General features: G+C 40.6%; 3 protein-coding genes and 1 long non-coding RNA gene across 4 annotated transcripts in view; 3 read left to right on the top strand and 1 right to left on the bottom strand.

Annotated features, from left to right (window-relative positions):
• Positions 1-13614, top strand: part of LOC136885423 (mitochondrial nicotinamide adenine dinucleotide transporter SLC25A51) — a 20283-nt gene extending 6669 nt beyond the window's left edge. The window contains exon 3 of the mRNA XM_067157951.2: positions 12898-13614. Within this exon, the coding sequence (XP_067014052.2) occupies positions 12898-13614 (717 nt within the window). The remainder of the gene's footprint in view (positions 1-12897) is intronic.
• Positions 13615-13681: 67 nt separating this feature from the next.
• Positions 13682-65768, top strand: LOC136885425 (stromal cell-derived factor 2). The gene is made up of 6 exons (XM_067157952.2): positions 13682-13836; positions 14039-14234; positions 14324-14451; positions 19491-19587; positions 31873-32080; positions 62454-65768. The coding sequence occupies exons 1-5, from the start codon at positions 13701-13703 to the stop codon at positions 32051-32053; spliced, it is 738 nt and encodes a 245-aa protein (XP_067014053.2). The 5' UTR covers positions 13682-13700; the 3' UTR covers positions 32054-32080; positions 62454-65768.
• LOC137503028 (uncharacterized) lies at positions 48353-51716 on the top strand. The gene is made up of 2 exons (XR_011019000.1): positions 48353-48830; positions 49045-51716. It is a non-coding gene; the product is annotated as an uncharacterized lncRNA (long non-coding RNA).
• A 4676-nt stretch (positions 65769-70444) lies between the features above and the next one.
• On the bottom strand, positions 70445-202719 carry LOC136885684 (cryptochrome-1). Its single transcript, XM_067158389.2, has 10 exons — positions 202394-202719; positions 114267-114375; positions 106759-106901; positions 104384-104568; positions 98292-98521; positions 94599-94766; positions 91592-91732; positions 88135-88286; positions 83017-83219; positions 70445-75807 (listed from the first exon to the last, which is right to left on the bottom strand). The coding sequence occupies exons 1-10, from the start codon at positions 202570-202572 to the stop codon at positions 75374-75376; spliced, it is 1944 nt and encodes a 647-aa protein (XP_067014490.1). The 5' UTR covers positions 202573-202719; the 3' UTR covers positions 70445-75373.
• Between the last annotated feature and the right edge of the window lie 85639 nt (positions 202720-288358).

Below are 288358 nucleotides of genomic sequence, written 5' to 3'. Positions count from 1 at the left end.
GGATTTCTAATTTCTCCTTTTTTTAACCCTTGTCAAGCAGATTATGTTTTTGCTTCTGAGCGTAATACATTTTTGTAATTTTATTTTTATTGCTAACACACACGAATACTCCAAATATATAAGTACTTAAGCATGAATAAGTCATTCAGACCTAATTTCATCAGAATAGATTGCAGGTATCCATTTATTCTGAAATAAATAAATAAATACTTAACTGCCTGTTTTGTGCAAAAGTGGGAGCAGTTGTGATTAATGTCACAAAACATTATATTATTTATATTACATCCAGAAAACGTCTTTGCCTAGTATAATTATTGAAATTGAGAAATTCATTAATTGACATGCACAGTACAGTATATATTTTATAGTTTATTATTTTCTTGTCGTATTGATAAAGTTCACAATTGTAAAATGGGAATAATTTCACCTAAACAATACTGTTTAGTAAAAGTACAATTTATTTATGCTTAAAAATAGAGTATGCTATTTGCAATACCGGTTTATATCTGTATCGATCATCCTCAGCTGCATTATTATTATTATTATTATTATTATTATTATTATTATTGTATGGCATTTAAAAGCATAATGTGTAAAAATATACAATGAACATATAAATTGAAATATAGAAGTAATTAAACTAGAATGTCCATCTTCGACAACCAGTCCACTGCACTTGGTGTCAATGCATGCAGAGCCCATAAACCGTCCTTAAATGCTGACAGTGGACAGCTCTCAACAACATGAAGCAATGTCTGCTTCTCAGAACCACACTCACATGCAGCACTTTCACAATATCATGAGATAGAACGTGTATAAATCATTGGACATTACTTAGTTTAGGAATGTGATTATAAAGCATGATGAACAATATTAAAGACGAGTTAAAATCAATAAGATTTGAATTATGTCCATAGGGCCCTTATAGCACCCATTACACCTGTTTAGTTCTGTAGGACAAACTGGTCGAAGTTTTATCACCTGCTATTCAGAGCATTACTGTCAAGTATAGCAGGTTTTCTAGCTTTGGACAACATATTGAAGATTCTGGACATAAATTTTCCAACATTGAAAGAGACATGGCTATCATAAAAATAACCCCCAAAAGCACTTTACTCAATATTACTGAGGATTTCTATATGTGGACCAATACTTTAATCCAACTCACAACATAAATGAACTAACAAATAAAACAAATGTCCTTTATGACACAATCACTCCATTACTTAAAGCCATTACCTAAGGAATAAACAACAGCAAAAACAGTCAATAAGATTCGCCTCCGCCCACCCGAATCACCACCCCTATCCCCTCCCTCACTCTCCCCCTTCACTACTCACAGTGCTAACCCTCGCCGAACGAGGAACAGTACACAATGTGCTACAAACAGGACAACAGCATCTAGCCTTCTCAACTGAGTGAGTAAACAAACACACACAGCTCCTACTTCATATTACACAAAACAGACGTTCTCTCATACGAAATCTTTTCTCTTTTCCATTTAGACTCTACAACTACTATCCGATAGATGATTCCACCTATTTCAAATGTACAATAAACAAGAAAATTTTTTCTAAAAGAACACGAAATCAATCTCCACAAGCATATTTGAAGATTAGTCAACGCCAGCTTAACTCATGTTGACTTTAAGGCAGCCCTACCAACACAAAAAGCAGCATACCTCAGCACCATATTTGATGAGCCTACACCTCACCGGAATAAGTATCACACAAGATACGAAGTGTTCAACTAGCAACACACCAGAACTTTTTAGTTCATCTTAACTACAAAGAAGAACAGAACTACAAGGTTCCCTTACGTAAAGGAAGAAGTAAACATGGTGGGACCGGCTGCGAGTCTCCCTTCAACATCTTAAAACTTTTAAAAATCAACCTCAACTTCGGTTATTATTTAGGAGTTTCCCCCGATAATTGTATTTTGAAATTTTATATTTTAAGTCTATCTTCAAGATATTAAAAGTACATACTTCTCCAGCTTTGAAAAAAAGAAGAAGAAGATCCCTTGCATCAGATTTTATCTCAAACTTGAACATTGACTTGTTGAGGTTTTAACCCAACATGAAGGAACATTTTATTATTATCATCATCATAAGTGTTTTTATTTCTTTATGCCAATTTTTGTATTTTTTAGCTGAAGATGTTCCATATTAGGAATGAAAGATGTACGTTTTAATATTGTAATTAGATCTTAAGTTGGATTATGTTATATATATATATATACATAGACTAGCAATAAATAACAAATAAGTATTGGAAGGTGGGATTCTTCATTCAACCTAACCTTGGTTGAGAAAGCTGGATTAAAAACACCATTTGTCGGGCTGAGTGGCTCAGAGGGTTAAGGCGCTGGCCTTCTAACCCCAGCTTGGCAGGTTCGATCCTGGCTCAGTCCGGTGGTATTTGAAGGTGTTCAAATACGACAGCCTCGTGTCGGTAGATTTACTGGCACGTAAAAGAACTCCTGCGGGACTAAATTCCGGCACCTCGTCGTCTCCGAAGACCGTAAAAGTAGTTAGTGGGACGTAAGGCTAGGGCCACACTTCCACGATATACAACACTATTTTGGGCGGGACCAGCCACACACAGTACAATTTCCCCGCTGCGGGTCACGAGACAAGGCGTGTCTTCAAGGTCGCCCGCTCAAGAATGGGCTGAGGTCCATTTTGTTTGTGTGTTTTCCCTTTCAGTGCCTGGCCACACTTACAGAATGAAGACGCTGTGGTATCGTGTTCTTGTTTGAATATTGCGCGTGCTCCATCTGCATTCGTTTTGTACTTTCTCTTTGCAAAATGGAATTAGACAGTGAATTTTGGAGGTATAAAAGAACCCGTGCCTTTACAATACAAAGAACCAAGACTTAAAAAACAGAGATATGAAGAGAGATGCATGGTTATCAGTAACAGGTGCTGTGTTGAGGGAGACATTGTGTTTATTTTGCTGATAGCATTTTTCAACAAACGGACATTTCAAATGAGTTCACGGACATCCTGTATTACTTTAAATTTCACTCGGTTGTCTTTTAGTTTATTGTATAGGAACACAAATGTCCACTTGATGACCTGTCACTTATTATAGGATGGATCCAATATTTTCTTTGACGACGACGATGATGACAAACAACCAACGCAGCACATAACGCAACAGTGGTGTTACTATTTAATGGAATTCCATATGTAGAGCAATGGTGATGTTTACTACTTTTCAATATACAACACACTAATAAAATCACTCTGTGAAGACGTGCAGGTGTGGCCACGCACCCTGTCATCCAGCTGCGTAAAAAACGCGCAGAAATCTAGCATGACAAAATGTAAGTGTGGCCACCCACCTCGCATTTTGTCCAGCTGCGTGAAAAACACAGTAATGTAGCTTGAAATCACGCAAGCGTAAGTAGGATCAATGCTGTTTGGTTAGAGGAAGATAGAAAGGTGCCATAAACATCCCAAACTGGCAGGAGCTGGACGATGGAAATGATGTGAAGTATTTTGTGATACTGTAAGTACATTAAGTATTGAAAAGGAACAAGCAGGTGTCAGATCTAGTCATATAGAGATAGGAACATGAAAATAACTCATTATACTAGGAACATGATGACAGATCAATGTGAGAAGAGGGAGAAAAGGAAAGAAGGGACAAGAACAAACAAGAGGGCAGCCATCAACACTCATCGAGGGGCCATCTTGACCAATCTTCAGTTTCTATGCGAGATGTGTAGGTTAGAAAGAAGGCTCGATAAATACAGAAAAATGGAAGAGAAAGGAACGATACAGATGGTAAAAGGAACACAGGGCAGACAAAAAAAGGAGAAAAGGAACCCAAGAGGTCAAGTTATTTATTTTATTTAGTATATGATGTTTACATGATGACCTTAAGAATTACAAAATAACAATAACTTAAATACTAGTAGACTATAAGTATAACTGATGAACCAAAGTAATAGAAAGTAACTAATTATGAAGAAAAATGAGGAAATTGTTACAACAGATGCTGCACCTAGAAGAAGGAAAAAAAAATCATAACACTTACTAGATTTAAGAAAAAGTAGATCCGGTACCCAAGCGTCTTGGACAGAAGAAAGGAGGAGATTGCAGAGTGAAAGGATGAAGGCATACTGGATGAGGATTAAAGCCCAGAAACAGATGAAGCTCAATTCAAATTAACATGGACCATAATCGGCCAAAACGAAAGAAGATGAACTATATTATGGCTAATATATACACAGCAACAGAAGATATGAATAACTTCCCATTACTGTCAACATTTACATCACTTCGGACTGTACTATAGAAGGAGAACTAGATTCTGTATCCATTGCACTGCTTCAGGCGTTGCTGAATGGAGGTCTTCCATGCTTCCAGGGAAAACACGAAGTAGACAGTCTAGCACAATGTGTTTTATTATTTGCTCAACTTCACTACAGTCACAGAAAGGGGAAGTTGACCATCCCCAACTGTATAGTTCTTCCCACTCCACGGTTTAAACTACACCAGGTACGGTGGGACAGATTGAATCTTGCAGGTTTTAAGGAGGGATTATTAATTTTTGTGATGGCACGAGGTCAATATAAGCAATGAAAATGAACAAACAAATCAATTTATATAGGAACACATCGTACGATAAACAGGATGACAGGTCAGCACTGGAAGAGGGAGCAATAGAGCAATACAACCCCACTTTCTCGAAGCTGGGAAGAGTGCGGCCAGTATTCGGGAGATAGTGGCCTCGAACCTCACTGCCGGCAGCCCTGAAGATGCTTTTCCGTGGTTTCCCATTTTCACACCAGGCAAATGCTGGCATTGTATCTTAATTAAGGCCATGGCCGCTTCCTTCCCACTCCTAGCCCTTTCCTGTCCCATCGTCGCCGTAAGACCTATCTGTGTCAGTGCGAGGTGAAGCAACTTGTAAAAAAAAAAAAAGCTGGGAAGCAGAAACAAACTTGTCGGGGACTGAAAAGAAATGGATGTTGATGTTGGGATTGATGAGGACAGAGACTACCTATTTAAAGATGGCAGTGTATGAAAATGTGGAGATTGTTGTCCTTACGTGTTTTCGTCTTTGTCTTCTTTTGTAGTGCCCCCTCTTCCGAAGCTGACCTGTCACGTTTATCCAAATATGTGTTGCTTTCCATGTCCCTATCCCTCTATAAAGCCTAGAAAAGCAGCTGGGATTGATAAGATTTCTGGGGATATACTAAAGTTAAAGGGTTGGGATACAGTGCCATATCTGAAATATTTTTTTGATTACTGTTGCATGAAGAAGCTATACCAAATGAATGGAGAGTTGCAATTGTAGCCCCCAGTGTAAAAAGGAAAGGGTAATAGACATAAGGCAGATAATTATAGGCCAGTCAGCTTGGAAAATCTCCTATAAATTTGAAAAGACTGTTTAGGAAAATATGACTTGTGCCTTAACATCACTAAAACTGAGTATGTCCAGTGTGGCTTGCAGACTGCTGTTCCTACTCACATTGACAGGCAAGACTTAGTTAAAGCCAACCACGTTGGGTCACTCATCACCTCAGACGGAACGACATTACCAGACACCCAAGTACGAGTAAATGCTACATGGCTGAAGTGGCATCAGGTCACTGGTTTGCTATGTGACAAGAAAATTCCCACCCGCCTGAAAGGAAAAATCTACAAATCCATACTCCGACCTATTTCACTCTATGTGTCGGAATGCTGGCCTGCAACTAAGAAGCACGAGCAGGTTCTCCATGGTGTGGAGATGAAGATGTTACGTTGGTCACTCTGTATTAAAAGATTGGACCATGTCAGAAATGAAGATGTCCAAAGGCAATTGTGAGTGACACCTGTAACAGAGTAGATGCGAGAAGCATGACTTAGATGGTACGGTCATGTCGTCCGAAGCCCTGCAGACTCAGTGATACTCACAGCTCTCCAATTTGATACTGAAGGTTCTCGATCATGAGGTCGTCCCAAGAAGAGATGGTTCAACTACATCAAGGAACCCCCCTGTGGGTGGGGGCGGTAGAATAACACCCACGGTATCCCCTGCCTGTCGTAAGAGGCGACTAAAAGGGGCCCCAGGGGCCTCTAAACTATGCAGCGTGGGTTGGCGACCACGGGGCCCTCAGCTGAGTCCTGGCATTGCTTCCACTTACTTGTGCCAGGCTCCTCACTTTTATCTATCCTATCCGACCTCCCTTGGTCAACTCTTGTTCTTTTCCGACCCCGGCGCTATTAGGTTTGCGAGGGCTAGGGAGTCTTTCATTTTCACGCCCTTCGTGGCCCTTGTCTTCCTTTGGCCGATAACTTCATTTTTCGAAGTGTCGGACCCCTTCTTTTTTTCTCTCTGATTAGTGTTATATAGAGGATGGTTGCCTAGTTGTACTTCCTCTTAAAACAATAATCACCACCACCACCACCTACATCAAGGAAGCCATGCGTCTTGTAGGCATCACTGAAGCTGATGCCCATTACTGCAGGAAGTGAAGGAAGGCATGTTTAAAAGTGGACCCTGTACCTTTGCGGGACTAAACGCTAGGAAAGAAGAAGAAGCAGCGGCTTGCGTGTGTTGAATGTAAGCTTTGGGAAAGCATTCTTTTTTATTATGTTATGACACTTTTGCGGAATTACTAATTGACAGTTCAGATTTAGGAAAAGTTATTCCTGTGAGGTTCAACTTGTAGGATTTCAGCAAGATATATTTTAGATTCAGAAGGTCAAATTAACTACATTGCAATTAACCTATCCAAGGCCTCTGACAGTGCACATCATGGAAGATTATTGACAAAAATGAGGGCTATTTGAATAGACAAAGAAATGACTGAATGAGTGGCTAAATTTCTCTAAAACAGTACTTGGAGAATTAGGGTAGATGAAGCATTATCTGAGCCTGTAGTGATTAAGAGGAAGGTCCCGCAAGGCATTCTTATTGTACCTTTATGTTTTCTTATATCCGTAGCCCAGAGCCAAACAAACGTAAGCATCAAACAATTAACAGGAGAGCAGATGAATAACATTTTGCTGACATTTGGACTGCAATATTTGGACTTTTATAAAACTTTTGATTGACATGCTTTATGATGTCATTGTTTTTTATTATTATAACTCTTTTTTAATGTCAAAATATTGAGAAAAGGGACTTTCAATTGTTTGTCTCTCAGGGAATTTTGTTTTATGTTCTATTTTGCTTCGAGTCATATGAACGTATCTCCATGGAATGATATCGAAACACACAGCTTTTTATTAAATTAATAAACTTGTGAAACATTTAAAAATAACTAAATAAGTAAATGTAATTAACAATAATAGCAAGACAAAATTATAAAAAGCGTACAATTATACAGATATACATCTGGACGGTTTATTGTTCCAGGTAAATACGAAATAGAAACATTCCCATAGCTAAGGGAAGCACTGAAAAGTTATCAGACTCACTGTTATTCACACAATATTATTGATATCAAGATAATCCTACTTATCGTCTGTCTATATTGTAGAGAATCAGGATAATCTGGCTCATTATCCCCATGAGGAAGCTGCCTGAGGTATGGTCTGTACTCTGCTACCTATGGCATCATCATCATCATGAGATCTTTATACTTAGGAATAGTTATCAAATTACAATATTAAATTGTATCACACTTTGATGTACAGTAGCACCTACTGCTTAAAATTTGTCAGTTAAAAGAATAGGCAAAACTGTTTCTTTCAATCTGTTATATAGTATATTTGTAAAACAAATCTATTTCATAAAGGAGAAGTTCAAGGGGTTGTAGTAAGGATGGACAGGAGGGGGCATATAAGTCTCTGGTAAGACCCCCAGTACAGTATGATTCCAGTGTATGGGACCCTCACCAGGATTACTTGATTCAATAACTGGAAAAAATCCGAGGAAAAGCAACTCGATTTGTACTGAGTGATTTCCAACAAAGGAGTAGCATTACAAAAATGTTGCAAGTTTGGGCTGGGAAGACTTGGGGGAAAGGAGACGAGCTGCTTGACTAAGTGGTATGTTGAATCAATAACAGTAAATTTCCACCTTTTTGATACTTATATTTGCTTTAAGCAAATCATACTCTAATTGGGATCTTACAAGAGACTTATATACCCTTATAACCATGTGCAGAGATCTGTACCCTTTATTTACAATACCGTTTATGTGATTACCCCAGTGAAGATCTTTCCTTGTATTAACACCTAGGTACTTACAGTGATCTCCATAAGGAACTTTCACCCCATCCATGCAGTAATTAAAACTGAGAGGACTTTCCTTATAGTGATACTAACAACCTGAGGTGGAGTTACTACTTTCTGACTTTAGGAAACTTTGCTATTAAAATTCTTTGGATTTACTACTCATGGCATCTAATAGATCACTGTTAGATGTAAGAGAATCAATAACAAACAAGAAAACAAACAAAAAAAGTTGGAGTTACGCTTCTGTGCCTCTGGACTACAGATATATATATGATTTGGGTAAAGAAATGGAATTACAGATAAGGCTATTTGCGGATATTATACTGTATGGAGTAATAAATAATTTACAAAATTGTAGCTGCCTCTGTGGATCAGTGGAAGAATGTCGACCTCCCGATCCCAAGATAGGAGGTTCAAACCCGGCAGAGGTTGTTTGATTTTTGAAGGGCGGAAAAAGTCCATGTCACACAATGTGCGCATTTAGAAGATCTCTGGTGACACATTTGGTGTTTACCTGACAAAATTAATTAAAACACATGGTTATGAGGGTTATTTTGGGGTTGTAGTAAGGATGTAAAGGAGAGGGCACATAAGAGTCTGGTAAGACCCCCACCGGAGCATGGTTGCAGTGTATGAGACCCTCACCAGGATTACTTGATTCAAGAACTAGGAAAAAAAAGCCAGTCCCGTGGTGTAGGGGTAGCATGTCTGCCTCTTACCCGGAGGCCCCGGGTTTGATTCCTGGCCAGGTCAGGGATTTTTACCTGGACCTGAGGGCTGGTTCAAGGTCTACTCAGCCTACATGATTAGTATTGAGGAGCTATCTGACGGTGAGATAGCGGGCCCGGTCTAGAAAGCCAAGAATAACGTCCGAGAGGAATCGTCGTGCTGACCACACGACACCTCATAATCTGCAGGCCTTCGGGCTGAGCAGCGGTCGCTTGGTAGGCCAAGGTCCTTCAAGGGCTGTAGTGCCATGGGGTTTGGTTTGGTTTGGTAAGAACTAGAAAAAAAATCCAAAGAAAAGCGGCTTGATTTTTTCTGGTTGGGTGATTTTCGACAAAAGAGTAGCGTTACAAAAATATTACAAAGATTGGGGTGGGAAGACTTAGGAGAACAGCAGAAAATACCCACAACAACTTAAAAAAAGGCAAAAAAAAGTCATTAAACTATAAAATAATCTACAGAAGCTAAAATAGGCAGGAAAAAAGGCAAAATATTAACTAGTCTTACCGTTCCCAAACGTATGGAAACATGTTCGTTTCTGTGTGACACTTCGATACATCCACTCAAATAAAAAGGCCACTTTGTTTAACTGCCAGGCTCTAATTATTATTATTATTATTAATTACAGGATTGTAAGCTACTGCAAAAAGATCTTAACAAAGTTGTGAGATGGACAGCAGGCAAGTATGATGGTTAAGGGGATGAAAATCAGGTTGCAAGTTTCACAAAGAGAAATCCTATGAGTTTTAATTACCATTGATGTGATGACTTTAACTCACAGGAATCACAGCAAGCACTTAGGTTGTTAATATAAGGAATGGAGCAATCACATAAAATGGATGCTTTAAAAATCCTGGGTACAAAAGAATACCAATGAGTAAGTTCTCAATTTGTTAAATAAGAAAAATGAGCTAACATTCATCAAGGAACGAAAGCTCAGGTGCATCATGAGAAGTGAAAGATACAAACTTCTTCACCGAGAGGAAAATTGAAGGAAAACGATCTGTGGGGAGACGGAAAAATTCCTCACTTTAGGACCTGCACCGTTGGTATGGACGAACTTCCATCGAAATATTTAGAGCCTCTGTTTCAAGAGTTATCATAATCAATTGGATCTCCAACCTTCGTAGGGTGAGGGTGTCCTAAGAAGGAGAACATAGGGACAGGATGTCCTAAGAAGAAGAAGAAAATAGAGATTACAGATCTCTTCATATGTGTATTGAGGGTATTTAGGGGTTGTAGTAAGGACGTAAAGGAGAGGGCGTATAAGTCACTGGTACGACCCCAATTAGAGTATTGTTCTAGTGCAGGGCCTATTAGGGTGCATGCGCCTGGTTCATGCACTGTGCACAGCGCAAAAGACGACTTTGCTTGGTTGACCAGAGTGCAGACCCCCACTTCTCGATTTAGAGCAATAGCGCTGTCTCTCTCTTTCCCCACGCCTGCCTCGCTCGCTCCCCCTGTCTCCCTCTTCCTCACTTGCTCCGTAGTGCTCCAAATCCGAGCCGAGCTTAGCCGAGGAGCCCAGAGACGAAGTGTTGGTCCGAGCCGAGTGGGACCAATGCACGGTGCACAGGAACTCTGCGCCGCAGTTTGCACGCATGAGATTTTGGGTATTTGAGAGGCCCTGTTCTAGGATTACTTGGTACAAGAACTGGAAAAGATCCAAAGAAAGGCAGCTCGATTTGTTCTGGGCGATTTCTGACAAAAGAGTAACGTTACAAAAATGTTGCAAACTTTGGGCCAGGAAGACTTGGAAGTAAGACTAAGCGGTATGTTTCGAGCTGGAAATTCTAAGTTCCCATGGAGGGAATTAGATATTTTTCCACCAATAGAGCATATCAAAAATCTGATAAAAAATTAGATTTATGGCTTTTCAGGCAAGGCGCTGGTTGATAGAGCAAACGCCTGAAAAGCCATCTAAGCCATACATCTAATCATACATCTAATTTTTGATCTGTATTTTCGAGCTGCCAGTGATGAAATGGCTTTGAATGATTTTTGTAGATGAATAAGCTGGAGTGGGGATTTTAAGAGTTGGAAAGATCATAAAATGAAGATAAAGTTGGAGTTCAGAAGGACAAATGGGGCAAATATTTGTTTATAGGAAGGGGAATTAGGGGTTGGGATAATTTATTATTTCTAACTTTTTAAAAGTCATTTAACGACAGACTAGGTAAAGGATTATTGGGGAATTTGCCTCCTGTCCAACAACCCTAAATGCAGTTCAGTGGTGATTGATTGATATTCTGACTAGAGAAAAACAATTTTAGACTTGGTTAAATTTAGAAATATTTTTTTGCCTTTCACTTTATTGATTGTTGATTTCTTTTGGAATTTATATGACTGTAATACACAGTTCAAATAAATTAGGGGAACATGTTTTTGAACGTATGCCATGCTCTACAAAACAATACCTTACACCCAGGTATACTACCAACTAAACCTTTATTGTTTACCGTGGAATTATACAAAGGAACATCAATGGATTCACATTCATTTTAAGAACACAAACGTAATTGTTGAAATAGGGCAAAAACAAAGTGATAACAGTCCTCCAGGGTGGATGTTTATCACAGTTGATGAGCTTCAGTATGGTGTATGTCCTCCATGAGCATTTATCATAGCTTGGCACGTATGTGGCATGCTCCGTATAAGTCAGTGGAGGTCACGTTGCGGTATCACGTCCCATTCTTAAATGAGAGCCTGTTTGCGGTCTTGGAGAGTCTGGGGAACAGGACGCCCACAAACCCTTCTGTCAAGCCTATCCCACACATGCTCGATGGGATTAAGGTCGGGACTCGCTGCTGGCCCATTCCATCTCTTGAATGTCCAGTTCTCACAAGACAGCTCTGGTGATATGCGCTACATGAGCCCTGGCATTGTCTTGCATGAGTACGAATTCAGGGCCAACATCATATGCAGCAACCAACACATGCTGTAGCAGTATCTCCTCGATGTACCCAGCACCGCTAAGATTACCACAGATGATGACAAGATCCGTACAGCCATCAATACTGATGCCACCCCACATCATCACAGAACCTTGTCCGAATCGGTTGCCTTCCTGGACAACATTTGGCATGAACTGCTAACCACGGTGTCTCCATACACGTTGACATCCATCACGCTGTGTCAAGGGAAATTTGGACTCGCCTGTGAACAACACAGGTCTCCATTGGCGAAGTTGCCAGTTGACGTGGGTACGGGCAAACAGAAGGCGGGCTGCACGATGTTGCTGTGTTAAACGGGGCACTCGAACAGGACTTCTGGGTCGTGAGGACACTTTTTTTAACCTGTTCCTTACTGCCTGGTCAGACTCCTTGACTCCAGTGACCCTCCTGAGGTCTTGTTGCAGTTCTCTGGCAGTTGCTAAATGACGCCGCAATGCACAGATCGTCAGATATCGGTCATCCTGTAGGGTTGTCATGCATCCACGACCTTGTCCAACACTCCTTGTGAACTGGCCTGTCTCATTGTAGCGATTCCACAAGCGTTGAGAGACATTGAGATTCACGGCAACATGACGAAAAGTCCGTCCTTCCTGGTTCAAAGTGATGGCTCTTGCGACTTGAACCTTGTTAAGATGTCTCGTGGGATGTGCTGATTTACGTACAACGTGCTCAAATGACCGCAGTAGTCTGTGTACCTCACAATACACGGGCGCACTGCTATTCACTTTGTTTTGAGGGATCACCTGACAGTTTAATGCATGGCTACAGATGGAGTATAGCTTCGATTTGACATACCCTGAGTAGCTAAGGTCTCAAGGTATGCTCTACGACCATTGGAACCACATCTACCAAATTAATGTTCACATACCAGACATTATAAAACATGTTCCGCTAATTTTTTTGAACTGTGTATATCTGCCAGTACATTTTATTGTGTGGTATTTTTCATGATCACACAGGTTTCTTGATGAAAAATTGGATGAATTGTCTATGTTAAGGAATATACTTTATAGTATTTCTCTTTTATTTCAGATGCTGCATGGAGTTGGAGTTACTAGTGCATTCCAGCAACTCTCTAATGAAGGACTATTTTACCTTTATCGGGGTATTCTTCCCCCGCTTTGTCAGAAAACTGGATCATTGTCAATCATGTTTGGAGTTTATGAACAATGTAAGACACCATTGGTGGAGCAAGGTATGGCTCCGGTATTGGCAAAGACTATAGCAGGTTTGGTTTCAGGGTCTGCTGAAGCGATTCTGATGCCATTTGAACGAATACAGACACTCTTACAAGATGCTAACTACCATAATCATTTCAGGAACAGTAGTCATATAGTCAAGGTTATTGGACTGAACTATGGAATTAAAGAGTATTATCGAGGATTGACTCCTATTCTTCTTAGAAATGGACCTTCAAACGTGATGTTCTTTCTCATGAAAGATGAAGTTAAATTGAAAATGCCTGAGAATGAGTCATGGTATGGGGAAGCATCCCACAATTTTTTGAGCGGGGCATTTATAGGTTCTTTTATTAGTACCGTTTTTTATCCATTGAATGTTATAAAAGTGCACATGCAAAGTAAACTTGGTGGACCTTTTGAAGGTTTGTGGACAGTTGTGTATCAAATTTGTTCGGAACGTGGACTACGGAATATGTATCGCGGAGTGCATTTAAATTATACTAGAGCTTTTATAAGTTGGGGTGTTATCAACGTATCCTATGAATATTTGAGAAAACTATTAGCTTAATATTGCTCTATGTGTACACATTTTTCTTCCTTTAAACATGTGCAGGCCACGTGCGTGAAAGTTAAGAAGGCCTAAATATTGTGCCAATGATCAAGAAGGCGGAGCACCAATTAGAACCAGTTACGTGTTTCAAAATGGTGCCCGACGGGTGGATGTGTTTACTACGGTGCTTTCAATTAGTATTTGCAATTAATACGCTATCTTCTGTAAATGTAGCTGAAGGTAAAACGTGTTGTTTTTATTTATCTCTTGAATTGTTAATTTATCATTAATATTATCTTCATGAAATGTTTATTTATCGTAATGGTATATTATAACCTATATATTATAGTCTACAAATACTGGACCGGTTTGTGAAGAAAATCGCTGATCATTAAAGTTTTTCCGCGTTGTTTAATGTGTTCGTTTTTCCCCCTTTTTATAGGTCGACCTAACCAGTATGTTACGTGTGGATCAGTTATTAAATTATTTAATACAGACTACAAAGTTCGTCTTCATTCTCATGATGTCAAGTATGGAACGGGCAGCGGTCAACAATCCGTAACTGGTACAGAAGTTCAGGAAGATGTGAATTCTCACTGGGTAATTCGGGCAGAGACGGGCAAGCACTGTTTGAGAGGGTAAGTTAAATCAGATGCAGTATTTGAGATTTTCAAAGAATATTATTTATGCTAAGTTATTTTAATCTTCATTTATTGTACTATTTCAGAGAGGCAATCAAATGTGGCGATACCATCAGATTAACACATCTTCAAACCAACAAGAACTTGCATTCACATCACTTTTCATCTCCATTGTCAGGAAATCAAGAAATTTCAGCTTATGGGGACGATAATGGTATGTAACAATGTAATTTGGCATTTGAATGTGAATATTATATCTCTGAATCTGTCTTGATTTGTTGATGCTTTTCGTAATATTGGATTCCATGAATTGTCGTGTATTAATTAGGTAGAGATTAATGCACCTATTGCAGTGCACTTCGCTAACTCTGCAAAAGCAACACACTCCAATATCATTTCATTTAATCTGTCGGTCATTCATTCCGTTCTTGACCCGGTCGAATGACTGGAAACAGGCTGAGGATTTTCATAGTAACTAGTGATCATGTGACATCGTCATCTTGGTTACGTCGCGCATTCCTATCTACGAAATGTCACTGTAAAATTTGTCACAAATGGAACATAATAATAGCTTTTACTTAAATGAAGTGAAAAATCTGCAGTAAATTAAGAAATACCGTCATTATTAGAGAAATATGAATACATACTTAAGGCCTGTAGACAGGGCTCCTTTATGTCGTATTCCCCTGCTGGTGCCGTCTTTTGTTAATTTCTTGAGGTCCAGGGCTAGCACCGAGGAATGGGAGTGCTATATCTGTGGATTCTCATTATCTTTATCCATATGACTAGAGCGGCCAGTTCAGTCAGCAAAATGGAGGTCAACAGCATTCATGATGTTATTTCGTTCTTCAATGAGACAAATGACCATGTTATAGTGATGTGGCTGGAACTCTACGGAAAAACAACTAAGGACGCATTCAACAGCTTGGTGCTGCACATTACAGAGAAATATCGTAAGTACCACAAAAATGATTTTTGTTGAAAGAAAAATAGCATGATCCCTGGACCAATAAAGGGTATGATGCGCATTGGTATCACCCAGATATCACAATAAAATTTGTCACAAATGGAACATAATAATTGCTTTTACACATATCAAGAGAAAAATCTCTGGCAAATTAAGAAATATTTCATTTTTGGAGTATATTATGTATGCGTACTTTACCACTTTACAAGTACATTTGGTGTTACGCTCACAATGACACACGTATGTCTTTTGTCTTACACATTCAACAATTTCGTGTGTGATATCTGTGGTCACTGAAGTTCTTTGCTTTCGTTTCATTGCTTCACTTGTCAATGACATCATTTCATGAATTGTATCGGCAATGTTTAATGGGCGACAAAATGGTATAGCCAATGTACAGAAGAAAAATTCAGTGGACTAGTGATTTATTGGTCCAGGGATCGAGCTTCTTTCGTTTGAACAGAAATAAAAATATTTATTGGTCCAGGGATCATGCTATTTTTCTGTTGACCTCCATTTTGCTGTTTGAACTGGCCGCTCTAGTCATCTGGACAAAGATAATGAGAATCTACAGACATAGCCCTCCCATTCCACGGTGCTAGCCCTGGACCTGAAGAAAGTAACAAAAGACGGCACCAGCAGCAGAATACGACATAAACCAGTCCTGTCTATATTTCTCAAATAACGACGGTATTTCTTAATTTGCCAGAGATTTTTCACTTGATATGTGTAAAAGCAATTGGTATGTTCCATTTGTGACAAATTTTATAGTGATATTTGGGTGATACCTATGCGCATCATACCCCCAATAAATATTTTATATTTTTGTTCGAACGAAAATAGCACGATCCCTGGACCAATAAATCACTAGTCCACAGAATTCTTATGTAATTGGCCATAGCTTTTTGTAGCCTATTAAGTCTTGCATCATCATCATCATCATCATCATCATCTTCCTTCCAAGTATTGGGCCATGTGACCCGTTACGGTCTTGCATTTTACTTTTTGCAAGACTTGAAAGCAATCAAATGTCCTTCCGACGGGTTGCTAGCCTGAAGGAAGTAAGACCATTGGTGGGGCTGCCACCTCTCAGCTAATGGACGCTGAAATCACAGCATTTCCTCCATAATGGATGTAACGGTTATACCGCCGTGACTCTGTCAACAGGGCTGGGAACAGGTTTTTTCATCTCGGGTAGGTGAGGTTGGCGTTTGGGCAGGAGAGGTTATGTCATAATCATCATCATCATCATCCTTCCAAGTACTGGGCCATGTGGCCTGTTACGGTCTTGCATTTTCTTTCCATCGCTTCATTGGACGTCCTATAGATCTCTGCCCTCTTGGTTGATAGCGTAGGATCTCCTTTGGTAGTCTTCTAGATTCCATCCTTTGAACATGACGTTTCCAGTTTTCTTGGTAATCATAGATGTAATTGATTACTGATTTCACATTCAGTCCCTTAAGCACATCTTCATTTCTTATACGATCCCATTTCGTATAGCCTGCTGTTCTGCGCATGAATGTCATTTCACCTGCTGTAATTCTGGAAATGTCTTGAGTTCTTATTGTCCATGCCTCACTGCCGTAGCAAAGCGTTGGTCTGGCTAAAGTGTTATAAAGACGTAAGCGAGTGTGTTTTTGGACAAGAGATGGCTTCATGATATGATTTATGATTCCTGTTGTTCTGGTAAATTTGGTTATTTTTGCAGGGATATCAATTTCCCCTTGGTAAGATAAATTGTATCCCAGATAATTGAATTCGTTGACTCTTTCCAAAATTTTATTATCTAAACAGATTTTACTTGGGATAGGGTCCTTCCCCTTAAAGGCCATTATTTTGCTCTTTTGTGGTGAAATGATCATGTCGAATTTTGAAGAGACTTTCTGGAGATTAAATACTGACCACTGAAGATCATCTTCTGATGATGCTACCAATGCAACATCATCAGCAAAGAGTATGGCATCTAGATGTGTGAGATATCTGCTGACTGCATATCACGATACAATTCAGAAAATGATGTAATTGACAACTGAAGCAATGAAACGAAAGCAAAGAACTTCAGTGAACACAGCCATCACACACGAAATTGTGGAAAGTGTAAGACAAACAAAAGACATACGTGTGTTACTGTGAGCGTAGCACCAAAAGTACTTGTAAAGTAGGTATGCATAATATTCTCCAAAAATGAAATATTTCTTAATTTACCGCAGATTTTAGACTTCAACTGTGTAAAGGCAATTATTATGTACCATTTGTGATAAATTTCACAGTGACATTTTGTAGATAGGAATGTGCAACATAACCCATCATCTTTTTAATCAGTCACAGGTTAATAATTTATTTGTTGTGGAGTGTGTGCCAGAGATTGAGAAGTAAAAGTATTGGGAACAAAATTTGTGTGTGTACGTGTACGCATGCGCGCCGGGAACATGACCTGCAGACCATTGGTGAAATTAGATGCCTATAGGCCGCTTCTTTGTGCCTCCAAACCCTCTTTGCTTGTCATGCAAATTTAATTCAACTTTTGTTTACTTTTGAACATAAAATGCTTTCAGGGCCTATAATGGTAGACATGATAATAAGCTTTGCTTTTGCCATATCAAGAAAACAAGATGAATTTCTGTACATTTCACAGACAACTTTGCTCTGCGTCTTCAGAAGAGCATCTTATCTGTTCATGGGGAAAACTTCTTGGAGAAGTCTATAGAATGCTCTGTTGTGCAGTGCTTGTGCTTTGTAAGTTAATTTAGGAACATTGATTGCTTTGTTTGAAAGTATTGTAACTTCTGAGTTGTGCCATGTGGGATATATTGCTTATCTTTTGTAAACCTGCAGTTGAGTCTTTTGGTAATTCTGACTGCAAGAATTTGATTTTTATCGAGAGAAAGTTCTACCTTTACAATACCGGCGAGAAAGTGCTCAAATGTGCTCCATAGTTATTATCGGCACACTTTATCTTGGTGCATTTACACCCTAGTGTTGAATCGGTTGACCTCAGCAATCTTCGAGATTCGTACTGGCAACCTTTGAAACACAAACTATGAATCTCTTAAGCATCGTTGTGCGACATCTGGCGTACACTTTACGTACTAGTACTGTTGTTGTTTACACAGCAAAGCCAATTCATGCTAGGAACAAGATTCGCATTGAGAAATGTTATATAATGTGTATGTGACATAGTTGTTGGCTTAAGATAATAACGGTTTAGAAACTTCATATCGATCTATCATATTCTCGATTCAATTCAGATTTCATTTTCATTCAGTTGGCAGCACTATCGGAACCGGGACAGCTCCCTCCTTACTCCTCACCCCCGTACACAAATGCACCAAGATAAAGTGTGCCGATAATATATTATTCTTTTTTTCACACACAAGCATCTATTTCCCCCAAACATGTTTTTCTTTTTCTGGATTACCATTATTATAGGCTGCAAGCCCAGCAATTCAACTTTCAACAGCATAATATGAGAAAAGTTCTCCCTGTATAAAAAAGTCTAATTGGCTATTACACAAGATCTTTAAGTCTATAAAAATTGGTTTATTCATCCACAGAACATACTTTACTACAAACAACAGTAGGAACAAACCCAAGACTGTATGTCAGTCACTTTTTCACAATTTTACTAGTAACTCATCGATTGTAGAACACTTTTATCATAGTTCACTCAACGACAAGCTTCCAAGTTAATTATTTTTATTACGTGTTACCAAATGTGGTTCAGTAAAACACAAAGGAAAAGAAACATTTAAATAGATTATCGTAGATTGTAATGTTATTGAGGACATATTTTATTATTTTTAGATATGTTTGTATTTTAACTTTTGTACACTGTGAGGCTAAAGATCTCCCCAAGAGGGATGAAATATTTTATATTAAAGAATAAGTATTGTAAAGGTGGAACTTTTTCATGAAAAGAATCAAAAGCTGTTCAGAGTTGACAATACAGGCAAAAAATTACTTACAATATTTGTAATGCAAGAATTTAGCAGAAGTAAACTGAAGAAATTGAAAATATAAACAAGGGGTTAAGTTCAGACAGTTTCTACAGTTGAGTGTATCCATCCTACAAAAACCACTCCACATGACCAACTCAGCCACACCTGTCCACAATGTTGTAACAAACTCTATCTTTGCCTGCTTTCTGTCTTCGCCAATGGAAATTCTCACTTCAGTAATTACGTCATTCATCTGAAGTTTTCATCATTTTGAACGATTGATCGTCTGGCATATTGCTCTAAAGATTATATTTTAGTTTTAACAAATGATGATTTTTCTTCCTGTAGGGGAAGGTGATTCTGGGGACCACTGGATGGTGGTCTGTGACGGAGAGTTCTGGGAACGTGATGAGTCCATCATGCTGAAGCACATTGATACTCAAGCGTAAGTAAAAACAAAGCCTACATTGGAAAGTGAAATCAAGAGAGTCAATGTGGCAGAAATTCAGAAGTTTTATAACTTGATAATGGATTTGAAATAGTAAAAATCTATGTGGAATACCTTGTAGAGAGATGTGTTCACTGCGACAGCCAGAGACCCACATTTACTTTTATAAATTAATGTAATTTAGCACGCACCATTCTTCACTTCTGAAGCACACAGTAGCATTTCCATTGGCTGCAACACAATTGGATATGATGTCATTCCCAGCAATCGAGTCAGATGCATTCCGTTAGCAACCCTGCGCACAATAAAAACACAATTCGTGGTTTTGTCAGTAGCTGGACCTAACCAGTCCAGACCAGTGGCTTTGTTACTAGCCCAGATGATGATTAATTCAGCTTTACATCACACTCCTACTGCTATTGCCCTACGTAATACTAGAGGCCTAACAGCCACTTCACAGCCCTCACGCTTAAGATCAACACTGCACCAAGCATCATTGATTCTGTATTGGACAAACTTCCTACTAAGATGGTGAGATACAGTGTGATTCAGCCGCCCCTTCCAGTGTAGTTTAATGCGACCCACACTATTCATTCCATCCTGAAAACATCTGCCCTGGCGGTATGCTCAGACAACACAACCGGATATCTTGGTATTTACATTTCAACAATAATAAAGGTGTTTTAATTTGTTCCACCTATTCAGTACTTATATTTTCACTTATAGTGGTTACATGAATAGATTCTTAGTTACATGGGGCATGTTTTGCCCTCAATTAAGGGCATCTTCAGCCTAAACACAAACATCAAAAATACAACTAAATTAAAAGTGGAAGTTAAAAGTTTAGTCAGTTATTAAAATTCGGAACATAAAAATGTGAAAAGTGATACAATATAAAAAGATGCTAATGGAAAACTGTCTTATGATTAAACTATAATCTTGTCGGAGACTAAAACTTCTTCTATTAAAATTCTAATTAAAACAGTTCGTATAAAATATTAGTGGAAAACCAAAGTGGTAATAATATAAAGCCAACAAAATGGTTTCAGAATAGAAATGATTAACAAATTAATCAATAAAATTAAGAACAAGTTATCTACGAATCTGATACCAGAAAAGACCAAAAAAACTGATTATGCTACATTCACTTTTAATAATCCAGCTATACACCAGATTACTAACGTATTCAAGAAACATAATTTTAATATAGCTTTTAGAACTACTAATACTAACCAGTCCATATTCCTTAATTATAAAAAAGTTAATTATGATAAAAATCGTTATTTGCGATCGGGAGTATACAGACTTAAATGTACTCCGTGTAATTTTTCATATGTTGGACAGACTGGGAGAAGTTTTATGACAAGATACATGGAACATGTTAACGCGGAAAAACATAGGAAATACTCAGCGATGAGTTTGCATATGAGGGAGACTGGTCACAGATTTGAATCCATAGAGAAAGACTTAGCGATAATTAGAAACATACAAAAAGGGAGAATGCTGAACGAATTAGAAAGTTTATACATCTATTTAGATCAGACGTACAATAAGCAACAGAATCTTAATGAAACCACGGACAATAAAAGTATGTTACATGAATTAATGCCGAAATTATTAAAGTCAGTTAGTTCGAATAAATTTAGGATACCTAATATATTTAATTCTTCAAACTCTAATACTCCTCCCATACCTACAGATATTAGGCCTACTTCCAGCAATGCAGTTGACTCCGCCCCTTTGTCAGCCTCGTCACAATTGACTCCACCCATCCTCTCCTCCCTTCTGCACTCCCCTATTCCTTCTCCTCTGAGTTCACTGCCGCCTCTGCAGCACAGTTACAACACCAGACTCAGAGCCAACAGACGGGCAGCAACCAACACAACAGTAGATAACAAATAACAACTTCCATTTACATGTAAGTCCTCATCTGTTTCAATTTTATGTAAACCGATTTCTCTCCTTACGTTCAATTTCTTATTTCTTCTTTTCCTTCTCTTACAGAAAACGTTATTTCTGCATCTACTGACATTTTCTGGCAAGGTTTCAGCCATTTTATTACCTACTGGTGCTAACGGCCACTTACAATTTTTCAACAGATGCTCCTGCCTCACTTGCCGACGAATTTCATCAGCGGCCTTGGAAAGATTGTATTCATGACAATCAAGTTTATGCTTGTGTTCACGCCCTCATGTCGTTGGCTTTATATTATTACCACTTTGGTTTTTCACTAATATTTTATATGAACTGTTTTAATTAGAATTTTAATAGAAGTTTTAGTCTCCGACAAGATTATAGTTTAATCATAAGACAGTTTTCCATTAGCATCTTTATATATAGTATCACTTTTCACATTTTTATGTTCCGAATTTTAATAACTGACTAAACTTTTAACTTCCACTTTTAATTTAGTTGTATTTTTGATGTTTGTGTTTAGGCTGAAGATGCCCTTAATTGAGGGCGAAACATGTCCCATGTAACTAAGAATCTATTTATGTAACCACTATAAGTGAAAATATAAGTATTGAATAGGTGGAACAAATTAAAACACCTTTATTATTGTTGAACTGAAAAAATTTTCAATACAGACCTAAAATGAGGTTTATAACATGCAATATCTTGGTATTTACCGCCTCACCATGATATGACGCCGTAATGTTATACTCGTATTAAACATTGGAAGACGTGCGTATGCCTTCTAGATCTTATGAACTTGACATGCTGGTGAAACACTAAATTGATATTGTGACCGCAATAAAACTAATACTTGCTATAAGCTGCCTAGTGTGCTGTACGGAACCGCAGTGTAGTTGGTAAAGGCGTGGCGGAGCGGGTAATACGTACCGCACGCAATGTAAGCTCAAAGCTGCTTTCATGCAAATTGGGGGCCGATTATTTAGCAGGCCGGACACATAAGATCGGAAATAATAGGAACCCAACTGCCCTGACAGTGTTTTATACCAGTAAATGCTCGATGTGATGAGTGTTCTGGTTTATGCACATTTGGGCTTGGTGTCCAATATATTGTCTTGCGCACTGGAGCATTCCAGGTGTATCTGCTCAGCAGGCGTCCACGATGATTTGCTGGAGCTGGTCGGGGTTTTCCGGTGCTTGACTGTAAATGGCGTTCTTCAAATGTCCCCACAAGAGGAAGTCTAATGGCGTTAAATCCGGTGATCTGGCGAGCCAAGAAACAAGACCTCCTTGTCCGACCCATTTCCCTGGCAGTTCCTCAAAAACTGATTCTGCACGATTACAATGAATGGGTACCGTCCACGTAATCAGTGCTTTATTATGTCTTATTACTATGCAGTACCAGTTTCGACCTTCACAGAGGTCATCCTCAACTGGTCATGTGATCCAAAGTTAACATATAATTTAAAAACATTACTAAATCTAATGAAGAAAATCACATGATGTGAGTGATAATATTAAAACATACAATATTATGTGTCCTCTGGTTTAAAAAACAAGCATTGATATTTTATGACATGCATCACCATCATCATCATCATCATCATCATCATCTGCAGTTTCCAGCTGTTGGCTGGGTCTGCTTGGACATAAGCCTTTCCATCTCCTCTTGTCTTCTCCGTAGTCACTCTTACCCAGTCCTCTCCTCTTCTCAGTACACTCTCTTCCACTCCTTTTATCCACCTGTCTCTTGGTCTTCCTCTTGGCCGTTTACCTGTTATCTCCATTCCATGCATCCTCCTCAGTATTCTTTCCTCTGTCATTCTCTTCATGTGTCCATACCATCTAAGTCTAGATGCCTCTATCCTATTCTGAAGTGGCTCTTCTTTTACTATATCTCGAACCTTCTCATCTTATCCCATCTTGTGACGCCTATCCTGCTTCTCAGAAATTTAATTTCACTTGCCTGTATTCTATTCACGGCTTTCTGACTCATTACCCAAGTCTCAGCTGCATACGTCAGAATAGGTGTATAGTACATCTTGTATATCACCCTTTTGCTTCTCTGAGGGACATCCTTGCTCCAAACCAGGCTTCTGACACTTTTCAGGAATGCTCCTGCTTGTCTTCCACGCTCAAGTTATTTCCTTATCATTTCTTCCACTTTCCTCTATGATACTTCCTAAGTACTTGAAACTCTCTACCTTCCTAAGGTTCCCCTCCAAGCATTATCCCTCGCGTAGGTCTCTCCTTCATTCTAGTTGTGATCACTATCTCGCTCTTTTGGGCATTACATTTCATTCCATATCGTTCCACCTCCTCTACCCAAGCATCTAACTGTTCCTGGATATCCTCTTCATTGACATGCATATGTTACTTATTCTGGTGTCCTGTTCGTGAGTAACAGATAATTTGTTAAAATACAATTTTTATACCTAATATGTTTATAGCATTCTTGTGGTACACTTTGGTGTTTAATTCATGTTGGTAAATCATTGCATACGTTCATGGATATGTTCGTACCAAGCATTCTAAATGTTCAATGATGTGAATTGTTTATCTTGTACATTCATACAGTTGAGAATGTTGGATGATTTACATCAAAATATTGTAGTGTGTCATTAGTTTCCTTGGTGCTAATCTCGTTATAAGGTATTGAATAGCTCCCTCCTTGTAGTTGTGTTGTTGGACATGCTAGTAATCTGCGAGAACAGAGAAGAAAATGAAGTATAAGAGTTTTATCAATAGAATGTCTATTAAACCTGTGGAATAAGTGCTTACTTACATAGTACTGTTGACTGGTCGATGTGTACAGTTAGGGAGCACGTCGTGCACTGCTCCGTGTACATCTAGGGATGGTACTTGCGGGTACGGAGAGGGGAAGTGGAGGGGCATGAAGGGTATTGATTGGGGAAGGTAAGGTAGAGGTGACGGAGAGGGGGAGTGGAGGGGCAATAGGGGTAATGATTGGGGAAGGTGAGGTAGAGCTGGGCGTATCTTCAGGAGGTTCCTTGATATGTATCGGATTCTGTTTCTTAACTATTTCTATGTAGGTGTTTTTTAAAATCGGGATAACTGTATTAAAGAGACTCTATCTGTAATTTCATTTTTAAGTTAAAATTGGGGTTTGCATATTGATCTATACTAATGTAAAATTCCTCCGTTATATTGAGTAGGGGGCCCTTGGGGATCATACTTAGAATCTGCATGTCGTTTTCAATATTTGTAAAACTCTAGTGTAATATCTGTCTGTGAAAACCTTGTAACTTTCCACTGATCCCCCTTCTGCAACAGCCAACCTGTCTATCAAATTGCAGACAGTCATTGTAGTGAACGGTTTATCAGCATCATCTAGGTTATTTACAACTGAAGAAACTTTTCTGTAATAAGGAATCAAAGAATGGGTGTACTCAGTAGCGCTATCAGCCAGAACAAAAATTCTTATTCCCCACTTGTTCGGTTTCTTGGGGTTGTAGGTCTCGAAACTTAATTTTCCCTTTGAAACCAATAGTAGTCTCATCTATTGATATATTTTTGCCAGGTACGGAAAATTTGTGGAACAGCGATTGTAGGTATTTCAGAAGGTATCTGATGTTCTGTGTCCTAGTAACAGTATAGTCACTTTCAATACTCATGGATTAGGACCCACATGCAACATCCAGAAAATCTGTATAAATGTATCTAGCATGAAAAAATCGCACGTGTTACCCATTGCTGGGAGAAGTCTTGTAAGTTAGGTAAACTGACAAGTCCCATGTTGAGAATAACGCCAATAAACACTACAATTTCAGTAAATGTCACCTTGTCCATTTCTTCCATGTAGACCGAGGCTTCATTGTAGGCGTCAATTTACGATTTATCCCCTCCGCATATTTATTAGTTTCATTGGCTATACCCTCAATAATTTTTTTGTTAAAAAAAAAAAAATATTCTAGTGGTCTTGCATCAACCCTGTTTGTTTGGAGAAAGGATATTCAATTGGCCCGCCATCGTCATTCGAAACATTCTGCCATAGCATAGCACTTGCATCGATGTTTGTATCTGTATCACTTTCATCATCTGAGGATTGTTCAATGCTTGATTCACCAGCACTAAACTCAGAAATGTCTGATAAATCACTGTCACTAATACTGTATCCTCAATGTTGCTATCAGAAATATGCGTGCTTTTATCCTTCCGTAACTGACACGATCTACTAGTTGATGCCATGACAGCTGGACTGGCGCGCAGCGAGAGTTGGGCTCCATACACTCCATGGAATATCTAGCTGTACTGGGAGAAAGATTACTCGTAAATGTTCCGAATTTTGATGAGAGAGTTCAGGACACATGCAGCTATCTTTCTGCATAGGCATTTGTCGAAATGACTCTACATTCAAATTTTCAAGTGGTCAGTTATCCCGTGTAATAGCTCGACATCCGATTTTTGAAGTAGAGAGCTAGTGTCGAGCAGGCCTCGACATTTGAGTGGAAAGGGTTAATGACCGGGTGAGTTGGGCATGCAGTTAGGGGCGCGCAGCTGTGAGCTTGCATCCGGGAGATAGTGGGTTCGAACCTCACTGTCTACAACTCTGAAGATGGTTTTCTGTGGTTTCCCATTTTCACACCAGGCAAATGCTAGGGCTGTACCTTAATGAAGGCCATGTCCGCTTCCTTCCCACTCCCAGGCCTTTCCTCTCCCATCATTGCCATAAGACATATCTGTGTCGGTGTAATGTAAAGCAAATTGTAAAAAAGTGCTTAATGAATCCCATAGGAGGTTACTCTGGAATGTGGGTCAGGATATTCTTATCTGGTAGCGTCTTAGCCACTCTCGATGTTCAATTTAGCAATTTTTTTTTAATTTTATTTTTTATGCTAGGGGCTTTACGTCGCACCGACACAGATAGGTCTTATGGCGACGATGGGATAGGAAAGGCCTAGGAGTTGGAAGGAAGCGGCCGTGGCCTTAATTAAGGTACAGCCCCAGCATTTGCCTGGTGTGAAAATGGGAAACCACGGAAAACCATCTTCAGGGCTGCCGATAGTGGGATTCGAACCTACTATCTCCTGGATGCAAGCTCACAGCCGCGCGCCTCTACGCGCACAGCCAACTCGCCCGGTAATTTAGCATTTATCATTTATTTCAATTTCATACTTTTTATTTTATCAAAATCATTAACTTACATTTCCTCTGTAACACACAATAATAATACAGTTGAAGTCCGTTATAACGAGAATTCATAACAGCGAAAACTTTAGTCGCTATAGCGGATTGTTGTTGTACCCGATTTTTGTATGAAATTCGGGGGAAAAACCCATACGCATTAAAATTGGTATGAAACGGCTATCAGTTTGTTCAAAACTTGTGTTTCCGAGGATGATATCCACACTATGGATTACTTGTTTGTTATTTTTCGTGTAAGTGTGTATTTAATTTCATTCTGAAAAAAATTATAGTACCGTATTTCTCCGAATCCAAGACAAACCCCACTTTTTCCTTCAAAAAATTTTAATCAGGCTTAAAAAATGCTTTGTAAAATCATATAAATGCCTTTGTTGTACAGTACGCTTTTTTAGATGCCGAACATTGGCTTTCGTTATGCCGTTTCTTTGCGGCTGTAAAATTATTCTTTATTTCTGCGGGTTTAATGGCCACTAATTTAAAACTGGCATATAATACCAAAGAGAACCCGTTGAAAAATTTCCGGCAATACCTATTCCATGCGTCTCTACAATACGACTATCCATCAGGAATATATTCTTGCTGTCTATAAAACTGTTACTTTTACTCAACATCAGATATAACCGGCTACCGTTACACGCACGTCTCGCCTGCCGGGTTCGGCCAACTTCAGCGGCTGGCGATGTATAGGCCTAATCGCGGACGTTGAAGGTCAACGAACGAGTTTATTGCACCACGGTATGACCATTCTGCCTTTGCGTTTTTCGTGCACATACCTCACAATTCCATCTTCGACTTCTTTAAAGCGTCCTTGTTGCGGACCACTGAATGCGTTTTTATACAGTACGCATTTTTTAGCTATTTTTGTCTTCACGCCAACGTCAAATATTGGCTTTAGTTAGTCCTATACCGTATTTCCTTGCGGCAGCACAATTTCCGAGTGTTTAATAACCATTAACTTAAAATTGGCATCATAATATCGACGAGAACCCGTTGATAATTTGCCGGCAATACCTGTTGCACGTAGGTGAAGACTCCAATACAAAACAATGGTTCACCAGCTGTCGCCAGCCGGGGTTGCGGAATTTGCCTCGGCGACCGGTAGCGGGAGTGAGCTACTGCAAGGTCGGTCGCCGGGCTTCTTTCTGTAGCTCGGCTATTGAGTCGCCCAGTGTGAAGAGCTCCATTTTAAAACAATGTTTTACAAGCGCGGGCGGCTGGTCGCCGATTCCAGTGGCCTAGTGTGAAGCGGCCCTTAGAGTCACTGTAGTGTGTTGTAGTAATGGGTTGCGACTGGAATCATGAGTCGATTCTATAAGCCTGGGGAATTGGGTATCCGATTCCAGAATCGATTCCGAAAAACAAGTAGCACCATCTATGATGCAGATACGTAAACACGTGCAGCACCAGTGTGTTCCGTAATGCGAGTTTGTTTTGTTTTATAACCAGGTCATTCTACAAGCCATGCCTGCTCTCATTATAGTGTACTGGAGTTAAGTGCTTTAATGCCACTGTAATTTGATCAGAATACATGATTCTCTGTTTGAAACGAATCAAATTATATGGATTGTCTATAAACCAAAACTTGTACGGAATCTGAATCAAATTTTAATTTTTAATGTGTATACTATTCTGGACATGAAAACCAAAAGAAAAATGGAGTTGCCCTCATAGTTAGCAACAGGGTGCGTAAAACTATAATGGGGTGCAATTTTAAAACTGATAGAATGATGTCTGTACGTTTTCAAGGCCAACCTTTTAACATCACAGTCATACAAATTTACGCACCAACCACTGAAGCTGAAGAGGAAGATATTGACCAGTTTTATGAAGACTTACGAGAATTGCTACAGTTAACACCAAAGAAGGATGTCGTTTTCATTATTGGCGACTGGAATGCCAAAGTAGGAAATCAAACTGTAGATGGAGTAACGGGAAAATTTGGCTTTGGCACAACAAATGAAGCTGGACAGAGACTCCTAGAATTCTGTCAAGACAACTCACTGGTCATTACCAACACACTGTTTCAATTGCCCAAACGACGCCTATACACCTGGACCTCGCCAGATGGTAAATGTCGGAATCAGATCGACTACATACTCTGTAGTCAAAGGTGGAGGAGTGCTGTACAGTCATGCAAAACAAGGCCTGGGGCTGATTGTGGATCAGATCACGAGCTCTTAATTTCCAAATTCCGGCTCAAATTAAAGAGGATTGACAGAGCTAAACCATCAAGCAGATATGACCTAAATAGCATACCTCTTGAATATACAGTAGAGGTTAGAAACAGATTTAATGGATTAGATTTAAGAGATAGAGTCCCAGAAGAGCTATGGTCAGAAGTACGTTGTGTTGTTAAGGAGACAGCGGGAAAGCATATTCCCAAGAAAAAGAAAAAGAAGAAGGCCACATGGTTATCGGGTGAAGCACTACAAATAGCAGAAGAAAGAAGGAATGCAAAAATCAAAGGGGAAAGATCGAAAATGTCTAAATTAAATGCAGAGTTTCAGAAACTAGCTAGAAGAGATAAGAATGCCTTTTTGAATGAACAGTGCAAGGAAGTTGAGGAAAATAACAGACTGGGTAAGACAAGAGATCTTTACATAAGAATTGGAGACATCAGAGGGAAATTCCAGGCTAAGATTGGAATGATAAAAGATAAAAATGGAAAAGATCTTACTGAAGCAGAGGAGATTAAAGAAAGGTGGAGGGAATATGTAGGCAATTTGTATAGGAAAGATGGGAATACTCCTGATGATGAAGTTACTCTGTTGTCAGAGCCAGAACCAGATATCTTAGAAAGTGAGGTCAAGTGGGCCCTAGAGAGTATTGCAAACAATAAGGCAAGTGGTTATGATGGAATCCCTGCAGAACTGTTCAAAATCCTAGGAGAGGATGCTGTGAAAGTGCTACATTCAATATGTCAGCAAATATGGAAAACCCAGCAGTGGCCAAAAGATTGGAAAAACTCAGTGTTCATCCCAATTCCAAAGAAGGGCAGCGCTAAAGAATGTTCAAACTACCGAACAATCGCACTTATATCGCATGCTAGTAAGGTTATGCTCAAGATCCTGCAAAATAGGCTTCGGCAGTATGTAGATCGAGAACTACCTGAAGAACAAGCCGGTTTCCGCAAAGGCAGAGGAACCAGAGATCAAATTGCTAATATTCGCTGGATTATGGAAAAAGCAAGAGAATTCCAGAAAGACCTATACTTATGCTTTATTGACTATGCTCAAGCCTTTGACTGTGTCGACCACAATAAATTGTGGCAAGTACTCAAGACTATGGGAGTACCAGATCATCTTATTTGCCTTATGAGAAATCTCTACTCTGATCAGGAAGCTACGGTGAGAACCCTATATGGAACAACTGAATGGGTCAAGATTGAGAAAGGTGTATGTCAAGGCTGCATATTGTCACCTTACTTATTCAACTTATATGCAGAGTATGTGATGAGGAATGCCAAATTAGATGAAACAGAAACTGGAGCTAAAATTGGTGGGATACATATAAATAACCTTAGATATGCTGATGACACCACCCTGTTGGCAGAAAGTGAAGAACAACTTAAGTATCTACTAATGAAGGTGAAAGAAGAAAGTGCAAAAGCTGGACTAAGGTTGAATGTCAAGAAAACAAAGATCATGGCAACTAAACCTATCACCTCCTGGCATATAAATGGTGAAACAATGGAGGTTGTTCCTAGTTTCATCTACTTGGGCTCCAAAATAACTGCTGATGGCGATTGCAGCCATGAAATTAAGAGACGCTTGCTCCTTGGGAGGAAGGCAATGGCCAACCTTGATAACGTTTTCAAGAGTAGAGACGTAACTTTAAGAACGAAGATTCGTATAGTGAAGGCTATGGTCTTCCCAGTAGCAATGTACGGAAGCGAAACCTGGACAGTAAGAAAGGCTGAGCGCCGAAGAATAGATGCATTTGAACTATGGTGTTGGAGAAAACTCCTTAGAGTTCCGTGGACTGCGAAGAGATCTAATAAGTCCATATTACAGGAAATCAACCCAGGCTGTTCACTGGAAGGTCAAATACTCAGGCAAAAACTAAAGTACTTCGGTCATATCATGAGAAAACATGATTCACTGGAAAAGACCTTAATGCTGGGGAAGACTGATGGTAACAGGAGAAGAGGGCGACAACGGATGAGGTGGATTGATGACATCAAGGAAGCCACGGCTCTCAATTTAGAAAGACTTCGGAAAATTGTATACGACAGGAAGAAATGGCGCACTTTGGTCTATGGGGTCACGGAGAGTCGAAAGCGACTAAACGACTAACAACAACAATGTCCTTGTTATATTTTTAATTTATCTTGTGTAAAATCAGCTGAAGATGTCCACATTAATGGACAAAACATGTCCTGACTTGAAGAATAAAACCAAAAAAATCAGTATTGTAAATGAAGAGTTTTTGATTGAGAATCCCACAAGATTAGCAAGGAGAGAGGATAAATTCCGACTTTCATATATTAAAGGGTATAAACAGAATTTAAACAAAGATTTCTACATTTCTAAACAATTTTTATCAATTTTAAAAAAAGGTGGGATTTGGTAGAATGTGATGATGTTCTTTTAAGAACGGAACATGCCATTCTTTGTTTGATAGTGTGTTTTTTAGTGTTTTATAATGAGTGTTATGTTTGGTGTTCAACAGACTGAAAATCTTTTAAGTTGCATTAAGTGAGTCAGCAATGAAAAGTGTGGCTTCCTTGTCCATTAATGTGGACACCATCAGCTGATTTTACACAAGATAAATTAAAAATATAACAAGGACATTAGTAACACATTAAAAATTAAAATTTGATTCAGATTCCGTACAAGTTTTGGTTTATAGACAATCCATATAACTCAACTTTTATGCTTGCTTTGAAAGAACTGTTTTACCGGAATTGTTTAAATAAGTTAATTCTTTGTTTTGCATAACAAGAACAAAGTTCCCTGTGAAAATTTCAGCAGTGTAAAGGCAAAGGAATATCTTTGAGAAATGCTTAGTGACAAAATGTGTTAAAAAGATCGATGGCCAAAAAAATGTTTTCCCATCTTATTTAAGGCAGCTAACCACATGTGGAAGAGAAACTGAAAATATGAAGGTGGAATAATATCAGTTTTGGTTATGCTTAGGTGCAACCAAGGTATTTAGAGTGGCTACTGCCTTCTGACTTGATATTTCTTGTTCTGTTTCTAGATATTTGTCCACAACGGGGCGAACATATGGGCGACCCATCAATGGACAGGCGGAAGTGGTTGGTGTTGCGTCACAGTCGTCTGGGCACGTATTCTGGCAGGCGATGGAGGGGCTGTTCATTCACCCGAGCGACTTCAATCCACGACAACAACACAGTCATCTCGATCACACAGAACTTTAGCGTGCATTGTCTTTCTTAAATGGCATTGTAAGTTGTTCAATACAGTCTAAACTAGAGTGCTCAGTGTGAACACTACTGGACTATTGCCTGGCATAGGAGGCAAATCTGTTGTTTTGGGATTACCAATAGTGGGATACTATCCATCATGGTCTGTGTTCGGATCTGTTGGACCTTTGGTGCAATATCTGTTGCCTGTTCATTATCTAGATAGTCATAAGAACTCTACAGGGTCACATGTTGCCATCATCCCCTGTAGCAGATTATTTATTGGTGATTTAGTGACTTGACGATCTCTGAAAGATAGATTTCTATCTTGACCAATAGAGTTCTCACAAATTTTGTGTAAAGCACAAATGTATCCAAATACATTATTTCTAACTGGAATCACGTTTGGAAGGTTAATGTTCACAGACACATTCCATTGCTGCGATTTCAGGGCAGGAACCAGGAATCTTTCAGAACAGATGTTCGGTCCAATCTGTTGACTACTACTTATTAAAATATTAGTCATATTCAGAGTATAAATTGTAGTTATGTAAGGCAAAAATGTGTATATATTTGCATATATAATATATTTGGGATAATGTATCTTTGAATTGTAGCTAGTTGGAGCTGAAACACAGCATCATGTCAGCCTTTTCATCTGGAGTACATGGTTAAATGTTGTACGAGGTAGATTTTCATGAGGAACACTGTTGAACGCAAGTTTCTTTCGAGTAAAAACGCAAATAACTCATCAGACTGAAGCAAGGAGGGAAAGCAACAATTTTTTCAGATTTTGCTTCATTTCACAATCTGGTAGTATGGTAGATACTTGATTGCCTGTCATTGGTTGCGGGCTGAGACCATGATGGATATGAGTCACTGCACTAAGTTTTTTAACTGTCTTACACTATAACTCAACTTGCTTTGAAAGACAGATCTCCACCAAGCTTGTTCATATCAACAGCTTTTGTGATTATTATTGATCCTGCAAGAGGAATCTCTTGGCTGATGGCTTCAACGAACCACTGATGTAGAACAGTGTCCAACTGATCATTTAGCCAGTTTTATAATGTTTTATATTTCACATGATGGTGTACAGTTTTGAAACGTTGCTTTCCGTGTCCACATCATGCCTGACATCGTTGATGCCTTCATCTGATAGTAAAAATTGACACAAAACTTAGCACGTTCACCTTTCTTTACACACATAATAATTTTCTGGGATAATCTCAACATTTCTCATTTATGTTTCTCAGCCATTTTATCAGTTTAGGGCAAACTTGGGATAGCACAGAAACACAGAAAAAGAAAAGAATATCTTTAAGCAGTATTGTGATGCAAAACAGAGGTTATACTGCAATCAATCACACTCGCTGCTCTAGTCATAAACAGTGTCTGAAGATAGGGCTGTGCTACACTTCTCTCATTGTTGGGTATGAAAAGGGAGGGAAGGGAGCGACATGATTTTAACAATATAATATTTAAAACGGTGTCATATTACTGAGGTAGACTCATAGTGGGAGCAACTTCTGATACAGGTGTGTCGAGGGGGTTTTGAGCGACTGTTAATACATTCACTCTTGGCCGTTTCCTAGCAACCTTTTAAAAAAAAATACAGGTGGCAAAGCAGCCCCACAACCAAAGGTACTCCTTCCACTCCATCAACATCCGCATGTACTAACCACCATTTATTTTTTGTGTAGGCCCTCCCCGTCACATTACCACAGGCTTCAGGAGAGTACCTCTGGCTCAACCTCAAAGACATTACCAACCTATGGTCATGCAAGTATACTTGCGTCTTGCAATACGTACCCATGGCCAGCAGGCAGTAATGATCAGTCTTTGAATGTTAAAAGCTTAGCATAGTAATCGCAAAAAATTTGTGTATATATTCAATTATAGATGGCCAAGATCTCAATAAAGTAGAACAGTTTAAATACCTTGGTTCTTTGGTCAGCGCTGAGTGTGACACTATTTTAGACGCCTGTGCACGAGTAAATGCAGCCTGGACAAAGTGGCGGCCAACAACTGGTGTTCTCTGCGATTGTTGGATACTGATCCACCTGATGTCCAAGGTTTACAGGACTATTGTTCATCCAGTCGCTCTGTATGGCTCTGAATGCTGGCCAGCAGCAGTCAAGCACGGGCAAGCACTTCATGTCGTGGAGATGCGCATGCTTCGCTGGTCACTTGGACTGACCCGGCTAGATCATGTCACCAAACTAGAAATCCAGAAAATAATGGGAGTTGCCCCAAAGGTAGACGAGATGCGCGAGACCCAGCTTTGATGGTATTGCCACGTAATGCGTAGAGAAGGTTCATCTATTGTACAGATGGCACTTCACATCTCACCATCTGGAAATATGCCACATGGTCAGCCTAAGCAATGCTGGCTTGATTGCCTTCAAGAAGACATGCTCTATGTTGATTTTGTTCCAAACTATGCACTTAATAGATCCAAGTGGAGATTGGTTTGCAAAACAGCAGACCCTGCTCCATTATGGGACAAACGCTAAGAAGATGATGATTCAATTATGGCAAACTACATCACATACGAGGGTTAAGGTATTAACTCCAAATAAGACACTAAACGCATATTGAAATTTGAAGCTTGATGTTTTTCACACCAAACCCCTTAAGGCACTAGGAAATTGTTATCCGCCTTAAGTGAGATACGGGAGTGAACGTGTTAACTCGTTTTCCAACGATTATATGCCAAGTCACTCAAAAAAAAAAAAGGTCAGTGCATGGGATTCCTCGCAGGTACACTGTTCTAAAACAAGTTGGAGAGGGGGCGAATAAGAGAGAGAACATGCAAAATAGGACAAACACAATGGCAGGTTGGTGTGGAAAGAGGGAGCAACAAAAATAGGAGACTAGGACAAAATTGGAAATACTCATATGTGCGGTTAGGGGCACGCAGCTGTGAGCTTGCATCCGGGAGATAGTGGGTTTGATCCCCACTGTCGGCAGCCCTGCAGATGGTTTTCCGTGGTTTCCCATTATCACACCAGGCAAATGCTGGGGCTGTACCTTAATGAAGGCCATGGTCGCTTCCTTCCCATTCCTAGGCCATAAGACCTATCTGTGTCGGTGCGACGTAAAGCAGATAGCAGTCCCCGATGAGCTCGTTTCTGCTTCCCAGCTTCATCAAGAGGGCGGGCATCAACACTCATTGAGAGCCATCGTGTCATATCTTCAGTCTTGATGTGGGATAAGTATAGGATGAGAAGAAAGCTGGATGAGTACAGGAAATGGGAAGAAAATGAGATGAATACAGGTGTTAAAAGAATAGGAATACAGGACAAACACAAAAGGATCCCAGTTGGATAATACAGGGAGTATAATTTGAAGACTTTTTAGCGGAATACCAAGGAAAAGAAGCGCAGCAAAGCGGAGGCAGTGAGTGCAGTTCCCGCAGTGGTGAGCAGACGTAATTGTCTCTAAGGAGCGGCATGTGATTACGCCTATAGAAACTAAATGAAAATGAACTCGCTAGATACAGGGTATCTCAGGAGGAATGGCCAGTATTCAGGGATATGACAGAAACAATCATTGGTACCAAAAAAACTTCATATGGACATATGTCCTATTCGGAATGGTTTCAGAGATAGAATACATTTAATGTACATTTGTTTTTAGGCAAGTAGTGCATACGTATTGCCCCCATCATGCCGGGCTCAGCTCGCCGGGTCGAGGGTCTCAGAGGTGGACCGTTCGCTATCGGCTGTGCAGAAATTTTTAAAGGCAGGGATAGATGAAGGACTAGCGACAAATGAAAGGAGACTAAAATAGGTTTACACATTTATTAAAACTGACACTCTTTTAAATAAAACAATTAAATTCACAAAATCTGGGTTTGATTCTTGAAAATATCTTCTCCTCGTGCTATCATTTATGAGGGATCTCGCTCAAATTAAGGTTCAACGACTGTTCGTTTCTGTAATAACAAATATAGGAATCATTAATTTACTGAAAAATTGATTGGAAAACAAATTAATATCTGATATCATTCTCCTATAATGATAATCAAATTGTTTAAATTAAAATATCCCATCTGGATTTCGCTTATTTTTACAAGAAAATGATTATTTTCTCTTCCTTATTTAAATTATTGAAAATTATTTAATTCATCAATTTATGGTTAGCAAGTCTTCCTTAGACTTTCCCTTTAACAATTACTTCATTTGTATAATTATTAATTGAATAAACTTCTTGTAATAAATTTTTACTTGAACGTATATCAACCTAAATTTTACTCAATTTTATGCAGAAAGTGATTGTACAATAACTAATAATTAAATCTCGTGACATCAGTCCACGGACGTTGCCTTCTCTTATTCACTTTAACTTAGTGAATTAGGCCCTAGTCTACCTTAAATTACAATAAAATCTTCTAAAGATTCAAAATTGATCCAATTACGGACACGCGAAATAATACAAATCGGACAAAAATTTGACGCACATAGTGGAGAATATCGTCACAAAATCATACAAGAAATATTCAAAAACACAGAATAGGATCAAATCACACATCACTCATTCACACATGGGTACACGGCATTATTATAATACTATTTACACGAACACTAACCCATTATTATTAAATTCAGGATTTACTGCAAATTAGGGAAATCATTCTCTAGATGACACTATCATGCACATCCCAGGTATCAATTTAGAATGTGATGGAATTAAGGTTATCACTTAAACGTAGAAATTAACTATACAACGATGTTCAAGGAATATTTTAAACAGAAATCATCCCAATTAAGCAAGTAGAATAACTACAACACAGGTCAAAATATTAGAATACGCGCTTACGGTACATGAGTTGCGGCATTTATTTTTATTCACCTATAATGTCGTGGCTCTCGATTACTCTGCACTGAAGTTCGAAGAAATCATGTCCAGTGACACATCTCTTCCCAAAATTGACTCTAATGGATGCATAAATTATTACTCAAAATATAATGCCCATCTGCAAGTCATACTCAAATTTATAGCGCAGAAAACATACATCTAATTCGTCATTACTCCGTCCGGAGAATTGCCATGTCCCAGGCTTACTTTACATAAAGTGAGCACACGATAATACTTTCCAAGAATAACTAACATTAAACCCATGACCTTATTAAATCATTTTAGCCCGTAATTAGGTTTAATTATTTTTACTCATTATTATTATTATTATATTCCTGACCGTGCATAATCTCACTCGCAAAGCTGTCGTATGAAGTTATTCGGATGACTCTAAACAAACTCGAACCCACAAACATGTCGTACAATCGTAGAATGAAATTCTACACTAAGAAAAACACTAGAACACTGTCCTAATTTGTCTCAATTAATTTTCAAATTATTTCAAAACCAATCAAAATTAACGCGGGGTTCATTTAATTTTTTTATCTCTCCTGCCTTCCAAATTCTTAGGACAGTTGAGGTCTCTCTCGATGACATACACTCATTTCTAACTAATAGAACAAATACACACTCATTCCAGAGCACTAACTACCTCTCACCAAAGAAAGAAGAATGAAAAGTCTAACTACTGCAAAACTAACAGAAATCTAAATGGATAAGGTAAGGCTACGTTTACAAACATTTTACAAAGATAGAAAGAAATTGAATTCTTAAAGAATACTCATGTGGCTGGTGTGAACTGGATTCTGGCTGATGACCTAGCACGTGGTCACATCACCTTCCATCGAACGAAGTCTCGCCCATGTCCGACGCCTTACATGTTTAGTGACTCATAGAGGAGCTGAAGATACACAGGAACTTGTAGTATTCTTCGCGGAACTGGATAACCATCTTGCAGTGAACTCGAACCAAGGACCTTCCTTCTTCCAAGTTCTCGTAGAAAGCTGAAACTAACAAAAGTCTTAGCAATAGCCCAGGATACACACACGATGCTTTATAATTTGGATGTAGACACTTATCTTAGGATAACCCTAAATAAAATCGTAGCTAAATTTTCCGAGTGTCTGAATTGCTGTTTATACAGTCCTCAATGCTTTCTCTAATGTAAAGTCTTCCAGTGAAGCAAACGACGTCCAGTCTCTTCCGTAGCTGCAGTCAGAGTAATGCTCAAATTTAGCGTCCCGAAGTACAAAAGCCTCTATAAATTTTTCTCTGGAATTACCATTAATTTCCTATCCTAAGACGTAGGTGTGTCCCTTAATTACATCTAATTGGTGGATTTGTTGCATTCCTGTGAAGATTGTCATTTTTATTGGCTGCTCCAGTTTCACGTCACTTGACTTTCCATTTATTGATCGATTGAGATCAGGCTGCTCGCCGGGTCACGTGGTACGCACACATGTGTTTGAAGGCCACATAACAGGAATTTCACCCTGCTTCCTCGTTCTCTTGGTAGGTCGGGAAAAACCGGTTCGCAAAGTGGCTGGCTCGCACTAGCACGGAAGTACAGAATCTCACCCTCTTGGCGATTAAATAATGTTCCAACACGCTGATGAAATAAATAATTTTCCTTTTACTAAATTATTACCACTTTTGAAGGGGACAGTATGTGTCTTACCCACCTAACCTCTTTGATGTTTTATTAGTTGCTTTCAACCTCTTTGCTCGGGATGTCTTTCTGTCATTAAACTAGCCCGTTGAACGCGCAGTTGTCCATGGTGTGTTGTGAGGGAAGTACTGTGAAGGATTGAGGGTGTATCAGAGAGAAGCATCGGTTGACTGTATTTGTACACACGCTGGCTAAAATGCCACACATCTGCACGAATGTAGAATTTGCAGATACAGTGTGTGTTTACGGCTTCTGCGATGTTAGTGCTCCTGCTGCTGTCTAGGAATACCGTCGGCGCTTTCCAACATGACAAATTCCTGATCGTAGTGTTTACCAGAGTTTTCAGCATATTGGATGAAACAAGTATTCTTTCAAGTTCCCATTTTTCTTCTGAATGTGTAGTTCAACAATCTTTGCAGGAAAGTCAACACATTGTTGAAACGGTGCAGTGTAGTCCTACTACCAGCACATGGCGACTTTCTGTACGTATCAATGTCCCACGAACACGTGTATGACGAGCATTACATACGGAAAACTTGTACCTATTTCAAAACGTCAAAGAGGTTGGATGGGTAAGAGCAAAACGTGCGTGCCACTAGCCCACATTAAATGTCGGAAACCATTCGGAAGAGAGCATGTGTCCACATTAAAGTTTTTGCTTCAAATGATCGTTCTTGTCATATGCCTGAATATTGACCATTCCTCCTGGGACATCTTGTATACAGACTCGGGACAAATCAATAAATTAAAAAAATGAACTAGTAAATGAAACTGCACTCGCCAATATTTACAGCAGATGTTGAAAGTGATCTTGAGCTGCGATGCAAGCTTCACATTTTGTAATGAGATTTGTTCTGTGAATTGACATATCCACTCAAATTAAACCATGTTTTGGTGCTCATCTTGCAGACCTTGTTATTATCCTAACATAATTTCTCAGTGTACTTTGCATCTAACATGGGTCACATCATCAACATTAATTTAAAATATCCAAGCTCTTTAGACTTAGTTAGTCTTGAAATAGCTAGCGTTTCACAGCCTTATCCCCACTTGAAGCAGAAGTGAATGTCGATATTGCAGTTCGTAATCTTCCTCTTCTTCGTAGTGATTTCCTGCTGGCGCAGGGTCTGCTCTTTCAATTTTGGCTCGCCATTTTGCATGATCTTGGGCATTGTGTGGTCTTAAGCTGAGATTCTTGCCAGCGCAGCTTTGGACATCCATATAGACGTTGCCCATTAATTTCAGAGGATTGGGTGAAATTGGCAACTGTTCCAGGTGTTGCACGCAAGACGTGACTACCATTCGAGACGGTTTTTCCCCATGCCTTCTCAGTGATGGGTGTGATGCCCATTTGCTGACAAATGGCATCGTTTTGGACATGATGCTGGAGTGTGATGCCCATCGACCAATGGAGTATACACATTTCCATGTTGTTTAATTGGCACTCCGTATCTTTCAGCTGGTTGTCATTCAACACTGTATAAAGCAACAGAATGTACTACCATGTGGTATATTTTGGACTTCAGATGTAGTGGCATCCTTCAGTCTCAGAGTTCCCTCCATTTCATCAATGCTGATTTTATCCTACTTCGCACTTCGTCGCATATCTCACCATCAGTCTGTAGGCAAGATCTTAGATACCTGAAGCTTCTGGTCTTCGATAAGGTCTCTCCATCAGCCGTTGCTTGGGATGATTTCCAGGTATTCAGTTGTCTTTTTGTTTAGTCTAAATGGTATTGTGAGAGACTACTGTTCCAGTGTTCGTCGTCTTCTTCCTAGGTTGGGCTGAATGGCTCAGCCGGTTGAGGCGCTGGCCCCTTCTGACCCCAACTTGGCAGGTTGGATCCTGGCTCAGTCCGGTGTTATTTGAACGTGCTCAGATATGTCAGCCTCATGCTGGTAGATTTACTGGCACGTATAAGAACTCCCGCAGGACTAAATTCCGGCACCTCATCGTCTCCAAAACCGTAAAAGTAGTTAGTGAGATGTAAAAAGCAATAACATTAATTAATTAATTAATTAATCAATCTTCACTCTGCAATCCGCTTCTGGTGGTATCAGCAAGTGCGACATCATCTGCATATAAGAGAGTCCAGGGGACACTCCTATGCAGGTCTCTATGATTGCGTTCAGATATGTTCCTTGTAATATTGAGCCATAAATAGAGAGATGGGAACATGAACTCAGGGAACATAAAAAGCAGCACATAATAGGACGAACACAATCACAGGTCAGTGTAGTAAGAGGAGATATGGACATTTTCCACATCTTTAAACACTGCTGTCTTCGAATAGATAGACTCTCTCCTCATCAACCCCACTTTTACATCCACCTCTTCTAGGCCCCCAATGAGCCCCAATATTCTTCTTAGGACATTTTAAATTTTTACAGACCGCCCGGCTAACGTAACCTAGATACAGTATGTGCTAGTTACATAATATTAATACATATATTCGAGTCATTGGATGCTCCAAATTAAAATGTAAATACTGTAAACGTGCTTATTTAAACGATATATCTTAATTATTGTCAGCATAATTGCATCAGTTACATTGGAGTTTAAATGTTTAGGGTGACTACCATGTAGTGTCGTGTGCGAGCGGTGTCTGGATAGCATGGAACCACATGCGAGCACTCAATTCCACATGTCACAAACCCATATCAACAGAGTGGAAAGCCCCTGTGTTACATGATTATGAAAGAGAAGTAGAATAGTAGAAGTTCCAAATGCTCTGTTGTGCCTTGTTAGTGATAACACTAAAATACTGTAGTTCAATTGTATAGTTATGTTTACCTGCCTGATATCATTGTTAATGCCCTGAGGGGAATAAACTGAAATGTTATCATATTAATTTTTTACGTAGTATACCCTGCCCGGCTACTCATTCCTGCCACCTAGCTGGCGAAAATTTCTGGGGAGAACGCTGGAGTTTGTTTTGGTTTTCCAGCTTCTTCGGGAGGGAGGCCTTCAACATTCATTGAGGGTCCGTCTCGACGGAACCTCTTCTTCTTGTGGGAAATGTAGGATAAAAAGAAAGCCGTATAAAGACAGAAAAAAAGAAAGAAACATCAAATAAAGACAAATACAGGGGTAGAAAGTTACGAACACTGAAACACAAAAGGAGAAGGGGATAAAATATTTAGACATCTCAACAATCACAGTACTTACTCTTCACATAGCTACAGAGTGATGAATAATTGTTTCAGAAATGCACGGTAAATTGCCAGTTACTCAGGAAGAATACCACTGTACAGTGCCATTTACCAACAACTGCTAAGATTTCATTTTCGGGCAAAATTTTCAAAGTTTTTTTTTAACAGGCCTTGTATGTTGTTGAAATAACTAGGTGGTTTATTAGAACTTTCATTACCGAGTGAGTTGGCCATGCGGTTAGGAGTGTGCAGCTGTGAGCTTGCATCCGGGAGATAGTGGGTTCAAACCCCACTGTCGGCAGCCCTGAAGATGGTTTTCCATGGTTTCCCATTTTCACACCAGGCAAATGCTGGGGTTGTACCTTAATTAAGGCCACAGCCGCTTCCTTTCCACTCTAGCTCTTTCCTAGCCCATCGTCGCCATAAGACCTATCTGTTTCGGTGTGACATTAAGCAACTTGCAAATAAAAAAACTTTCATTTTATCATATCGCTGCCCGTCGCATCAAAGTGTACATTTCTCAAAATGTAAGTTGTATTCCAGCATGGCTAAGGCAATATGGTGCTGCTGTTAAGCTATTTTTGTAAGGCATTTTGATATTTTCTTGTACTGTTCCTTAATAGGAAATAAGAAGATGGTTTGTCTCCAGTACTTGTTCCTTGTTTGCTTGAGCTATAGGGAAAGCTATGTTCTTTGCCAAGGGCAATTTGAAGTTATAAGCGAGGAAGTGTAAACTCTTGTCATCAGAACAAAATAGAACTCGGTTCTTATTCTGTATTAAATACACAGAGGAAAAAGTGTATTAACAATTAGACTAGCATTCAAAAGAATAAGTTTTAAGATTAAGATATATATATTTATTTGTAAGTGTGGCTTGAACCTTGTCACACTTACACGAGAAGTGTTTGAAATTAGTTTTTTTATTTCCTCCTAAATTTGTTCAACAAACTACCTAAGCAATGTTTTGTATTGTTGTGCATGTATGCATACTGTATATATGCAAGTAATCTGTGCACCAAAAATTTAGGAGAGACTATTCCAAAAGAAAAATTTGTGCAATATATTTTCCATTCACTGCGATCTTGGACTTAAGTCCGCTTACAAGTAACAGTATTGCAGTTTGCTGTGTCCTGAAAATTGTTTTCCGTGATTTCCCCATTCTCACACCACGCAAATGCTGAGGCTGTACCTTAATTAAGGCCATGGCCGCTTCCTTCCCACTCCTAGCCCTTTCCTATCCCATCGTTGCCTTAAGACCTGTCTGTGTTAGTGCAGCGTAAACGTTTGCTGTGCTTTTCTTCTTTACTCCTTGAACAAAGCTCCCAATGTGGATCAGTGCCGGAATGTCGGCCTCCAGATCCCAAGATCGAAGATTGTGGGTTCTAACCCAGTGGATGTAGTCGGACTTTTGTAGGGTAGAGGAAAGTCCATTCAGCACACCGTGCCGTTGTATGTCGACATGTGGAAGATCTGTGGTATCGTATTTGGTGGCTTTTACCTGAAAAAAAATGAATTAAAACTCAGCCACAAATAGAGCAAATAAAATACAGGATTTGTTAACAGAGTGTATTTTTTTGTCTGATAATTGCATTATGTTATGAACCAGTCCAAAAATAATTGTGCAGCCGAAGATTTAAAACAACACATCATAATCTTAAGACACTGTTTTGGCAGCAATTGAGATTCTGCATTACCAGTTGCCTTGCTATACCTCTCGGCTGGCACATTTAGTCTGTCACATAATCACACAGCCTATTTATTGAATTTGATATTTCCTTTATAGTCCATTGATGTAGGTTCTGATTCCGATTGGGAACTTGAAATATTTGTCCTAAATGAGTAAATTTATCATTCCAATATCATCTTCTCCATTTCCCATTTCCAGCTTCCTGGGTCGGGTTGTGAATCAAGGACCTCCCATGGCTGCCTGTCTCTCCACCACACTTCTCCTTTTTTAAGTACATCTTCTGGTTTTCCTCCCCACTTCTCTATGCACTCCTACACTGAATCTGTCCACCTCTTTCGGGGTCTTCCTCGTGGTCTCTTTCCTGTTAATTTATCTGAAAAAGCTTTTTTTTTTTTTTTTTTTTTTCCATTCTCATCATATGCCTATACCACTTTAGCTTTGTTGTTTCTATCCTGTCTTGAAGTTTCAAGATTCCTGTCCTTTTCCTTCTCTCTTTTCTAATTCTATCCTTTCTGGTCTTGCCCTCGATACCTCTTAGGAATTTCATCTCCGCTGCCTGTATTCTACTCTCCTCTCGTTTTGGTGTAGTCCACAATCCAGCTGCATAGGTTAGTATGGGTTCATAATAGGTTTTCTTCGATACATTTTGGTTCCACAAAATACCCCTTCCAGAATTTTACAATTCAGTTTTATCTTTCCCCTTCCTTCCTTCCTTCCTTCCTTCCTTCCTTCCTTCCTTCCTTCCTTCCTTCCTTCCTTCCTTCTCCTTGTCATCACTATTGTTTTACTTATCTCTGTTTTTACCATGGTCCCAAAATTTTTCTATGTCTTGATTCCATACATCTACTTGTTTTTGCACTTCCGTTTCACCCTCACCCCATATCACTATATCATCTGCAAACAACATGACTTTTGTTGCCTGTCTTCCCAATCTCTGCTCAATATTCTTATGAATTTCATCGATAACTATGATATCAGTATAAATAAATATGCAAAATATAAGTATGCAAAATGATTTATAATAATGTACAAAATATTTTTAAGTGTTGTACTTAGTTGGACATTTTCATTATATGTTGTTAATTTTAGTCTATAAAAATTACTGAAGATGACCCATAATGGTGTCGGAGCTGACGCCAATGTATAAGTAATTATGACATCGTATTAAATTATATTGAATAGGTGGAACTTCATTTGGATTTCTTGTTAATGTGAATGTTTGTCAATACGGATCATGAGGTTTATATCGTACGATATTGGAATTTATAGCCAGTTGCAAATACAACTTTTGCTATTTTTGTATTTTATTCCCTCTTAAGTGTAACAGTTTTCAGAAATTACAAGGGCGGTAACAATCTTTTCTGAATAATACAGGTACCTGCATTTTTCAGTGCCAACATTCACTAAAATATGTATGCACAGAGTATTTGCATGTGTACGGTAGATCCATCTTGTGGTCTACAATAGTCATTGGTTCTCTGTTATGTTTTATTTTCCTGTTCTGTCTTATTTTTTCTTTCCATATTTTTCACTAATCTGTTAAGTTTTTATTGAAATGGAGAACGGTCGTAAATCATTGGCATTGTGGAAAACTTATAGTCCAAGTGCACAAGTGTTCATGTTCAACAATACTTTATGTAACTTACGTGACATTTTGCTCTAAGTATTGTACATATGTGTATTTCTCTTCCCTTCTGTTTCTTGTTTGAAGCAGCAGCTCAAGAGCTGCTTGTTGGGCATCCCATACCAAAGATGTGGGTGATTTTTTTTTTTAACCTTTCTCAGTATTGTAATTCCAGAACTAACCATCATTTCACAAGTTAACCATGACTTTACCATGCTGTAAGGGTGAAACAAAGTCTGAACAACTATGTATATTCTATTGCTAATACTTTGCTTTTCAGCAACACAAGATGAGTGTTTTTGTATGAAGTGGAACTGGTTGTCTTAACCGAAAGATATGAGAAATGAGGATGAGTTGCATTCTTCTGGACCTAGGCATTTTGTTGTTATTAGCCTACGGTCCAGGAGTTGATGAGAGTTAGCTGCAAGGAAATGAGCTTAGTCCACTCTGAATATGAATGTTGTTAGTTATAAATTTTAAATATTTGCTGAAGGAGTATCTGTTGTTTTGTTGTTGTTTAGTTTTAGCCTGATAGGCACCTAATTTTGTGAGACAGTTAATACAGTCCAAGTGTCAAAAACATCAATATTTAGTTATGAAGCAGTTAGTTTCAAATTTATGGTCCAGGTGCACCAATTTTGATTTTTCTGGTTTGAAACTGGACTGTCAAGCTTAGGAAAGTCAAAGTAGTAGTTTTGTATTGTTGTTTTTCTTATTAATTAACTTTTATTTTTTATTTTTTTAATGCCATTGCATTTGAAAAGGGTTGATATTTTTCCACACGTTGACTCAAGATATTTTTGAAAGTTCTCAACCATTTTAAAAATGGATGCTACAAATTATGATCAATATATGTGAATGGGCAAAGTTTGAAGCCAATCAGGTTCAAACTGGTTTATGTGATGCATTTTAAACTGTAGAAAATTACTTTTGAGAAAGAGCGAAATTGAAAGGTTGCAGGAGTTTCCCCACGTCATGTTGGATGGTAAAATTATATTATGTGACATTTGTAGTAAAGAGGTGAGTGATATTTGTTTTATATTTCCCCCTAAAGAGTTATTATAAATTTAGCAAAATAAAAAGTGATATTCTGATTGATAAATGTTGATTAAAATATGTAAAATTGAAGCTGCATAAAATATATTTGTATAACATATTTTTTTTACATTTACCGGCCCTGGACTGTGGGAGTAGCTTGCCTACCTCTTACCGGAGGCTGCAGGTTCGATTCCTTGTCAGGTCAGGGATTTTTACTTGGATCTGAGGGCTTGGTTCGAGATCCTCTCAGCCTACATGATTACAATTGAGGAGTTCTCGACGGTGAGATTGTGTCCCAGTCTAGAAAGCAAAGAATAACTGCCGAGAGGATTTGTCGTGCTAACCACACGACACTTCGTAATCTGCAGCGGTCACTTGGTAGGCCCTGGCCCATCGGGGCTGTTGCGCCGTGGGGTTTGATTCAGTTTTTTACATTTGAGAGCCTATTTTAGGCACCTAAAATAATTGTTGGCACCTAGAAATCAGAGGTCTAGTCTTGAATCTTGGCAAGAAGCTGTAAAAAGTGGTTCTGTAATGAGAGTGGTGTTTTTTTTTTTTAAGAACAGTTAATGTCCCTTAATTTCTTTTTTTCAGGTATAATTAGTTGTTCAATGTTTTCTTTTTCAGTTATTTTCTAAATATTATTAAACCATAAATTAGTTTTGACATATTGAAGAACCTACGTTAGTCATAAATTAACTGTGTTGAAACTGAAAACACCGAGCTCGATAGCTGCAGTCTCTTAAGTGCGTCCAGTATTCGGGAGATAGTGGGTTCGAATCCACTGTCGGCAGCCCTGAAGATGGTTTTCCGTGGTTTCCCATTTTCACACCAGGCAAATGCTGGGGCTGTACCTAATTAAGGCCGCGGACGCTTCCTTCCCATTCCTAGTCCTTTCCTGTCCCATTGTCGCCATAAAAACTATCTGTGTCAGTGCCACGTAAAGCAAATAGAAAAAAAAAACCAATAAGAAATGGATCTCCTTTCTTCTGTTAACTGCGAGAGCATTACTTGTGCAGAGGAGATAGAGATAGGTGTTGATATTTTTCTCAGAATCCTTTCATCTTCTCGACAGTGAAGTGTGAATTCAACTAAATACTTTTTCTTGTTTTTATGGGGAAAATTCAGGTTTTTTTTCATTGGGTGCACAGTCTGCTGCGGCCAGTAGGAGTTAATTCACAATTATTTTGTATTGTAGAATGATTAATTTAAAAACACTCTTCTAATCAAGTTTTGGACAGTACAGTATTTAATTTCTTTTGTGTCATATTTCCTAGTACCTATTAAGATTGTCTCTTGGTGGAAAAAAAGGGGCTGTGAAATTTCCCTTTGGGAAAATCAATTTATCATAATAAATGAAACTCAAATAGATAACAGTTAATTTATTTGCATCTAACAAATAGTTTTCGAGAGACTCCTGTATGGAATTGGGACTCAACAAGTTTAGGATTCAGTGTGTTAAAGGAGGAATACTTACTCAGGGCCAGTGAGACTACTAAAAATGAAATAATGGTTCTGTAGAGTATGACGAGATGAAGCCTCTTTGATAAGAGCCTTCCATATGTCTCGGTTATGCCATCCATCTGTACTTCATATTGCCCCCATCATGCCGGGCTCAGCTCGCCAGAGAGCGAGGGTCTCAGAGGTGGACCGTTCGCTATCGGCTGTGCAGAAATTTTTAAAGGCAGGGATAGATGAAGGACTAGCGACAAATGAAAGGAGACTAAAATAGATTTATACATTTATTAAAACTGACACTCTTTCAAATAAAACAATTAAATTCACAAAATCTGGGTTTGATTCTTGGAAATATCTTCTCCTCGTGCTATCATTTATGAGGGATCTTGATCAAATTAAAGTTCAACGACTGTTCGTGTCTGTAATAATAAATATAGGAATCATTAATTTGCTGTAAAATGGATTGAAAATCAAAATAATATCTGATATCATTCTCCTATAATGGTAATCAAATTGTTTAAATTAAAATATTCCATCCGGATTTCGCTTTTTTTTTTTTTTTTCCCTAGGGGCTTTACGTCGCACCGACACAGATAGGTCTTATGGCGACGATGGGATAGGAAAGGCCTAGGAGTTGGAAGGAAGCGGCCGTGGCCTTAATTAAGGTACAGCCCCAGCATTTGCCTGGTGTGAAAATGGTAAACCACGGAAAACCATCTTCAGGGCTGCCGATAGTAGGATTCGAACCTACTATCTCCCGGATGCAAGCTCACAGCCGCGCGCCTCTACGCGCATGGCCAACTCGCCCGGTGATTTCGCTTTTATTTCACAAGAAAATGATAATTTTCTCTTTCTTATTTAAATTATTGAAAATTATTTAATTCAGAAAATTATGGTTAATAAGTCTTCCTTAGACTTTCCCTTCAACAATTACTTCATTTTTATAATTATTAAGTGACTAAACTTCTTGTAATAAATTTTTACTTGAACTCATATCAACCTAAATTTTACTCGATTTTATGCATAAAGTGACTGTACAATAACTAATAATTCAATCTCGTGACATCAGTCCACGGACGTTGCCTTCTCTTATTCACTTTAACTCAGTGAATTAGGCCCTAATCTACCTTAAATTACAATAAAATCTTCTAAAGATTCAAAATTCATCCAATCACGGACACGCGAAATAATATAAATCGGTCAAAAATTTGACGCGCACAGTGGAGAATATCATCACAAAATCATTGATGGTTATGAATTTCATGTTTTTGGTCCGTATTGAACTGAGAATAATATATAAGTAATAATAATAACAACGTAAACGTTTCCACCTTTTCAATACTACAATATATTCACAAAATTACAAATTACACGGTACTAGTTTCGACCCATCTAGGGGTCATCATCAGCCGTATTGGAGCAAAGATCATTTGTGGCGAAATCCTAAAATAACATTTTCTTAGGATTTCGCCACAAATGATCTTTGCTCCAATACGGCTGATGATGACCCCTAGATGGGTCGAAACTAGTACCGTGTAATTTGTAATTTTGTGAATATATTGTAGTATTGAAAAGGTGGAAACGTTTACGTTGTTATTATTATTACTTATATATCACAAAATCATTCAAGAAATATTCATAAAACACAGAATATAATCAAATCACACATCACACATTCACGCATACGTACACGACAATTTTATAATATTATTTACACGAACACTAACCCACTATTATTAAATTTAGGATTTATTGCAAATTAGGGAAATCATTCTCTAGATGACAATATCACGTATATCCCCGGTATCGATTTAGAATGTGATAGAATTGAGGTTATCACTTATACGTAGAAATTAACTATACAACGATGTTCAAGGAAATACTTTAAACAGAAATCATCCAAAATAAGCAAGTAAAATAACTACGACACAGGTCAAAATATTAGAATACGCACTTACGGTACATGGGTTGCGGCATTTATTTTTATTCACCTATAATGTCGTGGCTCTCAGTTAATCTGCACTGAAGCTCGAAGAAATCATGTCCAGTGACACATCTCTTCCAAAATGACTCTAATGGATGCATAAATTATTACTCAAAATATAATGCCCATCTGCAAGTCATACTCAAATTAATAGCGCAGAAAATATACATATAATTCGTCATTACTCCGTCCGGAGGATTGCCATGTTCCAGGCTTACTTTACATAAAGTGAGCACACGATAATTCTTTCCAAGAATAAACTATCATTGAACCCATGACCTTCTTCAATAATTTTAGCCCGTAATTAGGTTTAATTATTTTTACTCATTATTATTATATTTTTGACCGTGCATCATCTCCCTCGCAAAGCTATCGTACGAAGTTATTCGGATGACTCTGAACAAACTCAAACCCACAAACATGTCGCAAAATTGTAGAATGAAATTTTACACTTAGAAAAACACTAGAACACTGTCCTAATTTGTCTTAATTAATTTTCAAATTATTTCAAAATCATTCAAAATTAACGCGGGGTTCATTTATTTTTATCTCTCCTGCCTTCTAAATTCTTAGGACAGGCTCTCTCGATGACATACATTCATCTCTAACTAATAGAACAAATACACATTCATTCCAGAGCACAAACTACCTCCCACCAAAGAAAGAAGAATGAAAAGTCAAACTACTGCAAAACTAATAGAAATCTAAATGAATAAGGTAAGGCTACGTTTTACAAACATTTTACAGAAATAGAAAGAAATGAATTCTTAAAGAATACGCATGTGGCTGGTGATAACTGGATTCTGGCTGATGACCTAGTACGTGGTCACATCACCTTCCATCGAACAAAGTCTTGCCCATGTCCGACGCCTTACATGATTAGTGACTCATGGAGGAGCTGAAGGTACACAGGAAACTGTAGTATTCATCGCGGAACTGGATAGCCATCTTGAAGTGAGCTCGAACCAACGACCTTCCTTCTTCCGAGTTCTCGTAGAAAGCTGAAACTAACAAAAGTCTTAGCAATAGTCCAGGATACACACGCGATGCTTCATAATTTGGATGTGGACACTTATCTTATGACAACCCTAAATAAATCGTAGCTAATTTTTCCAAGTGTCTGAATTGCAGTTTATACAGTCCTCGATGCCTTCTCTAATGTAAAGTCTCCCAATGAAGCAAACGACGTCCAGTCTCTACCATAGCTGCAATTAGAGTGACGCTCAAATCAAGTGTTCAGAAGTAAGAACCCTCTATAAAATTTCCTCTGGAATTACCATTAATTCCCTGTCTTAAGACGTAGGTGTGCCTCTTAATTACATCTAATTGGTGGATCTGTTGCATTCCTGTGAAGGTTGTCATTTTTATTGGCTGCTCTAGTTTCACGTCACTTGACTTTGCATTTATTGATCGATTGAGATCACGCTGCTCGCCGGGTCACGTGGTACGCACACATGTGTTTGAAGGCCACCTAACAGGAATTTCACCCTGCTTCCTCGTTCTCTTGGTAGGTCGGGAAAACCGGTTCGCAAGTGGCTGGCTCGCACTAGCACGGAAATACAAAATCTCACCCTCCTGGCGATTAAATAATGTTCCAACTCGCTGATGAAATAAATCATTCTTCTTTACTAAATTATTACCACTTTTGAAGGGGACAATATTACAGCCAGCACGGTTACTAGGTAACATCGCGTCATACATTTTATATCGCTAATTTTGTGACTCAAATGTTCAGATGACCCCTGGCCATAAGACATATTTGTGTCAATATGAAGGAAGTGTTGCCATGATGTGGATCTGGATATGATCGTTGCCTGCTTGACTGTGAGAAATTAAGACAAAGGGCTTTATTTTTAAAGGGCCAGTTGTGCAGATACCAATGAATACTGTACATAAAAGTGATGCAATTGCTGCTCCTGTTTGGTTAAAATCCTGAGTGCTGGCATTTCAGGAAGGTCAAGTTTCCCAACCAAACTGGAGCACCTTTGACGAAGAAGATAACCAGTTCTTTCATCAAATATACTCCTTGTATTTTTTTTTTTACCTTGTTCAATGTCCATCCAGTTGAAATTACTGCTTCTGTTTGTCTAAATTAGATAACCTAAAATCAAATGAAATCATCTTGAGGAAACTCTTGTTGTTGTATGTGATAATGTGAATATAAGACTTTCTGTCAGTTGAATAAAGAATGTTGTACTGTCATTCAGTTTATTTTAGTTGTCCTCCTCCCATATCCCTTCTTGATTTTAATTTCAGGTTAACTCTACTTTGACACCTCTTTGTTAGACGTAGGGATTGAAAACAAAAGAGTGTGTGTCTTAAGAAGCCCGAGAACTTCGCAGTGTCTTGAAGGGGAGATGCTTCTCGTGAGCATGCTCCTTAAAACCTGATTGATGCCACCAAGGAAGCGTATGAATTGCCTAGATACTGGTCATATTACTTTTAAATTTTATTTGTGTAGGGTAGGTCCATGTGATGTGTTATTTTGTTTTTAGAAATGATTATGTACTTGTACCAAATTTTGGATGTATTTTAATATCTTTGACGTTATACCAGTATGTTATGTTTCTGACTTGATCAAATTAATCACTCGTGTGTGTATCTCAAGAGGAGCAAGGATGCCTACAAGTCACCCTGTAACATTTCCGTCAGCCAGATAGGAGATAGTTTGGTCCTCCATTTACAGTAAACAGCATAGCGTACATGCAAGCGGGAAGAAAGTTGTTTAGCAGGTCTGATTTACCCCAGCTGATAACAGAATCTGTAGTTTTATTTGAGCGTTGTTTTACAAAAAACCAGTAGTAATATTGTGGCTCAGTGATTTTGTACGTTTAAAAAAAAATCTGTTATTGCCGGGCTAAGTAGCTCAGACGGTTGAAGTGCTGGCCTTTGGACCATTTATAGGAAGGGGAGTTAGAGATTGGAATAACTTACCAAGGGAGGCGTTCAATAAATTTCCAATTTCTTTGAAATCATTTAGGAAAAGGCTAGGAAAGCAACAGATAGGGAATCTGTCACCTGGGCCACTGCCCTAAATGCAGATCAATATTGATTGATTGGTAGGTGCGATCCTGGCTCAGTCTGGTGGTATTTGAAGGTGCTCAAATATGTAAGCCTCGTGTCGGTAGATTTACCGGCATGTAAAAAGAACTCCTGCTGGACAAAATTCTGGCAACTTAGCGTCATCGAAAACCGAAAAAGTAGTTAGTGGGACGTAAAGCCAATAACATTATTATTATTTTATACGTTGTGTGTTATGTAGTATATTGCCAATTACATATTACGAATGTTTTCTGTAATACAGATTGATTGATTGATTGGTAGGTTTGATCCTGGCTCAGTCCGGTGGTATTTGAGGTGCTCAAATATGTAAGCCTCGTGTCGGTAGATTTACCGGCATGTAAAAAGAACTCCTGCTGGACAAAATTCTGGCAACTCGGCGTCATCGAAAACTGAAAAAGTAGTTAGTGGGACGTAAAGCCAATAACATTATTATTTTATATGTTGTGTGTTATGTAGTATATTGCCAATTACATATTACGAATGTTTTCTGTAATACAGGGTTATTCAGCTAAGTTGTCCACGTCAAATATCTTCTGATCCATTAAAGACATTCTGTTTTCAAATTCTGAAATTGTATTAACAGGCTCATACAAAAAGTCTCCATCACATGCGTAATTACTGAGAAACCGTTGTAAATTTGTTTTTTAAAAAATTACTATACTTCTTTCACCCAACAAAACCGTTAAGAATTAAGCAGCAAATACAGTGATGTGCTTATTTCACAGGTCCTTTGAGTACTTTTATAGGTATTAAAGGGTTTCATATGTGCAGGTATTAGACAGAAAGCTTGTTGCTTGATTCTTAGTTGTTCCATTGTATAGATACATTTAGGAAAACAAAGTAACAGTAATTACGTACGCGATGGAGATTATTTGAACAGTGTTTCATGAGCTCCTTATACAATTAAAGAATTTTGAAACAGAATGTCTATACTTTCAACAGATCAGAAGATATTTGCAGTGGATAACTCGGCTGAATAACCCTGTGTATTGGTTCCTAAGAACTTTTGGGTTGTGTATTTTTCTAAAGTGTTGCAGATTGGGATTATATTTACATCATATGTATTTGATGTTATAGGAACAACTGTGTATAAAGATGGGAAAAGGCGAACATCTTGGTGGAATGATGAAGTGAGAGCAGCTTGTAAACGTAAAAAGAAGACTTATCAGAAATGGCTGCAAACAAGGGCTGAGGCAGACAGGGAGTTGTATGTAGATGAAAGAAACAGAGCGAAACAAGTAGTTGTTGAATCCAAAAAGAAGTCATGGGAAGATTTTGGTAACAACCTGGAAAGGCTGGGTCAAGCAGCAGGGAAACCTTTCTGGACAGTAATAAAGAATCTTAGGAAGGGAGGGAAAAAGGAAATGAACAGTGTTTTGAGTAATTCAGGTGAACTCATAATAGATCCCAGGGAATCACTGGAGAAGTGGAGGGAATATTTTGAACATCTTCTCAATGTAAAAGGAAATCATCCTGGGCTTATTGTGAACAGCCAAGCTCATGGGGAGGAGGAAAATGATGTTGGTGAAATTATGCTTGAGGAAGTGGAAAGGATGGTAAATAAACTCCATTGTCAAGGCAGCAGGAATAGATGAAATTAGACCTGAAATGGTGAAGTATAGTGGGAAGCCAGGGATGAAATGGCTTCATAGAGTAGTAAAATTAGCGTGGAGTGTTAGTAAGGTACCTTCAGATTGGGCGAAAGCTGTAATTGCCCCTATCTATAAGCAAGGGAACAAGAAGGATTGCAACAACTATCGAGGTATCTCACTGATTAGTATACCAGGCAAAGTATTCACTGGCATCTTGGAAGGGAGGGTGCGATCAGTCGTTGAAAGGAAGTTGGATGAAAACCAGTGTGGTTTCAGACCACAGAGAGGCTGTCAGGATCAGATTTTCAGTATGCGCCAGGTAATTGAAAAATGCTACGAGAGGAATAGGCAGTTGTGTTTATGTTTCGTAGATCTAGAGAAAGCATATGACAGGGTACCGAGGGAAAAGATGTTCGCCATACTGGGGGACTATGGAATTAAAGGCAGATTATTAAAAGCAATCAAAGACATTTATGTTGACAATTGGGCTTCAGTGAGAATTGATGGTAGAATGCGTTCTTGGTTCAGGGTACTTACAGGGGTTAGACAAGGCTGTAATCTTTCACCTTTGCTGTTTGTGGTTTACATGGATCATCTGCTGAAAGGTATAAAATGGCAGGGAGGGATTCAATTAGGTGGAAATGTAGTAAGCAGTCTGGCCTATGCTGACGACTTGGTCTTAATGGCAGATTGTGCCGAAAGCCTACAGTCTAATATCGCGGAACTTGAAAATAGGTGCAATGAGTATGGTATGAAAATTAGCCTCTCGAAGATTAAATTGATGTCAGTAGGTAAGAAATTCAACAGAACTGAATGTCAGATTGGTGATGCAAAGCTAGAACAGGTCGATAATTTCAAGTATTTAGGTTGTGTGTTCTCCCAGGATGGTAATATAGTAAGTGAGATTAAATCAAGGTGTCGTCAAGCTAATGCAGTGAGCTCGCAGCTGCGATCAACAGTATCCTGTAAGAAGGAAGTCAGCTCCCAGACGAAACTATCTTTACATCGGTCTGTTTTCAGACCAACTTTGCTTTACGGGAGCGAAAGCTGGGTGGACTCAGGATATCTTATTCATAAGTTAGAAGTAACCGACATGAAAGTAGCAAGAATGATTGCTGGTACAAACAGGTGGGAACAATGGCAGGATGGTACTCGGAATGAGGAGATAAAGGCTAATTTAGGAATGAACTCGATGGATGAAGCTGTATGCATAAACCGGCTTCGGTGGTGGGGTCGTGTGAGGCGAATGGAGGAGGATAGGTTACCTAGGAGAATAATGGACTCTGCTATGGAGGGTAAGAGAAGTAGAGGTAGACCTAGACGATGATGGCTAGACTCGGTTTCTAACGATTTAAAGATAAGAGGTGTAGAACTAAATGAGGCCACAACACTAGTTGCAAATCGAGGATTGTGGCGACGTTTAGTAAATTCACAGAGGCTTGCAGACTGAACGCTGAAAGGCATAAGAGTCTATAATGGTAATGTATGTATGTATGTATGTTAGGCTCTTTTTAATGTGAAATAGTATTTTCCTATCTAAATAACACATTTGACAAATTTTTTTGTGAACATACTTCAGCTGTGAGCATGCATTCGGAAGATAGCGAGTAAAGATAGTTTTCTGTGGTTTCCATTTTTGCAGTAGGCAAATGCTGGGGCTGTACCTTAATTAAGGCCACAGCTGCTGCCTTCCCACTCCTGGCTCTTTCCTATACCATTGTCGCCATAAGACCTATATGTGTTGATGCAACGTGAAAGCAATTTGTAAAAAAATCTTTGATAATCTTGCCAAGGTCATAATCAGCTTATTCAGGTTATCACCAGTTTTTATTCAGTTTATTCATAATATTCACATATAATAATAGTTTCTTCTGAAAATATTCCTTTGGAAATTCTCCCTCCTATGAATAATATCTGCAGCCCATAGCCAAAGAAGTGTAACACAAATTTTCACTTTTTTTATTAGTGATTCTGTTACATCTAACTGTGGTCTGTTAGATGCAGTGAGTAGTAAATCCAAAGAACATAAATACCAAAGTTTCCTAAAGTAAAAATGTAGTAACTGCACTTCTTCATAGAGCCAAATGGTAATAGATGTCACTTGTGGTCTTAAGATCTGAGTACAGAAAGCCTTTAACTTCAAATTGGTGTGAGTTTTTCTTCCTTTGGCTCTCAGTATGGAAGTGTGTGGTGCAATTAAGTCAGTTGTTAGATAGCCTTGTGCCCCGAACACAGTATTGTTCAAACAGTGAATTACTGCTCTGCACAAAAGCAATTCATTTTAAAAACTCAGTCAATATCTGAAATAGTACAAGCTACAGAGGTGTAACATGCAATATTTCAATCATCTTGCCAAGATCTATCAAGTTGTATTTTTATGCACGGGTTAGCTTCTATCCATTATGTACAGTACTTAATGAGATAAGAGTGCTGGGAGTTGATTTGTTTGTTCAGACAGCAGTGCCTGTTGAAGCATCTGTGCATCAGTTTTAAGCATTTTGCATGTTATGGTAATCTACACAAACAATAATAATTATAATGGTGGTGGTGGTGCTGGGTGGCCTCCAGAGATGCCTTGGTGTGGGCCTTTTGAGTTGACACCCACAGGTGAACTGCACATCTGTATGGATGGGGACTTACCTAGGATGAAATTAATGTTGAAGACTCCAAAAACTCAAGAGTCACTGAGCCAAAGGAAATAAACAATGAAGATTTAAATCAGTAGGAGTCTTGTCTTTTTTTAACATTCTGATCAACAGCTTGTTGTGGTTTTCTATATTTGTGCAGTCGCCCCTTTTGAATAGCAGGATTACTTCTGCAGTCTTCAAGGCATTTGTTCAGACAGCAGAGCTTCTTCAAGCATCTCTCCATCAGTTTTCAGCATGTCGCTTGTTATGTTGTCCACTGTTGGTGAAGCTGCTCTGAATTTTGACCCTTTCATTGCAAGCATTTCCTGTGAACACATAATCTGGATTGTTTCTTGTGGTTCTTCACAATTGTTGAGGCTATAGGCTGGCTATAAAGTCCTTGGTATTATTATGATTAATAATCGTATGGTACACATACATTTTATAGAAAAGAAAACAAACGAAGTTGATCATAAGATCAAAATGTAGTCTATTGATGCAGAAGTCACACAGATAAAATTAATGTCTCCTCCGTATGGTCTTACGGGACAATCTTAATGATGTGGTTCACTGTTTGTCTGTCAGCCCCACTGTCTTAATTCAGAGAAGATAACCTGTTCCATTTAAACAGAGAGTCCGCACAAACTCCAGAATTGGTCCTGATCCAGTTTAGTTTTGACCATATCCCGTGAGGTACGTCGAAACCCTGAAACTTTAGAGATGACTGATAGCATGTCTTGAAATTTGTGAGGAGCAAAAGTCTTCCATTCTTGGGACCACTGTTGCACCATATAAAAATTCTCACCGATTAGTTTCGCAGCTGTGTGACAAGAAAGTCCTTGGTAGAAATCTTCAATAAGTTCTGATCTTTCTCCACCATTACCTGTGAAATATCCAATGTGTGACCCGTTGAGCAGAAAGGGACCCAAAGTCGGTAATGAAAATTTTACAGCAGAGCTGAACAAAAGTGTCTGGAGTATAAAAATTGCATTTCTGTTTTGATTTCTTGTGCTACCTATGGGTTATTTAGGTCTTGCTGATGTAAAGAAGGGTGAAAACAATGGCAAACTACCTCACTCCTTATCTTGCCTAGTATGCCTCATTTTGGTGCTCCCATTGGTTTTTGCTGTTTCTATATAACCGCATAACCATTGGTGGTGCTATTTGAGGATCCAACCAGCCTCTGGGCTGATGACCTAACAGGCAGATGTAAAGAAGAATGCATCGTAGACTGGTATTTACTGCTGCAGTCTGTTGGTCCACACTATTCTTTAGCCTGGATATATTGCCTTGGCAATTCTCTAAGTGATCTCTGTAGTGGTTATAGTGGACTTTAGGTAGATGAATTGTCATAAGACACACACCAAGGTAGTTTAAATAAACATACAAATATATGAAAACAAGGATATCGCAAGTATGAGTTGGTGGTTGTGGTAAACAGCAATAAAAGAAGTATCTTTAATTGTTTATTGACAACATATATAAATTATTTCAAAATATAAAGAAATTCATATATTTTTATTATGTACAGATTTGTGGTGTCTATGTACATTAAAATAAGTAACTGCACATACTTCTACTGTCACTTCTGAAATAATGCGTTCATTTCACTTCACTGAAGTCCTTCAGGTACAGTTTAATAGTCCTTAACGATTGTCTTTGGAAGCAATTCACATCCATGTGACCACACACTTCCAAGATCCACAAATATTCCATGAAACAGTGATAAGGATTTAACAAAATGTCTAGTTACAGCCAAAAGTTCAGCAAGACAAGTTGCAAGGAAACCTTGCTGTAGGAAGGAGGCAGCTCGAATGCATAAATTGTCCTCTATTTCCTAACTGCTGCATAGTTACATTGCACAGCCTTGCTGTCATGAATTGCCTGCAGAAGTGGACAAATGATTGAATTTTAGGAAGCTATACTTCAAGCTTTACTTTTATTCAGATCTGTGCATATTGTTAGAATAATTTACCAATTTTATGATTTTAGACAAAAATATACACAAATGTATGAGGAAATGTGTATTTTATATAATTACTGTATGTTCAAGATTCATGTTCATCCCTTTGTGGAATTTTGGGGAAGATTATTTCCTTGTCTGTAAAGATTTGTAACTTACTGAATCGTCTTAACATTTTGCCGATTGTTGAAGATGATTTCCATTTCTTTCAGAAGCCCAAAAGATTTTCTCCCGAGATGAAATACTAGAAAACTAACTGTATGTACGTTAGTGTTACTGCTTTTTTATAAAAAGTTATATTTCAGTGAATTTGTTCAAGTGACCATTGAGATGCTTTTCTGTGAAAGTGAAGTCACGATTAAGAAAACAGATCTCTCTTCTTCTAAAAAGACATTGACTGAACGAAGGTGGGAATCATAAAGGCAAGACCAAAGAAAAGGGGAATTACAACCAGAATCGGCTGCATAGAAAATATTGCACATATGGCTTCATGATGATTAAATAGAGAAAATGTACAGAGATCTTATGACAAGCATGTTAAAAGAGGATTTGAATGTAAGGAACTTACAATGAATCTGTTTTAAAACGGTACGACTATTAAATAAGGTTACCTGTTCCCCTAGAAAAAATCCGAACACTACCAGTGTGTCTCAAGTTTTGTCATAGATGAAGTAAGGGAGAGAGGATAAATTATTTTTTTGTACACACATTACAATGGTTGTCAGACTCAGCTGAATGGTCAGCGTACTGGCCTTCGGTTCAGAGGGTCCCAGGTTCAATTCCCAGCCGGGACGGGGATTTTAACCTTAATTGGTTAATTCCAATGGCTCGGGGGCTGGGGGTGTGTGGCGTATTCAACATTAGAAATTATCTTCATCTTCACAGACATGCAGGTCGCCTAATAGGCTGTCTACTAGAAAAACCTGCACCAGGCCTCTCCGGAGGCCATACGCCATTATTATTATTATTATTATTATTATTATTATTATTATTATTATTACAATGGTTGTCTGAAAAGAAGTGTGGATACGCAGTAAAGGATACGAGGGGCGAGTACGGCTGTTCCACATGCATGTACCTCAAGGCCTGACAAACATTTGTTCAGTCTGCAGTGACTTGGAAATCGAAGTGCCGTTGTGAAGTTTGAAAGTGATAAGTACTTTACTTACACATTTACTATAAGTACTGTATAATGAACCACTAGCTGACAGTCATCTGCACTGGAGCCTTATCTGCTTAGAATGTCTGATATTCAACTGGAAGGGACTCGTGGACAAGCTTGAAATCCAGGAGAGAAAAATATTGAGGAAGATATTAGCACCAGTCAAGAAAAGGAACAGATACAAAAGGCGACGCAACCAAGAGCTGTACAAATTGAAAAATATTGCAGACATGGCCAGGAAAAGACACTAGCATTTTATGGACATGTCTTAAAGATGTATCATGCCAGCTTGACCAATTAGTTTCTTAATGGAAGTAAACAAAGATCTGCAGGAACTGGGAGGAACAGAAAGAAACTTAAAAGACTGGCCATCTCTCAGGAAGATACTAAAACTAAAGAGGTTCCTGGACAAAACACCAAGAAGGAAGACGGGTACACTCTGAACAAAGGAGAGGAAGGAAGAACACAGCCAGAGGATGTGCAATTACTGGCGCAACAGTTGAATATCGTGGTCCTTAGTCAGCCTATGCAAAATAATGAATCATTTAATAATGAACATGCGTCTGTTTCAGATGTTTATCACGACTAATTTTTGTAGATTAGAGTGTAGTATCTATTACTCATTCCACGACTTCTTGTCAGACGCAGATAGTAACAATTGTTAATAACAAAATAAAAAGTCTTATTAACAAATGCATTCACACAAAATGCACGATCTTAAAAATTGCCCTCATAATTCAAAACTAACAGAAAAGTCTAGGAATTTTTTCAGGCATTTGTTGGCTGCAATAATTCTTATTATCAATTGTTTTCTGAAGTCAGTAAACCTCATCCTTTTATGGCAAAACCTCAACTGATCTAAAGAGGAATAAAGAGAAGTTGTAACTTAATGCACTACAAGGGGAAATTATAGGCATGATTATATTTGTTTCCCCACTCGAAAGGCTAGTGCACGAGCCATCTGGTGACAATTGAGAGTAACACAATAGACCAAATGTAACGTATCCTGAAGTTCAGGCAGTCACCATTAGAGAAGCCTTCCTCGTAAAGAGAAGAGATTTTCTTCTGAATCCATGGAGCAAAGTTCTGTGCAAAACTTAAAAGAATTTCACCTTGTTTCCTTGAAACTGCAAAAGCTATATTGTTAAGTCTATAATTATCGGTTATGAAAGCATCGATATAAATGGGAAATTAGTTAATGCTTCATCTTTAAGTTTTACAGTTATACAGACACCTACTATGGGATGAGAAGGTCCCACAAAGAACAAAAATGACCCTGTACAAGTCATGTTTCATTCCCATCCTTACATATTCTCTGGAAACCTGCACACTAACATCAAAGGAATGTAGTAGGATTCAAGCCTGTGAAATGAAATTTCTTAGAACTGCCCTCCAAAAGACCTGACTTGATCATGTGAAAAATGATGAGATCCGATCTAACCTAGATCTAAATGAATCGATGGAGGAAAGACTTAGGTCATCTAGACTTAAATGGTTTGGGCATGTTAAACGAATGAATAGTACAAGGTTACCATGTGCTTATTTGGAAAAGAGAATAACAGGTAGAAGACCAGCTGGAAGACCAAGAAGAAGATGGATGGACCAACTGAGGGAAGACGTGGAGAGAAGAGGATGGAATTGGGAATATGTCTTGGACAACAAAATGTTTTTGAATAGGCAACTTTGGAAGACGCTCGTTTTCAAACACCCTACCTGGCTCGCTGGAAGGGCAAACCGATGATGATGATGATGATGATGATGACGACGACGACTATGCAGTTACTCATTTTTGATAATGATTATGTTTCGGGGCATGACATCAAACTTGGGCGGTACAACCAGGTGGCTGAGATTACCCCCAAGACTCAAAAACACGTCTGAACCTCAAAGGCAAAGTCTGTAACATATGCCTCCTACCTATTGCAACCTATGTGCTTGAAACTGCTACCATCATAGAGAAAGTGTTGGGAAGCGTTGGTCGACCAGAGACAAGATGTCACAATGACGTCCAATGCCATGGAATAGATAGGAAGAAGTCTATGCTCAGCATAGATATTTACAGGCTCAAGAATAAATGTCCTATTAGCGGACTTTGTTGTTAAAATTTAAAATAGATTATTCTGGACAGTATAGAGTCTGAAATTAAGATTTATTCTGACAGACACATTGATACTCCGAATGGTCCAGAAAAAATCTGGATGGGTAGCATCCCTACTAGTAAATCTTTATCCTAATAATTTACACATGTCTGTATTATCATCACATACTAGTATAGAATAAAACTTGTTGGTGCATATTTGTACTTGACAACATACCATCATGTCCTGCCCAAGCATTGCACATGTTTTAATGGTCTTGATGTTTTCATGTTATTTTTTAAATATCCCTTTCTCATAATTTTCCTTTAATCAGTTTTATTATTTATTTTGCATGTACTAATTTATGGCTAGGAATGTTTAATTGGTTGATTTTACATAATAACCAATTTCTGTTTACAAAACAATGTTCTTTTCTTTGTGCTTTCATATCCAGAATGAAGATCGCAAACGGCTCATCGTCATGGCCAATGGACTCTTATTCAAGTACCCACTCTCTGGCAAATCTTGCATTGTTTAACTGCATATTCAAATGAAATAGCCACTTGCTTTCTGACCGCATTCCCTTATGGAATAAGTCATCTGAGTATTCAATACAATAAGTGTCCAACTAATCTGAACTCTGGTAATTTGATAATTTGGTTGATCCCAACAAAAATTTAGATATATCCAACTAGTAATTAATTTAGAAAGTGCATTTAAAAACAATTATTTGAATTTTAAAAATTTATATATGAAGACAATAGCAGTAAAATAATAGTACACTTTGTAATACGATACTATTTTGAGGTAGAAATCCAAGGAATAAATGCTATAAAATGTAGAAAAATTAATTGAGTTTCAAGTGTTTAGTTACACATAAAATAAAAGATAATGTACCACAAATATCGGCCACTAGCTTTTTTCCTTTTTGGTGAAATGGTGTGAACTTGCTGGATATGAGAATGTTATTCCTGCAACTTGTAAACCCAGCCTTAGCCGGCGCCTGTTCTCATACACACTTACTACAAATGTATTTGCATGGCAGTAGTTGTATTTTCAGCTCAATTAGCCGGCGCCTGTTCTCATACACACTTACTACAAATGTATTTACATGGCAGTAGTTGTATTTTCAGCTCAATACTGCATTTAAGGAGCAATTTTGGATAGTCAGAATATTGCCAATCCAAGTAGGCCTCAGTTCTAATTAGTCTGGATTAGCAGAACACCACTGTAGTGTGTCTACGAGAAACAAGTTTAACTGTGTGACACAATGTAATTTTATTGTTCCTTGATAATTTTCTCCAGAACTCAGTTCCTTCAATTGCTAAATTAAGTTTTGCTATGATCTTCATTTCCGGTTTCCATTTCTCTCCTGTGTTGGGTTATAATCGAGAACCTCCATCGTTGCCTGTCTCTCCACTGCTGCCATTATTTTTCTGTCTTGTCTACACTCTGCTCCACCATATCCATCCACCTCTTTCAAATTCTAGTGGTCTCTCTCATGTTGTTTGCTCTGTGAGTACTCTCTTTTGAACTAGGTCTTCTCCAATTCGAATCATGTGTCTATACCGTTTCAGCATGTTTGTTTTTATCCTGTCATGTAATTTTGAAATTCCAATTACTGTATACTTCTAATTTCTTCATTCCCTGATTCTGTCTTTTTTTGCCTTCCCTGCAATATCCCTACGAAAATTCAACTTGGGTGCACTAATTTTACTCTCACTCTTCTGCTTATGTATGTGCTACATATGTCAATCTTCTTTCTTCTTTTCCTACCTCTTTTTCCCACACCTGTGGGGTCGCGAGTGCGAACTGTGTTGAACATGGAGCTTTGGCCCTGTTTTACAGCCGGATGCCCTTCCTGACGCCAACCATATATGGAGGGATGTAATCACTACTGCATGTTTCTGTGGTGGTTGGTAGTGTGGTATGTTGTCTGAATATGAGGAGGAGAGTGTTGGGATGGACACATATACCCAGTCCCTGAGCCAGAAGAATTAATCAGAAGCGATTAAAATCCCTGACCTGGCCGGGAATCGAACCCGGGACCCTCTGAACCGAAGGCCAGTACGCTGACCATTCTGTGCTGCATATGTCAATATCCTTACAAAATACTTTGAATTTTGCTACCTGTTGTTAATTTCATTTTACTAACAACTTCCGTCAATTTATCAATTAGCTGAATGAATTTTTATTTAAATTATTTAGAAAAAATATTTAATTTAATAGATATTAGTATTTTCTATTCTGTTGTTTGAGTCATCAGTCCATAGACTGGTTAGATGCAGCCTTCCATGCCACCCTATCCTGTGCTAACCTTTTCATTTCTATACAACTGCTGCATCCTACATCTGCTTGTCATACTCGTATCTTGGTCTACCCCTACCACTCTTAACCACCTACACTTCCCTCAAAAACCAACTGAAAAAGTTCTGAGTGTCTTAAGATGTGTCCTACTATTCTACCTCTTCTTCTCAGTCATTTCCTAATACTGTACTGATTACCTGCATCACCTGACTTTGTATGACTGCACTCCATTTCCACCTTCCACTGAATGTGACAATAGAATATTCTAGTTTGCCATTGACCGAGCTAGATAGCTGCAGTCGCTTAAGTACGGCCAGTATCCAGTATTCGGGAGATAGTAGGTTCGAACCCCACTGTCGGCAGCCCTGAAAATGGTTTTCCGTGGTTTCCCATTTTCACACCAGGCAAATGCTGGGGCTGTACCTTAATTAAGGCCACGGCCGCTTCCTTCCCACTCCTAGCCCTTTCCTGTCCCATCGTCGCCGTAAGATCTATCTGTGTCGGTGCGACGTAAAACAACTAACAGTTTGCCATTGCTTAACAGACCATGATAAAATGAACAAGTGTATTTGTGTACAAACATCTTTTAGAGAACAATTTTGAAAGGATAAACGGAAAATACTTGGAACGTATTTCTACACAGCTAAATAAAAGGAAATTTACTTTTGCAAAGTATTTATTTCTGATTCAATAGATGTGTGTGTTTATGATTCTTCCTGAAATGCTACACAGACATGGCCTACTGTCTACCTAACCTTTTGTGGGAAAATCAGACAAGAAAAAGATAAATACTTTGGATAATTCAAAATTATTTCATTTTAAGTACTGCAAATCCTTTTGCTAACAGATTTGTTCAAAAATCTTAATTTCTTATTACAATCAACTTAGTTCTAGAATTGGAAAAAAATTGGCAGTAGGCTGTCACTATTGTAATGGCCGCAAGGTTTTGAAGCTTAAGTAGACTTATTTATTAAATTGTTTTCACTGTTTCAATTTCTCATAGCAACGCCTATTACGCTCTTTTCATCATTTCTTTTATTCCTTCACTTTCCTCGTTTCAACGCGTACTTTTGTAAGTTTTTGCTGAATCCTAATCAAATTTTTCTTTTTCATTATTAAATTCGTGATTCTATGCAACTGACCACAATGTATTCATAACTACAGCTAACGTCCAACTGAGCACGCGAGTCAGCACGGTGCCATCTTATAAGAGAATATGCGTGTCACGACACATATTTAGTACAAATTTTGCCTTACTTTGAAGCACTATTTCATGAAAACAATTTTTATTTTTATTTTTCATCGGGTAGCCTCCTCTTCTGTCTGTCAATTGAGATATTAAACATAACCGTAAGTTAAATACTCTTGGTGATATACAAGTACTACCCAAACACTAAAAGAGTCTTCAAATTGTTCTTTCCATGTACTTGTTGAGGAACATTAAGTCTGTGCACAGGGCATCGGTCCCACTTGGCTCAGACCAACACTTCGTTTCTGGGCTACTCGGCTAAGCTCAGCTCGGATTTGGAGTGCTACACACCAAGTGAGGAAGAGGGAGACTGGCGGAGCGAGCAAGACAGGCGTGGGGAAAGAGAGACAGCGCTATTGCTCCAAATCGAGGAGTGGGGTCTGCAATCTGGTCAACCAAGCAAAGTCACCTTTTGCACCGTGTACAGTGCAATGCATTGGTGCATGCACCCTGAGAGGCCCTGGAAAAGATCTAATTCACCTGGCAGCAGTGGAGAGACAGGCAACGATAGAGAAAGGAGTACCGTAACGTCTGGTGGTTGAAAGAAGGCTACAGCCTCAGGACTAGATGTTCTGAAACCAAAGGACTTGGGAGTGCCTAATTGAAAGGTGCAGATACAGTTGGAAAAGAAGTAGAAGAAAAATAAATTGACTGCTTATAAGCAATCTTTTCCAGGTTGCCTTTGGCTCCATTCAGTTCCTCCACATCCAAGGAATAAAGTACGAGATTCATCTCATCTCATTACATGACTATGCCTGCGGTACTGATTCTTGCTGATAGGGATGACCTTAAACGTACCTCACAGGTGCTCATTTCGTAGCCTATCTAGCAGACCACCACAGCATTCGCACCTCCATTATGTCAGAAGCGGACTTCTTTTTCTTGGTCCAACATTCAGAGCGATCATCCTTCAGTTTGACCAGCATCTGCCTGTCGCACATGAATCCACTTACTGCACACCGTTTCATCCAACAGACGTTAATGTGATGATTAATGTCAGCATGTGACTTGGCATCAGCAGCGACGACAGATTCCTAGATACTTGAATTTCTCAGTCATTGTTAGTGGTTTTCCATCAAAGCTTGCCACTTATTATTTATAAAAATGCAGTTCTGTTATTTTGAATTACCCAGGATTTAGAACAGGAAGGGAATTGTAACCGTTTTCATAAAATCAACCAAAGTGCAGTATTTTCTTTTCTTTATTCTGTGAAATGTAACATTTCTAGGCATCCATAAATAAGCTTTCACAGAATTGGGACATTTTACTGAGGGATGACTAGAAGTTTCACTCAAAATGTTTATTCCAAGCACTGCAAAGAAAATATTACTATCTACTCTTGACAAAAGGAAAAAAAAGAAAAAGAAACAACCCTCATTTAAGCAGACTCCTTTTAATGAAGTTAATGAACAGAGCTGGTTCAAGTAAATGCTGCACACATGTATTTTGAAACTGCAGTTGAGCATAATGTTTATATTGCAATTTGCAATCTCGCCAAGAGGGTTGAACTCTACCATGACAACAGTCAAATGATACTCTACACAGTAAACGTACGTGAAGGAAGTTTAGTTCAGAAAACAAAAGAAATTAGTCGCCAGCGACCAGGAATTTCTTATATCAAAATACTCTGGCAACACCTCTTGAAAGTTTGTTGGTAGAGTTCACTTTCACTCTGTATAATGGCTGAAACATTTTTGGAATGAGAATTTATCTTTACCCTGGATTAGTTCATTTTCTTCAAAAAACCTCGCCAATTCTGGATCTCTCGGGAGCATATCACTGATAATGATCAGAGCAGACTTTAAAACGTGTCCAAGTAGCCTACAAATTATTGAAATATTTGTGCACCACAAAATTCTAACACACACTCTTTCTCTCCAACTTAATTTGACACTTGTTTATTCCTTTCCTATAGGACCTACTTATGTAAAATTCTAATGAGGTGTAGTACATGCAAACATATTTCCACAAACTACTATTTGACAAAATATTCTTGGAAAAACTGAACTTTCTATTTAAAGTACTTAACAGCAGACAAGTGTAGTTGTGGACTAGCAGCCATGTTAAGGTGGTGTTGTCACTCTCTGACCAAGCACATGTATTCAAATCAATGATTTTGTAAACATTCACAATTAATAGGAGCCTACTTCGAAAGAAAGATTCATGGAAGAAGACCGCGAAGCAGAACTGGAAATAGTTGGGTGACCTGGACAGGTGGTGCTCAAAACAGTAGCAAGATAGCAGTTAATGGAGAAGGCTTGCATTCTCATACCCAGCCTGTTGGAGTCGAGAAATCAGAATATTATGAATAACAAATGCTGGGGCAAAATTTAGAGCTGTCTCAGATAGATAACCTTATTGAATTGCCCAAAATATTACATAAATAATTAGGTTAACCACAATTTTGCATGCTTGAAATAACAAAGTCAAAGTAAACAAAGGAATTGAGCAAATTTCTAAAAGGCGAAAGGAAAAAAAACAATGGAGTGTTGCATGGAAAATGTTAACTACATTTCAAAAAATTAAGAAACTCTAAGTCATCCGCTCAGCAGAATCACTAAAACTACTTTGACAAAGTCATGATAGAAGAATATGAAAATAGACTTCACATAGTAAAAAAAATAACTAAATAATTTTCTAACAAACATAATTCATATTATTCTCTCTCTTACTAACTAGATATTTTTAAGACAATCATAAACATCTGGTATATTGTAACAGGTGATAAGAACAATTAACAACTTGGGCAATTCAGTGAATGTCCACTGGAAGTCAAATTTCTCTTGTGAGATATTAAAAGGAGACAACTGACACATGATTTACTTATATAAATGGAAATTTCAAGTACCCAGGCTGTGTAATTTACATAAACAAATCTATTTATTTCTATAGTTTCATCCTAAGGTTCACAACTGGCAAGACATGGATGGTAACCACAAGGCCTTGAACTGATTACCTTTGCTCTCTTTCTTTTCTGTGAAAATAACCAGTGACTGTCGTGGAGAAGCTCTCAAAACAGAATATGATTTTCCTTATTGAAAATGAAAATCCACAGCCTTGTTTCAGTCATTCAACCGAGTTAGGAATGAAATGAATGAAGACCCCATCTAGCAGAGAGGATAGGAACCGTGCCGGCTACCGAAGCCTGTCGCCCTCCTCTGGCGCAATGATAATGACTGACAGATGAAATTAAATGATATTGAAGAGTGTTGCTGGAAAGAAAGATGACGGGGAGAACAGGAGTACCTGGAAAAAAACCTGTTCCATCTCTGCTTTGTCCAGAACAAATCTCGCATTGAGTGACCGGGATTTAAACCATTGAACCCAGCAGTGAAAGGCCGGTACACAGCCTCCTGAGCCACAGAGGCATGATTTTCCTTATTAATACTAGCAATTAATGAGTTCTGGAACTATTAGAACAGGATTATGGCTTTTCATAAAAACTACAAATAGCACTGAGGCAAGCTGCCAATCTATAACTGTGAAAATATTCATCACTAGATGAATTTTATTCTTCTCCTTCCTAAAACGTTTCTGCTTATGCAGGCCGTTCATGAAATTTATTATGCTATCAAACTGACTTGTCTAATAACATTTACTTTCATAAGTGTGTATGTTAAGTAGTCAGGTAGAAAACTCTATGTACAAATTTGTCCACTGCCCAAAAATATCATAAAAACATTCCCCTTTATCTAGAAAGGCTGTTGGTACCATTACCAGATAACAGAGTCACAACTGTTGTGAAATATCTGTGTTTAACCTGTAATTATTAAATATAAAATTACAAAAACAGACCACAAACAATTTAATTTGGTTCTTAAGAAGACTGAAATATTACTGTTTGTAACTATATTAAATTCATTTCCTACAGAATACAAAAATCACAAAATCATGTTTGCAGTTTTTGGAAATACAATCGGTAATTTGAAAATAGAGAGTTTTTAGTGCTCATAACCCATGAGCCAGAAATTAACATACCAGTTGGTCCAATAAGTTGTTTTGAATCAATTAACATTGAACTTCCAATAGTTTTCGTTTGTTATGCAGTAGATTGCAAGTTTACTGTTGCCTGATGAACATACTCAGAAGATTTCTGACTTCTTTTAAAAGCAACTATTCAATTGAGAATAATTATACATTTGCCTCTCCAAGAATTATTTGTAAGGAAACACGTGAATGGCCAAGTTTCTTCATCCATGAACAAGCAACGAATGCTATGTTGACATAATGTTCACTTAGGTGACTACTTATTGCCTGTGAAAGGCAGTCTTACATGTTTCATGAACATGAAACCATGAATCATCAACTGTAAACTCTGGGAGAAACAAAGAGAAATAGCAAGGAATGTCTGCAACTTTCATTACGACATTACCTGGGCACAAATAAATCCCTACTACACTCCAGATTTAAAGTTCGGGAAAGCTTGTTCATAGAGAGGAGCATTTTTCAAATTATGACTACTGCAGGAGGTGTTATAAAAACTAGTGTGTCATGACAAGCATCTTAATAAATAATGAAAATTTCTTTCCAATGAACATAAAATTCCTCAATGTTGACATCTACATTACATAATATCTATAGCGTTAATTTCCCTCCAAAATAAGCAACCTGAACTTCCTTTCTGGAAACGCATTAGAACTAAACACCATCACTTTGACTTGAACAATAATAATGGCATGTGACCTTCGGAGAAGCCTGCTGCAGGTCTTTCAAGTGTGACACCCTATGGGCAGACCTGAGCCTCTGTGAGGAAGGAGTACTACCAAAGAAGAATTCCAGTGAATAAGATGGCACAGACACTTAGTCACTGGGCCAAAGGAATTAACCAAAGTTAAAATCCTTAACCTGTCCGGGAATTGAACCGGGGACTCCTTGGACCAAAGGCCATGAAGCCAGACAAATCAAACCTGTAACAAGACATCTAAACTGAATTTAAATTTTCAAAATCCACAATACTTTTTTTTTTTTTTTTTTACAGAGAAGAACAAGCATTTAACAATAACAACCTCAAAACATCAGTATAAAGGAGATAATGAAGATGACTGGAAGTCTGTTCCATTACTCATCCCAGGAAGAAAGCACAGGTCTAAATATTAAATTCTGAAACACACATTACACATTGTCTTCGTTAACGAGAGACACAACAAGCGACCCAGATCTATGTCACCTACCAAGTTCAGAGTTGCAATTTTTCCTTATTCACTTGCGTGATCATGCAGTTATTAACTAGATATCTACAAGGTAGTCCCAAAAATAAAGTCTCCTATTTTTTTAAAATAAATACAGAACTCTGTGCGTATGGCTGTTGGTTACAATATTGTGAAGAGTGTTTCCTGTGCTCGCATATAAACATGCACACGCTGCCCTGAGGCACTCAGTCTTGGCTTGGCAGCCGTCGAGAATGGAGCTCACATTGGATGTTACCGCCAAGTGCGCAGTGTGCGCAATTATTTGGTTTTTTAACTCAAAAGGTACTGAACCGATTGAAATCCATCGCCAATTCACGGAAGTGTATGGCGAGTCGTGCATAGATGTCAAAAATGTTTGTAAGTGGTGTAGAGAGTTTGCAGCCGGTGGGACTGAAATTTACGATGAACAAAGGAGCGGGAGACCATCAATTTCCGTTGAGACAGTCGTGAAGGTTGAGCAAATCATCCGTGAAGATCGGCAGATCACCCTGGATGATCTCTGCACTTTCGTTCCCGAGGTTTCCCGAAGCGCCGCTCAGAGAATTTTAACGGAAAAGTTGAAATACCAGAAGGTGTGCATAAAATGGGTGCCACACATACTGACTGAAGACCACATGTGGCAACGAGTTGATTCTTCCCACGCATTTCTTCAACGCTTTGCAGCCGAACAGGACAACTTTTTGGACCCAATTGTCACAGGTGACGAAACCTGGGCGTTCCACTTTACACCTGAGGCCAAGCAACAATCACGCCAGTGGGGGCATTCAAGCAAACACAGTCTGCCGGTAAAGTCGTGACAGCTGTGTTTTGGGATTGAAAAGGGGTATTGTTGGTAGACTTCATGCCCACTGGGACCACAATTAACGCTGACAGGTATTGTGAGATCCTGAAAGAACTGAGACGGGCAATTCAGAACCAGAGAATGTTGAGCAAGGGCATAAACATTCTCCATGACAACGCTCACCCGCACGTCGCCCAGCAAACCGTTACTCTCCTGCAACAGTTTCAGTGGAACATCATCACCCAGCCAGCCTATAGTCCCCACTTGGCGCCCAGTGACTATCGCCTGTTCCCTAAGTTGAAAGAACATTTGGCTGGAAAGCGATTCATCACCGACGATGAGGTGACAGATGAGGTTCACAACTTCCTGAACAGCATGGCAGCGAGCTGGTATGACATGGGCATACAAAATCTGTACAGCATCTACAAAAATGCTTCAACCGAAATGGTGATTATATAGAAAAATAGGTAAATGTTCAAGCTGTAAAATGATGTAAACCATTGTAGAAATAAACAGGTCTATGTACTTATAAAAAAAAAAAAATAGGAGACCTTATTTTTGGGATTACCTTCGTACATAAACACCATGGACTAAAAGCAGTGGTTGTTGCGAACACACTAGAAGCTCCTTAATGAACCTGAAATTTTGCAATGCTCACTCAACCAGTAGACAACACCCAAATGTCATCAGTATGCTGCTGTATCATTCTAACGAATGGATTTTATATGCATGGTGTGGATAAACAGGTTTCACTACTCCTCCAACATTGTCACTTGCTATTACCAAAGGCCTGCTGGTCACTGACATAGATACTGCACTTATAATATCCAATCTGGGCTAACAGAAAATTACAAGGCTGTGCGAAGTCCAAGAAAGTACGAAGGAAAGGAAGAAAAATCATAAACTGTTAGGAAGTGAATCTGGCCTTAAAGCTCCCAACAAAACAGAAAACTGGCAAAGTAGTTCCAGTGGTTCCATAATCAACCCTGATAAACTGAAGAATGTTTGCCTTGAACAGGACTACCAATATATATTTTGATGAAAATGGTTTGAAATTACAAGAATGACATCCTGGAAATAATTGTTATGATAATCATATGGCTTCAGCAACCATATTGCAAAAGTTTTGACTTTATGCCATTTACGCTGCTTACAAGTCAATTTCAACATTTTTTTAAAAACTCTACCAGATGGCTGGGTGAAATTGCTGCGTTTAATTAATGTTGTCACATAAAAGACCAAATGTGTCACCAGAGATCTTACATGTCGGTATAGGACGACATGGAGTCACTCCTGCCCAGATTAAACCCGGTATCGTGGGAACTGTAGGTTGACAATCTTCCACTCAGCTATACTATTTTGTAACATTTTCTAATGTATTTCCTTGTGGTGTTAGTCTTCGGCAGTTTGAAAGTTTTGTGTTCAGTAAGTGATATATTTTAATGGATTTGTTGTGCAATTAACACCACATAATTTAATGTGGCATTATCCATTTTCTGTGTAAGGAATGAAAAAAAGAAAATGATGTCACTAGCACAATTTGAAGAGATGTCAACTATTACGATTCAATCGTAATAATTATGAATTACCCATCATAATTACACCTTTACGAATGACCCAGAAATTACGATTTTTTGTTGATTATTTAAATGTGAGTATCTGAAATGTTCGAACTGATACATAAGGAATGCCATTACAACTTGAATTCTCGGAATATTTCTTTTAAAATTTCTCAGTAATCATTTATACCATTGCCCTTTCCTGTCCCTCGTGAATATCATGACTTTTCATGCGCCAAACGCAGTGCGTGCTTTGCTTCCAGTACCGGAAAATTAGCCACCTATGAAGTGATACGTCTTGCAGAGTTGTCTTTGTTGTCACATGATTAGTTTTCCAAACTCTGTTACATTGTGAATACTGTGTGAAAGACTGTTTAAGAAGTATTTAGGGCTTACATAAAGGCAGTTTCTCGAGATGAAACTACTCTGAAAATGTTTTATTCTGATGTCAGACTGTTCTATACAAAAACACATGAGTACATTGTCAACAAATGGCTAATTAGGGATAAGTTTCTCGAGCATGCTGAAGTTGCTGATGTTTTCCATAGGAAATCCAAGAGGTTTTTATCAATAGAATTTATGATTAACTGGTTTCCTAAAATTATGCCATCAGAAGAAATTGATTCTTCGGAAACAGTTTAGTTGTTCCCAATTGAATGGATTCCCATTTGACAAGGATAAAAGTGCCAACAGACTTTGATTCGAAATTATCGAAGATAACCGATGCTTCAGGAATAAGGAAGTACCCTTCACCGAGTAAGCTAATGATGACTATTCTTCTAGTATTTCATAGCAATGCTCCAGTGGAAAGAGTTCTTAGTTTGGTGAGGAAGAACAAGACTGAATTTTATGCTAATATGAATGCAAAACTGTTAAGTGCTCTGTTAGTGCAGAGATGCACATGATATCAAAAGAAAAAGCATATCACCAGTGTACTTTTACTAAACAAGAACTACAAGCTGCAAAGGGGGCAACTGCATTACTTGGGGGGGGGGGGAACAAATCCTTCAACCACCACTCAGATATGTACTGCAGATCATCTGTTACTCTAGCAGGTAAGAATCATACACTGTTTATATGCCAATCGTTGGTGTTACATCTGGTTGAATTGTATTTTGTTCGTTGATTTTTCAATGATGTGTAAGTTAGAGAGAACTCTAAAAAAGATCTACAGCGCGACCCCCCACCCCACCCAGTGCCCTATCAGCTGCATTATTAATTGCCTTTCTTGAAAGTTGGCATCTCTGAATTTGCCACACGGAGTGAGGAGCCAGAAATGATCCTTTTTAAACAAGAAATATGCAAGAATCTGAATATCAGGACTATTGCAGGAATTTAATAGGCTTTTCTATACAGTTATTGTTTATATGAGAACAACTAGACAATCATCCCCACAAGTTGTATTTGACAGTGTGGATGTATTGCAGAATGATGAAGATACCATAAGAAGGCGAGACAGCACCAGAAAAAAATAGAGCTATTGTTACTTAAGAATGGAGACGCCATATCTGGGTTTATTTCCTGATATATCGTTATTATTTCATTGTGGCTACACAGCTTTAAGGAGACCACACACAGAATATCCAACAGAATTGCTCAAAATGGACCAGCACCACTATCTTGTACTGTAAATTGTACACTTTTATACATATACCTTGTAAATGCAAAATGACAACTGTAAAAGAGCAAAATCTAATTAATGTGATTATTATTAAATTTAATTTATAATTTGTATTAGCACAATTTTGTTTTCCATTTTCACTCTCCTGTAAAAGCAGGTTTTTGTTATATACGAGGTCTCCATTCTTAAGCAACACTATTTAGAAATATCAGCATTTTCGAGGACTCTCTGCGCAACACACTACTTTATATTCAGCGCATTGCCATGTGGTGAAAACAGTGGTGCCCAACAAGATAAAACCAGTGTGAAGAATGATTTCAATAATTGACTTGACTGGAACAATGAGAAGTTAATGACTTAACAGATTGTCTTTCTAGGATAAGTGATACTTTGAGATCATAATATTTATAGTCCAATGACTGCAATGTTATTAATCAATAAATCAATCAAACATAACAAAAGCTGTGGCATGACTAGCAAAAAGCAGTTTTGTCAGAACAGATCATTTCAGTTGCAACACTTGCAGCCATTCCTCTTTGTACTGATCCCAGTTCGGTCACTATCCTACGGGAAGTCCTAAAACAAAAGGAGAGTTTAGCTTCATCGTCCTACTAACTCGTCCAAACCCTGTATATTGTCTTGAACACTGAAGAAACCATTGGAATGTTTTACACATTGCCACCCTGCTGTTGTGGCGGGCTGGTTAGGACAATGGCGTTCTCCTTGCCGTCCGCCAGGTGTTGCCGTGTGTCGACATCTCGCTCATAGTACACGTTACTTCCTTGCTGCTGGTGGCCGAGGCTCGTCATTGCAACATTCTCTTTGCCCTCGAGGTCCTGATGTTGATCATCATTATTTCCGTTGCACTCAAAGTACAAGTACCTATTTTGCTGCTGCTGTTGACTATAGTTAATGAACACAACAGTCTCCTTGCCATCGTGCTCCTGTTGCTGCTCACTGGTACTGTTGCACTCGTAAGAGAAGTTCATCTCGAGCTGCTGCTGGCACCGACTGTCCTCGTGATTGGCTACTGGAGTGTGGATCAAGTTGCGTTGTTTAGGTATATCAGACGATTGGCTAGAAGGGACTGTCGCCAGCAAACCTGCAACAGGTAAAGATCTAGGTCAGAAAACGAACGGTAAGAAATAGAAGTTCTGATACAACTGTTGCCTCTAAATATAAAGCATTCCAGAATGTCAGATAATAAAACTATTGTCTCTAGCTTAAAATTTAGTAATTACCATGAACAAACCTGAAAATCACATCATAATATAAAATACACCAAGGCTAGGCAAAATGCTATTAAAGGATTAATGCACACACCATTTTGACAGATTTTAACACATTTTAACACCTGGCTGCGACAACCTCAGTTACGACTTAACCATGGTAAGCTATCCATTCTACCACGGTTAAGTTGAATTTCTGTTGCATCAAGCCTGGTTTTGAAATTTGCGACATTTAACTGTGGCTAAAAGTTAACCAGTCGTGAACGAGTGATTAAGCAGCTAATCAAGGCTTTAAGGCCTACAAATGCTACATAATCTCTTGAGTAAGTTGAATATTAAGTGCATCAAAAGTGTTGTGATCTGATTTATAAGTTTACTAGTCGTAAGTGAGCGATATAAACTCGCACTGTATGCATCCAAATTGCCAAAATGTTATCGTTAAAATGGATTAGGTACCACGTATTGTACATTTACAACTTGAGGATGATAATAATAATATCGTATGGCCTCAGCTACCGTGTGCAGACATTTCAATTTGACACCATGTGGCTGTCTGCTCGTCAATTTCGATGTTCCGTTTTACTCTAGACCTACTAGATGGCAGACCGAGTAAACTGAAACTCTCTTGGGCGTCTATGGCTGAGATTTAAAGAATTTTGTCGCGTAAACACCAAATGTGTCACCAGAAACCTTTTACATGCCGACATCGTATGACATGGAGTGTCGAATGGACTTTTTTCACCCTTCAAAAATCCAACTACCTCTGCCGGGTTTGAACCCGCTATCTTGGGATCCGGAGGCCGACACTCTACCACTGATCCACAGAGGCAGCTACTTGAGGATGATAAACAGAGAGAAATAGACTGCAGCATCCTTGTTACAATTAATAGGTAACTAACATCAGTTCCCAATTCATAAAAATAATCATGATTCGCCAAGAAGTAATCTAAGTCGGTTAGCATTTCAATTTCAAATGCACTAAAGTTTGGTGTTCTCATTTGCCCTCCCTTTTCTGTATCGCCTGATACTGATAACCTTACCTAAACTAACCTAACAAAACAAAATTAATTTATCTTAGAAATAAAGGGTTGTAGTAGAAGATATGATAAAAATGACTACAATGATGCTGAGAAAGAGAGAAATGATTATACATTTTTTATTTATAAAAGTGCAAAATAATATTCATCCTAGAAATAAAAAGACAGCTGACTATTCAAGACAATATGTAAACAACTGGGAACTGGATAAATTGGAACATGACTGTCAAAAATACTACTGCCTTCTGGATAAGTTGGACAAATGACTGTCAAACTCATCATTGCCTTCTGGATACTACCTGGAATTACTCCAAGGTGAATAATAGCGAGTAAAACAAGTGTCAAGGAACTGTGGCTTTGAAACCAAGGATTAGCAATGGTCAACAGGTTAATGACAATACCACGGTTTTGTAACGCCTGATATTTACCGAGAATGATGCACCCGGGCATAAGTCTTCATGTGGAAAGTGCACATTTGCCCTGTGTTCCTAGAATCTGTCTCTTCCCCTTTTTTCTGGGTTTATACTGCTTTCGTTTTATCCTACATTTCCCACATCAAGACTGGAGATCTGTTCAATTCAATGAGTGGGTACAGACATTGAGATGGTCAAACAGAGGAAATATCCATGCGATTGCCTGATGGTTGGCTTGGCCACTGGAGCTTTCCAACCGATATACAGGTAGTCTTTAAAGAAATGAGCGAGCAAGGCCAAGATGGTGACATGACATACACGGAGAACATTGTATCCAGAGAAATAATGTTACAGCACGACATCACCCTAGGTTGCTTTGTTGACTTCATTGAAGAACTTTTTTTTTTTTTTGCTATTGGCTTTACGTCGCACCGACACAGATAGGTCTTATGGTGACGATGGGGCAGGAAAGGGCGAGGACTGGGAAGGAAGTGGCCGTGGCCTTAATTAAGGTACAACCTCAGCATTTGCCTGGTGTGAAAATGGGAAACCACAGAAAACCATCTTCAGGGCTGCCGACAGTGGGGTTCGAACCCACTATCTCCCGAATACTGGATACTGGCCGCACTTAAGTGACTGCAGCTATCGAGTCTTAATAAAATGGTTTCTCGCTTCACTGAAATATATTAACACGTTCAGTACCTGCTTCTGAGCGGGACACTTGAATGCCTGGACCAGCCATTTTCATGCCCGGCCCTCTTGAAGCGCATCACTTAATACAATTTACAATTACTCCTAAACTATAAATGTTAGGAAAATGATGCTTTGTGCTTACATCTAGCAAATATTTAGGGTGTGATATCTGGTGTGACAGGTTTCAAAATACGTCTAATTTTATACAGCCTATCTGTATTTTCGGCATAATGATTACTGTCACTGAAGCGAAGAAATGAAAGTATGAAGGAAGCGTATTCGGAACATCGTTTTAGAAAATATTGGAGTATGAAAAACAGGGTATTCGGTCCAGTACATTTTTATATCAGGATTTTGGACTAATCGGTTTCCACGATTGCATGATCAAATTCCTTGTGAAAGGCCGCGGTGCCGCACTTATCACTTGATGATATAGATGTTGATTCCCATAGGGAACATGAAATATTTGTCCTGAATGAGTAAATTTATAATACCAATATAATGGTCCGTTATTGGACATTATAAATTTTCCAGCAAACTCATTCTTGGTTGCCTGCGTTTCGCCCTCATGTGCTAAGTTGGGCTCATCAGTTGGTACTTAGCACACCTACCAAGACGCAAGGCTAGTGCATACCGTGGAGGCCACTGCATAGGCTACTTGAAGCCACCAGCAGTGCCAATGCACTATGGGAGACTATGTCTCACTTCCAAAAATTGATGCCTGCCCGGCCATCAGATGATATAGATGTTGATTCCCATAGGGAATCCGGGCAAGCATCAATTTTTGGAAGTGAGACATAGTCTTCCATAGTGCATTGGCACTGCTGGTGGCTTCAAGTAGCCTATGCAGTGGCCTCCACGGTATGCACTAGCCTTGCGTCTTGGTAGGTGTGCTAAGTACAAACTGATGAGCCCAACTTAGCACATGAGGGCGAAACGCAGGCAACCAAGAATGAGTTTGCTGGAAAATTTATAATGTCCAATAACGGACCATTATATTGGTATTATAAATTTACTCATTCAGGACAAATATTTCATGTTCCCTATGGGAATCAACATCTATATCATCTGATGGCCGGGCAGGCATCAATTTTTGCAAGTGAGACATAGTCTCCCATAGTGCATTGGCACTGCTGGTGGCTTCAAGTAGCCTATGCAGTGGCCTCCACGGTATGCACTAGCCTTGCGTCTTGGTAGGTGTGCTAAGTACCAACTGATGAGCCCAACTTAGCACATGAGGGCGAAACACAGGCAACCAAGAATGAGTTTGCTGGAAAATTTATAATGTCCAATAACGGACCATTATATTGGTACTACTTATCACTTGACTCGTGTATAGATTGGTCTGCTCACACTCATACTGATAAAATTCGTCATTGATGAAAATACTCACGTAACTCAAAATATCCTGCTTATTTTCTATTTGAAAGTTTATAGCTGAATTCTCTGTAAATGGTGGACAATAACTAGGATGATATGTATCAGGCACTTCACTTTCCTCTATAGGCCTATCGGATTCGGGAATCGGCATTTCCTCATCACTATCTGAGTCTGTTTCAGGAATAAGTTCATTACCAGAATAATCATTGTGAACAATATCTAATAATTAATCTTCCATAAGAAACTTTGTTTTATAAGCCATTATACTACACTCAGTAAGAACGATACGCACTGCATTGGAATCTCAAGTACTGACTTGACGCGCGCGGAAGTGCTGAGATATTCCCGCTAAAACAGCTAAGATAAACATGAGCCCACTCAACGCGAGGGTTATCTCAAAAACGTCAACCAAGTTCCTGCTACAACAAGTAACACTGACTAAGGTGTAAGACTGCATAGATGACGAATATAAACAGCATTGCTTCGCGCGGAACATTAAACGTCTTACGCCGTCCACGGCCCGCAGCACACGAGCAAGCTTAAACGTCTTACGCCGTCCACGGTCCGCAATGGGTTAAAACATTTTCAATAAGTTGAAGCTACAGCCCCAATAAGTCTCTGGTAGGCAACCATCAAGATACTTACAAGAAACCCATAAAAATCTGTCACAGTCCTCAATAAATGAACAAAAAAGTACCAGCCTCTGCAGGATTTGCATTATAAAAGGGGTTGACTACCAGTACAAGAGTGAGAAAATAGATGATGCAACACATTGTGGTGGAGTTCCCGCTGAGAGTATACACTGGCGAGATATTACACGAATAATACCTGCACCATCATTTTAGGAAGGGAAATTAAAACTAAATAATTTTTTTTGTACTTTTATAGCTCTGTTAAATATGTCAGAGTACTGTGCTAACCTTCACGCAAATCGTTACCACACCCCAACGTTCTGCAGCCAAATTTTTGAAAAGAAATTCACAGGGATTATTCGTGTATATACAGTATATTAAATAAAGGCTACTCAAGGGCACCTAACCTTCGGCATGCAGACTCAAATAGCAAGATGCCGCATGTTCTCTGAACTACTATGCAACACTTATACAAGGTGTGTCCCCCCCCCCTGCCAAAAAAATTATTATATATACACACCGACAATGCTCAGTATGTTTTACGGCAAGGCAAACTGATCAGTTTTTAAGAAGGAATCCATATCCAGAAAGGCACGGCTTGGATGCTGTAATGCATCGAAGTGTGAGATAGGTGTGTGTTCCACGTCATCAATAAACCCAACATTAGTAGCACATCGGGCTCATTACAAATGGGGTTCGAACTGTTTACCTCTTATGTAATTGCAGAGTCTACACCGGCGGTGCTCAGCTTCACTCACATGACCCAATATATGTGGTTGTCATTGAAGAATTTTAATCAATCTGTGGACTCAAGCAACAACAAGGTCCTCCACTTACGTTACAGGAGTGCCATGCACCATATTCTTCATGCTACCCCACAAAAAGTAGTTGAGAGGTGTTATATCTGGTGACTGTGCTGGCCATGGAACTGGTCCACCTCTACCAATCCATCAATTTGGAAATGAGACGTTGAGGTGATGCCGCACATTTACATCAAAGTGTGCTGGAGTTCCATTGTGTTGCAGCCACATTACCTGCCGAACATTTAGTGGCATGTTATCCAGTCATTATCATTGAACAGTTCCAGTTTCCTGAGTACTGTTAATAAGCCTCTTCCACTTCTTCATGTCCATATACAACTTGTCATGGAGAACAATCATCATCCACTGTCCATCCTCTGGTAACTAGATCAACCTTGATCATGTCCATCCATCAGGTTTTAGGTCTTCCTGCAGGTCTTTTCCCCTCCACCTGTCTTTCCAAATTTATTCTGGCTGTTCTTGTAGGCTCCATCTACATCACATGCCCGTACCACTGTATTCTGGAGCACTTAATAGGGTACGCAAAACATCTCTAATAAACATGAGGTAAATCTGTCCTGTCAGTCTGTTCGGCAGTAGATATGGCCCAATGATACGGTCACCAATTATCCCAGCCCAGATGTTAATACCGAACCTGTGTTGGAGATTTTTAATCAGCTGAACACATGGATTTTTATTCGCCCAAACAAGCACGTTGTGCAAGTTTAATATGCCGTCTCTAGTAAAAATGCATTCGTCCGTGAATAGCACAAAGCTCGGGAATTGTGGCTGGAGTATGCAATGTTGTAAATACTACTGCGCAAACCGTACTCGTCCTGGCTAGTCCTCGTCCCTTAATGCTTGGACTTTCTGCAGATGGTATGGATGGAGCTGCTGTTCATGGACAACACGGCACTTTTACCTGTGTGCAGCGCTTGTATCTCTTTCCAAGTACTGGTGGATGGGTAATTTTCGAACATTGTCAGCACATCCTCCTTAAACTGTAGCGTTTGAGCCGAGCGTGGACGACCCGCACCTAACAGAGGATGAACAGTAGAAAGGGATAGTACGTATTCGCAAGTAACAAGCACAAAATGCTTTGGACAGAAAGTACCTACATGGAACTGTCCGGCTTCTCTTAGTCGTCTCTTGATGACTGCGAACGTGGAATGATGTGGGGTACCTCTGTTTCGAAAATGTTCCACATAAAATCTTGCAAAATTTCTACCATTGCAATCCGCTTTGCCATATGCAAGCACTATGTCAGTCACTTCCATAGCTGTGAACTGGTACGTGTCGCACTGCTGTTAACGTTACTGCACTGGCAGACTACAGTACACAAGTAACACAGTAGGATGCACACCAAGGACTGTGTGGAGGCATGTAGCGCATGCGCAGGAATGTTATTAGCCTGAGGTAGTCCATCTGCAGTACACAGATGCCTAAAGGGTTGCATACCTTCCGTATTAAGACACTAAATCGGAACAAATTATGACAACCGCTCTCAGATTTCGACACTCTCAAGCGCTCAAACCGTGCATTTATGGACAAGGGCTCCTTCTTGAAAACCGATCAGTCTGCCATCCCGCACACCATATTAAACCAATGTTTTTTTTGGGAACAGCCTGTATTTGGGCACTGATCTCAGCATTAAAAGTAATAATTCATAATAATAATTTTGACATATATTTTTCCTTCAACAGGATGTTGGCATTTTGTCCTAAAGGAGTTATTTGATCTGCTGAAGCCCAAGACGTGGAGTTGCTGCATTTAAACACCTTCAGAGCAGACCGTCTGGAAACAGAAGGTCATTGACCGATTGAACCGCTGATGTCAGTCATTACAAACGAGAATGGAAGTTTTTGATACGAGTACTCAACTCCTCAGGCACAAGGGGAAATATTCAGGTGTTATAACGACAACAGATGTCTTGGGTTAGAAACCTGACAGACTATTACAAAATATCTTCACCACAATAGTTTTGAAGAGTCGTGAAGGCAGTGATCACCGTGATGATAGTCAACATCCAGCACAGGCAAGCCAACGGAAGAACCAGCGACTGTATCAACAAGGATATTTTCAACAGGGCTATAAATTTAGCAAGATACAGTATGACCTATCACAAACCTGGTCCGCGGTACTTGCTGAGCTGTTGGTAGACCTGCTTCATGCGCTCCATGTTGATCCGACTTGCTACAGCGTGGTTCACCATCGGTACAGAATACTCCTTGCCTATGATGCACTTAGCTGCCCTCTGAACAGCCTCCGGAGCATTCCAAGGTTCGTGGATGTAGCGCGAGGGGAAATTCTTGAGGACTGGAAGATACTTCCTGTACAAACATCAATCGTTTTAGTATGACTATTCATACGACACAACTTATGAGAGGAAAATAATATTCTCAATAAAATCACGAAGTGCATTAAAATAATGAAAACAAATTCTGGTTATCATAGGGGGGGGGAAGTAAACATGTACAGTTCAGCAATGGGAGTAACAGATCAAAATGTCCAAAAAATGTGATCCGTACAGGTTTTGATACTTCTGCTGGATGCATTCACTATTCACTGAAGGTGGTTGCAGGATACTTTTGCTGCAGCGAACTAATTGATATCACATTGATTTTAATTCCTACTAGCTGATATACTCGTGCTTCACTATGGAATTCTACATTGTATACAGAATTGTAGGTTAGGAAGCGTACATGTTGTGAGCAAGACTGTATTAAATTGCTTAGCTCTTTACGTTACCCTGGAAACGCGACGGAGAAATCATCAAACGTCTTTCCTCGTATGAAGACTGCGTTAGAGAATTTTCATTGTAATGGTAGGCCCGTTTGCCTACCATCATTCACAATCAGGTTGGGGAATTGCATTATAATGGCAGACACTCACTCTCCACCTGCCGTTTTACATCCTCAGAAAGATTGCCTTAGTGGTTTTCCCAACTGAAATGAACATAGGTCATTACGGTACAAGGACGTCATTGGGAATGGTGCGAGTAAAAGGAATGATTTCACATGAAATACACTGACTGACAGAGCAAATGCAACACCAAGAAGGAGTGGTTCGAAAGGGATGAAAGTTGGGGAAAAAATAGAGATGGCACGGACGAATAATTGATGTTTATTTCAAACCGATATGCAGGTTACACAATGCGCATGGCATCGACTCAGTAGGATGTAGGACCACCGCGAGCGGCGATGCACGCAGAAACACGTCGAGGTACAGAGTCAATAAGAGTGCGGATGGTGTCCTGAGGGATGGTTCTCCGTTCTCTGTCAACCATTTGCCACAGTTGGTCGTCCGTACGAGGCTGGGGCAGAGTTTGCAAACGGCGTCCAATGAGATCCCACACGTGTTCGATTGGTGAGAGATCCGGAGAGTACGCTGGCCACGGAAGCATCTGTACACCTCGTAGAGCCTGTTGGGAGATGCGAGCAGTGTGTGGGCGGGCATTATCCTGCTGAAACACAGCATTGGGCAGCCCCTGAAGGTACGGGAGTGCCACCGGCCGCAGCACATGCTGCACGTAGCGGTGGGCATTTAACGTGCCTTGAATACGCACTAGAGGTGATGTGGAATCATACGCAATAGCGCCCCAAACCATGATGCCGTGTTGTCTAGCGGTAGGGCGCTCCACAGTTACTGCTGGATTTGACCTTTCTCCACGCCGACGCCACACTTGTCTGCGGTGACTATCACTGACAGAACAGAAGCGTGACTCATCGGAGAACACGACGTTCCGCCATTCCCTCATCCAAGTCGCTCTAGCCCGGCACCATGCCAGGCGTGCACGTCTATGCTGTGGAGTCAATGGTAGTCTTCTGAGCGGACGCCGGGAGTGCAGGCCTCCTTCAACCAATCGACGGGAAATTGTTCTGGTCGATATTGGAACAGCCAGGGTGTCTTGCACATGCTGAAGAATGGCGGTTGACGTGGCGTGCGGGGCTGCCACCGCTTGGCGGCGGATGCGCCGATCCTCGCGTGCTGACGTCACTCGGGCTGCGCCTGGACCCCTCGCACGTGCCACATGTCCCTGCGCCAACCATCTTCGCCACAGGCGCTGCACCGTGGACACATCCCTATGGGTATCGGCTGCGATTTGACGAAGCGACCAACCTGCCCTTCTCAGCCCGATCACCATACCCCTCGTAAAGTCGTCTGTCTGCTGGAAATGCCTCCGTTGATGGCGGCCTGGCATTCTTAGCTATACACGTGTCCTGTGGCACACGACAACACGTTCTACAATGACTGTCGGCTGAGAAATCACGGTACGAAGTGGGCCATTCGCCAACGCCGTGTCCCATTTATCGTTCGCTACGTGCGCAGCACAGCGGCGCATTTCACATCATGAGCATACCTCAGTGACGTCAGTCTACCCTGCAATTGGCATAAAGTTCTGACCACTCCTTCTTGGTGTTGCATTTGCTCTGTCAGTCAGTGTATTCCATCAAATGAAAATCCATACATTTTCCCACTTTTAACAAACAGTACTACGGTGCCGATCTAACAGTCCAAAGTTCCAGAGCTGGAATGACCAGGCCGCAGACAGCCGTGATCACTTTTAGTCTTTTTCGGAGGAGGGGGGGTGTGTGTGTGTCGAATAGTGGAGAGTCCCAGGGCAAAAACTATGCCCTTTTACTAATGTGTTTGCTAGGAGTACCCGATGAGTCGGGAAATCTCAATTCACTACACTGGCAGCGGAAAAATATATCTGACTTGGAGGCAATTTTTTCCTCCAAGCCAGAGGAGAAAACCCCTCTTCACTGCTAATTTTGAATAAAATGAATGTAGAATTTAATAAAAGTGAAGAGGAAGAATCTCCTTTTAAGGAACTGCTCTTTTTAGGGTTGAATTTTGAATTATTTAGTGAACTGTGGTGCTATAATTTGGAATACGCCTAAACTGTAATTCTAGACCAGGTCGTCATACTACTACTACTACTACTACTACTACTACTACTACTACTACTACTACTACTACTAGAGCCTCTGCCTTAAGAGCACACACGACTCATTCAAAACAGCGCGTCAGAGTAGGGATCGAATAGCTGGAATACTATGATGAACCAGTGAGTTACGTACGAGCAGTACGGTATCAGAAAATATATGAACCAGAGGAATGACATGCTAAAATAGAAAGTTTTCTAACTCAACAGTAATCCCATCTATCTGAGTTGAGCGGCAGCATAAGAGACAAAGAACATCACCACAAACAATGGCCAATGTAATGTTATTGTTGATCAAAGTTATGCGCTTTCAATATTGTAGGCCTTCACATTTAGTTTTCTTCTGACTCTGAAATACCACTCTTATCATAGTTGGTATGTTAAAATTGAATAAAACATAAATGGTCAGAAATTGTATTCTCTATAACTTTTGTTATGAAGTACTTTTCGATAGGACCAATAACATAGGTATTTAAAAATTAAATTTTATGCGCCTTCCCCTAAACTACAATTTCATACAGGGTGAATAAAGTTGTTTATGACTTAGAATGTAGTTTCTTATTCCCCGAATCTATATACTGACTTTCATTAAATTCTGTTAACCCATATTCTCGTGGCTTGGCGTTTTTATGGACTTGGCAACAAAAATACAAATTCATGAATACCGTATCTGTGTTATCAAAGTAATGCTTTAGAGGACACCCATACAGGACACTTCCTCTAAAGCATTACTTTGTCAATTTTATATATTTTTCACCTAACAGTGTTATGTGGCTGAAGATGTTGATAATATACGAAACATGTACCACTTTTGACCATTAAAAATTGCCTTAAGCAATCATTGTATCGACTAGGTGGAAAATAAATAAATACTTAATTGTGAATCTAAATACAGTATTCTCGATATTGTTTTATCGGCAATGGGTGGTGGTGACAGGACTTCATATTTCCGCAAATTCCCCAAAATTTTTACGATCTGTTCTGATTCCCAGTAAACTACAATGTATCGGGCAAGCAGGTTTGAAAATATATATTTCTGACAATTTTACAGAACTTTCTTTAAGTTAATTTTTTCTAATGGCTTTTATAGTTTTTAAGGAAATTAATTTCCAGTCTATGTCTGTATTTCTTGTTTACGTGCGCGAGTTTTAAGAACACTGTTGAGAAACCAAGGTAGTCTGACTAAGACAGTGCGGGAGTTAAATGTCATATCTAGAATGTCCTGGAGGGATGGAACATCAAGAAAAGCGAAATACAGAGACTGGAAGCCCCTGAGAAGTAATTACGGAAAAGGGTGCTTTAAATGGATTGAGAAGGGGGTGTAGCACAAACAGGGGAAGAGAAGTGAGTGGAAGAAAGAAGACCTGGATAGGATAAGAAGACAGTATGTTGAAGGAACTGTTGAGGGGGAGGAGAAGGGGAAAAAATTAATGGATGGCCTGAAAGAAGGAAGTTACAAAAACAATGAAAAGAAAAGCACCAGAAAACATAGCACACTGGACCTGCATGATCATGACGAAGTAATATAAAAATTAAAATTATAATTCTTAAAAAGTTATTAAACGACTCCTGGCATCTAGAGATAAAAAGTTATAAAGATTTCATATTTTTGGTTTATTTCAATAGAGTAAGCCTTCCTGAATCCAAGCATGTATGCATATGTTCCAGCAACAAAAATATACCGGCATATTAAAAGGCTACAGTACTTTCATATGACAACACAGCTGCCACACCCCTCAGCTGTTCAGAAGTGACATTTAACCATCTGGTACACTTTTCTCCAGAACTAGAGCATAAGAGCAATCAAACTTGGTAAAGCTACAAGGAAAACTTGCAAAAATCCCTCCCTAAAATGCGGCTCTAACCAATCTGAAACTTTTAAGGGGACTTTTTTTTTTTTTTTTTAGCCCATTTCATTAGGCATTAACTTTCCTGCATATAATATTATTATTATTATTATTATTATTATTATTATTATTATTATTATTATTACTAATGTTCTTCAGCAATTTCTTCTGTGAAAATTGTACCTAAATGTGATTTATTGCTATTGGCGTCCCTGTTGATGAACAAAAGGAGGTTTTACATCCAGCTGCCCTTAAACGTATTCTAATCAATTCTTGATATTATCTGATTCTGCTGGTTACCAGTACACCATAGGGCTGATGACCTTAGATGTTAGGCCCTTTTGAACAACAAGCAAACAAGCAACCTGTACACCATTATTTTAACCATGAAAATATTTCCCATAAAATAAACCCAGAGTGGGAACTACTGTATACCATATTGTAGCTAACCTGATATAGTCGCCGTTTGGGTCTGCCTTGCGCCCGAACCGCACAGGGCAGTAGCAGTGGAAGAACTGTTGGAAAAAAGAGGAACACGAGAGCCACATCCACATACCGGCATTAACGGACCAGTCTGCGTCCAGCAGCAACTCGTCAAACACCTGCAACAAGTCACCCATACAGAACATTTTTAGTTAGTTTATTATTTCAAGAACAGTTAAACCTTGATATCTTGAATCACCCTGGGAGCAAATTTTCTTTCCAGTTATCAAAATTTCGAGATACAGAGAATTCCACTTTTCAGCATGTATAGCACATATTCGAATCATATGTATCTACGGGTTGATGTTGTATACAATGTTATTCAACCCTCTGAACAAAATCCCAATAGAAGAGATGCAGAATATGATACAGAAAAACAATAACATTTGCTTTTAATGACAAATAAGCCAACAGAACTAACTCCTTTAAACTATATTGACTACACCCAATCATATGACAACTATACACAAATCTATCAGGCTGCAAACTTCACCAAAAAGCAAAAGTGTCACTTTTACGACACCTACTTGCTACCCATTCTGAACTATGGCCTGGAAGCTGCAACAATGACGAGCAGGGACTACGATCTATTACAAGCAATGAAAATGAAGCTCCGTAGGTCAAGCATGCAGAGTATCAAAAGGGAAATAATCTGAAACCAATCTGCCACCCACTAGGTCTAAAACAGTAAGTGCTTGATATTCTAGAAGAATCATGAGGTTTGGCAATGTTATGAGAATGTCTGAGATTTACTTTGAAGGCATGAGGCAGGTCTAGAGATGGCTGGATGAATCAAACAGAAAAAGACCTGGTCAACGGAGCCCAAAACTGGAGAAGATACTGGAAGAGAAGTGAGGGCAAGATAGAAGTTTGTTCATTCCACACCCAGCTTACTGGAGTGAAAAATCAAGGACGATGATGACATACTTACAAACATTGATTTAGCAAAACCATGGGTACTATAAATTCAGTAATGAAAATAACTTCAGTCCAGAGAAACAGGACTACACATCTACAGAACACTAGGCAGACCAGTTCTCTGGCATGACAGTGAAGTGTGGGCAGTCTGGAAGAGACAAAGCCAGAATCACCACAGCAGAGACAAGATTTACAAGACTTACAGCAGGATACACATCATGAGATCATAAAAGAAACAAGGAACTGAAGGTAGATCCAGTGTTAAAATGCCTAGGTAGAATTGGAAGGACCAAGTCAACAGAATAGGAAGGGAAAGAATTCCATAGTAGATCTCACACCAGCCCAGAGAAAGTCCTTCTATTGGACGGCCAGCTAGGAGATGGACAAGGACTGCAACAGGCCACTTGGGCGACGATAATGATGCATATTCCTATCCTTTACGATCGTATATGTTTTTCGGAAACATTAAGCAATTCTGTATTCACAGAAAGTCACAAGTCTCTTAATGAGAGGCTGGTGTAGAGAGGAATTATTTATATTATTTATATAGGAGTGAAGAGGTATCCCAAGTTTTCACAATTTCCATACACAGAAAGGGGAACATGTTTGATCACTGCTACCAAAAAGGAGAGTAAATAAAGTAGAACCTCGATTACACATTCCTGGAAACTACGTTTTCCCGTATTATCCGTTCAAATTACGTGGTCCCGCGAGCATCCTAATTAAATCACGTTGTAAATATCACGCATTATCCGTTCCTCGAAGAAACAATTTCCCATACCAACCTTTCAGAAATTTCAGTCTCATCAACGCTAAATCCTCAATCACGCATTTTTCAAGAAACTGTATCTCATGAAAGGTGTTAACGTCGTCATTGTGGTAATTTGAGGAAGCGGAAAAGCGATCGGCGGGTGAATTTGCATAAGGGACCATCTTAGCGTCGCATTCGGGTGGTATTGTTTAGAGAATCAAAGTCATAAAGCAGAGAGTGTCCACAACAATTGGAAGGAGACAGAGCGCATTTCAACAGCTCTACTTGAAGACTGAACGGGTTTCGTCAAATGTTCGTACTTGCAAAGCGTCTACATTATGTCCAGGGTTAGATTTTTTTTTTTTTTCTCGAGTGTATCGCCGAACAGGTTTTCGGCACTTCCCTCAGAGCACTGTACAGTCACTGAGCTTTCAGGCAAGAATCTAAACTGCTCATGCTTAAGTACCACAAATTTAGTATTTTAATATTATCGTATATGATTATGTAATCGAGACCAGAACAGATGTTGCACCTTACATACATAAAGCCATGGGAGGTTTTGGGATTGCCTATTACAGTTTTGGTCCTAATGTAAGACTAGGAATTTCACATTATTGTATTAAAACGTTAAAACCGCAGTCGTTTTATTTGTGCACGTTACATGTAAAAACCTTTGCATCATTTCGCACTCGTACCGACTTGGACAGCGAGCGCGTTTCTCAGCTGAGCTCAGGGTCGCGAATAACCGTAAATTCGGAAGTTTTGATGATATTTTTTCTCTTTCCAATTTAATCGTGATTAGTGACGGACATAATTGAATATAATGCATTCAAAAACTTGAGAATCGATACTTACATTCGAAACAATATTCTCGAGTTCAACATAACCTTTAAAAGTCGATGTAGGCCATAGGACTAATTTGCGCGGTACAAGATTTCCACAGACTGACTATGAACAGTATACTGGTGTCCAAATTACAATGGAAGATTTAAAGAAAAAGGGATTTTGCCATCATGTTGGGTGCTTTTGTAACCAATGTGCTTTATTTTATTAGATTAGAGAATTAAAAAATACTTGTGGTTGATTGTTTGGCTTGTTATTAGGTTTTTCGAACAGTTTGACCAATCAAATTTGCTGAACTGAAAGAAGTTTTCATCGGAAACCGACGATGTTTCTACGGTAAAACTGAATGTAAAATTTCGAGACTTTTTAAAGTCGTGTACTGGTAATTAATTTTTGAAGCCGGCCCCGCGGTCGAACTTGCCTGCATCTCACCTGGAGGGCCCGGGTTCGATTTCCGGCCAGGTCAGGCATTTTTACCTGGATATGAGGGCTGGTTCCAGGTTCACTCATTCTACGATTACCTTTAATTGAGGCGTTATTTAATGGTGAGATGGCGACCCCAGTCTAGAGAGCCTGGAATAATGGGCGAAAGGATTCGTCACACTGACCACTGCAGGCATTCGGACCGAGAAGCGGTCGCTTGGTAGGAGGAAGGCCCATTGGGGCTGTAGTTTGGTTTGGTTTAGGGGTATTTGTAAGATTTTAAATATACCTGTACATATTTTTTTTTTTGTGATGTTTAGCCAAATTGTTCATGGTTCATTCATTCCCTGATTTTCCGTTTTCCCGTGTTGTACTTTTTTTTCGGTGGTCCCTCCAAAAATGGAGAATCGAGGTTCCACTGTATATAAGTCTGCTCAGGTGAAGGATCTTTAACTTAACTTTTAGAAGTATTTATGGTCAGTGACTGACCTTCATGCCTTCCTCCCACGAGATCCAGAGGTCTCCCCTCGTCAAGAAACAAGCCACAGCATGCCTTGCAAGATGATGGATCCAACCTTCTTGTCTCAGTTGTGTCATGATTGCATCGATCCAAGGGAAGCCTGTTTGGCCCTGGAACATGAATTTTCTCATCAGCAAGGCTACACATTCTAACTTAAGAAAAAAAAAAAAAAAAAAAAAAAAAAAAAAAAAAAAAAAAAAAAAAAAAAACAGAAATATGAAAAAGAATACATAATAGGATAAAAACAATGATAGGTTGGAATTGGAAAAGGGAGCAACAAGTTCCCACTGTGGGTGGGGATGGTAGAATACATTCATGGTATCACCTCCCTGTTGAGAGATGCAACTAAACTCTCTTAACTGGGAATGTGGGCTGGCGATCATGGGACCTCCAGCTGAGTCTGGCAACTATGCCATTCAGAAGCTCTTCTTCTCCGCTAAAGCAACCATTATGGGTTCACTGTAAACTGGTACGGATGTCCTTACAAGGTGTTAGCACCTGGATGAAGGTGACAGGCTGAGCCTGGCTTCCCATATATATTGGACCCACTTTGGCAAGTAAAAGTTGAAACATTGCAACTCAATGTAGCGTGGCCTGCTATTTTCTCTGTTGCCATTAACTTTGATTATTGTTACTGTTTGCAAGTTGACAAAGCAGTCTATGTATGGTTTCTTCAAGAATACAGTCAGAAGACACCCATTAACAGAGATATTCTTAAAAGGGGTAACTACCGGGTGAGTTGGCCATGCGGTTAGGGGCGCGCAGCTGTGAGCTTGCATCCGGGAATTAGTGGGTTCAAACCCCATTGTTGGCAGCCGTGAAGGTGGTTTTCCATGGTTTCCCATTTTCACACAGGCAAATGCTGGAGCTGTACCTTAATTAAAGCACAGCCGCTTCCTTCAAACTCCTTTGCCTTTCCTATCCCATCATCGCCATAAGACCTATCTGTGTCGGCGTAATGTAAAGCCAATGGTTTAAAAAAAAATGCAGTATGTTTTTCTACACACAAAGTATGAGTAAAGATAACTTTCATGCTAGTGATGAATGGCTGACCAAGTTGAATGAAACAGTTTACTTTTTTAATATGTATGCTATGTTTTCTTTAAAACCAGAAGTTAAAGCCTATTAAATCTTAATGATCCAACACCCCTCTAGTCCTGAAGGGGTCAGATTATAGAGATTGTACTGAATTTATATGATAAAACTGCAGTAAATTTTAGACTTAACAAGGAAGACTCAATTAAGGAAATAAAGCACAGAAACACATCTACCACTGCAAAATATTTAGAAAATGGAGGAGATAAAAAGTAACAAATACAGTGATACCTTGTTAGTGCATTCCTCATTAACACTTTTACCCGCTTTGCACGCCGTAAATTCGATCACATTTTTTCCAAACCTGAAAATGTTACTGTATTTGTCATCCCCTCTGAAAGAAAAGTAATTTACAACTTGGGTAAGAGCCATCAGCACAGTTGCGTGATTACGGGAAAAGGCCTTCCTGAATTTTAAAGAATAAGTTACACTTTCGGGGAACAAGCCGTTAGCCTCAGGAATGTTCATTTTGCTTGCCGGTTAGCAGCGAGATTGCTGAATAGCAGAGTGAGCTATTGTGCTTGTTTTTCACATTCCATTCAGAAAGTAGAAATGTATTTTGTGCTGAGTGGTACAGTGTAGCTAATATTTGTTGTGCGAAACAGTAGCCTATATCTGGATTAGGAACATAATCATGTGAAATTTACTAGCGTGATGCATATTTGTCTTGTGATAGCCAGTTATGGATAAGGAAAATGTTGTATAATTCCTTAATAATGAAGACAAAATTAAAATCTGTCAGAAAGTGGACTGACATAAGCACATAGATGTCGCGAATGTTGAAAACTTGCACCTTCGAGTTGACTCGAACACTCAAGTTGGTCGAAGGTTTTTTATTCAAAATGGTGACCAAAGACATTTCTCTCACTTGCACAGGGTAGAGTGTAACCTCCAATTCATCGTCGAAGAGTGTGACCAAAAAATAATGTTTAATAACCCACTGCTCCAAAATAAAAGGTTTCTACCTAAATTTGTTTTAGAAAGAGTGTGATCTGCAATGTTGTGCATGTTTTCATATTTGTTATCTTGTGTTTTTCACACCTTTAAATACGTTCATCTTTAGAAATGGCAGATAGGCTTATAATTTTCACTGTACCCGGGGATACGTGACGTAAAATGCCCTCATGTCAGAAAAAACTTATCTAGTGTTTCCATATCCCTGTTGGAAAGTTTTTTTTTTCATATATTCATTAGTACGTTTTCTTCCTTAACACGTTCTTTCTCCTTGTCCCCTGCAGAAAGGTCTTAACGAGGTTTCACTGTATATGAAACTGAAAGAACATGTATCTCTGCGAAAAATAAACACAGTAATATATACAAAACAAACATACATTTTTAAAAATCTTGTTTGCAGGAGTTCATTCAATACAGTGGAAGCTAACACAGAGTCATCAACTTTATGTATTTATATTTATTACAGCCAATGATGGTACCATACAAACGAAAGAAAGAAAATATTAAAATAATGATCAAATAGAAAGCAAGAAATATCTATTAGGTAACAGAATCACTCATTGAGTCATTACATAAATTGATAACTTCCTTTTTCTACACTGTAATGTGTGATTTCTATCACAAAATAGTTCACACCATTCACAAATAAAACTTTAACTGCCTTTAAATACAATCGACTTGAGTTGGATTTGGACCTGCTTTTGTCTCAATGCATTAACCGGGAAGACCCAGTTCACATCGATTGATGATTCAGAATGTGAACTTCTCAATGCTTGAAGAACTATGGAATTACGGAAGGAAGTAAACGGCGTCATAAGGCAAAAATATTGTATTGAAAGAACTCCTGGCAATAAAATTAAGATTTTTAAAAACTGTTGTCTACATTTTAGACAAAAACAGAGTTAAATATTACAGAGAGTGGCTTACTGTAGCCCATTTTGCCAGCGCCTGGGGGTTGCGATCCCAAGGAATCTGCACACAGATGGGGTTGCCATTCATCTTATCAAAGTTTGGGTTGTTAGTTGCTGCACAGTAGAAGAACTCTCGCCAGAGGAGCTGTCCATGAAGAGATAACGGTGGGCGGGCCTTCTTTATCTGTAACAAATAAAGAGACTTAACAATCCACACTGACTTGCTACACAATCTGCGAAGCCCTAAAGAATAGTAACAACTCACATTAATAAAACAGCTCACGTAGCATATGAAAAATAAATTTACACACTGCATTGTCATTTTGCTCTACAAGCTACACAGGTGGACAGAAGATGCTAAGCTTTCAGTATACCGTAATTCAATGTTATTGGCTTTACATCCCACTAACTACTTTGATGGTTTTCGGAGACGCCGAGGTGCCAGAATTTAGCCCATAGGAGTTCTTTTATGTGCTAGTAAATTTACCAACATGAGGCTGACATATTTGAGCACCTTCAAATACCACCGGATTGAACCAGGATCAAAACTGCCAAGTTGGGGTCACAAGGCCAGCGCCTCAACCGTCTAAGCCACTCAGCCCGGTACCAAGCTTTCTAACACCGTAAAATGTACAAGACAAACCCAAATCACACCTGGCCCAAGACATTATCATCATCATCATCATCATCATCATCATCATCATCATCATTACTGAAATCATTTTGGATGAACAAATTATTAACTTATGAAAGTTATATGATATTATCAATAAAACTGTTCAAAGTTGACAATATGGGCTACATATGACCTAAATATAATTATGAAACTAAATCAAAATGACTTGCAGCTTAGGTTGCTGGGGCTGCTTGTGCATTCTTGAGAGCTTACCTTTTTTTTTTTTTTTTGGTAGTAGTTTAACATCGCACTAACACACTGAAGGTTTTTGGAGACTCAAGGATTGGAAAGGTCTAGGATCGGAAAGTTAGCAATCATGGACTTAGTTAAAGTACAGGCCCTGCATTTGCGTGGTATAAAAATGGGAACCATGGAAAATCATCATTCAGGGCTGGCAACATTGAGATTCAAATCCACTACCTCCCGAATGCTTACTTCCTTGCCCATCTCTCATATCGTTCTTCAATTCTGTTGTTTAGTTTATGATGATTAGATGATTACTGTTTGAAGGAGCCTGACATCTAGATCATCAGCCCTGTTTAGTTTTTTCTCATCTCTTTCATCGTAATCCCTTTCTAAACTCTACTTGTGGGTTTTATGAATTTTCACATTTAATTCTGTGTAAATAGCTAATGATGTTCTTTAGTGCACTGTGATGTATTTTGATAAGGAATACCAAAATTTTCTGACAACACAACCAGGGTGTAACTATTGTCAAAGAAAGGAATGTTAAGTCATTTCAGTACTTCTATTTTTTAAAAACCATTCATTTTGGTGATATGCACATTAAGAAAGATACAAAGTATTTCATAAGTTTTGAAATATGGTTGTGGAGAAGAACAGAAAAAGAGTAATGTTGATGTGCTAAGAAGAGACACCAGATAAAAATGATAAGGAAGAGGAACATATCCTGGTTGAGTCACATATTACTACACAGAAATTGTGTTCAATAGAGGGTGATGGAGGGAAAGTAGTTGGACAAAGAGGAAGAAGAAGAAGGTTTGGAATGTTAACAGATGTCAAGCAAGGGAGAAGCCATGACAACCGAAACAAGATATTCAGCACAGAGAATCAAGGAGGATATCCAGTTGACACCTGTCTCAAAACTGATTCACAGAAGCAGAAGAAGAATTATGGCAAAATAGATAACCAAAGCTCTCCTTTATAGGATTATTACTTAAACATGATATTCTCTCCTAAAGGAAAATCTTGAAAAATGCCTAAAATTAAAAAAATACTTCATTGTTATTTAATAACAGTTTCTAAATCGTTGCAGCCAACATGTTTCACCTAAATTCAAAGAGGAGTGCCTCAATGCATGCTTGGTAGATTGTATAAACATGAGCGTGGCAGAAGAGGAACAACAGTGGTTAGCAATGGAAATGAAATGTAAAATCGTGAAAGGAACGACCCAAAGTGGTACACGTGCAGGCTCTGCATACATCATGCAACAACCACTGGTATCACAACAATGTTTCTGAAACTCTGTCTAGCTGAAATCAATGAACTTCACCAGCAGAAGTTCATTAATGTTTCAATTGCATTCATTTCACTTTTATCTACAATAGTTCAGAGAAATTTTTTTTTGCAAGTTGGGGATCGACACAGATAGGTCTTATGGCGACGATGGGACAGGAAAGGGTTAGGAATGGGAAGGAAGCAGCAGTGGCCTTAATTAGGGTACAGCCCCAGCATTTGCCTGGTGTGAAAATGGGAAATCATGGAAAACCATCTTCAGGACTGCCGACAATGGGATTCGAACCCACTATCTCCCGAATACTGGATACTGGCCGCACTTAAGTGACTGCAGCTATCAAGCTCAGTCAGAGAAAATTTACAGCTGTGTGATATGTAATAAACTTCCTCTGCTTATTTAATTTGTAATGGTCTTAAACAGTTTCTTCAACGACCTCTCATGTAGCTGTATTTGTAGCGATCTATAAAGATATAAAAAAATGAAAAAAGACTTAAATTAATGAGACACTCTTGAGGCATCTTAGAAACTTAAAACTCGCTACCAGAGTAGATGATAACCTCAGGATCCCTACAAAAATCGGAAATTTCCAAAATTTCCCAAGGGGACCAGGCTGAGGGGTTTCAAATTTGGGGCTCAGGATAAGAACGCAGGTGTAAGCATTTAATTCACCCAGTGGGATACATGTTTCCAAAGATATGACCTATAGATTTTATGGCCTGAAAAGTTTCCTCAAAGTCCTAATTCTCCCTGCCCCCAAATCAAGATGGTGGACACAATCTGCCAGACGAGCTAGAAAACTGAAATTTGGCAACATTATAGCTTTCAGCCTGTAACTAAAGGAAAAATTCCAAGGTGTCCAAATGTTTAACCTTTTATCCCCCACACCCCTTACCCGAAAAATATTGAAATATGCAGGCAATTTTAATGATGGTGCCGACCTTTGTTTCAAGGTGTTTGATGGCAAAACGGTAAGTTGTATCACAAAACAATTAGCACATTTGCACCCAGGATGAAGATATCTACAACTCTGGTCCTATGACTTTTAGTCTTATCTCAATCCCTTGTATGTTAGATACAGCTGCATTTTCCGATTTCAGGTAAATTTAGTAACATTTCACATGTATTATTTTATCTGGTGACCCATGTATATGACACATAGAATCATCAAATTTGGCCTGCACACCGTCATATCCAGTGTCCATACATGGGCCAAATTTTACGATTCTAGCTGCGACGTAAGTACGGAAAAACTAAAGGAATATGTGAAATCTGTACTAAAATTTCAGATACGATAAAATGTCAAAGAACTAAAATTGTACATTGTTTCATCTTTGATAGGTCTGCCAAGTTTCAAGACTGTAGCTATGTGTTCAAAATAATGTACGATGTTCAGAAAGAGCTACAGAATCAAGTTTTGAGAGACATTAATTTACGCTCCCTTACAAAGAAGAATGGTCAGGGGTTTGGGGACAGAACCCTCAACGAGCAAAAGCGAGTTACATTTAGAAAATTACAACCTAAAAGATACAGATCCATCTCTAGTCTTAATGACTTACCTTTTTGTACAGATCTGTCAGCTGGTAGTAGAAGAGCCTTGTGGACAGGCAACCAAAACGCAGGTACGGGCTGAGTCCAGTCTGACTAGCTAGCAGGCTCTGGGGGGTCATTTTGGGCCTGCCAAACGATGCCACCCACGCCTTCCGCTCCAGGTGTCTTTCTAGCCGAGCGAGAGCCTCGCTCTCTCCTCCCTGCCACACTGGTGGGAGCAGACCGTCTGTATCAAAACCTGTCAAAAAGATAGGACTTTTCAGCTCACGATACAACAAGGACTGTCGACTCAGTACTATACTAAAACACTGGCTTATGTTTTAATGAATCTTATGTTTTAATGAATCATAGTGTACAGTATATACAGATGAACTCTGTCAATTCGCATAAGTAAATAATTCAAACTTTTCTCGTGGTCACTTGACATTCCTACATAACACAATGTTTAAAATTAGAGTTTAATTTGAATATTATTTTGTTTAATTCAAAGTGAAAATACCATATAAGAAGTTCCATATTTTCAAAAAATGATGTTTGAGGATTATGGAATACTGCCTCGGTTTGATGTGAAAATAAGAAATTACAGAAAGCCATTTTCAGGGCTGCCAATAGGTTCAAATTCACCATCTCCCAAATGCAAGCTAACAGCTACACAACCCAAACCACATAGCCAACTCGCATACAGATCTACAGGAGACCGATAGTAAATACAGTACAACAGTTATGTTCATGTAATACTCTATGAGGAATAAAATGGAAGCCAAATGGTGGAGAGAGAATTGACAAGAAAAAAACGAGGAGTTGAACATTAACAACAAAAAGCTGTTGCCGACCAACATGTGGAAAATTTCCGGATGACTTACACATGAATCTTTTGAGCTTTGACGATTTTTCCAAGTATTCATCTGTGTAAAATTATTACAATAAAGTTAGTTGCTAAGACACATAGCGTACTGTGTATTTGTCTTTTTGCATAATTTATGCACCCTTATTATTCAAGACTAAATTTTTTGAAAATTCATGAATAAATATGGTAATTTAAATTTATATCTAGAAAACACTGAATAAGTAGCTAAACACAGATTTGCTGCAGTGAGAATGACCTGTTTGTTATCTGTTGGCAAAATATTGCATACATGCATGTTGATGAGATGAAGAAAAGATGGATGGATGTGATGAGGGAAGATCTGATGGAAAAGAACCTAAATTTTTAAGTAGGTCAGGGCAGAGAACAAAGGAAGAGACTCTTTAGAAACAGTGCATAATGCGAGATAAGTTGTGGAAAAAAAATGAAGACTGCAGGTGTACTACACATTGTGTGGCACTGTGAACGATATCAACAGCACAACTTTAAGTAGGAAAAGTTCCTCATGAGTCAAAGAAAATGGTGTTATATCTTTAATCAAATCCCACATTTTTAAGGTTAACTTTACTTTATGCTAGACTGCTCCTTTAAAGGTAGTGTTGCCAGATGTACGGTTTTGCCCGGGACAATATTTTTTTTCTCTTTTTGTTCCGCGTATAGTGTACCCTTTAAACCGTATGCCCAATGTTCTGTTTTTTTCTAATATCGCAGTTTAGACAATAATATAGTATAGAATGATGCGCGGTTATGATCAAAATATTCTGTATTCTGACCAATGATCAGCCATCACAGTTGAGAACAGCACCTCTGGCTGTGTGCTAGTGGTACTAGTCGGCATATAGAGCAAGAGTCTCCTCCATTTTATTCTTGGGTTGCATTGTGAGCAAACGCAGGACGTGTGCGGTAAACAAGAAACTCGTTTCGCATAGTGTGTTAATTTAAACGACAGCTGCATTAACCACATGGAATATTTTGAGTGATAACCATAATGGATAAATTTATAAATAAGCGAGAACAGGAAGAGATCGATGAAGTTGAAGAGAAAGATACAAAGAAAAGGAGGAGTTTGCAACAGTATCGTTCCATCTGGGAAAAAGATTTTTCCAGAATTACAGCACGTCGTGGGTAATAAATACAAAACATGATGCAGACTGTGCACTGGAATAGCCAGAGAAGGCTTTTCAATTAGTCATGGCGGAATAACAGATGTTCGGCAACATTTCAACAGTGCTTCGCATAAGGAGAGGCAGAATTCAGCACGGCATGCTACTGTATTGAAAAGCTACTTTCAGGAAAATTCTTCCGAGTCTGAAAAGGTAAGTCAACATTTTCATTGTAAGAAATGGACCATTTTTAAATGAGTAGACTCTAATGTAGGCCAATTTTGTTTCCAGAAAAGTGCATCGGAACTTACGATTGTTTACCATTGTATAAAACACCACCTAAGTAACGTCAGCACAGACTGCAATGTCAAACTTCCGTCAGAACTGCTTCCGGATTCTTCCCTAGCAAATAAAATATATTTTTGGAAGACAAAGTGTAAGGCTCTAGTGAAAGTTATATTAGGTCCATATAGTGTGGAATGTGCAACAAAAGAATTTAAAGAACATGTCTTTTTTGGTGTGGGTTTTGATGTTTCAAATAAATGAAACCAAAACAGTTTCCCAATAGCTGGGAGGTAATTTGATGAAAAATAAGGTATTTGTAACAGCCTTCTATGAAGATATGGATGAAAGTGCTATACAAATGTCTCAAAAAATTTATAACAGAATTTTCAAACACGGTTTAATGTAGTCCCAAATTTCAAGCTATACTGCTGACAACACAAATTTTAATTTTGGGAAAAAATTCTGTAGATGTACACCTAAAGGCAGAAAATCCAACCTTGGTTAAATATAATTGTTGTGCACATGTTGTTCACAATTCATGTAAGTCTGGGATGAATTCTATGTCAATTGATATTAAAATATCTATATATTAAAAAAAATTATGAAAACTAAAGTCAGTCCTTCATATTTTTTTTTAACTGAAAGGTATTCATGTACAGATTTGTCATCAGGAACAATAAATCACTCAACTTCCGCCTTCCTCAAATTATTTGATTTTTCAATTTTTTTGTCTCTTTGAAGCAATCAAATCTTTAGTTTTAATTGAGGTACGCAGTTCGTTTTGGCATAAGAACACTCAGTGGATCAAGCTCTTTCATTTCAGCTCTTAACTATTCAAACTGATTGATTCTGAGGAAAGTTATGAGTGCACATTCAATTTGAAGTCTCATTTCTTCAACATTTTTCTCATTGAAGCAATCATATCTTTCGTTCTAATTGAGATATGCGGTTCGCATTGGTCTAAAAACACTCAGTGGATCATGCGCTTTGTTTGGAGGTGATAACTTCTTAAATTGGTAGATTCTGAGAAAAGTTATGAGTACATTTGTCTCCATGACGAAGATATCTGAAGGACTTTTTAACAGTTCGGCGCGTAGTGTTGTTCCAAGGAACATTCAATTCAATTTCTATGTGTGATGTATTTTCAAGTGTTTTGTTGACATAATATTACATTCTATTACCACAGTAGATCATGTGCTTTATTTCATTACTTCAAAACTTTGCAAATACATCCGTGAATATAGTAACGAACAACACCATACTTTGTACATTACGGGCGTAGCCAGTGGGAAACTGCTAGTTGATAATTAAACTACTCGCTTACTTTTCAAATTCAGCAAAAAGAGTTTCACACTTAAAAGAATTCTTTCAGTTTCTTGATACTGAATACATTAATTAGTTAAGACGAGTGCCAACAAGATGGCTTTCTATAAAGCCTGCTATTGAAAGACTGCTGAGAAACGTCTCAGCTATAGTATCTTATTTTTCAAATGTTGATGACTATCCATTATTCATTAAGAAATACTTGTTAGGTTCCTCAGAATTGAATTCTACATATCTACATTTTTCGTTACATTTAGCGGATGTTTTCCATAAGGCAGTCTTGAAAAGAGTGATCTGACAGTCTGTGAAGTATATACTTTTATGAAAAATTTGAAAATGCAACTGGAACAGAGAATGGGGTAATCATTTTTGGGTTACAAAGTGACTTGCACATTAAATAAATTGGATGTTTTGTTTACTGGGGAAGTTAAGGTCTATGAAAATTATTTTATACATGTCTATGAGGTTTGTGTTAATTATCTATGTAGATGGTTCGATTTTTGTGATGATTCTAATGTTTGTTACTGATGAATTGTATAACTCTAGAAAACTTACCTCAGGTTCAGCAAGATTTTAAAGTTAGTGGAGACACTAGGTTTACAGGAAAAGCTGAATATTGATGGATTGAGTTCAAAAGTTGTATAAATAGTCAATTTGTTTTCTGGTGAGGGTGGTGCTGGTGAAAAGCTAAAACTTACTCTCCTAAGTAAAACAATACCAGATAGGTGGGTATATGTCACCGGTTTAATTTGGCCCAGAAAAGCTGAAGAACGTTAAGATTGTACTTAAGTTTGTCTTAAGCATATTTCCAACGAATGCATATACTGAAAACAGAGAGATGACAGGAACAGATGCTCAGTAGATTTTATAAAAAACAAACTTCTTGTGTACTTCAACTATGAAGAGAATTATAAGAAATTTCCCAAGATAATTTTGTGGAATAAGAAACTGCTACACCTTTCTGGATATCAAGAAAGCATTTGATGCAGTGAATAGAGAGAAGGTGTGGGAAGCACCGAAGAAAATTGGAATACAGGATGACATGATACACCGGATCAAGAATTTGTATGAAGATACCCGAAGTAAAGTCAAAACACCTGTAGGAATGACTGAAACCTTTGATATAAAATCTGGGTTAAGACAGGGTGGTGTTCTGTCTCCTCTTCTTTTCATCACTGTGATGAACGAGATTCAGAGAAAAGTTCACCAAACCATTGGAGATAAGAAAATGAAAGTTATATTGTTCGCGGATGATATATGCTTGTGGGGAGACTCTAAAGAAGATCTTCAAGGACAAATAAACTCCTGGGCAGAATCTGCTAAAGAATATCGACTCATCTTCAGCCAAGAGAAAAGTGAGGTAATGGTCATGAAGAGATACGGGCAACCAGTGGGACACATTATTACCAGCTACAGATGAACCATCAATTCAAATATCTTGGAAGTGTTATCTCTGATACTGGTTCTATAGATAAGGAAATTTCCCACAGAATTCAGGCTGGTAGCAACTTTTACAAAATAGTTAAAGACATAATATGGAACAAGAAAATACCAACAAAATGTAAGAGAGTCATAAATGAAACTTATTACATACCAATCCTGACCTATGGTTGCGAAACATGGACCATGAGAAACAAAGATGTTAGTAGAATCCAGGCAGCAGAAATGAAATTTGTCCGTAGCATGATAGGCAAAACACGGAGGGACAGAGTCCGTAATGAGGAAATCCGCAAGCAGGCTCAAGTTGTAAGACTGCAGGACAAAATAACAGTGCAGCGACTGAGATGGTATGGACATATGCGACACATGGGTGATAACAGATTACCAAAACAAATGTACGCTCTAAAACTTGAAGACAAAAGACCAAGAGGGTGACCAAGACTCAGGTACAAGGACATGGTGAAGATTGACATTCAACAGAGAGGACATACTTTGGAAAGCATTGAAAAAGGAGAGAAGTTCAGGGCCGCAACTGGTGGAGAAGCCTCGTTTGCCGACCCATCGCTTAAGATGGAACGACGTGGGATATGAATGGGAAAAATAAAATAAAAAAGAAACTGCTACAAATTGCATCTTCAAATGAAAAAGTACTTGTGAAATGTTCGCGTCAATGTAAAGAGTAACGCATTATTAGTTTGTAATAAATTATGTAGTACCTACATATTTCACGCTGACGTTATATTATTACCGGTATTTATTTGTTAGTATAGCCCTGGTCTCTTCAAATAATCATGGCTATGGTGCCTTAATTTAGCACTGAATGGTAAGGAAATGGAAGTGTTCCTTATTCGCTATCTGGAATCGAGCGAGTGTTCCTTATTTGGCATCTGGAAATCTTGGCAACCCTATTTAAAGATCATACTGCTTACACATCCCAGATCATTAAAAGGTGCATAAATCATATCAACTGCATTCTGAAGACACTGGAAGTGGGCCATGCTAACACAACTTACCGAGACCCTCGCAACCGACTAGACTGAGGGAAGAACGCATAACTACAGGACACTTGTCTGAATGTATGTACCTAGCTCCTCGAGGGTGGGCACTCCGTACCGGTCGTCGTGATCCTCACTCAGGGGAGTGTACATGCCCATGATGTAGCTTGGGGTGATGGTCGGTTCTGCAGGGGGCGGAGAGTCCATGCTCGCCACCACCGTCTGGAACTGGTGGTACGTCAGCGGAGGCTTGCCACCATTTTTCTCGATGATGCTACAGATAGAGGAGAAAAAACAAACACACTTTAAAATAGCTCATAATATTTGATATAGTCCCTATAAATGATTGAAAATTACACCTGTTATGTACACTTTTCAGATATATTCTTATCTTCAGAGAAATTCAAACAGTTCTGAAAATATGTTACTTTGTTAAGATGGAAGCCATTCTCTCCATTTTACAGTTGTAGGCCTATTTCATATTCGACAGACTGAAGAAACCCAAATATTATATTAAAAATACAGTAATCACAAATTCCTGTCGTAGTAAAAAATACAAGAAACATAAAAATAGGAAATTATAGTCTACACAACTTGTGCTATTCAGTTTCTCAATACAGCTAATTTTAATGGGGGAAAAATTATTGAATTTCCTGTCTGGCCACCTGCATGCAATATAGCAATGGTACTGTACACAAATCAAATAATATATAGCCTAGTGCATGCCCAGACTTATTCCTTAACTTTAATACAGAGTTTTGAGTCAGACAAAAATGGCACTAAATCTATTTTCGATTTTTGTGTAACTAATATGACACAAAAATGAAGTCTGCAGCAACAACCTGAAATGCACAGGCAAAACTAAAATTTTATAACATAAATTAACATTAGAGTTCATGGCTGTAAAAGGAGGAAAGTTTTATTATCATGACTATAGCCACAGGACTGCAATTAAAGGATCTTGCATGTATTGGCTGAGGTACGAACTGTTACCAACTTTGGCGTTAAGCCTAGTTTACTGTACTAAATAACACCTAAAGCATACCTTATTTCTAAAATGTTCTATTTTGAAACATTTGAGTCTCTTGTAGCAGAAAAACCCACACACAGGGTTTCCCAATTGTAATGTATTTGTTAATGATAATAATAATAATAATAATAATAATAATAATAATAATAATAATAATAATAATAATAATAATAATAATAATAATAATAATAATAATAATAATAACAACATACTTTATTACAGACTGTTATGCCTTTCAGCGTTCAGTCTGCAAGCTTCTTTGAATTTACTGACTGCCGCCACAATCCTCTAATTGTAACTAGTTCTGTGGCATCATTTAGTTCTATACCTCTTATCTTGAAATCATTACAAACTGAGTCTAACCTTCATCACCATGGTCTCCCTCTACTTCTCTTACCCTCCATAACTGAGACCATTATTCTGCTAGCTAACCTATCTTCCTCCATTTGATTCACATGACCCCACCACCAAAGCCAGTTTACACATACAGCTCCATTTATCGAGTTTATCCCTAAATTATTCTTCATCTTCTCATTATGAATACCCTCCTTCCATTGTTGCCATCTGTTTGTACCAGTAATCATTCTCGCTACTTTCATGTCTGTTACTTCTAACTTATGAATAAGATATCCTGAGTCCACCCAGCTTTCGCTCCCGTAAAGCGAAGTTGGTCTGAAAACAGACCAATGTAAAGATAGTTTTGTCCGTGAGCTGACTTCTTTCTTACAGAACACTGTTAATCGCAACTGCAAACTCACTGCATTAGCTTTACTGCACCTTGATTCAATCTCACTTACTATATTACCATCCTGGAAGAACACACATTCTAAATACTTGAAATTATCTACCTGGTCCAGCTTTGTATCACCAATCTGACATCCAATTATCTTGGATTTCTTACCTACTGACATCAATTGAGTCTAGGAAAGGCTAATTTTCATACCATACTCATTGCACCTATTTCCAAGTTCCAAGATATTAGACTGCAGGCTTTCAGCAAAATCTGCCGTTAAGACCAAGTCGTCAGCGTAGGCCAGACTGTTTACTACATCTCCACCTAACTGAATCCCTCCCTGCCATTTTATACCTTTCAGCAGATGGTCCATGTAAACTATGAACAACAAAGGTGAAAGATTACAGCCTTGTCTAACTCTGCTATCAGTTCTCACTACAGTCCAACTGTCAATATAAATGCCTTTGACTGATTTTAATAATCTACTCTTAATCCCATAGTCCCCAAGTACGCCAAACAACTTTTAGCTTGGTACTTGGTCATACACCTTCTCTAGATCTACAAAACAAATATAACTGTCACTCTCATAGAATTTTTCAATAGCAAAATTGAGAGAAATATTGCTGAACAATAACTTATACAATTTTCATAAAAATTCTGCTCCAAATACCTGAAAATTCAACAGTATAGTGATTCCTTACTTCTCCAACTTGTAGAGCGTATGCGAGACCCGGGAGTAAACCGAGATTCCAAGCTCCTTGCACATGGCCATGATGTTCTGGTCTCGTACCCGTCCAAATGGCTCCGGGTCCTCTTCGAAGGTCAGGTTTGTAGTTCCCCATTCCTGGAACATGACACATAACCCTTCCCTGTAACACCATCAAATAGCCACAGTTTATAAGCATGTAACACTCCGCCACATAACTATCACTAAGTAATACTGATCATCATGATGTACAAGTCTTCGATTACTGGTGTTAAAATAGTTCATCTTTCTGGTGCTGCTGGAGTCACCAAGGTTCATTTTGGTTTTGACTTGCAGTCGACACCACATGAATTTTGAGACAAAATCTTGACTTAGGATTGACTGGTATTCATGTGGAGAGTTGGCGTGGAGTGTCCTAAGTAGAAGAATAAGCTTGAGTGGAGCTTTTGAAAGTAGGAAAGATCATAATATGAAGATAAAGATATTAATTTATAGGACTAGAAGTAAGGGATTAAAATAATTAAGGGAAATGTTTGATAAATTTTCTAGTTTGTTGAAAATATTTAAGAAAAAGCAAGGTAAAGAAGAAAATTGGAAAAATGCTGAAGTGATACTGTTCTTCAAGGAAGGTGATAAGGAAAATTTAGAGAACTATCGTCCTGTGAGTTTGTTATCACACCTTTACAAGCTCCTGACTACAATTTTAACCAACTGCCTCACAAGAGAACTGGATTTTTATCAACCTGCCGAGCAAGCAGAATTTCGTAAAGGTTTCTCATCTCTTGAACACATCCAGACTATTTGTTTTCTTCTTGAAAACACCATTGAGTACAACATCAAGATTCATCTGGCCTTCATTTATTATAAAAAAATATTTTGACTCATGGAGATTTGGGCAATCATGAAGGCACTTCAAAATGCCATGATAAACTCAAGGTATATAAAGCTCCTGGAAAACATTTATGATCAAGCAACAATGGTAGTCAGAGTGGACGAAGACCTGATCACCAATAAAATCCCAGTTGGCAAAAGAGTTCACCAAGGTGACAAAATATCTCCAAAGCTGTTTATCCCTGCCTTGGAAGATGTATTCAAAACCCTTCATTGGGATAATAAAGGAATAAAATTCAACGGGTTATATTTGAACCACTTGCGTTTTGCCGATGGCATTGTGCTCGTAAGTGAAAATCTAGAAGAGCTAGCAAACATGATCCAAGAATTGAAAATTGCCTCTGCTAAGATTGGTTTGGAAATGACCACTGGTAAAACAAAAATACTAAGCCCAGACAGTCAACCAGTTAAAATGGGAAACCAACATATAGAATCTGTCGATGAGTAAATCTATCTTGGACACAAGATAAAACTTGGAAAAGACGACCAACATGCAGGATTCCTTGCAGAATAGGTATGAGTTGGATAGCATTCCGAAAACTAAGATTCATCCTGACCAACAAGGATGTTCCAATTAACTTGAAGACCAAGGTTTATAATACGTGCGTGCTGCCAGTTGCTACTTTTGGTCTGGAAATGATAACTCTGACAATGGAAAGTGCTCGCAAGCTTCAGCGAACACAACCAGCCAAGGAGCGACAGATGCTAGGGATCAGCGTTAGGGATAAGATCCATTCAGAGGACATCAGGAGAAGGGCAAATGTAACAGACATCCTGGAGAGAGTAGCAAGACTAAAATGGTAATGGGTAGGTAGGACACGTAGTTCGACAAGACTACAACAGGTGGACCTCTAGGATTGTTCGTTGGAGACCATGGGAACACAAGAGAGGCATTGGAAGACCCCAGAAGAGATGGCTCGATGACATAAAGCTGTTGGTTGGAACACGCTGCTTCCAAATGGCTCAAGACCGAAGACAATGGAAGCATATGGAAGAGGTCTACATCCAGCAGTGGATTGAAATAGGCTAGAAAAGAGGAAAGAAGGTAAACAATTGATAGGGAATCTACCACCTGGGCAAAAGCCCTAAATGCATCTCAGTGATGATTGATTGATTGATTGATTGATTGATTGATTGATTGATTGATTGATTGATTGATTGATTGATTGATTGATTGACTGAACCTCAGTTTTCCAGATGGGAAACCAGCAGCTAAGTGAGTGAGCGAATCACACCACCAGTATCATTTGCCTATTGTAATAGGCAACTAAAAGGGCACCAAGGTGCTCTTAACTTGGAAGCGTTGGTTGGCGACCAAAGGGCCCTTGGCTTAGTCCTGGCATTACTTACACTTACTTGTGCCAGGCTTCTCACTTTCGTCTATCCTACCCAACCACTCTTTGTCAACTCTGTGTCGAGGCTTAGGGAGTCTCATTTTCACGTTCTTCATCATCATCCTTTTGGGGATCATTGCAAGTACCTAGGTGTTAATATAAGGAAAGATCTTCATTGGGGTAATCACATAAATGGGATTGTAAATAAAGGGTACACACCTCTGCACATGGTTATGAGGGTGTTTAGGGGTTGTAGTAACGATGTAAAGGAGAGGGCATATAAATCTCTGGTAAGACCCCAACTAGAGTATGGTTCCAGTATATGAGACCCTCACCAGAATTACCTGATTCAAGAATTGGAAAAAATACCCCCCCAAAAAAGCAGCTCAAATTGTTCTAAGTAATTTCCAACAAAAGAGTAGCGTTACAAAAATGTTGCAAAGTTTGGGCTGGAAAGAATTGGGAAGACGAGCTGCCCGACTAAGTGGTATGTATTAAATAACACTAGAATGTTTATACTGGGAGAACAATATAAATATTCTAGTGTTATTTAATACAAATAGTTTCAATACAAACCCAAAAATGAATTTTATCACATGTAATAAGTGGTATGTTCTGAGCTGTCAGCGGAGAGATGGCGAGGAATGACATTAGTAGACGAATAAGTTTGAGTGGTGTCTTTAAAAGTAGGAAAGATCACAATATGAAGATAAAGTTGGAATTCAAGAGGACAAATTGGGGCAAATATTCATTTTTAGGAAGGGGACTTAGGGATTGGAATAACTTACCAAGGGAGATGTTCAATAAATTTCCGATTTCTTTGAAATCCTTTAAGAAAAGGCTAGGAAAACAACAGATAGGGAATCAGCCACCTGGGCGACTGCGCTAAATGCAGATCAGTATTGACTGATTGGGTATTCCTGAACTCATATACTGTATTTCAAGTATTAATACAGGATGCTTGCCCAGTTGTACTTCCTCTTAAAACACTAATTTCCACATGGTTAAATTCTTTTGCAAGTTAAGACTTGTACATCATAAAATTAGATATTGCATATCTCAAGAAAGAAAGAAAGAAAGAAGACGATTAAATGTGGCTCTCCTGTAATTCCATTGAGAAATGTTGGTTGGAACCGATTTTTTTTGTAAGGAAGACCCTTCGGCAGGGTGGGCGGCATCTGCTGTGTATGGAAAACTGCATGCTATTGTAGTGGAATTGTGTGAGAGTTGCAGGGATCTTGAGGACAATACAAACACCCAGTCGACGAGCAAGGGGAATTAATCTTTTAAGGTTAAAATCTCCGACCTGACCAGGAATCTAACTCTGAACCCTCTGAAACATTCAGCCCTGGTTAGCGACATGTGTCACCTAGGTGGTTGGAGGAATACAGATACTGGTGCACCCTTGGCCTCTGTCGGTCTTATTTGTGTACTAGCTGATGTACCCGTACTTCATGACAGAATTCTCAGAAGAACTGTTTTTGTGGTTTTCCTAACTGAAGTCAACTTAGACCATTACTAAAACATCAGTAGGAATATAGTGATTAAAAGCAATGTTATCATATAAAATACTCGATCAAATGAAAAACCGCACATTTTCTCACTTTTAACGAACAGCACTACGGTTGGAAAATGGAAAATTCTAAATTCCCATGGAGGGAATTAGATATTTTTCACCAATACAGCATGTCAAAAACATATCAGATGTAAGGCTTTTCAGGCGTATGCTCTATTTGCTCTATTATATGTTTTCAGCACTACGGTGCCGAACTAACAGTCCAAAGTTCCATTCCTGGAATAACCAGGCCGCAGACAGCCGTGAACACTCCTCTGCCATTATTCCGTTAAATATGCACACTGCTCATTCCAATCAGTGCCTCAGAGTAGGGAATGAATAGCTCGAATGCTATGATGAACCAGTGCGTTACGTACCAGTAGTATCAGAAAATTAATGAACCAGAGGAATGGCATGCTAAAGAAGAAATTTACCTAACACCCCAGCTACTTCCCATCAATATTCAGGCAGGTTGTTATACCTGGTACAACCGGGTGAGTTGGCCATGCGGTTAGGGGCGCGCAGCTGTGAGTTTGTATTTCGGGAGGTGGTGGGTTCGAACCCCGCTGTCGACAGTCCTGAAGATTGTTTTCTGTGGTCTCCTATTTTCACACCAGGCAAATGCTGGGGCTGTACCGCTTCCTTCCCACTCTTAGCCCTTTCCTATCCCATCGTCGCCATAAGACCTATCTGTGTCGGTGCGACGTAAAGCAAATTTAAAAAAATACTCAGTATACAGCAGTAATCTCATCTATTGGATGAGTGGCAAGAGAGACACAAAGCACATCACAACAAACAATGGTCAGTGTTATGTTATTGTTGATCAATGTTATGAGCTTTCTGTGATATTAGGGCGTCTTACAAAATTATTTATAGCGTAGACTGTAGTTCCTTATTCCCCGACTTTGCATACCGATTTTCATTAAATTCTGTTTACCCATTTTCTCGTGACTCGGCGCTGATAATGGACTTAGCAACAAAAATCCCAATTCATGAATATCTTTCTTATCATATCCGGTACGGTACAAGTGTATAAGACCTAAATGATCGGAGATCTATAAATATAATTTGATACTATGTAACTTTAGTTATGCAGTATTTGTCGATACGACCTCCAATAACACAAATATTTGAGAATTAAATTTTAGGCCTGCCCCTAAACTACCATTTTACTCAGCGTGAATAAAACTATTTATGGCCTAGATTGTAGCGACTTACTCCCCGACTTTGCATACCGATTTTCATTAAGATAGGACCACTAGTAACATAAATATTTGAGAATTAAATGTTAGGCCTTCCCCTAAACTACCATTTTCATCAGTGTGAATAAGATTATTTTCGGCCTAGATTGTAGCGACTTATTCCCGGACTTTACATGCCGACTTTCATTAAGATAGGCTCACTGATAACAAATATTTCAGAATTAAATGTTAGGCCTTCCCCTAAGCTACCATTCCTCTCAGCGTGAATAAGATTATGTATAGCCTAGATTGTAGAGACTTATCCCTGGACTTCAGTCCGACCCGTTGGCTGAACGGTCAGCATATTGGCCTTCGGTTCAGAGGGTCCCGGGTTCGATTCCCGGCCGGGTCGTGGATTTTAACCTTAATTGGTTAATTCCAATGGCACGGGGGCTGGGTGTATGTGCTGTCTTCATCATCATTTCATCCTCATCACGACGCGCAGGTCACCTACGGGTGTCAAATAGAAAGACCTGCACCTGGCGAGCCGAACCCGTCTTGGGATATCCCGGCACTAAACGCCCTACGACATTTCATTTTCCTGGACTTCACATTCCGATTTTCATTAAATTCTCTTCAGCCGTTTTCTCGTGATGCGTGTACATGCATACATATATACATACAGACAGACAGAACTTACGGAAAATTAAAAAGTGCATTTCCTAGTTACTATGGACACGACTGATGCAGAAATACCATCCTTTTTAAATGTAGGCCTACAGACAAAACTCTTATTTTATATAATTATATAGATATATAGATGATTACTAAGTTTGAGATGTGGTTACTTTTAAGGTACCGAGCTCGATAGCTGCAGTCGCTTAAGTGCGGCCAGTATTCGGGAGATAGTAGGTTCGAACCCCACTATCGGCAGCCCTGAAGATGGTTTTCCGTGGTTTCCCATTTTCACACCAGGCGAATGCTGGGGCTGTACCTTAATTAAGGCCACGGCCGCTTCCTTCCCACTTCTAGCCCTTTCCTGTCCCAGCGTCGCCATAAGACCTATCTGTGTCGGTGCGACGTAAAGCAACTAGCAACAACAACTTTTAAGGGATTAATAATGTTATATTATTTATGGTAATAGTTGTGTGTGTGTGTGTGTGTGTGTGTGTGTGTGTGTGTGTGTGTGTGTGTAGTCACCTAATAGCGTGTGGGGCCTCCGCTGGCCCTGCGAACTGCAGTGAGACGCCGTGGAAGTGAGTAGACAAGTCCTTGGTAGTCCTCTGGACGCAGCTGACACCAAATCGTTTGCAGAGCGGCCGCCAATGCTGGTCTGTTCGTGGGTGCAAGATCCATGGCACGGAGCCTGCGTTCCAGGACATCCCAGATATGCTCGATAGGGTTCATATCGGGGCTCCTGGGTGGCCATGGCAGTCGTTGGACCTCCGCTGCATGTTCCTGGAACTATTCCCGGGCGACGTGGGAGCGATTGGCGGCGCGTCACCATCTTGAAACACCGCAGAACCGTCTGGGCGCTGGAAGGCCAAAAATGGGTGGAGATGGTCTCCGAGCAGCTCAACATACCGCGTACCATTCAAAGTCTCTTCAACAACAACTGGGGGGCCCATTCCATACCAGGAAAATGCACCCCACACCATAACAGAGACACCAGCGCCCTGGACCACACCTTCGAGGCAGGCGGGATCCATCGCTTCATGTGGTCTGCGCCATACACGGCGCCTCCCATCGGCATGGTGCAGTTGAAATCGTAATTCGTCCCACCATATCACGTTACGCCATTGTTCCAGTGTCCATCCCTGGTGACTGGCGACAAATGCGTGTCGTTGTGCCCGATGACGTTGGGTTAACAGTGGCACCCGTGTGCGGCGCCCGCTCCCATACCCCACAGAACCATGTCCCTACGGATTGTCCACTGGGAGACGTGTCTAGCACGGCCTGTGTTGAATTGAGCCGTGATTTGTTGCGGTCACGGTCATCGAGGGTGGCTGGACCGCCGGTCGTTCGTCTGTTGTGGACGGTGACACCCGCATTCAACCATTCACGATACACCCTGGACACGGTTGATCGTGTGAAGCCGAATTCCCGCACCACTTCCGAAATCGCACTTCCCATCCGTCGGGTACCGACCACCATACCCCGTTCCAACGGTGTCAGCTCACGACGACGTTCCATGTTACACCTGTCACATGCACAGCCACTGCTCACAAGGTCTCCTATACAACTGCCGCTGGCACAGGGGGCGTGTGGTGCGCAGACAACACACCTGCGCATCAGTGCTCCGCTATCCCATGACATTTACTCAGTCAGTGTATATATATATATACACACAAACACTTATTTTATGAGCAAGATGCTGCAGAATAATGTAGTTTCAGGCAAATGAAGCACTGTATTATGAGGGTGGAGGGTTGGCTTGAGGGCTCGGGCTTAGAACCATTCGGCCAGGAAGCCGGGAACTGATGAACCCACTGGAATGAGCTCTGGACTATTTAGAGAAATTTCAATCAACTGATGAACTTACTTTGAAGAGTTTAGGCAGAGCGTCAGCTGGTTGTCCCCTGATGACGAAGAGTCTCGAGTTTAACTTCCGGAGACTCCGATCTAAGTCCTCCAAACACTGCAACAGGAACCTGAAACAGAAAGTCAATGTTAGTCGATGAACTGCATGCTTTAACACACAGTACCGTACTACTTATGGCTGAGGCGTTGATATATTTGTTTCAAGGGTAAAAAACAACGAGAGGTAGTAATTACTAGATACCGGAAGTTACCCACTAAAGTGCAAAATAGATAGGCAAAAAGGTAGTAAGAAATATTGAAAATAAGCACTACCCAAATCTTTAAAATCGGCATTATCATTAAGTACTATATTTAAATTATTTCAAAATTAATACAGTATCACTCGATCCTAATACCTTTCACAGCTATCAATAAATCAATCAATCACTACTGATCTGCATTTAGGGCAGTCGCCCAGGTGGCAGATTCCCTATCTGTTGTTTTCCTAGCCCTTTCTTAAATGATTGCAAAGGAACTGGAAATTTATTGAACAACTCCCTTGATAAGTTATTCCAATCCCTAACTCCCCTTCCTATAAACGAATATTAGCCCCAATTTCTCCTCTTGAATTCCAACTTTATCTTCATATTGTGATCTTTTCTACTTTTAATGACACCCACTCAAACTCACATTCTTCTACTAGTGTCATTTCACCCCCATCTCTCCACTGACAGTTCGGAACATACCACTTAGTCGAGCAGCTCGTCTCCTTTTTCCCAAGTCTTCCCAGCCCAAAACTTCGCAACATTTCTGTAACGCTACTCTGTTGTCGGATTTTTTCCCCTTCAATTCTTGGATCAAGTAATCCTGGTGGGGGTCCCATACACTGGAACCATACTCTAGTCGGGGTCTTAACAAAGACTTACATGCCCTCTCCTTTACATCCTTACTACCGGTACAATCTCGAAATAACCTCAACCATGTGCAGAGATCTGTACCCTTTATTTACAATCCCATTTATGTGATTACCCCAATGAAGACCTTTCCTTTATTAACACCCAGATACTTACAATGATCCCCAAAAGGAACTTTCACCCCATCAACGCAGTAATTACAACTCAGAGGACTTTTCCTATTTGTGAAACTCACAACCTAACTTTCAACCCCGTTTATCATCATACCGTTGCCTGCTGTCCATCTCACAACATTATCAAAGTCATGTTGCAGTTGCTCACAATCTTGTAACTTATTTATCACTCTATAGAGAATAACATCATCTGCAAACAGCCTTATATCTGATTCCACTTCTTTACACATATCACTGATATATATAAGAAACATAAAGGTCCAATAATACTGCCGTGAGGAATTCCCCTCTTAATTATTACAGGGTCAGATAAAGCTTCGCCTACTCTAATTCTCTGAGTTCTATTTTCTAGAAACATAGCAACCCATTCAGTCACTCTTTTGTCTAGTCCAATTGCACTCATTTTTGCCAGTAGTCTCCCATGATCCACCCTATCAAATGCTTTAGACAGGTCAATCGCGATACAGTCCATTTGACCTCCAGAATCCAAAATATCTGCTATATCTTGCTGGAATCCTACAAGTTGAGCTTCAATGGAATAACCTTTCCTAAAACCGAATTGCCTTCAGTTATTAATTTCGCAAACATGTCTAATGTAATCAGAAAGAATGCCTTCCCAAAGCTTACATGCAACGCATGTCAAACTTACTGGCCTGTCATTTTCAGCTTTCTTTACTACATGTAAGAGGTACAAATAATTATAATTAATTATAATTAATTATAATTAATTATAATTAATTCATCCTTTCAGTCCGCCCACAGGGGAGATGAAAAGTTCTGATTAATCGAAAGAAATATGAAGCATCATGACCTATACATCCAAGAATACAGCAGCTGATCCAGCACACAACATTCCCATGCCATGTCACAAGATAGCCCAACCTATGAAGATCTGCACCCAACAAAATAATCGCTGATTTAGCACACAATTTTATGGCAATAAATATTCGCAGGATACAAACCTGGTGGCCATGATCGTTAAGGCGTGAAGTCTATATGGTATGACACCGTGGTTAGGCAGTTCGAATCCCGTTGGTCAAAAGCATTTCATCATTCTTCTATGTACTGTATACAATTTGAATAAGTAATACAATATTGTAAAAAAATGCTACTGCTGCAACAGGCCACTAGTAGGTAAGTACTGTATATATCTGTGCCATGTAGGGTACGTAAATAATAATAATAATAATAATAATAATAATAATAATAATAATAATAATAATAATAATAATAATAATAATAATTTTATTCGTTTTATGTCCAACTAACTACTTTTAACGGTCTTCGGAGACGCCTTAAATCGGATACGGGAGTGAACGTGTTAAAGTGTCTCCTTACTACTAAACGATAATTAGCTCCTTATTTCAGGTTAACAAACCTCAGCGCTAACGAACCGGCATTTGTTATCCGCAGCGCATTACGAAACAGAATGGCCTTGCATCTAGCGGACGTCCTTACGCAACTGCTAACAATTCTAGCTATTCTCCTAACAAATGTCATCAGCTCTTCGGTAAACAAACTTTGCAGATAAGCTAAATTTCACTGGATGATTCTAAAAGTATTTACTCACCTATATATATAAATACAATTATAATTTCGTCTTATCATATCTATAAGTGCTTGTGCCTCATACTTTGGTTGTCTATGACTGGTAACCAGCTAAACAAAAATTTTCGGAACCCTGTATTTAAATTCAGAAACAGCCGATATATACAAATAATAATAATAATAATAATAATAATAATAATAATAATAATAATAATAATAATAATAATAATAATAATAATAATAATACGACGATTTCTTATTCCTTCTAAAAATTGACTATCCTATCGCAAGCGAAAGTTCTAATATACATCACCTTTAATTCTGTACGATATTCTTTTAGCTGTGTTCTAATGTATTTGAATTTCCTGCTTCGCGCCTCGCTGAATAACCTAACCTCCCATAATCGCTTGTATATCATCAAAATAATACTATCCTAACTAGGTTAAATGAAGATTTTCTTTATTTCGTACCTTTACCGACTCCTTGATGTTGTTGTATAAAGCTTAAAACATCTCAAACACAATAACTGAAATTACTTGTTTTGATACTCGAGACAAATGGGTGTATAAGTGAAATGTCACCAGTTGCTAGGAATCTTAATAGCCTATTAAAAAGAACTGTCATTAGTGGAGCCGGCTTTCCGATAATCTGCAACATTACTTGCAATTTTAGACCCAATTGCAGTCAACAAGAACTGAAAGTCATGTGGGGGCATTCTCAAGAAAATTTTGAAGGTCTGCTGCATCATGAATTAAACGTTTTGGCATAAGTGTTCTTTCCAAACTTAATTCTATTCGCCTTTCCAGTATTTTTCTTTGCGACACTTCGCGTCTGCCCTTTTCTCTAATTGTACTCACTAAAATCAGGAAACCAACAGCTGTATTTTCTTCTTCATGGCCCTATCAATTGAAACCTCACAAACAGCTATTTTGGTGTGGACAAAATGTTGAAGAAGTTTGTTAACAAAAGTTTATTAACATGTTGAGAAATGTTTTCATTAACATTGTTTATTAACTTTGTTATTAACTTTGGTGTGGACTGACCCATAGGATAGAACCTTTTTGTTATAGGTGTTCCTCGTCATGTCAGTCATGGCCATCCATCAATACTTCACAACACAGGTTACACGGTTGCTAGCTAACGTTGAGTCACATATTTTGTATCGTGACGCAAATTTTCAGATGATCCTGAGTCGTAAGACTTACACAAGGCACTAGGAAAGTTTTGCAATGTGAGTGAACGCTTTAGTCTTTTTCAAAATAATTTCCACCACACTCAATACACTTCTCCATACGTCGAAACCAGTCAATGAACCAGCTCTGCCACTTTTGTTCGGTTACATTTTCACATTCTTGATCCCATGCTGCCAGAAGCTCCTCGTCGGATGCAAAACGCCGCCCTTTCAGTTTCATCTTCACTTCTGGGAAGAGTGCGAAGTCACATGGAGCAAGATTAGGACTGTATGGAGGATGATCAAGCACAGTCAACCCTGATCTGGCAAGAAAATCCATTGAAACATTAACATGATGTGCTGGAGCATTGTCGTGATGCAAGAGTCAAGTGTTGAGCCGTGACCTTGGACGGAGCTGCTTGAGAGCCTGGATGACCTGAGGCAGACAAGTCTCACTGTACCTCTTCGCAGTAACTGTCCTTTGTGTTTCTAGCACAACCCGAATCAGGATGCCCCGTTTAGTGAAGAATACTGCAATCATCCTTTTCTTCAATGACCTTGACTTTTGCACAGTCACAGGAGTACCCTCACCTTCAGACAGCCACACCTTGTTCTGGGATTGTATTGGGACATCGTAATAATAAAGCCAAGTTTTATCACCTGTAACGTGCTACTGACGTTACGCGAAGTCCCATTTTCAAACTGATATAATCAAAAAGAATGTCTTCGCAAAGCTTACATGCAACGCATGTCAAACTTACTGGCCTATTATTTTATGTCTATCACCCTTTCCTTTATACACAGGGGCTACTATAGCAACTCTCCATTCATTTGGTATAGCTCCTTCATGCAAACAATAATCAAAGAAGTACTTCAGGTATGGTACTATATCCCAAAACACTGTCTCTAGTATATCCCCAGAAATCTTATCAATTCCACCCGCTTTTCTAGTTTTCAATTTTTGTATCTTATTGCAAAAGTCATTGTTATCATATGTAAATTTTAATACATCTTTAGTATTAGTCACCTCCTCTATGTGGACATTATCCTTGTAACCAACAATCTTTATTACTGCTGACTGAATACTCCTGTCTTTGAAGATCCTCACATACACACTCTCCTTGTTCATTAATTATTCCTGGAATGTCCTTCTTGGAACCTGTTTCTGCTTTAAAGTACCTATACATACCCTTCCATTTATCACTAACTAGCTGATGTACCCGTGCTTCGCTACGGGATTCTCAGAAAGACTGACTTTGTGGTTTTCTTAACCTGAAATCAACATAGGTCATTACAAAAACGTAAGTATGAATGTAGCGATTAAAAGCAATGCTATCATATAAAATACTCGATCAAATGGAAAGCCGCAGGTTTTATCACTTTTAACGAACAGTGCTGCGGTTAGATTGCGGTGCCAATCTAATAGCCCAAAGTTCCAGAGCTGGGATGACCAGGCCGCAGATTGCCATGAACACTCATCTGCCATTATTCCGCTAAATATGCACACTGTTCATTCCAATCAGTGCCTCAGAGTAGGGATTGAATAGCCCGAATGCTATGATGATCCAGTGTGTAACGTACCAGTAGTATCAGAAAATTTGTAAACCAGGGGAATGTCATGCTAAAGAAGAAAGTTATCTAACTCCCCAGCTACTTCCCATCAATATTCAGGCAGGCTGTTACACTCTGTACGACTGGGCGAGTTGACCGTGTGGTTAGCGGTGCGCAGCTGTGAGCTTGCATCCGAGAGATAGTGGATTCGAACCCCATTGTCGGCAGCGCTGATGATGGTATTAAGTGGTTTCCCACTTTCACACCAGTCAAATGCTGGGCCTGCCTTAATTAAGGCCTAAGGCACTCCTAGCCCTTTCCTATCCCATCGTCGCCATAAAACCTATCTATGTCGGTGCGAAGTAAATCAAATAAAAATACTCTGTACGCAGCAGTAATCCTATCTACCGGAGATAAAGGGCAACATATGACACAAAGCACATCACGACAAACAATGGTCAATGATATGTTATTGTTGATCAATGTTATGAGCTTTCTATATTGTAGGCCTTCACATTTAGTTTTCTTTCGTCTCTGTGATTTGTAAAATATTTTATACCATAAACTGTAGTTTCTTATTCTCCGAATTTACATACCGATTTTCATTAAATACTGTTTACCCATTTCTGGTTACTCGGCGCTGATATGGACTTAGTAACAAAAATCCAAAATCATGAATATCTTTGTGATCATAGCCAGTACGGTAACAATGTATAAGACATGAATAATAGGAAATTTAATACTATGTAACCCTAGTTATGTAGCATTTATCGATTACACCTCTAATAAGAAATATTTGAGAATTACATTTTAGGCCTTCCCCTAAACCGATTTTCATCAAGATAGAACTACTAATAACAACAATATTTGAGAATTATATTTCAGGCCTTCCCCTAAACTACCATTTTTCTCAGCGTGAATACAATTATTGATAGCCTAGATTATACCAACTTATTCCCCAACTTTGCATACCCATTTTCTTTAAAATACAACCACTAATAACATAAATAGTTGAGAATTCAATTTTAGGCCTTCCCCTAAACTACCATTTCACTCAGCGTGAGTAAAATGATTTATAGCCTAGATTGTAGAGGCTCATCCCCCGACTTCACATACCAATTTTCATTAGACCACTAATAACATAAATAGTTGAGAATTCAATTTTAGGCCTTCCCCTAAACTACCATTTCATTCAGCGTGAGTAAAGTGATTTATAGCCTAGATTGTAGAGGCTCATCCCCTGACTTCTCATACCGATTTTCATTAAATTCTCTTCAACCGTTTTCTCGTGATGCGTGTACATACATACAGACAGACAGACAGACAGACAGACAGAAATTACGGAAAAGTAAAAAGTGCATTTTCTTGTTACTATGGACATGACCGATACAGAAATACCATTATTTGCAAATTCTGAGCAATGTACAGACAAAACTCTTATTTTTTATATATAGAAGAAGATATTTGTAAGACTGCCAATTATGCTTGCCGTCATGTTATCCTTAGCTGCCTTCTTTGCTAGATTCAATTTCCTATTAAGTTCCTTCAGTTTCTCCTTACTTCCACAGCCATTTCTAACTCTATTTCCTTCCAATCTGCACCTCCTTCTTAGTCTCTTTATTTCTCTATTATAATAAGGTGGGTCTTTACCATTTCTTACCACCTTTAAAGGTACAAACGTGTTTCCACATTCCTCAACAATTGCTTTAAACCCATCCCAGAGTCTGTTTACATTTTTATTTACTGTTTTCCACCTATTTGGCGTTATGTTGATTGTAAAATTACAATTGGGTTTCACAATAAGTGTTATGTGTTATATGTAGCCAATATGGTATTTTTAAGAAATTAAAATGTTTTGTAAGTTAATTCTTATATTAACGCTTCAGAAAGATAACGCTTCAGAGAGATACGGTGCATTATCCGGATGATACCGATCGTAGTAACAATCGAAGCATAGAAATTTGGCACACCTCGAGCATCGCGCGAAAGTAAGTGTGCCACAGTTATACTTCTGGGTGGGAATGTCACTCGGGAAAGAAACGTCTTTAACATTACTTAAGATTTCACGTGTTGGCAATAAGTTTGCGACGAACCACGCATAACGGATCACTTATCCGAAAACAAGCGCTTGCAAGTGATTATGAAGCAATGTGTGAATTGTTACTGCATCGCGTGTAGTCGGGATTTCCGTCTGCTGTACAATAAGTGTAGAACAATTTATGTTTTAAAATTTGTTTTCCAGATAGAGCATTAACAGACGAAAAAGGACAATATTTTTTGAAAATACAATGAACAAAACCATTCGTGTAGTAATCGTCAATACAAAAACGTAAATAAATAAACAAAATTGAACACGGGGCGCAAAGTGTGAGGTCGCTGCGAAAGCCACCGCGCCAGTTGAACGTCCAGCACGTCATTTTCTCGGAAATGGTCGAGTGTCTACGGATAAGCCGAAACATGTATTCGCTTATTTCGGCCCCTTTTTCACTGAGCGGAGTTGTTCTCGGGTTCCCCCCGTTAGTAATAAAAACATCAAACTATTTTCGCTTCCTTTAAACTCAGAATATACCGAGCTCGATAGCTGCAGTCGCTTAAGTGCGGCCAGTATCGAGTAGATAGTAGGTTCGGACCCCACTGTCGGCAGCCCTGAAAATGGTTTTCCGTGGTTTCCCATTTTCACACCAGGCGAATGCTGGGGCTGTACCTTAATTAAGGCCACGGCCGCTTCCTTCCCACTCCTAGCCATTTCCTATCCCATCGTCGCCGTAAGACCTATCTGTGTCGGTGCGACGTAAAGCAAAAAAAAAAAAACCCTCAGAATACCCCCGACGTTGTCTCATCAGCTTACCAAAAAGCCTCAATCCTGCGTTTCGACGGAGATTTTTAAGAAATCCTGAGACTCTCTCTTCCTTAATGAAACAAACATTACGATGGTTTTGTGGTCACAGGAAGAAGAAAAAAGAAGAAAAAACAAAGAAGAGAGAGAAAAGTTCATTTACAAGCTTGTACGAGCGTTAATGAGTATGAATTATTGAAAAGGCTTATATAACCTACTCTATTCCAGGTCACTGCATTATAACATTCGAGCAAATTGGGGTGAAGAAACCTGTTCTATCTACATTTTGGGACACGCGGTAGAAATCTTCGTCGAGGTCAGCCGGCAGGTTAATACTAGTTAAAAACCTCAAGGTTCACTCCGCTTTACAAACACGCGTGAAAAGTTTGCTACCGAGCTAGATGACAGCGCGGTTCGGTTCATGTTGCTGTTAGCTTCCATTCAGAATATGGTGGACTCGAAACTCGCTGTTGGCATTTCTCCCTGTGGGTGGGGGCGGTAGATAGATTCCTTGCCTATCGTAAAAGTCGACTAAAGGAGGTTCTCAAATTGGGAGCGTGGGTTGGCGACCACTGATCTACAAGCCGAGACTGGCACTGCTCCCACTAGTGTTAGGCTCCTCCTGTCTGACCTCCCTCTGACCCCGACGGTATTATGTTCTCAAGGTCTGGAGGGTCTTTCATTTTCATGTCCTTCCTGGCCCTCCCCTATCTTTTGCCAATCCCTGATATCCAGATTAATGTGGCGCCAGGTGGTCCTGTATCAGATTATCATTAAAACGCAGCCGAATTCATCATCATCATCATCATCATCATCATCATCATCATCATCATCATCTGTTTACCCTCCAGGGTCGGCTTTTCTCTCGGACACAGCGAGGGATCCCACCTCTACCGCCTTAAGGGCAGTGTCCTGGAGCTTCAGACTCTTGGTCGGGGATACAACTGGGGAGAATGACCAGTATCTCGCCCAGGCGGCCTCACCTGCTATGCTGAACAGGGGCCTTGTGGAGGGATGGGAAGATTGGAAGAAGCGGCCGTGGCCTTATATTAGGTACCATCCGGGCATTCGCCTGGAGGAGAAGTGGGAAACCACGGAAAACCACTTCCAGGATGGCTGAGGTGGGAATCGAACCCACCTCTACTCAGTTGACCTCCCGAGGCTGAGTGGACCCCGTTCCAGCCCTCATACCACTTTTCAAATTTCTTGGCAGAGCCGGGAATCGAACCCGGGCCTCCGGTGGTGGCAGCTAATCACGCTAACCACTACATCACAGAGGCGGACTAGCCGAATTCATACAAAGCTTTATTTATGTAAGTAACTAGCTGAGGTACGAAATTCTACATTGTAGACAGATTTCTAGGTTAAGTAGTGTAAGATTGTATTAAACTGCATAGCGTTTAACGTTACCCCAAAAACGCGACGGGGAAGTCACAATACGTCTTTTCTCATGTGAAGACTGGGTTAGGAAATTTTCATTGTAATGGTAGGCTATCTTGCCTACCATCAGTCGCAATCAAGTTGGGAAGTTTTCATTATAACTGCAGAAACTTACTCTCCACCTGCCTTTTTACATCCTCCCAACGAAAATGAAAATTAGGTTATTACAAGTACGTCAGTAGGATTAAAAGCAATGTTATCATGCGAAATACTCGATCAAATGAAAAACCACACATTTTCTCACTTTTAACAAACAGTGCTACGCTGCCGATCTAAGAGTCCGAATTTCCAGAACTGGAATGACCACGCCGCAGACAGCTGAGAGCACTCCTCTGCCATTATTCCGTTAAGTGTGCAGACTGTTCATTCCAATCAACGCCTCAGAGTAGGTATCGAATAGCTGAAATACTATGATGAACTAGTGTGTTACATACCAGCAGTATCAGGAAATGTATGAACCAAAGGAGTGGCATGCTAAAGAAAGTTATCTAATTCCCCAGCTACTTTCCGCTATGTTCAGATAGGCTGTTATACTCGGTACGCAGCATTAATCCCATCTATCGGAGATGAGTGGCAGCAGAAGGGAGAAAGCACATCACAACAACAAAAAATGGTTAATGTTATGTTATTGTTGATCAATTTTATGAGCTTTGGATATTGTAGGCCTTCACATTTAGTTTTCTTCCGACTCTGGGATATTAGGCCATCTAATGTAAAGGGAGTCATCATTTCTTGTCTTATTCTTCGAGCGATCGTTCCTTCACGGGTTTTTCCTCATTTTTATAATCATCTTCACGATATGGACCGATGACCATGCATTTTACATCTTAAGACAATCACGTCAAAAACCATCGCCAGTTAACACGATTGAACAAGATTTCCATGTTGGCGTTGGTAAGAACTAAGCAACAAAAGTCTAAATTCATCTAAATTCATGAATCCCCTTATCATAGTCGTCCCCCTGTGAATGGAGCCGGTAGATTAACACCCACGGTATCCCCTGCCTGTCGTCGCTCGTCGCTCGGCAATGATATGGACTCAGCAACAAAAAATCGAATTCATGAATATCTCTTATCATAGTCGGTACGGTAAAAATGTATAAGACATAAATGATCAGAAATTTAATTCTCAATAACTTTTGTTATGCAGTATTTATCAATAGGACCACTAATAACAAACATTTGAGATTTAAATTTTAGGCCCCCCCCCTACACGACCATTTCACTCAACCTGAATAAAATTATTTATAGTCTAGATTGTAGCGACTCATTTCCCGACGTTACCTACTGATTTTCATTAAATTCTCTTCAGTCATTTTCTCGTGATGCGCGTACAGACAGACAGACAGACAGACAGACAGACAGACATGACGGCCCGGGCTGAGTGGCTCAGACGGTTAAGGCGTTGGCCTTCTGACCCCAACTTGGCAGGTTCGATCCTGGCTCAGTCCGGTGGTATTTGAAGGTGCTCAAATACGTCAGCTTCGTGTCGGTAAATTTACTGGCACGCAAAAGAACTCCTGCGGGACTAACTTCCGGCACCTCGGTGTCTCCGAAAACCGTAAAAGTAGTTAGTGGGACGTAAAGCTATTATTATTATTATTATTATTATTATTATTAGAAATGACGGAAAATTAAAAAGTGAATGTCCTTGTTACTGTGGACAAGACCGATAAAAATACCATTCTTTTTACATTCTGAGCAATGTACAGACAAAACTCTTATTTTATATAGGCCTATATAGATAAAGATAATAATCCTTATGTGTTCAGTCCAAGATAGAGTGCTATCCATTGTCATCCCCAGGTTTTTGACCGAACTATGTATGGAATAACAGTATTATTGATTAATACAGGACGTGTGGGCGAGAGAGAGTGAGTGCGAAATATTCCGTCGAATATTGACAGGCTGCGATAAATTAAAATGAGGATATGAACCACCCTCTAACTCGCAATTTTCACTCACAAAGAATCTGAGCGGGATTGCAATGAGACATCAGAACATCGCCGCACACTTGCTGATGTCCACAGCACAACAAAACACGTTCTTCTGAACAGCGCTTTTACTATGTTTGTGCTTGTGAAAGGTTATATTGATAGCATGCACATTTATATTGGGGGGGGGGGGGGTTACGACCCTAGTGAACTCACGTAAAGGGACGTTGGAAGATATACCAGGGGCCCCCACTTCATCCCGAGTGACCGATCCCCGTACTATTACATTCACCTGGCCCATCACACCGCCATTTCGCCAAAACGTAGCAATCCATTGTTCTACAGCTCATCAATGCATGAGTTTATCTGGAATAGTAATGACAACGTATGCACGCTGCATTTCTTTTTCAGGTTATACCGCGAAAGTGATTGTGCGGTTTCGATCACGTAGCTATCAGCTTGCATTCGGGAGACATTGGGTTCGAACCCCACTGTCGGCAGTCCTGAAGATGGTTTTCCGTAGTTTCCCATTTTCACACCAGGCAAAAGCTGGCACTGCACCTTAATTAAGGCCACGGTCGCTTCCTTCCCACTCCTAGCCTTTTCCTATCCAAATGTCGCCATAAAACCTATCTAGGTCGGTGCGACGTAAAGCATCTTGTAAAAATCAGGTTATCTAATCTAATCTGGTTACGTGCTCAATTCCTGCGTCCAAATTCCCCGACTGAATGACGGCACAGATTTCCGACCTCTATAGGCGAAATGATATGGGGAAGTCAAATCGGGAGATCAAGGAGCTCATTAAATAATTTCAGCCAAACAATGTAATGAGATTCTGGCTTTCTCTGCCTGTGGGTTGGGCATAGAAAACACCCAAATTATCTTCATTGTCATAAAGAGGCGAATTAAAGGGGGCTCTCAACTTGGGAGGGTGGGGTGGCGACCACACGACCCTTAGCTGAGTCCTGGCATTGCTTCCACGTACTTGTGCCTGGCTTCTTACTTTCATCTATCCTATCCAACATCCCTTGGTCAACTCCTGTTCTTTTCCGACCCCTACAGTGTTAAGTTTCCGAGGCCTAAGGAGTCTTATTTTCACGCCATTCGTGACCCTTGTCTTTGTTTGGCCGATACCTTCATTTTTTTTCCTCTGATTGGTGTTATTATTATTATTATTATTATTGAATTTCCCATTACAAACCCTATTTTACAAGTAGTATATTAGGGTTACAGATAGGGAGACTAAGTTAATACATGACAATTCAATTAAAATAGAGATGACATAAATTAGATGGAGAAATTTAACAAACACTTTATAACAACATCTTCTCTGAAATACCATAGTGAGAGGTGCTTGGTATTCTATATTACACATGATTGAATGCATTAATAATTCATATCTACTCCTGTTAAAAATCGGACACTCAAATAAGAGATGAGGAACAGTTTGTTGCATTTCACAGGTACAGCTGTAGGGCTTCTGAACACTGATTCCAAACCTCTCGAAGTATGATCCAAACTTTCCATGTCCTGTCAAAAACTGAGTTGTAATATGTTCATAACCTAGTTCATTTTGTTCATATTCCTTTTTTCTCTTCTCATTGCTGTCCTCTCTTTTGTACATAATATAATATTTATTTATTTTTTACTGTACTATACAATTGCTTAAGTGTTATATCTGTATTTATCTTACTGTGCCTAGCTATAAGTTCTTCTCTTCGTTTTACGTTCAACAATTTTTCTCGTTGTTTCTTTAGCCTTTATTTTTTTGTTTTTATATGTTGTCTCTCTAATTTTGTTAGTTTTTGATTTTTTCCTCTATTTTTATCGTTAGATGTTTTTTCGTCATCATTCTTCCACTTTTCTTTATGCTTGCCTTGTGCTACTCTATTGTAAATATGTATTTCATTGCGGAACTCTGTAATTCGGCTTCTCGCTGTTTTGGTTTCCCAAATAAATAAATAAATAAATAAATAAATAAATAAATAAATAAATAAATAAATAAAATAAATAAATAAATAAATAAAATCTACTTTGTAATCTGTCTTGGATATTTGGAAAGAACAACTCTCTTGTTAGCCGGCCATTATTGCTGGTGATCCATTGGTTGTTCCACATATCTTGTGTATACTCCCTCAGTTCCTTTTTTACATGAGACAAAGGAGACTTTTCATATATCAACAAGGCGTCAGAAGAAGTAGTAGCTGCTTTGGCAAGTTCATCAGCTCTCTCATTTCCTTCTACTCCGTCATGACCTCGGACCCATTTCATGCAGATATGGTTACTGTATCCTAATATGTGTGATCTTATATTAACAGCTACCGGATGAAAGTTGCCTGAGAGTCACTCAATATTTGTGCAGCACAATAATTGTTTTTTTAATCCACATAACTGCCTGTTGTATAGCGCACAATTCGGCTTGAAAGACTGAACATGAGGGAGATAGTCTAAATTTTTCAGCATGCACCTCACTGTTATTCTGTAGCACTACAAAAGCACATCCTACAAGCCAGCCATCTTTTTCTTTGTTAATCCGGGATCCATCCGTATAAATATTGTAATGATGTTGTGTGTTGCACACTTCTTGCAAAAGAATATTGGCAAATTGACTTGGGTGACCTGCTGTCAATGCATTAGCTTGCAGTTCAGGAGTGACCGTTAATATCCTATCAGGATACAAAACACCCTTTTTTGTTAATGTGAGCTCAGCTTTGGCAATGGCTGTTAAATACAGAGGTGGGATTCCCGCCACAACAAGAGCTGCTTCCGTGGATATTGTGCGGTACGCACGAATAATTCTGAGTACAAAACCTCTTTGAATTTGGGCTAGTTTGGCTTGAACCCACTTCCTTTTCAATACATTACGATAAGCAGATGAACCATACAATAATAATAGAGGATGGATGCCCAGCTGTACTTCCTTTTAAACCTTATCTTTCTATACGTTAAAAAAACGTGCTTAGTACTTAATTTATTTTTCTACTATTTCCAGACAACGTTTGGGGAAGTCGTAGCACAGACCAATATGTAGGGAATGTTCTATGCATTATTAGTCCGACTCGTTGGCTGATTGGTCAGCGTACTGCCCTTCGGTTCAGAGGATCCCGGGTTCGATTCCCGGCCGGGTCTGGGATTTTAATAGTTTCTGATTAATTCTTCTGGCCCGGGGACTGGGCGTTTGTGTCTCTTCCAACATTCTCCTCTTCATATTCAGACAACATACCACACTACCAACCACCACAGAAACACGCAATAGTGATTACATCCCTCCATAGAGGGTTGTCGTCATGAAGGGCATCCGGTCGTAAAACAGGGCCAGATCCACATGTTCTATGCATTAGTAACGACCTAAAAAAACAGTGTCAAGAAACTGACGCAGCATACAGAAATTCCACGGACGGACGTGAATCAGTAAAGTACCCGCGACACAAACTTAACTACAGTATAAACATGTCGTGTTACGCACCGAGCTTCTTCGAAATGCCACACCAGAGACCAGAATAGAGCTGTCCTCAGTTTATGCCTGAGGTTTTGGCAGCGACGAAGAAAGAGACATTAATATAGCCTTCAAGTACTCAGCTAGTTCATTTCTACAAATAAGAGAATAGCTTACAGCAGTTCATTTCGAAACTGATTCAATGTACAGATGAAAAAAGAAAACCGCTTCAGTGTGGTCTCGAATTCGTGTTGATACCTTGTGCCGCATAGAAACCAGTAACAGCAGGCTTTGTCAGAACAAAAACAAAATTATCAAGCATTATAGAACCGTACAAAACTAACGCTTTTCAATGACGTCTGTTAAAAGAGGGTGTAACAAACTTCGATTTCAAACACATATGGACGGCGTGAAAACCAAATGCTCCCTTGGTGTCACAAATCTAACACTACTGGGGTCGGAAAAGAACAACAGCTGACCAAGGGAGAACCAAGCTGGCACATGTACGTTAAAGTAATGCCCCGCGTGGGTGGTGGTGATTGTTTTAAGGGGGGAGACCCAGCTTAACAAAGGAAAAAGATAGGTTAATATTCATTCGATTGTTAAATATGCTACAACTGTTGTTGACAATTCCTGCACTTATTCCAGTGTTGGCATGCTTTCTGGCAATCAGAAGCAACTTCAATAATGTCAGAATTTTAATAATTTTGATATTTTAAAATGAAATATTCAAAATTTCCCGCCTTTTCAACAGTATATCACTGTTTCCCTTATAAATTCCAAGTTTACAAGAATTTTCGTACTTTTCCTTTTTTAAAGTGTGTATAAAAACTCCAGCTACAAAATGAACCTCAATCATTAACATAGACTGTGATTTGGATTTTTGTCGCGTTTTTATTCCGAGCACCAGCAAAATATTAATAGGTTTTTAAATAAAAATGTGATATAAAATCGAATTTAAATTCTATTGGTCTGAATGAGGTACAGATTGTAGTACAACACTATGGGAGGAATCTCTGAAAAAATCATAATTATCCGTGAATCAGTAAGAGAGTTATGAAGGACACCGTGATATATTGTTAAAAAGGCGGGAAATTTTGAACATTTTATTAGAATTTTGACATTATTGAAGTTGCTTCTGGTTGCTCTTAAGCATGCCAATTCTGGGGTTCGTGCAGCATTTGTCAACAACGTTTGTAGCATATATAACAATCGAATGAATATTAGCCTATTTTCCCCGTGTTGAGCTAGGTCTCCCCCCTTAAGAGGAAGTACAACTAGGCAATCCTCCTCTAAATTACACAAACCAGAGAGAAAAGAAATAAAGTAAGGGATACAACACTTCGAAGGATGAAGGTATCGACCGAAGAAAGACAGGGCCACGAAGGGTGTGGAAATTAAAAAGACTCCCTAGACCTTAGGAACATAATAGCTTCGGGGTCGGAAAAGAACAAGATACGATACATGAAAGTGAGGAGCCTGTCAAAAGTAAATGGAAGCAATGCCATGACTCAGCTATGGGCCCCGTGGTCGCTAACCCACGCTTCCAAGTTAAGAGAAGTGGCGGTGGTGATTATTGCTTAAACAGGAAATACAACTAAGCAGACATCCTCTATGTAACACTAATCAGAGGGAAAATGGAAGGGATCCGAAACTTCGAAAAATGAAGGTATCGGACAAAGAAAGATAAGGGCCATGAAGGGTGTGAAAATTAAAGATTCCCTAGGCCTAGAGTGTTCTAATACCGTCGGGGACGGAAAAGATCAAGAGATGACCAAGGGAGGTCGGATAGAATAGATGGAAGTGAGGAACCTGACACAAGTAAGGGGAAGCAATGTTAGGACTCAGCTAAGGGCCCCCTGGTCGCCAGTCCACGCCCCCAAGTTAAAGATACCATGGGGCCCCTTTCAGTCACCTCTTACGACAGGCGAGGATACCGTATTCTACCGCCCCCACCCCCAGGGTCACCCTTATTGTCGCAGGGTATGTATTCCAATCCATGGGGTGGGATGAACCTAAGGCCAAAGAGTCTGGTCAATATCCGAGCTGCCTCAATTGAAGCGGGCACGTTGAAGACCCTTCGCATAGCAGGCAGGTGTAGTATAATTAGCTCACAGCGTCGGGACGCACGTGTAGGGCGCAGAGCAGTCAACGTGACGCTATGACGTGCTCACAACACGTTGGGTCTACGCAGCCGTCACCACTAGGTCACTGTATTACTCCCGGTTTATTTGTTTTGTTCCTTGGAGATGTCATATTTCCTCGCACCCAAGCAGAAAGGGAAATTTATTATTTTACACATTCCATTTCTTCTGTGAATTCCAAAACTGTCTAGACATGTTTGATAGACGGTAGTTCCATTTTATTCCCCTGAGACTCAACTTGTAGGTTGCCAGCAAGATATAGAAAATATTTTAGATTCAGGAGGTCAATTACCGCGATTATTGATCTCCAGAATTTTCTTATTATCTACAATGTCGTAACACTCATAATTGTCAGCTTTGTGGAATGAAAATTCGCAAAACTTTCCCATGCCAGCAAAAAAGAAACACCAACACGTAATTAAACGATGCACAATAAAACCAAGCTGATTTAATATTACAAATTACAGAAAATTAATACCTCACCAAATACATGGGTGAATCTTCAGGCTATAAGTACACAAACAGTACACCACACATGCAATATATAGCCAAACAGGACATGCCGAGTTACATAACGCTAAAACAGTGCGCTATCGAAAAGAAAGAAACGAATATCGAACGATTGCTTCTTCGACTTACCAGAAATTGGAAGAAAGGTAAGAATGTGATTACCGAATGTGTTTAAAAGAAGTCTCCCTTCGAGATACAATCACCGTCTATCGAACACCTGCATAAGCACTGTTTTGCCGCGATTTCAAAATGCAAGTTCCGATTGAAATCGTAAAATATTACGGTTCGTCCGTGAAGTCTTAAAATACAACGCTTTCCGTAAATTTTTAGGATAAATCGTAAAAGTTGGCAGGTATGCAGTGTTGCTCTGGATATTACAGACAAGTTAGAATATTACTGAGTTAGGCCTATACAAATATAAGCCACCCTACAGTATGTTTATATATTTACTGAACGAATAAACAACTTTACGCAATTACGGGTTGCCACAATAGATAAAGTAAAGCGTACTAGGATACTAACATTTTTATCATATAGAAATATGGCGGTAATCAAGTTTTTAAAAAAATTATGGAGGTCCGAACACATGAGATCTCAGATCCACGTATGGCGGTGATAACTATTCTTTTTTTTTTCCATTTGCTTTACGTCGCACCGACACAGATGGGATAGGAAAGGCCTAGGAATTGGAAGGAAGTGGCCGTAGCCTTAATTAAGGTACAGCCCCGGCATTTGCCTGGTGTGAAAATGGGAAACCACGGAAAACCATCTTCAGGGCTGCCGACAGTGGGGCTCGAACCCACTATCTCCCGATTACTGGATTCTGGCCGCACTTGAGCGAGTGCAGCTATCGAGCTTGGTAAAACTATTTTTTCAATGCTGTTCTTTTGTAGTCATATCAGTAAAACAGCTTACACCTGCCCGCCTCGGTAGCGTATCGGTTAACCCCATTAGCTGCCGTCCTCGTAGACACGGCTTCGATTCTTTATTGAGAGTCCCAGGACGAAAATTATGATTTTTAATTCATCTGTTTCCGAGAAATACCCGACGAGTCGGAAAATCTCCATTGCACTGCAGTGGCGGGGGATAAAACGATCTGTCATGGAAGTGCTATTTTACCCCATGTCAGAGAAGAAACCCCCTAATCGCTAATAATTTAGAAAATCAAATCGCATTGATGAATTTAGTGAATGAAGGGGCGACGGGGGCGGGCGGCTATGCTAAGCTTCGTAACAAACGGGCATTTTCAGGATTACATTTTGATGTTAATTAGTGAGAACATGTCAAACTTGTGTTCGGCTTCTTCGTCCTTATGACTTGTTTTAAAGAGTAGGATGCCAAGGCCGTTAGACTAAGGAGGATTGTAGATTTGGTCATCTTCACTATTTTGTTTACCTGAGATCTAATGAGCGCAATGCGAAGTTCGGTTGGTAGTTTTTGTATTAGATTTCAGTAAAGGAGCTCTTGTCATCGTGCGTCAAGTTTTATTTTGTGAAGTTTGTAATTTGGAAAGAGGAGTTCTACGAATATAGCCCCAGGCCTCACGGTTCATTATTAAGTTTAAACAGTTGATTTCTTGTACCGCCAGATATTAACGAATAGGAGGAGGGCTGGTATGTGGATATAATGGTACATGCAGCTCACTACCATTGGGGGGTGTGACTGATCCTCAGGGCGAGGTTCCCCCTGTGGGTGGGGGCGGTAGAATAACACCCACGGTATCCCCTGCCTGTCGTAAGAGGCGACTAAAAGGGACATCAGATGCTCTGAACTTTGGAGCGTGGGTTGGCGACCACGGGGCCCTCAGCTGAGTCCTGGCATTGCTTACAATTACTTGTGTCTGGCTCCTCACTTTCATCTATCCTATCCGACCTACCTTGGTCAACTCTTGTTCTTTACCGACCCCGACGCTATTAGGCTTGCGAGGGCTAGGGAGTCTTTCATTTTCACGCCCTTCATGGCCCTTGTCTTCCTTTTGCCGATATCTTCATTTTTCGAAGTGTCGGATCCCTTCAATTTTTCCCTCTGATTAGTGTTATATAGAGGATGGTTGCCTAGTTGTACTTCCTCTTAAAAACAATAATCACCACCACCACCACCACCACCACCACCACCACCACCACCACCACCACCTCAGGGCGAGGACACGAGTTTATTATTTATCTTTCATCTGAAGAAATACTGGAAGGTTTCCACATCCCTTATTCTACATGAAATGCTGGTTAGAGCATTGTTGTATGTATGTATGTATGTATGTATGTATGTATGTATGTATGTATGTATGTATGTATGTATGTACGTATGTATGTACGTATGTATGTATGTATGTATGCATGTATGTATGTATGTTGGATATTCAGCCCTAAGGCTGGTTTGATCCTCCACAGCTCCGCCAACAGCTGTCATAAATAGCCTAGGCATCATTGAAGAGGCATACTAGGGAAATGAGGAGTGAGGTAGTTTCCCGTTGCTTTCCTCACCGAGCCAGAAGTTGCTATTATATATGAGTCTGCCAAGCCCACTGAAATGCACGCACCAACCGACCCTATGAGTGATATTTTCACACCAGGCAAATGCTGGGACTGTGCCTTAAAAAGGGGGGAGACCTAGCTCAACACGGGGAAAATAGGCCAATATTCATTCGATTGTTATATATGCTACAAACGCTGTTGACAAATGTCACACATACCCCAGGTGTTACGGAACCACATTTATTCCATGGACTGCCGTGTCATATCTTACTGGCATATCTATGAACATTACAAGTGACACAATACTGTTTATCTTGTTTGTGTAATCTTTGGTTGTGGTGTAGATCATGGCGTACAATGTATCTCTTGGTCAGTGCAGTGAATTGTAAACTTGTTTTATGTAAATAAATTGGAGCATTTGTGTTAAATTGTGTTAACGTTACATTATAAGCACTTTTCTCAACATCTGGCGACCGTGACAGGACTAGTTTCCGCGTAAATATGGCAGAAATTATGAAATTGAAAAGTGAACGAACACAATTGCGCCGATTGTTTACACGTGCTGGCAATGACTTTGAACAGAAGTTAAATGCAGAACAACCCACAAGAGAAGAGGTCTCCGCAGGATTCAAGATCTTCGAGGACAAAGCTGAACGATTATTCGTGCTCGATGAAAAAATTCGTGATGTTTGGTACGCCGGAGAGCACGAAGAAGAAGAAGAGATCGCTGCCGAATACGAAATCATGGAGGGATACCGCGAAAGGTGGTTAACCTTAAAGACCAGGTATGAGAATTTTTTGCATGATGACACACTCAGTGACAATGGGGCAAATAGTATTGCTAGTACTAGTTCTAGTAAATCCAGGAGTAAAAGAAATTTAAGATTGCCTAAATTAGAACTTAAACAGTTCGATGGAGATGTGCGTAACTGGATAGCCTTCTGGGGGCAGTTCAGAAAGATACATGAGGATGACGAAATCGAGGAAGAGGATAAATTCCAATACCTTTGCCAGGCTACTGTACCCGGGACGTCAGCTAGAGAACTCGTGGAAAGTTTCCCACCCTCAGCTTCAAATTATCAGAAAGCTATAGAGCAATTAAAATCGAGGTTTGCAAGAGATGAACTTCTGATTGAGATTTACGTTCGTGAACTCTTGCAATTAGTACTTCAAAAGAGTAGCATGTTAAACGATATAAGTCTACGGAGTCTTTTTGATAAACTGGAGACCCAGTTAAGGGCACTAGAGTCACTAGGGGTTACTAGCGATAAATATGCGGCAATGCTCTACCCGCTTGTAGAATCAGCACTACCAGATGACATTTTGAAAGCATGGGAGCGGTCTCGTATGTCGCAGGCATGTAAGAAGGGTGACCAATCTAATTATCTCGAGACACTTTTGAGATTTTTGAGACAAGAGGTAGAAAGTGAAGAACGTCTCCTTCTGGCTCGTTCTAATTTCCTAGGTGGCTGTGGGAGTGCATCGCAAAACAACAAAGAAAAGCTACCGACAGCAGCAGTAATTTTCTCGAGTGAAGAGAAAAGGGGTGATAGGGCATGTATTTGGTGCGATAAAGGGAACCACATGTCTCAGGACTGTTTTAAAGCTAGAGGTCTCACTACAGAGAAAAAACAAGAAGTTTTGAAAAAGAAAGGAGCATGTTTCCATTGCCTCAAGGTGGGCCATAGTGCAAAAAAGTGCAAAGTTGTGCTCAAGTGCTTGATTTGTTGCAAGGGGCATCACACTATTATGTGCAAGGGTTTAAAGGATATAATTCCAGACGATAGCAGCAAGAAAAGTTCAGTTGAGAAAGGAAACGAACCAGGTAGAACAGAGAACTTACTGTCTCATCAAAAGGGTCAGACATTGTTGCAAACTTTGGTAGTTAAAGTGTCGGTGGACAAGGTTGTTAAGTTGGCAAGAGTGTTACTAGACTCGGGATCTCAAAGATCATACATCACGAAGGACAGTGTTCACAAGCTTGGGCTGAAGAAGATAGGGGAAGAGACGTTAATACATAATCTGTTTGGTGGAGTAGAGACAGGGCGAGAAGTGCATGGTATTTATGAAGTTACTCTTAGAAGTTTAGATGACAAATTTGAGTGCACCATTCCTATGTTGGACCAACAGAAAATTTGTGATTTTGTACCCCGGCTTGAGACACAGCGGTATTACCCAGTGCTTCGAAACCACAACATAATCTTATCAGATGTAGGCTATAATGTTCCTGAGGTAAAGATATTACTTGGGGCAGACGTAATGGGGCAACTGCTAACAGGCTGCAGATTAGTTTTAGATGACACGATGGTTGCTCTCGAAACTAAGCTGGGCTGGACGGTGATGGGGCAGCGTAGAATATTCAGCAACTGCAATACAGTAACTGACCTCTTTAGTATGGCAGGTTTTAATGTAGCTGATTTGTGGCGTCTGGAAGCCATAGGCATTAGTGACCCGGCAGATGTCAAAACCAAAGAAGTTCTAGAAGCAGAGACACTTGAATTCTTCGAGAAGACAGTGAAAGTTGACCAAGAAGGAAGATACGAGGTTTGCCTTCCCTGGAAAGAGGGGCACCCGCAGCTGAGGGACAACTACGATCTAGCGGAGAAGAGATTGTTGAGTGTAAGCAAAAGACTAGAAACCATTGGCAAGTTGGAAGAGTATGATGAAATCTTTCGTGAATGGCTGCGGGAGGGCATAGTGGAAATGATACCCTCTGCCAGCAAGAATGATGGTCACTACCTCCCTCACCAGCCAGTAATAAAGGAATCTAGTATGACCACCAAAATTAGGCCTGTGTTCGATGCCTCAGCCCAAGATAAAAGAGGCAACTCACTTAACAGCTGTCTGGAAAAAGGGCCCAATTTGGTGGAATTAATACCCAAGCTGTTGATACAATTCAGAAAACATGCTATTGGAGTGACAGCTGATATCAGAAAGGCATTTTTACAAATCAAGCTAGCCCAAGGTGACAAGGATTTTTTAAGATTTCTTTGGTGGAAGGACTGTCGTAACAAAGAGGTGGCAATCCTCAGGCACTGCAGAGTTGTCTTTGGAGTGTCGTCTAGTCCATTTCTACTGGGTGCGACTATATCACATCACTTGAGACATGCGCCTGAGGAACTGAATAGTACTGCAGAGCGACTCAGAGACTCTTTCTACGTGGACAACTGTGTTACCAGTGTAGCCAATGAAGAACAGTTGCAGAAATTTGTGAGGGAAGCTACTGCACTGATGTCTACAGCACAATTTGATCTTCGCGGATGGATCAGCAGCCCCGTTCATCAAGAAGACAGAGCTGCTATGCAAGATGGAGTTGTTCCAGTCCTGGGTCTCTTATGGGATGTCACTACAGATGAGCTTCTCTGTGATGTCAAAACCATTGCGATGACCACTTGTCGAGTTACCAAGAGGAATCTGTTGTCTGTGTCTCAGCGTGTTTTCGACCCAATTGGCTTCACATGTCCGTCTACCTTACTACCAAAGCTGATGCTGCAAGAAACTTGGAAACACAAATTTCGATGGGATGAAGAGCTTCCGGATAGCATTACAAGTAAATTCAAGAACTGGGTGGAGCAGATGCAATGGTTAGCTAGATGTCGCCTTCCAAGGAGAATGGTACAAGTGAACTGGGGAGCGGAAGATATCAGTCTTCATGTATTTTGTGATGCGAGCAAACTTGCTTATGCAGCTTGTGTATTCTTAAGGGCAAGGAGAGGCGCAGAGGTATCGGTCCAGTTGGTCCAGGCTAAGGCGAGGATTGCTCCTGTCAAACATGTCACTATACCACGTTTGGAACTGTTGGCAGCAGTCATTGGTACCAGAATTTCTACCCAAGTGAAAGAGGCATTGGGACTACAACGGTGCAGAACATTCTTTTGGAGCGACTCGTCAGTAGCCTTGACTTGGATAAAGCGGGCGGACAACTGGAGTACATTCGTGGGTAACCGTTGTCATGAAATACGACAGTATACCAATACTGAGGATTGGCGCCACCTACCGGGGACTCTGAACGCAGCAGATCTTCCATCAAGGGGATGCAGTCCAAAGGCACTCTTTGAGAGCAAATGGTGGGAAGGACCACGGTGGCTAAAGGATAATCCAGAGCAGTGGCCTTTTTATGAAATTGCCGCACCTGAAGACGAAGTCAATATTGAGAAACGGAAGACAGTTATATCGAGTGTGGCGTGTAGTTCACCTGACTTTTGCTCGCGTCTCTTGTATTTCTCAAGTTATGTCAAGATAGTCAGAATGATTGGTTGGATCATCAGATTCTTCCGCAACCTTACTAAGGCAAAACAAGCAAGAAGAGGTGAACTCACTGGTGAAGAAATGCAACAAGCCGAGAACACCTTGTTGAGAGTTGTGCAGCAGGAATGCTTTCGAGATCACGAGCAGGAACTTGAGAAGAAAGTCAGGGTATTCAAGGACGAAATGGGAGTTCTGAGGGTTGAAACAAAACTTACCTTTGGGGAAGAAAGTGAAGCATTCACGAAACCCGTCTTGTTGCCGTCAAACCATGCCATCGTGACCAGATTGGTTTGGGACGAACATCATCGGTCACAGCATGCAGGGCTACTGACGCTGTTAGCTAGACTCAGGGAAAGATTCTGGATTCTTGGAGTTAGGAAAGTGGCAAAAAGAGTTATTGCAAGATGTGTCAAATGTAAAAGGTACAAGGCTAGTCCTACAGCACCAGCTTTTGCTCCTTTGCCCAAGGATAGAGTGGGCTCAACAGCAGCTTTCGAGGTCTCGGGAGTGGATTATGCTGGACCGCTGTACCTAAAGTCTGGAGAAAAGGCGTGGGTTGTATTATTTACTTGTGCGGTGTATCGTGCGATACATCTGGAGCTGGTGCAGTCTTTGACAACTGATGCTTTCATTCTGGCGTTAAGAAGATTCATTGCCCGGCGTGGAAGAATTTCTGTGCTGTACTCAGACAACGGGACCAATTTCATAGGACTTAATAATGCCCTGAAAGCGTTGGATTGGGATGAGATTGTCACCCACTCGGCTGTGAGAAAGATTACTTGGAAATTTATCCCACCTACAGCAGCCTGGTGGGGAGGATGGTGGGAGAGACTAATCAGAACAGTGAAAGAACTACTGCGTCGGATCTTGGGACGAGCCTCTGTGTACTATGAAGAGTTATTTATTGTGTTATGTGTTTTTGTTTCAGTTGTGGTACGGAGTATTTTGCAATTGAAAATAACAATTGCAAGGTGGGAGGATGTTACGGAACCACATTTATTCCATGGACTGCCGTGTCATATCTTACTGGCATATCTATGAACATTACAAGTGACACAATACTGTTTATCTTGTTTGTGTAATCTTTGGTTGTGGTGTAGATCATGGCGTACAATGTATCTCTTGGTCAGTGCAGTGAATTGTAAACTTGTTTTATGTAAATAAATTGGAGCATTTGTGTTAAATTGTGTTAACGTTACATTATAAGCACTTTTCTCAACACCAGGATTGGCATGCTTATGAGCAATCAGAAGCAACTTCAATAATGTCAAAATTCTAATTATAACATTTTAAAACACAGTAAAATGTTCAAAATTTTCCGCCTTTTTAACAATATATCACGGTTTCCATCATAACTCTCTTACTGATTCATGGATAATTATGATTTTTTCAGAGTTTGCTCCCATAATGTTATACTACAATCTGTACCTCATTCAGATCAATAGGATTTAAATTCGATTTTATATAACATTTTTATTTAAAAAGCTATTAATATTTTCTGGTGCTCGGAATAAAAACGCGACAAAAAATCCAAATCACAGTCTATGTTACTGATTGCGGTTCATTTTGTAGCTGGAGTTTTGATACACACTTTAAAAAAGGAAAAGTACGAAAATTCTTATAAACTTGGAATTTATAAGGGAAACAGTGATATACTATTAAAAAGGGGGGAAATTTTGAATATTTTATTTTAAAACATTAAAATTATTAAAATTCTGACATTATTGAAGTTGCTTCTGGTTGCCAGGAAGCATGCCAATACTGGGATATGTGCAGCAATTGTCAACAATTGTAGCATATTTAACAATCGAATGAATATTAACCTATTTTTTTCCTTTGTTAAGCTGGCCACTTCCCACGCGCTACTAGCCCTTTCCTGTCCTATCGTCGCCATAAGACCCATCTGTGTCGGTGCGACGTAAAACAACTTATAAAAAAATGTTCACATCAATTGAAAAAACCTTAAGATATATGGACAATCTACGTGTAGTTTTATGCGACATATCATGCCCATAGCCACGGGACATTGAGTTTTACGAGTTTTCCGAAGCAAAATTCATTTCAAAATTCCTACATGCACTGTCAAGGATTCGGACAGCAGCCAACTTAGTGAGAAGCCAACGATGAAGTCACTGTTAGCTAAAGCGGTATTTGAAGCGCAAGTTTTCATTCGAGGATGGCGCATCGATCGGCTCAGATACATACATACATACATACATACATACATACATACATACATACATACATACATACATACATACATACATACATACATACATACATACATACATACATACATACATACATACATACATACATACATACATACATACATACATACATACATACATACATACATACATACATACATACATACATACATACATACATACATACATACATACATACATACATACATACATACATACATACATACATACATACATACATACATACATACATACATACATACATACATACATACATACATACATACATACATACATACATACATACATACATACATACATACATACATACATACATACATACATACATACATACATACATACATACATACATACATACATACATACATACATACATACATACATACATACATACATACATACATACATACATACATACATACATACATACATACATACATACATACATACATACATACATACATACATACATACATACATACATACATACATACATACATACATACATACATACATACATACATACATACATACATACATACATACATACATACATACATACATACATACATACATACATACATACATACATACATACATACATACATACATACATACATACATTACTCTAACCAGCATTTCAGGTAGAATAAGGGATGTAGAAACCTTCCAGTATTTCTTCAGATGAAAAATAATAAACTCTTGCCATCGCCCTGAGGATCAGGCACCCCCCCCACCCCCCCACGGGCCAGTGTCCAACCCTGATCTACTCTAACAAATGAAAGTCGATGTGAAGCCATCCATAAACGAAAGTAGCCTGTTGTTCTGGTCATCAGTCCATAAGACTGGTTAGATGCGGCTCTCCTTGCCAACCTTATTTCTACGTAACTACTTCATGCTGCATTGGTAGTGGTGGTGGTGATTATTGTACAACTAGTCAACCATCCTCTATATATCACTAATCAGAGAGAAAAAAGGAAGGGATCAAAAAATGAACGTATCGTCCAAAGGAAGACAAGGGTCACGAAGGGCGTGAAAATGAAAGACTCCCTAGGCCTCCATACGTAATACCGTCGGGGTCAGAAAAGAACAAGAGTCGACGAAGGGAGGTCGGATAAGATAGATGAAAGTGAGGAGCCTGGCACAAGTAAGTGGAAGCAATGTCAGGACTCAGCTAAGGGCCCCGTGGTCGCCAACCCACGATCTAAAGTTCAGAGCTCCTGGGCCCCTTTTAGTCGCTTTTTACGACAGGCAGGGGATACCATGGCTGTTATTCTACCGCCCTCATCTACAGGGGATACATGCTACATTACTCTAATATGTTAGTCATATTCATGCCTCGGCCTACCTATACCGTTCTTACCGCCTACACTTCCCTCAAAAACTAACTGCACAAGTACTACTGTCTTAAGATGTGTCCTATCATTCTAACTCTTCTTCTGGTCAAATTTCGCCTTCTCCTCTGACCTATTCGATTCAGTATCTCTTCATTCGTGATTCGATCTACCCATCTCACCTTCAGCATTCTTCTCCAACACCACATTTAAAAAACTATTCCCTTTCCTTCTGAGCTAGTTACTATGTTTCACTTCCATAAAATGCCACGCTCCAGACAAAAGTACTGAAAAACATATTTCTAATTCCTATATCAATGTTCGAAATGAGCAAATTTCTTTTCTTAAGAAAGGCCTTACTTGCTTTTGCTAGTCTGCATTTTATGTCGTCCTTACTTTTGTTATCGTCAGTTACCCTGCTATCCAAGTAACAGTAGTCATCTACTCCTTTTAAGACTTCATTTCCTAATATAGTGAGTGTCTCCTCTATCACCTGAATTCGTTCGACTGCACTTTTGATTTGGGATTCATTTACTTTCGTCTTGTATTCTTCTCCAAGACTGTGTTCATACCTTTCAACAACTTCTCCAGATCTTCTGCAGACTCAACTCATAAAATAACAATATAACCGGGAAAACTCAAGAGTTTCGATTTCCTCTCCTTGGACTGGGATTGTCTTTCCAAATTCCTCTTTGATTTGCTTTACCACCTGTTCTATAAAAACACTGAAACGGAGAGAGAGAAGAAACCGCAGTCTTGTCTCACTTCTTTCCGGACTGCTGTTCTTTTTCTTTTTTGCCTTCGATTCTTAACACTGCAGACTGATTTTCGTACAGATTTTAGATAACCCTTCCTTCTAGGTATCTGATCCCGACCATCTCCAGAATCTCATATAGTCTAGATCAGGGCCTCTCAAACGACCAAAATCTCACGCGTGCAAATCGAGGAGCAAGAGCTCCGTGCACTGTGCATCGGTCCCGCTCGGTTCGCCTCGGACCAACGCTTCGTCTCTGGACTACTCGGTTAGCGCTAAGGAGCAAGTGAGGAAGAGGGAGACAGGCGGAGCGAGCGAGACAGGCGTGGGGAAAGAGAGAGACAGCGCTATTGCTCTAAATCGAGAGGAGTGGGGGTCTGCACTCTGGTCAACCAAGCGAAGTCGTCTTTTGCACCGTGCACAGTGCATGCACCTGGTGCATTGTGGGTCAGACACACTGCCTTTGATTCACCGAGGCAGCATTATAACAGTAATAATGAAAGAAGCGAAAGTGATTGATGCTACGAACACGTGGGAACTAGAAAACAGGAGATAAAGGCTCAATTAGAAATTAACTCGATGGATGAAGCTATGAGCATGAACAGGCTTGAGTATTGCTATAATGTGAGGGGAATGGAGAAGGATGCTTTATCTCTGGGAATAATGAATTCTGCCACAGAGGGTAAACTACTCTGAGGGACATCAAGGCGGCGTTGGTAAGAGAGGTTTTTAATGTTAACGTTTTTATGTAGACCTTGTATTTAATCTTCTATATATTAACAGAGTTTAGTAAAAAACAGCTTTGGCAAAGCCGTCCGTTCTACTGGACCGCTTTGCTTCATCTTTGTTTTATTCCCTCCCGAATTACCTGTGGTGAATCATGAGACATTGATAGGGCTCTAAGTTCAGCCAACTTTAAGTAATCATAAAAACAAATCATTAAATGATCACTCCAATACTTCTAGGCAAAGGCTTCTTCTACCCGCAATACATTCTGTACTTAGGTTGCTAAGCGACTAACACTTTCATTAATATTCTGATATATGATTTTCATAGAGCCTCCGTGGCTCAGGTGGCAGCGCACCGGCCTCTCACCGCTGGATTCCGTGGTTCAAATCCCGGTCACTCCATGTGAGATTTGTGCTGGACAAAGCGGAGGCGGGACAGGTTTTTCTCCGGGTACTCCGGTTTTCCCTGTCATATCTCATTCCAGCAACACTCTCCAATATCATTTAATTTCATCTGTCATTCATTAATCATTGCCCCAGAGGAGTGCGACAGGCTTCGGCAGCCGACACAATTCTTATCCTCACCGCTAGATGGGGGCTTCATTCATTCCATTCCTGACCCGGTCGAATGACTGGAAACAGGCTGTGGCTTTTCATTTCATATGATTTTCATCCTTAGTAATGTCCCTGCATGCAGCAATGTTTGATTATTACCTGTCAAGCCAGAGAGTACACATTACCTCTGATCACGGAAGAAATACTATTCCCTGCTAGAAACTCTTTGATTCTCTAACCTTTCCCAGCGTCCAAATATATTCAACAGATGGCAGAGCGTATCTAATAGCTTACATGCTGCTGAGACGAAAAAAAAAAAAAAAAAAAAAAAAAAGTCTACGTACAAACAGACCCGATCACGAAATACGCCTTAGACATCATATGGGAACACCTATCGAAGGATAACCAAGCTACACTAGAAAAAAGTGAACGCCATGTATCTTAATATGTTCTCTGCCTGGCAAAAGACGCTCCGTCGAGACTAATGCATATTGTTCACGGTAAAATGTTTCGCAAAATTTGTTGTACAATTAATTTTATAAAAAATTTGGTGAAAACAAGTTGTGTTGCTCACGGTAAAATTATTTTAAAAAATCCGTGGAACCATCAGGATGGCCATCTATGAATCACTTCTGAATCAAGATGTGTATGTGCTGCCATCTATCGATAAACTTTTAAACCAAGAACAACTTACAGTGTGTTTGAGAGTATGGCTCCAACAAACAAAGCAAAACTTGCTGCTTTAGCCTCAATTTTATGTTGTACGGTGGTAAAAAGGAAGAAAAGAAATGCCAGGATATGCTGGACTCGGGATTGGATCAAAAGAAGAGAAAAAGGTAGAGGATTGCTGTCCTTGGTCCAAAATTAGTTGAGGTTAAAAGACCAGCATTCATATAGGAATTCGGCGATTGCGTTTTCTGCCCCTCTTCTTGCATTTCTGTTGTGGTAAAGTGGCATTGTAACTTCGTACAAACAAGGATATTTCTGGTATTCGTCCAGTGAAACGCTAACAGCTTCTTTAGTCCACCCGAATCCTGCCATTTTAGAAAGAAGTGTTTGTTTACAATCGAGCTTCGCAATCTTCTCACGACGTAGCGCCAGCATCATCGTGATGTCAGCTTCGCTGATTGGTTCGTTTCGTAAAATTAATTTTACAGATTAGAACATGTCCTATTTTATGTAAAGTTTTATCAAAGGTTTTATACAACTTGAATTTGACCGTGAGCAACAGAAATTTTATAAAATTAAATTATTGTACAATAAATTTGACAGAAAATTTTACCGTGAGCAACAGGCATAACACTAACCTATGAGCTCATAAGACAACCGTTTTGTATAGAAGAGGTGCAATTAAAAATACGATTGCCTTCTACGACACAATACCAAGCTGTGCACCAAGAACTGCAGGACAAATGAATTATAGTTTAAAATCTAAAAAACACGCTTCAATAGCAATCCGAATTAAAAAAGTAGAAAATAACTTTTAAATATAAAGAGTTTGTTCTATACCGATATAAAGTCCATTGGTTCATTATAATCGAAAAATGTCTAATACGTTTAATATAACAATAAGTCACTAAGAAATGATTAATTTGATTGTAAAAAAGCGTTGGGTGCTTTTTACTACATTTTTATAATGACTCGTGTCATACATAACATTCTAGTTGGTCCGCTGCCTGTCCAATCTTTGTATTTTCTATTGTTCTACTTTCTTCTCATATAACCACCCAATTAAATGATATAAATCAATATAAAATCAACAATCGCATGCAGGCAAAAAGCAGTTTTAATTCAGTATTCGGGAGATGGTAGGTTCGAACCCCACTGTCGGCAGCCCTGAAGATGGTTTTCCGTGGTTTCCCATCTTCACACCAGGCAAATGCTGGGGCTGTACCTTAATTAAGGCCACGGCCGCTTCCTTCCCACTTCCAGCCCTTCCCTGTCCCACCGTCGCCATAAGACCTATCTGTGTCGATGCGACGTAAAGCAACTAGCGGTTTTAATTGTAGCCTGACATTATCATGAGCTTCATAACAGGTCGAATTTGTTACGGCTATGATCATCCAGTAACATGAAAAAGTTGGTTCACAAAATTTACAACAACCTTCTTCACACATAGGGGCTGCCTGGCCGAGGCGGTAAAGGCATGCTCGGTTCGCCCGGAAGGACGTGGGTTCGAATCTCCGTCAGGAAGTCGTAAAATTTAAGAAACGAGATTTCTTCTTCTGAATGTGCATATGGCCCTGAGGTTCACTCAGCCTACACCAAAAATGAGTACCAGGTTAATTCCTGGGGGCAAAGGCGGCCGGGCGTAGAGCTAACCACTCTACCCCATTACGTACCGCGGTTAACAATGGTGGAAGCCTTTACCTTGCACTCCTCCAAGGGCCTTCATGGCCTGTACGGAGGTGTCTTTGTCTTTGTTCTTCACAAATATCATATGAAATAAAAAAATGGTACACAGATCAACAATAGGTTTCCTTAAGTCGTATTAAATGTTGGCAATGATGACAACAATACTTTTAATATTATGAATTTTCAAAGAGGGAGCGCTCCGTTGAAAATGGAAAAAAATATACCGGCACTTTTTTTGTTCAATCTGCGTTAAAATTTTAACTGGGTATGATAAAAATTTCTACTCCACATAATCAAAAGTAGAATAAGATAAGATAAATTTTGGTATAGCAAGTTTCTATGTGGGACAAATAACAAACATTTTATTAACGTATAAACTCGGGTGCTTATACTTTTTTCCACGACAGTAGTCATGTTACGGAAGAAGGAATGTTGGGATCAGATAACTATATGCAGAAAGTCTCCTACGACAGAAAAAGAGGGATCTGAATGCTCACGAACGCCAGAAAAGGGAAACAGAAGAAGAAGAAGAAGAAGAAGCCTGAGAGGGTATAAGCACGATGCCGTCCTGAAGTAATGCGAGAGCGTTTCCGGGGCGTATATACACGTCGTGGGAAAAGAGTGTGTGGCTTTTAGTGGGTAAGAATCCCACACGCTTCACAAGTGTCTCATGCAAGATTTTCCACACTCCCTCGTTAAAGAAATTATTATTATTATTATTATTATTATTATTATTATTATTATTATTATTATTATTATTATTATTATTATTATTATTATTATTATTATTACTGAAAATCCACAGCCTGTTTCCAGTCATCCGACCGGATCAGGAATGAAATGGATGAAGCCCCCATCTAGCGACGGGGGTACGAATTGTGCCAGCTGACGAAGCCGGTATATTTGTTGTATATATTGTTTCATTAAATTATCCATAATTGGACATATAACCTGTTAATGATAAATAAATCTATCTATCTGTCTGTCACACTCTTCTGGGGCAATGGTTAATAACCGACATATGAAATTTAAGTGTTGGTGGATTGAAAGATCAGAGGGAAAACCGGAGTACATGGAGAAAAACCTGTCCCGCCTCCGCTTTGTTCATCACAAATCTCACATGACGTGACCGAGATTTGAACCACGGAACCCAGCGGTGAGAGGCCGGCGCACTGCCACCTGAGCCTATTATTATTATTATTATTATTATTATTATTATTATTATTATTATTATTATTATTATTATTATTATTATTATTACGGCCTTTTTCCCAAATATCTGCGGTCGCTACTAATGTGGATTAAGGGCAGTTTTTCAGCCGGCAGCCTTCTAACGGCCCGAAATGAGTACCCCCCCCGTCAAACTGACGTCAAACAGACATCTGATCTGACGTGAATTCGTAAAAGGAAAACAGGCAAACTTTGAATTGCATAATAATAGACAAAGACCTCAACCGTGGAGGACAAGTGAACCAATGAAGACAGGAGACAGTGGTTAGGTTCGGCTTTTATTGATTTCAAGCAGAAAGTGCAGTGTCTATGATAAATATAGGATTGAGAACGTGCTTCGACCTCTTGCTAGCATCGCAAGTCTAGAAAATGAAAGCCCTGTAATTTGGCAACAGTAAATGAGGCTGTCAGTAAAGCGTTTACTAACGTCTGTTTGGACAAGACTTGCATGCCCAACATCTGTGTAGGAAGTTAGCACATCATGAGCTGGTCTTGCCAACTGACATCAATCTCACCAATCACCATTAACCTCAGTCTGGCTCTAGCCACATCTTTCATGCTTAAATGCTATAAGATCTGCAGCTGTGATGTACTGTAGTTTCCACCCGGAAGTACAGCACTTTCCATCGACCCAAGGGGGCTGTTTATCTCTGTTTATCTTTTTTCTTTTTGTAAATACGTTCGTTCCTAGCCTCTTGTGTACACGCATGCACAAAAGTGATGTTCCGATATAAACAATCAGCACCACGGTTACTAGAATAGACGCTGGGGAGTTTTCATTGTAATGGCAGACACTCACTCTCCGCCTGCCTTTGTATATCCTCAGAAAGACTGTCTTAGTGGTCTTACCAACTGAAATCAACAAAGGTCATTACAATGATGCCAGTAGGAATGTCGCGATTAAAAGCAATGCTGGTCATATGAAATACTCGATCAAATGAAATACCACACATTTTCTCACTTTTAACGAACAGCACTGTACAGTCCCACGGCAAAACGATGCCGTTTTAGTTACCTCTTTAATAGGAATACCGATGAGTCCGAAAATCTTAATTCACTACATTGGCGGGGAAAAACTATCTGACTTGGAGGCAAATTTTTCCTCCAAGCCAGAGGAGAAACTCCTCTGCGCTGCTAATTTGGAATAAAATTAATGTCGAAATTAATAAAAGTGAAGCGGAAGAAGCTTTTAAGGGTAAAATTGATCCCTTTTAGTATCATTGTAAGTGCTTAGTGAAGAAGCAAACGCAAATTATTACTATATACTGGTACTTATTATTCTGTTCATCATCTATTTATCATACTGTACTTGGTACATTTGCTCATTAAATACAGGAACAGCAAAAACTAATCCTTATGAACCCTAATACTCCCACAGCAAGAGCATTACCTAAATTACATAAGAAAGATATACCCATACGTCCAATCATCAATTGCAGAAATAGTCCGACATATAAAACCTCAAAATATATCCACAAATTTCTAAAAAAAACATTACATTTTTAACAATAAATCCCCAATAAAAAATTCAGTAGATTTTTGTAATATTTTAAAAGAATTCACCTTATTCACGTTATTACGTTTATCGTAACGTCGAACAGCTTATTCAATGAATTGAACTTAGCTATGAAGCGTGGTTCATGTTTCACTACGCCATCGCGAAACATACTAGCTTCTCTTCCAGTCAGAGACGAAATTGCGCCGTGTTTCAACACACTGCTTCACCTTTACATCGCGGAAGGAGGGGGGTGGGGGTGCAATTCAATTGTGACTGGCTGTGGGCTAGCCATTATGAGAACTCACCAGGTCTCTCATATAAACACGGTGTCTGTACTCTGCGCAACGCCAGCTGCAGTATGGGAGGCGTCCGCATAGTTCTTGACCTTGCAAGCAGCCTGCACGTGTTCGACCTGGCAAGCATCAGTCGCCAGTCTGAATCTCAGCTGTTAACATGGTGAGACAGTTATCATTGTAACACCGTATTTTCGTATGTAAAAGTTCTGGTTTCTTCTTAATGGTCGTGTGAACAGTCATTTCATAACTCTCGCTATTGGTGTGCGGAAAATTCTAATGAAGTTTATGAAGTCCCTCGTTATGATAGAAGATTGGTGTTAGGTGGGCCGTTAGTGCAAAACGAATAATGAGGCCTGTGGTTTCAACAAGATTTCAGCCCCTGGTCGAAGAGCAGAAGATTCCTTTCTTAAGGGGCCCATAGACGTGCAATATTATTGTGCAATATCGGGGTTTGTGCAATATAATTGATAGCGTATTGAAGGGTTGTGCAATATATTGTACGAAATCAAAGAAGTTTGAAATATATTGCACAAACCACAAAATACTGTGCCGTGTGTTGGCAATATTGTGCAATATCCCGTCCTCCCGCCAGTTGTTATCAACAGGCGGGGGAGAACGTATCGCGATGGCAGCAAACAGGAGGAGAAAAAGTTTCTTTTGGAGTTTCTCGAAGTGTACCATGATCTTCCGGCTCTATGGGACGTTAAGAGCAAAGATTACAGTAATCGCGTTAAAAAAAAGTGAACAGTACGAGGTGCTTATTGATAAATATCGCGAAAAATACCCGAACGCCGATAAACAAGAAATTATTAAAAAATCAATTCTCTGCGTAATAGTATTCTTTTTCTCGATTTGAGGCGTAACCAAAGCGATAAGTTCATCAAACAATTCACCATTCATGCGCAGAAAGTTTCGAAAATCATTTGGCTCGCATTTTCTCAGTTCAGTGAGCAAATTTCCATGAGTATACCTTGCTCTGTCCAGAAACCACTGTTTGGCCCATGTCCTCCTTTTCCCTTTCTGCTTCTTCTTGGCACTTACGCCCACGGCGAGCAAAACGCAGCAAAGATCAGTGTCACTCAACATGTTCACCAAACAAAATAACGGCATGGACTGACTATATATAGCAACGCATATTGTACGTCTGTGACCGCTTTGCACAATACAGTATATTGTACAACCCTTCAATATTAAGTACACACTATCAGTTATATTGCACAAACCCCGATATTGCGCAATAATATTGCACGTCTATGGGCAGCTAACAATATATTGCACAATCCATTTTGCGCAATAATATTGCACGTCTATGGGCAGCTAACAATATATTGCACAATCCATTTTGCTCAATAATATTGCACGTCTATGGGCAGCTAACAATATATTGCACAATCCATTTTGCTCAATAATATTGCACGTCTATGGGCAGCTAATAATATATTGCACGTCTATGGGTAGCTAACAATATATTGCACAATCCATTTTGCGCAATAATATTGCACGTCTATGGGCAACTAACAATATATTGCACAATCCATTTTGCTCAATAATATTGCACGTCTATGGGCAGCTAATAATATATTGCACGTCTATGGGTAGCTAACAATATATTGCACAATCCATTTTGCGCAATAATATTGCACGTCTATGGGCAACTAACAATATATTGCACAATCCATTTTGCGCAATAATATTGCACGTCTATGGGCAGCTAACAATATATTGCACAATCCATTTTGCGCAATAATATTGCACGTCTATGGGCAGCTAACAATATATTGCACAATCCATTTTGCTCAATAATATTGCACGTCTATGGGCAGCTAACAATATATTGCACAATCCATTTTGCTCAATAATATTGCACGTCTATGGGCAGCTAATAATATATTGCACGTCTATGGGTAGCTAACAATATATTGCACAATCCATTTTGCGCAATAATATTGCACGTCTATGGGCAACTAACAATATATTGCACAATCCATTTTGCTCAATAATATTGCACGTCTATGGGCAGCTAATAATATATTGCACGTCTATGGGTAGCTAACAATATATTGCACAATCCATTTTGCGCAATAATATTGCACGTCTATGGGCAACTAACAATATATTGCACAATCCATTTTGCGCATTAATATTGCACGTCTATGGGCAGCTAACAATATATTGCACAATCCATTTTGCGCAATAATATTGCACGTCTATGGGCAGCTAACAATATATTGCACAATCCATTTTGCTCAATAATATTGCACGTCTATGGGCAGCTAACAATATACTGCACAATCCATTTTGCGCAATAATATTGCAAGTCTATGGGCAACTAACAATATATTGCACAATCCATTTTGCGCAATAATATTGCACGTCTATGGGCAGCTAACAATATACTGCACAATCCATTTTGCGCAATAATATTGCACGTCTATGGGCCCCTTTACAATCTTGGAAGTGTTTGCAGACAGAGTGATCAGTGCTGGTCTATTTCCCCGTGTTCTCCAGATCTAACAGTGTGTGACTTTTACTCGTGGGGTAAACAAAGAAAAAAGTGTATCGAACAAATCCTCACACATTGGAGGAAACTAAAAGAAAACGTTAGGAATGAAATCAGAGACATTACAGTGGTAGAACTCACTCACGTCATATAAGATTGTATACACGCTTAAAGCAGGGCTCCATTAATCGAATTTTCAGTATCTCGAAGTAACTTAAATTTCACAGCCGTATGTACTATTCGTCATATGTATTTATTTCTCTATTTCTCAAAGCAAACATTCCTCCCTTGAAGCAAAAAATAACTCTGTAACTAGAATTTTGTGCAACATTAACTGTGCAATATGACATTTGTGGCTTGCGAGGAACAGTTAACAAGTAAACAAAGATCTACAGTGATGCTGGGAGCTAATATGATGGGAACCGAAAAACTAAAGCTTATAGTGATTGGAAAATCGGCGAAGCCTCGCTGTTTCTCGGGTGTGAATTAATTATCGGTCACGTACGAAAGCAACCCCTCAAATCGCGGATGACGAGCTTCATTTACGAATCTCGGCTGTGTGGTGTTGACGAGAAGTTTCAACGTGAAGGGAGGAAAAGTTAACCGTAATAAAGAGAAGAGACTAAAGGATTTGTTTTACTGTATCCTTTATACTTAAAATGATGCCTTAAAATAGAGTTACTTTGTATATTTGCAAATACTGTTAAAAATAATGTATTCAGTATAAGCTCGTATATACACAGGATTCAATTATGTGCTAACAGGCTCAAAAACGGTATATTACCGGGCGAGTTGGCCGTGCGCGTAAAGGCGCGCGGCTGTGAGCTTGCATCCGGGAGATAGTAGGTTCGAATCCCACTATCGGCAGCCCTGAAAATGGTTTTCCGTGGTTTCCCTATTTTCATACCAGGCAAATACTGGGGCTGTACCTTAATTAAGGCCACGGCCGCTTCCTTCCAACTCCTAGGCCTTTCCTATCCCATCGTCGCCATAAGACCTATCTGTGTCGGTGCTACGTAAAGCCCCTAGCAAAAAAAAAAAAAAACCGGTATTCTCGATATCCCGAAATTTCGACAACTCGAACCGAGATGATTCGAGATATCGACGTTCCACTGTATTGTCTACAAGAGCATATTTTAAGACACACATATACTTGCGGGCCAACTTAATTTAAAAATTTTAATCGTTGCTCATAAATCCATACGAAGAATCCGTTCTTCAGCTTGTTCACTAAGTATGGGGCAACAATTTGAAGCGTCAGACAAAAGTATGTTAGATATTGTTACGTGCCAGCCCCGTGGTAGCCCCCTTCGGAACTTCCAGGAAGGGGTTAGTGACTCAGACGATCGAGGATCTCCCAGCTGGCTTGTGGGGTGGAGCCGGCCTTTCCGTGTATTGTTCTAGTTGACCGGTTTACCAGTCAGTTTCTTGGAGATTCAAGGGGAATTTTCCGCCTTTAGCCACCTCGCGAATGTTCTGATTCCCATCACTCGAGCTATAAAAAGGAAGGCTCGCCGCGGACAGTCAGTCAGAAAGTTCTCAATTCCTCACTTCCATCTAAAGCGAAAACGAAGCACTGGAATCTCTGGTACAGCCGACAAGCTGCTAATTACAAATATGCTGCTTTTTCTAAATTTTACTAACCCAGTTAAGCATTATCGGGCGTGGTCACTCACTGGGTGGGTGGCCAACGTCCGCACTTTTTCCTACTCATTAGAACTTAAGTAATTAACGGCTTCAATTAAAAAACACCCGTTATTACTTATTTAACTTCAACATTAAATAAGTGGCCGTTGCAACCACCAAGCAACAAGGGGCGTAGACAGTTACTGGATAGGCCACTACACAGTACTGCCACACCGTACACACTAATTCAGTGTGTCAGCCATATAATAATAAGCACCGCTGACCCTGGTCACACAGCATACAACACACACACACACATATAAAATTTTCGTACGCATTATACTTATTTAAACACACCATACTTGATAAATTTTTAAATTCAACAACAAATACATGACCGACAGAGGAACCCCGGGAGCGCACGGGCATCGGTACCCCTCACACCACTTATCTCTCCGGAGATAGGCGACACATACAGATAACCAGGGGCAGTCAGTCGGTTTTGGGCTCCGTGGTGGAATCAGTGTGAGTCTCAGTGTGTTGGTGGGTCTGAATGAGGAGCTGTGGCTGTTGGTATTTGAGTATCCAGAGAGTATCTGGGCTGAAGACGTGCGGAAGGAAAGACTGTTCTACCTGAGAGTACTGCGGGTTTTATGTATTTCAGTGGACTAAGGATCACCATGAGCCAGAGAGTGAAGCCGCTGAGTGGATAGTAAATGAACCTGTGTTAATGTTCGCTGTTGTGAGTATCGTCCTGCTGTGAATAATGTTGAGCTGTTGCTCTTGAGTTGTTCACTGCATGTGCCTGTGTGAATTACTGGACTGTTTCTGGAGTCGAACCAAGGAATAGTCCCCGCTGTGGGTGGGGGCGGTAGAATAACACCCACGGTATCCCCTGCCCGTCTTAAGAGGCGACTGAAAGGGGCCTCAGGGTTTCTGTACCTTGGAGCGTGGGTTGCACCCACGAGGTCCTTGGCTGAGTCCTAGCATTGCTTCCACTTGTGCCACGCTCCTCACTTGCATCTATCCTATCCGACCTCTCTTCGTCACCCTTGTCCTTTTCCGATCCCGACTGTATTACGTATGGAGGCCTAGACAGTCATTTTCACGCCCTTCATGGCCCTTGTCTTCCTTTGGCCCATACCTTCTTCGAAATGTCGGATCCCTTCCATTCTGATTAGTGTTATATAGAGGATCGTTTCCTAGTTGCAATTCCTCTTAAAACAATAATCACCACCACCAAGGAACAGTCATCGTGTGTTGTGTAGTCCGCAGCCCTGTGTTCAAATCCAGCGGTTTACACAAAGTTGCTGTACGAAGTGACTGGACTTGGGGAAGCGAAAGGGTTACGTCTCAAAACTCACGAATACAAACTGGTAGCTAAAGTAAACACTCTAATGAGTCTCAAAACTCACGATTCTGAACAGAAGGTGCTTGCGATTACCGCAGGAGGGATGAGATGCGCGGTGACTCACGCTTCCCTTGCGACAGGCAGGGGACACTGTGGATGTTTTTCTGCCCCCAACCCACAGGGATAAAATAACGGTTGGTGAATGAAAGAGACCGAGGTGTATTATTATTATTATTATTATTATTATTATTATTATTATTATTATTATTAAAATATGTTGATGTTTTGTTAAAGCTAATATAATGCCTTTTTTACCTTTCACATACATTTGTAATAATGACGTGTGGCCTTCGGGGAGGTCTGGTGCAGGTCTTTAGAGCTGACACCGTATAGGTGACCTGCACATCTGTAATGATGAGGCCCTACCTAAGATGAAGTGTAATGCTGAAGACGGCACGAACACCCAGTTCCCGATCCATAGGAATTAACTAATGAAAGTTAAAATCTAACAATTTATCCATGCAGCCGAACGACATCAAATTAAAGTAGGTATATTGCCCGCTGCTAGTTAAAAGAAACTGTCATTTGTGGTACTGGGACTTAGTTCCATTATGCAGCCAGAAGGGGGCATTTACTTGAATAAGGAATTTTATTTGTATGTATTAAAGATCAAGACAGTTAATTCACTCATTTAGTTTCTACACTTGGAGATTCATTTAGAAAAAAAGGCGTTTTTTTCTATTTTTCGTAAGAGTTCATCTCTTCGCTTATTTCAATAGATTGTCTACCCGACGCACTTAAACCAAAAAATTACTCATGACGCATCCGTTTATTCTGTGCGATATAACTGAATGATATTTGAAATTCATTCGGATGGAAGTTATTCGATTATTAAAAGTATTCCATTATCCCATAACTAATAGGGTGGAGATTTATCCATTCAAAGAAAAACTAGCCCTGCTCGTGAGTTTTGAGACTGGTCCAGGTAGAGAAATCTGTTCTTACTAATCTTCTTCCTGCAATTCGTGAGTTTTGGGATTCGTGAGTTTTGTGACTCGCGAGTTTTGGGACGACACGAAGCGAAAGTAAGGATTATAGCCGTCGGCAGGTAATTCCAACAGGCTGGGACTCCCTCGTGTGTATAAAGAAGACTTGTAAACAGACAGCAATTAGTGCGACCGACCATTCATAGCTGATTTTTATTCGTAACAATATCAATATACAGTAGATTAAAGAGACGTAACAAACTGAAGATCTGAAAAGACCTAGCTAATGGGATTGCTAGACCGTTCTCCCAACTCGTGGCTGGCAATGAGACTGGTGTTATTGAGATCAAAGCAGCATCATTTCACCACCATTGTTATCTGCTATGGAGGGAGTGACATCTGGGCTAAACAAAAGAGCGGCACGTTGCGATGCTCATGAGCGACGACCACAAAAGGTGTGAATACACACAATGGAAATGGTAACTCTGACGTCACAACTCAGAGTCTGTCATCTGCAGATACCGCAATTTCTGAAAACGAGTAAGGTGAACTTGGAACTGTTTCCGATGAGTATCACAACACTATAGCTGACAAAGTTTATTTAATACCAATTGATACTTTATGCTATCTGACATATTTGACCTAATATCAAAACAATGAATATTGTAATCAAACATATTTCTTGAGTATATGCCACATACGGGGTCTTTTACTCAAAGTGGGGCCGAGATAGCCTCAATTTCTCCCGTGAGATTTTGTTTGAGTTTATCTAGAATGTGAAAACGGGAGTGTTGGCGGCAACCACGATAATAAGGCCTATAGTTTTTGAAACCACAATCACTGGGAAGAGATATAGGAATGACATTTCCGTTCCATTTTTTAACAATTGACGGACAATGAATGTCATTCTGGATATTTCCAGCAAGACTTGGCAACCGCGCATACGGCAGAAACTGAGGAAATTTTTGACAACATAGTAATTGGTAAACCATTGCGTTTGCGATTTTTATTTATGGGGAATATTGAAAAATAAGGTTTATGCAACAAACCCTCACACACTAGATGAACTCAAACAAAATATCATGAGAGAAATTGAGGCTATCTTGGTAGATGAAGTAATGCGTATGAATGAAAATTTCCTTAGATGAAGCCACAAATGTAGATCCAGGTGGAGGACATTTTCAACATCTTCTGTGACAAGGTGAGAAATTATTTTACTTTGATTATGGCTTGTTGTGTGTGCTTGTTATTATTTACATGGGATTCATTCGGACGATCTCCCGGGTCCAACCTCAGCGAGTTGCCTTGTGCTCGCCTGACCTTCAGCTCGCCCATCTACCCGCAGCGCTGCGCTACGCCGGCCGGCCCCACTTTGAGTGAAAGACCCTGTTCCATGTATCCTGAAGGCCTGCCTAGGAAGTTACGTAAATTCTTGATGATACGCCAGACTGGCATCATTTGAATAGCCACTTCATACTCTATTCGATCTTTCTAATAAACAGTAGCCTACATTTAGAGTGGTGGAAAACAGCGTGAAATGAGTATGTTAGCGTTAGACGGATGGTCGGTCATCTTGATAAATCATTTGAAAAATATAATTCGATACCTCGTGCCGTTGTAATTATATCAGCTGCTGAACCCACGGCTGTTGAGGTCTCGCCGAACATGACACAGAGCTCGTTCAGTGGAGTGTCCGGAGACTTCTGGCTGCACGACCTATTCGCTTTTAGTGCCGGAAGTGTCCGCGGACAAGTTCGGCTCGCCAGATGCAGATCTTTTGATGTGACACCCGTAGGCGACCTGCGAGTCGTGCGTGATAAGGATGAAATGATGATGAAGACGACACGTAACACCCAGCCCCCGTGTCAGCGAAATTAACCAATTATGGTTAAAATTCCCGACCCTGCCGGGAATCGAATCCGGGACCCCTGTGATCAATGCCAGCACGCTAACCGTTTAGCCATGGAGCCGGACGTACATGGTCACGTGTCCTGGAAAGAATGACCACGGCCGACTGGATCCCTCGCTGCGCTCCGTATGGAGCTAGCTAGAGCGACGCATCAAGTCGGCCGTGGCATGACACTCATAGTACACGGACACGGCACGAGATGGCGGTGTAGTGAACCCCTAAATTTAGGGGGATTTAATCGTCCCAGAGGGAAAGTTGGGGGGACAGAAGAGTCAGGGGAAATGTTAGGGGGAAACATTATTTTTGGAGGAATTTTGAGGGGCTAAGGGGGTGACAAAATTATTAGCTTATTTCATTGCAATAGCATGCTTGGGTCCGCTAAGTGTGATGGTTTTATCTTGTGTTTCTTTTTTGCTGTTGGCCAGCCTGCCTGTCTCAGACACTGCAATTAATCATGCAACGTCATTATTTTCTCTTCTAGCAGCTCCACTGCCTGCTCGATCAGCATCCGATTACTGCATCCGGATGCAGATCGAGCAGGCAGTGAGCAGCTCGTACCGTTCACGTGCCTTGGGATTCCCTCTTCTCGTCCCTTTTATGAACACAGATGTCGCCTTATTCTTTACTTCTTTTTATTGACTACCAGCGGATGGGTGTACTTTATATACAATCTTGTATATCTCTCGCCTTCTCTCTCTGTCCTTTCTTCTCCTCGGTAACCGCAGGAGCATTTGTTCTTTTTGGTAGATGTTAAAGGGAATCATGCACTACGGGTCTCGCACATACACTGTAGTTAATTGCTCCGCTTGTAGAGTGAACGTCACTGATTGTCAACGTCATGAAGGAGGAAAATCCCCGCAGCACGTCAACGTAGCAGTTTGACAGCGAAAGGCTATTTGCCTGGTGTGTTAACAAAGTAAGGCCATATATGTGATGTGTGAATAATTCAGTGGAGTGATTTTTTCTTTTTGTGAATAATGGCAGTGTTATTATTATTTGGAGGGTTGAAATTGGCACTGGCTGGAAACAATGCCTTCAGTGTAGCCAAATACTGGTCACAACTTGTGTAAATAATGTATATATAATGTAGATATTTTCATGTAATACTTGCTTTCTCCTTTTTGATTTTATGTTGTTCTATTTGTTATACTTCATATGCAAATTTTTCAAGTGCTTCATTCAAAACTATATACGAATAATTTGTTTATGTACATTTTTCATATTCAGTATATCTTTCTTGTATATATCGGTATCTCTGACACGAATAAATATAATAGTTAACTCGATGCAGTTTTCACTGTTACTGAGCAGTTTATGTAGTTGTAAAGCTATTTGTACCGAGCTCGATAGCTGCAGTCGCTTGAGTGCGTCCAGTATTCGGGAGATAGTAGGTTCGAACCCCACTGTCGGCAGCCCTGAAAATGGTTTTCCGTTTTTCCCATTTTCACACCAGGCAAATACTGGGGCTGTACCTTAATTAAGGCCACACTCCTAGCTCTTCCTTGTCCCATCGTCGCCATAAGACCTATCTGTGTCGGTGCGACGAAAAGCAACTTGCAAAAGCTATTTGCGTGGTGTGTTAACAAAGGCGATATATGTGATGTGTGAATAATTCAGTGGAGTGATTTTTTCTCTTTGTGAATAACGACAGTGTTATTATTATTTGGAGGGTTATTGTCTCATTTAGAGGGATTTTAGAAGTAATCTGGGGGGAATTTGAACTTCGGATTTGGCAACACTGGATGAGACAGCAGCAGTGAGTCAGGCTCCGTGCAGAACGGACGTGATAGGGCAAGAACAGCAAGGGAAATACTGGAACACCCGCCATGTTCACCGGACCTTTCTCCGTGCGATTTGACCTCATACCCAAAGTGAAAGAATTACCGCGTGGGGGACGAGAGGACATTGTCAATGCTGTGAAACATGAGACTGCAAAATTTACATAATTATGGTGAGGCGAGTGGCATCGTTGGACAATCTAGCAATCTAGGAGACTAATCTGAGAGTTTACCGCAAAGATTACTGTACTCTCTGAGAATAAACATTATGGAGCACAAGGACTTCATGGCTGACATTTTCTTCGTGCTATATCCTACACCTGGTAAACCTGCTCAGCGTTATTCATACATTCCCCTGCACCTCACGCTTCCCGCTCCGATCTGTATACTTCCATTTTGTCTGGCAGATCCCATATTCGTGCGGGAAAAAAATAAAAGAGTTACCATGATTTTGCCCCAACCCTCGTATATAAGATCATGCTTCATTCCACACTGCTGTAGGTGACTGGTCATACACAGGATTCCCATAAGTGCTGAAAAAGAGAATTGTCCTGAATTTGAGCATGTGCCCCGACTGAATTGTTAAAAATTCCTAAATATCCTCAATTTTTAAAATCAGAGCAAGTTATTTAAAATTTCGCTCAAATGTTTTTGAAAGAGAATGGATTTTTTTTTTTTTTTTGGTTGGTTATCCTAAAGCAGTTTGCCTGCTGCCATTTCTTGATGGATGCAGTACTTTTATATCCATCTCTTGGCACAGGCCAGAGTAAAGTGTAGCTTTCACCGAAGTCCCAGTCTCATCCATGGCTGTGACAATATGGAAGCTGCTGGGGTATGGGACGTACTGAGTAATGACATTCAGAGCATGACTAGTGCATCTGAGTGTTATGAAAGGTGTTGCTCATAGGGTCAGTCGTGCTGCAATAGCACTTTCTGACCCAGTGAGGAAAGCAATGGCAAACTACCTCACTCCTCGTCTTGCCTAGTACGCCTCATTTTGGTGCTGCCATTGGTTTTTGGGGTTTCCTTATAACTGCATAACCTTTGATGGTGCTATTTGAGGATCCAACCAGCCTCTGGGCTGATGACCTAACAGACAGACATCCTAAAGCAGAGTCTGACGTCATTACCGCACGCTGTCATGGTAACAGGCCTGACCTACGCTACCTACTTCCGCCCAGGTTACTATTCACTTACTCGTGTTTTTGAGAAATAAGTAATTCCGCGTGAGCTGTCCCATCTGTTACTTAAAAATATATGCAAATAACACTGAATAGTACATAATAATTTTAGAGTGGTCTGTAAAATATATATTTTACTTAAAGTATGATTTCTTATTATTTCTCTATTTGGTTTAATGAAATGTTTAAAAGTACAATAAATTTTATCATAAAGAATATTAAAATATAGGGGCTGCATAGCCGAGGCGGTAAAGGCGTGCTCGGTTCGCCCGGAAGGACGTGGGTTCGAATCCCCGTCAGGAAGACGTAAAATTTAATAAACGAGATTTCCACTTCCGGAGGTGCATATGGCCCTGAGGTTCACTCAGCCTACACCAAAAATGAGTACCAGGTTAATTCCTGGGGGCAAAGGCGGCCGGGCGTAGAGCTAAGCACTCTACCCCATCACGTGCCGAGGTTAACAATGGTGGAAGCCTTTACCTTCCACTCCTCCAAGGGCCTTCATGGCCTGTACGGAGGTGACTTTGCTTTTATATTAAAATATATTGCAATTTTTATAATTATTACACAAAATTTTTTCAACGTGTATAAGAAATGCAAAAACGTGAAAATAAAGTAATAAATCAAGTGATAAATATGAATGTATGACAAATGTACAGCAAATACCCATAATGTTAACACTTTTATTTTATTTTCAAATTGTATTGTGCAGTTTCCATCAATATATCCATGTGGATCTGGTTTTCTTCGCTGGGATACATCAAATCAAAATACCGAGAACGGTTAGATGTTGAAAGTGATCTGAGGTGTGCACTATCACAATTGGAATCAAACCTTTAAAAAACTTTTAAAATTTTTTCATCGTAACTGAGATATTAACTGATACAAACGCGTTTTATCCTGGGTCACAACATGTTAAAAGGGCCAATGTCTCTGTTAAATACTAAACGAACAGTTAACGTTTAATTAAATAAGCCCTTGCCAATAATGTTAGATTACCAATAAAGATGTCCGACTCGTTGGCTGAATGGTCAGCGTACTGGCCTTCGGTTCAGTGGGTCCCGGGTTCGATTCCCGGCCGGGTCAGGGATTTTAACCTTAATTGGTTAATTCCAGTGGCCCGGGGGCTGGGTGTTTGTGCTGTCCCCAACATCCCTGCAACTCACACACAACACATAACACTATCCTCAACCACAATAACACGCAGTTACCTACAAATGGCAGATGCCGCCCACCCTCATCGGAGGGTCTGCCTTACAAGGGCTGCACTCGGCTAGAAATAGCCACACGAAATTATTATTACCAATAAAGATTAGAGACCTGGCAATTTTTAATGAATACGATACAAAAAATTAGCGTTTAATAAGGTGACTTCCACAAAGAAAGTATAAAGTTATTTAAAGTTAGTTGTTGAAAAAAATAATTGGAAAACTATAAGCAAAACTTCAAATGCTCATAGCTCAAAAACAGGTTTTTTGACATTGGCCCTTTTAGAACCAAGCCACAGAGTTCTGTTCTTACAAAATCAAATGAAAGCATGTAGTTTGAAATGCTAATTGCAGTGAGTGCAGAATCCTCCGTAATTTGTTTTATTCCTTTGTATTATTCATGACATTCTTTGTAAAGTGACTGCATTATAACTTTTAAACATGTAATATTATGTATTAAGCACTCATAATTAATAATAATAAAATTATAAAATATTTTTGCAATATTAACCGTAACATAAAAGTAGAACTTATGTAAATCAATAATTCCTTATGGGTCGTGAAATAATTTACGGATACAAAGAGGGCGCGGGGCCACAAAGGTTGAGAACCACTGCTCCAGTGAAGCATTGGTGCGAGATGGTGAACAGAAGAGAGCTCTCAGACGATGAGATGAAAATAATTGCTCAGCTTGCCCTTAAGGGGAAGTAATTAGCGAAATAAGTATGACTGTTCGTAAAATGCGTTCGACAATCCAGTATATCGTCAATAAATTCAAATATGGTGACATGGATGATCAACAGGCTAAAATCTAGTCATCCACCTGTTAGAACAGCCAGAAACCTAGCAGACGCTAACTTTAATCTGTTTCAGGCCTGGAGGCAAGTATGGATATTCAGTGCTCCATCAGAATATCACAATCTACCATGGCTGAAAAACAAACCTGAGGGTTTTGAAATTCTACGGAAGACCTGGACAACCATCAACAAGATTTGCACTGGCCATGGCAGATGTGCCGACCCCTCCATAAATGGGGAATACATAATTCGGCAGCCACAAAGTGTACAAACACAAAAAATAAAAAACAAAAATAAAAAATAAAAAGAAAAACAGAAAAGTTGTAAAGAAAGTTCAATTTTTGTGTTTCCTGAGATTGTTCATCCTATATTCTGAAGGTGAGATGTAAAATTTGAGTTTATGTATTAAAAACACACAATATACTTTATCATGTTCCTACCAGAATAGGGCAAATAATTATATATTTCACAAAACAGAAAACTTGTATTCCCATTCCAGCTGTACGAACAAAACTGTTACTTACTGTATATGTTAGCAATGTTTATCATGCACCAGTTAAAAAGTGGCATGTCATCATACCCGGCTTATTTTATTAATACGATTTTCGGAATTACAACTTGATTGACGATACGTTTGTCAACCTTTTTGTTTGCTGTTAAGAGGTCTACATGCTGGAACATTTAATATTCACTGTTACCGTTATTCATTGTGACGCTCTGGCGATCGTTTTCAGAAATACCAGACGGAGGCTGTAAATAGTTGTATATTAAGTGTACCTTGCTAGTGTCGATGGATGAATGAATATTTGATTGCTTACCTGACTGAAGGAATGAATTACAAACGAGTGCATGAATGTATGAATCATTGTCGATCAGCTAACTCACTGCCTTGATGAATGATTGTTTATGATACAAAATGTTTGATCTACGTCACATGATGTACGGCAACTCACTTCCCCTTGTATAAGTAATCACTAAGGGTGTCATATTTTGGTTTTAACGATAGTTTCATAATTCCATAATATATCTCAAGGCCCGTGATGGCTAGTGGACAAACTCCCATTTGTAACAATGTCTCGGTGCCTGTTCGGTAAATCTGACGGACCAGCGAACGGCGAAAATCCGTGTCATGGTCAAGAGGGATTAGCCTGATAAACGGTTCAAACGAGTTGAGCCGAGGATAGAGGAGACGTTAAAATACAAACCTCAACATTTCCACCATTCTCTGAAAATGCGGTGAACACATTAATGAAATTTGTATTGTTATTATGAGTTTCGACTTGACGTTTGAGCGCTGCCTTTTGGCGGAGGGTAAGTGAATTAATCAACAGCCAATCGCAGGCAGCCGATCACTCCGATAGAGCGCGTTAGACTCCAGTTGCGGTTAGCAGTGTTGTCGATTTGTTGTTTACTGTAACCACGTGCTATCAGCTGTGTGTTGTATTGTGCTCAGTTCTTTTTGCTGTCTTTGTGTGTCTTTGTGCTAGGTTGTTGTTCGTTTATATTTCGTAGTGTAGAGTTTATAAATGATTTGTTTAGTATTTTAATAGCGCGTTATATTGTAGTGAATAGTGTGCAACAGGTGATCTAGTTTATATAGTAGCTTAGTTTAATATTTCGTTCAGTAGTAATATAGTAGGTTAATTTTAGGCCCGTGTGTGAATTTGATATTCTGTCATGTCGAAGCCTACGTCTAAGGATGAAGCTCCCAAGAGAAGAAAGCTCATCGGACGCTTTTTTTTTCTCGGGGGGGGGGGGGGGGCGAAGCCCGCTCCCCCCGCGTGACCAACGACTCAATCTACATGGCCTCCGACATGCTATTATTTCTAAGAAGAAGAAAGAGATAGCAGGGAGGAGTGGGAAGTGATACAAGGAGTATCTGCCGGTTTCCGAGTCAGACTCGCTACCACGGCAAGAGTTTGAGTTAGGTATATGGTGTTGAAGTATGGTATTGAAGGGTCAGGGAAAAACCACATAGGCAGAAAGAAGAAAGAGCCTACATGTAAAACCTGACATCTTTTGATAGCACATGCAAGGATGTGGGCTGGAAAAAGACCAGAGGTTGTGTTAGTTAGGAACAGGTAACATGCACAAAACATAAACCAATTCCTCGCCATTCCATCGCCTGGGGATCAGTCCGTCTGGGCACTGCTGGGACTAGCGCGGTCCTTGCCGGCTGCGGAGCCATGCGTCGAGTACCACTAGGGCCTAGGGTACTCCGCTAAAGAGCCAGGCCCGGGAAATTGTTTATAATGTTAGGGAGTCATTCTTGACAAAGCACCAACAATGGCGGCTAGAAAGAATGAGCTGATTAAGTGGGAGAAAGGGCACAATATTTCGGTTCGCGATGAGATGGGGAAGGTGGATCTTATGCATGTCTTGAAACAAAACAAGCCCCAGTGCCTAGTTTATGTGGTGGATGAAATAGCCAGAAGGAACGGGCATACAGTAGTTCACCTTCCACTATACCAATGCCATTTTAACACCTTATAACTGATTAGGGCCCAATTAAAGAATTATATAGCTGAGAATAACCGACTCTTCACATTTTCGGAAGTTGAAAGACTTATTTTCGAAGCCGTAGGCCGTATAAGTGCGGAGGACTAGAGCAACGTTGTGAGGTGATTAAAGCTTGGGAGAAAGAAAGTCTCACAGACGATTATGTTAAATACTTTATTATCTCTGTAGGATCAAGCGAGAGTGAAACCTCAACAGACGATGACAATGCCGATAGTGACTCAGAAATGAGTGATATATTCGCTTTGTAGGATTATTTCCTTCGTTACGGGAAACTGAATCTAAAAGCAACGCGAGATCTTATACATGGTGAGCAGGGGCGGTTTCTCCATAAGGTTGCAGGTTTGCGCTACCCCCATTAAATTTTTATGTTTATTTTAGGTAAACTTTTATCATTTGGATTACTCAACTACTGTATTTTTATTCAGCAAGACAAACCTTTCAAGAGCTTGAAAGAGCAAATATTGACTACAGGGTACTTAACAAGCCGCTACTCTTAGATGTTCACTGCAGGAGTCGAAAAGTTTGCAGCGAGAAGTCAACCTGAGGTAGCATGAAACTTGGGCTGGTCGAGGGGTGCGCGGGGCTGCTAGAAGTGTGCTTTTAGGCTGCTACAGGGGTGCGCGGGGAGAGGAAAAGATAGGCGTGGCTTCTTATACATTGCTTAAATGGAGGTTTATCAACCTGGCTCCTCCTACCACGGCCGACTGGATCCCTCGCTGCGCTAAGGTGCAACCTAGAGCGACGCATCAAATCGGCCGTGCTCCTACGTAACCAACTACTAGCGAAGTCGCTAGAACAGGAGTGTCATCTAGCGACACCAGATGGAAGTTCATCTGCTGGATCACGGCCGGTTGGATCCCTTGCTGCGCTCGGTAAGGAGCTAGTTGGAGCTATTCGTCCTGGCTAGAGCGACGCATCAAGTCGGCCGTGGCTGGATATATAACTAATGTCTCTAAATTTGATAATAAAAACCGCCATTTCTTTCAATATAGTCGTGAGCTTTGTTTTGTGCGTACAAGCTAAGTAGATTAATGATTTCATTGTGTAAACATTCGTGTCAGCATGTGTGTTTTTATTATTGTGCGTTTTTATCAGTTAGTGGTATTTTGCCAGATCATGAATTCGGTGCAGTCTTTAATGTCTGGGCCGTTTCCGCAACGGACTGCTGAGGAACAATCCGAGGTGAAACGAATGGGAAGGCCCACGCGACGTTTAATTTCGAAACCAGATACGTTACAAAAGGATATTTTTTCAATACCGGAATTAGGCTACCTCAAAGTGTTTCATTTCAGTATGGTAAGAGAGTTTTTAAATGAAAAAATGTTAATGCGTTATAGTAATATTCCTGAAAATAGAAATATAAAATGTTTGTTTTATTTTTAATAATAAAAAGGTATTGTTGATGTATCTAGATTTGAAAATTAGCCTGTAATCATATTATATCATTGGTAAAAACTGTGCACCACTGAACTTTTAAACCACCAGCCGCCACTGATGGTGAGTAGAAATTTAATTTAATTTTCTCACTTTTTATCTGTTCGAGCAATGACATATTTTTATCTTGTAGCCTTATCCTAAATGTGTTGTGTATTATTGTTCATCTTATGTGAATCATGTATGTTGCTACAAAGAATAACTGATTATAGACTTATATTCCAGTATTTGCATTTCTGTTCGTGTTCTGTATCGTAAATCACCTGTTTGTATTCGTAGCAGTTTGGCACCACCGTCTGATTTCCGGCTAACTGTCAAGTCGAAACTCATAAAAACGGGTGTCGGTAAGGTACACATGGCGACAATTCCTTAGGATTTGGATGTAGAGAAATCAAGTCAAATTCAAACCGCGATAATTCCAGTCCAGCTACACCAGGAATGGATAGGAAACAACTGAGAGGTGATGGTGACTTGAAGTGGCATTGAAATGTCACGTAAAACTACATTCGTGCTTCCTGTAAAAATATGGTTGAAATATACCCAATAATTTTGTCGTAAGAGCAATTGCCAAACCTAAAACCACTTTAGATTTATGTTCATATCATTTCTATGAAAGGTTAGATGAAGAATACTGTGAACAAATACGCAGACACTTGATTTTAATGATTGCATGCCTATAGTTGTATGCACCTTCATCCACCCCTATTAAAAAAAAGAGCTACCTAAATTCAATAACACAAACAAGAAACTGAAGGTAAGTTTTTAAAATGTAATTTGCTTAATCACAACTGGAATGTGCTATACAATTTGCTTAAATGTTTTACCGTGTGTGGATTAATGTCGAATGTCAAGATAACTAAATTCATGACAACTAAACCTATTACTTCCTGGCATATAGAGGGAGGAAACAATGAATATTTCATGTACTTGGGTTCCAAGATCTCTGCGGACAGACTGCAACCATGAATTTAAAAGACGCTTGCTCCTTGGGAGAAAGGCAATGACCAATTTAGAAATATAGGACCGATTGCAGAAACGGTATTTAGACGATGTATACGGTTAAACAACGTCTAAGTATGGCTGCCGCATTGCCAAGACGTGATTTATCACTTTAGACACCAGCCATATTTAAACACTGTCAAGAACACTGAACGACCTGAAATTTTAGGAGTGAATTACAATTAGAGGTAATAATAATTTCGTGTGGCTATTTCTAGCCAGTGCAGCCCTTGTAAGGCAGACCCTCCGACGAGGGTGGGCGGCATCTGCCGTGTTACTGTGGTGAAGGATAGTGTTATGTGTGGTGTGTGAGTTGCAGGAATGTTGGGGACAGCGCAAACACCCAGCCCCCGAGCCACTGACATTAACCAATGAAGGTTAAATTCCCCTACCCGGCCGGGAATCGAACCCGGGACCCTCTGAATTGAAGGCCAGTACACTGATCATTCAGCCAACGAGTCGAACACAATTAGAGGTAATGTACCATGAAATATATGACACAAGGGACAGTCCGGTAACTGTCCACTTAACTACAATTCTTGGCAACCGATATATTTTATTATTATATTTCGGATAATTTCCCTGGAATTATAGGTCACTTCGACTACATCCCATATCAGGATAAATAGCCCGATCGTCGGAGGGCTGTCACGTACGTCATCCGGGAGGGACTTAGTAATTACACTTAGCCCGATCGTCGGAGGGCTGTCACGTACGTCATCCGGGAGGGACTTAGTTATTATACTTAGCCCGATCGTCGGAGGGCTGTCACGTACATCATCCGGGAGGGACTTAGTAATTACACTTAGCCCGATCGTCGGAGGGCTGTCACGTACGTCATCCGGGAGGGACTTAGTTATTATACTTAGCCCAATCGTCGGAGGGCGGTCACGTACGTCATCCGGGAGGGACTTAGTTATTATACTTAGTCCGATCGTCGGAGGGCGGTCACGTACGTCATCCGGGAGGGACTTAGACTTAGCTCGATCGTCGGAGGGCTGTCACGTACATCATCCGGGAGGGACTTAGTTATTATACTTAGCCCGATCGTCGGAGGGCTGTCACGTACGTCATCCGGGAGGGACTTAGTTATTATACTTAGCCCGATCGTCGGAGGGCTGTCACGTACGTCATCCGGGAGGGACTTAGTTATTATACTTAGCTCGATCGTCGGAGGGCTGTCACGTACATCATCCGGGAGGGACTTAGTTATTATACTTAGCCCGATCGTCGGAGGGCTGTCACGTACATCATCCGGGAGGGACTTAGTTATTATACTTAGCCCGATCGTCGGAGGGCGGTCTCGTACGTCACCCGGGAGGGACTTAGTTATTACACTTAGCTCGATCGTCGGAGGGCTGTCACGTACATCATCCGGGAGGGACTTAGTTATTATACTTAGCCCGATCGTCGGAGGGCTGTCACGTACGTCATCCGGGAGGGACTTAGTTATTATACTTAGCCCGATCGTCGGAGGGCTGTCACGTACGTCATCCGGGAGGGACTTAGTTATTATACTTAGCTCGATCGTCGGAGGGCTGTCACGTACATCATCCGGGAGGGACTTAGTTATTATACTTAGCCCGATCGTCGGAGGGCTGTCACGTACATCATCCGGGAGGGACTTAGTTATTATACTTAGCCCGATCGTCGGAGGGCGGTCACGTACGTCATCCGGGAGGGACTTAGTTATTACACTTAGCCCGATCGTCAGAGGGCGGTCATGTACATCATCCGGGAGGGACTTAGTTATTATACTTAGCCCGATCGTCAGAGGGCGGTCATGTACATCATCCGGGAGGGACTTAGTTATTACACTTAGCCCGATCGTCAGAGGGCGGTCATGTACATCACCCGGGAGGGACTTATTTATTACACTTAAGGGGGAAGACCCAGCTTAACAAAGGAAAAAAATAGGTTAATATTCATTCGATTGTTAAATATGCTACAATTGTTGTTGATAATTGCTGCACATATCCCAGTATTGGCATGCTTCCTGGCAACAAGAAGCAACTTCAATAATGTCAGAATTTTAATAATTTTAATATTTTAAAATAAAATATTCAAAATTTCCCGCCTTTTTATCAGTATATCACTGTTTCCCTTATAATTTCCAAGTTTATAAGAATTTTCGTACTTTTCCTTTTTTAAAGTGTGTATCAAAACTCCAGCTACAAAAACCTCAATCATTAACATAGACTCTGATTTGGATTTTTTGTCGCATTTTTATTCTGAGCACCAGAAAATATTAATAGCTTTTAAAATAAAAATGTTATATAAAATCGAATTTTCATCCTATTGATCTGAATGAGGTACAGATTGTAGTACCACATTATAGGAGAAAACTCTGAAAAAATCATAATTATCCGTGAATCAGTAAGAGAGTTATGAAGGAAACCGTGATATATTGTTGAAAAGGCGGGAAATTTTGAACATTTTATTTTTAAATGTTATAATTAGAATTTTGACATTATTGAAGTTGCTTCTGATTGCTCTTAAGCATGCCAATCCTGGGGTATGTGCAGCATTTGTCAACAACGTTTGTAGCATATATAACAATCGAATGAATATTGGCCTATTTTCCCCGTGTTGAGCTGGGTCACCTCCCTAAAACTGCCAAGTGAGCACACACAATAGTGGCAGTAAAACGTAGGTTTTGTGTGTGTGAGAGAGATTTTTCTTTTCTTTTTTTTGCGGATGATCGTCGCACTAATCCAGGTAAGTTTCCGGAAACTATCAGATACGAAAAGTCAAGTACTGGGAAGGAAGAGCTTTGGCCATAACAACAGCCCCAAGAGTAGAGACAAATTTAACAGGGCTGGACAAATTCCAGGCGTTTGGTCGCCATGGCGACGAAAATAAATGTGTAGGCGCCTACAATATTAGAATAATGATGATGTACTTCTGCTATTTGTTTAACGTCACACTATACGGCCACAGTGCAGGCGGCGAGCGGAGCGTTGCCGCTATCGAAAAGTTGAAGAGTGGGGAGGAGAGAGCGGCTGTGTGGACATCTAGCAAGAGTCAGTAAGCGGCGCGGCGTCTCCCCTGCACGTAGTGATTAGATGATGGCAGTTTCAATTTTCTCGTTTGTCTCTGTTTTATCTAAACTGAAGAATTCGACGTACGGCTAGGAGAGAATTTCGTGATCATCTAGTAAATAAATTACGTGAAATGCATGGGGAATTTCATCATTTATATAGAGAACTGAATTGATTTCCTGCTAAGATGTTTCAAATATACTTCTATGTCCATTCAAACTTTTGACTTCTTTCTAAAACTTAAGGCGCGACTGCAGAAGCAAGTCACCAACTTCCAGAGACCCATAAAATTCAGATGTAATGACGAACACAAGTTTTCATATCGGCAATACATGACAAAGGATAATAATATTAATTAAACAATAATAATAGGGCGAATAATAATAATAATAATAATAATAATAATATGATGTTGCATTAAATACAATATTGTTTATGTCCATAACCGTGATTGATTTTTAACTGAATTTATCTCGTATATTTAAGATCGTTCCAATCTCTTTCCAGGCTTCCCTTGTCACTAATAGGTTTTCGAAATTCTTCTCTCTGTCGTTCCATAGGAAAGTTCAGGTTTAAACTTCAGAAGTTAGCACTTTCATCTCCTCCCTTATTAATTTACTAACAGTCATTGCGAGCGGCGCAGCTGAAATCTCAAACAGGAGTGAGCGGCTAGCGCAGGCAGCGTTGTCCTTGAGCCAACTTCCCCTCCAAAATGACGCGCCGCTGGCACTATGGCCACATGCATTTGCTAACACAGGTTTGAGTCTCATCTTTGCCGCCACACAACGCAACGCTCCGCTCGCCGCCTGCACCATGGCCGAAGCCTTAGTGTGACGTTAAACAAATAGCAGAAGTACATCATCATTATTCTAATATTGTAGGCGCCTACACATTTATTTTCGTCGCCATGGCGACCAAACGTCAAACCTCGATATCTCGAACCTCCAGTACTCGAATTTTCAGCATCTCGAAGTAACTTAAATTTCCCGACCATTTGTCCTAATCTTCACGTGTATTTATTTCTCTATTACTCGAAATTCGGTTATACGAATTTCTCGAAGCAAACATTTCCTCCCTTGAAACAAAAAATAATTTGTAACTCGAGTTTCGTGCAACATTACCAGTGTAACACGGCATTTGTGATATGTGAGGAACAGTTAACAAGTAAAGAAAGGGCTACAGTGATGCTAGGAGCTAATATGACGGGAAGCGAAAAATTAAAACTTCTAATAATCGGAAAATCGGCGAATCCTCGCTGTTTCTCCAGTGTGAATTAATTACCGGTCACGTACGAAAGGAGCCCCCAAAGTCGCGGATGACAAGCTCCATTTACGAATTTCGGCTGCGTGGTATTGACGAGAAGTTTCAACTTGAAGGGAGGAAAAGTTAACCGTAACAAACAGAAGAGACTAACAGATTTTTTCCAAAGGTGTTAACGGAAGTATGCTTCTTGTTTCACTACTGTATGGGGTGGCCTACTGTATCCTGTCTTCTAAAAAGTTACCGTAATAAGCAGGGCCGGATTAAAGGAGGGGCTAAAGGGGCTGCAGCCCCGGGCCCCGCGTGCCATGGGGGCCCCGGTCCTTGGCCGAACCTAAAATTGTATAAAAAGGCCTGCTGCTCCACCTCCGTGCATGTATATAAATATTTACGCTCACAAAACATCGAACACGCACTCTTCCTTCCTTCCTTCTTTCTTATCAGCTGTCCGCGTTAGTATTTCATCACTGCTAGAATCAATTACCGTCCGGAGACACGAATCCTCGCTACTTACACACTGTAATTATTGTAAAGGTTATTGTTGACGAAAATTTAAATTTGGCAGCTTGCGAGTACGGGCAGAGGGCAAAGAGGTCTAGGAAGTGAGCGAGAGGGGACAAGGGAAGCACACTGGAAAGCGCATGCTATATACTATATCTTTGCATCAGGAAGAAAACTTCTAGTTCACCTATGATTATTGAACCATTCGTAAGTTACAACTGTAATGTTCTTGTAAAATGGATAGGAAATATCCTAGTGGTGCCAAAAAACGTAAGTTCTGTTTTGTATGTCGATTTGATAGTGATGATGAGACAAATGTAAAATATGTTTTGGCATTATGAAATATTAACATGAAAAATAGAGAAAAATTGCAGCCTATTTCAACACTTCCTTATTCATCAATTTAAGAGGAAGTAGTTCTATAACGACTTCAGTATGCTAGTCTTACGTGATGTTACGAAGAAGGGGCCCCACATTTTTAAATAGCCCAGGGCCCCCGAACACCTTAATCCGGCACTGTAATAAGGGTTATAATTAAAGTGATGCCGTGAAATAGAGTTAGTTGTATATTTTTAAATACTATTAAAATAACATATTCAGTAGGCCTATAAGCTCGTAATTTCCTACACATGCTCAAAAACGATACTCTCTATATCTCGAAATATCGATAATTCGAAATAAAATTTAGCTCCCGAGGTGATTCGACATATCGAGGTTCTTTCCCCTAAAGGGGGAAGCGGGCCTCCTAGACGGTAACGCTACATCGTTATTTGTGAATATTTATCCGTTGGCAAAGATTACGTAGATAGATGGCCAAGAAAACTACTCATAATTTCTTGTTTAACGGTACTGAGGAGGTGAGCTACGTTTTGGTATTCCTCCAATCCCTTCTTTATCACGAAGAGGCCACACACAGACGTCACTGAAGGTACGGTACAGCTGCGAGCTAGACCCGTGATGTGTTCCAAGGCTGCACCTTGAAAATGTTTTTTTAAGATAACTTATCAACCACGACTTGGATGTGAAGGACGAATTCTGTGTTTTCTTCGGTTAGCCTTCCCGGAATAATCTCTCTCTATTTGTGTTTTGTTTTCCTGAGGTGGGTCTTACCGTCTGCACCGACAGCTGCAGTAAGTGTAACAAGTATTCGTATGACCCTGAATATTTTAGAAAATAATGAATTTTTCATACTTTTAGGTGGGTTCATGGATTGAAAAAACATCATTCATAGAGTATTAAAACACCTTTATTTATTCCATAAACGATGTATGTATGTATGTATGTATGTATGTTTGTTTAGTCCTCAGCCCGAAGGCTGGTTGAATCCTCAACAGCTCCGCCATCAGCTGTCATAAATGGCCTAGGCATCACTGAAGAGGCGTACTAGGGAAATGAGGAGTGAGGTAGTTTCCCATTGCTTTCCTCACCGAGCCAGAAGTTGCTGTTACATATCAGTCTGCCAAGCCCACTGAAATGCATGCACCAACCGACCCTTACCGAGCTCGATAGCTGTAGTCGCTTAAGTGCGGCCAGTATCCAGTAATCGGGAGATAGTGGGTTCGAGCCCCACTGTCGGCAGCCCTGAAGATGGTTTTCCGTGGTTTCCCATTTTCACACCAGGCAAATGCCGGCTCTGTACCTTAATTAAGGCCACGGCCGCTTCCTTCCAATTCCTAGGCCTTTCCTATCCCATCGTCGCCATAAGACCTATCTGTGTCGGTGCGATGTAAAGCAAATAGCAAAAAAACAACCGACCCTATGAGCAACATTTTCACACCATTCATAGCAGAGACTGGCTGCATAAGGAATGGCATTACTAGCATCGCTGACACCTCAGTCACTTTCATCTTGTCAAAGCCAAGGATAAAGCTGAGACAGATCAACGAAAGTAACAATATTGCTCTAGCCTGTACCAGAAGACAGTGCACTGTAAACACTACGTCCTGCCAGCAAAGGCATCCATAAACGATATGAAAATAAAACGTTGTCATAGACTTGTTAAAAAGTAAGAATCAAATAACCTCTCTTTTGGGACCAACAAGAAGTATTCGTATGGCCACTGTCTTCTGTACATTTCTCCATCAGTCTGTGGAAATAAATATTTTGTAGGATTGCCCTTGGTGGCTATGACAGCTTGGATGCTATTAGGCATTGATTTTACAAAATTAGCGCAGCAGGAAAGGGGTATTTTCCCCCATTCCTCCTTAAGAGCATTTTGTAAATCTCTCTTGTTTGAAATGCGTCTAGACCTAATTTTTGCTGCAAGGTAGTGCCATAAATCTTCATTTGGGTTTAGGTCAGGGAACTGGGGAGGGGTTTCCAAGGGTTTGGGAGTGTTGTACAACAACCAGAGCTGGGTAGCTTTGTGGTTCGGATCATTGTCCTATTTTATCAACACTGGCAGGTAAGTTTTGCTTCAAAATAGTGATGCCCATCTTGCCTTCAATGAAATTAAGATTTCCCACTCTCTTAGTGCTCATACACCCCCACACCATCACTGAACCACCCCCATATTTCACAGTAGGAATCAGATTCCGCTGCTGTAGCTCGATGTTCTCTTGCCGCCACACTTGGAGGCTCCCGTTTGACCCAAAGATATTGTACCTGCTCTCATCAGTCCAGACAGTCCTGTTGAAGACCTCCAGACCAGTGTTTCGGTGCTCCGTGGCAAAGCGGAGCCGTTTCAGACGATTAACCTTGCTCACATAGAACTTCTTACGATCCTGACGCCCGTGGAAGTCCATTTGACGAAGGGTGTTTGCACACTGTCGACTCACTCACATTAACACCTCGCCGTTCCAGCTCAGCAGCAATTTTCGGGACACTGCGCCGCGGATTTTTCTTCACTTCTCGGACAATGAAGCGCCTGTCTGCCTGTGTCAGGGCCCGGGGACGTCCAGTTCTAGGCTTGTCTCGGAAAAGCGGTCGGTGATCGACTGCACGGTTCACTTAAGACACCCCCACCCCCCAACTGCTTCTACGATCCTTTTGAGCGACCATGTCCTGTTGTGAAGGCGGATGATGACTTTCCGTTCGCTGGGAGTAGTTTCTGGACTCTTTCGCCCCATTCTGACAACATGTGAATGCACTCGAACGGTGTCCTGTCAACATCTGAGTCGAAATGAGCGAATGGGACACGCCCGAGCCACAGCAGCATGCACAACGTCATTACCAGGGAGTGAAGGGCTGATTTTAGTCGCGAAAACGTGGGTCGTACAACTACTTTTTGCGGGTCCTGAAACGAAAATTTGTCTGTGATTTTTTTTACAAGTTTATGACAAAGTTTTGTTTTCATATTGTTTATGGAATGAATAAAGGTATTTGAATACTACATGAATTTATTTTCTAAAACGTATGGGCTCGTACGAATACTTTTTTTACACTCACTGTAAGAACGAACTGAGAGTTTGCTATACCCTCCTCCATACGGATTTGGTAAACCACCCTCATTTCACTAAAAATGTCGATAAGAAATTGGAGACTTTGGAAATATTTATGTGATATTCCTCTTGAGACTGCATCCGGCACGAAGAGGGAGAAGAAACCCTTGCGTTGGCAGCGTTCACTGTGTGTAATGGAGAGAGGCATTATTTTTTTCGCATTAACGATAAACGCAATAAAAATATTTTGAAGAGTTTTGAAATCATTTAATCTCTTTAGACCTTTTCAGTCGTGAAATTACCAGCTTTTCGCCCCAGTGTAGCAGCGGGCTCATCAGTTGACTTGCTACAGACGCTGGCGGCCAGTGCGCCATTGAGACACCACTCCAAGCCTCGTATGTAGCACACTGCAGTGACGGTGCACTAGGGGAGGCATGTGCCTCCACTTGAGATTGAGATATTTTAACGAATCATATGATTCTGATTAAACCGAGCAGCAGAGTGCGCGGTTTGGGTCACGTAGCTGTCATCTTGCATTCGGGAGATAGTGGGTTCAAACTCCATTGGCGGCAGCCCTGAAGATGGTTTCCGTAATTACCCATTTTCACACCACTGCTAGCTCTTTCCTATCCCGTCGTCGCCATAAGACCTATCTGCGTCGGTGCGACGTAAAGTAAATTGTGAAAAAAAAAGTCTGGTTAAGAAAATAGCGATTTTGCTTTCGCGAATTACAGCGATAAGGTGAGATTAAAGCGAAATTTACGTATTTTGCGAAATGGAAAAGAACGACCTTGAAATATTATTCCGATATTGCGTGCATGAAGGAAAACTGAAGGTAGAATAAGAATTTCTCAATTCGGCAGAAGTACCTGTTCGTTTTAATGTTTTAAGAGACTCCTTAATGCTATGACCATAGGTATAGGGTGAAAACTAAAACCATGTTCGGAGAAAGGGGAATGTATTGTGTAATCATGATTAGGGCCAAAATTATATTCCTAATCAAGATAAGGATTAATGAATGATTATCAACATTGTATATTCTTCTTCTTCTTCTTTATAGTTTGGGCCTACTGAGGACAACAGGGCTCGTTATCTTCTCGTCACTTGGGCCTTCTGTTTTCACCTCTTTCATTTTCTGGCAGTGAGCCAGCTTTCTTTCCTCCGCCCCCGTCAGTCTGCTGGTCCCTGTGTTCTCCCTAACTTACTAAGGTCGTAATACTCAAAGGTGCGTTCTGACAGTTCTTAGAGGGAGATCCGTTTAATGCCTGTCTGGGTGGGGGCAGAGAGTGGGGATATGGTTACCATGGAAACTGAGCTGGACCCACTGCGGTTGCCATGGAGATAAGCTTGCTGACAGTCTCTTGTTGCTTGGAGTTGCAAAACCCCTCACTTCTTAGTTAGACCTTGTCGCAAGTAGTTCAGTGTGAATTATATTCTATTTCTGTTTTGTGGCCGTTGCTAATTATCAAACAGCATTTTAACTACTAATTCCGTAAAATTATTGCATTTCTATACCGTACATATTTCCACCGCTGGGTGGTGTGGAAAAGAGTACACATGATACTGTATATGCCCCCAGACCTACGCGCACCTATTTCCCCTTGAACTCAATATTTTCTTATTTGGTTTACATCCTTTATGCTACTAAGGAGTATAGATATAAAGGATGGGTATGTTGAAGGATTTCACAAGTTATAGGTACCACCCCTGTTGAAGAATAATAACGATTTTATTTTCCGTTCTGCCAACTACTTTTAGTTTTCGGAGACGACGAGGTGGCAAAATTTAGTTCCGAAGGCGTTCTTTTACGTGCCAGTTAATCTATCGACACTAAACTGACGTATTTGAGCACAATCAAATACCATCGGGCTGAGCTAGAATCGAACCTGCTAGGTTGGCTTCAGAAGGGCAGCGCTTTACTGTCTGAGCTTATCAGCCTGGCCCCTGTTAAAGATAACCGAACATGAGACCAAGTCATAGTAGGTCCAAATAGTCTACAACAGAACACAACGGTCTGAAGCAAGGCTTCACCAGACTTGACCTACGACAAGGATGATCGGGGACCTGATGAAGCCTAGTTTTAATCTGAACCATAAGTTCACAGTGGTGATACCCAGAAGGGAGAAGTGGGTCACGGATGCTTAGGTCTGCGGGCTGTACATGGTACACAGATGGCTCGCGGACGGAGACGGGCACGGGCGCCGGGGTCTGGGGGCCTAAGACAAGGCTCTCCCTTCCCATGGGTAAATACGCTACTGTTTTTCAGGCCGAAGTATATGCAATACTGGCCTGTGCTCTACATGTATGGAATATGCCTGGACGTAGAAGATGCATCACTATTTGCAGCGACAGCCAGGCAGCGTTAAAAGTTAGAACAACATCCAAAATGGTATGGGAGTGCCAAAGGATGTTAGATAAGCTGTGTGAACTTAGCCCAGTTACCCTGTTATGGGTTCCTGGGCACACAGGAATCAGTGGAAATGAAGAAGCTGACAAACTAGCGAAACAAGGCTCAAAAGGTCCTTTCGTAGAACCAGAGCGCCTCCTGGGAGTGTCACTCCGAAGTGTGAAACTGGTAATATCCCAGTGGACAATCCAGTCCCACTTAGACATTTGGAAGAGGTTAACCACAGCAAGGCAGGCACGTGAACTTATTGAAGGGTCCAGCCAAAGATATTAAAAAAGTCCTAATAAATTTGAATAGGACACATCATGAACATCAGTCAGGATCCGATGTGTAGAAGATGCGGTAGAGAGGAAGAGACCTCCGCGCATGTGCGAGGCTCTTGCAAGCACTAGACATCGATATCTTGGCTCGCATTTTGTGAACCTGGAAGACATCAGGAATGCCAACATCCGGACACCGGTATCCTTTATAGGAGCACTAGGGCTGGACTAGGCAAACCCGTTCAAGGGACACAAAGGGTCTTCATAGACCTACGTGTGGAGCACTGCAACGGCAGGGCTCACCCATTCTTTATCTCTATCTATCTAACGGTCTGAAGAAACGAACAAATGTGTCGGAGGCGAGCGGAAGGAGAAAGGAATGCAGGAACGTGGCAACACCGTGCAAAGCTCCTCCCTCCAGAACGTTAGAACGTTTCTTTAAATATTAGGCTCCATTCGGAATAGGGCATATGTCCATATGAATTTTCTTTTGCTTCAAATGACCGTTCCTGGCGTATCCCTGAATACTGACCATTCCTCCTGGGACACACTGTATGTACAGAATGTCCCAATAAAATGTATACAATCTTTGACAGTTCATAACAGCTAAGCTTTTTTTTTTTTCAGTTGTGGCTGCTTGAAATAATGGCTGGAGTCAGGCTAAACAATGAGGAAAGAGAAGTAATTATTAATTATAGAGCAGCAGGCGAAGATGACATCATTGCAGAATTATGGAAACATGCAGATGAAGAGTCAATTGAAAGTATCCACAGAATCATCACTGACATCTGGACAAAAGAAACACTACCAAGGGATTGGACTTCAGCTATTATCCACCCGCTGCGCAAGAAAGGAGACAAGTGAGACCCTAACAACAATAGAGGGGTCTCTCTCCTATCAGTGACTTACAAAATCTTCTCCAAAGCATTGCTTAAAAGAGTGGAGGCACAATTAGATTCCTGCATAGTAGAGTACCAAGCTCGATTTAGGAAGTCAAGATCACGCACAGAGCAGATTCTGAACCTCAAAACTATCTTTACCTACAAAAACCTCAGCACCTCACCCTATGTAGCAATTTTCGTTGACTTCCAGAGGCTTACGACTCGGTAGACAGACAGTCCCTCTTTGAGACGTTGACTGAAGTGGAACTGGATAAGAAGACTTTGAATCTTGCGAAGGCTACTCTAACGAACACCATGTCCAAAGTCAAATTCAGAGGGGCATTATCAAAAAGCTTCGAGATCAAAACAGGTGTTAGACAAGGAGATGGTTTGTCCCCTATCCTGTTTAACTGTCTGCTGGAGAAGGTCATTCGGGAATGGACGAACACACTAGCTGACAACTCTGGATTAAAAATCGGCTACAAAAAAGACAAGTTAACAGTTACTTGCCTAGCCTTCGCAGATGACCTCACACTCTTAGCTTCAAGTATGGAAGAAGCTACGTACCAGCTATCCTCCTTAGAACGCATAGCAGCTAAAGTAGGGCTAAAGATCGCCGTCAATAAAACAATTTCTGACCAACATCAGAGAAGCACCCAACTTCATTTCTTTGGGGGACAAATTAATACACAAGGCCAACTCATTCAAATATCTTGGAGAATGGATAGCCCCAAATGTTAATAAGGACCTTGCAATGAAGAGTAGATGCACTAAATTAGAAAGAGCCTATCATCTTTGTAAGAACATAAACAAGTCTAAATCCCTCTCCTTGAATCTTAAACGTAGACACTACAACACCGTAGTAAGACCATCTGTACTGTACGCCTCAGAATGCCTAAACATGACCCGGAAAGGACAACTCAGAAAACTGGAACTGAAAGAGCGAAAGATCCTCAGAAGGATTATGGATCCCATTAAAGAAGGAGATGACTACAGAATCAGGCACAACAAGGAACTGTACAGTAAAACAGAGAGCATTACAACAGCTATGAGGAAGAGAAGACTTATGTTCTATGGTCACGTAGTCAGGATGGACAGCCAGAGACTCACCTCAAGGATCTTCATCACTGTATCTAGAGGTAAAGCAACAAATTCCAAATGGACGAATTTAGTGCGGAAAGACCTACAATACCTAAACATTGATCACATTGACATTTACAACCGAGATAAGTTCAGAAAGTTAGTCAAGACATCGGACTCTCTCCAGTCACTAACAACTAAATCACTGCGTCCAGGAGTAGGAGTGAAATGGACTCAAGAAAGAAAAGACATCCATAGCGCTAGAATGAAGGAAAACTGGGCTAAGAGGAAGAAAAGAGCTCACCAGAGTTAAGAGCCACGTGGTCCATCGTAGGCCTTAACGAAGAAGAAGAAGAAGAAGAAGAAGAAAAAAAGAAAGTGCTACTGGAAGGCTGAGAACATAAGTGAAATGCAAAGACGGTTTAGAATGGAGTTTCAACGTGATGCACCAACGAGACTCACAATTACTCGTTTGAGGAAGAAGGAACTGTTAAGGATGTCCATACGAGCCATTCCGGAAGACCACGATCATCCACTAGTCTCACAAGAGAAATAGAAATCATGGCGCGATTTCAGCAATCGCGTAGAAAATATGTTCGGCAAGCGCCTCGTGAGACAGGAGTTCCAAAATCGAGCGTCCATCGCATTTTGAAGCGTGCCCAAATGGAGAAGTTTTATTCCTACATTAGATGATTATGACAGGAGAATTGAATTTTGAGAGTGGCACCAAGCAAAATCTGCAGAGGACAATTAATTGCCACACAAGATTGTTCAGAGTGATGAGGTTACGTTCAAGTTAAATGGTTCCATTAATCGTCACAGTTGTACCTACAGTGCAGCTAACAATCCTCATGCGACAGTGGAGTACCCTGTGAGCTTACCTGGAGTTACAGTGTGGTGTGGTTTGTCAGCGTTTGGTTTAATTGGACCTTTCTTTTTTTGATGATACCGTCAAAGGTGCTAAGCTATGTCACGCATCCAAGAGATGTTTAGGAATGAAGAATGGTACTTCCAGCAGGATGGAGCACTTCCCCACTACCATCGGAATGTAAGGTTCCATCCTGACAGCTACCTGCCAAACAGATGGGTAGAAAGAAGAGGAAGTATCGAGTACCCTCCACGTTCATCGGATTTGACCCCATGTATTTTTTTCTGTAGGGTATGTTCAACGCAATGTTTACACCACAAAACCAACTACAATCAATGAGTTGAGAGTAGCCATTGAAAGAGAATGTGCCGAAATACAAACTGAAATTAATTAGGAACGTTTTGGATTCAGTAAGTCAGCGTTATCAGCTGTGGTTGGACCACAATGGCCAACAATTTAAACACCTTCGTTATTGGCTGGTTTCTACATATGTTCACATTATTTTGATTTTGGAAACTTTTCTGTATTATAATAATTGTTAGTGTTATAGTTATTTAAAGAGTGTATACATTTTATTTTGACACTCTGTATATATAAAACTCGCAAATCAAATGAATGAAACTTTTGTAAATAATTATTTTAATTGTAGAAAATAACTGAAACGAAACTCAAGCGACAGGGAAGTCCTATCTGGCGAAATAACGCGGGAAAATGTATACTTTTCGCGAAATCGTACATAAATGGATACGGAATGCCTCTAGTAATGGATAAGCAATCACGTGGTCAACAGCATATGACTGTGATTCGTCCGTCGGACGGGGGACTAATCCTTGAGCAGGCCCCTTAATATTACTCGACAGGAGAAGGCCATGTGACGTCACTGGACTTCATCCTCTCCCCACCACTCCCACACGCGCAGGTCACCCAAAGACCTGCCAACCGGCCTCTGCGGAGACCACACGCCGTCACATAGGCCTACAAGGAAATGTTTCTGCTTATATACGTACAGTACTTGTTTGTACACGTGAGGCAAATTATTCGCGCATATCTTCTAATAATTTCAGTGCTATGAACTAATCATCCCTTCCCTACTTCCATCTCGAAGAAGTTTCGAGCTAAAAAAAAAATTGGGCATTGTAAAACTAACTTGGAAGGTTTATCTACCGTCCTGCGTGATAAGGATTTCACTTTAAAAAAAAACAATTTAATTATGAAATTGGAGGCCTTGGAAATATTTTGTCCTATTTTTGTTCAGATAGCATCCTGCACGAGGAAGGAATACTTTTTTTTTTTTTTTTTTGCTAGTTGCTTTACGTCGCACCGACACAGATAGGTCTTATGGCGACGATGGGACAGGAAAGGCCTAGGAATGGGAAGGAGCGGCCGTGGCCTTAATGACGGTACAGCCCCAGCATTTGCCTGGTGCGAAAATGGGAAACCACAGAAAATCATCTTCAGGGCTGCCGACAGTGGGGTTCGTACCCACTATCTCCCGAATACGAGTTCACAGCTGCGCGCTCCTAACACCACGGCCAACTCGCCCGGTGGAAAGAATACAAATATTCGTGTTGGCAGCTCTGACGATGAGTAATAGAAAATCAATCAGGCGGTCAATGGTCAAGAATCTCCCATCTGTTTTTGGGTCTTCAATCTGTTGACTGGTTTAAAGCAGTTTTATCTCCACTTAAGTTATTGTCTTAAGAAGAATTACAACTAGGCAATCATCCTCTACGAATACTCATCAGAAAAAATGGAAGGGATCAGACACTTCGAAAAATGAAGGTAACGGTTGAAGAAAGAAAAGGGCCACGAAAGGCGTGAAAACTAAAGACACCCTAGGCCTCGAATGCTCTGATACCATTGGGGTCGGAAAAGAACTAGAGTTGACCATGGGAGGTGGAACAGGATAGATGAAAGTGAAGAGCCTGGCACAATAATAATAATAATAATAATAATAATAATAATAATAATAATAATAATAATAATAATAATAATAATAATAATAATAATAATAATAATAATCGTATGGCCTCAGCTACCATGTGCAGATATTTCAATATGACGCCATCTGGCTGTCTGCTCGTCAATTTCGACGTTCCGTTTTACTCTAGGCCCCCACTAGATGGCAGACCGAGTAAACCGAAACTCTCTTGGGCGTCTATGGCTGAGATTTAATGAATTTTGTCGGGTAAACACCAAATGTGTCACCAGAGATCTTTTACATGCAGACATCGTACGACATGGAGTGTCGAATGGACTTTTTTTCCGCCCTTCAAAAATCCGACTACCTCTGCCGGGTTTGAACCCGCTATCTTGGGATCCGGAGGCCGACACTCTACCACTGATCCACAGAGGCAGCTAGCCTGGCACAAGTAAGTGGAAACAATGTCAGGACTCAACTAAGGACCCCGTGGTTACCAACCCACGCTCCCAAGTTAAGAGCCCCGGTGCCCCTTTTAGTCGCCTCTTACGACAGGCAGGGGATACCGTGAATGTTATTCTACCACCCCCACCCACAGGGTATATAATTACTGCAAACATACCAGTCTGTTACAAGCTTACATATGGATTCCTCTACAGCTCTTGCCATTTCCTGTACTTTACTCTCGGTAACTTAGCCTTAGGTGATACACGGATGTAGTATTCCAATTCTTGAATCTACATTTCTTGTCCATCATGCGGCGAAGCAAGTCAGCTTTCTGAATTATCAATTGGTCTCATTTAGGTTTTATTCAGTTTTATTCAGTACAGAATAAAATCAAATTAACCATGAATTCTCATCAAACAATACCACATACCGTACTTACCTGAATCTCGAATTAAAAATCATTCCTACTATTTTATGCACTGATAATTCTCAGTAAATAACTTACAAAAGAGAGGCTGCCTACTTTCATGATATCACACATAAAAAGAAAGAAATCCTACAGAATACAGATATTATTACAAATAATCTACATTGAACAACTCTCAAGACTTCAAACCTGGGACATTACTACTAATATGTTTTGATATAAATAAATAAATAAATAAATAAATAAATAAATAAATAAATAAATAAATAAATAAATAAATAAATACAAATAAATAAACAAATAAACAAATAAATATATACATAAATAAATAAATAAATAAATATCAACATTTAAGTTAAATAACACCCCAGTATAATAATTAAAATTGTACACGAAATTGGTATCATTATTTGTTATCATTCTTCCAAATATGAACACCGAATAATAACTAGCGGAGCCGTGTTGATCGGCAGGATTCGTTAGAAATAGCACAGAAATAGGTCAGATAACTCGTCCTGATATGCATGTCGAAGTCATATTGTTTTGCTAGGCAGAGTACTTTTTTAAGATGCATGGCCTTCAATCTTTCTAGTGTAGCTAGGTAATCCTTCCACAGGTGTTCCCAGATAATGTCTATGGCGTATGTCATGATGGCGTCTGTTTGTACATAGACTTGTTTCTCTTGGCAGCATGAAAGTTATTAGGAACGCTCTGCCGTCTCTTGCTGGGAAAATTTAGAGAATCCTAGAGTATCTAGCTGGGAATAGTATTCTTCCTTGATCAAAGGAAGTCGTTTGACAGGTAGTAATTAAACATGGCTGTATGCACTGATATTACTTAAGATGAAAATCACGTATCAGAATATTATTGAAAGTGTTAGTCGCTTAGCAACTTGCTAAATACAGAATGTATTGTGGGTTAGGGTAAGCCTTCGCCTGCAACTACTGGAGTGATCATTTAATAATCTGATTTTATGATTACTCAAAGATGGCTGACCTTAGGTACCAATCAATGTCTCATGATTCACCGGCAAAGTATTCCGGAGGGAATAAATCAAAAATGAACATCCTTCGTACTTCTCCTGTCCACGATCTTTTTCGGCTGGGTGGCGCTCATCTCTGCTGCGGCCCAGTCGGCCCAAGAATAACTCAAACGGGCAGACGCCTCGTTGGTTGTCGCCTTCATTCACCATGCCGTCATACTCCTGTCTTGTCAAGAACGTGGACACTGTTCATTCTCCGTATGGCATTCGCACTTGGTTATGCGATTACGGGGCCGCAACACAAGTGGTTCTCCGCCTTCAAGATGCTTCATCTGGTCAACCCTCCCGAGATTCTTTTATCATTCGACCATCGCGGAGAAATTCATCGAAAGTGGCAACATACCCCTCTTTAATGTCCAGCATGCAGCTCTCCCTACTCCTGCACATATTTTACAACAACTGGCCTCCGATCCAGATTTCCCTCTCACAATCAATTCCCCCCTGCCTCGCCCCATCAAATACAGTAGAGACAATACACGACACTGAGCGAGATATCGAGGGACAGCTTTTGGAGCTCACTCTAGCGGATAGACCTGAACGGTACTGATTCTGTCATAAGAGCACGTATATTTTTGTGTGAAGTTTTTGGTCTTATTTATGCGTTTTCAGTGAGTTGACATAATTAAATAGTAGCGTGTGTCATTCCTTGATATCTCCTGTCAACATGAGGGGAAAGGTATGTGCTGTGTTTGGCTGCAGTAATTACGAAGTAGAGAAAAATGTGCGGTCGTTCTTCAGGTTCCCTCGTGACAAGAACATGTAAGTAATATTGTGTTTGCGTATATATTCTTTCAGTGACAGAGATCTTTATAGTACTTCATAATCTTCTGACCTGCTCGACCCATGTTTTAACGGGCTTAAAATATAATACGCATATTTTATTGTATAGTGCAGCAGTTAACCTTCAATACCGATGTGTTGTTGTAGGTGTGATCTGTGGGTTTTGAAATGTCACAGGAGTGATTTGGATAAGGTGTACAAGATAGAAGGGACGTTACGCTTGTATAAGAATTATACGATCTGTTCAGATCATTTCCAGGCCAGCGACTTTAAAAATCCTCGACTGTACAGCCAAGGGTATGTTACATTTTTACTCTAATTGTACGTAAATATTCCTCAAAGCATCACTATCGACAACATTTTCATACTTTTCTTTCTTTAATCCATCTTCTCAGATTAAAGCCGGAATTTTATAGTTCTTCTTTCTGTTAGTAGACTTTGTGTTAAGAGGAAAATTGTCCAGCTTTTAAATGTTAATTCATTGCATCATGTGTGTAAGGAATGTGCCGATATTTTTATTGACAAGTGTCTTAATGTGATCATACAATGTTTTTTAAATGAGAAAAAAGACAAATCCAACCGTAAAAGCTCAGGCAGGAATGCTAAAGCTAAAAAAGTAACGCATAAATGAAAGATCAAGCCATTTCACAGCAGCCCATTTCATATCTTGTTTATGTGTCTAATTTCAGTCTTTGAATAATAACCTTTTAAATAATTCTTCATTCATTTATCCAGAACTGCTTCAGCAACTTCGAAGTTAATATCTCAATACCACTTTCTTTCTAGACGTAATTTATTTATCCACTTCCGTATATACATTTCCATTGATATTTGAATTTAGCGCGATTTGTTCAGGTCAAGTCACTAGGAGCGCCACCGTCGAATTGTCTCCCATTTTAGCAAGGTGAAATCCGTAAGTGTCATGTATTGTCTCTACTGTATTTGGCCCCATCTACCACTACCATCACTACTTCCGTCCACTCCGCGCCTTCTATTACCACTACTACTTCCAGCGTCACCACTTCCGTCCTTCTTTCCCCGTCTTCTTCTACCTCCACTATCACGTACAGTCATCCCTCTCCTATCATGTCTACCCCCGCCACCTCCCTGTCTACGACTCTCACGAGTACCCCGCTGCCCCCTGCCGACTCCTTGGACACCACCACCGCTGCTCAGTCAGCCTCCACCAGAGAGTCTGGCGCCACCAGGGCCCATCAACCACTTTCATCTTCAAACTGTGTCCTACGTGGCGTTGACCCTGCCATCACCGAACAAGATCTCTTGACCGACCTCCAATTGGCAGGAGTCCCAGCACGGCGAGCCTACCGGATATTCAACGCCAATGGTCCGACGTTCATGGTTCGCCTTCAACTTCCTTCCAATGAAGACTTTCACCGCTTGATCTCCAACGGCGTCCAACTTCACCGGCGAACTTATCGAGTTAAGCTTTCTCGCTCCCCGCCCCGCACCGTGCGCTCTCCTTCCCGTCCCCCCTCACGCCGCCCTCGTCCAGTGCCGCCACCCTCCCCGCCACCGCAAGAAATCTACCACCCTGCTACACAACCTCCCTTCACACTACCGCCTCTCTCCATACTGGAACTTCTCCGTTTACTAGCCACTTCCGTCACCAATATCACCACTAACCTCTATTATCTACTCTTACAACATTACCCTTGTCCTTCTTATAACTTCCTCCCGAACTCTCTACCGATACCTATGCAATCCATGTAAATACTCTTGTGCATAGTTCTGTGCAACGTTTTCCTTTTCTGTACTGCGCGCCCAAGATACTTTGCTATGTCAATGAATTTCTCGTCCCTTTTCTCTCCTGGTGTCCGTAGGGTTCACTCACGCTGGGGCTTTGCGGGTCCTCCCTGGGTCCCGCCTTGTTGGTCGCGGTCTCCCTGAGCCGATCCAATTATTATCGTCCCTTTCTGGTATGTACGATAAATACCCACCACTATTTTCTTTTTCTCGGCTTCTTTTCTACACATATGGCCGAAGAGCTCCTCGTTGACCTGATGGCCCGCCCCCTCCTCGTGTGAGGAGAGGGAATGAAATGACTTCATGATGATGCGATGCAAAAATGAAGCATATCGGTCCAGTAGAACAGACGGACGGATTTGCCAAAGCTGTTTTTAGTAAACTCTTAATATATAGATAATAATAATAATAATAATAATAATAATAATAATAATAATAATAATAATAATAATAATAATAATAATAATCACTCATGAGAGAAAATAGTGAGTACAGAACAGAGCATAACAATGAACTGTATTTTCATGTGAAAAGGATAACTAACATCATTCGGAAACTGAGGATTAATTTTTATGGCCATATACCACGTATGAGCTCGCAGATATTGACCAAACTGAACTTTTCCTATTTTGTAAACAAGAAAACCAAGGAATCCTGGTGAAGCGAAGTTGAGAAATACCTTCAAGAAATAGGGATCACGCATGAAGACATCCAGGAACGTGTTCCTCTCTAGAAGAAAGTTCCAGCAAAACATCGATTGCAAGATCAGCCGAAGTTGAAAACAGGCAAGAAGCGGACTGATGCAAGAAAGGAGGCTTACAGAAAGCGAATGCCGGAATATGAGGAAGAATTAAAGCTCAAGGATGGAAACTGTTGAAATAAAGTGGTCCATAGCCGAAACGAAGCAGAAGAAGAAAAAATAAGTTGGGCTGAGACGGTTGAGGCGCTGGCCTTCTGAGCCCAACTTGGCAGGTTCGATCCCGGCTCAGTCCGGTGATATACGAAGGTGCTCAAATGGGGTCTACACCAGCCTCGTGTCGGTTTACTGACATGTAAAATAACTCCTGCGGGACAAAATTCTGGCATATCGGCGTCTCTGAAAACTATCAAAAGAAGTTAGTGGGACGTAAAAACAATAAAGTGTGATTAAATAATAATAATAATAATAATAATAATAATAATAATAATTCGGTCCGACTCTTTGGCTGAATGGTCAGCGTACTTGCCTTCGGGTCAGAGGGTCCCGGGTTCGATTCCCGGCCGGGCCGGGGATTTTAATCGCATCTGATTAATTCTTCTGGCTCGGAGATTGGGTGCATTTGTCCGTCCCAACACATTCCTCATCATATTCAGACAACATACCACACTACCAACCACCACAGAAACACGCAAAAGTGATTACATCACTCCATATAGGGTTGGCGTCAGGAAGGGCATCAGGCCGTAAAACAGGTCCAAATCCACATGTGCAACGCAGTTCGCACCCGCAATCCCACAGGTGTGGGAAAAAGCGGTAGCAAAATAATAATAATCTACTTCGCTGTCCATTAAGATAAAGTGTAACTTCGCCACCTACAAAGACATAATAAATACAAAAATAAATTTAAGGAAGAAAATAACCAGTCACTCACCCTGTGTGGAATAAATTATTCTGCAACGTTACGATTTCATCCAAACAGAGTTTACAATATTATTATGTCGGGCTCAATTAATTTCGTCATACCATGTATCATTAAGCAACATTCGTTTCTAGCGTCAGATTTATCCCATGAAACGACCTTGAAAACCTCAAATCACTCGGCAAATTAACAGAACACTAATGTCGAAATGACTGAACAATTAGCTGCATGTGTACGGCCGCAGACCTAATGCTAGTTACATAAGCTATCGTAAGTCAACGGTTCCAAATGAGTCAACAACATCCTCATAAAACAACTGAGATACTGTGAGTTAGTGACGGGAAAAATCGAATATAACGCATTCCAAAACTTTTAAGAATCGAAATCTATATTGGGAAAACGTTCTCGAATGCTACAATGTAATCGTTATAACTCGAGTAATTTAAAAAAAACACTTATATGGTACGAACACACACAGAAAAGAAATATATAACCGAGCTTGAAAGCTGCAGTCGCGTAAGTGCGGCCAGTATCCAGTATTCGGGAGATAGTAGGTTCGAACCCCACTGTCGGCAGCCCTGAAAATGGTTTTCCGTGGTTTCCCATTTTCTCACCAGGCAAATGCTGGGACTGTACCTTGATTAAGGCCACGGCCGCTTCCTTCCCACTTCTAGCCCTCTCCTGTCCCATCGTCGCCATAAGACCTATCTGTGTCGGTGCGACGTAAAGCAACTAGCACCCAAAAAAAATGTATATTCCAATAATAGTAACCAAAACACGCTGACCGTCACAGTATTAAGAAATAATCTCGTTGCGGGGACCAAATAATTAACTACTATTTACAACTCAACCGTCCATCGTAAGCCTATTTAGCTATACTGACTGCCGAGAGTTATAAACAGGCTCGAAACTTGAGTATTTACAGTTTAAATAAGAATCTCTTTATTATCGCATATTCGCTGACTACTGGATTCTCAGAACTGGCTAATTGCTTCAAAAGCCTTGTTGATTGTTGTGAGCGGCAGCAAGGGATGGTTATTATTGGAACAGGGTGGAAAACCTATTGACGAAAGAAGCTCTGCACTACGACGGTCTAAGTTTGGAATAACCCTCTGTAATACAAATAATATTGTATTGGGTACTGTAGATGAAAGTGAGGAACCTGGCACAAATGGAAACAATGCTTGGACTAAGCTAAGGGCCCCGTGGTCACCCAAACACGGTCCATGGTTAAGAGCCCCAGGGGCCATTTTAGTCTCTCCTTAGAGGAGTATTGAAACCTAGGCTTTGGCTTTTACGAACACCTCTACATTTTTGTATATACAGTACATTTCATACCATCCATCCGTCTGTTAGTAGTAAATCCTCATAGGATACCATAAAGGGGAAAGCGCCTGTTTTGAGATGCAGGAATCTGAGAAAATGTTTCTGAATGCTTTCTATGCTTCTAAATATGAATTTTGTAGTCCAAATTCTAAATTTGGCTCGCATATTCCAGTTTTGACCTTACGATAGCACTGTATAAATGAAGACATTTCGTGTGAAAGACTTAACATTTTTCATTGGAAATTCTAGGTTTCCGTAACTTTCCTTAATGATCTTGTTTATGTGGGGGTTGAAGGTTAGCTCATGGTCAAACAGTACCTACTCCAAGGTCTCATTTTTTCCGTTATTGGTTGTAGTGAATCCACTCCTAATTTGTACGAATAGCTAACAGGATTTTTGTTACGAGTAAAAGACACAGACATGCACGTAGACCACTGCAGTTGGAGTCGTACTGGTATGGTGAGTGAGGAAATCTGATACGCAGCAGAATAGCAGATCCACTCCGACCTCGTACAGTACAATGGAAGAATATTTCGATTTCCGCATCATGTAAATCTCTTTTCTTTCTTTGGTGTTATCTGGAGCCATCTCTTTTCAGTTTAGACTCAAATTATTTATAGGCCCTAACGAACATAGGGTGGCGTGCACCAACCAAGAGTAAGTTCTACTTCTGTAGTAAAGTACTTCAGAGACTTCCATCATCATCATCATCATCATCATCATCATCATCATCATCATCATCATCATCTGTTTACCCTCCAGGTTCGGTTTTTCCCTCGGACTCAGCGAGGGATCCCACCTCTATCGCCTCAAGGGCAGTGTCCTAGAGCTTCAGACTCTTGGTCGGGGGATACAACTGGGGAGAATGACCAGTACATCGCCCAGGCGGCCTCACCTGCTATGCTGAACAGGGGCCTTGTGGAGGGATGGGAAGATTGGAAGGGATAGGCAAGGAAGAGGGAAGGAAGCGGCCGTGGCCTGAAGTTAGGTACCATCCCGGCATTCGCCTGGAGGAGAAGTGGAAAACCACTTCCAGGATGGTGAGGTGGGAATCGAACCCACCTCTACTCAGTTGACCTCCCGAGGCTGAGTGGACCCCGTTCCAGCCCTCGTACCACTTTTCAAATTTTCGTGGCAGAGCCGGGAATCGAACCCGGGCCTCCGGGGGTGGCAGCTAATCACGCTAACCACTACACCACAGAGGCGGACCAGAGACTTCCATACGAGAGTAAATTACTTCCGAAGTATTTTAGTCCTTACAGATATTCCCGGACTAGATTACTACAAGAGTAAAATGTTGAAGAGCACCATCTTGTAGTATATTACTAAAGAAGGAAATAATGCACGAATATAGGTTAGAATTTACTCTCACGTCGTGCATGGAGTAAGCTAGGATCAGACTTGTTGACTAATTAGAATACCGCATCGTATACGAAAGGAAGACGTTTCAAACGTGGTTATGGATTACTTGGATTATTTTGACGATCTCGACGAAGAAAACGACGGGAATGTAATAGTGCGTACAGTGCGTGAAAGGCGAGATCCGTATGATGTGTACACGGAGAGAGAGTTTAAGGAACGCTTTGGCCTTATGAAGGAATCCTTTACTTTCCTTCTAAATCTACGGAGGTCGAGTCATAAGTCACGGCAACTTTTTTTCCTCGCGAACAGGATACAACACGGAAAATCTAAGATATGCATTTGGAAACGTACGGTATGTATGATGCCACTAGATGGTGTATGTAAACAACAGTGTGGGTCTAAGCATGCCCCCAAGTTCAGTGTGTGAGTGAGAGCGTCACAAAATGGAAGTCAGCAAGCAGGAGGAACGATCGTATAATAAAATAGCAGTTCTCGGCGGCAGAAATGCACGCCAATGCCATGCAGAGCTGCGGGAAGCATTAGGTGTGCATGCCATGCCCTATAAAACACTAGTGAGGTGGGTGGACACGTCCAAACAGGGTACAGTATCAACTGCCGATTTGCCTCGCCCAGGCCGACCAGTGTCCATGGACAAAGATGTACGCAACGCAACGCACAGTGGAAACCTTGGGTGATTATTTCGAAGGTCTGTAACCAGTGGAGACCTGTCCTTTGTACGTAGTCTTGTGTATTTGCTGTCTGTACCATAATAAAACAATGTTTGCCAATGGCCTGTGTTCTGTCACTTTCATACGAGAATCTCTTGAAGTCAGAATTTGTCTTCAGGCACTATGCATAAGTACATGCCCAACATTTCCAAATGCATATCTTAGATTTTCCGTGTCGTGTCCTGTTCGCGAGAAAAAAAGAAAAAAAAATAGTTGCCATGACTTATGACTCGGCCCTCGTATATTCAAATCAGTGTGAAAAGAATGGAAGGCTGTAAAGAAGAGGCAGCTATTCAGAAAGGAGTGAGGCAGGTTTGCAGTTTGTCCCCGCTTCTTTTCATTATTTACCCCAAAACGAAACACCTGTAAAGGTAATCAAAGAGGTGATTGTAAAAGGGATGGCGGTGTTGACTTTTTTTTTAACGGGCAGTGATGGGAAAAGTACAAAATAAAAGCAAATGGGCTCAAATACAGTTACATGAGAAAAACTACTCAATTACAATCAAGTCATTAATTACGTTTTCAATCAGTAAAATTGCAATTATGGCCGCCTCTGTGGTGTAGTGGTTAGCGTGATTAGGTGCCACCCCCGGAGGTCCGGGTTCGATTCCCGGCTCTGCCACGAAATTTGAAAAGTGGTACGAGGGCTGGAACGGGGTAAACTCAGCCTCGGGAGGTCAACTGAGTAGAGGTGGGTTCGATTCCCACCTCAGCCATCCTGGAAGTGGTTTTCCGTGGTTTCCCACTTCTCCTCCAGGCAAATGCCGGGATGGTACCTCACTTAAGGCCACGGCCGCTTCCTTCCCTCTTCCTTGCCTGCCCCATCCAATCTCCCCATCCCTCTACAAGGCCCCTGTTCAGCATAGCAGGTGAGGCCGCCTGGGCGAGGTACTGGTAATTCTCCCCAGTTGTATCCCCCGACCAAGAGTCTGAAGCTCCAGGACACTGCCCTTGAGCCGGTAGAGGTGGGATCCCTCGCTGAGTCCGAGGGAAAAGCCAACCCTGGAGGGTAAACAGATTAAGATAAGATAATTGCAATTATTCGCAAAACCCTAGTTTTTAGGGAATCCGTGATTATTTTTCACATGAGGAAACAATATTGCAAGGAAAAATACATCTCTTTTACAAATTGCTTTGACTTAACGTTGCACCGACGCAGATAGGTGTTATGGCGAAGACTCCATTTTGTTTCTTTCCAGCACAGACACATTAAGTGGCTATCTCTTTTTCTTTTTCTATTGGCTTCACGTCCCACCGACACAGACAGGTCTTATGGCGACGATGGGATAAGCCTAGAAGTTGGAAGGAAGCGACCGTGGCCTTAATTAAGGTACAGCCCCAGCATTTGCCTGGTGTGAAAATGGGAAACCACGGAAAACCATTTTCAGGGCTGCCGACAGTGGGGTTCGAACCTACTATCTCCCGAATACTGGATACTGGCCGCACTTAAGCGACTGCAGCTATCGAGCTCGGTGTTTACTCCATTTAAGGCCACGGCCAATTCCTTCCCATTCCTAGGCCTTTCCTATCCCATCGTCGCCGTAAGACATATCTGTGTCGGTGCGACGTAAAGCAAAAAAAAAAATGTTTACTCAGTCTTTTCTTATCATCATCATCATCATCTGTTTACCCTCCAGGTTCGGTTTTTCCCTCGGACTCAGCGAGGGATCCCACCTCTACCGCCTCGAGGGCAGTGTCCTGGAGCTTCAGACTCTTGGCCGGGGGATACAACTGGGGAGAATGACCAGTACCTCGCCCAGGCGGCCTCACCTGCTACGCTGAACAGGGGCCTTGTGGAGGGATGGGGAAGATCGGATGGGATAGGCAAGGAAGAGGGAAGGAAGCGGCCGTGGCCGTAAGTTAGGTACCATCCCGGCATTCGCCTGGAGGAGAAGTGGGAAACCACGGAAAATCACTTCGAGGATGGCTGAGGTGGGAATCGAACCCACCTCTACTCAGTTGACCTCCCGAGGCTGAGTGCACCCCGTTCCAGCCCTCGTACCACTTTTCAAATTTCGTGGCAGAGCCGGGAATCGAACCCGGACCTCCGGGGGTGGCAGCTAATCACGCTAACCACTACACTACAGAGGCGGCCCTGTCTTTTCTTAAATGATTTAAAATAAGTTGGACATTTATCGACAATTGGAAAATCATTTCCAGTCTATAATTCTGTTTCCTATTGGTTAGGGGCTTTACGTCGCACCGACACAGATAGGTCTTATGGCGACGATGGGATAGGAAAGACCTAGGAGTTGGACGGAAGCGGCCGTGGCCTTAATTAAGGTACAGCCCCAGCATTTGCCTGGTGTGAAAATGGGAAACCACGGAAAACCATCTTCAGGGCTGCCGATAGTGGGGTTCGAACCCACTATCTCCCGATTACTGGATACTGACCGCACTTAAGCGACTGCAGCTATCGAGCTCGGTCTGTTTCCTATAATCAATCCTTCTTCTTTAACTGTTTACCCTCTACGGTTGGTTTTTTCCTCGGATTCAGCGAGGGATCCCACCTCTACCGCCTCAAGGCCAGTGTCCTGGAGCTTCAGACTCTGGGTCTGGGAATACAACTGGGGAGGATGACCAGTACCTCGCCCAAGCGGCCTCACCTGCTGTGCTGAACAGGGGCCTTGCGGGGGAGGGGAAGGGGTAGACAAGGAGGAGGGAAGGAAGCGGATGTGGCCTTAAGTTTGGTACCATCCCGGCATTTGCCTGGAGGAGAAGTGGGAAACACCGTGCGAGCTTAGCCGTACGGTTAGGAGCGTGCGGCTGTGAGCTTGCATCCGGGAAATAGTGGGTTCGAATCCCACCGTCGGCAGCCCTGAAGATGGCTTTCCGTGCTTTCCCATTTTCACACGAGGCAAATGCCTTAATTAAGACCACGGCCGCTTCCTTCTCACTCCTAGGCCTTTCCTATCCCATCGTCGCCATACGACCTATATGTGTCGGTGCGACGTAAAACCACTAACAAAAAAAAAAGAACTGGGAAGCCACGGAAAACCACTTCCAGGATGGCTGAGGTGGGAATCCAACCCACCTCTACACAGATGACCTCCCGAGGCTGAGTGGACCCCGTTCCAGCCTTTGTACCACTTTTAAAATTTCGTGGCAGAGCCAGGAATCGAACCCGGATCTCCTGGGGTGGCAGCTAATCACACTAACCACTACACCACAGAGGCGCACATATAAATCAATCCTTGTTTTATAAATACACTAGCTGATGTACCCGTGCTTCGCTACGGGATTCTCAGAAAGACTGACTTTGTGGTTTTCCTAACCTGAAATCAACATAGGTCATTACAAAAACGTAAGTATGAATGTAGCGATTAAAAGCAATGCTATCATATAAAATACTCGATCAAATGGAAAGCCGCACGTTTTATCACTTTTAACGAAAAGTGCTGCGGTTAGATTGCGGTGCCAATCTAATAGTCCAAAGTTCCAGAGCTGGGATGACCAGGCCGCAGATTGCCATGAACACTCATCTGCCATTATTCCGCTAAATATGCACACTGTTCATTCCAATCAGTGCCTCAGAGTAGGGATTGAATAGCCCGAATGTTATGATGATCCAGTGTATTACGTACCAGTAGTATCAGAAAATTTATAAACCAGGGGATTGGCATGCTAAAGAAGAAAGTTATCTAACTCCCCAGCTACTTCCCATCAATATTCAGACAGGCTGTTACACACTGTACGACTGGGCGAGGTGACCGTGTGGTTAGCGGTGCGCAGCTGTGAGCTTGCATCCGAGAGATAGTGGATTCGAACCCCATTGTTGGCAGCGCTGAAGATGGTATTCCGTGGTTTCCCACTTTCACACCAGTCAAATGCTGGGCCTGTACCTTAATTAAGGCCTAAGGCACTCCTAGCCCTTTCCTATCCCATCGTCGCCATAAAACCTATCTATGTCGGTGCAACGTAAATCAAATAAAAAATACTCTGTACGCAGCAGTAATCCTATCTACCGGAGATGAGGGGCAACAGAAGACACAAACCACATCACGACAAACAATGGTCAATGTAATGTTATTGTTGATCAATGTTATGAGCTTTCTATATTGTAGGCCTTCACATTTAGTTTTCTTTCGACTCTGTGATTTGTAAAATATTTTATACCATACACTGTAGTTTCTTATTCTCCGAATTTACATACCGATTTTCATTAAATACTGTTTACCCATTTTCTCGTTACTCGGCGCTGATATGGACTTAGTAACAAAAATCCAAATTCATGAATATCTTTGTGATCATAGTCAGTACGGTAAGAATGTATAAGACATGAATAACAGGAAATTTAATACTATATAACCTTAGTTATGTAGCATTCATCGATTACACCTCTAATAAGAAATATTTAAGAATTACATTTTAGGCCTTCCCCTAAACTACCATTTTACTCAGCGTGAATAAAATAATTTACAGCCTAGACTATAGCGACTTATTTCCTAACTTTGCATATCGATTTTCATCAAGATAGGACTACTAATAACAACAATATTTGAGAATTGAATTTTACGCCTTCCCCTAAACTACCATTTTTCTCAGCGTGAATACAATTATTGATAGCCTAGATTGTAGCAACTTATTCCCCAACTTTGCATACCCATTTTCTTTAAAATACGACCACTAATAACATAAATAGTTGAGAATTCAATTTTAGGCCTTCCCCTAAACTACCATTTCACTCAGCGTGAGTAAAATGATTTATAGCCTAGATTGTAGCGGCTCATCCCCCTACTTCACATACCGATTTTCATTAGACCACTAATAACATAAATAGTTGAGAATTCAATTTTAGGCCTTCCCCTAAACTACCATTTCACTCAGCGTGAGCAAAATGATTTATAGCCTAGATTGTAGAGGCTCATCCCCCGACTTCACATACCGATTTTCATTAAATTCCCTTCAACCGTTTTCTCGTGATGCGTGTACATACATACAGACAGACAGACAGACAGACAGACAGACAGACAGACAGACAGACAGAAATTACGGAAAAGTAAACAGTGCATTTTCATGTTACTATGGACATGACCGATACAGAAATACCATTATTTTCAAATTCCTAGCAATGTACAGACAAAACTCTTATTTTATACATATAGATTTATTTGACTGAACTTTCTATTGCCATACGCTTTTAAATATAATGGGCTACCTCGTTCAAGAAATTTATTAGAAACCATCATAACCCTGTCACGAATTTTAATTCTCTCATGACCATGGTTTTGATAAGAGTTTCATATACATGGGAGACCTCTAAAGAATGTATCGACCGGGCGAGTTGGCCATGCGGTTAGAGCCGCGCAGCTGTTAGCTTACATCACTGCCTTCGTAATGATTACGAAGGCAGTGCTTACATCCGGGAGATCGTGGATTCGAATCCCACTGTCGGCAGCCCTGAAGATGGTTTTCCGTGGTTTTCCCCATTTTCACACCAAGCAAATGCTGGGACTGTACCTTAATTAAGGCCAAGTCCGCTTCCTTCGCAACCCACTTTCTCGTGACTCGGCGCTTTTTTTTTCGTGTGGCTATTTCTAGCCGAGTGCAGCCCTTGTGAGGCAGACCCTCCGATGAGGGTGGGTGGCATCTGCCATTTGTAGGTAACTGCGTGTTATTATGGTGCAGGATAGTGTTATGTGTGGTGTGTGAGTTGCAGGGATGTTGGGGACAGCACAAACACCCAGCCCCCGGGCCACTGGAATTAACCAATTAAGGTTAAAATCCCCGACCCGGCCGGGAATCGAACCCGGGACCCCTCTGAACGGAAGGCGAGTACGCTGACCATTCAGCCAACGAGTCGGACGACTCGGCGCTGATATGAACTTGGTAACAAAAATCCAAATTCATGAATATCTTTGTGATCATAGCCGGTACGGTAACAATGTATAGGCCTAAGACATAAATGATCGGAAATTTAATACTATATAACTTTAGTCATGTAGTAGTTATCGATATGACCTCTAATAACAAATATTTGAGAATTAAATTTTAGGCCTTCCCCTAAACTACCATGTTTCTCAGCGTGAATACAATTATATATATCCTAAATTATGGCAACTTATTCCCCGACTTTGTATACCGATTTTCATTAAATTCTCTTCAGCCGTTTTCTCGTGATGTGTACATACAGACAGAAATTACAGAAAAGTAAAAAGTGCATTTCCTTCTTACTGTGGACATGACTGATACATAAATGCCATCTTTTTAAAATTCTGAGCAATGTACAGACAAAACTCTTATTATATATATATTGCCGGTATGTTAATTCAGGCAAACAAGTGGCAGGCAGGTGCTGTTATCGCAACCACATGGTGATCTCTTATTCAAATTTGCAAACTTAATGTTTGTTGTTATTTTATTAATTAATATTAAACATAGACAATATTTTTTAGTATACACGGCTGAAAAGGTACTCAATTAACACGTCAAGTAGCCACATTAACCGTCCGCCTCTGTGGTGTAGTGGTTAGCAGAAGCGGCAACCGCCCCTTCCCCCCCCCCCCCCCCACACACTTTTTGTGAAACTATTACATTTTTATTCCAGTTTACCCGGATGAAACTAGGAATTAGCTAATTCTTCCCTTTATTTTCTTTAATAATAAACACAATGTTTAGGGGAAATACGCACAAAATGTCGATCGTCCCGTCTAACCGATTTGTATAGCGCCATAGCAAGTAGTGGAGACTTTTCCTATGCTGTGAGAAAGGGTAGCAGGGGTATATATATTTTTTTCTAAGGTCATGGACACTGAGATATGATTCACTCGTTTGCCGCACGCATTCGTCAAGCCTGGCAGTCTCTCTAGTGTCTGTTAGTTTTTTTAGTGTGTGTGTTTTTTTTCTATTTGCTTTACGTCGCACCGACACAGATAGGTCGTATGGCGACGATGGGATGGAAGGGCCTAGGAAGTGGAAGGAAGTGGTCATGGCCTTAATTATGATAAAGCCCCGGTATTTGCCTGGTGTGAAAATGGGAAACCACGGAAAACCATGTTCAGGGCTGCCGACAGTGGGGCTCGAGCCCACTATCTCCCGATTACTGGATACTGGTCGCACTTAAGCAACTTTCTTAGTGTGTAGTTAAATACTAAATTATTTTAACTGTGTTTTGCCTTTGCTGGCAGGACCTAGTGTTTACAGTGCACTATGTCTTCTGGTATAGGCTAGAGCAATTTTGTTTCTTTCATTGATCTGTCTCTGTCTTATACTTGGCTTTGACAAGATGAAAGTGACTGAGGTATGAGCGATGCTAATAATGCCATTCCTTCTGCAGGCAGTCCCTGCTATGCAAGGTGTGAAAATATTGCTCATAGGGTCGGTTGGTGCATGCATTTCAGTGGGCTTGGCAGACTGATATGTAATAGCAACTTCTGGCTCGGTGAGGAAAGCAACGGGAAACTACCTCACTCCTCATTTCCCTAGTACGCCTCTTCAGTGATGCCTAGGCCATCTATGACAGCTGATGGCGGAGCTGTTGAGGATCCAACCAGCCTTAGGGCTGAAGACTGAACATACACACATACATAATCACGCCGTATTTCTTTTCAATTGTATAAATAAATTCATTTGGTGAAAGTTTTATTGTAGAGTACTGAATCAGAAACTCGAAATATATATATATATTACCACACTTAAGTTGGTAAACTCTCAATCTTTACCTATCTGTTGAAATTCGCTGAGAGAGCATTAAAAACTTACCATTTTGTAGCCTTTATTTTAGTTTTGGTGTATATAAGCCCCCTCCTCCTGCTATACTATCCCACAAAACCGGGCACTTTTTGTTTTTGTTGTCTGTATATTTTTTGCCCCCGCACTTTTAATTCCCAATCGCCGATACTGGTGGTTAGTGTGATTAGCTGCCCCCCCCCCCCCGATTCCCGAATCTGCCAGGACATTTGAAAAGTGGTACGACGGCTGGAATGGGGTCCCTCGTTGAGTCCGAGGTAAAAACCAACTCTGGAGGGTAAACAGGTTAAGAAATAAATATCTAAACCAGTTTACTTGAGATACTGAAAGTAATCAGGATCAAATAAGTACCTAAAAATTCAAATAATCCTTGATATATAAAATATCCGTAGGTTCAGTGATAAAATCCATGTGTTCGTAGATGTTCACAAAATTCCGTAGAGTTGGCAATGCTGTTCTATCCGTCTTTCCCCGGGAGAAAGCTTTTCAGCGCAGTCTGTCCTAATCAGCAGTGCCCTAAGACATTTACAATAGAGGGATGAAACCGAGTTGGGATCACAGAGCAGTCCATTGGTGATTTGTTTTTTCCTTCCTTTTTTTCTGCCAAGCTGTTGGACAAGTACAGGAAAAACATCAAATAAATGGGTTAAAAACAAATATCATCAATATTGTAAGTAATAAGAAGCCTATTTATGCAACAGCCTACATTTATGAATCTGTATTAATTTTTCCTGAATTTCATAAATATTTTTCGCTTTTTATGTGATGTTTTTAGCACATTAGTACTAGTTTTTAACTATAATCCCCCCCCCCAATCAGTTTCCCTCCCTTCTGCCGACATCTATAATGATGTAAGTTAATACGAATAAACTGACGATCCAAAGCGTTCAAAAAGATCAACTGGAATATATTTCTGATGTGTCTTGACAAACTATAATTCTTCCTAGGAATACCTAATCTCCATTAATTACTACTGAAATGCACGGAGTGGAGTAAACCCCCACTGACTGAGTCGTGCAACATTGCTTCATAATTTTAACCTACGTTGGAAAATACCAGACAATAGAAAAATTGTTGTTTCCTTCGTCTTTGCTTACAAAGTCAAAGTCCAGCTCTGAAACAATAGATGATGCACGAAACGTTTCCATTATGACCAATGAATTACGTATAATATTAAAGATAAATTCATGGTCTGCAATGTAAAACTCAATCATTATTCACCCACACAGACCGTTAAAGTAGACTTATATCACTCACTGCCTGCTGATCGTTCAAGAACGTGCATTCACAAGTTTTTTTTTTTTTTGGTCTATAACGAAGCACAACATATTTTTACACCTACTTCTTAGGAACCTATTAGATATCCGACGCCGATTATCGCAGGACATACAACTGATGCAGCTGTAATTAATTAGTAAGCCTAATTTTGTCAAACGAGTGTTTATGTAGTCACTAATTTTAAAAAAAGATGGCAGAAATTATTAACGGGAATGATTATTCCATGGCCCTGATTATACAGAGCCCTCCATTGTCGGAATTATGACTGTATTAAACAAATTAATGGATGGAAACAACAAAACTTATCACTTTATTTGTTGTAATCACTATTATATAGACGGTATGAAAAACCATGAAACACTTCCTGATAAAAAAAAAAAGTTGTTCATAATGCACGCTGTAATAATAATTTAATTTATTGGTTTTTACGATGATTATCTTACCTCCATTTGTTTATTCCAACGTTGGAAGAGCCAGCGAACCATGGATCTAGAATGAACACACACCTAAAGGTCGTAGCACCTCTGAGTCCTGCCCTAAGGCTGGGATTATCATGTAACCGCAATCCTTTTCTAAACCAGTGAACTGTATGTTTTCCGTTCTTTTCAGTAATTGCCGTCATAATTAATTACTTATCCAGGTGACATCATTGAGTACATGTTCTAGAAAAGATATATATAACGCACTAACAATACGAACACACTCAGTTCCACACGCAAATAAAACACTTTTAAGTAAATAATGCGCGGAGATCACTCCAAGCACCGTGAGACTCACGAACTCAACTGCGATCCACTGCTATCTGCGTGCAATAACCAGTCCGTCAGCACGCCACGCGAAACGTGACTGGGGACGTCATCGGCGCTCTCATAGGTCAGCGCTGATCACGTGGTATCTATAATCACGTTGCAAGAGGCAAGTTAGCGCTGTCCTGTATTCCATCCTTGTTTGATGAATGGCACTTGTACAGCTGACGTTATGCCCGCAAGGTGTCATGGGACGCCCACGTCCACTGAAACAATTTTACAGTGCCGAAGTTCGCACTTCACCTTCACCAGTACGTAACGTTATCCATCGATCTGCTGTTATGTACGAGTTCCGGAAGTTCCAATCAAAGGGGGGACCACATTCTCATATCCCATTTATGAATGGAGTCGCATTTTTTATCTACTGATTAGTTTAAGGATTACATACATCACTGCACACCGATACTGTGTACTGGTAAAAAACAAAGTCATCTCCGTACAGGCCATGAAGGCCCTTGGAGGGGTGGAAGGTACTTGATGGGGTAGAGTGGTTAGCTCTACGCCCGGCCGCCTTTGCCCCCAGGAATTAACCTGGTACTCATTTTTGGTGTAGGCAGAGTGAACGTCAGGGCCATATGCACCTTCGAAAGTGGAAATCTCGTTTCTTAAATTTTATGACTTCCTGACGGGGATTCGAACCCACGTCCTTCCGGACGAACCGAGCACGTCTTTACCGCCTCGGCCAGGCAGCCCCTTCTGTGTACCGGAGCATTTAGATATTTTTAATAATAATAATAATAATATGTTAGTGTTCACCTCGACACAGTCCACTAATTTATATACACCACGCTACCAAACACCACATGAACACGTTTTGCCGTGCGGTTAGGAGCGCGCATGCTGTGAGCTTGTAACCGCTCTTCATTGGGGTAATGTCCTACTTGTTGGCTGAACGGTCGGCGTACTGGCCTTCGGTTCAGAAGGTCCCGGGTTCGATTCCCGGCCGGGTCGGGGATTTTAACCTTAATAGGTTACTTCCTATGACACGGGGACTGGGGGTATGTGTTGTCTTCATCCTCATTTCATCCTCATCACTACGCGCAGGTCGCCTACGGGAGTCAAATATAAAGACTTGCACCTGGCGAGCCAGACGGGATATCCCGGCACTAAAAAAAGCCATACGACATTTCACTTCATTGGGGTAATCACATAAATATGATTGTAAATAAAGGGTACAGATCTCTGCACATGGTTATGAGGGTGGGGTAGGGATGTAAAGGAGAGGGCATATAAGTCTCTAGTAAAACCCCAACTAGAGTATGGGACTCTCACCAGGATTACTTGATTCAAGAACTGGAAAAAATCCACAGAAAAGCAGCTCGATTTGTTCTGGGTGATCTCCAACAAAAGAGTAGCGTTACAAAAATTTTGCAAAGTTTGGACTCGGAAGACTTCGGAGAAAGGAGACGAGCTGCTCGACTAAGTGGTATGTTTCGAGCTGTCGGTGGAGAGGTAGCGTGGAGTGACATCAGTAGACGAATAAGTGTGAGTGGTGCTTTTAAAAGTTGGAAAGATCACAATATGAAGATAAAGTTGGAATTTAAGAGGACAAATTGGGGCAAATATTCGTTTATAAAAAGGGGAGTTAGAGATTGGAATAACTTACTAAGGGAGATGTTCAATAAATTTCCAATGTCTTTGCATTCATTTAAGAAAAGGTTAGGGAAAAAAAAAAAAAAAACAACAGACAGGGAATATGCCACTTGGGCGACTGCCCTAAATGCAGAGCAGTAGTGATTGATTGATTGATTGATTGATTGATTGATTGATTGATTGATATCAGCTAATAATGTCCTTTATTTTCTTTAATCGTTAACAAAATTATTAGTGGAAATGCGTACAAAATGTCATTCATCACGGCCAACCGATTTATAATATAGCGCCACAGCAAGTAGTGGAGACTTTGCAAGTGTTGTGAGGAAGGGTAGTAGCGGTATATATTTTTTTACCAATGTCATGGACATTGAGATATACAGTATGTGGCTCTGTTATTCGTACAGGGTTCAATTTCTTATCAAGTCTCGTATATTCACATGAGTGATTGAAAAATTGAAATAAAACGTACATTATGGGCAAAACATGGTTTGGCAATGATAATTTGTTAGTCAAAACCATACTTATTTACATACATGCAGGAAGATTTGATATGAATATGCCGGCATCGACAAACGGGTGTACCAGTTGTATTCGTACACCAGGGAAAACCATCTTCAGGGCTGCCGACAGTGGATTCGAATCCACTATCTCCCGGAAGCAAGCTCACAGCTGCGCGCCCCTAACCGCACGGTCAACTCGTCCGGTATTATTATTATTATTATTATTATTATTATTATTATCGTTGTTACGGGGATACCCGTGGAGCAGAAAGAGGTGAAAGAAGGTGCCGGGGTGAATGGGTCTATCTACAATATCAAAATTAATTTAAAACTTTAACAAAGATTATATTTCTTTAGAATTTCAGAAATCAACAAATAACAACGTAACAGGTACAATTAGCAATTTAGAAGCAAGTCAAGGAAAATACAATATAGTGAATTCTAGAGGTCCTGGTCTTCAAGCCCCTCGCTTTAACTTTCCTGAGGTCCCAGCTCAAATTTACAAAAGAGCACAAATTATTCAAGGGCAGAAATCCCCTCATTCAAGAGCACATTCTCTCCAAAATACAAATATCTAGCCTTCCAGAGGCCCTCTTTACTATTACAACACTTGAAAGAGAGCGAACAGGCTCTCAGTTTTCCAAACCTACTCAAGGCAACATCAACTTACAATTACTGGCCTCTCAAGGCACAACTTACAATTTGAAAATAATTTGTACAGGGGCATTTAATACCCAACCTACTGGGCCTTCATGGAAAAAGAACAGGTTAGATAACTGGCCCAACCACAAGGTGAATGGAGGCACACTGCGCTCCCATATAATGAACTCTAAAAGACCTAAAGGGCTGTATGCCGATGAAAACAAGGGCTATTCCCAAACTACTGAGGTGACTCGTATGGAAATTACTTTAACACATTACAGGCAGAAACCGTTAAAAAACGAAGTCACCTCAAACCAAGATGAAGGGGAGCTCGAGAGGGTACATCTCTCTCTATCCCGGTTTACAGTTAAAGATTTTATGAAGGTTTTTACTTTAGCCGGAATAAAGTTACATTTCAGAGAAGTGGTAACATACTAAAGAGTTGGACCTTTCCCTCGGGTTAAACTGCGGATGTAGCAAGAAAGAATAAAGTTATGTGGGCATTACCTTGTAGATGTTCTGCTGACCGATGAAAGAGGCCGCCCGCCTCCTGATTTGACACACACACTCAGTAAGATGACGATCAATTGGCCAAGAGACGTGAAAAGCCGCAGTTTATAAACCCTCAGGGAGGGTTCGAGATCATTCAAGACTAAGCCAGCCACACCCTCTTAATGTTATTGGTTAAACTCAAAGTTACACTCAGAATCGAAGAAGAAGCCTGTGATAGGTTGATAATTACAGAAATTATTGATTGGCTAGATTCAAAACTGGCAGAAAGAAAAAGGAAATATTGCCAACCCACAAATAAATGAACATCAATCAGTTACAGAAACCTAGAAATACAAAACTTCTTTAAATTATAACTTCTTACACCTCGCACCAGGGTGTGTGATCATAGTTTTTAGTAGTGTCATCTGTGGAAGAAAGTCCAAACTTCTTGATGAATGGCAAACAAAACAAGAGGAAATTCACTCAGTTTAGACAACTGCACAATAACAAAATTACATCATATTTCTGTGGTGACATCTTCTGAGTAAAGTTCTAAGTTGGTGTAGTTTCAGTTTCACTGTTTTGCCAATAGAGGAATTCATTTAGGCGCTGAATTTAAATGCGCGGCGTTGGGGTGTACTTCCCGGTACAATTATTATTATTATTATTATTATTATTATTATTATTATTATTATTATTATTATTATTATTATCGGATTCTCCCAATATTGGAAGACGTTAAGCAAATAATTTAATCAGTTCTTCTGTGCGTTCTTCTTCTTGTTGTTCCAATAGGCTTTCATTCTTTCCGAGAAGGCTTGTTTACGTTCTTCCGATCACTTAGGTCTGTACTGTTTCTGTTGTGGTTGCTCTGATGTAACTTCCCAATTGTTTATTTTATGTCTAAAGATGTCTCTTTCTAGAACGTCTCTTGAAATTATGTTTGCGTTTTTGAGGTCCTTTCGAAGTTCGTTAAGCCAGGGTATTGAGTTCTTAAGTGAGGTTACATAATGTATTATCATTTTTGTCAATCGATTTTCTGGTAATCTAGTCAGATGGCCGAAGAATTTCATTCGTCTTTTCCTAATATCAATTTCAATATTTGGAACATTTTCTACTGTTTTGATTGATTGTAACCTGTAAACGTCTTGGGTGTCTCTTGCTCCTAAGTTTTTCCTAATGATCTTCCTTCCTTTTTGATTTCTTCAAGTTATTATTATTATTATTATTATTATTATTATTATTATTATTATTATTATTATTATTATTATTTCCGACTCGTTGGCTGAACGGTCAGCGCACTGGCCTTCGGTTCAGAGGGTCCCGGGTTCGATTCCCGGCCGGGTCGGGGATTTTAACCTTAATTGGTTAATGCCAGTGGCACGTGGGCTGGGTGTATGTGTTGTCTTCATCCTCATTTCATCCTCACTACGACGCGCAGGTCGCCTAAAGGATTCATATAGAAAGACCTGCACCTAGCGAGCCAAATCCGTTCTGGGATATCCCGGCACTAAAATCCATACGACATTTCATTTTATTATTATTATTACTTTTTCTTTTTGCTAGTTGCTTTACGTCGCACCGACACAGATAGGTCTTATGGCGACTGTGGGACAGGAAAGCGCTAGGAGTGGGAAGGAAGCGGCCGTGGCCTTAATTAAGGTACAGCCCCAGCATTTGCCTGGTGTGAAAATGGGAAACCACGGAAAACCATTTTCAGGGCTGCCGACAGTGGGGTTCGAACCTACTATCTCCCGAATACTGGATACTGGCCGCACTTATGCGACTGCAGCTATCGAGCTCGGTATTATTATTATTATTATTATTATTATTATTATTATTATTATTATTATTATTATTATTATTATTATTATTATTATTATTATTTGTAAGGCCTCAGCTACCGTGTGCTTGCTCGTCAATTTCGACGCTCCCTTTTACTCAAAGCATACTAGACGTCAGAGTAAACGGAATCTCTCTTGGGCGTCTGTGGCTGAGTTTTAATGAATGTGTTACCAGAGATCTTTTACATGCCGACGTCGTACGATATGGGGTGTCGAATGGACTTTTTTTCTGCCCCTCAAAAATCCGACGGGTTTGGACTCGCGATCGTGGTGGTAGTGGTTGTGGTGGTTATTGTTTTAATCATCCTCTATTAAAACTAATCAAATGAAAAAATCGAAAGGGTCTGACACTTCGAAAATTGGAGGTATCGGCCAAAGAATGGCAAAGGCCTCGAATGCTCTAATACCTTCGGGGTCGTAAAAGTGCAGTGGTTGGCAAGGGAGGGGTCTGGAAAAAGTAAGTGGAAGCAATGCCAGGAATCAGCTGAGGGTCCCGTGGTCGCCAACCTACTCACCCAAGTTAGGATCCCCTGGGGCCCCTTTACGTTTCCTCTTACGACAGGCAGTGGATACCGTGGATTTTACTCTACCGCCACCACCCAGAGGGGGAGTTAAGGTACTCGTCCACGATGCAACAAAACTTGCATGCCACTTTTGTGTTGCGCAAGAAAAATGGCACGCACTGTTTACACACAGCACGCAAGTTTGTCACTTTTCTTGTTGCGCAACACGAAAACTTGCGCGCCGAAAGAAATGTTGCACCGAGTGTTTACACCATGCTACTTAAGTGGCGCAAGTTTTCTCGCATGCAACTTCCCTAGTCAGCTGTTCTAGCGGATGTGAGTGTTGATAGTATCAAGCATGTCTTCTGGGGAGGTTTTATCGGCGGCTTGCTTATCGCTGATTTTATTACGGCGACGAAGAAAAAGACGAGAAAGAGCGAAACGGAAATGTTGGGTGAGGGAATGGATTTTAGGTCGTGAACATTGTGGAGTTGTTAATAACTTGCTACAGGAATTGTACATGGGAGACCAAGTCTTCTACAAGAATTTCCTACGAATGTCAGCGACTGATTTTGAATATCTGCTGAGAAGAGTAACGCCGTTGATACAAAAGGAAGACACACTAATGAGAAAATCAATATCACCAACGGAACGGCTTGTGTTGACATTGAGATATTTAGCAACAGGTAAGGCGACTTTTTAAAAAATATGGATTTTTATGCAGTACACATAAGGTACCATTTCTCTTACCTTATTGTAATTTCCTACATTTTGTTTTGTTACAGGTGACAGCTATCAATCATTGATGTATCTATTTCGGATACCGACATGCACTATTTCACGTGTAATACCTGAAGTTTGTGATGCTATTTACAGCGTGATGAAATAAGACTACATAAAGGTATATAAATGTTACTTTATTGTCATTGTGGGTACATTTTAGATTATGATTTTACTGAATCTGTTTGTCTTCCTGTTGCATAACATAATAGTCATGTAAAGGTAGAACATTTAAATCTGTTGTTGTCTGTGACGTCAGAACTGTCGGCAATGGAGCTGATACGCCAAACTTCTTTGCTGCATATTCATTATTAATTTGTAATATACATTGTTGTATGCCAGTTTTCAGTTTGTACCTAAAATAATCGTCAAGCTGTCGCATTTCATTTGCCACGTATTCTCCAAAGACACTAAATTCATCTTTTTTACTAGCATTCTGTAGAAACGCCATACATTGGTTAATAGCAGCCTGTTCTTGAAATTCAGAACTGCGGCGTCGTTTCCTATCACTCCTTTGGGAAACACTAAGAGTGCCCGGACTAGGTGATGGAGACAAACAGCTATTTTGGGAGAATGAATCATGACTGACAGTTGATTCATTTCCTAAGTCTGCGTCACAGTCATAATCGATGTGCTGTTCCTCGATACTTGGACTTCTCTCTGGAACCATTCCCTGTAATAAACCAAGTTTCAGTTGTTACAACAATGATGATGATAATGATATGAACAACAATAATACATGACTATGTAACCAGTTATATATTAGGTAGTAAAATCAATATAACATCCTACTCATAAAAACCCCCTACCACCTCGAAAGTAGCCAGTTACCTAGAAGCCCCTTGTACAATATTTTGGGAGCAAATCGCTAACCCATATAGTTGGAAGTCAGGTTAATTCCAGTACTTATTATTATTATTATTATTATTATTATTATTATTATTATTATTATTATTATTATTATTATTATTATTTTCTTGCTTTCTAGGTCCCAAACACAGAAGATGACTGGGTAGAAATAGCCAAAGATTTCCACGAGAAGTGGAATTTCCCTAACTGTATTGGAACATTGGATGGAAAACACGTCAACATTCGAGCTCCAGCAAACAGAGGCAGTTTATACTTCAACTACAAAGGTGCTCATAGTATAATTTTAATGGCACTAGCAGATGCAAACTACAAACAGATCTACATTAATGTTGGTTCTAAAGGCAGAGATTCTGATGGAGGGGTATTCGACAGGAACTGCTCTCTGTCGAAAGCCCTTGAAAGCAACACATTAAATATTCCCAGTGCAAAGCGTTTGCCGGGAAGAACAATTTCAGTACCACATGTAATTGTTGCAGATGATGCATTTGCACTAAAACCCCACACAATGAAGCCATTTGCTTTCAGAAACCAAAGTGTCCAAGAGCTAATATTCAACTACCGTTTATCAAGGGCTAGAAGAGTTATAGAGAACGTCTTCGGAATTATCTCTGCTAGATTTCGATGCCTCAGAAGAACAATGGAACTATACTGCTAATAATAAGAGTTGGCGTCTGACATTTCTTAGAGGGAGGTCCGTTTACTGCCTGCCGGGGTGGGATAAAGGGAGTGGCTGTGTGGTTGCCATGGAAACGAACGTGGGGCGACTGCGGTTGCCACGGAGATAAAACTTCAGGGCAGCTCGTCTTGCTGGGAGTTGCCAAACCTGTCACTGATAAGAACCTGATTGTTTGTATAAGAGTGATCGCAAATGGGAAGACACCGCCTGACCAGGTAGTCTACAACAGATCACAGCAGTCAGAATGAAGGAGGGAACAAGTGAGCCGGAAGTGAGGGGTAAGAGCATGTAGAAAGGAATGCTGGAATGTGGCAACATCGTGAAATGGCACGTGCAGTGCTCCTCCCTCCAACCTTACCTGTCAGACGCCAACTTTAGTTAAGTCTAGTATAGAACCTAATAAAGTGAAGACAATCGTGTGTGCTGTTTGTGTGTTACATAATTTTTTAATTACACGTTCCGCTGCAATATATGCCCCGAGGGGAACATTCGGCAGGGAAAATGGAGATGGAACTGTTACGGAGGGTACTTGGCGCAGTGAAGAATATGAACTGGTGCCATTACAAAGAAGTGTTGCTAGAAATGCTCATGCATCAGCTAAAAACATTCGGGAGGAGTTCAAAGAGTATTTTTGCCGTGAAGGAGAAGTTCCTTGGCAATACAGATATATACAAGGCAAGAGTACTTACCAAAGAATCCACTGTGTCATTGTCAGTGCCGGTGTGGCGAAACATAAACTGAAGTGCATCGAAGAATTCCCACTTCGTATGGTATTTATCATTTGCACCACTTCCAGATTTTGTTGTTGTCATTTTCTTTCTCTCGTTGGTGTATTGGGACCTCAGTCTGTGGATCTTCATCTTAATCTCATCCGGTGACATGTTGAACTCTTTTCCGATGTCACTCAAAGCTCTCAGACGTTTTTGTTTATTTCTATAGTCTGTTGCCTCAACCTTCCATAAACATTCCTGTGCTTCAACTAAATCTATCAGCTTTCTCGTCATCTCCCGTGTCCATTTCGTGTTCTGAGACATTGTAACCTGTAAATGAAGTTACATAAATTATGCAGTTATTTTATAGTAAGATGGGTACCCCGATATTTAGTTTGAGGCATGTTACATTTCATTCACAATAAAGAATAGAGGGAAGAGAGACATATCACAGACAAACTCTAGAAACGATTACATCTGTGTGGGTTCTAATTTTTCTCGCGGGTTATGAAAAGGGATGAAACTAGTTAACTAATTATTTTACGTACAGTTGTTAACACATTGTACGAAACACTTCTTCTACCTCTTTTCTCGCATTCCCCCGATGGGTGGGGGCGGAAGAATAAAACCCACGGAATCCCCTGCCTGTCGTAAGAGGCGACTAAAAGGGGCCCCAAGGGCTCTGAGCTTTGGAGTGTGCACTGACGACCACGGGGCTCTTAGCTGAGTCCTGGCAATGCTTCCACTTAATTGTGCCAGGCTACTCACTTTGATCTATCATATCCGATCTCCCTTGGTCAACTCTTGTTCTTTTCCGACCCCGACGGTATTAGAGCATTCGAGGCCTAGACGCCCTTCGTGACCCTTGCCGGTTTTATCGGTTTTATAATAATATGTTTTCGAGCGATTTATAACTTTTTAATTAACTTCAGTGTTTGGCATTTCTTCTAAATACGTGATGAATAAGTGTTTCCTGCATTTTGCAGTTTTGTTCCTTCAGAACGACGTAACTTAAGATCCTCGCGGATCGTGTTGTTGTTGGTTCCTTCTGAACAGCTGTTTGGGTGATGCACGTTTTAGCATCGGGATTATTGTATAACTTAAGGGTGTCATGAAATGACAATCCATGGTGGAATTTTTGTTTTTCAATTGTGAATACTGCTGTTAACTTGTAGTGAACACCATGCTTTCCAATAATATGTCGCAACCTATCCAAAGCAACTGATAGTCAATTTGCTTCGATTAAGGGTCCATTCGGCGGGTGTTCCGTATCCGAAAGGGTATTCGACTGGTGGATAACCTTAATTAAGAGGAAATCAGGCGTTCTACTTGTTGAAGGTCAGATTTTCCACGGATCGTGCGGATTAACTCTCAGTTATCGTTTGGATTAATAGGTGTCCGATTTTTCAGGCTTTCTTTTCACTTTTTCAGTTTCGCTGTCCACTAATTTATGATATTCCTATTTTCTCCGAAGAAAGTTCTTCGATATTGTAAAAGAAAGATAACGCTATACAGTGTGACTTCGTTTGAAACATTTAATAATTAATATATAATTTTTGGTCAAGGATTTATATTAAAAAATATTTTTGTGCAATTAATGATTCAATAAAAGTTAGTAAGTACATATTTGCTCCTCATTTCAAGTAGTTAGGCTCTCTCCTGAACCCCATCGTTTGGTTAAGATCGTGACCGAAATATTCCCGCAACGACCCCAAGATTTAAGAGTTCAATATTGCTCTACTGCAGCAGCTGTGGCCGACCAACGATGGAATAGTAAGTTAAGGGTTCAATACAGGGCAGCTTCCATTGAGAAACCCCATTGGCTGATGATTGGCTGTCGTGGAAAGGGAGTAGAGTGGAATTTCTCTCGGAGGATGGCTATTCTTGATGGAGCCTTACAGAACACTTCTTCATCGCTGAAATGAACTAGACTAAGACGACACTGAAAATTATTGCTTCATTGTTGATGATGTTGTAACATTTTGGTGACCAGCAATACATAAATAAATAAATAAATAAATAAATAAATAAATAAATAAATAAATAAATAAATAAATAAATAAATAAATAAATAAATAAATAAATAAAAATATATACAAACTTAATAAACATAATTAATCGAAATGTCCGTAGTATGGGCGCCAGAGTTCACCAGAATGGATCCCTCGAATTTAGATAGAGCGTGATAATTCTTTATATCCCAGGGCGTGTACATAATGAGTACTGGTACATCTGCTTCAGGCCTTACCTAACCTTCTGAAAACGACTAAATAGGTAGGAACCGCACCTAAGTTCATCAGTAACTCCACTGATTCTAAAATATCTAACTCTATTCTCAATAAAATCCGTGCAAGAGCACCTCATCAACACACCAAAATAGACTTATAATACACAACCAAAAGATTGCTGGAAGACTCCATATTTACAACAACAAAAATGAAAACAGTGGGAAAACGAAAGCGAGAACTAAGCCACCATTTGTAGTTAGTTCGTTGAACAATGTACATATACGTATATAAGAACCCTTCACTGTCTCTGTATCAACACGACTTGCCAATTCTCATAATCAGCACTTATAATATCACACATCTACTGTACCTCGTAATACTGTGTTCACAGACTTTAACACTTGTTGTAAAGATATATACATTTGAACAACACACGCTTGTCGATCCTGAACATAAATTCTGGAAAGTCTGAGATAGCTTTCACCAACATATAATGCCAGGCCGCCACAAGTGCTACAATACCTAATGCGTAAGCAATCCACAATTTGTCGATCAGCCACTTTCCACGAACATAACAAGACTACGTTCCACGAACGTTTGAAGTCCAGTCCATTGTAGCAGTGTCACTCGAATACCGTATATCCAGTTTCACTCCCGTGTGTTAGTACCACTTCGTTCCCATACAGTCTGTCCGCACTACTTCCTTCTCGTACAGTGTGTCAGTTGTGGTTTCCTTCCTTGTCCGTACCGAGTGTCTGGTTCCCGCCGTTTGATCAACCTTATATAGACATCAGCATTCCCCTTCCTCTCACATGATACGCCTAGATTGATCCTTGCCAGCCAATCATGAGGGATCCTCTTGTCATCATGCCCTGAACTTCTTCTTGGTCCCAAGACATAAACAAACTCTGGGGTGTTTCACATGAGTCATACAACTTTCCGAGTACAACAACAAGCTCATCTCATCAGACACTGGGATGGCCGCATGAGTCATAAAATTACCAGAGTCCAATATAGCAATGTTTTCCCACTCGTTGTTCAAAACAAATTACTCATACTACATATATGGAGATCTCCCAGCTTACAAATATAAATGACAAAATATACAAATGAAATACTGATAATAATAATAATAATAATAATAATATTGTAGACTCCATGCAATAAGTTCATGTGTAGATTTGGTGCACTAAACATAGGTCTGTTTGGAGTGGTGGTGGTGGTGATTTTTGTTTTAAGAGGAAGTACAACTAGGTAACCATCCTCTATATAACACTAATCAGAGAGAAAATATGGAAGGGATCCGACACTTCGAAAAATGAAGATATCGGCCAAAGAAAGACAAGGGCCACGAAGGGCGTGAAAATGAAAGACACCCTAGCCCTCGCAAACCTAATAGCGTCGGGGTCGGAAAATAAGAAGAGTTGACCAAGGGAGGTCAGATAGGATAAATGAAAGTGGGGAGCCTGACACAAGTAAGTGGAAGCAATGCCAGGACTCAGCTGAGGGCCCCGTGGTCGCCAACCCACGCTCCAAAGTTCAGAGCCCCTGAGGCCCGTTTTAGTCGCCTCTTACGACAGGCAGGGGATACCGTGGGTGTTATTCTACCGCCCCCACCCACAGGGGGAGATCTGTTTGGAAGAATTACGCTTCATTTATGATTTCAGGGGAGTAATTGTGGCATTGTTTTGTATTATAATTATGTGTTAGTGTTGTCTGGTGAATCTATAACTTTTTTATCGAATTCAGGATCATATTTGTTATCAATTTTGTGCCCTAAGTGGGAACCATCTTGTTTTGACTATAATGGTCCATAGATAATACTAACAAGAGGGGTATTTGATTGATTTATTTGTTAACATGTCCGACATCTTGTTTCGATTTGCCATTACTCTCATAGAAATCACAAAGAAGACTGGAACTCTACGCTCTCTCCACGATGTTGCCAAGGTCACAGAGTATGCATTGTTAGTCTACTACTTCTGACGTAACTAAGACAGCCATCTTTAAAACGGGCAAACTGCAGTCTTCGCATGGCATTGCATAGGATACAAGATCTACATTTTACTCAAACCTGGCGGTAGGTATAAAACGTGACCCAGTTTTATGGAGATTATGATAAAGGAAGATAACCTCGGAAAACAGCCGCTGCCTGGGGATCGCCAGGGCACTCTTGGAACCACTGCAAGGAGTGACAGCATGCAAGCCAGTGGTGGTAGGATGGTGAGCAGATGGCCTCCTACCGGGAGGAATCCCAAAGAAATTACAGTCGCCGAATCCAAGGAACAAAGTGTAGCGCAACACCTCTTGACAACAACCACTGAAGGTGCTTTTGCAGAAAATGCAACCACCAAAGTGCGAAAAGTCCGTACTCGAATGAAATGGGAAAATTCTGTGAATGTGTTTAAAATGAGGGCTTACTATAGAGTTACCAGGCTGGAAAAGGACATGACAGATTATCGACAGAAGCTATACACGGTTTTCAAAGCACAGTATCCATACACACAGGTCTCAAAACAACCAATAGCAGATCAAAGACGCGAAATTGGCATGAAGAACTTCATACCAGAAACAGTTCTCAGTAAGATTAAACAGGAAATTGAAACTGAGCTAATGGGTCCCTTGGAACCTTCAGGTGAGCATGAAAGAATTGCATATGAAACGAACAGAGCCACACCCTACACCAACACCATGGCCCTACAAAACCTCCAAGAAACTGAAGTTTACACATACCAACAGAATACAGAAAATGAATGGCAAACTGAAATAGAAGATGAATTCCAAAGAGCACTTATTGAGTTTGAAGGTACAGATCCCACGCTCAGACGTATCCTACCACGGCAGAAGCAAACCAAGAAATTCACACAATTAATTGAAAAGTTGAATACCAACATTCTACCAATGTATTTAGAAACACACCAGGCATTCCTCCAGGTACATACTGCAATTTATTGTGCTGCTGTGGCAGCAATCAGGGCAAATGGAGGAAAAGTAAGATATGCAAATAGGTCAATGAACCGAATACATAGAGAACCACCATGGCAGCGCCGACTCAAATCACGAATTGAAGACCTACGACAGAACATCAATCGACTTACTCAATACACCAATGGTCATCGAAGTCCTCGGCTTTGCAATCACGTAAGGAATATATTGAGGAATACTAAAAACCACTCTACTAAAGATGCAGAAAACTCTCCCATTACCGAACATTTAGATACAATGAAGCAAAAATTAACTGCCCTTGCTAAACGTCTCAAGCGCTATACTAAGGCAATGGAAAGAAAGGCACAAAACTCTCTTTTTAATGGGAATGAGAAACTATATTACAACAAACTTAGGACACCTGAGACAGCTAACACGCAGAATAGCAATGGGATACCAACTGCGGAGAGCATAAGAGAATACTGGTCAACTATATGGAATGCGTTCATACAACATAATGAAGAGGCACATTGGCTTAAAACTATCAAGAAGAAAGCTGAGAGTATTGAAAGCATGACCCAAGCTGATTTCACATTAGAGGAGGTTGTAACAGCGATTAACAATTTACACAATTGGAAGACCCCAGGAATAGACCGCATACACAATAACTACTATAAGAAATTCACCAGTGTTCACAGATTACTCACCTACCACATACAAATTTTCATCAGTAAACCAGATGCCCTCCCACACTTTCTCACTACAGGAATCACGTACCTAAAGTCTAAAAATAACAACACGGCAAATCCTGCTAACTACCGACCAATCACATGCCTACCAACTTTATACAAAATTATAACATCACTTGTAGCAAATAGAATCCAGAATCATTGCAAGGTCAATTCCATCATCACTGAGGAACAAAAGGGCTGCAAACGTTTCACAAAAGGCTGTAAAGAACAATTAATAATTGATAGTATAATCATGGAACAAGCATACCATAACAACCGAAATATGCACACTTGTTTCATAGATTACAGAAAGGCATTCGACTCGGTGCCACATTCCTGGCTTGTTGAGGTCTTTAGAGTATATAATGTTGATCCTAAAATAGTGACATTTCTAGCAACTACCATGCAGACTTGGAAAACTACTATTAACCTCCGCAACGGAGAAGAATGTGTGGTAACTGACCTCATTCCAATTAAAAGAGGCATTTTCCAAGGGGATTCCCTCAGTCCGCTATGGTTTCGTCTTGGTCTGAACCCACTATCGGACTTACTGAGTTCAACAACATATGGATTCACTATAAAAAATAAGCAAAGAACAATATACAAAATTTCACATCTGCTGTATATGGATGATCTGAAACTGTATGTTGCATCACAAAGACAACTTGAACACCTTGTCTCAATTACCCACACTTTCTCCACAGACATCTGCATGAAATTGGGACTCGATAAATGTGCTACTCAGACAATTAGGAGGGGCTCTTTCTCGGCACAGGGTATCCACTCTGAAGCAACAGATATCTCACCACTATCTTACGACCTGTACATAAGTATTTTTTGAGCATAAGTTACGTTTATTTACCACGCGTAATGTTCCGAGCGCGGATGGTTTGTTTCCCAGCAGCGAGGACCAGCTAGCGAAGTGTGTGACGACTGTGAGCTGTGACGTAGCCACACGGGCTAGCTAGGCCGCCCGCTCGTCTCAACACGTGTTGCCAGCCTTGACTGGTATTTTCTGGATTCCACGTCACTTGTTCTAGTGAGTTCGATGGAGAAAATTTGGAAATTTCTATAATAATTGTGCTAGCGAGTCGAGCGATATGTCATCTTGTTTGGGATCACCTAAACGTCCCAATGCTCGAGTTTCAAGCAAATCCATCGAGGGATTCGGGAGGTATTCAATCAAACCGTATTATGACGTAGACATCCCGGATTGAATAAAAAGGGGATCTACTGTAGCCTATTCACACAGTCTCAGCTGAGTAGTCAGCGAGGACACTCTTGCTGGTACTATCATCGTGGAACTCTGTCATTATACAAGTGTGGAAGACGATTCTTCCAAGTTTTATAAAGTGGACTCATAAGACTTCGAGTGTGGTAGAAATTTTTCTAAGTCTTCGTAATTGAACTTGGAATATTTACAAGTGTTCATTGAATGGACTTGTATTATTTACATGTCATCGAAGTTGGAATTTTTCTAAGTGTCAATTGAATGGACTTGTGTTATTTCCATGGGTTCGAGACCCGAATTCTTCTAAGTGTTCACTGAACATTATTTACGCGTCTTCGAAGTTGGAATTTTTCTAAGTGTTCACTAAATGGACTTGTGTTATTTACGCGTCTTCGAAGCTGGAATTTTCTAAGTGTTCACTGAATGGACTTGTATTATTTTCATGTGTCTTCGAAGCTGGAATTTTCTAAGTGTTCACTGAATGGACTTGTATTATTTTCATGTGTTCGAGATCAGAACTTTTCTACGTGATCATTGAATGGACTTGTGTTTTTTTTACGTGGAATATTTGCAACTGTTGAGGAACTCATTCGTCTAATAGACAGTGATTGATTAACATTGCCAGTGATGAACTTTAACTTTCCGACGGCTTTGAACAAAGTTAGGATTTCACTTGCATTTATTCAAAGACTTGTACATTTGCCAGTTTTGGTTTAAAGGACTTATAAATTTCGTCAGTGAATTTATTTATGCGAATGGACTTGTGTTTTCGTCAGTAGTCACTCAAAGACTTTATGAATTTCACCAGTGATTAACTTTAAATATATTCAGACTTCCAAGTGAATGGACTTGTGTTTTTTCGTTCGAGTTTAGGCAAAGACTTGCACCTTCGCCAGTAATGAACTTTGAGTTTAACTATAATTTCGCAAGAAGGGACTTGTATTTTTTGTTGCCAAACGTTATTCAGAGACGAAGATTTTCCTAGTGATGAACTCTAAAATTATTAATACCACTTATATCATTTTAGGAGTGTTGGAAGTCTTGATGTACAATTATCAAGATCTCTTCTTATAAGTTGATCATCCAAGGTGTTCATGGACTCAGTGCTACTAGTGACCTTGGGAACATCAATCCTCTCAGTCTCATTGGGCTGAGGTAGTACATGACTATCTACAACATCACCTGGATCATCGGGGTTCAACCCGGGCCTCAGAGTTCGAGACAGCTCTACTTGCCGTCAATCCAGACAGTCCAGCTGCCGCTGTCTGGAGTATCTGGAGTCCCTGGAATCCCTGGAGTCTTCTGGAACGTGCTTCAACCAGCTTGGCTTGGTGAGCTGGAGAACCCAAGCCATACTATTGGAATACGAGGAAGACAGTCCATTTCTACTTAGAGGTGATGTGCCAATTCATGACTTATTTGAATAAACTCTTATACAATAAGAGTCAAAGTTTTTCTGTAGATAGGACCCTACCTCCTGTACCGAGCCCTAGCTACAATTAACCCAGTTTTTTGCCCTGAGATCTCTATGTCATGCCACTATCAAATTTAATCTGAGAGTCGGGCTCTTTTACTGGTACAATATCTTGGATATAACCAATCAGCCAGGATTCAACACAAGGACACAAAACAGGCATTGAGACTGACATATATTGAACGAGTAAAACGAATCGTACGTTCTAAGCTCACAGGAAAAAGCATCGTTAAGGCCATCAACACGTTTGCTATACCTGTTCTCACATACTCATTTGGAGTCATAAAGTGGACTACAACTGAGCTGAAGGGTCTTCAAACGAAAGAGAATGTGTTACTGACAAAACACAACATGCATCATCCAAAATCAGCCTCAGAAAGATTCACTCTGCCTCGTTCTGATGGTGGTCGTGGACTAATAGACCTTGAGAAATTACACAATGAACAAATTACATCACTAAAGTGCTACTTCAAACATAAATCAGAAACCTCGGCCCTACATAGTGCAATGGTTGTGGCAGATAACGGTTTTACACCCCTCAATATGAACACCCCGGCTTCACTTACAATGTCATTCTCCACAAATGAGGAAAAGATCGTACTATGAAAAAAGAAACCTCTTCATGGGCGGTATCCAAATGAGTTAAATCAGCCATATATCGACAAACAAGCGTCGCATGAGTGGCTGACACATTCGGATATATACCCAGAAACAGAGGGCTTTATGTTCGTCATACAAGATCAAGTCATTGCCACAAGGAACTACAGAAAGCATATACTACATGATCCGTCTGTCTATTCAGATCTGTGCCGACGATGTAATACATCTCCAGAAACCATCCAGCACATAACCTCAGGTTGTCAATTAATGGCAAACACAGACTACAAGTACAGACATGACCAAATTGCAAAAATGATTCACCAGAAATTAGCCCGACAAAGTAACCTAATCCATTGTACCACAGCATATTGGAAGTACAAACCCCAATCAGTCTTGGCAAGTGAAAATTACAAAATTTGCTGGGATAGAAGTATCATCACTGATAAAACTATTACCTGCAATAGACCAGATATAACTTTTGTAGATAAAAACAAGAAAATCTGCCTCATAATTGACATAGCATGCCCTAATACTCACAACCTTCAATCAACACATACAGAGAAGATTTCAAAATACACAGATCTGGCCACAGAGATAAAAACCATGTGGAAACTCAACAATGTTATCATACATCCAGTAGTGATTGGATGTAATGGTATTATACCAAAGACACTACACAGGAACATTGAAGCCCTTAATCTCCACCCTCTCACTTACAGAGAATTACAAAAAGCAGCAATCCTGGCCACTTGCCATATAGTAAGAAAGTTTAATGGCATGAACCATCCACCATACACAGAGGACTAATGAAAATCGTCCACTAATAATTTTGGCCGTTTGTATGTAGTAAATATCTCATAAATATCTGTCAAGTCTATTTGTCAGCAATGTTAAGTATATACCGATATGTGTGAAGCATATGTGCGTATGTACCAAATAGTACTTCTTCCATGTACATTGTACCGAAGAAGCTCATAAACCCAATTATAAAATTGTGAATTATATATAATGAAATATAATAATAATAATAATAATAATAATAATAATAATAATAATAATAATAATAATAATAATAATAATAATATCGTTCACTTTTACATATAGTGCGAGGGTGTGATATATGTACTATCACAATGTACACAATCATTTGCTCTACATTCTCAATCTGCTTAGAGCAAAGAAGGAGAGCAGTTGGAGCCAAATGGGTTCCAGTTTTCCTACTATAATATTAGCAATGTACCTGCCCACAGAGTTGGTGCTTTGTCCACACACAACCATATGCAAGATTCCGAAATAACTCCCCTCTCAGACAAAATTATTTCTTTGTAACAAATATCTAGGTAGATTCTCTTTAATGTAGATGTTCAAGGTATGTGCTGTTGGTGTATTTCTGTAAACAAATATCTGAAGAAAAAAACAGGACTATGCACAGCTTTCCAGGGGATATTTGCAGCAACTAGGGCTCTTTACATATCAGCTTAGAAACCACTATGGGTTGTGGGAGGTTTGCTTTGTGCGAGCAGTCTGTCTAATGTTACGGTACTTTTCATGGCTGATTTTGCTTTGTGACTGGCACTATCAGTATGCTGCTGAAGATGCATTTTTTCTCTAGTGAAATCTAAAACACAATGTGATGAAAATTACAGTCTAAAATGATAAATAGCTAATTAATAAAATTAGTAATTTTGTTCATTTAAACCACCATTACTCTAAAGTTAATTAAGAACAAGAACACTCCAGGCCTCGAAATGTCTTGGCTTTCAATAACAGCTGCTGTCCAGCTCTTGGCTCGCAGATATTGGATAGCTGTATGGTCAGCACGCTACATCCCTCAACTGTATTGCCTTGCGTCTGTGTCCGCTGCTCACTGTAGCTTCCCAATTGCCCACGCACCACTGGGTCAACGCCTTTCCAGACCTCACATCTTTCTAAATTACTGCCGGTAGTGGTATCTAGGGAAAGGTGGAGTGGTATCGCTAAACTTTACATTTAGGTTGCTGAGAATAGTTATTCATCATTATATTTTTCATTTGTGCCAGATAAATATGTGGAATTTCATTTCCTAGCACATACCAAATAATCGATTACGGAATAAAACACGGCTGTTGCCAATATTGATCCTATTTTTTTCTAGACATATTGGTCGAACATTGAGCTTCAGCATGTCCACAAAAAACAAATGTAAATGCAAAAATGATTGTTTGTACGCTTAGAAGTAAATTGGCAACGGTCGTGTGTGTAATGCAACCAAAATGTAGTCTGATTTTTATATAAATGTTTACACTGACATAGCCTAGTCACAATAACAAGGCATTCTCTTCATCACAAGCTACAAATAACAAGCAGCACGGAAACTAGGGATGGCAACGATGTATCGGTTTTTACGAAATACCGATATTTCCTTTCAATTTATCGATACCGAAATTTGGATTCAATTTATCGCATAATATATCGGCTTTTCCATAAATGTGTCGTTTTCCTTTGAATTATTATTTTCATGAACAACATCCGCACTAGAGAACGCCGATAATTCTTCAAGAGATGGTGCTAGTGAAGGTGGAATTGCAGCCTGGAAATATCCAATTTAATTAATACCTTGCTCTGAGCGTCTGATAGGCTGGACTATAATTCGAATACTAACGGCGGAATATGTAACACCGTTGCCTGCGTGATTAGTAATAAGGCCTCCGCATGACAGTTTACACAGAGCGAAATACGTTCTAGTTCCAGAGTCGCCGCTAGATTTCGTGTTAGCCCTCCATTGTTGAACAACATAGACGTATAAGGACTTAGAAGAAAAAAGGTAAGTTAGTGAGTTTTTAGATGAGATAAGCCTTAAAAGCAATTATAAGGGGTGTTGATTTGTGTATTCAGCTTGGGGTGAGTATATGGTTTATATTTAAACGTAAGATTAAGAAAATAGAAGCCTTCGTGACTCAGCTGGCGGCGCGCCAGCCTCTCACTGTTGGATTACGTGGTTCAAATCCCGGTCACTCCGTGTGAAATTTGTGCTGAACAAAGCGGAGGCAGGACGGGTTTTTTTCCGGGTAGTCCGGTTTTCCCTATCATCTTTCATTCCAGCAACACTGTCCAGTATCATTTCATTTCATCTGTCAGTCATTAATCATTGCCCCAGAGAAGTGCGACAGGCTTCGGCAGTCGGCACAGTTCCCATTCTCGTCGCTAGATAAGGCTTCATTCGTTCCACTCCTGACCCGGACAAATGACTAAACAAGCTGGGGATTTACATTTAGAAAATGTTTTGTGCATATTAATAAATATACAAGAGCCGAGAGAGAGTTTATTGTAAACATTATATTCTCAGGATATTTATTGCGCGTGATAAACAATGGTTTATTGCTGTGTACCATTCTGCCAAAGTAAACTTCACGAGCAAATGTTGAACTACGAGAAAAACGGGCTAAAATTATATCATGTCGGGGTGACGAGAAGAATAGCATGTGGTAACCTTCCTCGAAGTCGTTAGCATGTAGTGAACATTTTGAAAGCACATGCTTTAGCATTTCTACTAAAACTAGCTGCAGTCAATGCCAGCACTTTTTTCAGGGAATCCATCACATTTGCATGGCAAGACTAGGCTGGACCCAGACCCTTCTCTGTATTCATCGACGTAGGTTATGTGAATACTGCAGTGTTTTAAAATATACTATGGAGTATTTTCATTTTTATTAGGACGTGAACTTTCCGGTTGCAATTATACTACCTGATTCGTATGAGCTCATCTTGAATTACTGGGTGATACATTCATTTTTCTTCATTAAACGTCATAGAAACATCACTTTCCTACTCAAAACGCGAGTTCAGCCTAAGCCAGTGACGAGTGCAGACGTATTGAGCGGAGGGTCCCTGGAGTGGGAGAAGGGAGTGTAGGTGCTGAGTGCAAGAAGGTAGTGAGGAGCTGACTGACAAAGATTGGTGTGGAACAATACAGGGCGATCATAGGAAGATGGCAGGGAAGAAAGAAGAAGTGAAGACAAGAGGGTGTAAAATAGAAACGGAAACGAAAGGAGAATTATTGCTATTAGCGGCGGTGATTATGATAATGCTATGGATTGGCGGGATAGAACTGAAACCAGGTCCGACTTCCAATGGAAATATGAGCTGGGAAGACATGGAAGCAATCAGAAGAGTTGTAAAAGAGGTGGTTGTAGAAGTCTTCCCCTTTGAGCAACTCAAAAATATGATTCAAGAGCAAACGAGGGAGTTTGAGAAAATGAAGGGATGGTTTCGAGAAAGGGCAGAAGACACAGCATCACAAGCAAGGAAAAATGCCGAAGAAGTTGCAGCATTAAGAGAGAAAATAGGACGATTAGAAGAGGAGACGCGGAAACTGAAACAGAAGTGGAAGCCAACGCTCTAAATCGTAGAAAGAAATGCCTATTTGTATATGGCGTGCCTGAGGAGAAGAGGGAAGACAAAGTGCTTACAATTTATAAAGTAGTGGATCTAATTCAGGGGAAAATGAAAATCAATTTCAGTGAAGTGGGTATAGACGATGTGCAAAGAGTGGGAAGAAATAGAGGCAACAGGCCTATCAAAGTACAACTAACTATTTTCTACGTTGATGGCTGATATTGTGGTCGTCAATGCGGGGAACATACAGAGGGAAAAAATATGGATCAAGAGGGACATGGGAACTGAAGCGATTAGGAACGAAAAAATCCTTAGAAAACAAATGATACGAGCTAGACATCATGGGCTGAGAGCATTCATCAGAGGACAGGAACTGGTAGTGTCAAGCAGCAGCTGGAGTAGAATCTGGTCGGTGAATAGATTGATAGATCTAGAAATGAGAATGAAACAAGACGGAGAAACAGAGAGAAGTGTAGAGATTAGTGGGGAAGATAGGCAAGTGAAAGATAGTGATATTGGGGAAGATGGGGATGGTAGAAATGTAAATACCGAAAGTATCAGTGTGATGTGCGAAAAGAGACAGGGAGAGGTGCCAAGTGAAAGTGCAATTATAAACAACGATAAGGAAAGAGCAGTGGACAACGAGACGAGAGTGGGTAGGCCTAGGGACACAGACACAGTCGCAGCTAGAGGCAAAGAAAATCAGCAGAGTGGTAACAGCGAAGAAATGGCGGCCCAGAGAGAAAGGGAATGTTCAGAGGCAAGTTGGAGGAGATTGGAGCGAGGGTTGATCAGAGGTTTAAGAGGCGAAGGAAGAATAGACGAAGGAGGGTACAAAACCTTAAGTGACATGTGGAGATTAGGCGGAAATGAGGAGGGTGCTGTTGCAAGAAGTAAAAACGCTAATAAAGCTATTAAGAAGTAAGAAAATTATTATGCCGTTACTATACGAGCTGAGTTTGGTATGAATAGTGAATTGATGAATATGGTAGTATAATGCAGAGAGAAGTGAGTATTTGGTGTGTAATTTGGGAAAGTAATTAATGGGTTATCTGATAATGTTATTTGTTTGGGGGCTTGTTTATGGTGGTTTATGAATGAAAAAAAGGGTTAATTGGTATAAGGTTATTTGTTTATGAATTGTGTTTGATATGAATAGTGAACCGTTGAATGTTGTGGTATAAGGCTGAGAGAAGTGAGCATCTGGTGAGTAATTTGGATAAGTAACTAGTGAGTTATTTGTTTCGAGGTTTGTTTAGGGTGATACAAAGATGGAAAAAGGATTTTGTGTTTGGTATGAATATGGTAGTATAAGGTTGAGAGGAGTGAGTATTTGGTGTGTAATCTGGGTAAGTAATTAATAGGGTATCTGATAATGTTATTTGTTTGGAGGCTTGTTTATGGTGGTATAAGGCTGGAAAAAGTGGTTAATTGGTATGCATAGTAAGTTGATGAATAAAGGGACGAGGAGGAGGTATGAGTTTGGAGAGTTTATGGTGGTATAAGGCTTTAAAAAAGTGGTTAATTGATGTATTGATAGTTGGTATCTGATGTTCGCAGTGTATTAGAACAGTTGTATCAGATATACGCGTATGGTATTAGAGTAAATAGAACAGTAAGTGTGGTATTAGGTAGGTGTGGATGGAGAAAATTATAGAGGCTAATGTACTGTGATTTAAGGCGGAGTTTGTGAATGGTTAAATTGGTTTCTGATGTAATAAGCTAGGAGTAAAACGTGATTGGGGGTCATATGTGAGAACGATTGAAGTATGGTATTTTTGTATGTGGATCGTGTTTGGGATGAATAGTGAACTGATGAATGTGACGGGATAAGGCTGAGAGAAGTGAGTATTTGGTGAGTAATTTGGATAAGTAATTCGTGAGTTTTTCGAGAGTGTTATTTGTTTTGAGGTTTGTTTAGGGTGGTACTAGGCTGGAAAAAGTGGTTAATGGCTGCAATAATAATTGATGTTAATTGTATATGAATTTGTGTTTGGTATGATATATGACTAAGAGATGAAAGGTGAGGTCGGAGATTAGGGAGTCTGGAAGTGCGAAAGAGATCTGAAAAAGTAATTAGCGAGTTGTTTATTGGATTTAGGAGTGAAGTATGATAATCTTATCTTATTCGTTGTCCGACTCGTTGGCTGAATGGTCAGCGTACTGGCTTTCGGTTCAGAGGGTCCCGGGTTGGAATCCCGGCCGGGTCGAGGATTTTAACCTTCATTGGTTAATTCCAATGACCCGGGGGCTGGGTGTTTGTGCTGTCCCCAACATCCCTGCAACTCACACACCACACATAACACTATCCTCCACCACAATAACACGCAGTTACCTACACATGGCAGATGCCGCCCTCCCTCATCGGAGGGTCTACCTTACAAGGGCTGCACTCGGCTAGAAATAGGATAAGTATCTTATTCGTTGGCGAAATATGTTTGGTATGAGTAATGAAATGATGAATATGATGGTATAGATTGAGAAAAGTGTGTATTTTGCGTATTGATGTTGAAAGCAATTGAAGGTTGAGGAGTGAATAATTAGCGTAATGACATGTTAGATAATATTTGTGTGTGATATGTGTTTGGTATGTATAGTAAGTGGATGAATAAGAGACGAGGGGGAGGTAAGAGCTTGGAGAGTTTATGGTGGCATAAGGCTAAGAAAAGTGGTTAATTGGTGTATAGATAGTTGGTATTTGATGTTAGCAGTGTATTTATTAGAACAGATTGGAATTACCTAGAGTTGTTATTAATTGCAGTATGGAACTCTAAACAATGCAATGCCTGTGTGTCAACAGTGATAGTACATCGTACCAGATTGAGTAAGTGGAACAATGTCATTAAGAAATATAAATGTTAGAGGACTGTTCTATGTAAACATAAAAGCCAGTGCACTCAGCAGTAAACGTGATCTTGCCAGGGTTTGCTAAGAGTGGAATTGTCTTCCAGACTAGCTTACTCAGGCAGGCAATCTGAGACACGATCAATGTTGCGTAACCTCAGCGGGTGCGCAATTGTCAAGTCAACCGACTTTCAGCATCTGTCGATCATTTTAATTTAGTTTTACACCTTTCACTGGCGCATTTCATATCATTTTATTTAGTTTGTTTTATTGTATTGTATTGTATTGTATTGTATTTAACCTTGCCATTATTTTTAATTTGCCTGTTTGTAATATGTGTGCCGTTAGTGCCGCAGTGCCAGGGTCATCGGATCTCCGGTAAGGAGTTGTGCATGGCCATTTATCAATATCTGTTGTTCATATCATTGTAGTTTAAATCTGGCTATAGGCTGGACATTGTTATTTTTCTCATTTAACAGATCAATTTGGTATTTGTATACTGTAGGTCTGGAGAAAAATAATTAATACAAAATTACTCAAAACGCAATGTTTTATATTTGTAATGTGCTTTTATGTGCAAGTTATTCTCGTAATGCCAATCGTGGAGTCGTGCTGAGGAATGGAGGGAAAACCTGGGGCCTGTTCCACGAACGCACTTTGCAACTTTGCACTTTTCACTTTTCAATTCTTGCAAAGTCTTTCTGTTCCACCATGATCTAGGTATTACTTTTCAATTTCATTGCAAAGTGAAAAGTCTTTGCTTATGAGTGAACCGATCATGTTTATTCCATGGTCAAACTGTATAATACTCCATGATTTTAATACTTTATTTTTCGCGGTGAATTTGACGATAATTGTGGTACCGGCAGTTTTAAAGTTTTGATCATGGGAAAGAAAGAAAATTACAAGAAGCTAGCGGTGTTAGAAGTTGTCAAGGAGAAACGGGACATTCTTTTTGGCAACTTCAAAAATAACCTATCACATGATGACAAGCGACCCGCTTGGACTGAAGTTCTAAAGAAAGCTCAGTCTTTGCAGTTAGCTGAAGCCGAAAAATCTTGGACGTACGCGAGGGATAATCTATTTGGATTATGGAAATGTCGTGCACTAGTAAGTAAATATTTACGTTTTTATTAAATGCATTAATCGAGAATATATAGCTTAAATCAATTCGTATAACCTCACATATGTCGATGCAGCATGTTACATAAAATTGTAATGTAGAAGTGATTGAAGAATAAATGTAATGATTTCCTCTTACCTATATATCACGCCTGAAGCATTAAATTCTTGCTTTTAGGCAAAAAGAGATAATGCCAAGAAAACTGGAAGTGAAGGAGGGAAAGACAAGCAATTGGATGAGGTGGATGTTGCTATCTTGGACATCCTGCAGAAAGACTCGGCCGTTTTAGACGGGTTGAATCTTCCTGAAAGTTATATGGAAGATCAAGCGACCGTGGAGCCAATACCGACTCCTGCTGAACTTCCCAGTGGCGAAAACCCCGAAAACCTACAAACTACACCGAGGAGAAAGAAAAGGAAGCTGCCGAATTCCCCACGTCCTATTGCTAAGGCTAGTTTCACACCAAGTAAGTCTTTACAAGTCAATCCAGTCACATCTGGGTACGTCTAGGTCCGCCAAGGCCAAGCCCGTCTAGTTAAGTTCTTTGGTTTCAAACCAAGCACGTCCAGTCCAGTCACATCCCCAGAAGAAAGGACAAGGTGTGGATAGAATTCAGTTTTCCTTCTGCCTTAGAAATGGAAGGTGAGCTAGTTAAATTTATAGTTTTGCGCTGGATAGTTCGCCGAAAAGAAAAAAAGGCAAGATCGCGATTGTGGGTTCATCCGATTAATTTCAGAAGGGATATCTATGGTGCTTTCTGTCATTTGTTTCCCGACTTGGTGAACGATCCGTTCAAATTTTATATTTTTTTCGAATGAGGTATGCAAGTTTGTGAAGCTTAACGACCTGGTTCGAAAGAAGGTGAAAAGAAAAACACTAAATACCGAAAGGCTATACAACCATAGCTTCGGCTAGCAATATTTTAAAGGTAGGTTAACACAAATACTACCCTTAATGCAAATAAGTATTTATTACACCACACAAAATAATTTCAATACAAATGATTTTATTTTAACATGAATATTATAATTACAGTGATATTAACATAATTACAAAGCACAGATACTTAAGAAAATTGCATAAAAGAAAATCCACTTTTCCAGATTCATGCACAAGACGCAAGAAGGAAAAAAACACTAAATAACTACACTGATCAGATTGTGACTCGTGTTGTTAAAACAATGAGACTGGACTGGACTGGACGCATCAGAATCAAGCCCGGTTTGGTTTACCTTCCACTTGACGGGACTGGTTTAACCTTGACTTGACTGAGACTTGGTCTGTGGGAATGAAATATAGCTGTGGTAGCCCAAAACAAAGGGTGATTTCCGTGTTGGATTTTCCTGTTGACGGACTAGACATGACTGGACGGGCTTGACGTGTTGGGTAGTTCGCGAACGAACTAGTTCTCGGGAACAACTTCACTCCCACGAACTGTGAAGTGTTTACTCGTCTCTCGAGAACTACTTCGCGAACTGTAGAACTTCACTAGTGTGAAGGGAATGGGAAGGAGCTTGTTGGCGGACCAACTACTTCAGCGGTTGCAGAGTGCTCTGGCGGGAAAATTACACATTTTGAAGTAGTTCGCGAAGTAGTTCGTAAAGTAGTTCTTTCTTGGGAGCGAGAGTGTTGGAGTCTGACGTTTAGCGCCACCGGCGAGAAAAAGTTGACCAACGCTCAGATGTTCTAAATTTATGTTTCAGTCAGGGGATGAAATCACCACCAAGAAAAGGGTTCTCTTGCGATAACAGATCAGCGTTTGAAACATTTCATTTTCAAGTCGACAATATTTCACAGGCATTTTTATTATCTTTGAAAAGAAATAGATTTTTCTTACACTTACATTCCTGAGGGTTTGGGGGGCGGGGGAAGAGAGTGTGAACTGACATTAACAGTAATAGGAACGTTCATTTCTGTAGCATCTACGAATGTTATAGAGAAGTGCACCTGCGTGCTACCTGTTGTCCACTTTGTGTACTTCCTCGTTCTGGAAAGCTCGCGAAGGGATGAAGCCTTGTATGAAGGGAATGAGAAGGAACTTGTTCGCGGACGAACTACTTCAGCGGTTGCAAAGTGCTCTAGCGGGAAAGTTACACATTTTGAAGTAGTTCGCGAAGTAGTTCGTGAAGTAGTTCTTTCTTGGGAGCGAGAGTGAATGAACTAGTTCCCACAGGTGAACTGCGTCTTCCCATTACTATACGTGACTGGACGTGTTTGGTGTGAAACCAGCCTAACATTGAAGAAGATACGGTGACAAAAAAACTGAGACAGAAACTTCTCCGTGTGGAAATTTACCACAGGAAGTTGCAAACTCTGAAGTTGGAATGGGAATTGGAGATTCCACCTTCAGAATTTACTAGTGACATTGCAGCTTCTGCTTCGCAGAATTTTGTCTCTAATACAGACGAATACATAGCCAATGAAAGTACCGAGTGATTGATTTGAACGTAAATGTCATGGTAACATGTTTATTATATGTAGATTAGTAGAAATATAGTATAGTAAATAAAAATGAATGTTATTAATATAGAAACAGATACAGGGCCGGATTAACGGGGGGTGGGGGGCTAAAGGGGCTGCAGCCCCGAACCCCGCGTGCTAAGAGGCCCCGGCCCTTGGCCGAACCTAAAATTGTACAAAAAGGCCTGCTGCATGTATATGAATATTTACGCTCGCAAAATATCGAACATGCACTCTTCCTTCCTTCCTTCCTTCTTATCAGCTGTCCGCGTTAGTATTTTATCACTGCTAGAATCAATTATCGTCCGTGACACAAATCCTCGCTACTTACGCACTGTAATTATTGTAAAGGTTATTGCTAATGAAAATTTAAATCTGGCAGCTTGCGAGTACGGGCAGAGGGGGAAGGGGTAAGAGGTCTAGGAAGTGAGCGGGAGGGGACAGGGGAAGCACGGTGGAATGCGTATGCTATACTATATCTTTGCATCAGGAAGAGAACTTCCAGTTCACCTCTGATTATTGAACCATTCGTAAGTTACAACTGTAATGTTGTTGTAAAATGGATAGAAAATATCCTAGAGGTGCCAAAACACGTAAGTTCTGTTTTGTATGTCGATATGATAGTGATGATGAGACAAATGTAAAAGATGTTTTGGCATTATGAAATATTAACATGAAAAATAGAGAAAAATTGTAGTCTATTTCAACATTTCCCTATTCATTAATTTAAGTGGAAGTAGTTCTATAACGACTATGCTAGTCTTATGTGTTGTTACGAAGAAGGGGCCCCACATTTTTAAATAGCCCAGGGCCCCCAAACACCTTAATCCGGCACTGAACAGATATTATTGTTCAGTTCAGTTAGTAAAATATCTCAACAACGAATTGAGTTTAGCAACGGCGTCTAAATCGGGTGCCTCATCATTTCCAGGATTAGGGTCTTCATTTTCATCCATTAAGGTAAGTAAGTCTTCTTCATTTTCTCTTCCAACCTTACGTGCAATATTATGCAATGCAATACACGCTAAGACCACAATTCCCGCTTTTGTTGGACATAATCGTAAGTGGTTTAAGCAGGGAAAACGTTCCTTTAAAATTCCGATACTGTTCTCAACAATACGCCGTGTCGATTTATGTGCCTTGTTAAATCGTTGCTCAACAGCATCGTCAGGATTTCTATTAAGAAGGGGTATTAGCCACTCTTTTAGTCCATAGACACTGTCACCTAATATCACTGCTCCTCGGAACGGCCTCCAACCTGAGTCAAAACGTCTACATACGGCAGTGTTTCTTAATCCTTTATAAGGCATTACTCAATAAAACACTTTCCTTTCTAACTAAGTTTATTTACAGGCTCTATAAGTGCTAAATAACACGATTTGACAGAAAAAAAACCAATCCAGTGCTCAGGAGGTCAGTAATAAGATGGGAACATACTCCCTACCACCTGCTGTCTGCCATTCGAAAGTGGGAAAATATTTCCCACCTACGGACACAATTTCAGTTCAGTTAGTTCACTTTTAATTTAGCAAAAATATTTCGGACACCAATGTGGTCTATGGGAAGCATATTCCCACATCCAGTGTGAAAGAAATTTATATCTCAGAACTCTGCAGTTGGTAAAAGGAAGTAAGTAATCTCAGACCAAATGAGAAAAATACACAATAACCAAAGAAAATTCATGTACATAGTAAATAGACTTATAAAATGTTGATTTTTTTTACCCTATTTTCACTTCATAAATCTTGTTCACATCAGGCGTTGCGCTAGCACAATATCGCTTTTCAGATGTTTTCCAAAGAAGCTAAAGATTCCAAGGAGATCAGAATAGTTCCACAGATATTCCCAAGAGTGCAGCACACATCAATACATGGAAAATAAACTCCCAGCGCCGAGAAATGGCAAAAAAACCGAGGTGGAAAAATAATTCCCACCGCCTTATAAAGGCGGAATGAATGAATGAATGAATGAATGAATGAATGACCCTGGAATCGTACACGCTACCCGGCCAACTAGCATTAGCACTGTGGAAGGTGAAGTCTGCGCCACTAATCACCATAATATTGAGAGAATGATGCCCATGTCTATCAACATAAACCTCCTCGTGCTCAGTAGGAGCATCAATATTAACGAGAGAGTACCGTCAACACATCCACACACAGCCACCCTTCATTAGAAATTCCGTCGCTATATTATGTGGATTATCAGGCCAACGTACTATGTTAGGAAATATTACATGTGCTATAGCATCTACGACTTTAGTAACAGTTCTGCAAACAGTTGATTTTGATGTCCCATGCATTGCTGCCACACCGTGCAGCTGGGCACCATTTCCTAACCAATGCAAGCATATCAGAATTTGTTCGTTTTCGGAAAGGGATTTACTTCTTTTTGTTGCAGGTTTCAATAAATGACCAATCATTTCAAGAATATAGTCAGTCTGTAATGGGGTAACACGAAAACACTCGCGAAATTCCGTCGAAGTGAGGTTATGAAAATTAATCCTGTCTTTGTATGTTCTCTTGTTGGATTCTTCATTACTGTCCTCACTTGATGATAAAGAAAGCTCTCGTCATAACATGTTTATATCACTAAACCAAATTCTAGGCCGAGAAACTAGTGTACATACTTGTTAATTAACAGATGAAAAGGGAATCATCTCTTTGCAAGATTTCTGAAAATTTTTCACTTCATTACTTTGCACTTTGCATTTCTGTACCAATGGAGGAACAAAACAGGCTTGAAAAGTGAAAAGATTCCTAACTTTTCTCTTTTCACTTTGCAAGCTAAATCTGAAAAGTGATGGTGGAACAAAATCTGAACTGAAAAGTGCAAAGTGAAAAGTTGCAAAGTTCGTTCGTGGAACAGGCCCCTGACATCCAGCGGCGCTATTTGAACTGCTGCTACTTTGTCAATTTAGTACTTGAAGAGACCGTGCATGCAGAGGCCTTTACTTATCTCGTAGGCAACGATAACACCTAGGGACGTTCCGATATACCGTACTAAAATACCGATATTTCCTTCGATATCGACATGCCGATATTATCCTACTATCAAAACAAAATATCGATATATCTCGATATCAATTTTTTCCCCAAAATACAAGGATTTGAAATTATATTGAAGTTCTACAAAACGGGGACCACGGCAGTTCCAAGAAAAACACGATAATTACGAGAATCAAATATCTGCTTACCCTGCAGGGTCGGTTTTTCCCTCAGACTCAGCGAGGGATCCCACCTCTACCGCCTCAAGGGCAGTGTCCTGGAGCTTCAGACTCTGGGTCGAAGGATACTACTGGGGAGGATGACCAGTGCCTCGCCCAAGCGGCTTCACCTGCTATGCTGAACAGGGGCCTTGTTGGGGGGTGAGAAGTTTGGAAGGGGTAGACAAGGAAGAGGGGAGGAAGCGGCCGCGGCCTTAAGTTAGGCACAATCCCGGCATTTGCCTGGAAGTGAAGTGGGGAAACCACGGAAAACCACTTTCAGGATGGCTGAGGAGAGAATCGAACCCCCTCTACTCAGTTGACCTCCCGAGGCTGAGTGGACCCCGTTCCAGCCCTCGTACCACTTTTCAAATTTCGTGGCAGAGCCTGGAATCGAACCCGGGCCTCTGGGGGTGGCAGCTAATCACACTAACCACTACACCACAGAGGCGGACAAGAGAATCAAATATAATGATCAAAACATTTTTTGTAAATTGGTTAACAGCAGTAAAGTATAAAACATCAAAACCTAATTCAACCATGAACAAGAATGCAATGATAAAGCCATACATACTAGCACGGTAGATTCTGCATCATATTCTTAACTATTTTCGGCCATTCCTACTGATTTACGAGGTTTTTATGAACTTCATCAAGCATTACTGACACTATTTTTTCACTCCCTTTCAAAGGTTTACTTAGTTCTTTCAAAAAGCTAATTATTCAGGATCTATGCGTCGACTGCTGGCGCCTATTGACATAAATCAACACCTCCTATATATATATTGTGGCTGAGGGTCAATGAAGATTTGTGTTTCTGAATTATAACCCTAGCAACCGTGCAGGCTGGTGCTCTTCTGAAATTAGCAACCGTTGGTAGATATATTCCATGGATAATTATACCTCGAATTCCATTAGCAAGATAAACTCAAGCAACCAGTCGCGTGCACAAGCAGAATACCAATATGTATACAGTATATATGCGTTGAGGCGTTGCCTACGAGGTCACGATATTGTTATTGATCTTGGGTTATCATTAACGATGGGAGGTAGCGTTGCTCACGTCCGTAGGTTTAACCTCTAATTGCCCTACACGTACCTCCTGGGTGGTGCTAACTGAGCAACAATGAAAACAGGCAGCCAGACTATCCACAGGATCTCCTGGCAATGACATATTTTCGACGAATTAATAGAAACAGTTCTTCTCAGAACTCACTAACGAGAAACATTGGTCCATCTATCAGACTCCTACAACTGAATGTCGAGAGCATTAGCAAGGCAAAGTGTGACTATTTGTCGAAATTCCTGTTGGACAATGACATCGACATTATCGCCATTCAGGAAACTCATGTTTCCAACGAAGAAGCATTCCGAAGCAGTGGTCGAATTCCTGGATTTACTGCTCTTGGTGCAACTTATCACGAGGTATATGGTATTGCTACGTATGTTCGGAGCAACCTAAACAAGGCTTCACTAATATCTGTTAATGTGGAGGAAGATACACATACAGTTGTCATACAAGTGCATGGTATCACTATAACAAATGTTTATAAGCCACCTAAGACACCCTGGCCCGATTTTGTCTTACAAACTGCAGAACATCCTGCAATTTATATAGGGGACTTCAATAGTCACCATGAATTTTGGAAATACTCTGACAATGATGAGAATGGAAGTATGCTTGCAGAATGGGCTGAAGTGAACAATCTTCATCTAGTGTTCGATGCCAAAGATCAAGGTACTTTCAGGTCAGCTGCTTGGAGAAAGGATTCTAATCCTGACTTATGTTTTGTTACCTTCAATGACAGAGGTTTCCCGATCAATGCCACAAGAAAAGTGATAGATGCCTTCCCCCACAGCCAGCACAGATCTATAATAATACAAATTGGTTGCACGGTCCCTGTCATACGATCAACTCCACATGCTCGATAGAACTTCCAGAAAGCTGACTGGGCAAAAGTTTTCGAGGGAACTGGATAAGTACATTCGATGGATCCCTCCATCTCATAAGAACTACCATCGGTTCATCGGTGCAGTAACAACAACAACTAAAAAGTGTATGCCAAGAGGATATCGAAAATAATATATCCCAGGATGGAGTGATGAAAGTGAAACACTGTACCAACAATTCCAGCAAAGTAGTGACCAAGGGATAGCTACAGAACTTTTGACCAGCTTAGACTTATCTCGAAGGCAGAAATGGACAGACACAGTTGAAAGTATGGACTTTACCCACTCAAGCAGGGAAGCATGGAGTCTTCTGAGGAGATTGGGAGGAAGTGGATCAGTATGCAGGAAACCTTCAGGAGTAACACCTGACCAAATTGCTTCCCACATCATTACCACATCAAGAGTGCCTCCCGACAAGAAACATACCAAATATATCAGACGGCAGCTTCGTGACTTGAAAAAAAGAACATCTCCCTCATCTGAATATGCACGTCCCTTCACAGTTTTAGACATTGACATGGGACTGAAGGACCTCAAACCTTTTAAGTCACCTGGTTTCAATGGCATCCATCCATAATTTCTTATTCATTTGGGAGGATATGCTAAGAAATGGTTGGCAGAGTTCTTTACTGACAGGCTGCTGACTGGTCGACTTCCATTGGAGTTCAAGAAGGCAAAGATAATTTGTATTCTGAAACCTGGCAAACCCAGCAACAAGGTAGAAAGCTATCGACCTATCGCCCTTCTTAGCTGCTGCTACAAACTTTTTGAAAAGTTGATATATAACAGAATAAGTAGCGCAATCCTAGAGCATATTCCAGTTGAACAGGCAGGCTTCAGACCAGGACGTAGCTGCTGTGACCAAGTTTTGTCTCTTACATCCTTCATTGAGGCAGGATATCAAATGAAGCTGAAAACATCTGTAGCATTTGTTGATCTTACTGCTGCCTTTGACTCTGTATGGAGGGAAGGCCTTATCTACAAATTTCTTCGTATCATACCATGCAGACCTATGGCTCAACTGATTAACAACATGTTAAGTGATCGGAAGTTCCAAGTAATCAATGGATGCAAGATAAGCAAGGAGAGGAAGCTGAACAACGGATTGCCCCAAGGATCAGTTCTCTCACCATTATTGTTCAACTTATATCTCTCTGACCTTCCTGATACTTCATCCAGAAAATTCTGCTATGCCGACGACTTGGCTCTAGCTGTACAAGATCAGGTAATGGAGACGACTGAAGAGATTCTGTCCAAAGACCTGTCTTTACTGGAAGATTACTTCAAAATCTGGAGACTCCAACCCAGTGCGAGCAAAACAGAAGTGTCTTGCTTTCATTTAAATAATCGTTTGGCGAACTTGAAACTGAATGTTAGTTTCAGAGTGAGAATTCTTCGTCATAACTGGAACCCAAAATACCTTGGTGTCATCTTGGACCGTACACTATCCTTCAAACAACACCTCCTGAACTTAGCACAAAAGTTGAAGTCTCGAAATAACATCTTTCATAAACTGTGTGGAACTACTGGGGATCTTCAGCAACCACTTTGCGATCTTCAGCCCTGGGTTTGGTGTATTCAAGTGCCGAGTATTGTGCACCTGTTCGGATGAACAGTCATCATACAAGGCTTGTTGACACCCAGCTTAATACCACAATGCGCATCATATCTGGCGCAATCACATCTACTCCAGTTCATTGGCTTCCACTGCTAACTGGTATAATGCCACCTGATCTACGCCGATCTAATGCCCTTATGAAGGAATTTCACAAGATCTCAAGAAATCCTAGTCTACCCGTGAATAGTGACCTGCCACTTCTGAATCTTAACAGACTAAAATCACGCCATCCAACTCTGCGTGATGCCTCTAACATGGATGCTAAGGATTTTAAAACTCTTGATGAGTGGAAAAGTAGATGGGAAGCAGTAACGGATGTGCGCCTTCATACCTTCTTCTCAGGTCCCAGACTTCCAAGTGTATCCCACCTACCACACAAGACCTGGACTGCCCTGAATAGAATCAGAACAGGACATGGTTGGTGCAGAGCCGCTCTCCATAAGTGGAAAAAGCTACCTAATCCAGACTGTGACTGCGGAGCTCCACACCAGACTGTTCGTCATATCGTCAGGGAATGTAGGATTCGAGCCTATCACGGTGATGAGGATGACTTCCTGTTGCTAATTCCGGATGCTGCACGCTGGATCGAAGAATTAGACATTCAATTGTGAAGCACAAGTTGCATTGTTTCTCAGCTGTAAATATGCATATATGTATATTACTGATTATGTCTGTATAAGCCGTTGCCTACGTTATAATACAAGGCCTGGATATAGAGCCCGTAAAACGCTATGGAAGTGGTTACACTGAAGTTCAATGCCGGGCCGCTAGGATCGCTATCTTGCCTCCCTGTCTACCAGGCTCGCGCCTTTAAACGCGTTCATTAACTGAGTTGGTTTTGAATGTATTATGTATTTGTCTGATGTTTAAGCATTCGCAGTTCCAGTCATGGTTTATTCACGAGAAATTAAAGGTAGTGGAATTTCGTTTCACAAGTTTCCAGTGAATGTTCCATGTTCGAAACATTATACAGAGGAAGTATTACGCATGAGATACGACTTCAAGCTGATCGAAGAAGGCCTCTGTTCCTAAGTTTTGATCCGAGTTACATCATAAGAATCGGGCGATCCCAAAATTTGTCACTGGACTTTTTTAAAACTATGCTACCGTGACCGGCAATCATTTGAGAGGCATCTTCAAACTCAGAAATCTTAAATTAGGAAACCAACGAGGAAAATAATTTGCCCAACAAATTCCACGAAAATGAATGTAGCAAGAGCAAAAAATATTGTATTTTCCCCTGAAACAATATCTGGTTTGTAAAATATGGAGGTGGTTTTGTCCTGAGAGCATAAAGTACAGTTTAAAATAAGCCATTTGTTTTATGGAGCATTTTATTAAATTGTTCAATGCGCATAACGTCTGCAACACCTCACATGGGACATATTCAGGAACGAGAACAAACGAGCATATTTTAACCGGGCGAATTGGTCGTACGGTTAGGGGCGCAAGGCTGTGAGCTTGCATCCGAGAGATAGTGGGTTCGAATCCCACTGCCGGCAGCCCTGAAGATGGTTTTCCGTGGTTTCCCATTTTGACACAAGGCAAATGCTGGGGCTGTACCTTAATTAAGGCCACGACCGCTTCCTTCCAACTCCTAGGCCTTTCCTATCCCATCGTCGCCATAATACCTATCTGTGTCAGTGCGATGTAAAGTCACTAGTAAAAAAGAAAAAAAGCATCTTTTAGTACGGTACTGAAGATGAACTCCTCAGTTGGTTAATTAATGATTTCCTGTCATATATTAAGAAACTTAAAATGCATTCAGAGAATGTAAAAAAGAATCATAAGAGAAATGTATCAGGCATAGATCTTGACTACCCAGTCCACTGTGGCCTGCGTAAAATACCTCATAAGTATACATTTGCATTATGCATTGATGAGGAACCTAACGAGCTATGACATCGAGCTCTTCTTCAGCTACCTAAGACGCCAAGCGGAATATAATGACATTATGGTTCGTGTGGCAAAAGAAAAAACAGACTGTAAAGGCTGTTTAGAACATACATGTTCTCCAGCTACTCAAAGTCCAACATTGTGTCTTATTCGTTTTCAAGATCGAGGAGCCCTCAGATACCGAAAATCATCGTCTATGGCACTTCTGCAGTGAACGACGGAATTTGTCACTTCCGCTACGCAGTACTTCTCCCGAAGAGAGTTACTAAAAGGTGTACGTTTATTTTTTCGAAAGACATGTTCAACAGTGAAATTAAATGTGGAAAGTGTAAAGGCGACAAACCACCTCTTTTTCTACTATGAAAATTTCTGAGACCTCTGTTAGACAACATTGCTTTGAGCCACTCAAGTAGAAGAGAGAAAGTTTTGAAACTTGATAAGAAGCCCCTCAAAAGGAAAGTTTTGAAACTTCAATGACATATCCAAGCCAATGCAGCACCGCTCTATAAATAAAGTACTGTCAATACTCGCAAAAACATTCAGTTCTTTTTATTTAGGATATACTTTACTTATTGACATGTACGGCCATGCGAATACAAGGGGGCAAGACCGCGATTCTAACGGCTGAATGGTGAACTAGGAAGCAACCCGTCTCCACGAGTGCATTTCAAGGCTTTGTATTATAGCGTAGGCAACGGTAAGCCACACGTTAAATAATAATAATCATTAACGATATGTCGATATCGTTTGAATATACCGATATATTATGTGCAATAAATATCGATTATGGAAAATAAGTTTTCAATACATCGGTATTAACAAAAATTACCATCCCCACACGGAAAACGCGGTGATTGTGATTACGTCACGGCACGACTAAAGTTCCTGGCACTCTCAGTTATTGGCTAATGATCGGCCCAGCTACTATGAGCAACGACGAATCCCTACAATCTACCAGACCAGACGGAAGCTACAACATGAGTGCATCACCTTCTTCGCACTTAGCAGATCGACCTCCATCGCCGGAAATGGATATCACGCAGACCAAGCAACCTCGACGACGGGCGGACTCCGACGCTTCTGATACAACCGGGGGCCGTAAAAAAATCCGTAATGCTCCGGGTACTCAGCCTGCTGTTTCCCCTGGTTCCAGCCGCTCATCATCTTGTGATCGAGGTTCTGCTCAAAGGGCCATTTCTGACCCTTTAGCGGGAATCACTCCACTCTCACAACTTTCACCAACCACTTCTCAACAGCAGGAACCTCCGCCGTTTATGCCTGGCAGAATGAAATCCTACGCCCAGGCTGTAATGAATCCTGCCTTACCACCGAACATCCGAAACCGAAGTGCCATTGACCAGTCTTTCAAGGCCACGCTACAGCCGGCATTTTACCTTATGAAGCTTCGAGACCTGGACGAAGCACATTCAAACATCAGGAAGCTCTACACAGTCTTGTGCGCCCATACGCCGAATCCTTCAGAATATAACATTGAAATACAACGCGCCCGAGATGGGGGCTTTAACATCAAAACCAGCAAGTCGTTCTACTCCCATTTTATGAATAAAATTGGTATTACTCGACTGGGACCTAACGCCAAGGTCACCAACATGTCTATGCGCAGCCCTGCTCATCGCCCTGAACCCCCGGCCCGCACACCTTCCATCATGTCAGTGGTGGCATATGATAGTGACATTCTGGATCAACTTCAACGGGATGGCCTAGACATCTTCCTCGTCCACCGCATCAAGAACGCAAATGGCCCTACGACCTTGGTGCGCATCCTGACCAAGACTGCCCCGCCACTGGACGCGCTGTTGCGAGACGGCGTCACAGGGTGGAGCCATCCAGATCTGCGCCTCCGCAACGGATTCGCTGTCAAAAATGTCAGCGTTACGACCACGCTCCTGGAGCTCCTTGCAATCACCCTGAGGTATGTGCCATTTGCTCAAGTCAGAACATTCTACACAAGTGTGTCCCAATAAATCTACTCCCAAGTGTGTTAACTGTAACCTTGATCACCCATCCTTTAGTTATAAATGTAAAAATAAACCACTCCCTGAACCTAATAAGCCTGAAACTGCCGTCCCAGTCCAATCGCATGATCTACCTACTACCCAATCCAATACTGCTCTCCTTCCTCCTACTTCTGAAAACATCATTCGTTTTGTCACGATGGTGTTGCAGAACATCCTTCCTACCCACCGTCCCCATATCCTCACCCAAATCCAGTTAGCGGCACGGTTGGTGCTCAATATACATGTGGATGTGTCGTACTCGGGGAGTCGAATGCATTTTGCATTCTTTCCTCTAAGTACGGTACATTTTATGCGATAAATTCAAGGTTTATTATGCTAATGTAAGATCAGTTCGCGCCAACCTTCCGCTTCTGGATATGTCCTTTTCCATGTACACCCCGGACGTCTTTGTACTAAATAAAACCTTTTTGACGCCCGCTTTTCACCCTAAATTCGCTCCATTTGTACTTTACCGCGCTGACCGCCCTGGTCAAGGTCGCGGTGGCGTCCGTAGAACGTACACCGTAATTCAACATTATTTTAACTTTCCTAACAATTTCTCAGAATACCTGATATTAGAAATACTTACTCCTCACAAATCGATCACTATTGCTACTCTTTATCTCACACCCGGTCTCTCAGCTCCCACAGATTTTTATACAACACATAGATTCGACTTTTACTGATTATATCATTTTAGCCGATATTAATATAACTTCATATACTCCAACCCAGCATCGTGACTTTATAGAATTATGTAACAATATCCGGGGTGTACATTATCCTTTCCCTTTTCATACCTTACCTGCTAACCAATCCACTTCTGATGTCCTTTTCCTTTCCCCCTCTTTGGCTTCTTCTCCCACTATTCAACAACTAGTCCCGTTAAAAAGCGATCATGCTCCGGCCCTCATTACTATTTCTGGTGTTTATTCGGGTTCTCATATTTCATCTTCCCGTCCTCCTCCTACAAGTCGTTTTTCACATGCTAACTACCAGGAATATCGCACTACTATAGAAAACTTACTCCACGGTACCTCACCCCCTCCCTCCATCCCCGCCCTTCACTCCCTCATTAATACTATTGAACGTAACATTATCATTTCTGATAATCTCCATATTCCTCGCCACTCTTACCACCCTTCTAAAACTCCTATCCCGCCTAAGGCTTTACATCTCCTTCACCTTGCTCATGACTACTATAATTCATATCTTCGTACCAAAGACCCGACTACGTTACAGCTTCACAGACGCACATTAAGACATGCTCGATCATACATTAAGGCTATTAAACGTAAATTTTGGACTGATAAATGTACCGACTTAGCTGATTATCATGAACCACGTAAATTTTGGACGACTTTTCGACAACTCACTAAAACGAACAAGTCCCTCCCCACTTACCCCATTTTACATGCTCCGAACCATCCCCGTACTGATAAACACAAAGCGAATATCTTTGCGGATTATTTTCGGACAGTTTTTTCTCTTTCTTCGAACCCCGATTTTTTCCATCCTGACGAACATCTCATTAATCACTATTTTCACCCTGACCACCCTGACCTCCAACCTTCTTTTCTACATTTTCCCCAAGTCGATTATACCCATCCCTTAAATGCTCCTATCACACCTTCCGATATCCGTCATTATTTGAAACATAGGAAAAATACCTCTCCTGGCTTTGATCGTATCTCATACCGGCATATCCAAGAAGCGCCTTCCATTCTCATCGACCTTCTCAGTACGATTTACACCTTTATTTTGTATACCGGGGCCTACCCCGCTCATTGGGGTAAGGCCACCCTTCTTCTATTTCTCAAACCCAATAAACTCCCTTCTGATATCCACTCCTACCGCCCGATTTCTTTACTTCCAGTTCTTAGTAAAATTCTTGAAGGCATCATAAGTCGCAGGATTACTTCCTACCTCGATTCCTTAGGTCTCCTCCCTTCTTCTCAGGCTGGTTTTCGCCCTCATCATTCTACTCATGAACATTTATTTCATATCTCTGCCTCCCTCCATACCTTTCTTCAACCTCGTAAAACTGCAGCATTAGTATGCCTCGATGTCAACCGCGCCTTTGACTCGGTTTGGCATCCCGGACTACTCTATAAACTCCGTCATCTCCCGCTTCCCTTTACTATCATCCGTTTTGTGTACAATTATCTGATATGCCGCACGGCACAGATCACCATCCATGGCACACTTTCCTATCCTTTCCCTTTAACAGCTGGCGTTGCCCAAGGCTCCCCTCTTTCTCCTCTTCTTTATATCCTATACACCCACGATATCCCTCACCCTGATCCTCCTCTCCGCCTTTATCAATACGCCGACGACCTAGCCATTTTAGCTCTCACACCCACTACTAAAACACTAACCAAACATCTCCAAAATTATTTAACCGTTCTTGAAACTTGGTTCAATTCTTGGCATATTTCTATTAACCCAAATAAAACTCAACTCATAGTTTTTCGGAAAAAATCCCGAATTACTCAACCTCGGAACCGTGTCCATCTAACCATGTATAATACCATTCTATCCGAGACTAACTTATTAACGTACCTGGGCATTAAATTTCAAAATAACCTTAAATGGAATCATCACATTAACCATGTCTACAAACGTTCCCTTCACCGTTTTTATGCTCTCCGTCTTCTCACTGGTCGTACCTGGGGTCTTAGACCGCCCCAAATACTCCGTGTCTATTACACATTCATCCGTCCCATCGTCACTTATGGCTCCTTGACCTGGCTTACGGCTGACAGCCGTCTTTATCTTCAGTTACTAAAACTAGATAGGCATGCTTTACGTATTGCCTACCGCCTCCCATTTGATACTCCTTCTATCAATTTTATTCCCCTTTATACTTTTCCCACTATCTTATCCCACTTATATAATCTTTGACTCAAATATCTTCAAACTGGTCACTCCAATCACAATTCTTCGATCATTGAAGCGCTTACATTATCCCCTTTAGCTACCCATATTTTTAATAATAATAGGATACCTGGAACTTATCATCTCATTCCACCACAAGTCACGTAGCTTCCATATCCGTTCACCACTGCTCTCCATTACATATGCTATTTATATATGATTACTTGTTTACAATGTTCCTGACTGCCTCATGCTGCCTAACTGAGTGTTTTATGGCACTAACGTGCTATCCCTTGCAATTCTGTTCTTCATACTGTTGCTTGTACTCCTTAGTCATTTTCTCGTGGACTGATCTCAACATTACTATTGCTTGTTGATATTCCTCAGCTATAACATACTGCCGTTACTTTCCACTTTCCTTAAGTGTATTATAATTGTACCTTTTCTAATTTTTGACAGTACTGTGTTAAATCTCTTCCTTATTTATATATGTCTGCCTGATGGATTATACCTCCACCAGGCCTTTGGTGTTCAGTTTCCATAGTGCACCAGGCCTTGACACGAAAATATTTTCTTCTGGCCCACAGTTTCCAGTGAGTGTTCAATGTTATGTACTGTGTGTTCACATCACTTCTTTTACTGCCTTTATATATATCATTTTCAGCGCAATGAACTATAATCAAGCACATATCCATTTCATAAGTTGTATTCTTTGTTGTTAACTGTATACTTGTATATATGTCTTGATCAATAAATGGAGGATAACGGGGGTTAATGTGGGCGGGTGTGGTGTGGCCTCTCCCTGGGGTCCGCCTTGGGTGGTTTCGGTTGCCTCTACGCCAACCCCTTTTCCTTTTCCCTCCCTCACGTATGTACGACACATACCACTCGCAAAATGTTCTTTTTCGCTATTCAATTCAATTTACATGGCCTAAGAGCTACTGGATTAGCTGTGGCCCGCCCACCTCAATAAGAGGTGGGAATGAAAGAACTTCTTGTTGTTGTTGTTGAAAGTTCCTGATACCAGAACATCTTCGTAACAAAACACGCTGAGATCGCTAACGCATGCTTCGAAGCTTGAATTAATAATTTATTTAACGCGCACAATGTGCAAAGTGTTACTATATAAAACATTAATCTTCGTTACAAAATTTCACCAGTGATTCGGATCGCTGTTTACAATTTAAAACATGGTACCTAGTACAGTGTGCACCACATCTTAAACATACACAGTTCAAACCTGGTTCATGATAACGCTTTATATTACACAGTTTATAATGGAACCCATGAACGGAGAACCTTGTCAGCAGGTGTCGCAGTTCATATCCACCTTGAACTCACTCGCGATTTAGCATGGCATCGGTAGAGTAGAAATCTTCCCAGATGTCAGCCTTCTTCGATCGTAGGTCTCGAAGCAGATGTATATAGGGTGTTGTTGCTGGAAGTAACAACTGTAACCTTAGCTCTTCCACATAAAATCCCTCTCTGGATAGCTCATACACGAGCCGGGAAGGAGAATATTTGGAGAGGCACAGAGCCCGTTTCAAGTAGATTGCCTTCAACTTCTCGATTTTATCTGTTTCATACTCAAATGTTCCCAAATGTTTTCCAAGCCATATGTTCCTACAGGGCTGATTTTTAGATGAAAGAGTTTTATGGCTGTTTCTAAAGACAAGTTTCTCAGATGCTTAATGTCAGATATTGCTTTCATAGATGCATTTAGACGGTCCATGAGATGGAGGGTGAAAACATTACCTTGGGTTTGGAAAATTACACCCAAGTATTTAAAATGCTTTACGGACTTAAGTTCTTGGTCTTCATAATAGAAGATTCCATGAGGCCCCCCTTTTCTAAACGTCATGGAAACTGTTTTTTCTACATTAAGTTTGAGCTCATTTTTATTTATCCAGCCTACTATTTGGTTGAATGATTCCTGGAATTCCTTCTCTGACGTTGATGTTAAGACCATATAATCAGCGTACATTAATAGTTTGACGCTTTCTTGGTTTACCAAATCTACTATGTCTGCTGTCGCAATGATGAATAATAATGGACTTAACGGGTCTCCCTGTAATACCCCGGTTGTTTGTTCCAAAATAGTAGATTTGGTAATGCCATCATCCACTTCTATTGAATTGTTGAGCAGTAAGTTCCTAATCAGCGGTATAAGGTAGTTCGTACTACCAATGATACTCTCCAATTTTTCTAACAGTATGGTTCTGCTTATGGTGTCGAAAGCTTTCGAATAATCTATAAAGATGGCATGCAATTTACCCCCTGGTTTCTTTAAGGCTTCTTCTATGTCATTCTGGAGACAGCGGATAGCTAAAGTCGTTGGTTTTCCTTTTCTAAATCCGAATTGCGACTCCGGTAGGTTATTTTCCACCAGTTTAATGAGACGTTTACCCACTAATGAAGTTAAAGTCTTTAGTAGAGTACATTCTAGCGCTATTCCTCTATATGAGTTGGGATCTGCGGTATCACCTTTGCCTTTATATAGCATTTTAATAGTAGATTTTCTCCAGTTGTCTGGTATCCTACCTTGCCGCAAGCATTCATTCATTAGGTGAGTGATGGATTCACCCAATTTTGGGAGAGCAGCTTTAAGATGTTCATTAAAAATGTGATCTGGGCCACATGCCTTGTTATCTTTAGATGCTTTAATAGTTGATACAACCTCATTAATAGAAAATTCGTCAATTTCATGGATTATTTGAAAAACTGGCACGAAATAATTAGTAGGTCGTGTGTCTCTCTCTTGAAAACTGCACTCAAGTGCTTTTCCCAAACTTCCATTGGTAAGCTCCTGGAGAACTTCGGTTGTCTAGGCTTCAGAGCCAGGTAAGGATCTAGACTGACACGTTCTATAAGTTTCTTTTCTTCTTCCTCTCTATAATGATTTTTGGCTTCTTTTAGTAGTAGTTTGTATGCTCTCCTTTTACTGGCATACATTTCAAAGAATTCTTTTGTTTTCTCTCTTCGGGCTGTATGTAATGCTTCCAGCACATCTCTACGACATTTATAGCATTCCTTGGTGAACCAGGGTTGAGATTTCCTGACCACTGGTATTGTTGGTAGAGTACCATTCTGGAGGAGCACTTCTAGATATAATGCAGCCTCATTAAGATTACCCTCTCGTAATAGGTTAAGTATCGCATACACACACATACTCTGTCACACTACGAATAGGGCTTCGGTGACAACTCTCTTTCACTTCTCCACGCTATTTTTTCGGCTGGGTGGCGCTCTTCTCTGCTGCAGCTCAGTCGGCCCAAGATTAATCAAACGGGCAGACGCCTAGTTGGCTGTCGCCTATCCCTCACCATGTACACCTGTCTCATCAAAGGCGTGGACACATCCTTCACGGACTGGTTCATTTGTAATGAAGTTGATGGACACGGCCACTCGATCTGGGAAGTTGCACGGCTACAGGACAGATCTTCTGGACAGCCTTCGCCAGACGTCCTCGCCTTCTTCCGGGAACAGGCCCACGTGGAGAACTTCATCACCGCTGGCGCCATCATCTCCGGTCGCCGGCACGAGGTGGTTCCGACTCCCGAGTATATCATCCGTGACCTGCGCTCCATTATGGACCCCCCTCTCACTGTTCCACCACGTTCCTCCCGCCCGACGAGGTCCCCACGTCCCCCAACCTCCATTGCGTTTACCAGCACCACTCCCACCTTCACCACTCCTGCCTCCACGCCCATGACTGCATCGCCCGTCTTTACCACGTCTAGCCACTCTTCTCCTATCATGTCTACTTCCCCCATCTACCTACCTGTCTCTCTCCCGAGTCCAGTGCTACCCCCTGTCACCGTTTCGGCTGCCACCTCTGCGGCTCCGCCTGCTCGCCAAGAATCCACACCCGACGCAGCCACGCTACCTCTTCCACCGTCTCTGAGCTGCGTCATCCGTGGCATCGACCCGGCCATCCCAGAACAGGATATCCAGACCGAACTTCAACTGGCTGGTGTGGAGGCCCGTCGAGCGTTCCGTATCTTCAACGATCACGGCCCAACGTTCATGGTCCGTCTTCAGCTCTCGTCTACCGCCGCCGTTGACCAACTGATCACCACTGGCGTCCGTCTTCGCGGAAGAACTTATCGAGTAGAACCTTCCCGCTCCCCACCCCGCCCTGTCCGTTCTTCTCCTCCAAACCCTTCTTCTCGCCCACCACCAGTCCCGCCGCCCACTCCCCCGCCGCCATCACTTAACGTCCCCGCTCCGCCGCCCATTCATTTTCTCCCGCCCCTCCCGATATTGGACCTTCTCCGTTTGCTCGCTACTTCCGTCACCAACATGACCACAACCCTGTCCTACCTTCTCTCACAACATTACCCTCCTCCTGTCTCCAACTTCCTACCACACCCGCTCATTACTCCAGCTCAATATATATAATATTTGTTATACTCTTCTGTACCTATCTGTATAACTGTGTATCCTCATTCGTTCTTCTCCTACTTTCCCCTTAAGTATGTATATACATACCACTAAATATATTGTTTTTTCATTCATATATGTATATTGTACGCGGCCTAAGAGCTACTTTGTATAGCTGACGGCCCGCCTACCCCTCGGGTAGGAATGAAATAACCTTGTGGGGAAAAAAAAAGTATCGTTTGATTATCTTCACCACAGATAAGAGACGGATTACTTTTTCTACTTATTTCTGTACGGTCTCTAACTGTATCAAGCGTACTAGGCCTATTCTCCAGCTGTAAGGAAGTTGCAACTGGTAGGTGTTTCCGTTGCGCCTCGATAATAACCTCCTGCTTGATAGGCACAAACTTAGAGTTTATAAACACCAGATCTATTGTGCTAGCACCATTATGAGACATGTAGGTATTCATGTCAGAAGCATTCACCAACCGAAGACCTTCCTCTTCTAAGAAGTCCAAAACTTCTGTTGATTTTCGATGTTCTGTATCGATGCGACAATTTAGGTCTCCGGCAAGGATAATGGCATCATCCCTAGTAGTCACAGTTAAAGCTTTACTAACTTCCTCAATAATCTCAGTTGATGAGAAATCTGGCTGGAAATATACACATACACAAACACACGGCTTGGTTCGAACTACTAAAACGTTCGTAGATCTGTATCGTACACTAAATGGTGAGAATTGATCAGTGAACAGACATGCAATGCCTCCTTTGGGCCTCCCTACTGGAGGTTTTTCTGCCATGACGAATGTTGAATAATAATAAGAAGAAATTGCGCACAAATGTGCATTACATTTTAGAGTAATCCAATAAGGAAGCTGTTCTTTTGCTGCATACACTAAAATGGTATCGTTCACATCGTTTGTTACATAACACGCACACGCACTGCACAGATGCGTCATGAAAACCCGGTCGTACGCACAGTTTGTGATGGAAACCATGTATGGCCAGTCTATTCAGAGCACTCCTCAGTTCGTTGTTCGGCCCAGTCCAGCTTCGATTAATCATTGCGTCCGTCCCGTAGAATTCCAAGTCAATTTCCGCTCGTTTTCTTAGTCTAATATGAAGTAGTTCCTGTTCTTGTCGTGTGGAGGGTAATTGTAGTCTCATTCTTATGTCTTCCATAAGGAAGGTTTCTCTGGCTAGCTCATAAGCAAGTCTTGACTGTGACATTTTGGAAATACCCAAAATTCTTTTCAAGAATCTAGCCTTGACATTCTCAATAACTCTAAGGTCAGATAGAGTTAGATGTTCCCAAATTAGCTCCAAACCGTATGTCAGGGCAGGTAGAACCTTTGCATAGAACAGCGTCATGGCTGTATTTAGAGACAGTTTAGTGGGTTCCTTCAAATCATACATATTTCTTATGGCTGCCAATGACCTTTCTCTTATATGAATTCTGAAAGAAGTAGAAGAGGGCTGGAGCGTAATTCCCAAGTATTTGAATGAATTCACAACTTCCAGGGCTGTTTCACTGCTTGTTATCTTGTCATTTGCTGCTATTCTCCCTCCTTTCCGGAAAACCATTTGCACTGTTTTATTTCTGTTGATTGTGAGACTATTCATGTCGGCATAATTATCGAGTTTATCCATTACAGCTTGTAGGTCATCTCTGTTGTTCGATCCTATTGCTATGTCATCTGCATACTGGTACATCACAACCGATGTTTTGTGGATGATATTTGAGATATCTGCTAAGGCTATGTTAAATAGTATCGGACTAAGGGGGTCCCCTTGAAGTACCCCGTTGCTTTGTATAATGGCTGCTGAGGACGCTTTGCCATCTTGTATCGTGACCCTGTTGTAAGCAAGTATGTTGTTTATGGCTATGGTTAGTGGGTTGTCTGCTCCAATCATATTCGCTAGTTTTCTAAGGAGTATTTCTCTGTTTAAGAGGTCAAAAGCCTTTTTAAAGTCTACAAAGATTACATAAAATTTCCCCTTTGACCACCTCATTGATTCACGTATATTGTCCAAGAGATTCTTGACTGCATGTAATGTCCCTCTTCCTTTCATGAAACCAAATTGGAGTTCGGGGATCATAGTTCCTGTTTCTGCAATTAGTCTGTTCTCTAGGATCTTGACATAGGTCTTATAAATGTTGTTTTCGAGGGCAATGCCTCTATACGAATCAGGGTCATCCCTGTCTTCTTTGCCTTTGAAGAGCATTTTGATATGCGACTGTCTCCAACCTTCGGGTATTTTCCCTGTCGTCAAACACGCGTTGAACAGAGTGGTCCATGTATGAAGCAGAATATCACAGGTATCTTTCAGATTTTCATTGAAAACTCCATCTGGGCCAACTGCCTTCTTATTTTTCATGGACTGGATAGCAGTTTTGACTTCCTCCTGATCAATAGGTCTTGTTGTACAATGTAGATTTTCTCGAAGTGGGAGGGCTATGTCGAGATTTTGCTGATTAAGGATCTCCGAGAAATGTTTCTCCCATGTAGCTATTGGAAATTCTGGAGAAGGGCACGTAGCTCGTTGTTTGAGAGCAATGTAAGGGTCTTTCATAGCATCTTGAGCTTGCAATTTAGCCTTTTCTTCTAGGTAGTGCGCCTTCTTTTGTTTGAGTAGTTCCTTATATGTTTTCCTTTTCACTGCATACTCAGCATATGTGGATTCCCCACCTGTTTTCCGTGCCTTGTGTAAAAGGTCCAGAGTATCTTGTCTGGCCGTGTAGCACTCCTTGTCGAACCATGGTTTGGCGATCCTCGGAGTCTTCCTGATTTGTGCTTTCTTTATGAGGTTCAGAACACTATCCAGAGCAGCGTCAATCATTCCTTCATTTATCATCTGTGGTACTCTTTTCAAGTCTTCTTTTCCACCCTCTATGACAGGCATACACACTTTCCTTGTAATGCATAGATTAGGACTCTTCTTGGTTACTGGATTTTGATTTCCTAGCTCAACTTTAATGGCGACAGGTATATGCTTCCTAAGAACTGCTGTCGGATGTGAGGCCATGACCTCTCGATCAAGAATTGTTAGGCAACGTCCTTTGACAAAAAAAAAAAGATCAACAGTACTTTTACCATTTGGAGCCATATAGGTTACTTCTTCTGCTTTATTTATCAGTTTATAGCCTTCATCTTGTAAGTAATCAAGAATAATGTTAGTTTTATGATGATGTTGAATAATGTCTACTAGTTTGCCACGCATGCGTTAAAAATGTTTCCACTAGGATTATTAAATCAAATTCCTGTATCATCTCTTCTAGTGTGTTTGTCATGCTCAGCAGTCCTTCAATATTCCATAATAGTAGCTTAATCTTTGATGTAGGCAAAACGTTGTCGTCCTTATCGTGATTTGGTTGAGGCAAATAGCTTAATATGATAATAGTGGAAACTCTCCTCACTTAGCACGCAGAGCAGCGGCGACAGCACGTAGTGCTGCGATCTAGCGGCTCGCAGGGAACACTAACATAACGCGCCATTCAAACACTACACATTTCGACTTCCAACCCAACGAAATACTGATTTTAAGACGCTTGCGTCGTTCTTGTAACATAATATAGGGAAGGAAAAAGGTGGATGTTGATCTGAATGAACCAGTGATAAGAATAAAACAAATGTATTATCAAATTAAAGCATTAGATCGTCATGTTATGACTAGGGCCTACAGTCTTCAAGAGCAAATCACACATGCAATATCTTTTTAAACTTGGTATTTTTACAGGCAATATTTTTCACTGTTAAATCATAGGTTATATTCACATATGCCTTTATAAGGACTTTGAAATACTTGTCAGTCAGTAATTTTACACAGCTGTTACATAAGCCTACACTACATTCATTCAATGACAAAAACCAGTCATTTAATTTTCTTCTAATCCCATCTTTGCTATCTAACAAAAACTAAAAAGAAACTATCTTCAAATGTTCTTGATATTTTAGCATCTAACTTTCCCCCACAAATATTCGGAAACATAATTTTAGAATTGTCATACTTTTTCATTTCTATGTGCAAGTTTCCCATGATATAATCATTATCATCATCATCATCATCTGTTTACCCTCCAGATTCGGTTTTTCCCTCGGACTCAGCGAGGGAACCCACCTCTACCGCCTCAAGGGCAGTGTCCTGGAGCTTCAGACTCGTGGTCGGGGGATACAACTGGGGAGTATGACCAGTATCTTGCCCAGGCGGCCTCACCTGCTATGGTGAACAGGGGCCTTGTAGGGGGATGGGAAGATTGGAAGGGATAATTAGGTACCATCCCGGCATTCGCCTGGAGGTGAAGTGGGAAACAACGGAAAACCACTTCGAGGATGGCTGAGGTGGGAATCGAACCCACCTCTACTCACTTGACCTCCTGAGGCTGAGTGGACCCCGTTCCAGCCCTCGTACCACTTTTCAAATTTCGTGGCAGAGCCGGGAATCGAACCCGGACCTCCGGGGGTGGCAGCTAATCACGCTAACCACTACACCACAGAGGCGGCTATCATTATCAATACGTCCCTACACTCAGCATGGAGAAATTTGCTACATGCCCAGCCCATGACATAATTGTCTGCATTTTTCCTGTATTATATCATAGTCATAATCAGTTACCTGATCACTTAACTCACACTGTCGAGTGACATTAGCATCAAACTTGCACTTTATCACATCATTAGGAGTCAGTAGAAAGTCTGCAACATCAGATTCACAATTGCTGTCATCAGAAGCACAGATCAATTGATTTATCATAACACTCCTTATGGCACTGCGAAATTTTGTTGCATCTGGAGTTACATTGTTACCTCCTCTTGCTCTGATGATGGAAAAAATGTTTTCAATGCAGTTCTGTGTGAGCCTCCTTGTTAGCAAATAATGAAAACCATAATCACTATATAATTCAGACCACAATAGTTTCAGTGCAGAAATATTGTCTATCCAACCCTGAATACAGAGAGGGTTGCCTTTGCGGTTATTCAAAACTTTGAGTTGTTTTAGACAATCACAAATTTCATCCAGCTTTTTCATATGCCCTGAGTCATTGTTTAAGGGTCTCCTGTACTCTTTGGGGCTACTGAGACTTCAAGAATTAAAAATATCACACATTTCTATAAACTCTGCAGTGTTTGCAGCACTTGATTGCAAAGAATTGAATGACACATGAACTAGCATTCCAGAAGCTACAGAATGGCTGAGGACCCTGGTGGCTAAACATACCCTCATACCTTTCATCTAAATCTGTCCTTCTGCTCTTCACCCACTGAGTACACCTAAAAATCGATAAAATTCATAGGTTTAATCATAACAATATTTTAAAGAAAGTATGTTCTCATAAATAGAAAAAAATACCGGCACGTAAACATTTAACAGGTAGGCCTATACTCACAGCACTTTGTTGTTAGGAAAGCTGTAAAACGGCTTGCGATCACTTCGGTAATGAAAACACCCATACACAGCACAAATAACTCCTCTTCCTGCCATTTCCAAAATCGTGATACATAACAAGCACAAAACTATCTGAAGTACAAATAATTCACTTCTGGCATACACAGCTGACAGCAGTAGCAAGAGTAGTTAGCCTCTCGAACCGCTAAATGGCACGCAGAAGCGGTGTCGCCAGTTCCTCGCTGGAGTTTCCATCCACTATTACCATATTAAGTAGTGATGTGCGCGAGTGATGCCTGGAATCGCGGTACTCGATTCTTTCGAGTCCAGGCTCGGACTCGCTTCGCTTGCGAAGGCTCGATGATAGCATGACGTCACACGTTCGCTCACTCGCCGGCTCGTAGATGGATGAAGCATGCGTACAAGCGGTCGCTGAGGGTTTATGGGATTGCGACAGCGCGGTACGATATGAATGCGGAAAAGGAATAACCTAAATTTGATAATTACTTGAGAACGATAATAATGTCACTTAAAACGCATAATAAGATATGAAAATATCCGTTTACGGCGTCTCGCACACACTTCACTGAATATGCCATCTATTCTAATATTGATAATATAACTTATCTGGCCTTCATAGCCCAACTTGGCCGGTTCGATACTGGTTTATTCCGGTAGTATTTGAAGGTGCTCAAATACGTCAACCTAGTGTCGGTAGAATTATTGGGACGTAAAAAATCTCCCGGGGGACTAAATGCGGTACCTCGGCATCCCCGAAAACCATACAAATGTACGTACTTGGACTTAAAAGTTATAACATTATTATTATTATTATTATTATTATTATTATTATTATTATTATTATTATTATTTCAAATCCCTGTCACGGTATGTATGTTGTAATTAGTGTATTTTAAACATGTGCTATTTTTTTTTTTGCTAGGGGTTTACGTCGCACCGACACAGATAGGTCTTATGGTGACGATGGGATAGGAAAGGCCTAGGAGTTGGAAGGAAGCGGCCGGGCCTTAATTAAGGTACAGCCCCAGCATTTGCCTGGTGTAAAAATGGGAAACCACGGAAAACCATCTTCAGGGCTGCCGATAGTGGGATTCGAACCTACTATCTACCGGATGCAAGCTCACAGCCGCGCGCCTCTACGCGCACGGCCAACTCGCCCGGTAACATGTGCTATTTGTAGACTATAGACGGTATTTCTGCACACATTGTATTGCTTCGCTACTGGTAAATTATATCTCATGTAGCCATTATGCATATACACGGGCGTAGATGTGCTAATATGATCGGTAGTATGACAGTTTTATTGTAACCATAGCCTATTGCCAACCGTGCCAAAGTCTACAATCGTCCGGGGGAACAGGTGAATTACAGCAGTTTATATGTACATCTTACTTTCGGCAGATATAATGTCGGGTATTAAGAAGAGGCGTCCAGAATATGACGTACGTTCACGCAGCAAATCAGCGGACAGAACGTCATTCTGTTCTAGCTAAACAGCTGACAGTTTGTTAGTAAGTCACAACCTTTAGTGCCTATGATGATGATAATAATAATCATAACAATCGAATTATTGACGACCGATGACTGAACAACATCAATCATCAGCAGCAAACATATTGCACTCCACACCACAAAAATATTCTGTGGGTGACCCTGAATGCCGTGCACTCCAGTACAGTAGATTTTAGTTCTAAGGCATGTCCACAGATAGCGACACCAGTATGCTTGGACTCGAGTCTGGAGTCGAGTAATACCGATTCTAAGAGCACATTACTCGATTCCATCGCTAGCCCATCACTAATATAAATGTTTACACAGAGATAGCCTAGTCACAATAACAAGGCATTCTCTTGAACACAAGCTACAAACAACAAGCAGCACGGACGATGCGGTGATTGTGATCACGTCACGACTAAAAATCACTGATATCAGAAAATCACGATATCAAATCACGCTGTGACTGACAAATCACGGTATTGCTCATCACTATTTGGTTGAGGCTTGAATTTAAGTTTATTATTTTCTATGCCCCCAACTTACATAAGCCAGAGCATCCAAAAATTTAAAATTGATGTTCTATATTTCTTTGAAGATTTTATAATTAGTACTCGAACTTCAAGTTATAAATTGAGAATAGAATGTTTATCATGTATGCGTACTTTCAACAAATTAAGTATAATCAGCCTTTACGAGATACATCTTATAACTAGGTATGTAGGACAACAATGAAAATATTGATATTCACTGAACACTGAATGATTTTTAGAGGAATGATTAAATGATCCAGCACTGAGGAATAGAATTTGTAGTATATACAGATCCATTCGCACTGTTCAAATTAAGTAATCGACTTTGAATGAAAGTTTCTCCTGTTCGATTGTTTACTTTTAGAAATAATCACAGGTTTGGAAGAGATAGCAGTGTTGAGATACGGCTTAACGGTGGAGTCATTTCTGCTCCTATAAAATCAGCATGATTTTAATACAGAGAAATTCGACAAGCTGGCTCACGCTTGACGTATGAATGTGCTGGTATCTAGCGGTGTATGCTGGAATTGGCTGCAACGGTGCGTAGCGTGGTGGCTGCAAGGCGAAGCGAACGTAGTTTCATGGCCAATTGGATCCCTCACTGCGCTCCCTAGAGCGACGCATCAAGTCGGCCGTGGTAGTTTTTTTACTTCGAGCATGCATATAGACATCGCCCTGAGGGCGATGATATAGATAAGCACCGCCGTCTCGATCCTCCTATACTGCCTGCTCTATGCGAGCCTTTTTGCGACTACGCCGCGACGTAATTTCTCCGCTAGATGGCAGACATAGACGCACAATGTTCTAATCTTATTCCACTGCCTGCTGGATCTGCATCGGATGCAGATCCAGCAGGCAGTGTCTTATTCTAATGACGACAGCCTACAAAACACTATGCAGTATGGTCATATGTTCACTGAAGCTCGTAAATTACATCAGTAATATTAAATATCGGCAAAATTACCTGTATGAAGTCGCAGTTGGTCTCTTCATGCACAATTTAAAGATTTTCCTGGACGAAGGCTTGGAGTGGTACCGTACTTTTTGTGTTCTTGCCAACGCAATATAAAAAAAAATAGAGGTCTTACGAACTTGGTTAGAATAATATCACTAACAGTTTGCTGATGTTCTTTGACCTCACGCTGTAACAAAACGCATCCTGAAAGGTTTTCTTTTCTTGCTGGTTGTTTTACGTCGCACCGACACAGATAGGTCTTATGGCGGTGATGGGATAGGAAAGGCCTAAGAATGGGAAGGAAGCGGCCGTGGCCTTAATTAAGGTACAGCCCCAGAATGTACCTGGTGTGAAAATGGGAAACCACGGAAAACCATCTTCAGGGCTGCCGACAGAGGGATTCGAACCCACTATCTCCCGGACGAAGGCTCACAGCTGCGCGCTCCTAACCGTACGGCCAACTCGCCCGGTATTCTGAAAGCAAAGACGTAGCAAGTCCTCGTATTACGCTCGTACGTTTGAAGGACATCGACAATAGGGCACAGCAGCTTAAGCGAACTCCTGCAGATGCTTCACCAGAGCAACAAAACTTGGTTTTGGGTATCGAACTCCTCTGCCCTGATGCATAATCAGTTCCATTTAGCGGTGTCGAAAGTCTAGGCAGTGAGATGTTGCTGACACAAATGTCACAGTCCATCCTCTCTTCAACAACACGAACCTAGTACCTGCGAATTAGGATTTGATTTCCTGTTTCTAGTTTGACTGGAATATTATTGACTGGATATCTGAGGTTGTCCAAAATGTCTAAACATGAAGACTTTTTTTTTTTTTTCTGTGATTGTCCGTCACAATTCTTATCACAAGGAATCAACTATCTCCACGGCTTTAATCACCTTCTGAATCCGCAGCCTGTTTCTAGTCATTCGACCGGGTCAGGAATGGAATGAATAAAGCCCCCACCTAGCAGCGAAGATAGGAATTGTGCCGGCAGCCGAAGCCTGTCGCACTCCTCCGGGGCAATGATTAATGAATGACAGATGAAATGAAATGATATTCGAGAGTGGTGCTGGAATGAAATATGACAGGGAAAACCAGAGTATCCGGAGAAAAATCTACCCCGCCTCCGCTTTGTCCAGCACAAATCTCACATGGAGTGACCGGGATTTGAACCACTGAACCCAGCGGTGAGATGCTGGCGCACTGCCGCCTAAGCCGCGGAGGCTCCATCACCTTCTGAAATAAGGTGTAAAGGCACAGATGCGAGAGTAATCTGAGGATATCTAATTACTTCCTTTATTAGGTCCTTGCCTAGATAAAGCCGACAGCCGTTTTTCTCTTAATTCCCTTCTAGAAGGTATTTCATGGAGTCGTATCTTTTCTGGCTGCGAACCACCTTGCCGAGATTGGCAAAATGGTACACAATAGTTGAATATCTTGGGGAAAGAATCTGAAGTTTCAGTTCAGCGAAAAATATAACTTACACAAACGGAAAGAAACAAGTACCGATACCAACACCTTAAGATCACTTTTGAAATATCTATAAGAATAACATGATTAATTCATTTCACAGCTCTATTCAAAATATCTCTTGTACGAACGAAAGTGACCAGACACGTTTAATTGTACGAAATAACTCAGGTTCCCACACTCATTCATGCACCAATAACAGAGTGCTACACCCACACTGACAGCGAAGATTGTGCGTCTACTGCTGCACTCTTACGGCGACTTGGAGAAATGTCGGTAGTCGCGCCTTCCTGTGTTAAACTAGTGGCATAGAGCAGGCAGTATAAGTGAGAGAAGCGTGAGCGAGGGCGCTTCCAGCAGAACACGGCGCCAAGATACAAATCAGCTGACGTTGGACACCCGTAGTAATTTGCGCGTCCCATCGGCGTAAGCGAGGCGATTTCCAGGATTCAGTGTCGACAACCCAGGCGTTTTCTACACAATTTTAATATATTACAAACATAAAAAACACGTATTTTCATTGATGTGATAAGTGAAGTACACCAGTCTGAAGGACTATAGCAAAAATGGATATATCTTGCTCCGCTACAATTATTTCATTCAGAGGTTTGAAAAGGGGAGTAAAATATATTTTCACAGGAAACCGACACTGTCTTGATTTCATACAGTATCTAGGCTGCCAGGGGAAACTACTATAATTCAGAAAATGACTTGTACTCATCGCCCATATAAATATATTGCCATGTTTAGGCCCACTTGTACCGTTGGGACCAAATTAAATATTAGGCCTACATATAGTTTAGTTCTGACTTATACTGCATTGTGGACTTACCTTACGTTGAGCATTTTTTTAACATGCTCGTTTTTCCTCTTAGCCTAAATATATTTCTGGACCTCACAGCACAGCCGTAAGTCGCGCACTATGACTATGGCTGAGTCGGGTGTCCGGAGATAGAAAGTGATTTATTTATTTATTTATTTATTTATTTATTTATTTATTTATTTATTTATTTATTTATTTATTTATTTATTTATTTATTTATTTCATGCCTTCATTTGTGGCGAAGTTAAGGCTCACGGCCCTCTCTTACACTTAACCACATATCTAATAAACTTCATAAAACAGAATAATGAAATAATATAACAAAATATAAATCCTAACCTCATTCATTCTTCCATTCATACTGCCATTCATACAAGCTGGTTATACATTTAATAGGTAATCTCGGCAAGACCGCTTGAAAGAAACTAGGGTTCACGGCCCTCTCTTACACCTAACCACGACATACAGTACATAGTCACATAATCTCGACTAGCTAAATTAATGGAGTAATATTATAACAGTCCGCCTCTGTGGTGTAGTGGTTAGTGTGATTAGCTGCCACACCCGAAGGCCCGAGTTCGATTCCCGGCTCTGCCACGAAATTTGAAAAGTGGTACGAGTGCTAGAACGGAGTCTACTCAGCCTCGGGAGGTCAACTGAGTAGAGGTGGGTTCGATACCCACCTCAGCCATCCTGGAAGTGATTTTCCGTGGTTTTCCACTTCTCCTCCAGGCAAATGCCGGGATGGTACCTAACTTAAGGCCACGGCCGCTTCCTTCCCTCTTCCTTTTCTATCCCTTCCAATCTGCCCATCCGCCCCGCAAGGCCACTATTCAGGAGAGCAGATGAGGCCGCCTGGGCGAGGTACTGGTCATCCTCCCCAGTTGTATCCCGCGACCCCATATCTGAAGCTCCAGGACACTGCCCTTGAGGCGGTAGAGGTGGGATCCCTCGCTGAGTCCGAGGGAAAAACCGACCCTGGAGGGTGAGCAGATTAAGAAAGAAAGAATGAAAGAATATTATAACATATTATAATTGTTATTTTTAATGATTAATATTGTTCCGGGGTTACCGTGGAACGCAGAGGTGAAAGAAGGTGCTGGGGTGAATGGGTCTAACTACAATGTCAACAATTGAATTTAAAACTTAAACTAATAATAATTAATAATTTCCTGTGGCTATTACTAGCCGAGTGCAGCCCTTGTAAGGCAGACCCTCCGATGAGGGTGGGCGGCATCTGCCATGTGTAGGTAACTGCGTGTTATTGTGGTGGTGGATAGTGTTATGTGTGGTGTGTGTGTTGCAGGGATGTTGGGGACAGCACAAACACCCAGCCCCCGGGCCACTGGAATTAACCAATGAAGGTTAAAATCCCCGACCCCGCCGGTAATCGAACCCGGGACCTCTGAACCGAAGGTCAGTACGCTGACCATTCAGCCAACGAGTCGGACAAAACTTAAACTGAAGGTTATATTTTTAGAACTTCAAACATGACAATTTTTTCATGACGATATTACAGGTACAAGTAGCAATCATTAAACAAGATGGGGAAAAAACCAAGATTCAGAAACTTAGCACCTTGGGCTTTAAGCCCCTAGCTTTACATTTCCTGAGCTCCTAGCACAAATTTACAAAAGAGCACAAATTTATACAAGGGCAGAAATCCCCTAATTCAAAGAGCACTTGCTCCCAAAATTACAACATCTAGCCTTCAAGAGGCATTCATAAATCTTACAAAACCTTGACAAAGAGCGAACAGGCTCTCAGTTTTCCAAGCCTACTCGAGGCAACCTCAACTTACAATTACAGGCCTCTCAAGGCACTATTTACAAATGGAACTTATTTTTACAGGGGCATTAAATACCCAACCTACTGGACCTTCGTGGGTTAAGAATAACAGGTTAAATTAATGGCCCGAACATAAAATGAATGGGGGAGAATACTTGCACTCCTAAATATGAACACTTAAAACCTAAAAGGCACTAGGCCCATGAAACAGGGGCTATTCCCAAACTACTGAGGTGACTCGTATGAGGATAAATTATGCATTACGGAAGGGAAGAAAAACAGTTACAAAACGTAGTCGCCTCAAACCAAGATGAATGGAAGCTCGAGAGGGTACATCACTCTCTATCCCCGATTCACAGTTAAAGATTTTATGAAGTTTTTACATTAGCCGGCAGAATGTTACATTTTTAGAAAAGTAGGTTACATCGTTAATGATTCGGACCTTTCCCTCGGGTTAAACTGCGGAGGTAGCTACAACAAGAAAGATGGAATTATGTGGCCATACGTGGTAGCAGATCTAGCTGCCGACGAAAAGGCCGCCCGCCTCCTGCTTTGACACACACACTCAGTAAGATGACGATCAATTGGCCAAGAAACGTGAAAATCCGCAGTTTATAAACCCTTAGGGAAGGTTCGAGACCATTCAAGATTAAACTAGCCACACCTTCTCAAGTTTATTGGTTAATTTCAAAGTTACACTCAGAATCGAAAAAGAAGCCGGTGATAGGTGAAAAATTAATTACAGAAATTAGGGATTGGCTAGATTCAAAACTGGCGGAAATAAAAAGGAAATATTGCCAACCCAAAAATAAATGAACATCAATTAAAAACCTTATGAATACAAACCTTCTTTGAATTATAAGTTCTTACAGCTCGCACCAGGGTGCATGATCATAGTTTTAGTTGTGTCATCTGTGGAAGAATGTCCAAGCTTCTTGATGGATAGCAAACAAAATTAGTAGAAATTCAGTCAGTTCAGGAAACTTCACGATAACAGAATTACTCAATATTTAGGTGGTGACATCTTCTGATTAAAGATCCAAGTTGGTGTAGTTTCAGTTTCACTGTTTCACCAATATAGGAGTTCATTTTAGGCGCTAGTTTTAAATGCGCGGCATTGGGGTGTACCTCCCGGTACAGAACACCCCCCCCCCCCCAAAAAATGTCCCTCCTTAGGGGTGACACGGAAGAAGTTTGAGAAAACATTTTCAGTGAAGAGAAAAAAATCCAAAGTTTATTTGAAGTTGATAGGTAGAAACTTGTTTAACTCCAGCTTTAGAGTGTCCTTGTTATAGTAGAATGTTAAATACATGTTGATAGATTTGACGACCAGACCTGCCGCCGCTTGCCGATAGCCAGGAAAACGTCACCAGGACCCCCCGAGTACTCTCAAATACACCTCTCCCTGTATTATGAGAGGGGTAGTTGTGGTGAAGGACGCCGCAGATTAAAAGTGTATGTACAGTCCCCAGATGAGTTGGTGGTAGGGTCACCACACTTCAGCCTTTGCCGGGAAGATTCACTCCGGCCCTCACAAGATGTTACAGTATGGCGGCAGCCAGCTGAGGGGGCACTGAAACAGTAAGATCTCGGCGACAGAGATGTGTTGTTGCACACTTGAGAGCATGATCTATATTGGTGATGCTGAGGGGCGGGCGGCGTGGAAGGTGATTTAGTGCCAATAGTGCGGATATGCAGGAGAGGGGGGCTTGGTAATGACCACTCAAGAATTGAAAGCAGGAAAACCAGAGGAGGAGATCGTACATACAAATTATATAGGTACATAATTAAATTACATACAATAATAGTGCAGAAGGCCTCAAAAAAAAAAAAAAAAAAGCCTTCAAACTGCTGCAAAATTTAGCGGCTAACGAAGATAGCAAATCAATTATACAGGTTTAACGTGAGAGAGGTGGACTCTAAAGATCCTCTCTGTGGCTGGATTGCTCACTAATAATGTAACGGGAGTCAGAAAATCCAATATGATGCACGGCCCATGAAATCTGGGGGCAAGCTTGCCCGCGGGTACAAAGTTTCTAACTATGACTTGATCTCCGACTTTTAAATTGGTGGTTCTCCGTCCACGATCATATCTTTCCCTAACCTTTTCATGGGACACTTTAAGATTGGCCTTAGCCTTCTTCCATAGATCTGTAATATTATCGGGATCTATTGTGTCTGGTAATACATCATTAAGTGACCAAAGGTTAGAGAGCGGCGTGTTAGGCACAAATTTAAACATAAGAGAAGCAGGTGTGAACTTATGAGATTCATGAACCGCCAGCCAATGCAGGGACGTATCCCACCTGGAATGATCTTCATGATGAAATGCGATGAGAGCCGATCTAAGATTACGATTGACCCGCTCAGCCAGAGACGGTTGAGGATAATACGCCGAAGGAGTTACATGTGAAATGGACAGATCAAAACAGAATTTACGGAAGAGGTTGGAGGTAAAGGCTTTAGCATTATCGGAAACTATATATTTACAAGGACCAAAAGAAGCAAATATGGTACTTAAACAAGAAATGGTGGACTGAGCGGTAGCCAGCTTAGTCGGGAATAACCAGGAAAACCTTGTGAAACCATCTATACACACTAGAATGATTTTGTTGGCGTTCCCTTTGATTGGGGGAAGGGTCCGACGTAGTCTATATAGAGGCGTTCCATGGGGCGCGACGCTTGATGAGAAGATAATAGACCTAGGTTAGTGGACAAGGTGGGCTTACTAAGCAAGCAAGATTTACAAGCTTTTACCAATTCAGGAATTTCACCGTCCATACCTTTCCAAATAAACATCTGTCGGATCTTTTCTCGAGTTTTGAAAATGCCTAAATGCCCCCCTAATGGGGTCTCATGATAGTACTTGAAGCAGTGGCGTATACTGAGGGCTACCAAGGCTATCGGTGAAGCTCAAACACCAAATGAGAACCATGGAAATCTAAAGAACGTTATAATGTAAGCATCTGACACATTGTTCCATTTACAAAACTTGAAAGCAATGAGGGAAAACGTCGCACGTGTTTCTGAGAGCAAGGCATCGGAGACTGATATCGCAGTCCAGGTTCTGCGCCCGTGACCCCTCGACCCTTCTCGCGCTACTTGCTGCTGTATTCCTGCCGGGTGCGGGGACCGGGGGGATAGGTGTGCTACGCTTCGGTCCGTCAGATCGCCACTGCTATCAACAATGCGTTTCTCATCGTACAGTATATACTTCCTCACCTCATCCTTCTGACTTCATCATATAGATAACAGAGTGCTGATATTTCACTTTACTTCTATATCCTTGTAGGATGACACTGCAGGGCAGCTCTTATAGGAGCAATAGTTTTCTTTTTATAGGTATCAGTAGAAGTACTGAAATGAAATGCAATCTTTCTAGTTTAGTGTTCTCTTTTGTTGGTTGGAATCGAGCCCGTGATCGTGGATCGGACACCACCACGGACCTCCCGAGGAGCTAAGAAACCAGCGAACGATGGGTACGACCGCTGGTTATGTTGTAAATTTCAAAATTTTAAATTAAAATAATAATAATAATAATAATAATAATAATAATAATAATAATAATAATAATAATAATCCTCTTTCTTTCTCTACCACTTTTCCCACATCTGTGGGGTCGCGAGTGCGAACTGTGTCGCACATGTGGGTTTGGCCCTCTTTTACGACCGGATGCCCCTCCTGACGCCAACCCTATATGGGGGATGTAATTACTATTGCGTGTTTCTGTGGTGGTTGGTCATGTAGTGTGTTGTCTGAAAATGGAGAGGACAGTGTTGGAACAAACACAAATACTCAGTCCTCGGGTCGGAAGAATTAATGAGACGCGATTAATATCCCGTACCTGGCCGCGAATCGAACCCGGGACCCTCTGAACCGAAGGCCTTAACGCTGATATTAAATAATAATAATAATAATGCCTGCCATCTGTACAGGCTTGGTGGTGACCGAATGAAGATGAAATATATGGCGAGGATGCCATAAATACCCAGTCCTCAAGCCAGGGGAATTAAGAGTACGATGTGTTTAATTCTGAGAATTGAATCGGGGCCATCGGACGAAAGGCAAGCATTATATCCACTTAGCCACATAACCGGACTATAATTTTCTAAACCTTAGGCTACCATCTCCGCTAATCAGGTGTTGAGTATTGACAGTAACAGGGGCCAGGACTGTAGCTTATGAAGCGGCCTTGACAACACAGCAGGCTTCCCCGTTGGCTATTGGCTGCAGCTTAAAACGCTTAAGGCTTGATGTTCACTAAACCAACACTCGAAAAGGGTAACCTAAGTCCCGTGGTAGCCCACGTCTTGATCCCAGCATACGCCACTGACTTGAAGATCATAGGTACAAGAACAGCTGGAACCACAACTTTCATCTTTTGTCATGCCTCGACGGGCAACACAAAACCGCGTTCCTCAATACACAAGGGACATGTTCCCCAGAAGAAAGAGTTTCAATAATAGGGGCCAGAATACGATCTTCACGTTGATATTTTTCAATGTCCCTGAACAAGATGGGGGCATCAGTTAGAATGGCATTAATGCTCGAAGGTATGGGCGTGGGACCTGTTCGGCGGTCTCCACATCATGAGAAAACATGCGGCTTAGTCCATCCGCGACAACATTTTCAGATTCTCTAATATGCCTAACATAAAATTGGAAGGCAGAAATTCTGATGGCCCAACGGGCTATACGACCAGTACGACGCGGCCTAGATAAGACCCAACTTAAGGCTTGGTTATCGGTTTCTAGGTCGAACTTAACATGTTCCAGATAGAGTCGGAACTTCTCTAGTGCAAGTAAGATTGCCAAACCCTCAAGTTCATAGATGGAATATTTAGCCTCTTGGGCTGATAATATCCTAGACGCATAAGCTATGGGCCCTCTTCCGAGTTCAGTTTCCTGAAGAAGGACAGCAGCCACCGCCGATGTCGAAGCGTCGGTTTGTACAATGAATTCCTTCGAAAAATCAGGAATAGCAAGGACAGGGGCGTTACAAAGAGCTAATTACAAATCTTCAAATGCGGCTTGTTGAGACGACTCCCACTCAAATTTGACGCCTTTCCTACGAAGTAAGTTCAAGGGCGCCGCTCTGTTAGCGAAGTTAGGAATAAATTTCCTGAAGAAATTCACCATGCCTATGAATCTGGCAATACCTTTGATGTCCTTAGTAGGTTTGAAATCACGGTGGCCTGAGTTCTGGAATGATCTATGGAAACACCATCGGGCGACACAATATGCCCTAGGAATGACATGGAAGTTTAGCAAAAGCTATCTTAGATAACTTCACAGTCAACCCGGCCTTACGAAGGCGATTGAGGACCTCTTTTAGATGATCAAGGTGTTCTTCAAAGGTCTCAGAAAATACGACGACATCATCAAGATAATGATACAAGTATTCAAATTTCATGTCAGAGAAGACCCCATCTAGCAGTCTCGTGAGAACAGCTGCCCCCGTGGGGATCACGAAAGGCACGCGGTTGTACTCATACAAGTTCCAATAAGTGGCAAAAGCTGTCAGATGTTTCGATTCTTCACCTAGAGGGATCTGATTGTACGCCTGATTAAGGTCTAATATGGTGAAGAACTTAGCTTTCCGAAACCATGAAAACAAAGAGTGAAAGTCAGGAAGGGGCACAGATTGTAACACCACCTTCCGATTTAAAGCCCTGTAATCAATGACAGGCCTGAAGCCACCTTGGGGTTTAGGCACCAGGAAAATGGGTGATGAATAAGCCGACCTGGAGGGTCGAATAATCCTGTCCTTTTAACATCTGATCGATGATCTCCTTGAGAGCCTTCGTTTTAGGAGGAGATAGCCTATAAGGTGGAAATCTGACCGGGATCGAATCAGTAACCCCAATCTTGTATTCAATGAGGTCAGTAACACCAACAGTCTCAGAAAATACATCCGGAAATGACTGACACAACTTATGAATACTCTCAGCCTGCTCCTCAGGTAGATGTCTAAGGTCTAACAACATCTCATCCTGGGTAGGCGAAACAGATAAACATTTATTTATATCGTGTCAGAAGCATACATAAGTTTAAAATTAAAGATAAGGAAAACATAATATAAATACTCCATGGCGAAGAGCCACATTAAACTATGTGAGCCCAAAACCTTGCAACATCAAGTGCATTTGGCTTCGCTTTAACCAGGTCTTCTGTTGTGCAGCTGAATGGGCATGAACTGCATTGCAGCAAATGGGCTGTGGTCTGCTCTTCTCCACATACACACAAGGTACTGTCCACTTCGAAACCCCATTTCTTCTGGTTTACCCTGCACCGCAGTCTGTTCAGTGCTCTCCAATTCACCCAATCTGTAACATGGCCAGGAGGGAGTTCCTCTTTTGGGGTCATCCATTGACTGATCCTCGTATGTTGACTCCTGACGCGCCATTCTTGAATTCTTTCTTGCTGCGTTGTTCCTGCAAGTGTTTCGGTTACTCTCAAGAAGCTTTTCCTAGACTTAAGCCGCTGGCGTGGTGGCTCATATCCAAACAAAGGGTGGGCTTCCGATGTCAACACCTTTCTCTTTTCTTTCTTGGCTGCCACTTCACGGCGAATATCGGGAGGTGCTATCCCTGCAAGGCAATACACTTTTTCCAAAGGTGTAGGTCTCAAACATCCAGTAATAATGCGGCAGTCTTCGTTGAGTGCTACATCAACTGCTTTGGTATGGCAAGATTTGTAACACACCGGGCATGTGTATTCAGCTGCGCAATAGCAGAGCGAAAGGGCAGATGTCCTCACTGTGTCTAGTTGTGCTCCCCAAGATGTTCCAGTTAGCTTCCGCACAATATTGTTTCTAGCAGCCACTTTCTGCTTGATGTTCAAACAATGTTTTCTGTAGGTTAAGGCACGATCCAGACTGACTCCGAGGTACTTCGGGGTAGGATTGTGTTGTAATGCTATGCCTTGCCAAGTGACCTTCAGAGTTCGGGAAGCTTCTCTGTTGTTTAGATGGAAAACACAGGTTTGCGTCTTAGTTGGGTTTGGTGTTAGTTGATTCTTCTTGTAATAGCCAGCAAGAGTGTCTAGAGCTGTGGACAATGTTTGTTCAATCGCATCGAAGTTATCCCCCTGAGAAATGATGACACAATCATCAGCATAGATGAAACTATTCGTCCCGGCAGGAAGAGGCTGATTATTTGTGTAAATATTGAGAAGCATTGGTGCCAACACGCTTCCCTGAGGTAGTCCGTTCTTCTGTATCCTCCACCTGCTTCTTTTTCCCCGGAACTCAAAGAAGAAACTTCGATTTTGAAGTAGGTTTCTAATGGCACAAGTCAGATGGAAGTCCTTTGTCATGCTGTATACCTTTCCAAGGAGAATTCGGTGATTAACAGTATCATATGCTGCCGAGAGCTATAAATGCAGCTCCTGTGATTTTCCGGCTTTCAAAGCCATCTTCTATGTATTGACTTAATTTCAACACCTGCGATGTGCAGCTTTTCCATCTCCTGAATCCAGCTTGCTGTGGAATCAGAAGTGGCTCGATTTTATCAGTCAACCTATTGAGGATTAGTCTCTCCAGAATCTTAAAAAGATGGCATAATAAGGAGATTGGCCTGTAGCTCTTAGGGTCATTTTTATCTTTGCCTGGTTTTAGAATGGCTATGACCCTAGCCTTCCTCCATATTTTAGGTATCATGGAAGACTGAACGCAGTTATTCATGAGAACTAGCAACTAGCACTTCGCAGTAGGACCAAAGTTCTTAATTTGTTCCATTCGAAGGTCATCGAGTCCTGTTGACTTCCCAATCTTACACTTACTGAGAGCTAATTCCAGTTCAGTTAGTGTGAAATGCTTAGATAACTCATTGCTCTCGTCTGGTTGTCTGACTATAGGATTCTTCCCTACTTTCATGGAAAGCTTTGGTTTTCCATTAAGCAAAAGTTGGTGTGCTATTTGATCTGCACTCACATTGGCATGTGTGTTACCTTGCGTAGGATCATTGCTCAAGCGTTTTAAAAGTCTCCAAGCTTCTTGACTGCTCCTACCCATATCGACTTCAGACATCAACTTCATCCATGTCTCCTACTTTGCCTGGGAGAGAGAGGAAAGAACACTTTGTGCTGCTTGAATCGTTTGCTCACTAAATGGATCTTCTTCGTGAAGCCTGTAGTAATCATGCAGCAGAGCAGTTGTTTCACGAGTAATACCTTGAAGGTAGCGTGTCCTGCAGCCTCTGGGAATTGATGCCCGTGAACAGAACTTCACGATATCAATGAATTTGTCATAATCTTGGGCTATAGGAGAGACAGTTGTTATCCTCTCATGCAAACATACTGGAAAACTTTTTCCAGTCAGCCTTTCGAAAGTTATATCTCCGTCTGAACCGAACTTCGTGTGGTCTTATGGATGAAGAGAGGTGACATATTAGTGGCCGGTGTTGTGTTCTTGGGATAGGTGAACCCATTTCTTTAGAACATTGCTGCACAAAGCAGTTGCTCACAAAGAGAAGATCTGGGTTATACCCTCGGTGCCATCTTCCACTGTTGAAGGAGGAGGGAAGCTTACTGTCATGAATAAGAGAAAGCTCCTGAGTTTCAGCCCATGCAATGACGATCTCTCCATTCTCATCTTCTTGAGCATATCCCCAGACGTGATTACGGCTGTTAAAGTCACAGATAAACATGATACAGAATTTCACTTAAGTACAGGAATTTTACAGTTATTAGCAAATTTGAAGGTGCACGAATTGCTCTGAATGTCGAGCACCAGACCAGTAGAAGACATGAAATCCCCTCCCAATATTACCGGGCAAGACGAGTGCTTAGCCACAAACAATTTAACTTTCCAGGTGAATTTAGAGATCCGAATTTTGGCAAAGATAAACCCTAACATTTCTAAGGGAGAGGAGTTAGCCGAAACACATTGAACAGAAGATGGAAAACAGTCAGGAAACTTACAAATGCTCTTTAATTTCGAATACATTCCGCCGAAATAATGGAACAAACACTCCCAGTGACCAGTTCACTATTCAATTCCACTTTGAGAAAAGGTACAAGTGCGGGGGTCTCCACCGCAATCCTAAGGCATTCTTTAGGGCATTCAAATGCGGGGTTAGAAGGACTTCTACACTGTTCCGAGCTTTCGGTGGTTTTAACGGAGGCTGAGCCTTGGGAAGGTGAATTTGCCGACTCAGCCGATCACACTAGTCACCTTCGATTATTCGAGTTGGTGGAGATTGCACCGGAAGTTGAGCAGGAGGGGGTGCTATTGGCATTAGGGCAATTTTTGGCGATATGAGTAAAAGAGCCGCACTTGAAACATCCTTGCGATGACCCTGCCCCATTCTTTGTCCCCCTGGATTTAATCAAAGGGCACTTGTTACGGAGATGTTCCGTAGACCCACACGCATAGCATTTACGAGTGGTGAACGTTAAGGCGACGTGAAGGCCGAAAACTGCTAGAAGACTGAGGGGGCTCCTTAGCGACTCGTAAGGTGTCGGCATACCGCACTCCTTTGGCTGAGACATTCATAGCCTCTAATTCTGCAAAAGTTTGAGGACGGGACGCGAAACACAAATACGACCTGTAGGGCGGGGAAATCCCTTCAACAATCGTCTGCACAATTTGATCTTCTTGGAAATAGAGAGCGAATACCCTTGTATAAAACTTAATATCTCGGATGAAGTCTGCCAGGTTTTCATCCAGTCGCTGTCCTCTGAAATAGTACTTTTGAATTAATGATGACATTGCTCGAGCCGGAATGAAGTTAGCCAGCAGATGGGCTTGGAAGTCTTCTATGGAAGATTGATCGGCTATTGCTTTAACAATTTTGTCCGAGAGGACACCTATGGAGTAAGGGTAAATAATTTGAAGAATTTGGGAATGAGAGAGAGAAAACACAAGAGCATGACCTTGGAATTCAACCAAAAGCCTTAAAATTGAAATGACCTCGTTAGTAGAATTTATAGAAAACTTAGAAATTCCCCTAAGCAACATAGCCAAAGGATGAGGCAAACTACTGAACCCGGGTGACATAATAGTTGACGGCCTAGAAGGTTGAGAAGCCTCAGACACGGCATTATTTGAAAGGAAAAGGGGGAATTGATGTACGGCGATCAGACTCAGTTTCCAATGAGCAGATGTTTGTTGCGCTGCTACAGATTTTCTGCTTTCTACATTCTTGGAAGAATCCTCATCACTTACAATGTTTATGGGGGCAGCTGCCCCAGACAACAATTGACTAACTTTATTTGACATTTTAGAAAGGTGTTCAACAAGATTACTTGCCTCCTTACCATGATCTTCCTTTAATTTTAGAGACAATAGATCGCTCACCCTGTTATAAAAATGGAACAATCTTGCCTGCACTCTCTTAAGTTGATTAGGAGATGGATCACTTACTTCAAAAAGGCTAACTACAAATGCTATCTCAGTGGTGTTATCAGTGATAGTGGAGAGAGCCTCATCAATTTCCTTCTCTCCCAAAGTTGGGATACTAATTGGCAATTCTAAAGATTCCTTAAGTTTGGTTGTATCTGCCGCAACCATGCCTCCAGATTAAACATTCCTAATAAGTAATTCATAAATGGATTCCTCCTTGCGCAAGTAGCCGGGATGGAGGACTTCGCGAGGGCCAGACATGATAAAAGAAAATTTAAAAATTTAGAAAATTTCCAGCGACCGAGAAAATTCTTAGAGTTCGAAACTAATACTATGATTAGCCGTCAACAAGTGCTTAATTAAGACCCATTCAACCACGCTCTGCTACCAATTGTTCCGGGGTTTCCGTGGAACGCAGAGGTGAAAGAAGGTGCTGGGGTGAATAGGTATAACTACAATGTCAAGAACTGAATTTAAAACTTAAACTGAAAGTTATATTATTAGAACTTCAAACATAACAATTTTTTCATGACAATATTACAGGTACAAGTAGCAATCATTAAACAAGATGGGGAAAAAACCAAGATTCAGAATCTTAGCACCTTGGGATTTAAGTCCCTAGCTTTACATTTCCTGAGCTCCTAGCACAAATTTATACAAGGGCAAAAATCCCCTAATTCAAAGAGCACTTGCTCCCAAAATTACAACATGTAGCCTTCAAGAGGCATTCATAAATCTTACAAAACCTTGAAAAAGAGCGAACAGGCACTCAGTTTTCCAAGCCTACTCGAGGCAACCTCAACTTAACAATTACAGGCCTCTCAAGGCACTATTTACAAATGGAACTTATTTTTACAGGGGTATTTAATACCCAACCTACCGGGCCTTCGTGGGATAAAAATAACAGGTTAAATTAATGACCCGAACACAAAATGAATGGAGGCGAATACTTGCACTCCTAGATATGAGCACTTAAATCCTAAAGGGCACTTGGCCGATGAAACAGGGGCTATTCCCAAACTACTGAGGTGACTCGTATAAGGATAAATTAATGCATTACGAAAGGGAAGAAAAACAGTTACAAAACGTAGTCACCTCAAACCAAGATGAAGGAGAGCTCGAGAGGGTACACCACTCTCTATCTCCGATTTACAGTTCAAGATTTTATGAAGTTTTTATTTTAGTCGGCAGAAAGTTACATTTTTAGAAAATTAGGTTACATCGTTAATGATTCGGACCTTTCCCTCGGGTTAAACTGCGGAGGTAGCTACAACAAGAAAGATGGAATTATGTGGCCATACGTGGTAGCACCTCTAGCTGCCGACGGAAAGGCCGCCCGCCTCTTGCTTTGACACACATACTCAGTAAGATGACGATCAATTGGCCAAGAAACGTGAAAATCCGCAGTTTATAAACCCTTAGGGAAGGTTCGAGACCATTCAAGATTAAACTAGCCACACCTTCTCAAGTTTATTGATTAATTTCAAAGTTACACTCAGAATTGAAGAAGAAGCCGGTGATAGGTGAAAAATTAATGACAGAAATTAGGGATTGGCTAGATTCAAAACTGGCGGAAATAAAAAGGAAATATTGCCAACCCAAAAATAAATGAATATCAATAAAGAAACCTTATGAATACAAAACTTCTTTGAATTATAAGTTCTTACAGCTCGCACCAGGGAGCATGATCATAGTTTTTAGTAGTGTCATCTGTGGAGGAATGTCCAAACTTCTTGATGGATAGCAAACAAAACTAGTAGAAATTCAGTCAGTTCAGGAAACTTCACGATAACAGAATTACCCAATATTTAGGTGATGACATCTTCTGATTAAAGATCCAAGTTGGTGTAGTTTCAGTTTCACTGTTTCACCAATAGAGGAGTTCATTTAGGCGCTAGTTTTAAATGCGTGGCATTGAGGTGTACCTCCCGGTACAAATATTATATAGCTAATCTACATCACCTAACAATAGCTCTAAATCATACTTGCACTCATACAAACTAACGTTCATAAAGGTGATCACGTATTTCAAAGGAAGACCGTTTAAATGAGACTATTGAAGTGCTATCAGGTATACTGACTTGGAGAGTGTTCCATAGCCTTGCCCCAGACACTAGGAATGAGTGGCTGTATACATATGTGCGATTAACCGGTGTCATAAGTCGATCTGGTTTTATGTCCATGGATAGATGAGGGGAAGTTAAAATATGCGGAAAGGTATTCAGGTGTAGATTCGTACAGAAGACGAAAAATTAGTGTCGCACCATGTAGATTTCTTAGTTGATCGATTTCCAGCCAGGATAGCTTCTCACAATTGAGGGAAATAAGTGTCCTAAAGCTCAAAGAAAATATAAATCGTATGCATGAGTTCATTGCTCTTTGAAGTTTCATAGTTTGTTGTGCAGTTGCAGTAATAAATTATTGGAAAAATGAGAGTGTGAATAAGTTCCAAGCCCGGTGCTGACAGTGGCTTTCCTTATACTAGTGGTTTTCCCGGGATTTCGCATACTCCTTCCAGGAAAATGCTGGGACAGTACCTTGTTTGAAGCCCTCCAACCCGAATCCTAGACCTTAAAAATTAGTTACACACACTAGGTTATCAGACAAATTAGGCAAACACCTAAGTATACGGGGAATATGGACAATATGCCCCAAGCAACTCAAATGAATTAACATCATTTATTTAATGTAAGATTATGGTACTCACTTATTTCAGTTTCACTTCAGACCCCGAATTGCTGAACAAATGGGTCATGAATATGAATGGAGAGGGTTTTCGGCCATCAAAATTGAGTAAACTTTGTTCAAAGCATTTTGAAACTAACTTCTTCGACAAAGAGAAGTTTGGCCATCCATTTCTTCTGAAAGGATCAGTTCCGACAATTTTCGAATTTCCGGAACACCTTGGTGAGTTGTAGCGTACATGGCTTCCTGTCTTTCATCATATTGCACATTTTTAAGGATAGTTTTGTGAATGTTACATCTCATTAGGCTTAACTAACTCATTTCTAGTTTGATATAGCCTGAGCATTTAGAACAAATGAACAACTTTTGGTGTGTGTGTGTGTGTGTGTGTGTGTGTGTGTGTGTGTGTGTGTGTGTGTGTGTGTGTGTGTGTGTGTGTGTGTGTGTGTGTGTGCGTGCTTATTCACATCTGATAGTGGCCGATAACCTAAATTTTAGGTTGTTCTATACGCGTTCATGCATGATAGTGGCTGATAACCAACATGTTAGGCCCTGTAAAACAATAATTATCATCATGCATAACTATAGTCTACAGTTATGAACTAAATGTGAATATCTGTGCAATGGGGACGATTGCGTTATTATCGGTCACGTTTCTTAATTTATAAGGCTTAACCAGCATAAAATCGGCGTTATTAGAAATGCAGGTTATTGGTATGATTTGATGAGTTTATATTTTGCAGCACTCTGAAAATATTGTAAAAATAACTATTTTCAGACGAATATTACGGAGAAAAATTAAACTTCTGAATTTTTTCTTTGCTATCTCCTTAACGTCGCACCGAGACAGATAGGTCTTATGGCGACAATGGGATAGGGAAGGAAGCGGCCGTGGCCTTAATTAAGGTACAGCCCCAGCATTTGCTGGTGTGAAAATGGGAAACCACGGAAAACCATCTTCAGGGCTGCCGACAGTGGGATTCGAACCCACTTTCTCCCGGATAAAGTTGTGAAATTAGAAGAAAGTAACTGAAATAGGTTATCTATCTATCTGTCTATGAATGTTTTCATTCCCCACTCTGAAGGGGTGGGGCGGGCCGCTTAGAGGGTTATGCCCTCTCTCTGGCCAAGAGATGCGGGCGGGTTGGGGAGATGTGATGGAGGTGGGTAAAGGATGCCTAAGGATGTTACTACTGTGTGGGTAAAGGATGCCTAAGGATGTTACTACTGTATTTTTTTTTTTTTTTTAACGTACATACACGCTACAAGTATATGCATGATAAAGTGGAAGGGTTTCGTACAGTTTACTTTTTTTTTTTTTGTTGGTAATAACATAATTTACCGCTTTAACAAAACTTGAGGGATCGTCCATTATACCCGACGCCTGGGATACCAGGTATGAAAACAGACAGCAAGCGGTGGAAGTATTTAGCTATGGTAGTGGTGGTGATTACTGTTTTAAGAGGAAGCACAACTAGGCAACCATCCTCTATATAACACTAATCAGAGAGAAAAAATGGAAGGGGTCCGACACTTCGACAAATGAAGGTATCGGCCAAAGGAAGACAAGGGCCAGGAAGGGCGTGAAAATGAAAGACGCCCTAGCCCTCGCAAACCTAATAGCGTCGGGGTCAGGAAAGAACAAGAGTTGACCAAGAGAGGTCAGATAGGATAGATGAAAGTGAGGAGTCTGGCACAAGTAAGTGGAAGCAATGCCAAGACTCAGCTGAGGGCCCCGTGGTCGCCAGTCCACGCTCCAATGTTCAGAGCCCCTGGGGCCTCTTTTAGTCCCCTCTTACGATAGGCAGAGAATACCGTGGGTGTTATTCTACCGCCCCCACCCACAGGGGGAATTTAGCTATGGGACGATGTTCTTGTAAAACACTCACAGATCTGCAAGATATACGGGAGAGTACGGGAGGTTAAACCGGTGTTTCCAGAGGAATGAAACTGAAATGAGAATTTAAGCCAGAATGCGTGGTGAAGTGAAGGTTTAAGGTTTGGTTGGCTGCGGCCTGCAGGTGATGGAGGACTAAGGAGTGAATGTTGAGCGGGGAGAGAGTGACGAAACGGATGAGATCTTCAACGGTGGGTGGTGAGAATAGAGAGCGATTAGGCGATGTGGCCGGGGCCACCAGGTCTGGGCGATTAAGAGGTGAAGGGTGGCTTCTACAACGGCAGGAGTATACGGGGTAGGTGCCTCCACACGTATGACACTGGGGTGGTTGGTGGGTGTTGGGACATCGAGGCGTAGCGCGTTGTTGGTTGCAGTGTCCACATGACGGGCTAGGAGCAGTGCAGTGCGTGGTGAGATGATTGTTGTACGTGAGGCACCTCTCACACCTGATGGATTGGGGAGGCGGTGCATGTGAAGGTTCAACCTTATGGCGGTGACAGTGAATCGAGATTCCACTGGTCAGTACCCGGTCGATATCTGCTGGTGTGGGGAGAAGAATCCGGAACTTGTAAGTTGGACCCGTGGCGTTCCTGATCCGGAATGCCTTTTTCGCCTGGATGCCTTCTGCGTTGAGCTCGGAAATGATAGTGTCTTCAGAAATAGAGGGGTCGACGCCGCGAATGACGCAACTAAGAAGGCTGTAGCGTAGTGGGGGAGGTGGGGTTTTGAGAGGTGACTGTGGGAGGGGTTGAAGGGGTTTGCTGGATCCAAGACGTTGAGCGCCGATGGCCGTGGTGAGAAGGTTAGCAGCAGCGTCCCCGTTGACCTGGATTATGACTCCATTTGTAGTTTTGCGGATATCCGCTACGTCTTCTCGGCGCATGTTGTAGCGTAATAGGCTGGAGAAAATGGCATGGGGTGAGTGGAAGTCAGAGGAAGGACTAGTAAGTAAGAAAGAATGAGTTCCTCCTGGGGCGGGTTGGAGGAAACGGGAGCGAGTGATAGGGCGTCGAGTACCGGAAACAGCGGAGAAAGTAAGCTGGGGAGAAGTGGAGGTGGGAGTGGCAGGAGTGGTTGGAGGAGGAATAGTCTGAACGGAGGTATCCATGGGTGGCGGTGGGTCAGTTGGTGCCACTGCTGATGCGTGCTGTTGGACTCGTTCCTCTGCTGCTGGAGAACATGGCGGCAAACTCGAAAATTTGAACTGGAAGTTGGTGGCATTCCATTATGGAGCTGGCGTCGTTGGGATGAATCTGGCCTGGTAATCTGGCGCTGCATAACTTGATATGACCGCCGAGTGGTAGGCGACTGCGGCTGATGAGCTGAGATCCGTGATGGTGGTACTAGTAGTAGCCGTTGTAGTAGCCAAACGGTGAGGAGAATATGGAAACATGGTGTTCACGTATGTTCCAGTAGACTGGCAGGACAATGTAGTCACCCTGGGTTGTGTGGTAGTTCCTGGCGATGGGCTCGTCCTGAGGTGAAACCTCCCCGATTTTCGTTGTCCACCTGTTCAGTTCAGTTTTTCAATAGGGAATGCCCTACGTGCCTGACTTGCGTTGGACGGCGAAGGATATATTGGTTATCAACGTGAGGCCCATTCATATCATGGTATCGCGTAACTGATACATAAACACATCAGAATATCACACATATAAAATGATACTTAACACTTTTCATACAAAAAAGAATGAAAATATTCCTAGGTAATTGCATTTGATCACCACCTTCTCTAGTTTAAATCAACCAATCATAAAGAGCACGCTTAAATCGGGATTTAAAAACACTACGCAATGCTCTTCTCATGGAAGACCGCCTTGTTTTGCCCTACATCAGCTGATCGCTCACAGCTTGATGTTGGTGCCACGCTTGGTCGGTAGAAACATAGGGAGCGCCCTCTCTATCTATTTGTATGCTCAAAGTTTGAGTTTTTCACGGCCGACTGGATGCGTCGCTCTAGCTAGGAATGTTGAAATGCCTATCTGCAGTAGGGAAGTTCATGATAATATAATTATTCAAGGATTTATCACGAACTTACTGTATTACGAATATACCTCACTTTATCCTATTTTGTATTTCATGTTATTGTGATCAGTCAATAAAATATAGATAGTTATTTAAAATTCTGTGCAAAAATTGTTTTAGAAAGTGCTCTTATATTATACGTTTACAGAGGGTATAATAATTTAATAATTTCGTGTGTCTATTTCTAGCCGAGTGCAGCCCTTGTAAGGCAGACCCTCCGATGAGGGTGGGCGGCATCTGCCATTTGTAAGTAACTGCGTGTTATTGTAGTGGAGGATACTGTTATGTGTGGTGTGTGAGTTGCAGGGATGTTCGGGACAGCACAAACACCCAGCCCCCAGGCCATTGGAATTAACCAATTAAGGTTAAAATCCCCGAACCGGCCGGGAATCGAACCCGGGACCCTCTGAACCGAAGGCCAGTACGCTGACCATTCAGCCAACGAGTCGGAAGTTTACAGAGGGTGACGTATTATATCGCCCAAGGTATACCCACCGCCTGCTCGATCTGCATCCAATGGTTGCTGATACTGCCTGCTCATTACAACATTTTAACATGGCACTAAATAAAACCATGCGTTTACAAATACCCACGGTAGGGCAGCACCAAACAGCCCCAGTCTGTCGGTATGAAATGGCGGAAAAAATGCTACTACTGTACTTTAGACCGGTATCCAAGTACGATGAAGTTTGGAGCAGGTATATTACCAAACAAACTCGTGTCCTCATCCCGAGGTGGTGCAGCTCTTTTTAGGCACACCTCCATTGGAGGTGAGCTGCATGTACCATTTCAACCACATACCAGCCCTCCTGCCATTCTTAAATTTCTGGCAGTACCGGGAATCGAACCCGGGCCCCCGAGGACGGCAGCTAATAACACTAACCGTTACGCTACAGAGGCGGACAGGTATATTACCGCTAATAAAGGAAAGGATTCACAATCAAATGGGAAGGGAATCACAATCCAAGGAGAGGCAATCAAAACCCTGAGATTTGCTGATGATATTGTTATTTTATCTCAGACTGCAGAAGATCAGGGGAAATTGCTGAATGGTATGGACAGAGTCTTGGGTAAGGAGTACAAGATAAAAATAAATAAGTCCAAAACAAAAGTAATGGAGTGCAGACGAGCGGAGTCTGGCGATACAGGAAATATTAAATTAGGAAATGAAATCTTAAAGGAAGTAAATGAATATTGTTACTTACTTGGTTAGTAAAATAACTAACGATGGCAGAAGTAAGGAGGACATAAAATGCAGACCAGCACAAGCAAAGAAGGCCTTTCTTAAGAAAAGAAATTACCGAGCTCGATAGCTGCAGTCGTTTAAGTGCGGCCAGTATCCAGTATTCGGGAGATAGTAGGTTCGAACCCCACTCTCGGCAGCCCTGAAAATGGTTTTCCGTAGTTTCCCATTTTCACACCAGGCAAATGCTGGGGCTGTACCTTAATTAAGGCCACGGCCGCTTCCTTCCCAGTCCTAGCCCTTTCCTGTCCCATCGTCGCCATAACACCTATCTGTGTCGGTGCGACGTATAGCAACTAGCAAAAAAAAAAAAAAAAAAAAAAAAGAAAAGAAATTTGCTCACTTCGAACATTGATATAGGAATTAGAAAAATGATTTTGAAGACTTTCGTCTGGAGCGTGGCATTGTGTGGAAGTGAAACATGGACGATAACTGGCTCAGAAAGAAAGAGAATAGAGGCTTTTGAAATGTGGTGTTACAGAGGAATGCTGGAGGTGAGATGGATAGATCGAATCACGAGTGAAGAGATACTGAATCGAATTGGTGAGAAGAGATCGATTTGGCTAAATTTGATGAGAAGAAGAGATAGAATGATAGTACACATCTTAAGACAGCCGGGACTTGTGCAGTTGGTTTTTGAAGGAACTGTAGGTGGTAAGAATGGTGGGGGTAGACCAAGGTATGAATATGATAAGCAGATTAGAGCAGATGTAGGATGCAGCAGTTACGTGGAAATGTTAGCACCGGATTGGGTGGCATGGAGAGCTGCATCAAACCAGTCTATGGACTAACGCCTCAAACAACAACAATAAAGGAGAGACTGAATGCAGACGCCACAAATTTGAATGATCTGAAGAACGTTTGCTCTCTTATTTGCGACGAAATGCCAGTTAAAGAGTGGCTGCTCTATAATAAAGAAGAGGACAGATTCTATGGACTTGTCGGAGCAGAGGGAGTGTATAAAGAAGAAATTAGAACAAACCCTCAACTCACCAACACATTGCTGTACTTTGTAATTCATGGACAGAAGAAGAAATTTACGATTCCGTCTGCCTACTTTATGGTGAAGGCATTACAAGGAAATGAATTTTCTGCCTGGTTCACCAGGTTTTGAAGGCTGGATTCTATGTTATTCGTCTTGTGACGCACAAGCCTAGAACAAATACTCCTATGTTAAAGAAATTTGGTGACGGAGCTATTATTATGCAGAATGCAGAAAGAAAGTGGACACTAGCAGTAACGCTAAAAAAAGCGATGACTTGACGGACATCAACAAAAAGTTAACAATAGTTGTGGACTTGAAAGATGCAGTGAATGAAATGAAGGAAGAACTGAGGGAAAGTGTTAAAAGTCAGAAGTTCATTTGTGAACAGTATGAGGACATTAGGACAGGAATGCAGAGCATGATTAAACAGATAAAGGAGTTGGAAAAGAAAGTGGAGTGTTTAACAGATGCATACAAAGAAAAGGATGATATAATTCATGAACAGGAAATTAGAATACAAGAGCTTGAGCAATATTCCAGAAATAGAAACCTTTTGCTACATGGTATTCCAGAGAAAGACGAGGAAGATGTTGAAGAAATAGCATGCAGAATTGCAGCAGAGCTGGATGTTCCATTGTGTAAAACTGAAATAAATGCAGCACACAGAGTTCCAACCAGGAAAGGAGTACCCAAACCCATCATAATTCAGCTACCAAGGAAGAAGAGAGACTTAATGCTCGCAAGAAGGAAAAGCAAGACCATCCTTAACTCCAAAGTTATTGGACCAACTGAAGGAGGGAAGGTACTTGTCACGGAGCAACTGTCCCCTTACATGGCTAATCTTCGCTGGGAGGCATGGAGACAGGCGGACATCAAAGGATGGAAGTACGTATGGGTGAAGCAGGGAAAGCTGTTCGCTAGAAAGGAAGAGAAAACTACTCCGGTAAGAATTCTTTCAAAAAAAGACATTGAAAAAATCCAGTAACTGGCTGAAAATATCAATATTTAATTTTACTCTAGTGTATCTTAAATTTAGTTATGGATGTTAGTTACATTGATAGTTGTAGTTTATTACTAGACTCAAAGGTATACAATAATTGTGATGAATGGCTACAGATGACAAAGAAACAAGAAAGTGAAATGTCTCTACTTCATATGAATATAAGATCAATTAGAAAATATTGGGATCAGATGGTTATAATATTAAGACACAGCAGGCCACTGGTAGATGTGCTAATATTTAGTGAAATAAATGTAAATAATGAAATGGAAATTGAGCAGTATGAGTTAGAAGGATATAGTATGCATTATTCAATAAGAAATGTTTCTAGGGGTGGAGGAATAGTCAGTTTTGTCAAGGAAGGGTTCATATTTAAAGAAAAAAAATGTATAACAAATCAATTTGAAAATTTATCAGGGGAAGTTTGGATTAATGGAACACTATATGGGATCATTATGGCAGTATACAGACCACCTGACTATAATCCAAAGGATTTTGTGGAGGAGTTAGATCTTCATTTACATAGTATGAATGCCAGAAACTTAATAATTATTGGGGACATGAACATAGATATTCTGAAAGACAGCAGAGTCACATCCTTGTACAATAATGTGCTAGCAGATCATCAGTTAGTTCATTGCATTAACAAGTTCACAAGGGAAGAATATGTAAATGGAAAACTAACACAATCCTGCATCGACCATGCATTGATTAGGAGTGGGAAAAATGTAAGAGATTCTTCTGTAATTCAGACTAAAGTTTCTGATCATTATATAATAACTGTACAGATATCACATGATACTAGGTGTAATAAATATGTTCCAAGTGAAAAAGTTATAGATAACATACAGGAAAGGGTGAGTAAATCCATGTTAAGAACAGAAATAGAAATTATTGCAAAAGAAATAAATGAGAACATGAGTTCAGATGATATATACATGAAGATTTGCAATGCAGTTAACAAGGCAACTATTGAAACGAAGGATACAAAAAAACAGAAGAGAAGGAAAGACTCTCAACCGTGGCTGACGGGTGCTATAATAGAAAAAATCAAAGAAAGGGACAGACTTTTCAAAAGATGGAAAAATGCATCAAATTTAAATCCAGAAAATAAGGAAAATTTAAGGAGGTTATATAAAAGAATGAGGAATGATATAATAGCTGATATTCAAAAAGCAAAAAGAAAGTATTACAGATTGCAGTTTGAAAGTTGTAGAGGGGACATGAAGAAAACTTGGGAAGTATTAAATGATGTGCTAAAGACTAAAAAGAAATGGACAATACAAGAAACGGTAAGACATTATTTAGGAAGGCAGGACTCACTAGAAAATATAGTTGATAACTTTTCAAAAACATTTTCAGAACAGCTAGACAAGGTAGTACATGAATGTAGAGTACAACGAAGACCATTACCTAATACAGAGAGACTTTCATCATTTTATCTACCACTAGCAAGTACAGCAGATATAGCACACATAATTGAAGGAATGGACATAAATAAATCACCAGGCATGGATAAATTAACAGTTAAACATCTGAAAGATAACATAGACATAATAACACCAGTAATACAGAAGCTAATCAATAAAATAATAGAGACAGGTATTTTCCCAAAGGATCTGAAGACTGCCATAGCGAGACCTATTTACAAGCAAGGTTCACATTTACAGTATGAAAACTATAGACAGATATCTATTCTTCAAACTATAGGTAAAGCAGTTGAAAGATACATTGCTGATCACCTAATCTCATATTTAGAAAAATTTAAAATTATTGATGAACATCAATTTGCTTATCAAAAACACAAGGGTACAAGTAATCTTCTTGAGGAATTCTCCAATTTGATCAATGGGAAGCTAAATCAAGGTATGCACATTTTAGCTATGTTTATTGATTTCTCAAAGGCATTTGATTCAATTTTTCCACAGCAGTGCCCAGACGGACTGATCCACTGGCAGACGGAATGGCGAGGAATAGGTTTATGACTTGTGCATGTTACCTGTTCCTAACTAACACAACCTCTGGACTTTTCCAGCCCACATCCTTGCATGTGCTATCACAAGATGTCAGGTTTTACATGTAGGCTATTTCTCTTTTCTGCGTATGTGGTTTTTCCCTGACCCTTCAACACCATACTTTAACACTATCCAACCAATACAAACCTTGCCTGGTAGCGTGTCTGACATGGAAACAGGCAGATACTCCTTGTATCACTTCCCACTCTTCCCTGCTATCTCTTTCTTCTTAGAAATAATAGCATGTCGGAGGCCATGTAGATTGAGTCGATGGTCACGCAAGGAGAGCGGGCTTCGCCCCCCCCTCCCTCCCCCGAATGAAAAAGAAAAAAGTCAGCCTTTCCTTAATCAGTAATGGGTGAGGCAGTGGTGTGCAATGAACCCATCTACCCCAGCGCTGCTTCGGTAAATAACTTGGTATTTACATTTTCTTATTATTCGTTAGAACGTTTTTTACAAAGTTTAAAAAACTGCTCATATCTAAGCCAAGTACAGCTGTCGCGACGATCCGCTCGCACTACCGTCGTTCACCTTCTCCAACGCTTGGATGACACATGCACTTGAAGTTTCCTTTTCCTGGGTGGAGGTCATTCATTCATTCATTCATTCATTCATTCATTCATTCATTTATTTCAATTAATTCCAACGAGCCTGCAGGCTCATACATAGGAATTGTACAGGTCATTACATACTGGCGGGCACTTACACATCAAAATATAGTTTGTGTATATAAGATAATTAGTAAACGGTTGAGCATATAAACACATACAATATATAAAATATGTACATCATCAATATGAGGATTACAGATAATTATTTCTGACTGTATTTACATTTACATAACATGAAAGTTGCAAAGGTACAAGAATGGATTACGGAGTATTTTCATTTACATAACATAAGAGTTGAAGTACAAGAATAGATTTCAGATTATTTACAATTACATAACATAAAAGTTGCAGACGTACAGGAATTGATTACAAAGCATTTACAGTATATATACATAACACAGAGTTGCAGAGGTACAAGAACAGATTACAGAGTATTTACATTTACATAACATAAACGTTATAGAGGTACAAGAATAGTTCCGGACAGTTTGCAAGATTGTTTGGGAGAATGTCTTAAATGACAACTGATATTTTGATTTAAACGGCACTGTACCTTTCCCAAAAATAATGCTTGACTCTTTGTTTGAATTTTGCCAAAGTTGGTGCTGTTTTTATCTCCACAGGGATGTTATTAAATAACTGGATCGCAGAGAACTTCAAGCTGTTTATACCATATTTATAAGAGCAAACATTGTGTAAGGCAAAGTCATTTGCATGCCTAGTACTATATGGATGGTTGTCAGAATTCAGAGTATATGTAGTGTTGTGTTGTCTGTGGCCCGTCCCCCGACAGCAGTTTACGGTGACAGGCCAGCTAGCTTAGGTAGGGCCTGTTAGTTTTAATACTTGACACTCGAAGTGTTCAGCTCCAACACTAGAGGCTGCAAGAAAAATATCAACAAATTAACAGTATAGCCACTTGCTAATGAAAAGAGAGCCTGTTTATGAAATCAATTGTAATATAAACGAATATACCGGTAATTTGTTTTTGGATTTCGGCATGTACAAAGTATTTTCGAGCAATTCATTGATGACACGTGTACACTGTGTTTTCCGATAGTCGCAGGAAAATATTTACGTTGCCCAACATGAACACAGAGCTGAGCGAATGTTGTATTTGGTTGTCTGTAATGGTCTGCATTTTTTGTAGAGTTCCTCTTGGATTACAGGAAAAGTTTTCGCGAGTGCTGTGCCATTATTCATGAATATAACGTGCGTTACGCGTCGTGACGCTGTAGATCAATTTGGAAATATGTGCGAGTGTGTAGTGGAAAATGTTCTTGAAAGGCATTCTCAGGAAAATCTTTCCACGAAAATTGCAGACTTATAAAAGAAGGTAGGCCAACTCCATATTTATCTAAACAAGTAAAAGGTTTAACTAGGAACTTCTCTGCTTCTTCGTACGAAAATATGTTTGGTTGACAGGACGCAGCAAAGCGAATGCTCTGTTCTGTTGGTCTTGCCTTCTTTTTCGTAAAGACAGAAACACAAGCTGGACTAAAACGGGGTATATTAATCTGGGAAATTTTACTAATGCAGCTGTCTCTCACGTAGAGTCTATAAGACACGCCAGAGCATCTTATCTCTTAGCGTCGTTTGGTGAAATTTAGGGTGGACAAACAACTTAGATGACCAGCTCAAACAGGTAATCACATTTCATAACGAAAGGGTAAAGCAAAACAGGGAACTCTTGAAGCGTTTCGTTAATGTTGTGTGCTTTTTATGTAAGCAAGAACATGAAAAATTTGCCTGAATGTATGCAATGTCTCTCGGATCACTGGAATAATGCTTTAGCAGGTATTTGCCCATGTGACACACATGCAGAGTTGTCTGTTAAAGGCACGTTGTCTATCAGAGATGTTCCATATAATACAGGGGAGCTTCCATTGAGGTACCCCAATGGCTGATGATTGGCCCTTGGTGGAAAGGGAATAGAGGGGAATTTCTCTCGGAGGACGGCTGTTCTTGATGGAGCCTTACAGAACACTTTCTTCATTGCTGAAATGAACCAGACTAAGCCGAATCTGAAAAATATGGCTTCATTCTTAACAAATAATGTAGGAAGCAGCATCGGAGACAAGGAGAAGGACTTTATAATCATCAACATTCCCAGGATACAACAATTGAAACCCCTTATTGATGATGTACAAAATCCTTTGCTCAAATTTCTCAAGTTTTTAGAGCAAAGAAGGAGAGCAGTAGATGCCGATTGGGTTCCAGTTTTCGCACTATCATATTAGCAATGTACCTGCCCACGGCGTTGGTGCTTTGTCCACACACAACCATATCCAAGATTCCCAAATATCTTCCCTCACAGACAAAAGTACCTCTTTGTAACAAATATCTAAGTAGTTTCTCTTTAATGTAGGTGTTGAAGGTATGTGCTGTTGGTGTATTTCTGTAAAGAAATCTCTGAAAACAGGACTATACACAGCAACTATGGCTCTATACATATCAGCATAGAAACCACTATGGGTTGTGGGAGGTTTGCTTTGTGCGAGCAGAGTCTGTCTAATGTTACGGTACTTTTCACGGCTGATTTTGCTTTGTGACTGACACTATCAGCATGCTGCTGAAGATGCATTTTTTCTCTAGTGAAATCTAAAACACAATGTGATGAAAATTACAGTCTAAGATGATAAATAGCTAATTAATAAAATTAGTAATTTTGAATTATTTCATTTAAACCACCATTACTCTAAAGTTAATTAAGAACAAGAACACTCCAGGTCTCGAAAGGTCTTGGCTTTCAATAACAGCTGCTGTCCAGCTTTTGGCTCGCAGATATTGGATAGCTGTGTGGTTAGCACGCTACATCCCTCAACTGTAGGCCTATTGCCTTGCGTCTATGTCCGCTCCTCACTAAGCTTCCCAATTGCCCACGCACCGCTGGGTCAACGCCTTTCCAGACCTCACATCTTTCTAAATTACTGCCGGTAGTGGTATCTAGGGAAAGGTGGAGTGGTATCCCTAAACCTTACATTTAGGTTGCTGAGAATAGTTATTCATCATTATATTTTTGACGTGTGCCAGATAAATATGTAAAATTTCATTTCCTAGCACATACCAAATAATTGATTACGGAATAAAACACGGCTGTTGCCAATATTGATCCTATTTTTTTCTTAGACATTTTGGTTGAACGTTGAATTTCAGCATGTCCACAAAAAACAAATGTAAATGCAAAAATGATTGTACGCTTAGAAGTAAATTGGGAACGGTCTTGTCTGCAATGCTGCAACCAATGTGGGCTGATTTTCATATACAGTTAAACCTCGGAATGCGAGTAACTTGGTCTACGAGTGTTTTGCAAGACGAGCAAACATTTTAAATAAATTGTAACTTGATAAGCGAGTGAGGTTCCGCAATACGAGCGTCACGTGTGCCTTCGTTTTCCTCTCCCCTGTTCGTTTGTTGAATGGATGAACGAGGTCTTTGGTCCTGTAGTGAAGAGATACCTTTCAGAAAATAATCTGCCGCTCAAAGTTTTGCTGGTTATGGACAATGCTCCTGCTCATCCTCCAGGCCTTGAGTCTTTGAGAACGATTTACTGGAGGAATTCAAGTTCGTTAAGGTTAAGTTCCTTCCTCCCAACACTACTCCACTTCTCCAGCCTATGGATCAGCAAGTCATTTCGAACTTCAAGAAGCTGTACACCAAAGCACTATTCCAGCGATGCTTCGAAGTGACCGAAGGAACACACCTTACCCTCGGAGAGTTTGGGAGAAATCATTTCCCTATCGTGAATTACCTGAAGATCATCGATAAAGCCTGGGAT

Source organism: Anabrus simplex, chromosome 14, assembly GCF_040414725.1.
Source record: "Anabrus simplex isolate iqAnaSimp1 chromosome 14, ASM4041472v1, whole genome shotgun sequence".
Classification (NCBI taxonomy): domain Eukaryota; kingdom Metazoa; phylum Arthropoda; class Insecta; order Orthoptera; family Tettigoniidae; genus Anabrus; species Anabrus simplex.
This window is presented reverse-complemented; position numbering and strand designations above follow the sequence as displayed.

Excerpts from the sequence above, each read along its gene's own strand:
- LOC136885684 (XM_067158389.2), bottom strand. The coding sequence starts at position 202,572 with ATGACGGCAATTACTGAAAAGAACGGAAAACATACAGTTCACTGGTTT. Across the intron at positions 98,522-104,383 it reads GCCCACCCTCGAGGAGCTAG|GTTTTGATACAGACGGTCTG; the intron begins GTACATACATTC and ends TCTTTTTGACAG. Across the intron at positions 91,733-94,598 it reads CGCTGGCAAAATGGGCTACA|GGCCAAACAGGCTTCCCTTG; the intron begins GTAAGCCACTCT and ends TTCATGTTCCAG.
- LOC136885425 (XM_067157952.2), top strand. The coding sequence starts at position 13,701 with ATGATCAAGAAGGCGGAGCACCAATTAGAACCAGTTACGTGTTTCAAA. Across the intron at positions 14,452-19,490 it reads AGCTTATGGGGACGATAATG|GGGAAGGTGATTCTGGGGAC; the intron begins GTATGTAACAAT and ends TTCTTCCTGTAG. Across the intron at positions 19,588-31,872 it reads AAGCACATTGATACTCAAGC|ATATTTGTCCACAACGGGGC; the intron begins GTAAGTAAAAAC and ends TTCTGTTTCTAG.